The sequence below is a fragment of the Pongo abelii genome, chromosome 20 (assembly GCF_028885655.2).
Source record: "Pongo abelii isolate AG06213 chromosome 20, NHGRI_mPonAbe1-v2.0_pri, whole genome shotgun sequence".
Classification (NCBI taxonomy): Eukaryota; Metazoa; Chordata; class Mammalia; order Primates; family Hominidae; genus Pongo; species Pongo abelii.
Window position 1 is genome coordinate 53,182,404 of NC_072005.2, and position 282,364 is coordinate 53,464,767.

Here is a 282,364-nt window from a genome sequence, read left to right on the forward strand (position 1 = left end):
AGCACTGCAGGGGCAGATCACCCTGGACTGCGCAGGTCACCCCTGGATCCCAAATGCTGAGAGTGGCCCGCACAGCTCAGGGACCTTGAGATGTTGCTAGTAGGTGATCTACTGCTGTCCACTGAGGACAGCTGACACTGTTTGGAAGCACAAATTGTCCCTCAGTGTCCTCATGTTACCTTGAGGCCAACTGCTGAGAGAATAGGTCCATGTTTCACCCCCCAGCCACCTTCCACCCTCCTCATTAATTCCCAGGGCAAGGGATGGTCTGGGGCAGCCTGGAGAGACCAGACCCACGAGCTTTTTAAAATAACTGCATCCTTTAATGGCAGTAATACAATTATTGGATTAAGAGACCACAGGAGAAAGGCAGGTGACGTTTCTGGAAGACAGATATGGAGTATAAAAAGGGTGTGAAATAGTCATGCGGCGATCATTGTAAAAATACAGTTCATTATATACATATTTGCACCACCAACTCTCAACTCTGAAACAGTATTTACACTTTTGTTACAATCCTGGTTAGAGAACAATTTTTCTTTAAAAGCTCGGCCTGATGGCAAATGAGAATTTCGGGTGAATTCATAGTCCTATGAGGTTCTTAGGCTGAATATTCCAAGAGGAGGGCTCCAGCTTCTATTTCATCCACAGATTTCGGTTTAAAAAATATTTAATTTTCTTTTACAAAAGAAAATTCTCAAAAGGAGAGGAAAAACAACAACAAAAACCAAAACACTGCCACACTGTGTATTCATACTTATTTTACAAACACCAAGGGCTGTGCCCTCTGCTTCAAGGCCAACACTGGTGGCTGAAGACAAGTCTCATTAAATCTCATTAATGATTGTTTAAAAAAAAAAAAAAAAAAGACAAAAGACCAACCAACCAGATCCCAGCACTGACCCCTCAGGGCTGTGCAGCCCTGTAGGACACACCCTTCCTCCTGGCTCCAAACTATTGAGTTTTTCATTTTTCTCTTTTTGGGGTGGGGTGGGATAGAAGCCTTGTTCACCCCACCCTGAGGAGGGAAGGGGAATCCCTTCGCAGGTAACTAAATCTCTTCATGGTCAGCAATGAAGAGATTGGCCTGCAGCCACACGACCGGCCAGGGAGACGGGCAGATGCAGCCACAAGCACACACTTCCTGAGGCCCCTCAAGTGGCCCAGAGGCAGGATAGCAGGCCTCCCCCAGCACCCCTTGTGCCCATCTCCCGGGCTGTGTCCATAGGTGGGCCTCCTCCAGGGCTCTGCAGATGAGGCTGGCCCTTAGCCAGGGTGGCAGCGTGGGGGGAGCAGAGGCTCCCCCTCCCCTGGCTGCAGGGTTCCCACTCAGCCCGTTTCTGAAGGGTCCACAAATCCCACAGAGCAACACACCTTGGAACACCTGCATCTGCTGGCTTGGGAGAGGAAACCCGAACACATCAATACCTCATGCCCTGCAGGTCACACAGTGTGAGGAGGTGCAAGGAAAACGGAGAACACTTGGCCAGGAGCCACCCCAGGGTCCCCGCTGTTGGGGCCTGGCGGCACAGCCACTGCACGGATCCTGGAGCTGTCCGGGGCTGGGCTGCAGTGCAGGCATAGCGGGTGCGTGGCTTGAGGACCAGGACAGACCCTGGGCAAGGAGGGTGTGGCCCTGATAGGACAGGTTGGGTAATACTGACAGAACGTGCGTGCTCCTAGGGGCTGCCTCCTGAAGGTGGCTCTTCAGGACTCCGCCCCACACCGGCCCCCACTACCTTTGGGTCCAGTTCTCACTCTGGAGGCTTCTGCTGCAGGCTGGGGGGCGTCCGCTTGCTCTAGATGGAGGATGGAGGGTGGCAGGGAGGGCACGTGTGGTAATCCAGGGACAGGAGCAGGCATGCGCCAGGGAGCCCCCATAGTGCCGCTGAGAGCTTTTTCCTTAATACCTTTTCACTGTCACTGTCTCCTGAGTGGGTTGCCACGCCCTGCACTGAAAAGACAGTGATGGTGCACCCTAGGGTTCTAGAAACGCCTGGACCTGCTTCCACACAGGCCCTGCCATGGTCTTGGTTCCGGGTCTCTTCGGGCACAGGGTGAGGAGCGTTCAATACCTTCCCAGACACCAACTGTTCCCTTTGTCCTGGGGAAAAGGGGCCATGCTTTGCCCAGAAAACCCACTGGGCCTCCAGCAAGGCCCGGCCAGGCAGAGCCCACGGGGTCTGAGGCCAGGCACTGGCAACGGTTCACAGGTTTGCGGGCATGAGTCGGTTTGCTCAGCAGGAGCCCCTGAGCCCGCCACACTGACCAGAACTTAAGATGGTTATATACAATTTATAAATCTCAAAGAAAGTACTACTTTGAAAAAAAAAAAAAAAGACGGAAAGCAAAAGAAAAAGGAGAAAAGAAAAAAGGAACACCCAGCCTGCCTCCCCTTCCCCCCAAGTTCCCCACCCTGGGTGCTGCCCTGAATGCCACCCTAGGAAGGGCGGCTGGAGCTGCGGCTCTGGCTGGACACTACTGGCAAAAGGGGGAGGCTGTGGGGTCGAAGCCTTTAAAAACATCCTTCAGGGATGCCGCATCCTGCTCACCCTCGCGGGCCGGACTGTTCCCAGCAAATGGGCTTCCTGAGCCCGTCTTGGGTGCCTGCTTCACCGTCCCGAAGAGGGTGGGCACGGGCAGGTTGTGCACCCCAGGCTGGGGTGGGGCACCCTCGGGGGCCGGGGTGGCGGTGGTGGCAGCGGGGACTGCAGCGGCCTTGGGCCGGGGCCGGTTGTAGCTGTTGTATCTGTCCGTGGGGGCGCCCCCATCAGCACCGGCCTTCCCTGTCTCTGGCTGTTCCAGGGCAGACTTGCGGACGAACGGGGGCTCCTTAGCCTTGGAGGCCGAGCTCTTGCCATTGCCCTCAGCACCCTTGGGCTGGGCACCTGTGTCAGCAGCCGGCTCTGTGGCTTTGCCCCCAGCGTTGGGAGTCCTCGGGTCGTAGAGGCTGATACCACTCAGCACGCTGCTCTGCCCGCCCCCTCCACCCTGGCCCAGTCCACCGGCTGCCAGCACTCGGGGGTCGTAGGGAGCAGTGGCTGGTGGGGAGGCATCCCCACTCGGGCTGGCGGTGGGAGAGGGCACCTCGGCAGGGCCGGGCTTCGCAGCCCGGGAGGAGGCCGTAGAGTCTGTGGGTTTCTGCAGCCGAGGGTCGGTGGGGGCCTTCCGCACCCGGGGGTCACTGGGTTTGTCGCTGGAACCGGGGGTGGCCGAGGAGCCGGTGGCATTGACTGTCTTGAGGATGCGAGAGAGAAGTTCAAAGTCGGGGAGGTTGGCACCCTGTGTGCTGGAGTCCGTGGAGGTGCCCGGGCGCTGCCGGGCGTTGGGGGGCCCTGCCGTGGCAGCACGGTGCAGCCGGGGGTCCAGGGTGGGCATGGATTGCAGGGCCGCGGGCACAGGGGGCACTGCGTCCTGCTTGGGGACGGGTAGGGGGATCAGGTCCTCCGGATTCCAGAGCACGGTGCGGGCGAAGCTGGGCTTGCTCAGGGTCACGTCCTTCTTGATGTGGCTGAACTGCTGCAGCTGTGACCGTGGGTCCCGCAGGGGGTGCCCGGGGAGTGGGTCCAGGGGAATGTTCACGGCCTTCTCCCGCAGGGCCCGCTCCCCTTCCTCCTCCTCCGTTGGGGGCGGCCCAGACCCCTTGGAACTGCTGGGGCCCACAGGGCTGGAATGAAGGCTGCCTTCGGGCTTGGAGGTGGGCAGGGCACGAGCCAGCCGAGGATCGGAGGGTCCCGAATCACCTGGGCCAGACCCGCCAGAAGCCTCCGCATGGCGGGTGAGTCTGGGGTCCCGGCTGAGGCGAGGGTCAGCCAGCCGGCTTCCTGTGGGGTGTCCCTTCTGGAGGCGGGGGTCCCCCAGCCCACTGCTGCTCAGCTCTCCAACTGAAGCCGGGGGTCGGCTAGACGTCTGTTGCCTCAGGGTCTTCAGAATGGAGGTGACACTGCTTCCACCCTCATCCTCATCACTTGAGTACCAGTTTCCGGTATCACCTGGGAAAGAACAGAGGAGCAGGGAAGGGTGAGTGGGCGCATCCACTGCCCGCTGTCTTGGATCCCACAGCAGCCCACCGTGAGCAGCTCCTTTGCTTGTGCCTCTCAGAACCTCAGGTCCTCCTCTCTAAGGCTCCCTCCCCACAGCAGGTGGCTGAGGAGACCCAGGGAGCTAAGGCGCTACGGTTTATGCCATGCTCCCCAGCGCTCCTCAGTGGCGGCACTGCACTAAGTAGTTTGTTTTATTTAAATAACTCACAACCACCCCAGGAGGTAGTAATACTATCATGCCCATTTGACAGATGTGAAAACAGAGGCACGGTGCCGTTACATTGGAGTCAGGGCCAGGACTGGGCTGGGACTCCTAACCCAGAGCTCTGCTATCTCCTCCCGACCACCTCCGGGCTGGTTCAGCCCCCACTGTGGCAAGTCCGGCTGTGGGCACCACTTTCTGGACGTCCTGGTAGCAGACACCATTGACTCAGTTCTGGCTGGGCCTGGGGCTCACAGACACTTGACCCCAAACCAGCTCGTGATGTCCCCATGTCCCAGGGAGGGGCTGGTGTGGACCAACCACAGTCACCAGCTGATAAAGAGGCAGGGACGGCTGGGCAGACTCAGACATGGGCTCAAGCAAAACCTAGGACAGTACAACCTGGGCCATCAGGGGGGCGGCCCCTCCTCCTGCTGTCCCACTGGCTCCTGGGCTACAGTCAGGGCCACCTGTGGCCTCTGGCTTCAGGATCTAGATACCACTTGTCATTTTACCCCAAGGTGGACACCACTAAGTCAACCACGCAGCAACTGAGACTTGGTGGCTCGTGACTATGATTATTACTGGTTAATTTCAATGACTATCTCTTGTCTGTTGGCTCCTTGAGAACATGGTAGGAAAACGGGGGCTGTGAGAGTCTCCCTAAAGCCTCCTCTGGCAGGGCACAGGCGGTCGATCCTGTTGGCCACCGTCTCCTCCAGGAACCAGCCCTCCACCCTACTCCATGGGATCAGGGTCTCTCCTGAACCCAACACAGAAAGCCACCCCTGACTGCCAGTTTTCTCAGGGACATGCAGCAGCCCCAGCCCGGCTTCATGGCCCTGGACAGGGGTCCTCCCTAGCCATGGGCTCCTTCCCGACAGGAAACCCAACCTGGAACACCCCACCACCGCCGCTCCCCTGCACAGCGGCCCGGGGCCTGTGCCCCAGCCCCTGGGGCGGACACGTGCCTTCCTCATTCTCCCGGTCCTGCTTGCTGCTCTCAGCCAGCCTCCTCGCTCTCTCCTCCTCCTCCTGCTGCTTCTGCTGGATCCTCAGGTACAGGGCCCTCTGGGCTGAGGGCAGGAAGTCAGGGACACCGGCGCCTGGCTTCGGCCGGCCTGGGGGCCCTCCCTCAGAGAAGCTGTCGGGCTCCAGAGGGTGCTCAGGGAAGAGGTGCTCCCCAGGCTCCCCTGGCAGCTCTTCGTAGTGCCCGTAGTCCTCTGTGGCAGGGAAGAACCGAGGGTTCACGTCGGGAAGGGCCTCCAGGCGCCAACTCCAGCCCCCCCTGCCCCTCACTGCAAACCCACACCGATGGTGATGGAGAAGGACGTACATCCTGCCCCTGCCTGCCCTCCCCAGGTCTCAGGGGAACGGAGCTGCCCATGGGTAGCCCCGCCTACATGAAGAATGAGGTTCACAGAGAGGGTTGAGTGATGCAGGCAAACGCTTATGAGGTGGAACAGGATGGAACATTGGATGTACGTTTGTAAGACGCAAGGAGAAAGCTTTGAAAAGACACACAGAAACAGTCCCTCTGGAACGCAGATTCTGGAAAGGCCAGGGATGGATCCTGTACTCTTTGCTGTACTTGTTTAATTATTTAGGATGGACAGGAGTTGCACGGTTTCTTTCTAACAATCAGTAAGGAAACACCGTGCATCTCATAGTGAACTCGACCATGTTCAACACTAAAAGCCAGGAGAAGAGAATGAAATGGGCCGAAGTGCTGCTCTGGCCACAGGTCAACAGCAGCTCCAGAGTGCCTCCCTTCCCGCTCCACAGCATTAGGGGGTGTCTCAGGAAGCACGGGGCCTCCACCTCCTGCAGCGTGGGCACTGGCACCAGCCACCTCACCCTACACACTCCCCCAGTGCCTGAGCCAAGAGCTGTGGGCAGCGGCACAGGCTGACATGGGGATGCAGCAGGCGTAGAGGGGAGGGCAGGCTCAGCGACACCTCCTGCGTGTTGCATGTGTGACACGTGAGCATGGGAGACAACGAGTCACCGAGACGGGGGGCGGGGGGGGGGGTGTGTGTCTGGAGTCAGTGCTGCCCCACAGAACACTCTGCAGTGATGGAAATGTTCTAGATCTGCAGGGCAACATGTGGCCACCTAAATCCTCCTGGGGCAGCTGAGCATTTAAAACGTGGTGTCTAGAAAAGTGCACTTGTAACTTATCTTACATTAATTTCAACTTCGTCAAGTGAACCTGATGGGCCAGCCTGCTCTATGACACATCCCAGTGCAGAGCTGGGACCCACTCCGTGAACCAGACAGCCGAGGGTCCCCCTTCACACAGTCTGTGCACACACCAGAAACCACTGACCACACATGTTAGAGGGAGGATTTTATGAAATGGGATTACTCTAGAGACACCTACTGCTACCAACGTGACGGACTTCTAGTGCCCCACCAGCAGAGTTTTTCCCATGCACCTTTCAGACGCATTTGTTAAAGGGGGAGGAGCTGAGAACCCCAGTACCTCACTGCGGCAGCCTGTTTTTCTCGTCTTTCTAAAGCACCCACTCTCACCCAAGTGCCTGCTCTCCCAGGTCCATGCACCACCTAAAGCCAAAGCCCACATTCACATTTTCATCTCTAGCCTGGGCCTCTCCCTGATGCCCCCTTAAACCACCCTCTCAAAATTTCCACGTGGCCGTCGGAGGGGCAGGCACCCTAGAGTGACTATGCGCCCCACGTCCAGCGCTCCATCCTCAATGCCGCTCCTGCCCACCTTGCAAAACACACACGGGGTTCCCACTGCCCCACGGCGCCGCGTCCAAACCTCGAAGCCCTGCCTTGCGCTCCAGGGCAAGCCCTGCCTTGCCCTGCTGCCTCTGCCCAGGGACAGCCCCCAGCAGCTGCCACAGCAGCTCCTCCAGTTCAACACAGCGCCCCCACCCGCTGCCCTCGGAGGTCCCATCATTCCTCACGTCGTGAGTGCTGCTTCACTTCTCAAAGAGACTTTTGTGACTATCCCCACCAAGGCACTGAGCCTTCTGGCCCACCGCCACGGTACCCTACCTTTTCTTCTAACAATGGCCAATGCTGAAAGGAGCCAACTCCTCTATCTACATGCTTGCCACCTGCTTCTTTCCACCAAGATGCAACTGAGCAAGGACAGTGGTGGCCTCTCGTGCCTAGCCCTCCTCCTCCAGAGGGCTGCACACCACATCTCCTATGGCTGCAGCAGCGTCATCTAAACCCCTCTGCTCACTGGACATTTGTTACCAATGCAAAAGGAAAAAAAGGCAGGAAAACAGCCGGTAATGGGCACAGAACCCGCAGAGTCCTGGGGTGGACACTGGCTGCTCCAAGCCAAGAACTGCCCGGAAAGAGATGGTTTTGGCCAGGCCACTAACCGAGTCCTGATGGGCCCACCAGCCTCTCAGCCTCACACCTTTGCACACTCGTCTCTCTAACTTCCCACGCTTCCGATTCCAGGCACAGCTTGCAAAATTAAAAAGAAATAACCTATATTGATAATACACAGAATACTCCTTTCTTCTTCAACAGAATAATACATCCTATGTCACTGAACACATTCAACCATTAAATGGGACGGAGATGGAGTCACGCTTTCAAAGAGACTTGGACGAAGGAAGAAAAATCACATCTCCCCGACTCTGCTCCACTGGGTAAAGCCTGCAGCCCCAGGCAGCCACGCCTGGAGCCCCGCATACCTGCATCCCCCAGGAGTCCGGGCTCCATCTCCATGCCCTCCTGCTGCTGGTAGAAGTTTTCATAGAAGTTCTGGGCTGGCGGGATAGGGGGCATCATTCCAGAATGTGGGGAGTCTCCAGGGCCGTAGGGCATCATTGGAGGGCCGCCAGGGCCCATGGGTGGGCCAGGATTCATGCCAGGGCCCATCGGCATGTCAGGGTGCATGTCCGGGTGCATGTCGGGGTGCATGTCCGGGTGCATGTCGGGGTGCATGTCAGGATGCATTGGACCGCCCATTGGCCCTGGGGGTCCCATGTTTGGCCCAGGGCCCATTGGCCCTGGGGGTCCACCGGGTCCAGGGAACCTAGAAGAGGGAAAAGGCGCCCGTGAGGGAAGCTGCCGAGGAGGGCGGTGGCCACACCCCAGAGGAGAGGTGGAGGGCTGCAGAGCCCAAGGTCATGGGCCCCAGACCAGGACTCCCACAGCTGAGGGGAGAGGCAGGACTCTCCCCCAGCCAGGCTTGCCCTAACAAGAGGATCCTGGCTGGGCCCAGGACCGCGCCCCCTGCCTGCCACGGGGGTCCAGGGCACTCACCTCACACCCAGCTTCTCAGCCAGCTGGCCCGTAGGCCGCACCACGATCTCAAACAAGGAGGGGATCTTCTTGTTGTACATGTCCTGCTGCTGCAGCTGCTGCGGGGACAGCGGCTCATGCACCGGCATGGGCATCTGAGGGGGCCCGGGCGGTGGTGGGGGGGGAGGGGGCGGGGGCGGGGGGCCACCCTGCATGGGCCTGCCGTTGGGAGAGGTTGGAGCCTGCGGGCCAGGGGGCCGAGGAGGGGTGGGCAGGAGGCCCACACCAGGGGGTGGTTTGGGCAGGGGGTTGATGCCCTGCTTCTTCAGTTCCTCCACCTCCTTCTCGTCCTCGGCACCTGCTTCTGCATCATCGGCCAACATCTGCGGGTGAGAAAGAACAAAAGAAGGTGTGGACAGGGTCAGGATGGAAATGGACCTCTCCAGGTCTGAGAGCTGAAGTTTGAGGAAAAGTCCATAATACAAGGACCTGGAGATCTAAAGGCATAAAGCTAATGACCACAATAGCTCTGTAACAAAAATCACCGTCAGTCACCTCTCTGCTCCACTCTCGGGGACTAGCTGGCAGTGGGGGGCATTCCTGCTCTATGGCAAAATACACATAGCAAAGCATACTGTTTAACCATTTAAAGTGAACGATTCAGCCGGCCGGGCGCAGGGACTCACATCTGTAATCCCAGCACTTTGGGAGGCCAAGGTGGGTGGATCACTTGAGGCCAGGAGTTCAAGACCAGTCTGGCCAACATGGCAAAACTCCATCTCTACTAAAAATACAAAAATTAGCCAGGCATGGTAGTGCACGCCTGTAGTCTCAGCTACTCGGGAGGGTGAAGCAGGAGAATCACCTGAACATGGCAGTGAGCCAAGATCGCACCACCGCACCCCAGCATGGAGAACAGAGGAGATTCTGTCTCAAAAATAAATGAATAATGCCAGACGTGGTGGCTCATGCTTGTAATCCCAGCACTTTGGCAGGCCGAGGCGGGCAGATCACCTGAGGTCAGGAGTTTGAGGCCAGCCTGGCCAACATGGTGAAACCCCGTCTCTACTAAAAATACAAAAAAATTAGCCGGGCATGGTGGTGGGCACCTGTAATCCCAGCTACTCAGGAGGCTGAGGCAGAAGAATCGCTTGAACCCGGGAGGCAGAGGTTCCAGTGAGCCGAGATCACGCCACTGCACTCCAGCCTGAGCGACAGAGCCAGACTCCATCTCAAAAAACAAAAACAAAATAAAGTGAACGATTCAGTGGCATTTGGCACATTAACAATGTTATGTAACCACCACCTCTATATAGTTCTAGCACATTTTCATCACCCCCAAAAGAGACCCTGTACGCACTAAGCAATCGCTCCCCACCCTCTACCCCCAGCCCCCGGCAGCCACTCTGCTTTCTGTCTCTGCGGACCTGCCCCTGCTGGACAGCTCCTGCGAACAGACTCATTCACTGTGTGCGATGGGCGCTTTCACTTAGCTAAGTGCATCTATCTACAACACTGCCACATCTATCAGTATGTCACTGTTTTTTATGGCTGAATCATATTCCCCTGTCATGTCTGGATTTTAAAAGCCTTTGATCTCAACTCCTGACCATGACCCTCGGGGCCTAAGAGCAGGGGTGGGTGTCTGCGTATCTGGGGAGGACTGGGCAGCTTCCTGGCAGCTTCATTTCCTCCCACGATCCCGACTCCTCCACCCCAACCACCCAGCCTCATTTCAATGCAGTAAGCGGCCAAGCTCTCCCCTACAGGGCCAGGATCAAGCTTCCCCCAGGTTTTTATTTTTCCCGTTATTCCTATGTGGCTCAACGTCACTCAACTGTTGAGGTCCCTCATTAGATGTTAATTCATAGTGTCTGTCCAGTCTCCTGTATTCACTACTGGGACACCAGAAGTTCTCTGCCAACACTGCCTATGCCTTGTCAGATTATTCAGTCATTCCCATGTTCATCCTGGCTCAACTTTCCCATCAACTCCACGAGGGCAGGACTGTTTCTTCCCTGCTATATCCCCAGGGCCCCCACGAGACCTGATACAGGGCAGATGCCCAATGAGTGAATGAGAAATGTCAAAATCTCAGCTGGACTAGAATGTCTCATCAGTTAGGATGGCGTGCAGAAAAGTGAACACAGGAGGCCTCGCTGCTCTCCTTGGAAGGCCTGCTTGCAAGGCTAGGCCTTTGGCTGGTGTCTGGGAAGCTGGATTTTGGGAGGGCTCCCAGCATTCACTGTCCAGTGAGAGGGGCTCACTGCATCTAAACTGTTTCTGCAACCAATGCAGTTTGTGCTGAACGCCTGCTTTGCCCCCCAAATCTGGAATTTTGGTCCATGCCGGGCAGAGGCTGACTAGGTGAGTGGCCCTAGTGAAAACCCTGGGTGCTGAGCAAGTCTCCTCACAGACAGTGCCACTCGTGCTGTCACAACTGGAGGAGGGCAGTGTGGCCCCTGCGAGTCCACAGGGAGAGGATGCGCCTGCTTCCTCCAGGCACCCTCGTGTACTCATTCCCAGGGCTGAGTTTGCCTTTGTTCCTTCACCGCAGTAACATCTTGGCCGTGAGTCCCCCAGCAAGTTGCTCTGGGTCATCTTGGGGACCCCAGCACAGATCCCTTAGTTGGTCCTAACACAGGGTCATCAGGATAAACTAGTCCTGCCCCTCTGCCCAGGAACAGCAAGGGGAACAGAAACAGGACCCCCGGTGGGGGTTGTGCATTCGCAGTTTTCCCTTCTCCTAGCCATTAGCAGTGGTATCTGGACCCTGGAACCCCAGGGTACAGTAAGAATGTGGCTTCATGGAGGAGGGGTGGAAAACGACGCGGTGGAACCCCTCTGTCCTTCTGAGCCCTGCTATTCCAGGAGTGGTCCGCATGTGAACCAGCAGCGCAGGGGGACCCACGGAGGCAGAACCTGCATTCTGCCCTTGGAGTGTGGGCACCACCACCTGAGATGAGCCTTGCTGGGAGGGCCCAGAGCCTTGCAACAGCTGCTTTCAGCACTGCCATGGGCTCACTTCCTCCTGGCCCAAGGGCCCTTCCTCAACTGTGTGTGGGGCCATGGCTTGCGCTGCATCTGCCACCCTGCATCTCCCTCCTCCTCCTCCTCCTCTTCAGTCCCGACTGCCACACATCCTGGGGCTGCCAGTGTCACCTCCTCACAGAGCCTCTTGAACGTCTGCCTCCTGAATAGAGCCCAGCTAGAGTCCTGGGCTCCCGCACTTGTTCTTCACGGCCTGATCCCCGTGTGTATGTGCGCACACACACACACATACACACACACACTCACACTCCCCATGTGTTATCAGCATCTGCCCAAGGACCTAACCCTGCCTCCTCATCACCCCCAGTGCCTGGCACAAACAAGGCACAGAGATTTATTGAGTGAACAACTAAGCAAGGAACACAAACCAATGCATTCCCTGGAATCCAGAGGCTGGGTCCAGTGTTGAGGAGAAAGGAGCTCAGACCCTGAATGGTTGACTCCACCATGGAGTCAACTGCGGAGTCAACTCAAACTGCCCATCGGTCCTGCCAGCACAGACCCTGTGGAGGGCACCTCTGTCCCCGGCCCCTCCACCAGCAAAGACACCAGCTGAGACAACTAGCACCCCGCTAGGTGCCAAAACCTCTCTAGCCAGGACAGACTATCAGTGATCAGAGTTTCCAACAGTCAGTCACCTTCTGCAAGCAATAAGTAACACTTGTAGAGGTGCAGAGGAATGTGGGCTGAGCCCCATCAGGCCATGTGAATCAACTCCAGGCCACTGGTCACCACGCTGTTGCCCCGAACTGGAAACAACTCAAATGTCCTTCAACGGATGACTGGATAAACAAACGTAGATCATCCGCTCAGTGGGACACTACACAGCAACAAATGGTAATGAACTGTTATTGCAACAACGGGTGAATCTCAAAGGCTTCATGCCAAGTGCAAGAAGCCAGACTCAACACACGCACGCGTGCGCGCACACACACACATACACACACTCACACTCTTAAAGCCTGTTTACCCCATAATTCTATTTATATGATTTGCTTGAAAAAGCAAAACCAAAAGACAGACCCTGGTCCACGGTTGCCAGGCACTGGAGATGTGGGGTAGCATTTACTATAAAGGACACAGTGGAGTTTCTGGGGTGACGTAATGGGTTTCCCTAGATCCATCTTGTGGGGTTGTGACATGACTCAATGTGTTTGTCGAAACTCATAGAACTAGGCCGAGCGCGGTGGCTCACGCCTGTAATCCCAGCACTTTGGGAGGCCGAGGTAGGTGGATTACGAGGTCAGGAGTTCAAGACCAGCCTGACCAAGATGGTGAAACCCTGTCTCTACTAAAAATACAAAGATATTAGCTGGCCGGGCGCAGTGGCTCACACCTGTGTAATCCCAACACTTTGGAAGGCCGAGCCGGGCGGATCACGAGGTCAGGAGTTCGAGACCAGCCCGAGCAACATGGTGAAACCCTGTCTCTACTAAATATACAAAAATTAGCCAGGCGTGGTGGCACACACCTGTAATCCCAGCTACTCAGGAGGCTGAGGCAGGAGAATTGCTTGAACCTGGGAGGCGGAGATTGCAGTGAGCCAAGGTTGCACCACTGCACTCCAGCCTGGGTGACAGAGCAAGACTCCGTCTCAAAAAAAAAAAAATTCAAAAAAAAATTAGCTCGGCATGGTGGCGGGCATCTGTAATCCCAGCTACTCAAGAGGCAGAGAACTGCTTGAACCTGGGAGGCGGAGGCTGCAGTGAGCCACCATTGCACCACTGCACTCCAGCCTGGACGACAGAGCGAGATTCCATCTTGGAAAAAAAACCAAAAAACTCACAGAACTATATATCAGGCGCGGTGGTTCATGCCTGTAATCCCAGCACTTTGGGAGGCCTGCGGGTGGATCACCTGAGGTCAGGTGTTCAAGACCAGCCTGGCTAACATGGTGAAACCCTGTCTCTACTAAAAATACAAAAATTAGCCAGGCGTGTGGCAGGTGCCTGTAATCCCAGCTATTCAGGAGGCTGAGACAGGAGAATAACTTGAACCCAGGAGGAGGAGGTTGCAGTGAGCTGAGATCGCATCATTGCACTCCAGCCTGGGCAACAAGAGTGAAACTCCGTCTTAAAAAAAAAAAAAAAAAAAAAATTGGTACCAAAGAGGACACACAAAAACATATAGATAAAATGCTAAGAACTGCTTAAAGCACTCAGATAAATTTAGAAGGTATGGATTTTCAGCTAGGCATGGTGGCTCACGCCCGTTATCCTAGCACTGTGGGAGGCCAAGACGGGCGCGGATCACCTGAGGTCGGGAGCTCGAGACCAGCCTGACAAACATGGAGAAACCCCGTCCCTACTAAAAACACAAAAAATGAGTCGGGCGTGATGGCACATGCCTGTAATCTCAGCTACTCAGGAGGCTGAGGCAGGAGAATCGCTTGAACCTGGGAGGCGGAGGTCGTGGTGAGCCAAGATCGCGCCACTGCACTCCAGCCTGGGCAACCAGAGCAAAACTCCGTCTCAAAGAAAAAAAAAAAAAGAAGGTATGGATTTTCAGGAAAGGGGTCTGCGTGCATACTCCCAAGCAGAAACCCACAACCCTCTTAAGTTTTGCAAACATCAAATTTTGCTTTCAGAAAATATTGCTCTCTACAGAATTTACTTTTAACGGACTCAGGTACCATTATACTTGATCTCTGTTGGCTTCACAAGTGCCCACTTCCATGAAGCCAAGGGAGATCAAATATAATCCCAATGCCACTTAAAAAAATTTTTTTCCAGCCGTTGAAACTACACATAAAAAGCCCCCCTGAAGTATCTCTACTTTTTTCATTATTTATTATTATTTCCTAAAATTATGTTTGGAGCTAAATAAGATATATTGTTAAAATTAATTTCACGAGGTGGGTGGATTATTTGAGGTCAGGAATTTGAAACCAGCCTGGCCAACATGCTAAAACCTCATCTCTACTAAAAATATAAAAATTAGCCAGGCACAGATGGGCGTGGTGGCTCACACCTGTAATCCCGGCACTTTGGGAGGCCAAGGCAGGAGAATCGCTTGAACCCAGGAGGCAGAGGTTGCAGTGAGCCGAGATCACGCCACTGCACTCCAGCCTGGCAACAGAGCGAGACTCCGTCTCAAAAAAAAAAAAAAAAAAAAAATTAGCCAGGCGCAGTGGCACACACCTGTAATCCCAGCACTTTGGGAGGCCAGGGCGGGTGGATCACCTGTCGAGGTGGGTGGATCAGGAATTCGAGACCAGCCTGGCCAACATGGTGAAACCCTGTCTCTACTAAGAATACAAAACTAATCAGGAATTTGAGACCAGCCTGGCCAACAGGGTGAAACCCTGTCTCTACTAAAAATACAAAACTCAGCTGGGTATGGTGGCTGGCGCTTGTAATCCCAGCTACTCAGGAGGCTGAGACAGGAAATCACTTGAACCTGGAAGGCAGAGGTTGCAGTGAGCCGAGATGGTGCCATTGCACTTCAGCCTGGGCGAAAGAGTGAAACTCCGTCTCAAAAACAAACAAAAATTAGCCGGGTGTGGTGCTGGGCGCCTGTAATCCCAGCTACTGCGGAGGCTGAGGCAGGAGAATCGCTTGAACCCAGAAGGCGAAGGTTGCAGTAAGCAGAGATCGCGCCATTGCACTCCAGCCTGGACAACAGAGCAAGACTCCATTTCATTTCCTATTTTTTTTTTTTTTTTTTGAGACGGAGTCTCGCTCTTGTTGCCCAGGCTGGAGTGCAATGGCACGATCTCGGCTCACCGCAACCACCACCTCCCAGGTTCAAGCGATTCTCCTGCCTCAGCCTCTCGAATAGCTGGGATTGCAGGCATGCACCACCTTGCCTGGCTAATTCTGTATTTTTAGTAGAGATGGGGTTTCTCCATGTTGGTCAGGCGGGTCTTGAATTCCCAACCTCAGGTGATCCACCCGCCTCAGCCTCCCAGAGTGGGGGGATTACAGAAGTGAGTCACTGCGTCTGGCCAGACGCCACTTCAAAAAATAAAAAAAAAAATTAATTTCACCTGTTTCTTTTTACTTTTTTTTTTTAATGTGGCTACTGGAAGATTTTAAATGGACGATGTGATTCTGTGGTGCTCCTGTGGGCAGCGCTGGCCTGGAGCACAAACTTGGAGCCTCCAGCAGGGGGCAGTCCTCAGTCAGAGATCGGTGAGTCCTCCCAAGGAGACGTGAGGCCTGACTGGCCACTGCTTCCCCTGTCAAACAGCTCAGACTCTAGGTATGTACTGATTACATAACCCTGGGGCAGGCCAGGCGTGGCGGCTCACACCTGTAATCCCAGCGATTTGGGAGGCCAAGGTGGGCGGATCACAAGGTCAGTAGTTCGAGACCAGCCTGGCCAACATGGTGAAACCCTGTCTCTACTGAAAATAGCTGGGCGCAGTGGCGCGTGCCTGTAGTCCCAGCTACTCGGGAGGCTGAGGCAGGAGAAACGCTTGAACCCGGGAGGTAGAGGTTGCGGGGAGCTGAGATTGTGCCACTGCACTCCAGCCTGGGTGACAGTGAGACTCTGAATCAAAAAACAAACAAAACAAAACAAAAAAACCCTAGGGCAGCAGGCTCCCCAGAGGGACTTGCCTTTTCCTACAGGCGCCCTGCCAACGAGGAATGGACATTCTCCTATGTCTGCTTGCATGGGGCTTCCCCTGCACCCCTCACAGGGGTGCCCCTGCCACCAGTTAACAAGACAGTCACTGACAGATGGACTCTGGAAGCTGGCAGATGTGCTGATGCCTTGATACTTTCCACTGTCAAAAAAATAGCCAATCTCCTAGAAACTCCTGTGAATTAGAAGGCAAGAAAGCTTCATTTGAAAGGGCACCTGTTCCTGTACCCACTCACTCCCCAGATGAATCAGGAAACTCAGGACTGATGTTTGGGTATTTAACCCTAACCCAAGGTCCTCAGCCTGACTCCTCAGGGAGGACAACTGATGCCAGGATGAATTTCAAATGTCACCTGGCTAGTGGGGAAGCCCTGACACCTCCCCCAAGGGAGCCTTCCCCTTTAGAGACCCCCAACTTCCCTCTATTTTCTCTAATGCATAATGGGGGCCCTGAGAGTTGCAAAGAAATGTTTGACTTTTCCACTAAAATACAATCCTTGCCTCTTCTTTGTGTATCTTTGGTTTTTTGTGGTCTTTCTTGGAGATGGGGTCTTGCTCTGTTACCCAGGCTGGAGTGCAGTGGCATGATCATGGCTCACTGCAGCCTCAATCTCCTGGACTCAACAGATCCTCCCACCTCAGCCTCTCGAGTAGCTGGGACCACAGGCATGTGCCACAGTACCTGTCTAATTTTTTTTTTTTTTTTTTTTTGAGACACAGTCTCACTCTGTTGCACAGGCTGGATGGAATACAGTGGCGTGATCTCGGCTCACTGCAACCTCTGCCTCCTGAGTAGCTGGGACTACAAGCATGTGCCACCACAACTAGCTAATTTTTATATTTTTAGTAGCAATGGGGATTTTCCATGTTGGCCAGGCAGGTCTTGAGAACCTGGCCTCAGGTGATCTGCCCGCCTCAGACTCCCACAGTGCTGAGATTACAAGTGTGAGCCACCACACTTAGGTTAAGTTTTTTGTATTTTTTTTTTTAAGAGATGGGGTTTTGCCATGTTGCCCTGAGCTCAAGTGATCTGCCTGCCTTGGCCTCCCAAAGTGCTGGGATTACAGGCATGAACTACTGCACCCAGCCCAGCCAATTTTTTTATTTTTAGTAGAAACGTCTCACTACCTACCTAGGCTGGTCTTGAACTCCTGAGCTCAAGTGATCCTCCTGCCTCGGCCTCCCAAAGTGCTGGGATCACAGGTGATTCGTGTGTCTTTGTGTATTGTGAGCTCTCTCTAAATGACACCTAAGAGATCACGATTCATGCTTGGAGGCACATCAGGCAGCACTCCTTTCATTTGGTCATGCCCCCGGGGAACAGCAAAAGCCTGTCCTGGCCTAAGACAAGACACGTGTGACCACCTCAACTCCCTGCAGAAGAGGACACACTGCCCATGTCCTCCTTAGAATGGTCCAATTCCAGATCAACCAAACTGGGCACTGCAGAGGCTGGACAGGCAGGCCATAGCACTGAGGCAATGGAGTGCACATGTCCCAGTTCCTGTAGCCGTGGGCCCCGTTACCCCCTGGACATTACCTTATCCAAGAGCTCCCTCGTCTCTTCGGTCAGAGGGTCGTGGGAAAACATGCAGTCGTCACCATTGATGCAGTTCCCAGTGGTGTGGTACAGCTTACACGGGAAATCACGTTCATGGCAAATTAAGGTAAATGCTTCATCTCACAGAATGCCCCCCTCCCCCACCGCAGACCCAAGGCAGAATCCAACTCCCTTTGTTTTGGAGATGAGAAATCTGAGCCCAGAGAGGTGAGGCGATGTGCTAAGGGCTGCTCAGTGGGTTGGCAGGAAATCCATGGAGAGACCCCGGCACTCCAGACTGCAGGGCACTTCCAGCCCCACTACACTGGCTGGGGGCCGCGTCCTCAGATGGTCAACCAGACTAGGGAAGTTAAACGACTCGCCCAAGGTATAAAACCACCTGGAAGAATCTCAGCCAATGGTATGGGCCAGTCTCGAGAGCCTACGTAAACAGAACATGCTCCATTTGAGTCTCAGTTTACTCCCTGGAAGGATGGGAAAGGCAGACCCCTCTGAGGGCGGACATGAGTGTTAAATGAGATGGAGACTCACAGAAAGCTCTTGGCACAGAGAGAAAGCACAGTGAAGGAAGATCAGCTGTTACTACCATCAAAGAGCAGAGAAGTTCTGTGCCCTCATTCAGACCAGACGCTGGCACTAAAGGATATCGTGCATATAGGGACAGTTCTCAGCTCTGGCGCAAAATCCAGTGATGTAAAACTTGCACAGTTCTCGCTTCTTTGGGAGTTCGATGTCATGGCTAAAATTACAGTGGTCTCCCTAGAAGAGAAGCAATGGAAACATAAGGTGGTGGTGTTGGAAGCTCTTACTTCTGTCTGCAAAGGGAAGAAATACTCTGTCACTGCTGGTGCCTGGAGGGGCCAATGACAGCAACGAATCCCCCTTAGGAAAGGAAGATGGGTCTAGGAAGGGCAGGTCCCAAAGGCTGTTGGGACTAATTTTTTTTATATTTTTTTGTAGAGACAGGGTCTCACTATGTTGCCCAGGCTGGTCTCAAACTCCTGGGTTCAAGTGATCCTCCCACTTTGGCCTCCCAAAGTGCTGGTATTATAGCCATGAGCCACCAAGCCTGGGTACTTCCTGAATTTAAAGAAAAGCCTTTTGTCCATTTTTCTTCCTCCCAGACCTTGGATGTGATGCTCAGAGGCACAGCAGCCACCGTGTAACCATGAGGACAAAAGCCACATGTTTAAAGATGGCAGAATAGTAAGCAGGAATGAGCCTAGGTCCCCCAGGGTGCCCCTGACCACTGCGCTGCCCACCCAGCTCCAGACTCCTGGTTCTGAGAGACAAACGTCTATGTGTTGAAGCCAATTTTGTTAAGTTTTCCTTTATTTCCAGTTGAACACAATCTCAACGACACAATACCTAGGTGAAATCCAGGATTGTGTTCTCCATTCCTCATCATTCAGTCCTCAGGACTCACTCACCATAACTGTGAACTGAAGACAGAAGCTTATCTGTCCCCCTAACTCTTACGAACGCCTATTCATTTGTCTTATTTATTTATTTTTGAGACAGAGTCTGGCTCTGTCGCCCAGGCTGGAGTGCAATGGCACGATCTCAACTCACTGCAACCTCCACCACCCGGGTTCAAGCGATTCTCCTGCCTCAGCCTCCCGAGTAGCTGGGAGGCTGAGGAAGGAGAATGGCATGAATCCAGGAGGCAGAGCTTGCAGTGAGGCAGAGCTTGCAGTGAGGCGAGATCGCACCACTGCACTCCAGCCTGGGCGACAGAGAGAGACTCGGTTTAAAAAAAAAAAAAAAAAAAAAAATAGAGAGAGAGAGAGAGAGAGAGATGGGGTCTATGTTGCCCAGGGTGTATTCATTTGTTTTTGCTTATATGTATTTCAAGTTTCTAACAGAATAGAAATTGTAACTAAATAAGAAATACTGCCCGGGCACGGTGGCTCACATTTGTAATCTCAGCACTTTAGGAGGCTGGAATCAGGAATTTGGGACCAGCCTGGCCAACGTGGCGAAACCCCGTCTCTACTAAAAATACAAAAATTAGCCGGGTGTGGTGGCGGGCGGGCACCTATAGTCTCAGCTACTCGGGAGGCTGAGGCACGAGAATCGCTTGATCCCAGGAGGCGGAGGTTGCAGTAAGCCGAGATCACGCCACTGCACTCCAGCCTGGGTGACAGTGAGACTTGGTCTCAAAGGAAAAAACAAATTATTTTATACACAACATTATTTGTTTGAAGCATCTATTTCTTCCCAAGACAGATGCAGGGGTGCAGTGTACCCTGAGCACACATCTGCTGGTGTCTGTTGCTGCCTGAGATACTGGGGTAAGAAGCTGCCGGCAGAACTAATACTGGGTTATTATTATACTTGTTTCCTTCAGAACTCTGTGGTCATTGGTCCATCTTCTGACATTGAACTTTGCTATGAAGTCCAAGGTTAACCTCAGCCTCCCCTCCTCTTCTATTTGGATGCTTTAATCATTCCCCATTCAACCCTGAAGCTCAATAACTTCACCAGGATATGCTGCTGCTTTGCATTCACATCAACCTCCATAATTACGTTTCAGGCTACATGGATTGGTTGAAAATTTTGGCCAAAAAATTCCCCTAAAACCAAAAGTCCTCATCTTCCTGGGGGTCCTCCTCACTCTGAAAGGTAACCTGAGTCTTTCAGGCCCCCCAGGCAGCTCTCAGTATCAGCAAGTCTCCACAAGGACAAGGAAAACAGTCACTCCCACCCACCCTCACCACGGCTCCAGAACATTCTGGAAGCCATTGTCCTCTGGGGGCTGCTGGCCTCCTAGAGGTGCCCAGGAGCTTTCAGCGCTCCTTACCCAGGTGCAGCGCCCTTCCACGAAGTACTTGCAAATGACTTTGCCTTTCTTGTCCGACTGCTGGTGGGGCTTGTCATGGTCACGACTCCGGTAGCTTCCACCACCACCGTCCTGCAATGGACAGGGTGTGGATGTAAAGGGGGATGAAAGGGAAGGGTAGAGATGGGATTGGGGTTAATAAGAAGCACGGGAGAAAGGGATGAGGACTCCCTTAAGACCTCACAAGAGCACCGATGGGCAGGTCGCATCTAACACTGAGGCTGCGTGCACATTTAAGCCCCACGGTGTGGAGTGTTGGTGCCTGGTGAGGAAAAGCTCTAGCCCTTAGAGCTGTTAGCCACTTACACCTCAAGTTCCACACAACTGTGGAAGAACACGTCCACCACACCTAGAGGTGGTGGCATGGGCCTCCATGCAAAACCTTCCACAGCTAACTGGATGGTTCACCTAGAACCTTCTGAACCTCAGAGATGTGTTAGGTATGGCTGCAGGTGCTGCTAACATGGTTTTAAACACAGGGTCTCAGCAGCAGCACATCTCCCCAGGATGACGCTAGTTATCACTGGTTATGCTGGTCAACACTGGCTAGCCCTTTGGGGGGTGGCTCATGGCAGCAAGTGGGACAGGATCAGCTTCACAGAATGACTCATTAAAGGGAAAAAGGGCTAAGAAGGGACCTTGGCCCAAACATCAGATCAGAGTGGAGTCAACTCACGCCCATGTCCTCATCGTAGAAGTCTTCGTCATCGTTCATTCCGCCCTTGTTCATCCCTCCTCGGCTACCACCTCGGCCTCGGCCCCGGCCCATCCCTTTCCCTCGACCTCGGGAGCCCCGGCCACGGCCTCGACTTAGCCCTGCGGAGGGGAGACAGTGTTAAGACCTGCTGACCACCCCCTCCCCACCCCCAGGACTAGATTCCAGCAGCTGCTGGAATCCCTGCCCCCGCAGCGTGTCCTCTCCAGGCCCCTGCCCACCTCGGCCTCGGCTGTCCTTGGAGCGGCGGTACTGGTTCAGCTCCTTGGAGTACTCGTCATAGTCATCGTCTCCCATTGGCTCCTCACTCTCTCCATACTAGAATCCACAGAAGAGGGCAGGAGAGCGTCAGGTAGAGAACAATGAACACTGTCCCCACCTACACACTGCCCCTTTTTGAAGGATGGTGACCATCCAGGGGACTCAACCATAACCCGTCTCCACACAGCCTGACGACAGGTGGTCCCAATCCTTCCCACTGCAGTCTTCACTCTGAAGACCTGCCCCAATAGGCAAACCCAGCATGGAGCCTCCCTACGTACACATCGCTGTGGGGCTCTAAAAGGGAGTGGGCAGTGGACTGTGGACTGGCGTGGAAGGTCTGTGGGTAGGACCAGGATGGCAAGTGCAGTGCACCTGCTGCTCCTCCTCCTGGGTCGGGGCAGGGATGAAGGACCATGTGCCTGGCTGGAAATGTCTCTAGAGGACTTTCAGGAAACTTCTCTCTAGTGACGGGATGTTTTCACAGCACATCCTGTGATACCTCTTCTTTTTCTTTTTTTGAGACAGAGTCTCGCTCTGTCGCCTAGGCTGGAGTGCAGTGGTGCGATCTTGGCTCACTGCAACCTCTGCCTCCCGGGTACAAGTGATTCTCCTGCCTCAGCCTCCTGCATGAATAGCTGGGACTACAGGCGTGGGCTACCATACCCGGCTGATTTTTTGTACTTTTAGTAGAGACAGGGTTTCACCGTGTTAGCCAGGATGGTCTCCATCTCCTGACCTCGTGATCCACCCGCCTCAGTCTCCCAAAGTACTGGGATTACAGGTGTGAGCCACCGCACCCGGCCGATACCTTTTCTACTTTAAACCACGTGAAGGTTTTATCTATTCCAAAATGATAAATTAGTATTTTTAAACACATACATCTGCCCTCTGAGGCTTCCCTTCCTTCAGAAGGGCCGTATGTCTTCCTACCTTAGCCTCACAGCCTCTACCAGCAGTGCTCACGCCCCGGAAAGCCCACCAGCCTCACCCCGACGTCCCCAGGGCCAGAGGAAACCTTACGTCCATCTCTTCCTCGTAGAAATCCTCTTCGTCCTCCGGGTGGTCTCCTCCCATAGAGCCTCTGCCCCTGCCTCGGCTGCCCCTGCCCATGCCGCGGCCTCGCGATCCTCCACGGCTTCCTCGGCCCCTGTAGCCCCGGCCCCGGCCTCGGCTGCCTGCATGGAGATTCAGATAGTGAGCCTCCAGCAGGAGCAGATGCCACCAGCAAGAAAGAAGACAACCCACATTTTGCTCCTGAAGTCAGTCACTTCAGCCTCCTCCTCCTCCTCCTCCTCCAAGAAGCCTTCCTAGATGCCCCAGGTAGGCTAGTGGACCCTCTGGTTCTCTCAATGGGGGTCCCTCAGCACGCCAGACACACAGCTACTCCAGTACTCACTCCCCTTCCTCACAGGGACTTGTCCACTGAGAGCTGCACTGTCCAATATGACAAACACCAGCCCACGGGCTAATGAGCAACTAACACGTCTGGTCCAAACTACAAGATGCTAGCCTTGAAGTCTGACAAGACTAGCTAGCCCTGTAGTTTGGACTTGTGATTTAGACAAGAGTCCAAAACACACACTGGACTTCAAAGACTTAGTTAAAAAAAAAAAAGAGGCTGGGTGTGGTGGCTCATGCCTGTAATCCCAGCACTCTGGGAGGCTGAAGTGGGCAGATCACCTGAGGTCAGGAGATCGAGACCATCCTGGCCAACATGCTGAAATCTTGTTTCTACTAAAAATAGAAAAATTAGCCAGATGTGGTGGCGTGCCTGTAATCCCAGTTACTCAGGAGGCTCAGGTGGGAGAATTGCTTGAACCAGGGAGGCAGAGGCTGCAGTAAGCTGAGAATGCGCCACTGCACTCCAGCTTGGGCAACAGAGTGAGACCCTGTCTCACTCACACACACACACACACACACACACACACACAAATGCAAGTGAGAAAGAATATATCTCATTTGTCTAATTTGATTACATGTTGAAGTAAGATTTTAAACATATTAGGTTGAAAACAGATTATCAAAATTAATTTAATTGGTTTCACTTTTTTCTTCACTTAAAAAAAAAAAGAGTGGCCAGGTGCAGTGGCTCAATCCTATAATCTCAGCACTTTGGGAGGCCCAGTTGGGCAGATCACTTGAGAACAGGAGTTCGAGACAAGCCTGGCCAACATAGCAAAACCCCATCTCTACTAAAAATACAAAAAATTAGGCCAGGCGCAGTGGCTCACACCTGTAATCCCAGCACTTTGGGAGGCCAAGGCAGGTGGATTGCCTGAGCTCAGGAGTTCAAGACCAGATTGGGCAACACAGTGAAACCCATTTCTACTAAAAATAAAAAAGCCAGGCGTGGTGGTGCAGGCCTGTAATCCCAGCTACTAGGGAGGCTAAGGCATGAGAATTGCTTGAACCTGGGAGGCGGAAGTTGCAGTGAGCCAACATGGTGCCACTGCACTCCAGCCTGAGTGACAGAGTGACTCTGTCTCAAAAAAAATAAATAAATAGGCTGGGCGCAGTGGCTCACGTCTGTAATCCCAGCACTTTGGGAGGCTGAGGGGGGTGGATCACGAGGTCAGAAGATCGAGACCATCCTGGCTAACATGGTGAAACCTCGTCTCTACTAAAACTACAAAAAATTAGCCGGGCGTGGCGGCAGGCGCCTGTAGTCCCAGCTACTCAGGAGGCTGAGGCAGGAGAATGGCGTGAACCCAGGAGGCGGAGGTTGCAGTGAGTCGAGATCGTGCCACTGCACTCCAGCCTGAGCGACAGAGCGAGACTCCATCTCAAAAAAAAATAATAATAAATAAATAAGCTAGGCGTGGTGGCACATGCCTGTAATCCCAGTTACTTGCGGGAGTGAGGCACAAGAATTGCTTGAACCCGGCCGGGCGCGGTGGCTTACGCCTGTAATCCCAGCACTTTGGGAGGCCAGGTGGGCGCATCACAAGGTCAGGTCAAGAGATCGAGACCACCCTGGCCAACATGCTGAAACCCCATCTCCATTAAAAATACAAAAAAAGCCGGGCATGGTGGTAGGCGCCTGTAATCGCAGCTACTTGGGAGGCTGAGGCAGGAGAATCGCTTGAACCCTGGAGGTGGAGGTTGCAGTGAGCCGAGATTGCGCCATTGCACTCCAGCCTGGGCAAAAAGAGTGAAACTCTGTCTCAAAAAAAAAAAAAAAAAAAAAAAAGAATTGCTTGAACCCGGGAGGCAGAGGGTAGAGGTTGCAGTGAGCCTAAATCGTGCCACTGCACTCCAGAATGGGTGACAGAGCAAGACTCTATCTCCCAATAAACAAAAAAGAGTGATGGGATCTTGTTGTGTTACCCAGGCTGGCCTCCAACTCCCAGGCTCAAGTGATTCTCCCACCTCCATCTCTCAAGTAGCTGGGACTATCCAGTGTCCTTTTCACTTTTTAAATGTGGCTACCAGAAAATGTAAACGACATGGTGGCTTCCAATCTATTTCTACTTGACAGCACTGGTCTAGGATCTCCCCAAAGCACAGGGGCTGCCCCAGGGAGATGTCCAAGAAAGACTGCTAGAAGAACAAATGGGCCGGGCACAGTGGCTCACGCCTGTAATCCCAGCACTTTGGGAGGCCAAGGCAGGCAGATCACGAGGTCACGAGATCGAGACCAGCCTGACCAACACGGTGAAACCCCGTCTCTACTAAAAATACAAAAACTAGCTGGGCGTAGTGGCACGTGCTTGTAATCCCAGCTACTCAGGAGGCTGAGGCAGGAGAATTGCTTGAACCCGGAAAGCGGAGGTTGCAGTAAACCGAGATCGTGCCAGTGCACTCCAGCCTGGCGACAGGGCAAGAATCCGTCTCAAAAAAAAAAAAAGAATGAATGAACAGCTACTCAACAAGCTGGGCCTCAGGCAGGGCTCACAAGTCTGAGAACCCCTGAACTGGAAGATTCCAGAAGCCACTCTCAGGCTGGGCAGTCTTTCTGGCAGGAGATGGTTCGACAGTTCTTTTTTGTTGCTTTTGTTGGCCAGGCTGGTCTCGAACTCCTGACCTTAGGTGATCCGCCAGCCTCGGCCTCCCAAAGTGCTGAGATTACAGGCACGAGCCACTGCGCCGACAGAGATGTGTTCTAAGAGGCCAGTCAGGGCTACCGTGTCTCTGGTGCTCAAGCCTCCTCCACCTTCCTCCCAAAGGACACAGGTTCAAGGTTCAGAGGTGTGGCAGTGGCAAGGACTGCAGTCACACCTGGTCAGGTGATGGGGCTGGGAGAATGGGGGAGCACTGCTGTGGGGTGTGGCAGCCAGCTGTCAGTGACCCTGGCCCAGGTGAGAGAGAAGCTGTTCCCTTCTTCCCCCACAGCTGACCAGGAAGTGACCTTTCAGGCACGCTGGCCTTCTCCCTGCCTCACACCAGCCTGGTACCACCCCAACCACAGCCCAGCAGGTGATCTCTCTGGTCTCCTGTGCCATGCACATGCAGATCCCGGCCCTTCTTTGTACACTTATCCCAACCCTAAGTGACCAAACTTGAGGCTCTGTGAGACCAGGCCACCCGGGTTGGACCGGGTGGCTCCGATGCCCCAGAGGAGAAACTGTCAGGGCAGGGCTCACCTCGGCCGCGGCTGCTGCCCTCCTTGGCACGCCGGTACTGGTTCAGCTCTTTGGTGAAGTCGTCGTAGTCCTCCTTGCCCATGTCCTCCTCCTCGTCGCCCTCATATTCCCCATACTGCTCATTCTCGTAGTCCTCGTACATGCCATAACTCTTGCTGTCCATCTTGGAGTAAGCCTTCTTGGGCAGGGGCGTGGCATGCGATGGGGGGTACTGCTGGTGGGACTGCGTCCCAGAGATGGGGAGAAGAGGTGAGCCGGATCCCACAGCCGCGGGTGCAGACTACCAAGATACCCAGGGTTCCCTAAACGAACATGTCTGTCTGGGTGTCGCTACTGTCCCAGGGTTGCACTGCTGGTCTCCAGCCCCTCTGGGGACTGGTTCTCATACCAGGGAGTGGGAGTAGCAGCGGGCCCAAGTGTTTCTGTTCTTCATAAAGGGCCAGAACTAGAAAGAAAACAGAATCACAGACCCCCGATCCCTGAAGAACGAAGGGGAGGAGAAGGGAGCATTTCCCAAGGATGCAGAGCAAGCACACGGGGAGGGGCCTGGGAAGCAGGCGGGGCTGCTCAGTCACAATTTTCCTAGGGCCCTGGAATTCAATAAATGGCCTGCTTGGCAGCCAGGCTAGACAGCCATCTCAAATGACGCTTTCCAAAGTGTGGTAATGCCAAGTGGTGCTAGAAGAAGTTAAAGATACTCATAAAAACGGAAGCAACCAAGACATCCTTCAACAGGTAAATGGATAACAAACTGGTATATCCAGACAATGGAGTAATGATGAATATGTAACAATAAAGTGTGTATTGGGCAAAACCCAAAGAACTACACAACCCTAAGTAATAACAATGTATCAATACCGGCTCATCAATTCTAACAAAGTTACCACAACAATGTAAGACATTGGTAATGGGAAACTGGAGGCAGGGAAGGGGGCAGGCGGAGGGGAGAAGAGAACTCTACTACTACCTGCTCAATTTTGAATAAACTTAAAACAGATCTAAAAAATAAAGTTGGGGGGCTGAGCGCGGTGGCTCATGCCTGTAATCCCAGCACTTTGGGAGGCCGAGGCGGGCAGATCACGAGGTCAGGAGAGGGAGACGAGCCCAGCCAACGTCGCGAAATGCGATCTCTACTAAAAATGCAAAAATGCAACAATAACAACAACAAAAAACAGCCAAGTGTGGGGCAGGCACCTGTAATCCCAGCTACTTGAGAGGCTGAGGCAGGAGAATTGCTTGAACCCGCGAGGCAGAGGTTGCAGCGGAGATTCCACCATTGCACTCCAGCCAGGGTGACACAGCGAAACAACACCTCAAAAAAATTAAAATAAAGTCCGGGCACAGTGGCTCACACCTGTAATCCCAGCACTTTGGGAGGCCCAGGTGGGCAGATCTCTTGAGGTCAGGAGTTCCAGACCAGCCTGGCCAACATGGTGAAACCCAGTCTCTACTAAAAATACAAAATGAATTAGCCGGGCATGGTGACTGGCGCCTCTAATCCCAGCTACTCGGGAGACTGAGGTGTGAGAATCACTTGAACCCGGGAGGCAGAGGATGCTGTGAGCCAAGATTGCGTCACTGCACTCCAGCCTGGGTGACAGAGCGAGACTCCGTCTCAAAAAAAATTAAAATTAAAATTAAAAAAAAAAAAATAAAGTTGGGCCAAGCGTGGTGGCTCACGCCTGTAATCCCAGCACTTTGGGAGGCCAAGGCAGGCAGATCACAAAGTCAGGAGTTCGAGACCAGCCTGGCCAACATAGTGAAACCCCGTCTCTACTAAAAATACAAAAAAAAAAAAAAAAAATTAGCCAGGTGTGGTGGTGGACGCCTGTAATCCTAGCTACTTAAGAGGCTGAGGCAGGAGAATCACTTGAACCTGGGAGGCAGAGGTTGCAGTGAGCCGAGATCGTGCCACTGCACTCCAGCCTGGGCAACAGAGTGAGATCCCATCTCAATAAATAAATAAACAAACAAACAAACAATAAAGCCCACTAATTTTTAAAAATCCGTATTACAGAAAAACAGGACAATGCAAAATACAGCTAGATACACAGACACACATACAAGTACTTTAGCAGATCTTTAAAATGCCTCCAGCTCTAGTTCATAAAAAGCACACAATGTTCCCTCCATTTCCTGCCTCCCTCAGGTTTGAAGGCCGAACCTACACCAGTAGATCAATCTCAACTATGGTATTGGACAATGAATCATTTGTTGTGATGGATGATGTCGGGTCATGGGACACCTGGGACAGCTTTAAAGACCTACCAACTTTAAAACATTTCTCAACTGGCCAGGCACGGTGGCTCTCGCCTGTAATCCTAGCACTGTGGGAGGCCAAGGCGGGCGGATCACCTGAGGTCAGGAGTTCGAGGGCAGCCTGGCCAACACTGTGAAACTCTGTCTCTACTAAAAATACAAAAATCAGCCGGGCAAGGTGGCGCATGCCTGTAATCCCAGCTACTCGGGAGGCTGAGACAGCAGAATCGCTTGAACCCGAGAGGTGGAAGTTGCAGTGAACTGAGACTGCCCCACTGCACTCCAGCTTAGGCGACAGAGCAAGACTCCATCTCAATAAATAAATAAATAAATAAACAAAACAAAACATTTCTCATCCAAACCTAGACACCCAGGTGCCAACGAATACTGGGTAATCATAAGATGATTTGCGGCCAGGCGCAGTGGCTCACACCTGTAATCCCAGCACTTTGGGAGGCCGAGGCAGGCGGATCACGAGGTCAGGAGATGGAGACCATCCTGGCTGACATGGTTAAATCCTGTCTCTACTAAAAATACAAAAAATTGACCGGGCGTGGTGGCAGGTGCCTGTAGTCCCAGCTACTCAGGATGCTGAGGCAGAAGAATGGTGCGAACCCAGGAGACAGAGCTTGCAGTGAGCTGAGATTGCACCACTGTACTCCAGCCTGGGTGACAGAATGAGATTCTGCCTCAAAAAAAAAAAAAAAGATGATTTGCTTTTCTCTTATGGGATTTTCTGGGGGAAGAAATAGTATACAAACTGAACAAATAATTTAAATTGCTGCTTGAAATGAGAGCGACAGTGGCCGAGTATCTAACCTCTGCCTACTGGCTACTTGAGAACATTTCATTCTCTTGCCAATTTCCCAAAAAGGTCATTTGTTAACAGTGGAAGCCAGTCAGCCATGACGTGGACCACTCAGCATCTTTCTCTGAGACATACAGGGCCTTGCTAAGGCCGCAGGGAGAAGGCTCGAGAGCATGCCTCATGGAGGTCAGCTAGGGCCTGGGTTCAAATCCCAGGTCCTCTACTTCAGAGCTGGGCAACCCTGTTGAAATTTTCTTTTCCTTTTGAGACAGGATCTTGCTCTGTCACCCAGGATAGAGTACAGTGGCTGATCATAGCTCACTGCAACCTTAAACTTCTGGGCTCAAGGGATCTTCTCACCTCTGCCTCCTGAGTAGCTGAACTACAGGCATGCCAGGTTAATTTATTTTTTGTGGAGTCTCACTTGGTTGTCTAGGCTGCCTTGTTTAAAGTGTCTAAGTCTCAGTTTCCTCACTCATAAAATGGGGATTAAACTAATACCTGATGGCCCAGGACTGAAACTCACAAAAAATGCCCAGAACACACCAAGTGCTCAAGAAACACAAGCAGTTGAACTCCTCCCGGCCCCAGAGCTCAGGCAGGGCACGCCAGTCACTCACCGGCGCATACGGGGGGCTGTACTCTCTGTACTTGCGGTGCCCTTTCTCACTGGGGCTGAAATCCGAGTCATCTGAGAAGTCAGAGAAGTCATCGCTAGAAGAAGCATGGCGCTGTAATGACAGGGGAAGGAGACTCAGCAACCCTACTGCAGGCGGGCCACTCGGGCGCAGTCAGCCTCAGGACAAACTATGCTGGCATGTGCCGCAGGGCTCCGCACTTCACCTGAAACACCTCACCTGGGGCACTTAGTGGCAACGGAGCATAAGCTACGAACTCTTTTAAAAAAGGTCTTTATCCAATTTGAGATAAGCAAAGGCATTAAGAGTGCCCTCTGGGGTGGACAGCAAAAGCTCAGCCCCTGGGGCTCTCAGTCAGGCCCGATGCCAGGCAGTGGCAGTCCCAGTGAATTTCCAACCTACTTTGTGCTTGGATTTCCTCCTCTTCTTCGACCTCCTTTTCTCTTTCTCCCGCTCTTTCTTCCGTTTCCGCTTCAGTCTCCTGTGGGACTTCTCCTCGTCTGAATCACTGTGATGCTTCTCCCCTTTTTCTTTCCGGCTTCTCTCAGGCCCTCCGGAGGTATCCTGGGTCTCCTCTGCCCCATCATCTTCCAATTCTCCTTCTTCCAACTCTCCATCTTCCCTACAAACAAACCCCAATCCCACCATGAACACAGGGTTTGAGAGGAGACCTCCTAGGGTTCTGGGCTGGCCAAGGCTGACAGGAACCGAGAGCCTGACTGCTGTGAGCGAAGTGAGACCCTGGGAGGACATAGGGGCCATGGCCTCTTGTTCCATCCCTTATCCTCCCCCTGAAAGAACTGTGCTTGCTGCAGTCTAACCTGGCTGGGGGAGGGGTAGGAGTTTAAGGGCATTACCACTAACACCGGGACACATCTACGCCAGATTTCCCAACAGGACTAGTGTTCTTAAAAGAAGAAACCGACAAGGTGCTGTGGTCACATAAGCGGGAAGAGCCCCATCTTCGGGATTCACAATGCTTAACGCTGCAGAACTTCCAGGAAGCCCCACAGTCCAGAAACCCACACAGCTCTGCTGTGAAGCACTTGGGGCACTTCTAAACCTTGCTTGACCACAGAAGTACCTCTCCCAGGGAGCACAGACCCGCATCCCCTCCCTCCCAGGCCCAGGATCGCCTGCTGGGCCCTGGGCCCCAGTGAGCTGGGCGTCAGTGCTACCTGAGGCTGAGGGCGGTGGCTGTGCATCGTGGAGAGGGCCTCGGTTCTGAACCAGGGGTGGCCCCAAGCTACCTGGGACCCACCCACAGGCAGGCCTGGGCTGTGGCCTGAGAACCCTCAAAGTACTTTATTACAAAAGCCCCATGAGAACCGCTGGAAACAGGCTCAGAGTCCCAGGTCACCAGGTCTGACCCACCCTCGTCAGTCCCACACCTCTGGGCTGGAGGCAAGCAAACACTGAGCAGCTGGAGGAGGGGGGACGGATCCCAGGCCCCTCCTGAGGGCCTCACATGATACCGGCCCTGCTTTCTCTCCCTCCTCTGACTCACCTCCAGATACTGGAACCCCTTCTGGCTCCCCATCTTACACTCTTCCAATTCCCCCATGTCACCCCCATCTCCAGGACTTTAAAAGTGCTCTCCAAACATGACAGACACTGCCCAGTGGACATTCTGCATATGTAAATATCTATGGGGTGGGGCAGAAGTGAGGGAAGAAATTGGGTTCAGGAGGGGGAGGCTGGAAAAAGAATCCAGTTTTTGAGCCAAACCCACAGACACAGTGTTCACAAGTACAGGAGTTGGTAAAGGAAAAAAACAATTTTTTTGAATAATTTTAAAAAGCTCCCAAAGTTCCCCATGAATGACCACAAAAAGGCTTGCGTGAGAGCATCCAACTCCTTCCGTCTCAATTAACTAGGACACAAAGAGAAGTGATGTAAGGAGGAAACATCACGAGCCCAGGCCCCAAAAGGTTAGCCACAAATGGAGCTATCTCTGCGGAAAGGCCCGCAGCTGCCCAAGTGGGAGCCAATGCATTAGGCGTGTTTGCCTGAAGGTTCCAGGGCATGTGGCAGACTCCTCCCAGGACCCTCCACTGTCCTTTCACTCACGTCCCTCCCTTTGTCTGCCTCGGGGCTGCTCCCCAAACATCAAGGAGCGCCTCAAGAGCAGCTTTTTCTATGAACTCTCACTCCCAGTTCAAAGGGGATGGATTCTATTTCAAACCCAAGTGGCTCAGCCCCACAGATACCCCTGGGCAGAGGTCAAGGGCAACTCTCAAAACAGAATGCAGGACACAAAACTCTTTCTGCTGCTTCAAAGGCAACAACAACACAGGTGACCTGACCCATGTGCACCTTGTGTTGCTTCCCCGACTAGCAAACTTGGAATGGGGCGGGGGCGCAGGCTGCAGTCCTGACAAGGGAGGTGACTTCCTGCTGGGGTGCGGCCCACAGAAACCAGGCGTCGAGCAAAGTCCTCACTGGACGCCTCACCCACACTGAAAGGGCCACATGACTGGGAAAACTGGTTTTGTCCCAAGGGAGAAGCTGTTACTCAGTGACATGGCAAACTTCCCGCCGCCAGGAGCTGTGCAGACACTGGGAGGTGGCACCCTGATGGGAATACTGGGGGCGGGCCAGGGCCGCACCTCAAGAGAAACTCAGGGACAGATGGACAGACTGAGCGGGAGAAGGCCTGGGACAGACTGGAGGTGTACACGCTGGGGTTCCATAAAGAAAAGCTAAGAACAACATTACTCTCGACACTTAAGTCTAGAAAGGATAAAGCTGAGAGGGACATGATCACCACCCAGGCCACTAATATTTTAAATGCCATATCTGTGCCAGGTTGCTTGACTACCTCCTTTTCTGCACTGACAAGAAACTTGGTCCACAAGGCAGGTGCCTGATCATCAGGGCTGGGTCAGCTGAGCCGGAGTGGGTGGCAGCCTCAGCACACCCTCCCTTATGTCCAACAACGCCGCACAGCAAGCGACAGTCTTGCCCAGGGTCAGCTGAGGCCTCCTTCCCTGTCCTGATGCCACCCGCTGGCTTGGACGAAGGTACAGGCTACTCTACATCTACTCTACATCTAACACCTGTGGGTAGAGGACAAAAAACCATTCAAGGAACTCCAAGAGCCTTAACCATCATCCAGAATGATTCTAGAAAGGAATCACCAAGGTAGAGAAGTGCAGCATTCAAATCCACCCTACAAAGACCTGAGCCAAAGAGGGATTCTGCACATTATCGATATTAACAGCTCCAGGCACGTCTGGGCTCAAAGAGAATCAACCACACAACTTTTCACAAAACAGACAGTGACTACTTGAAATTTTGTTTCCCTAGAGTTGAGAGAGGCAGAGAAATACGTAGGATTTTTTTGTTGTTGTTAAATTGCTGCTGGTTGATGAAAGGGCACTGAGACAGCGACAATAAACAGATCGCTGCATTCTCAGGGCCATCTGGCCATGTCATGCTCTCAAGCCCCTCTGAGCCCTGGGCTAACCTCTGTCCACAGTCACCTCAGGGGGTCCCCCCTCACGACACCTAAGATGCCCTCCTAGCTAAACGTCCTGCGTGAACACGAGGTCTTGACTATATTCTTCAAACTCGGTTCAACAGAAAGCAAAAAGAAAGGAAGTCAAGCCAACTGGGAATCCCGTGGGCCACCGGCGCGACGGCACAAAGGCGGTCTCGACAAAACAGCAACCAGGTTTCAGCGATGCCACTTAACAGACTGCCGGCAAAATCCGTGTCAGAGTGGGATTAAATACCGAGGGAACATGCTTAATAGACCTCGACATAATCCCCCAAGAAAAGTAGGGGAAGCCTCACTGCGCTAATCATTTCAATCTAGACCTGCCAAACTCTCTTGAGCCAAGTAAGCAGGAGAAAAGCCTGCCGCGGCGGCCTGTGTAGGGAGCACTCTATTCCCAGAGCCTGGATTGGCAATGCCTGACATGGCTGCACTCGGTCTGCTGCCCAGAGCCCTCGGGGACAGGAAAGCAACCACCCTGGGAGACCGACTTGGAATTAGCCCCCATGAGGAAATGGGAAGAGGCCAACGCCTTGCCTTGAGCCAGTCCTGCCCCGTACCTCCCGGACAAAGCTCCCGGGTATTTCAGTTCCCATTTTCAGAGCTGGCTGCTCCTCCCCCTGGGTCAAAGAACAGATCTGGACGCCCACTCTAAGGAACAGGCCAACTCCACAGGGCCCACAAAGCATGCTGGGTTCAGCACACACCACGGACTTGGCAAAAACAGTGCTTGGTAAAGACATTTCATGTTCAGACCGGGTGTGGTGGCTCATGCTTGTAATCCTAGCACTTCGGGAGGCCAAAGCAGGCGGATCACTTGAGGTCAGGAGTTCGGGACCAGCCTGGCCAACACGGCAAAACCCTGTCTCTACCAGTAATACAAAAATTAGCTGGGCGCGATGGTGGGTGCCTGTAATTCCAGCTACTCGGGAGGCTGAGGCACAAGAACTTGAACCTGGGAGGCAGAGATTGCAGTAAGCCAAGATTGTGCCATTGCACTCCAGCTTGCGAGACAGAGTGAAACTGTGTCTCAAAAAAAAAAAACAAACCAAAACTGTAATCCCAGCACTTTGGGAGGCCAAGGCAGGCAGATCACCTGAGGTCAGGAGTTCGAGACTAGCCTTGCCAACATGGCGAAACTCCGTCTCTACTAAGAATGCAAAAATTAGACCAGTGAAGTGGTGGGTGCCTGTAGTCCCAGCTACTCAGGAGGCTGAGGTAGGAGAATCACTTGAACCTGGGAGGTGGAGGTTGCAGCGAGCCAAGATCGTGCCACTGCACTCCAGTCTGGGTGACAGAGCTAGAGACTCGGTTTCAAAAAACAAAACAAAACAAAAGATATTTCATGTCCAAAGTAGACATGATATTTCAAAGGAGATATTTCACATGGCCTCGTCCAGCAGCCTACAGATTCGGGCCTCATGCTCCTTTCTGCAGACCAAGTAACTCAACCAGCTCCACCTCTTCTCTAGAGTATGCTCTTAGTCTGTAACCTGAGCCTTGCTTTTCTGATCTACTGAATGGGATAACAGCAGCACCTATCTCAAGGGCTGTGAAGGTTAAATGAAATAATAGGGACAAAGCCCTTGACATGAGGAACAGGCACAAAGAAAGGAGCAGCTATTGGTTGTAAGAACCAGCTAGCATGACGGCATCTCTCCACGGAAAGCCCTAACTGGCTGGAATGCTAACTGGGAAGCATGTTCTCTATAAGAAAGCTACAGCCAGGGCCGGGCGCGGTGGCTCACGCCTGTAATCCCAGCACTTTGGGAGGCCGAGGTGGGCGGATCATGTGAGGTCAGGAGTTCGAGACCAGCCTGACCAACATGGAGAAACCCCATCTTTACTCAAAATACAAAATTAGACAGGCATGGAAGAACATGCCTGTAACCCGAGCTACTCAGGAGGCTGAGGCAGGAGAATCGCTTGAACCTGGGAGGCGGAGGCAGGAGAATCGCTTGAACCTGGGAGGCGCAGGTTGCAGTGAGCCGAGATCACGCCACTGCACTCCAGCCTGGGCAACAAGAGCGAAACTCCGTCTCAAAAAAAAAAAAAAAAAAGGAAAAAAGAAAGCTGCAGCCAGCTCTTCCTGACGGACACTGCTTACTGCTCATCAACAAGTTCTTTCTACTTGGTCACAACCACGCATATACTGTTCTCCCAACCCATCCTGCTGACAAAACTGACAAAAGCAACGTCTCCCCTTCCTCAGCTCTAATCTAGGCAGTACCAGAAGCCACCAAGTGGCTAATCGAGACAAAAAGGCGTAGGGAGAGCTGAGCCCTGGGAAGGAACAAAGGCTTCTTACAGAAATGAAGCTTGGCAACATGGCAGCTCTCTAGACAAGAGGGTTGGACGAAAGCTGAAAAGGGCCCAGGGTTTATGGATCAACCTGGTTTACAAGAGTTAAAAAAAAAAAAAAAAAAAAGGCAAAGTACAACACAAAAGATGGAAACTCATGGGAACAGCGGCTGTTACCTTAAGATCATGAGAGCCCTTGATAAGAGGCGGCTAGGTTAATGTGAAGGTCAAGGTTATGATCATTAACTGCCCAGACTCTCAACAAATTGCCCGGGTAGGCTCTGAATGACCCATTAACTAGGGACAAAATTACAAAAATTACAAGGAGGAGCCGCCTCTTCAAATGTTTAACAACCAGCCTAAATGCGGAAGTCCAGGATCCCCAAGTCCGATTCTGCGGCACAGTCGTTTACTAGGATTGAAGGCGCAGGGCCTTCGCTTTAGAAATTCAGCTCAGGGCTCATGCCTAAGAAAGGCCTCCAAGACCTTCCCTTGAGTTAGGACGTAATGAAGCAGTCATAGGAGAAACCTCACTGAGGGATTTTCAGAGCCAGGAAATTCTTGAAATAGACCTCTGGGTCTTGCATATGCTTTTCAGTGTCCTTACTACACAGGTTCATCAACCAGAAACCAAGAACAAACGTGCTCTGTGTCTCCTTTTCTTCAGCATTCTCAGGTGTCATCACAGCCTGCTCTGTGACGTCATGCCATTTCCATGGTAACGTGCCTACGCCACGGCAACCACCCAAGTGAGGCACAAAACTGGAGGAGAGAAGTCCAGCCATCAGCATCTGTACCCTGTACCCCACACCCTCACTTCAACATAAGACAGTCTACCCACTGCTGGCATCTAGATACGAAGACACCTACTGGTGGATGTGACGGTAGGAGAAATTGGAGCCATCTGAACCCAGCCCGGGTATTTAAGATATTAATTGTTAATCTTGCTAGGAATGAGTTTTCTAGTAAGGTTTTTTTTGTTTTGTTTTATTGTCTTTTCTTTCGAGACGGGGGTCTCACTCTGTCACCCAGGCTGGAGTGCAGTGGTGTGATTTCGGCTCACTGCAACCTCCGCCTCCTGGGTTCAAGTGATTCTCATTCCTCAGCCTCCTGAGTAGCTGGGATTACTGACACCTGCCACCACGCCCAGATAATTTTTGTATTTTTAGTAGAAACAGGGTTTCGCCATGTTGGCCAGGCTGGTCTCGAACTCCTGACCTCAGGTGATCTGCCTGCCTCAGCCTCCCAAAGTGCTGGGATTACAGGTATGAGCCAACACGCCCGGCCTGTAGTTATGTTTTTAAATAATCATAAAGTTAGAGATTCATACTGAAGAAATCTACAGGTACAGGCCAGACACAGTGGCTCATGCCTGTAATCCCAGCATTTTGGGAGGCCAATGGAGGCAGATCACTTGAGCCCTGGAATTTGGGACCAGCCTGGGCAACATGAGAAAACCCCATCTCTACAAAAAATACAAAAATTAGCCTGGCAGCACGTGCTTGTAGTCCCAGCTACTCAAGAGGCTAAGGCGAGAGGATCGATTCAGCCAGTAGGTCGAGGCTGCAGTGAGCTATGATTGCACCACTGCCCTCCAGCCTGGGCAACAAAGTGAGACCCTGTCAGACTGCTTGAGCCCAGGAGTCAGAGACCAGCCTGGGCAACACAGTGAGACCCCGTCTCTACAAATAATTTAAAGACAGGGTCTCTCTATGTTGCCCAGGCTGGTCTTGAACTCTTGGACTAAAGCTTGCCTTGGCCTTCTCCTGCCTTGGCCTCCCAAAGTTCTGGGATTAGAGGCATGAGCCATTGCACCCAGCCTCTATAAATAACTAAAAAAAAATTTTTCTCCATAATAAAAAGTTAAGAAAGAAGTTCTGGCCAGGCACGGTGGCTCATGCCAGTAATCCCAGCACTTTGGGAGGCTGAGGCAGGCGGACCACTAGGTCAGGAGTGCGAGACCAGCCTGACCAACATGGAGAAACCCCATCTCTACTAAAAATACAAAAATTAGCTGGGCATGGTGGTGCACGACTGTAATTCCAGCAACTCAGGAGGCTGAGGCAGGAGAATCACTTGAACCTGGGGAGGCAGAGGTTGCAATGAGCGGAGATCGCACCACTGCACTCCAGCCTGGGCAACAGAGCAAGACTCTGTCTCGAAAAAATAAAAAAAAAAATTAGCCAGGCATGGTGGCACACGCCTGTAGTCCCAGCTACTTGGGAGACTGAGGCAGGAGAATTGCTTGAACCCATGAGGTGGAGGCTGCAGTGAGCTGAGACCACGCCATTGCACTCCAGCCTGGGTGACAGATTGAGACTCCATTTCAAAAAAAAAAAAAAAAAAGAAAACAAGAACTTCCAAGTGGGACAACTCAGCAATGTGAGGAGAGGCTGCAAGGTCCCCAAGCAGTTATTTAATAATTTCCCAGCAGAGAGCTGGAATCTGGGCTTGCAGGCCTCCACACTCCTCACCAAGGCCTAAACTGAGGCTCAGAGACAAGAAGGAATTTGCCCATGGGGTCACAGCAGGAAGAAGCAGAACTAGAAACTAAGTCCAGTACTTTCAGATGCAAAGACCAGCTCTTAACCTCTACAAATTATTTGACAACTACAAATTATGTCAAAAAGAGTAATCTGCTAAACAGGTCAACTGACAAAACAACGCCCACCCTGAAATGTATAATTGAGTAGGGAAAAATAAGATACACATACATAAAACAGACTTCATGAATCAGTATTCCAAGAAATGCCAGAATGAGGTACCAAGACTTTGGGCAAAGTCCTTAAACACTCTGCACCCCAGTCTCCATAACTGCGCAGCACAGGCAACCATGGAGTCCCCAGGGTGGTGTCATGGGAGAATCCCATGAGGCCATGTAACGCAAGCACTTAGCAGGAACCTTGCCCAGAATAAACACTTAGGAGTAAAACCTACCCAACACAAAGACACAAGGCCGATACGGTCCTTCCAATATCAAATGAAGGAAATGGTAGCATTTCAAAAATCTAACCAAAGACATCTGGATAGAGAATAAGGGCTCATGGAAAGACTGATGGAATTCTGGCAAAAAAAAAAAAAAAAAAAAAAAAAAAAAAAGGACTCATCCCAACACAAAGAGAAAGCAATACAAATTCCAGGGAGTGAAATTCCAAAGTCCCCTAACATGAAAGGAATGCCTTCGCCCCCAAGTGTGCAGTGTCCACTCTGGGGTTTGTCCAAGCACGCAAACCACTTAGGCAGAACATTTCTGTAAAGCTTCAAACAGGCTGACCGTGAAAAAACCCAGCCTGCTAAAGGAAGCTTGTGGAAACAAAGATACCATTTTTTTTGCCTGAGTATCTATTCTTCCACTCCCACGAGCTCTGAAAATTTGCATTCTTGAGCAAAGGTATCTATTCCTCAGATCCAAGTTACTCCTGGCAGATGAACCTCTGGAATTTGGTTCTCAGCAATGAAGAGTTTTCTAACCACCTCCTCATGCCAACTAATCTTCAGATGGTTTAAAGCTGCAAAGATCATGGTTTTCATCAGAGGACCGGTTTCTATCACTCCAGAGGAGAAAGTGTAATGATTTAACTTATGAACTAAGATTTCTCCTTGTTTATAATTATTTATTTATTTTTACACAGGGTCTTGCTCTGTCATCCAGGCTGGAGTGCAGTGGTGTGATCATGGTTCAATGCAGCCTTGATCTCCTGGGCTCAAGCAATCTTCCCACCTCAGCCTCCCAAGTAGATGGACTACAAGCATGTGCCACCATGCCCAGCTAATTTTTGTATTTTTTGTAGAGACAGGGTTTCAAGCTGGGTGCAGTGGCTCATGCCTGTAATCTCATTACTTTGGGGAGGACAAGGCAGCAGATCACTTGAGATCAGGAGTTCAAGACCAGCCTGGTCAACATGGTAAAACCCCGTCTCCACTAAAAATATAAAAATTAGCCCGTTGGCCGGGCACGGTGGCTCATGCCTGTAATCTCAGCACTTTGGAAGGCCGAGGCGGGCGGATCATGAGGTCAGGAAATCGAGACCATCTGGGCTAACATGGTGAAACCCCGTCTCTATTAAAAAAAAAAAAAAAAAAAATACAAAGAAGCCAGGCGTGGTGGCGGGCGCCTGTAGTCCCAGCTACTCGGGAGGCTGAGGCAGGAGAATGGCGTGAACCTGGGAGGCAGAGCTTGCAGTGAGCTGAGATCGCGCCACTGCACTCCGGCCTGGGTGAAAGAGCGAGACTCCATCTTAAAAAATATATAAAAATAAAAATAAACAAATAAATAAGAGATCTGGGCCTAAGATTCTTGAGATTTGTTCATATACCACCTAAAGAATTTCTTGGCCAGGCACAGTGGCTCACGCCTGTAATCCCAGCACTTTGGGAGGCCGAGACGGGTGGATCACCTGAGGTCAGGAGTTCAAGACCAGCCTGGCCAACATGGTAAAACCCCATCTCTACTAAAAACACAAAAATTAGCTGGGTGTGGTGGCGCACACCTGTAATCCCAACTAGTCAGGAGGCTGAGGCAGGAGAATCGCTTGAACCCAGGAGGCGGAGGTTGCAGTGAGCTGAGATCATGCCATTGCACTCCAGCCTACGTGACAGAGCAAGACTCTGTCTAAAATAATAATAATAATTTCTTAAGAACACATACAACCTATTTGTTAGTTTCTAGTCACCTGTGGGTTCCTTAAGGGCAGACAAGAATGAGGTTCACGGTAACCCCACATTTCCAAGGGCCCAGCACAGGGCCAGGTACAGATTGGGTACATGCTCAGTGCATATTCTACATGAAGTATCAATCTCAGCTCTCATACCCTTTTGGTCAATTTCATCAATAGAAACAGTAACTAATTTCCAAGAAAACTTTTTCAGCAACCTGTATCACTTAAAACTTTGACACAAACTCATTCAAGTGTTTATCAAGGGTTTCCAAATAAGCTTGAAGTGATGGATGCACAGACTGAACAGAGACAGGCCCTGCCTGGGATGCAGCCCACCTGTGTGGCCCACAGGCTTCAGTTACTGTGACTGCTCTCATTCCTCGTGGAGTGGCAGGGACTGCCTGGAATCCCAAGGAAACCTAAGCCCTGGTGTCTGTTAGGAAAATGAGGAGGGCAATAATCCAAGCCACCTGCAACAGACTTTTGGCCAAGTGACACTAGTGTCTAAGCCCAGCTCCCTCCGTTAGGCCATAGCAGGAATGTAATGGCCATGATCCACTTCCACACGGGACCTCAAGAAGTCTCCAGTTACTTCTAATGAATGAAAATCCCTTCCATTTAAAGAGGGTTTAAAAGCCTAGGCTTGGGCCTCTACATTCACTGAAAGGAGTGGAACGCAAGGAGGATGGAGCCACAGTGGACTGAAGAGCAGTTAACACCCCCACCCTCTTGAGGGCCAACTTTAAATGGAAATCTATATTCCCTCCTCATTCCTTCCCACCACAAAAAAAAAAATGACAATGGCTGCTGTGCAGGCATACCAGACAGTGCATACCATACCACGTGGTGGGCAGCAACTTTCTACTCAACTCTGCTGCTGTAGCATAGAAGCAGCCACTGATGATATAAATGAATGAGTATGGCTGTGTGCCAATAAACTTTACCTACTGGCCAGGCACGGTGGCTCATACCTGTAATCCTAGCACTTTGGGAGGCCAAGGAGGGTGGATCACTTGAGGTCACGAGTTCAAGACCAGCCTGGCCAACATGGTGAAAACCCCATCTCTACTAAAAACACAAAAATTAGTTGAGCATGGTGGTGTGCGCCTGTAATCCCGGCTACTCAGGAGGCTGAAGCAGGAGAATCCCTTGAACCAGGAGGCAGAGGTTGCAGTGAGCCAAGATCATGCCACCGCACTCCAGCCTGGGTGACAAAGCAAGACTCTGTCTCAAAACAACACAACCAAACAAAAAAAAACTTTACCTACAAAAACAGGCTGGGTGGGCTGACTTTGGCCCGAGAATCATAGTTTGCCGACCCCTAGCCTGGATGCAAGGGCTTTCACACTTTTTGACATTGACCCACATCTGCTTCTTTGCATTTCTCCCAAACAAAAGTTTCCAGAAGCCACATTTAAATGCATTCTGCTTTTTCTCTCCTCTTCCATTTCCTTGGTTTTCCAATGCAAAAGAAAAAAATCAATACTCGGACTTCATATCCCACTAGTGGCTATACCCCGCAGTCTGAAAAATACCATACCAGATCCACCACAGTATAATGGTATGTATAGAGATGGGGTCTGAGTACCAGCCACCCGGGTTCTAACTCTGCCTGCAGCACACACTTGCTTTGTGACCTGGGACAAGTGACTTCACCTCTCTGTTTCAGTTTCTCCTCAAACAGCAGAGGTAAAGGTTAAATGAGCTAATGCATGAGAAGCACTCAGAAGGGCTCTGACAGATAATCTTTGACGTTCAGGTCAATTGTGCACAAATGGCACTGTTGCCCCTTCGGAAAGACAAAGACACTGACTTAGGAGATGCACTTAAGAATCACATCCAGTTTGCCTAACTCCCCCAACCATAGCTGTCCACCACCCATCACTCTCAGCAGAGGGCCAATCCCGTGTGGAGAGAACACGGCAGCACCCAGTCAGACATGGTGGCTTATACCTGTAATCCCAGCACTTTGGGAGGATGAGGTGGAAGGATCATTGAAGCTAAGAGTTCGAGGCTGCAGTGAGCTATTAATACTATGAGGTGCCACTGCATTCCAGCCTGGGCGACAGAGCAAAACCCTGTCTCAATAAAAGAGAAAAAAACAAAGCTTTTGGCTCTGGAGTTCACTCTATCCTTTCTGGGACGACTGACAGGCATGACCGGGAACCTGATGGGCCTGCCTGTGATCTAGCCACTGAGCCTAACCTTCAAATTAATTGTTAAAGCATCTGTTTTGCAAGTGCGTATTAGTGAGCTGCTGCAGCAGCAGCAACCCTTTATCGTGGCCAGAAACTGTAGAAGGTAGGCCAGACACAGAGGAAGGGAATACGAAGCCTGGTAAAGGCAGTAACAACCCTAGCCCGGCTCTAAACAAAGTCTTCATGATAGAAGGTTCTTTGCACACTCAGAAAACTCTTGGGTTCCAAGAAAAGCTGGGGAGGAGCTTAGTTACTGAATGAACAAAACCTTATCTGACTCAGCCAGATCCCAAAGGAGTGAAGAACCCTGGAGCTGGATGAGACCTTGCTCATTCCTCTCTGGAGAGAGTAAAGGACTTGCATGGGGAAACTGACTAGTTTGCAGTGGTGTGAGATTCTAGATCCCTGGCTTCCCAGTTCTCAGAAGCCCTACCAAGACTGCACCACTGACTTGGACTCTAATTGCAAAAGATGAACACAGGAGGTACAGTCAGCATTAAGCTCCAGACAGTATGACCATTTGAGCATCCATAAAAAGACACTGAGCAAGCAAGAAATGTCTTAAGATGGCTTCCACTTAGTGTCAACCCCAACTGGCTCCCTGCGATTAAATAAGCTGACCAGAACCCTAAGAGGTGAAAGATAAATGCACTTCCTTCAAAAACAGATGTTATTCTTACTTCTGTTTACACACCAACTATAAAAGTTCTGTTTGAAATTTTTCTCCAGTAGGGAAAGCAGGAAGATTCACTGAATGCTGGCATTGTGTGGGTGTCCCCAAATGCACTCATTTGACCACAAGGACCCTGAGAAATGGGCATTTTATACTCGATGCCTACTGCACACCGCCAGGGAGAAGGCAGGCCTGAACAGTTTTATCTGGCTCCAAAGTCCAGTCTTCCTCCACATCCTGTTGCCACCTCCAACATTCAAAAAGATGTCACCACTTGCCTGACAAACAGGGCACTGGGTCACCTATTCACACAGATGCGAAATGGCAAAAAAAAATACACGAGAAAGATCCTTTATGCAGACCAGTTTGGCCAGAAGTAGCAAACTATGCTCTCAGCAAATAATCCTGCGTTAAGAAAAAAAAAAAAAAGTAACAGGACACAACTAAATCTAGCACCAACCAAGAGGCCATATCTTCATTTTTGTCAACAACTACTAAGAGTCACCCCAACGGGTGATGTGCCAGAAACCTATTTAAAATAAACTGCCTATCTCACCTCATTACATCACCAGTGAAACTGTACACAATGTCTTCAAAACTGCATCTGCATTAACTCCTAAAAGCAAAAGCGTCCTGCAGCAAAGACTAGGCCAAGAAACTGGGAGTCAAACCCATGAAGTTTGGCTCCCCCCAAACAATCTCATTTTTACTTTAACTTATCCCCATGAACTTGACATGCCACCCAGACAAACTGGCAGCTTTTCCATCCTATTAGGTTTTAATTATGAAACTGGCTTCGAACCATGTATTCAGAGAGGAGTCCCTCCACCAATGAGGCTGCTCCTACAGTCCCTGATCTGCTGAATAAATACCAGTTGCCAGAAATCTCAGGAGTCATCTTTTTTTCTTAGCTGTGCTGCCAAGGCACAGGTTAAGCGCCTTGCTCTACTCAACTACTTTGCTTGCTATTCGCTCTGTCACTGTGCGAATTGGACCCAGTTACTCTGGCACTAAAGTTACTGTTCGTGGGGTCCAAAATTAGGTTCTCTAGAATCTGGTTTGACTTGATAGCTATCCATGGAGACTTGGAAATAGTTTCATTAGCAATTTTCACCAGAGGTATTTACTGTAACTGGATCTGACCTCTATGGAGAGATGTTTCTAGAGGCCCGATAGCCATAAAAATGTAACAAAAGGAAGCGAAGGACCCTCAGACGGCCATTTCTCTCCCATCAGGGAAGAAGGTAAAAGATCTAAGAGCAAGAAGCAGAGGTGGAGGCACCGTTAAATAAATTACTAACCAGGCCCAATATGAAATTGCTCTACATTCAACTGTATGGAAACGCAAGAGTCAAAACTGTTCATCTTTAACTTGCCAGGCAGTTGAACAGCCAGGTCCACAGGTACAAAACAATTTTCCCTTGGGATCCGCCTTCCTGGCTGCGGGAGAACCACAGCAGCGGCTTACTAAAATAGCCGGCTCTCCTTACAGAAAACTATGGCTTATAAAGAAATCCAAAATTTATCCCTTCAGAGCAGAGCAAAATTGTACCTGGGGGAGAGGACAGGCCATGAATTAGTCATTTTGGGGAACCGCATTTTTTTTCTTTTAAAGAGCAAATTTGAGGGGAATTAAAAAAATAAAGGGGTTTTATTACAAGAACATCCATATTTCCATGGTCACAACGGACTTTTTTTCTACTAGAAGACTTTGATTTGCTTTCAAGTTAAATCTCTCACCCAGAGAAAATAAAAATGTAAAAGCTTGTAAGTGTATAATAAGATTTGTTATTAAATCAGGGATTCTGAGTGACACCCTTTTCTTTTTTTTTTTTTGCAACATCCATTAATTTGATTTTTAACTAATACCAGTGTACATCAGTCTGGGGGGAAAAAAGGCAGTACTGTGACATTTCAAAAACAAAGATTACCAAAATACAGTTTTTGACTTAATTACTGGGGCTTCTAGGTCTTAATGGACGAGATTTCTTTGAGAATGGAAAACAATAAACCCTTGTGTTGACATGCCTGTGAGCTTTTTAAATGCTTGGGGAAATAGTTTCAAATTCACTGAACACTGCTAAAAAATTTCACTTACAAAAGAAATCTCATTTCCTTAACGTTTCTTTTTAAAAGTCAATTTAAATAAGCAACTTAGTAGCCTTTGGAACTTGGGTCATCAGTCATCCAGTTTCTGTTCTCAGCTCCTGGAGAAAGAATTTTACAAAGGATGGGAAACTTCAAATAAGTGCAATTCATTTTGGGCTGACCCAGTGCCCTGGATAATGTGTTTGTTCGGTTCGTGCTTCACACATTTTTTGCAGGATATCGTAGTTTGGAGATTTCTTCCTCCTATAACTGATTTTACATACCTAGGATCACCACTCTACGGCAGTTGTGAACATATTAAAAGGAAGAAAACAAGTGGCCTACTGAATTGCAGTTTCCTCATCTACATGTGCGTGACCTTTTTTCCTTGTAAGAAGGAAAAAAAGAAAACGGTTCTTTTGGAGAGGGCCAGGGTTCTCTAAGTATGTCAGGGATCAAAAGTGCGAAACAGGGAAAATGCAACTTCAACGTGTTTTGTCTTTTAACGGAACTTATGCTTGTAAAACACATCAGAAGTACAGTGTTTGGTTCTGCAAGTCATTTCTGTTTCTGTTTTTTCCTTGTTACGTGTAGGCCGGGGGGACTGGGGGCTGGAGGAGGTGTTCCCTCCAACATGACTGGGCGTGTAACACGTTTGCATCAACTTTTCAGTCAGACATGTGCTTTCGAACAAAGGAGCAGTGGAGACGGGCAGAGATGGGGGCTTGACACAGTTTACAGATTTTGTGCTTCAACAGTACTTTACAAATGACTTGCTCAATTTTAACGTCCATCACCACAAGAGACATTGGAGTAAAATGAGAAAATTGGAGCTACTTGAACCAATCTTTTTTGGGGAGTGGCGGGGAGGGGAACCATTAACTTGAATACCTGTATCATAAATCAAATTCAGTAAGCTTGTCTCCTACAAATGGACTTGAAGTATCCACTTTCTTCAAAGATGAAGGCCGGAGACAAAGCAATGGATTGAAATGGAAAGAAGGATGCCAAGGGTCTGAAAACATACGGGCCTTTTACATCGATTTTTGTCATGTTACAGTAACACACTTTTTTTTCTGAGAAAACTGTGTACGTCAAATTTTAAAAATTAAACATTGAAAGGATGTGCAAGTCTAAAAGGGCTCAACAGGGTTAGAATCCTGATTCGAACATATCAATTCACTCTCAAGCATCACTTTGGTCTAAAGGCGAGGAGGAAGGCAGGCAGGAAAGGGAGAAAGAGGGAGATCATTGAATTACTCAATAAAAGAGGCTACTTACCATCCCAACCCATTGTAAGACATACACTTCTGACATAAGAGAACTCCTTAGAGGTCGAAAAAAGCGTGTAAGCACCTTTGAGTAATGCACCTGCCCCCGGAGAGGGGGCCCGGAAGCCCAACGAGGGCTTAGCGAACAGACCTTTGCTAATCTGTTTATTTCCTTGAACTGGAGTCGGGCTGCGATGGGCTGCGATTCCCAGGACGATACATTTAATTAGAACAAAACAGAAAAAAAAATGTTGTAAAAGCTCACCAAACTGCTGCACTTGTGTCTCTGAATGTGGGTGGCATTTCTTTTAAAAGGCAAAGTATGGTCTGTGAAGGAGAAAGGGGAAAGGGGAGGTGGGAGTGGGGAGAAGGGGTCGTAGAGCCTGGCAGGGGAAGCCCTGGCTAAGGGAGGGTCCTCAGCGGCTCCCCAGCCAGGGCTGCGACGGAGTAGCCATCTGTCCAGAGCGTTCTGTTCCCCTCTCCACCCCCACTCCCTCCAAGACTCGTTTTCCTGCCGGACGAAACCCACCGTCCGTGTCCAAACCTACTCTCCAGCCGCCTCTTCTCTCGCCCCACCAGGAAACAGCGGGCGAACCCTGCACCCCAACTCCTTCTGCTCGAGCAGGGGAAGGAAACGAGGCCCCAACCTCGCCCTGAAACGCGCCGGGCTGACCCCATTATCACCCGCCAGCCAGAGAAGGGCGTGGGGGGCCCGCGTTTCGCACTTAATAAAGAGAAGGGGGCGCTTCCTTTAACGCCCTGCCAAAGCACAAGGAAATCTCCTTTTCTCTGCCGGAAGAGACGGTGCCCCATTTTACCCCGACAGAGGGGGGAACCCCAGGAGAAAGCGCGGGACCAACTTCCTCTCCCTACAAGGCAGGGAAACCAAACCTTACCCCCCCCCAAAACAAGGCTGAGAATCCTCCCTCACGTCACCTACCTACGAAAAGCGAGAGGACCCCTGCCCTTTAGCAAAAACACGGGGAAGAGTCTTCTCTAAAAAATAGGCAAGGGTTTTCATCAAAAGGGCTGGAGATGCATCTCCCCCCTCCCCAATTCGGCCTTCTAGGGGATAGCTAAAAAACACCTCCCGCCAAAAACTACAAGTGCTATAGATATAGAGCACCCACCCAAATGACCCCCAATTACAAGGATGGAGAAGGGACCTGAATGAACCCCCACTTTCTGCCTCCTAAGCTAAGGTACCTATCATCCAAATAGGGCAAGGTGTGCCTCCCCCAGGAGAAAGGATACTGCCGGGGGCTGGGAGACCCCCAACCCCAAACCCCTAAGAGCGGGGCTGTTGCTCGAGATCCCCCCAAAAAGGGTCCGGAGCCCCTCCCCCATCCCCTTCCCCGAAGCCAGGCGACGGGCAAGCGGGCCCGTAGCTGCCAGCTCCGGGCGCAGGGGCAGCCAGGACCCCCGTGGGTCTCCGCAGCACACCCCCCGGCGCCCCCTCCCCAGGACGGGCGGACGGGCGCGGGGGGTCCGAGGGGCGCCTCCTCACCTTCCCCTCAGCATGGCGCCCAAAAAAGACAGAGCGAAAGCGAGGGAGAGCGGGCGAGCGCCGCGAGGGGGGGGAAACGCATGAGGCCGGGAGAGAAAGCAAGCGAGAAAGAGCGAGCGAGCAAGCGATCGAGAGACACCCACCGACCCCGCCCTTCCTCCTCCTCCTCCTCCTCCTCCTCCTCCTCCTCCGCGGCCCGGCCCAACATGGCGGCCGCCCCCCTTCCTCCTCCTCCTCTTCCTCCCCCCGGGGACGCAGCCCCGGCCCAACCGGGGGCCTGACCTGTCGTCAGGGAGCGGGAGGCGGTGGTGGAGGAGGTGCGGGGTGGCCGGGCGGGCGTCGGGGGAACACGGAGGAGGCGAAGGCGTTGATGGCGGCGGCGGCGATGGCGGCGGCGGCGACTCTGATGGCGGCGGCGGGGGGGTCCCGGGCGCGGCCTCCATAGTTCCTTTGGGGGGGAGGGGATGTTAATGCACGAAAAAGGACTGCTTGGGCGTGGCGGGAGGGGCACACTTAAGCTCGGAGGGCTCCTGATGGGAATGGGGTATATATTTTTTCGGTTTCGGAATCACCTCTGCGCTGACCTCCGCGTAGGCCGCACGGCCTAGGCCTCGGAGGGCCGCTCGCCGCCTGCTTTCTCCGCAGCCCACCCTTGCGGTCACTTGCTCACTGGCGCGGGGCCCTCATAGGGGCGAGAGCCCCCCCCCCGACACGCACCCCCGCGGGCCCGGGGGCGGCAGACCCGGGAGACACGGACACTGGTGGGTGGTTGGGTGTAATTAGCGCGGGCCGCGCGCGATGGAGCAAGCAAAGGGTAAGGGGAGAAGAGGAGAGCGAGCGAGGGGGGTGGGGGGATTAAAAAGAAAAAAAGGATTTGAGGGAGAGAGGGAACGGGCCGCGAAGACGGGCCGACTGTCTCCCTTGTCTGCCCGCCCTGGGTGCCCCGGCTGCCCGGCCCCCGCCGCAATCAGGAATTGACACAAAATGGCGGCTCGGCCCGGACCAGCCTAGAGGCTGAGGCGGGAGGAAGGGTGAGGTGGGAGGGGGAACTGAGAGGCGGAGGCGAAGGCCGTGTCACGTGCAGGAGAAGGGTAGAGACCGCTTGCCGGAAGGCCGACGGAAAGAGCCGAAGGCAAAGGGCGAGGCCGAGGGGAGGCGGAAATAGCCGAAACGAGCTGAGCAGGAGAGAGGAGGCGACGGGGGAGAGCCAGAAAGAGCCGAAGGTGGTGATATGGGTGGGGCTAGAGAGAGCATGAGAAACCTAGGGGAGCCATAAATAGCCTAAGCCGATCGGGACCGGGGAAGGAGGAGAAACTGAGACGGTCCGGAAAGAGCCGAAGGCGGTGTCCGGGTGGGTGGCAGGAGGTGGAAACAGCCGAAAGAAAAGCAGCCAGGGTAATGCGATTAAGAGAATGAGCTGAACGGGCGGGGCTGAAGGGGCGATTAATTAAGGGAATAAACGACTTTCAGGAATTCGCCCGAGAGCAAGAGGGAAAAACCGAAAATTGCTAGTTTGAAGGAAGGCGGGAAAAGCCAATAGTTTTAGGTGGGAGAATGGGAGGGAAGGAATTCAGGCTACGGAGAGGAAAAAAAAAAAAAAAAATAACCGAAAGCTGGAGGCCAGGTGCCGAGAGTCGGAGGTTTCCGGAGAAGCGATGAAGCCCAGCCAGCCCGGAGGTGACGTCACTCGACAACTCAGTCGATGACGTCATCATTGGATGCGAGAGGGGCGGGGCTTGGTAGTCCCTCAGGAGAGTTTAAGGACCTGGGGTGTAGGACACATGGAAGGTTCTCAAATAGCAGAGCTAGAAACACTGGGCGGTGTCGTAGACTGTGTACGAACAAAATCTTTTGACCCTCATAACCGTCCTAAGATAAGCTGCTGCTATTCCCATTTGCAGACTGAAGTTCGGTGTTTTAAGTAATCGGTTCAAGGTCATAAGATTAGTTCTAAAGAGCACAGCAAGATTTTTTTTTTAAGAGACAGAGTCTTGCTCTGTCGCCCAGACTGCAGTGCTGTGACACGATCATACCTCACTGTAACCTCGAATCCAGGGATCTTCCTTAAATACTTTTGTTAGCTCTTTCTACAGTGCCAGTCCCTGTGATGGACCATGGGAACAGTTTCTGTCTTCATGGAACTTAACCGATAATGCCCCAAGGGAGAGAAACAGAGTTAAAGAATAAAGGGGGTGGGTGGAGTGTTAGAGGAGAGTCTTGAAATTGTTCTTTTAGGCTGGTACATGAAAAAGAAGAGATGGTTCCAGGCAGAAGAAATACCTTATTTCAGGCGGGGCCATGTTGCTCACGCCTGTAATCCTAGCACTTTGGGATGCCGGGGCGGGCGGATCGCTTGAGCTCGGGTTGGAGACCAGCCTGACGAACATGGTAAAACCCCTTCTCTACTAAAAATACAAAAATTAGCAGGACATGATGGCTCACACCTGTAGTCCCAGCTGCTCGGGATGTTGAAAAGGGAGAATCGCCTGAGCCCGGGAGGTCGCGAGGCTGCAGTGAGCCGAGATTATGCCACTGCACTCCAGCCTGGGCAACAGAGTGAGACTCTTGTCTCAAAAAAAACAGAAAAGAAATACCTTATTTCAGGCCCTGACAAAGCAAAGACCACTTAGATTCCAGGAAGAGAGAAAAACCGTGTCAACAGTGATAAATCTGGAGACAGGCACCATGTGACTTCCTGGTATATTGATCCTACTTTTGTTGTTTTTTTTGTGTGTTTTTTTTTTGAGGCGGAGTCTGCTCTGTCGCCCAGGCTGGAGTGCAGTGCCGCGGACCTCGGCTCACTGCAAGCTCCGGCTCCCGGGTTCACGCCATTCTCCTGCCTCAGCCTCCCGATAGCTGGGACTACAGGCGCCCGCCACCGTGCCCAGCTAATTTTTGTGTTTTTAGTGGAGGTGGGGTTTCACCATATTGGCCAGGCTGGTCTCGAACTCCTGACCTCAAATGATCCACCCACCTCAGTCTCCCAGAGTGCTGGGATTACGGGCGTCAGCCACCGCGCCCAGCGGATCCTACTGTTTTTTAAATGTTCCAGCTGGCAGCGGGGCATGGTGGCACACACCTGTAATCCCAACACTTTGGGAGGCCAAGGCTGGCGGATCACTTGAGGTCAGGAGTTCGAGACCAGCCTGGCCAACATGCTGAACCCCGTCTCTACCAAAAATACAAAAATTAGCCGGGCGTGGTGGCGGGCGCCTGTAATCTCAGCTACTCAGGAGGTTGAGGCAGAAGAATTGCTTGAACCCAAGAGGCAGAGGTTGCAGTGAGCTGAGATCACACCACTGCACTCCAGCCTGGATGACAGAGCAAGACTCCGTCTCAAAAAAAAAAAAAAAAATTAGCCAAGCGTGGTGGCCGGCACCTGTAATCCCCAGCTACTCGGGAAGCTGAGGGGAGAATTACTTGAATCCGGGAAGCAGAGGTTGCAGTGAGCTAAGATCATGCACTCCAGCCTGAGTGACAGACTTTGTCTCCAAAAATAAATAAATTAATTAAATTAAATGTTCCAGCCGGCACAGTGGCTCATGCCTGTAATTCTAGCACAGGAGGATTGCTTGAGCCCAGAGGTTCAAGACCAGCCTGGGCAACATCGTGAGATGTTTCTTCAAAAAGTCAAAACATGGCCGGGCACGGTGGCTCACGCCTGTAATCGCAGCACTTTGGGAGGCCGAGGCGGGCAGATCATGAGGACAGGAGATTGAGACTATCCTGGCTAACACAGTGAAACCCCGTCTCTACTAAAAACACAAAAAATTAGCCGGGCGTGGTGGCGGGCACCTGTAGTCCCAGCTACTCGGGAGGCTGAGGCAGGAGAATGGTGTGAACCCGGGAGGCGGAGCTTGCAGATAGCGCCACTGCACTCCAGCCTGGGTGACAGAGCAAGACTCCTTCTCAAAAAAAAAAAAAAAAAAAGTCAAAACATTAGCCCGGCTTGATGCTATGCGCCTGTGGCCCCAGCTACTTGGGAGGCTGAGGCAGGAGAATCACTGGAGCCCAGGAGGTTGAAGGAGGTTGAAGCTACAGTGAGCTATAATCATGCTACTGTACTCCAGCGGAGACTTTGTCTCAAAAAAATAAATAAATAAAAATAAAAAGGCCAGGCACAGTGGCTCACGCCTGTGATCCCAGCACTTTGAGAAGTCTAGGCGGGTGGATCACGAGGACAGGACCAGCCTGGCCAACGTGGTGAAACCCTGTGTCTACTAAAAATACAAAAAAAATTAGCCGGGTGTAGTGGCAGTTGCCTGTAGTCTCAGCTACTCAGGAGGCTGAGGCAGGAGAATCGCTTGAACCCGGGAGACAGAGGTTGTAGTGAGCCGAGATCACGCCACTACACTAGAGCCTGGGTGACAGAGCGAGAAGAAAATTCTTGACAAAATGCTTAAATTATTAGTGGATGAAACTTGTTTTGAGAAGCTGATGCGCCCCCCCACCATCCCACCTGGTACCCCAGTTGGCCAGTCAGCTGACTGCCAGCCAAGAATTGTGTTACCTTTACCCTGACTATCGTCTTTCTGGATCCAGTCTCAGATCTAATGGTTAGATAATGATTCTCTTCTCCTATAAAATGTCCCTATTAGAGTGAATCTTAATTGGCCAACAAGAGACCTTTTTTCATTGCATGTAAGATTGTAATAAAATGTTCACTCATGCTCATAGCTATGTTGTCCAAAAAAGTTTTCTTTAACACACCAAGAACTAATACTGTAGATCTGTAGGAATGGAAAGGAAGGACACCAAAGTAGCTCACTATGTTCGATTGTGGATGGTGCCATTCCTTCCTTTACACCTTGATTTTTGGACCTCATGTATTCTGGGATATGGACAAAATCACTGATTGAGAACATAGACTACATCTAAGAGGACAGCCATTGTCTTTTCAACGTACGATCCTAAAGGGGCCCCATCTCTGAAGTTTCAATGGGGCCATTCTACAATTCTAGATGGCCATCTGCTTTTAAGTAATGGGGAAAACGAAAATCCCACCAAGCAGGAATTCCCTGTACTTTTTCAGTGTCATAATGGAACATTGTGGAACATTGTCTACCAAGCCCTTCTGACACTTTATCTGACTTTTTAATTTTAATTTTTATTTTTATTTATTTATTTATTTATTTTTATTTTTTTGAGACAGAGTCTCATACTGTTACCCGGGCTGGAGAGCAGTGGCACAATCTCGGCTCACTGCAACCTCTGCCTCCAGAGTTCAAGTGATTCTCCTGCCTCAGCCTCCCAAGTAGCTGGGATTACAGGCGCCTGCCACCACACCCAACTAATTTTTTGTGTTTTTAGTAGAGACTGGGTTTCACCATGTTGGCCAGGCTGGTCTCACACTCGTGACCTTGTGATTTGCTCGCCTCGGCCTCCCAAAGTGCTGGGATTACAGGTGTGAGCCACGGTGCCCTGCCTATTTAGTTAGTTTTTGAGACGGAGTCTCGCTGTGTCTCCCAGGCTGCAGTGCAGTGTCGCAATCTCGGCTCACTGCAACCTCTGCCTCCCGGATTCAAGCAATTTTCCTGCCTCAGCCTTCTGAGTAGCTGGGACTACAGGCGCACGCCACCACGCCTGGCTAATTTTTTGTATTTTAGTAGAGATGGGGTTTCACCGTGTTGTCCAGGCTGGTCAAGAACTCCTGACCTCAGGTTATATCCACCAGCCTGGACATCCCAAAGTGCTGGGATTACAGGTGTGAGCCACCGTGCCCTGCCAATTTTTTTAGTTTTTGAGACGGAGTCTCGCTCTGTCTCTCAGGCTGGAGTGCAGTGGCGCAATCTCGGCTCACTGCAACCTCCGCCTCCCAGGTTCAAGCGATTCTGCTGTCTCAGCCTCTGGAGTAGTTGGGACTACAGGCATGCACAGCACCTGGCTAATTTTTTTTTTTTTTTTTTTTTTTTTGAGACTGAGTTTCACTCTTGTTGCCCAGGCTGGACAATCTCGGCTCACCGCAAACTCCGCCCCGCTAGGTTCAAGCGATTCTCCTGCCTCAGCCTCTTGAGTAGCTGGGACTACAGGTACATGCCACCATGCCCAGCTAATTTTTGTCTTTTTGGTAGAGACAGGGTTTCACCATGTTGGCCAGGATGGTCTTCATTTCTTGACCTTGTGATCCGCCAGCCTCGGCCTCCCGAAGTGCTGGGATTACAGGCGTGAGTCACTGCGCCCCGCCAATTTTTTGTATTTTAATAGAGATGGGGTTTCACCATGTTGGCCAGGCTGGTCTCCAATTCCTGACCTCAAGTGACCGGCCCCGCCTCGGCCTCCCAAAGTGCTGGAATTACAGGCGTGAGTCACCACGCCCAGCCTATTTATTTTATTTATTTTATTACTTTTTTTGAGACAGAATCTCACTCTGTCGCCCAGGGTCGAGTGCAATGGTGCAATATCGGCTCACTGCAACCTCCGCATCCTGGGTGCAAGCGATTCTCCTGCCTCAGCCTCGCCAGTAGCTAGGATTACAGGCACCCGCCACCACGCCCAGCTCATTTTTTTTTTATTATTATTTTTAGTAGAGCTGAGGTTTCACCATGTTGGCCAGGCTAATTTCAAACTCCTGACCTCAGGTGATCCACCTGCCTCGGCCTCCCAAAGTGCTGGGATTACAGGTGTGAGCCACTGCGCCCGGCCAGCGTATTTATTTATTTATTTTGAGACAGAATCTTGCTTTGTCGCTCAGGCTGGAGTGCAGTGGCGCAATCTCGGCCCACTGCCACCTCTGCCTCCCTGGTTCCAGTGATTATCCTGCTTCAGCCTCCCATAACTTTTTTTTGGTTTTTAATTTTATTTATTTATTTTTGAGACAGAGCCTTGCTCTGTCATCCAGGCTGGAGTGCAGTGGTGCAATCATGGCTCACCACAGCCTTGACCTCCCTGGCTCAAGTGATCCTCCTACCTCAGCCCCCTAAGTAGCTGAGACTGCATACATGGGCAACCAGACCCAGCTAATTTGTGTGTGTATGTTGTCTGTTTTTTTTTGAAACAGGGTCTCACCATGTTGCCCAGGCTGGTTTTGAACTACTCCTGAGCTCAAGTGATCCTCCCACTTGAGCCTCACAAAGTCTTAGGATTACAGGCGTGAGCCACTGTGCCTGGCCCATTGTTTTGACTTTAGCTACTTTCTTTTTTTTTTTTCTTTTGACACAGAGTCTTTCTCTTGTCACCCAGGCTAGAATGCAATGGCGCAGTCTTGGCTCACTGCAACTTCTGCCTCCCAGGTTCAAGCAATTCTGCCGCCTCAGCCTTCTCAGTAGCTGGGATTACAGGCACCCGCCACCACGTCCAGCTAATTTTTGTTCTTTTAGTAGAGACAGGGTTTCACCATGTTGGCCAGGCTGGTCTCGAACTCCTGACCTCAGGTGATCCGCCGGCCTTAGCCTCCCAAAGTGCTGGGATTATAGGCATGAGCCACCGCGCTTGTCAACTTTCGCTGCTTTCTGTCAATTTCCTGTTCCTTTCCCTCTCCCCTACTTTTTGGATGCTCTTGTAACTATTTATTTTCTTTTTTTTTTTTTTCCCGAGACTGAGTCTTGCTCTGTCGCCCAGGCTGCAGCGCAATGGCGAGATCTCGGCTCATTGCAAGCTCTGCCTCCCGGGTTCACGCCATTCTCCTGCCTCAGCCTCCCGAGTAGCTGGGACTACAGGTGCCCACCACCACGCCCAGCTAATTTTTGTAGTTTTAGTAGAGATGGGTTTCACCGTGTTAGCAAGGATGGTCTCGATCTCCTGACCTTGTGATCCACCTGCCTCGGCCTCCCAAAGTGCTGGGATTACAGGCGTGAGCCACCGCGCCCAGCCAACTATTTATTTTCAAGCAGCGTCTTGCTCTGTGCCCCAGGCTATCATGCAGTGGCACTATCATAGCTCACTGCAACCTTGACCTCTTGGGCTCAAACAGTCCTCCTGCCTCAGCCTCCTGAGTAGCTGGGACTACAGGTGTGCACCACCATGGTAATTTTTTTGTGTTGTCTTAGGGATGAGGTCTCCCTGTATTGCCCAGGTTGGTCTCAAACACCTGACCTCAAGCGATCCTCCCACTTCAATCTCCCAAAGTGTTGGGATTACAGGTGTGAGCCACTGCACCCAGTTAACTTACTATTTAGCTGTTGATTAGTGTCTAGACTCAGTAAAGTTAGATAATAATTTGTGTAAGAATCTCTTTTGTAATAACTGGTCTGGCATCACAGACAAGCCTGAAAGAAATTTGCCAGTTTTGTATCCAATTTCCCAACCTAATTGCAACATCCTTCCAGCCCCCACACCCCCCAGAATATCCATTGCTCCTTCTTTCAGTCATCTCTATTTTTCTGCTACTTTCATCATTAATGAGTTCAATAACATCTTTGACATCTGCTCACCCTGTTTTTGTATGAGAGTCATGTTTGTTTGTTCTTTGAGACAGGGTCTCATTCTGTCACCCAGGCTGGAGGACAGTGGCACAATCATGGCCCACTGCATCATGGACCTCCTAGGCTCAAGCAGTCCTCCTGCCTCAGCCGCCTGAGTAGCTGAGACCACGGGTCATGCCACCCCACCCAGCTAAGTTTTTGAATTTTTGGTGGAGATGGGGTTTCACCATATTGCCCAGGCGGGTCTTGAACTCCTGAACTCAAGTGATCTGCCTTCCTCAGCCTCCTAAAGTGCTGGGATTACTGGCATGAGCCACCATGCCCAGCCTGGGGATTTTTTTTTTTTTTGAGACGGAGTCTCGCTCTGTTGCTCGGGCTGGAGTGCAGTGGCGTGATCTGGGTTCACTGCAAGCTCCGCCTCCCGGGTTCACGCCATTCTCCTGCCTCAGCCTCCCGAGTAGCTGGGACTACAGGCGCCCGCCACCACGCCTGGCTAATTTTTTTTTTTGTATTTTTAGTAGAGACGGGATTTCACCGTGTTAGCCAGGATGATCCGCCTGCCTCAGCCTGCCAAAGTGCTGGGATTACAGGCGTGAGCCACTGCGCCTGGCCTTTTTTTTTTTTTTCTGAGATGGAGTCTCGCCCTGTCGGCCAGGCTGGAGTGCAGTGGTGGGATCTTGGCTCACTGCAACCTCCGCCTCCTGGGTCCAAGCAATTCTCCTGCCTCAGCCTCCTGAGTAGCTGGGATTACAGGCGCCCACCACCACGCCTGGCTAACTTTTGTAATTTAAGTAGACAGGGTTTCACCATCTTGGCCAGGATGGTCTCAATTTCCTGACCTCCTGATCTGCCTGCCTCGGCCTCCCAAAGTGTTGAGATTACAGGCATGAGCCACTGTGCCTGACCAGGGACACATTTTAAAAGTTAAAAACATGACTTTTAGCCAGGTGCGATGGTTCATGCCTGTAATCCCAGCTACTTGGGAGACTGAGGCACGAGAATCACTTGAACCCAGGAAGTGGAGGTTGCAGCGAGCCGAGATAGTACCACTGCACTCCAGCCTAAGTGACAGAGCAAGACTCTGTCTCAAAAAAACAGAATATGTATATATATATACACACACACATCCCTGTTTTATTTCATTTTTATTATGGGATGTTTGTTTGTTTGTTTGTTTTTTGAGACAGTCTTGCTCTGCGGCCCAGGCTGGAGTGCAGTGGCACATCTTGGCTCACTGCAACCTCCACGTCCCACTTTCAAGTGATTCTCCTACCTCAACCTCCTGAGTAACTGGGACTATAGGTGCCCACTGCCACATCCGGCTAATTTTTGTATTTCTAGTAGAGACAGGGTTTCAACATGTTGGCCAGGCTGGTCTGGAACTCCTGACCTCAGGTGATCCGCCCGCCTCGGCCTCAGGCTATTTTTTATTGAAGAATAACATACGTACAGAAAAAGCATATAATCACAGGTATGCAGCTTGACACATTTACGCAAAGTGAATATTCTATGTAACCAGCAGCTAAATCAAGAAACAGAAAATTATAAGCAGAGCAGAGTCCCCATCCTGTTCCCATGTAGTCACTGCTCCTTCTAAAGCAATCACCGTTCTAACTTCTAGTTACATATATAAATATTCTCTTAATTTGTCTTAATTTTCTCATAAAAATTGAATCCATAAATGTACTCTTTTGTGTCTGGCTTCTTTCATTCCACATTATATTTGTGGCATGTAGTTATTGTTCATTCATTCTCATTTCTCTATAGTATTCCACAGTGTGACTAAACTAGGTATTACATGATTATGTGGAATGATTGGAACGCTCTTACACTGCTGCGACTTTAAATAACCACTTGGGCTGGGTACAGTGGCTCATGCTTTTAACCCCAGCACTTTGGGAGGCCGAGGCAGAAAGATTGCTTGAGCCTAGAGGTTTGAGACCAGTAGGGCAACATAGTAAGTCCCTGTCTCTACAAAAAATAAAAAAATTAACAAAGCATGGTGGCTCACGTCAGCAGTCCCTGCTACTTGGGAGGTTAAGGGAGGAGGATCACTTGAGTCCGGAGGCAGAGGTTGCAGTGAGCTGGAAGACAAAACAAAACAAAACAAAAAACAGAAAAGAAAAGAAATAGTCCCTAAGTGGCCAGACACGGTGGCTCTCGCCTGGAATCCCAGCACTTTGGGAGGCCAAGGAGGGCGGATCATTTGAGGTCAGGAGTTTGAGACCAGCTTGACCTACATGTAAGACCCTGTCTCTACTAAAATACAAAAATTAGCTGGACGTGGTGGTGGGCGCCTATAATCCCAGCTCCTCGGGAGGCTGAGGCAGGAGAATTGCTTGAATCCAGGAGGAGGAGGTTGCAGTGAGCCAAGATCGTGCCCACTGCGCTCTAGCCTGGGTGACACAGCCAGATTCCTTATCAAAAACAAACAAACAAAAAATGCCCCTAACTGGGAACTGCTTAAATGTCCATAATAAAAGAAAAGACAGGGGCCAGGCATGGTGGCTGGTGGCTCATGCCTGTAATTCCAGCACTTTGGGATTCCAAGGTGGGCAGATCACTTGAGGTCAGGAGTTCGAGACCAGCCTGACCAACCTGATGAAAATCCATTTCTACTAAAAATATAAAAAATTTAGCTGGGCGTCATGGGGCACACCTGTAATCCCAGCTACTCGGGAGGCTGAGGCGTGAGAATCGCTTGAACCTGGGAGGTGGAGATTGCAGTGAGCTGAAATCATGCCACTGCACTCCAGCCTGGGAGACAGAGTGAGACTCTGCCTAAAAAAAAAAAAACAAACAGTGTATTGTACTGCACGCACATATTTTGTGCATCTGCTGGATTATAAGACCTAAATGGTAGAATCATTTGCACCACATCCTGGACAGGATAGAGAATCTCCTCTTGCACTGGCCTCCACCGGCCTTACAGTTCACTTTGCTGATGAGTGAGAGCAGGTCTCCCGGCCGTGATACAAGCTGCCCCCAAAATTCCAAAGGGCTTTTTCTTACCACCTTTTCCATCAAAGGATGGCTGTGTAGGGGATGAAAGTTTCAGCAGCTTGCCCTGTATTTAGGGAAAAACAAAATTCTAACATAACTCTTCTCCCGGACCTCCAAAATATCTCTGGGCTGGCAGGTCTCTGTATTTTTTTTTAATTGAACTTCCTTAAATGCACATAAGTCAGCTAATACTTCCATGGTACCTGTTTCTTTCTGCTCTTGGTACATGGATATTATTATTATTATTATTATTATTATTATTAAATTATTATGAAACAAGGTCTTGCTCTGTTGCCCAGGCTGGAGTACAGTGGCACAATCACAGATCACTGCAGCCTCCACCTCCTCGGCTCAAGTGATCCTCCAGCCTTAGCCTCCCAAGTAGCCAAGACCACAGGTGCACACCACTACGCCTGATAAATTTTTTTTTTTTTTTGGAGACAGAGTCTCGCTCTGTTGCCCAGGCTGGAGTGCAATGGCGCGATCTCGGCTCACTGCAAGCTCCGCCTTCCGGGTTCACACCATTCTTCTGCCTCAGCCTCCTGAGTAGCTGGGACTACAGGCACCCGCCACCATGCCCAGCTAATTTTTTTTTTTTTTTTTTTTGTATTTTAGTAGAGACAGAGTTTCACCGTGTTAGCCAGGATGGTCTCCATCTCCTGACCTCGTGATCCACCCACCTCGGCCTCCCAAAGTGCTGGGATTACAGGCGTGAGCCACCGCGCCAGGCCCAATACCTGGCTAATTTTTTTTTTTTTTTTTGGTGACGCAGTCTCGCTCTGTCACCCAGGCTGGAGTACAGTGGCGCTATCTCTGCTTGCTGCAAGCTCTGCCTTCAGGCTTCACACCATTCTCCTGCCTCAGCCTCCCAAGTAGCTGGGACTACAGGCACCCGCCACCATGCCCGGCTAATTTTTTTTTTTTTGTATTTTTAGTAGAGACGGGGTTTCACCGTGTTAGCCACGATGGTCTCAATCTCCCGACCTCGTGATCCCCCCACCTCGGCTTCCCAAAGTGTTGGGATTACAGGCGTGAGCCACCGCGCCCGGCCAATTTTTGTATTTTTAGTAGAGATGGGGTTTCACCATATTGGCCAGGCTGGTCTCAAACTCCTGACCTCGTGATCCGCCTGCCTCGGGCTCCCAAAGTGCTGGGATTACAGGCATGAGCCACCACGCCCAGCCAGAATTTTTTCTTTTTTCTAGAGAAGGGGATCTCCCTATGTTGCCCAGTCTGGTCTTGAACACCTGACCTGAAGTGATTTTCCTACGTCGGCCTCCCAAAGTGGTGGGATTGCAGGTGTGAGCCACTGCGACCGGCCAGTAATTATTATGCTGATGAAAGACCTGTTTTTTCTCTAGTTCCTGGAATGGCTCTGGGGAGGGTTATTCACACTGTGAGTAAGGAGGCATTCGCAGAGAAGTTCCTCCAGAGTGTGGAAGAAGCACTACCATTTGGCACCAACCCCTGGAGACACCTGGAGAACAAAGGAGGAGACCATTGGCCAAAGAGAGGCATTTCCATTTTGTTGGAGCCTGCTAACCACCAACCCATAGCTTTTTTCCCTTTCTTCCTTGCTAATCCAATCGCAGATTCATTGAGGAGTTGAGAAGTACTGAGATCCAGGCTGGAAGAGGAGTGATTGGTCTATCTGGTTATCAAGGGATAATGTTGCCCCCTAGAGGACATTTTGGAAATTATTAAGGAAAATTAACGACTGGTTTTTGGTTGTCATCTGGTTCTCAAGGGAACAGTATTGCTTCCTTGGGAGCATTTTGGAAACCTACCTTTTTTCATCGTCACAATGGTGAAGGGTTTGTTACTGGGACTAGAGGACAAGGACCAGACATGCCAAGATATTCTGCAATATAGCATTCCTAATTAATAATCACCAAATGAATAAAAAGTTCATGATAGCACTTAAAAAGTGGGGAAAGGACTGTTTATACTAAATTATGCTAAGCTGTAACACTGAACTATTCCAGTTCTTTTGAAATTGTTTACATAGCAAAATCATAGTTGACTCCTGGCCATTTAAGACTTACGCCACCACTCTTGGGATAATGAAAATGTTTTGGAACTAGACTGAGGTGGTGATTGTATAATATGGTGAAAGTACTAAAAGCCACTAAATTGTGCACTTCAAAATGCTGCCTGATTTTATGTTATGTGAATTTCACCTCAATAAAAATGTCTTTTTTTTTTTTTGAGAGGGAGTCTTGACCTGTTGCCAGGCTGGAGTGCAGTGGCGCGATCTCAGTTCACTGCAACCTCCACCTCCCAGGTTCAACCCATTCTCCTGCCTCAGCCTCGCAAGTAGCTAGGACTACAGGTATGCGCCACCATGCCCAGCTAATTCTTTTGTATTTTTAGTAGAGACAGGGTTTCACCATGTTGACCAGCATGGTTTCAATCTCCTGACCTCGTGATCCACCTGCCTCGGGCTCCCAAAGTGCTGGGATTATAGGTGTGAGCCCCCGGGCCCAGCCAATAAAAATGTTTTTTAAAAAGGATGTATATTTCCAAACATGAGACTATACCATCACGTTTAATTTTTCCCAGAAACTATAAAAAAGTAGAAGTGAGGAGAAGAAAGGGAGACACTTTTAGACCTTTAATGAGTCTGCAAGTACAGGAGAAAATAGCTTTATTTTGAAAATAATGCAGCAATTAGCTTTATTTTCAGGGATCTTTTTCACAAAGTAATCTTTTTTTATTTTTTATTTTTTATTTTTATTTTTTTGAGACGGAGTCTCGCTGTTTTGCCCAGGCTGGACTGCAGTGGCGCTATCTTGGCTCAGTGCAAGCTCTGCCTCCCGGGTTCACACCATTCTCCTGCCTCAGCCTCCCAAATAGCTGGGACTACAGGCGCCCGCCACTATGCCCGGCTCATTTTTTGTATTTTTAGTAAAGACGGGGTTTCACCGTGTTAGCCAGGATGGTCTCAATCTCCTGACCTCATGATCTGCCCACCTCGGCCTCCCAAAGTGCTGGGATTACAGGCTTGAGCCACCGCGTCCGGCCCACAAAGTGATCATTTTACAAGAGTCATATGCCATAGTCACAGGTAAGAACCTGGGTCACTCCCTAACCAATTATGAATTACTATATGCCATAGACCTTCAGGATTACTTTCTTTCTTTCTTTCTTTTTTTTTTTTTTTGAGACAGAGTCTCGCTCTGTCACCCAGGCCGGGGTGCAGTGGCGCCATCTCGGCTCACTGCAACCTCTGCCTCCCGGATTCAAGCAATTCTCCTGCCTCAGCTTCCCGAGTAGCTGGGATTACAGGCATGTGCCACCACGCCCGGTTAATTTTTTTGTATTTTTAGTAGAGACGGGGTTTCACCATATTGGCCAGGCTGGTCTCAAACTCCTGACCTTGTTATCCACCCACCTCGACCTCCCAAAGTGCTGGGATTACAGGCGTGAGCCACTGCGCCCAGCACAGGATTACTTTCTTTCTTTCTTTTGAGACAGAGTTTTGCACTTGTTGCCCAGGCTGGAGTACAATGGCGCAATCTCGGCTCACTGCAACCTCTACCTCCCCAGGTTCAAGTGATTCTCCTGCCTCAGCCTCCCGAGTAGCTGGGATTACAGGCATGAGCCACCACGCCTAAAATTTTGTATTTTTAGTAGAGATGGGGTTTCTTCACTTTGGTCAGGATGGTCTCAAACTCCCGACCTCAGGTGATCCGCCCGCCTCGGCCTCCTAAAGTGCTGGGATTACAGACATGAGCCACTGTGCCCGGCCTCTATTTTTCTTTCTATAATCCATGTACATTTCCCTTTAATAACATAAGGCAACTAAAGAGCACTGTTTATTTTCAGAGGCTTATCTAAAAGATACTTGACACAGCCCTTTGCAGCTGGGTCATTCTCTGAATTCTAAATGTCTTTTCCTGCACAAAGAGGTTATTTGATCTTGTAACTGGCATTTTCCCCTGAGATTAGGAAGTGGCACACCAAAGTGCAAAAACTTTGGAATCAGATCTTTAATTTTTAATCTTTATTTTATTTATTTATTTATTTTATTTATTTATTTTTTTGTGTGACAGAATCTCGCTCTGTTGCCCAGGCTAGGGTGCAATGGCAAGATCTCCACTCACTACAAACTCCACCTCCCGGGTTCAAGTGATTCTCCCCCTTCAGCCTCCTGGGTAGCTGGGATTACAGGCGCACACAGCCACACCCAGCTAATTTTTGTATTTTGAGTAGAGACGGGGTTTCACCATGTTGGCCAGGCTGGTCTCTAACTCCTGATCTCAGGTGATCCTCCCGTCCCTGCCTCCCAAAGTGCTGAGATTACAGGTATGAGTCACCGTGCCTGGCCTAATTTTTATTTTTTTTTGTAGAGACGGGGTCTGGCTGTGTTTGACAGCCTCAAACTCCTAGCCTCAAGTGATCCTCTCAAAGTGTTGGGATTACAGACATGAGCCAATGTGCCTGGCCTGTTTAAAGTTTTTCCACCATAATAGGTCCTTTGCCCCATGCTTGCAGCAAGTCAATAGTAGGAGACACGAGGTTGCAGCAGAGAAAGAGGTTTAATCATAGGGCCACTGAAAACCAAGGGAGGCGATGGAAGGAAACCACAAATCCACCTCCCCAGGGAGTTCGGGGCTTTTTAAGGGTTTTGGAGTGGGCTGAAGTGTGGAAGCATTGGTTGGTTGAAGTGTGCAGGGTGAAGTAATGAAACAGGGAGTTGAAGAAACTCTATTCTCCTGTCAATTTGGTTCCTCTGTTGGGTCTTCCCACTGGTTGGCATCAGCTGTTTTGCTGGAATTCAGGATCTGAAAAACATCTTAGGCTTTTTTTTTTTTTTGAGACAAGGTCTATTGTCCAGGCTGGAGTGCAGTGGTGCCATCATAGCTCATTGCAGCCTCCAACGCCTGGGCTCAAAGGATCCTTCCACCTTAGCCTCCCAAGTAGCTGGGATTACAGGCATGCACCACCACACCCAGCTAATTAAAAAAACATTTTTTTTTTGTAGAGACAGGGGTCTTGTCATGTTGCCCAGGCTGGTCATGAACTCCTGGCTTCAAGTGATTCTCCTATCTCAGTCTCCTAAAGTGCATGGATTACAGGCATGAGCCACCACGCCGGGCACTAAGCAATTCTTATTATTTATTTATTTTTTGAGACGGAGTCTCGCTTTGTTGCCCAGGCTGGAGTGCAGTGGTGCGATCTCGGCTCACTGCAAGCTCCATCTCCCAGGTTCACGCTATTCTCCTGCCTCAGCCTCCTCAGTAGCTGGGACTACAGGTGCCTGCCACCACGCCCGGCTAATTTTTTGTATTTTTAGTAGAGATGGGGTTTCACTGTGTTAGCCAGGCTGATCTCGATCTCCTGACCTCGTGATCCGCCCTCCCCGGCCTCCCAAAGTGCTGGGATTACAGGCATGAGCCACTGTGCCCTGCCAAAAAGCCTATAATTCTAACATCAGAAATCCTCCCACCTCAGCCTCCCACGTAGCTGGGACTATAGACTCAGTACCACCACACCCAGCTAATTTTTGTATTTTTAAATAGAGATGGTGTTTCCCTATATTGCCCACCTGGGGCCATCCCTGTTTTTTTTTTTCTTTCCTTCCTTTCTTCCCTTCCTTCCTTCCGTTCCCTCTCTCTCTCTCCCTCCCTCCTTCCTTTCTTTCTTTTCTTTTTTTCTTTTTTTTTTTTTTTTTTACAGAGTCTTGCTCTGTTACCCAGGCTGGAGTGCAGAGGGCATAATCTTGGCTCACTACAACCTCCGCCTCCCGGGTTCAATCAATTCTCCTACCTCAGCCTTCCAAGTAGCTGGGACTACAAGTGTGAGCCACCATGCCCTGCGAATTTTTTTATTTTTAGTAAAGACGGGATTTCACCATGTTAGCCAGGCTGGTCTCGAACTCCTGATTTCAAGTAATCTGCCTGCCTTGGCCTCCCGAAGTGCTGAGATTACAGGTGTGAGTCACCGCGCCTGGCCTATTCCTGTTTTCTTAACGCTCCTCTCTCCCACTGGGCCGTGACTGCCTCTAAAGCAGAGATGTGTCCATTTTTATTATTATTGTATGTCCAGGGCCGGGCACAAAGTGCAACACATAGTAGGGACATGAAAGGCTGGGCACAGTGGCTCATGCTTGTAATCCCAGCACTTTGGGAGGCAGAGGTGGGAGGATGGCTTGAGGCCAGGAGTTGGATACCAGCCTAGGCAACAGAGGGACCCCTTCTCTATGAAAAAAAGAAAAAAAAGATTGACAGTTCAATGTCACCTCTGATAAGCCTTCGCTGACCACCGCTGTTGCTCTGTAGCCCCAAGTCCTGCTTTATTTTTCTCCAAAGCATTTATCATCGCTGGGTTTATATTTATTTCTCTTCGGGCTTTTCTCACTGGATCGTAAACTCCATGAGGACATGGCTTTGTCGATTTTACTCAACACCGTATTTTACAACATTCCTATTGCTGGGATCTCAGTATGGACTCCTTAAATATTTGCAGAATTTAAGTGCCACACAAGTGACCACGTGGGCAACGCCCTCGGGGCCTTAAGCCGCGCCATTTTTGGGGCTAGGATTGGCTGGACCCTCCGTCACGTGACATGCGGTCGCCGGACCGCCTTTGAGTCTCGTGAGGTACTTTTGGTCCCAGGCTCCGCGGACGAGGTACTGCGCAGGCGTGGGAGCGTCTGCGTATGCGCAGAAGCACTCCGGGCGTGCTGCCGGCGGCGGTTGGTGGCGCGCGGGTTCGGCGGGCGGTTGGCTTGAGCGGGTACGGAGCTGAGGCAGGAAGAGCCGGCGCCATGGTGGAGAAGGAGGAGGCTGGCGGCGGCATCAGCGAGGAGGAGGCGGCACAGTATGACCGGCAGATCCGCCTGTGGGGACTGGAGGCCCAGAAACGGTCAGGGCCGGCGCGGCTTGAGGCCGCGAGGGTCTGGAGGGGGCGTCTATTCTGAGGCGTTTGCTGCCCGGAAGGAGCGGGAAGGTGTGATTTGAAGGGAGGAGGCGGGAATTCTGTGCTCTGGTATCGTCTCGCTCTTGAGGGGACTGGAGGAGTTGATTGGGGATGTTTCTGGAAGGTGGGGGAAGTGGTTGGGAGGGCCGTTCCGAAGGATGGGAGCTCTGAAGGGGGCGTTGGGGAGTCCTGAGAGAGCGGGAGAATTCAAACTCAGGAAATCCGAGGCCCGAAAGCGGTGATTGTGGGGTTTGATCGCGATTAGGAGGATAAGAGGGGTTGGGGATACGTGGAAAGGGTGAGGTGAGGTTCGTAGTTCATTCATTCGAGGGTATGGGACCTGGTTCCGTGCTGCACACGGGGGAGACTGGACTGGCCAACCGGACAGACGGGAGCTTACATTCTTGTGGGAGCTCAGGGGCGGGCCAGTCTGAAAGAATGCGGGTTTTGAGGAGTTTTGGAGCAAGTTATCTCAAATGGGAATCTTGAGAGACTCGGAGCGGCTGGAGGGGGACGGCAGTACGCTCCCGAAAAGGTTGCTTGTGTTTGGTATGGGGCTGTGTCTTGATAGGACAGGAGACGTAGTTTGGGCATTGTGGAGTAGCTTAGGGATTTTTTTTTTTTTTGAGACAGTCTCTCTCTGTCGCCCAGGCTGGAGGGCAGTGGCGCGATCTCGGCTCACTGCAACCTCTGCCTGCCGGATTCAAGCGATTCTCCTAACTCAGCCCCCCGAGTAGCTGGGATTATAGGGGCCCGCCAGCATGTCCGGCTAATTTTTGTATTTTTAGTAGACACGGGGTTTCGCCATGTTGACGAGACTGGTCTCGATCTCCTGACCTCAAGTGATCCACCCGCCTCGGCCTCCTGAAGTGCTGGGATTACAGGAGTGGGCCACCGCGCCAGGACGTCTTTTGTTTTGTGCAGTTGGGTGATCTCGGCTCACTGCAGCCTCTGGCCTCCCGGGTTCAAGACTTCCTCTCACCTCAGTCTTCCGAGTAGCTGGGATTATAGGCTCGCGCCACCACGCCTGGCTAATTTTTGTATTTTTAGTAGACATGGGTTTTCACCTTGTTGGCCAGGCTGGTCTTGAACTCTGGACCTCAAGTGATCTGCCCACCACAGCCTCCCAAAGTGGTTGGATTACAGACGTGAGCCACTGTGCCCAGCTTGTTTTTTTTTTTTTTTTTTCTCTCTGTGGCCCAGGCTGGAGAGCAGTGGTGGAGTCATAGCTCACTGTAGTAGCCTCAACCTCCAAGGCTCAAGGGATTCCCTCTTCAGCCTCCCAAGTAGCTGGGACTACAGGCATGCCCCACATCATCCGACTAATTTTTGTATTTTTTTTTTTTTTGTAGGATGGGGTTTTGCCTTGTTGCCCAGACTGGTCTTGAACTCCCAAGCTCAAGCAATCCTCGGCCTCAAGAGATCTCTTCCCGCCAACTCAGACTCCTAAAATGCTGGGATTACAGGCATGAGCTACCATGCCTGGCCTCACTGATCAATATTTTTACTTAGCCTGGACGCAGTGACTCACACCTGTAATCCCAGCACTTTGGGAAGCTGAGTTGGGGGGAGGGGATCACTTGAGCCCAGGAGTTTGAGACTAGCCTGGGTAACGTTGCCAAACCCAGTCGCTACAAAAATACAAAAATTAGCCAGGCATGGTGGCGTGAGTTTATAGTCCCAGCTAGTTAGGAGGCTGAGATGGGAGCATCACCTGAGCCCCCGGGAGGCGGAGGTTGCAGTGAGCCATGATCACGCCACTACACCCCAGCCTGGGTGACAGAGTGAGGCCCTGTCTCAAAAAAAAAAAAAAAAAAAAAAAATCCACAAGCGTGTGTATATACGTCAGTTATTAAAGGATGGTGAAGTGGGAGGGTTGTTTTGATAGGTTGGCCAGGGAAGGGCTCTGAAGAGGTAACATTGAGCCTCAGACTTATATGAAGGGAAAGAGCCCTGTGGTCATCTGGGAGAACTTTCCTAGCTAAGAGAACAGCAAGTGCAAATTCCCAGAGGCCCAAGCATGATTGTCAAATTAGAGAAATAAGGTAGCAGGAACCAAATGATTTGAGGAGTAGCTTTTATTCTAAGTGTGTGGGAAAACCTGTTGGAGTGTTTTGAGTGTGGGAGTAACATGATCTGTTTTTTGTTTTTTTTTTCTTTGAGATGGAGTCTCACTCTGTCGCCCAGGCTGGAGTGCAATGGCACAATCTCGGCTCACTGCCGTTGCAGTGAATCCGCCTCCCAGATTCAAGCAATTCTCCTGCCTCAGCCTCATGAGTAGCTGGGACTATCGGCGTGTGCCACCACACCCGGCTAATGTTGAATATTTTTAGTAGAGATGGGGTTTCACTGTGTTAGACAGGATAGTCTCGATCTCCTGACCTCGTGATCCGCCTGCCTTGGCCTCCCAAAGTGCTGCGATTACAGGCCTGAGCCACTGCGCCTGGCCTGGTTTGTGTTTTAAAATGATCGCTCCAGAATAGGTTAAAGTGGGCAGAAATGGAAGTAAAGATTCTGGCTGGACTGTTGCAGTAATCCAGTTGAGATAAAAATATTGGTGGCTTGAAACTCAAGAGAAGGGGTCAAATATATATATTCTGGATATATTTTGAAGGTAGAAGAGGGAACAGAATTTGGGGCAGAAGTCCAGGATGACACCACTGTTTTTGGCTTGAGCACCTACCTACCTGGAACGATGGAATTGCCATTTTGAAAGATATGGAGAGCTGTAGGTTTGGTGGGGTCAGGGAAGAGTCAGTTCTCTTTTAGGTTTCAGATTTGTTTTTTTTGTTGTGTTTTGTTTTGTGTTGAGACGGAGTCTCGCTCTGTCACCCAGGCTGGAGTACAGTGGCATGGTCTCACTGCAACCTCCGCCTCCCAGGTTCAAGCAGTTCTCCTGCCTCAGCCTCCTGAGTAGCTGGGATTACAGGCGCCCGCCACCATGCCCAGCTAATTTTTGTATTTCTAGTAGATATGGGGTTTCACCATGTTGGTCAGGCTGGTGTCGAACCCCTGACCTCGTGATCCACCCGCCTCGGCCTCCCAAAGTGCTGGGATTACTGGCGTGAGCCACCACGCCTTGCCTCAGATTTGTTTTTTTATACAATTAAGTAGAAATATGTGAGGGGTTGAGTTCAGCGGTAAAATTTGGGTGATGGTGAGTATTGTGTGAGTACAGAGTATAGAATTAATGGAGGGTTGGGGAGGCAGACATGTCAGGAGAATTTAGTTTGAGGGGGTGGGACCTTTCAGAAGGTTTTAGAGGGTGCAGTGGTGGGATAGGAATTACCTCAGGCTCATTTCAGATCTGTGGGGTCTTCTTTGATGGGGTCGGGGGATGTCATTATGAGGCATTAACATTGGTGGGAGGGTTGAAGGCACCTGGAATAGATTGGGAATTCAGTGATGAGAATGTGCCTCTGGACATAGGTGGGCTGCATTGATTTTAGGGACTGCTATTTTCTGGATGGAGTGGAAAGAGGATTTATGTGAGTTGGAGGAAACTTTGAGGAAGCTTGGTGTGTTCTGAGGTCCTGAAGGGTTGGGGAGGGGATTCTAAGGTACTGGAAGGGTTAATCGAAGGGGTTTGTGGCAGCAGATAGTTTTGTTTGAAGTGGGGCAAAGTTGGTGAGGTTTAAACTGGAATGTAGTTAGGGAACTTTCAGAGGGATAGGGATGATTTTTCTGAGAAGCAGTGAAGAACGGATGGGGGCCTCTGAGTGGGAGATGACCTAAGGGACAAGTCAAGGTCAGGGCATGGAATTTGTGGGAGGTAGGAATTATTCTGAGGGAGTGGAGCTGTACTGAATTTGGTGGAGAACATGAAAAGGATTGGCTGGGGGTTGCGGGAGGGAGGGAAGAGGTTATTTGTAATCTGTACTCTATTTTTAGACAGTCTTAGAGAGTTTATTAAAGTGTTTTTTTGTCCATTTTCAGCCGAGGTTTTTAGAAATTAAAATTTTTTTTGTATGAGTACATAGTAGGTGTATACATTTTGGGGGTATGTGAGATACTTTGATACAGGCATACAATGGGTAATAATCACATCAGGGTAAATGGGGTATCCACCACCTTAAGCACTTATCCTTTGTGTTACAAACAATGCAGTTACATTCTTTTAGTTGCTTTGAAATGTACAACAAATTATTGTTGACTGTAGTCACCCTGTTATGCTATCAAATACTAGATCTTATTCATTGTATTTAATTATATTTTTGTACCCGTTAGTCATCCCTCCTTCCCCTCCACCCCCCACAACCCTTCCTAGCCTCTGGTAACCCTCAGTCTACTATCTGCATTAGTTCAATTGTTTTAATTTTTTTAGTTCCCACAAATAAGTGACAGCGTGCAAAGTTTGTCTTTCTGTGCCTGATTTATTTCACTTAACATAATAACCTCCAGTTCCCTCCTTGTTGTTGCAAATGACAGGATCTCATTCCCTTCTTTTTTTGTAGACAGGGTCTGTCTTTTGCGCAGACTAGAGTGCAGCGGTGTGATCACAGCTTACTTCAGCCTTGACTTCTTGGGCTCAGGTGATCCTCCCACCTCAGCCTCCCAGTAGTTGTGACTATACCACATGCCACAAGCCCAGCTAATATTTTAGTACAGGTGGGGTTTCACCAGGCTAGTCTCCAACTCATGGGCTGAAATGCTCCTCCTGCCTCCCTGCAAAGTGATGGGATTAGAGGCGTGAACAGCAATGCCCAGCCTTTGTACCACAATTTCTTTTTTTTTTGAGACGGAGTCTCGCCGTGTCGCCTAGGCTGGAGTGCAGTGGAGCAGTCTTGGTTCACTGCGAGCTCCGCCTCCCGGGTTCACGCCATTCTCCTGCCTCAGCCTCTTGAGTAGCTGGGACTACAGGCGCCCGCCACCATGCCCGGCTAATTTCTGTATTTTTAGTAGAGGCGGGGTTTCACCTTGTTAGCCAGGATGGTCTCGATCTCCTGACCTCGTGTACCACAATTTCTTTATCCATTTGTCTGTTGATAGACACATGGGTTGCTTTCAAATCTTGGCTATTGTGAAGAGTGCTGCAATAAACATGGGAGTGCAGATTTTTTTTTTTTTTTTTTTTTTGAGACCGAGCCTTGCTCTGTTGCCCAGGCTAGAGGGCAGTGGCATGATCTCAGGCCAGTACAACCTCCACCTCCCAGGTTCAAGCGATTCTCCTGCCTCAGCCTCCCGAGTAGCTGGGATCACAGGCACCTGCCACCACGCCCGGCTAATCTTTGTATTTTTAGTAGAGACGGGGTTGCTATATTGGCCAGGCTGGTCTCAAACTCCTGGCTTCAGGTGATCAGCCCTACTTGGCCTCCCAAAGTGTTGAGATTACAGGCGTGAGCCACCACACCCGGCCTGATTTATTTTCATTTGGGTATATACCTAGCAGTGGGATTGCATTTTCACCCGAGTCTTTTTTTTTTTTTTTTGAGACGGAGTTTTGCTCTTATTACCCAGACTGGAGTGCAATGGTGCGATCTCAGCTCACCGCAACCCCTGCCTCCCGGGTTCAAGCAATTCTTCTGGTTCAGGCTCCCAAGTAGCTGGGATTACAGGCGTGTGCCACCATGCCCGGCTAATTTTGTATTTTAGTAGAGACGGGATTCCTCCATGTTGGTCAGGCTGTGAACTCCTGACCTCAGGTGATCCGCCCGCCTTGGCCTCCCAAAGTGCTGGGATTACAGGCATGAGCCACAGCCCCCAGCCTTCACCTGAGTTTTACAGCAGCTCTCTGGAGTAGGAAGGGCAGTGATTTCCTCCTCTGTTCAGATGAGGAAGGAGGCTCCACAGAGCAAATTGACTTGCCTCTAAGAGGGCTCTAGGTAGGATAGGAGAACTCTGGAGACTGGAGTTCCTTTATGAAACAGAAGCCCTGGAAATGGGCAGGCTGATAAAATATACAAATTGTGGGGCATTTTATAAGACACTTATCCTACTTCTCTTCCAAAAGTCAGTTTCATGGGAAAAACAAGTGAAGGGACTGTTGCGGATTAAAAGAGAGTAAAGGCCGTCGCAGTGGCTCAGCCTGTAATTCCAGGACTTTGAGAGGCCGAGGTGGGTGGATCACCTGAGGTCAGGAGTTCGAGACTAGCCTGGCCAACATGGTGACCGTCTCTACTAAAAATACAAAAAAAATTAGCCAGGTGTGGTGGTGGGTGCCTGTAATCCCACTACTTGGGAGGCTGAGGCAGGAGAGTCGTTTGAACCCAGGAGGCAGAGGTTTTAGTGAGCCGAGGTCATGCCGTCGCACTCCAGCCTGGTGACAAGAGCGAAACTCTGTCTCAAAAATAAATAAATAAAATAAAATAAAGTAAAGAAGCAGCTTCCTAGAGCAGATTTGGTTGCTTAAATTGGGCCAAGTTTCTGGAGTTTTTATTGATAGTTGACGATTACAACTAAAATTTTTTTTTCTCGCTCTGTCACCCAGGCTGGAGTGCAGTGATGCAGTGACGTGATCTTCAGCTCACTGCAACCTCCACCTCCCGGGTTCAAGGGATTCTCCCACCTCAGCCCCCAAGTAGCTGGGACCACAGGCGCATGCCATACCACTCAGCTAATTTTGTGTGTGTGTGTGGCATATGCCATAACACTCAGCTAATTTTGTGTGTGTGTGTGTGTGTGTTTTGTGATGGAATCTCACTCTGTCGCCCAGGCTGGAGTGCAGTGGCGCAATCTTGGCTCACTGCAACCTCCACCTCCTGAGTTCAAGCGATTCTCCTGCCTTAGCCTCTGGAGTAGCTAGGATTACAGGCGCGTGCCACCACACCTGGCTAGTTTTTATATTTTTAGTAGAGACAGGGTTTTACCATGTTGGCCAGACTGGTCTCAAACTCCTTACCTCAAGTGATCCGCCCACCTCGGCCTCCCAAAGTGCTGGGATTACAGGCGTGAGCCACTACACCCAGCCTATGTGTGTGTATTTTATTTTTTTATTTTTTTGAGACGGAATTTCTCTCTTGTTGCCCAGGCTGGAGTGCAATGGCGTGATCTTGACTCACTGCAACCTCTGCCTCCCGGGTTCAGGCAATTCTCCTGCCTCAGCCTCCTAAGTAGCTGGGATTACAGGCGCCTGCTACCGCGCCCAGCTAATGTTTGTATTTTTAGTAGAGACCGGGTTTCGCCATGTTGGCCAGGCTGGTTTTAAACCCCTGACCTCAGGTGATCCACCCTCCTCAGCCTCCTTAAGTGCTGGGATTACAGGCATGGGCCACCGCGCCTGGCCAGAAGTTACCTTCTTTGTGCCTGTTTTCTCAGTTGCAAAAGAGGGGTAACAAAGTGCCAGCCCATTAGATTGTCATGGGAATTAAATGACATAATACATACAAAGAGCTTAGTAGAACAGTGCTTGGCACATAGTAAGTGTTAGATAAATGTTGGCCATTATTATTTTATTATGTACCAAATTTCTATAATTCTGCTGATGGACACAGGTTTGTTTTGGTGTGTCTATTAATTCACAGCCATTTGAGTAACAGTATGTCCTAAATGCCAAGGAAGTTACTGGTTCTAGGGATACAGTGGTTTCTGGAGTTTACATTCTAATGGAGGAGGGGGCAGTAAACATATAAACAAGTAGTGTAGCTTAGCGCAGTGGTGTGTGCCTGTGATCCCAGCTACTGGGGAGGCTGAGGTTGGAGGATCACTTGAGCCAGGCGATTGAGACTAACTTGGGCAACATAGCGAGGCCCCATTTCAATCAAAACAGTGGGCAACATAGGCCCCGTCTTAATCAAAACAAAAACAAATAGCATAATTCGAGATAGAAGAGGATATGGACCTATTTTAAATTAGGTGGCCAGTATGGACTTCTCTAAGGAGGTGACAGTTGAGCTGAGACCTAAAGAATGTGTCCCTCAAGAAGTTGAGGGAAGAAGCAGCGGGCAGCACTAATGCCAAGGTCCTAAGGTGGGAGCAAGGATAGGGCAAGGATGATGTTCTCTAGGATCAGCCTCCCGAGTAGCTGGGACTACAGGCACGTGCCACCACGCCTGGCTAATTTTTGTATTTTTAGTAGAGACGGGGTTTCACCATATTGGCCAGGCTGGTCTCAAACTCCTGACCTCAAGTGATCCAACCGCCTTGGCTAATTTTGTGTATTTTTGGTAGAGATGGGGTTTCACCTTGTTAGCCAGGATGGTCTCCATCTCCTGACCTCGTGGTCCTCCCGCCTTAGCCTCCCAAAGTGCTGAGATTACAGGCGTGAGTTGCTGCACCTTGCATACCCAGCTAATTTTTTTTTTTTTGTACAGATGGAGTCTTACTTTGTTGCCCAGGCTGGTTTCGAACTCATGGGCTCAAGTGATCCTCATGCCTTGCCCTCCTAAAGTGCTGGGATTACAGGTGTGACCCACTGTGTCCAGCCTGATGTAGTTTCGTCGGAGAGAAACGATGGTGGCTCAGACTAGAGTGGTGTTTGTGGAAGTTGAGGGAAGTAGATGGACAATGCTGCTGTGAATGTGTATTTTTTTTTTTTTTTTTTTTTTTTGAGATGGAGTCTCACTCTTGTCGCCCAGGCTGGAGTGCAGTGGCGCGATCTCGGCTCACTGCAAGCTACACCTCCCGGGTTCACGCCATTCTCCTGCCTCAGCCTCCCGAGTAGCTGGGACAACAGGCGCCTGCCACCACTCCCAGCTAATTTTTTTTTTTTTTTTGTATTTTTAGTAGAAACGGGGTTTTACCGTGTTAGCCAGGATGGTCTCAATCTCCTGACCTCGTGATCTGCCCGCCTTGGCCTCCCAAAGTGTTGGGATTATAGGCGTGAGGCACCGCGCCCTGCCGAATGTGTATCATTTTTGTGCCCACTTGGGTATTTCTTTTCTTTTCTTTTTTTTTTTTTTTTTTGAGACGGAGTCTCGCTCTTTTGCCCAGGCTGAAGTGCAATGGTGCGGTCTTGGCTCTCTGCAACCTCTGCCTCCCGGGTTCAAGCGATTCTCCTCTCTCAGTCTCCGTAGTAGCTGAGTTTACAGGCGCCTGCCACCATGCCCGGCTAATTTTTTTTTTTGAGACAGAGCCTTGTTCTGTTGCCCAGGATGGAATGCAGTGGCACCATCTCGGCTCACTGCAAGCTCCACCTCCCGGGTTCACGCCACTCTCCTGCCTCAGCCTCCCGAGTAGCTGGGACTACAGGCACCCGCCACCATGCCCGGCTAATTTTTTATATTTTTAGTAGAGACAGGGTTTCACCTTGTTAGCCAGGATGGCCTCAGTCTTCTGATCTCGTGATCTCGGCCTCCCAAAGTGCTGGGATTACAGGTGTGAGCCACCGTGCCCAGCCCACGCCCAGCTAATTTTTGTAATTTTAGTAGAGATGGGGTTTCACCATGTTGGCCAGGCTGGTCTCGAACTCCTGACCTCAGGTGATCTACCCAACTTGGCCTCCCAAAGTGATGGGATTTGTAAACCCAGCACTTTGGGGGAGGCAGAGGCAGGAAGATTGCTTGAGCCCAGGAGCTGAAGATCAGCCTGGGCAACATAGTGAGACCCTGTGTCTAAAAAAAAAAAAAAAAACACCCCATAAATTAGCGAGGTGCAGTGGTTTGCACCTGTAGTCCCAGGACTCAATAGGCCGAGGTGGCAGGATCACTTGAACCTGGGAGATAGAGGCTGCAGCGAGCACTGGTCTTGCCACTGCCCTTCAGTCTGGGTTCTCAGAAAGAGACCCTGTTTCAATCAAACAAAACAAAACGTAAACATGATATTTGGTGTTGATGGCAGTTGAGTAATGAATTTAATTTAATTTTATTTTTTTTGAGACGGAGTCTGTCCCCCGGGATGGAGTGCAGCGGCACAGTCTTGGCTCATTGAAACCTCTGCCTCCCGGGTTCAAGCGATTCTCCTGCCTCAGCCTCCCAAATAGCTAGGATTACAGGTGCCCGCCACCAACACGCCCAGCTAATTTTTTTTTTTTCTTAAACAATCTCGCTGTGTCTCCCAGACTGGCATGATCTCCGCTTACTGCAACCTCTGCCTCCCAGGTTCAAGTGATTCTCCTGCCTCACTGTCCTGAGTAACTGGGACTACAGGCACCTGCCACCACGCCTGGCTAATTTTTGTATTTTCTGTAGAGACACGATTTTGCCATGTTAGCCAGGCTGGTCTTGAACCCCTGGACTCAAATGATCTGCCCACCTTGGCCTCCCAAAGTGCTGGGATTACAGGTGTGAGCCGCCATGCCTGGCCATAATTTTTTTTTGTATTTTTAGTAGAGAGGGTGTTTCACCATGTTGGACAGGCTGGTCTCGAACCCCTGACCTCAGGTGATCCACCCATCTCAGCCTCCCAAAGTGCTGGGATTACAGGCATGAGTCACCGGGCCTGGCTGAATAATGAATTTTAAACAACTGCAGAGCAGTCTGTAGAGCTATGTAGGAATGTAGGTCGTGGAGAACAGATTTATTGTCAGGAACTTTTTATATGTAGCTGTTGCTGGAAGAGTTCGGGGTGGGGGAGTGCTTGCTGGTGTTGACTCAGCCATGATAAAAAAGGCTTTTTTGAGGAAATGGCATTGGGGTTGGGTTTTGAAGGGGAAAGGCTTAGCTAGGCATTGAGAGGAGGAAATGGTGCATTTTGCGAGGGTGGAATGTTGTGATTAAATTTTATTTAATTTTTAATTAAATTAATAGCAAACTTACGGGCCAGCAGAACTTGAATTGTGTGAAAATTATTCTTAGTTATTACTAAATCCTTTTCAGTATGAATAATACATTTGCTGCAGAATTATTAAGTTTGGTTACATGATGCAGCCCAAGATCTTGATGAGTTGTTTCATAATACATGATGTAAAGTCTATATTCCCTTTTTGAAATCTGAAAAAATTGTGATTCTGAAATACTTCTGGTTCAAGAGATTTCAGATAAGATATAGTAGACCTATTCTGCTTCCTACTGACCTCAGAGAAGTCTTGGAATGGCCTGATCTCTGATTGCCTTTTTTCAGCCTCATCTTCTGTCACTGTACAGATTTAAAAAGCTAAAAACAAGGCCGGGCGCGGTGGCTCACGCCTGTAATCCCAGCACTTTGGGAGGCCGAGGCGGGTGGATCACTTGAGGTCAGGGGTTCTAGACCAGCCTGAACAACATGGTGAAACCCCGTCCGTACCAAAAATACAAAAACTAGCCACGCGTGACAGTAGGCGCCTGTAATCCCAGCCACTCGGGAGGCTGAGGCAGGAGAATCGCTAATTTGAGCCACCATCATCCTCCCTCACCTTAACTGTGACATCTTCCTACCCCCATGGCTTTCCATCATGGAAGGAAATCCAGAACCCTTCCATTGCATGTGAGAGCCTTCCTGATACGGCCCCTCGTCCCAACTCTTCAGCCTCTCTGTCATTCCTATCCCTAGCACATGCCAAGCACTCTTGCTTCAGGGCTTTTGCATTTGCTGTTTTCTCTATCTGGAATGTTCTGCTGCCAAATATCTGTGTGTTTGTCCTTTATTTCATTTTGATTTTTGCTCATATGGCATCTCCTCAGAAAGGCTTGTATGATTTCTGTCTCAAATAGTGTTCTCCATCATTCTTGATTCTTGTCACACTTGATTTTCATCACTTTTTCACATATTATGTATCTATTTGTTTATCTGTCTCCTACTTTTTCATGAGGGCAGGGACTATGTCTGTCTGATTCACTGCCTTATTTCCACACCATAGAAGGATGCCTGGCACAGTAGGTACTCAATACATATTTGTTGAATGAATTGTTTTGTGCAGTATGGATTGGAGCCTGTCCCTTTCCTAGATTCGAGGCATGATGCCTCAATGCAGTTAGAACCAAAATGATTTTTTTTTTTTGAGACGGAGTCTCACTCTTGTTGCCCAAGTTGAAGTGCAATGGCATGATCTCGGCTTACTGCAACCTCCATCTCATGGTTTCAAGTGATTCTCCTGCCTCAGCCTCCCAAGTAGCTGAGATTACAGGCGCCTGCTGCTACGCCCGGCTAATTTTTGTATTTTAGTAGAGACGGGGTTTCACCGTGTTGGTCAGGCTGGTCTCGAACTCCTGACCTCAGGTGATCCGCCTATCTCAGCCTCCCAAAGTGCTGGGATTACAGGCATGAGCCACCGTGCCTGGCAAACCAAAATGATATGTGTATTTTTTGTTCTTTTGTGATTCTGCAAGCTCACTGTTCTGTATCATCAGGTTAACAATGTTTGTCTTACAGGCTGCGGGCCTCTCGGGTGCTTCTTGTCGGCTTGAAAGGACTTGGGGCTGAAATTGCCAAGAATCTCATCTTGGCAGGAGTGAAAGGACTGACCATGCTGGATCACGAACAGGTGCGCTGTTGTGAGCTCATTCCTCCCTTGCTCTGGCTCCCCTTTCCAGCATGAAGATCTGCAGATTTTGTGAGTTCCTACTTGTGCCTTAAGGGCTGTGAAAGGAGGGCTAACATTGATGAACTATTGCCTCTGGAGACTGAAGGTGCTATTGTTGGGTTTGAATTCCAGCTCCACCACATCTAGCTGGATGAGCAGTAGAGACTCACATCCCCTCATGGAGCTTGCCTGTCTGTAAAATGAGGTTAATAATATCTCCCTTGGTGGTTGCTTGTGAGGAGGTGTAGAGAAATGTTTTTCCAATTTGTGCCTAAAAATGACCTGAGTGACTAACTGAAAATGCAGAGTGGCCTGGAGGCTTTGTGGTGCCCTAGCTTTCACCCCTAGTGATTCTCATTTAGGTCTGAGATGAGCTCAGGAGTATGTGCATTTAAAAGGTGTTTTAGGGCCGGACACAGTGGCTCATGCCTGTAATCCCAACACTTTGGAAGGCTGAGGCAGGTGGATCATCTGAGGTCAGGAGTTTGAGACTAGCCTGGCCAACATGGCGAAACCCTGTCTGTACTAAATATACAAAAATTAGCCAGGCATGTTGGTGTGCACCTGTAATCCCAGCTACTCGGGAGGCTGAGGCACAAGAATCGCTTGAATCTGGGAGGTGGAGTTTGCAGTGAGCTGAGATGGCACCACTGCACTCCAGCCTGGGCAACAGAGTGAGACTTTGCCTTAAAAAGAAATAAATTAATAAAGGGTGTTTCAGGAGATTATGATTTAGATGGTCCACAGACATCACTTTAAAAAACACTGGATCAGGCCGGGCACGGTGGCTCACGCCTGTAATCCCAACACTTTGGGAGGCTGAGGCGGGCAGATCATGAGGTCAGGAGATCAAGAACATCCTGGCTAGCACGGTGAAACCCCGTCTCTACTAAAGACACAAAAAATTAGCAGGGCTTGGTGGCGGGCGCCTGTGGTCCCAGCTACTCAGGAGGCTGAGGCAGGAGAATGGCGTGAACCTGGGAGGCGGAGCTTGCAGTGAGCCGAGATCACGCCACTGCACTCCAGCCTTGGTAACAGAGTGAGACTCCGTTTCAACAACAACAACAACAAAAAACAAAAAAAACACTGGATCAGAGAGAATGTGGGCAGACTGCTTTGTATAGTGCTTGAACCTAACAAGTATCCAGTAATTAGGAATAATGATCTGACATGCTGTTTGTTTATTTGTTTTTGTGAGACGAGTCTTGCTGTGATGCCCAGGCTGGAGTGCAATGGCGCAATCTCCGCACACTGCAACCTCTGCTTCCCAGGCTCAAGTGATTCTCCTGCCTCAGCCTCTCAAGTAGCTGGGATTACAGGCACGCACCACCACGCCTGGCTAAGTTTTGTTTGTTTTTGTTTTTGTTTTTGTGACGGAGTTTAGCTCTTGTTGCCCAGGCTGGAGTGCAGTGGCATGATCTTGGTTCACTGCAACCTCTGCCTCCCAGGTTTAAGCAATTCTCCTGCCTCAATCTCCCGAGTAGCTGGGATTACAGGCATGCAACACCATGCCTGGCTAATTTAACGTTTTTAGTAGAGATGGGGTTTCTCTATGTTGGTCAAGCTGGTCTTGAACTCCGACCTCAGGTGATCCTCCTGCCTCGGCCTCCCAAAGTGCTAGGATTACAGGCGTGAGCCACCGCACCCGGCCATGCCTGGCTAAGTTTTGTATTTTTAGTAGAGATGGGGTTTCACCATATTGGCCAGGCTGGTCTCGAACTCCTGACCTCAGGTGATCCACTGGCCTCGGCCTCCCAAAGTGCGGTGATTACAGATGTGAGCTACCATGCCCTGCTGACATAATGCTGTTTGATTAATATTATAATGGTAGAGCCCAAATCCAATGTAGCTTTCTCTGACCAGGCTCATCTTCAAGGTGAAAATAAGTGCTTCTCTCTCTACATTCCCATGCCTCAGTGACATTGTATTTATTTTATTTATTTATTTTGAGACAGAGACTTACTCTGTCACCCAGGCTGGAGTACAGTGACACGACTTCAGCTCAGTGCAACCTCTGCCTCCCGGGTTCAAGCACTTCTTCTGCCTCAAGCTTCCCTAGTAGCTGGGATTACATAATTACTTCATCTGGTTGTAAGAATCCAACATTGGAGGCCAGTCACAGAACAGTGTGATTCTGACACCACAGATGTGAGCCACTGCACCCATCTTAGAGCGTATTATTTAGTTTACATTCAATAAGCATCTGAGAGCACCTGCTGGGTGCCCTGAAGTCTGCTAGGTGCTGGTGATAGAAAGATGTTCACGGTTTGGTTCCCATTCTCAAGGTTTTTTTTTTTTTTTTTTTTTTTTTCTGGAAACCAAAGCAGGCTACCTGACTCAGGTTGTGGTACATGAAAGATTTCCTGGAGTCCTGATCTGAGCTAAGTGTTAAAGAACAAGGAGGGTTTGTCAAGATAAGGGCCTGTGTTTCAGGCAGGGGACATAGCAGTGTCACAAAGGCACCCAACAGTGTGGTAGAAATGGAAGCTAAAAGTAGTTTGGTGTTTTTAGAGTGTGAGACCCAAAGTGGTGGCTAGGGACTGGTTGCTGGTGAAGTCCAAGTCAGGAGGGGCTCCTAGGAAGCCCCACTGTAAGCTTTTACTTAATCCTCTGGGTGGTGCAGACTCACTGAAGAGTTTCAAATGACAGGAAGGGTGACATGGTTAGCTTTGGGCTTTATGTGTAGATCACTAATTACTGTATAAACTATAATTGGCACAAAATACAGGGCAGAAGACCACTTAGAAGGCAGTTTTTAGTAGTTTAGGTGAGAGGTGAAAGTGGCCTTGCTGATAGGGATGGCAAGAAGCACACAGATATGAGAAGTAGGTTTAGGTGGTAGAATCGGGAGGTCTGTGTATGGGAGCTTAAGGAAAGCCAGGAATAACCAGAGCAGCTGACACTGAAGGGGCCAGGCACTGTTCTCAGAGCTGCAGTTGTATTATCTCATTGAGTCCTGACAACACATCTGAGATCAAGTACCCATTACCATCCCTGTTTTACAGATGGGAAAACTGAGTAAAAGGAAGAAAAGTACTGGCCCATCCAAGGCCCCAGTAGTTAGTGGTACGGCCGGGACCCAGGCATCTGACTCCAGAGCCCATGTTCTCAGCCACCTCACTATGGACCACTCTCATGGAAATAGCAAAGATATGAAGACCAGGCTTCTGGCTTGAGTGACTGGGTGGGTGGCTGGTGGACTCCGGAGACAGCACACAGAAGCAGGCAGACATGTAGGGTTTATGGATATCTGAGAGAAAATGGCTGGTGGGCAGTACAGTAGAGAAGACTCAGGTGGATCAGGAATAAATCTGCACCAGAAGGAGTGATTTGAAAAATAACAGCAGATTTTGGTAGAAACTAAAAGAGACATTGAGTTGGTTTATGGAGCTATACAAAGTGAAAAGATAAGTAATTCTGAGGTGGAAGCTTGGGGACAGCCACACCTAAGAGGGCCCAAATTGAGACTAGAATGTGTAGCACAGGAGGAGAGCATAGCAAGGAAGGTGTGATCTGTGGACTGATAGTGATGAAGTGATAATTGTATGTGTATGGGGTTTTTTTTTTTTTGAGACAGTCTCACTGTTACCTTTGCTGGAATGCAGTGGGTACGATCATGGCTCACTGTAGCCTTAACTTCCTGGGCTCAGGGTATTCTCTCACTTAAGCCTCCCAGTAGTTGGGACTACAGGTGCACGCCACCACACCTGGCTAATTTTTCATATTTTTTGTAGAGACTGGGTTTCGTGATTGTTGCTCAGGCTGGTCTTGAACTTTCTGGGCTCAATTGTATGTGTTTTTTTGTTGTTTGTTTTTTTGAGATGGAGTCTCACTTGTCGCCCAGGCCGGAGTGCAGTGGTGAGATCTTGGCTCACTGCAACCTCCGCCTCCTGGGTTCAAGTGATTCTCCTGCCTCAGCCTCCCAAGTAGCTAGGATTACAGGCATGTGCCACCACACCCGGCTAATTTTTGTATTTTTAGTAGAGATGGGGTTTCACCATGTTGGCTAGGCTGGTCTCGAACTTCTGACCTCAAGTGATCCGCCCACCTCAGCCTCCCAAGCTGCTGCGATTACACGCGTGAGCCAGCGTGCCCGGCCTCAACTGTATTTTTTTTTTTTTTTTGAGACGGAGTCTCACTCTGTCACCCAGGCTGGAGTGCAGTGGCGCGATCTTGGCTCACTGCAAGGTCCGCCTCCTGGGTTCACACCATTCTCCTGCCTCAGCCTCCCGAGTAGCTGAGACTACAGGCGCCCAGCACCACTCCCGACTAATTTTTTTGTATTTTTCAGTAGAGATGGTGTTTCACCGTGTTAGCCAGAACGGTCTCGATCTCCTGACCTCGTGATCCGCCTGCCTTGGCCTCCCAAAATGCTGGGATTACAGGGATGAGCCACTGCGCCCGGCCCTCAACTGTACGTTTTTATCCATGTCCTCGTTTTATATGGGATTCCCACATGTCTTGCTGAGGTTCACACGGTCGTTGAGCCAGGATTTGAATCAAAGATTGAATCCAGCCTAAATTATTTCAGAGCCTTACTGTTAACCATTGTGTGGTGCAGCTTCTCAGCACATAATGAGATCCCTGAAGAAGCAGGATGGAATGGGTCAAGGATACAGGATTAGCCTGGAATGGGAAGTGGGCCAGCTCATTTTCTTGGAGGAAAAGGTAGTAAGATAGAGAGTGTGCTGTGGATGGTTGGTAGGAGGTGATGAGGGGAGATTACTTCTGTTGTACCTAGTCTTGGTGAAGGTGGCAAGGTTATTTGAGATTAATGGTTAAATTAGATGTTTGATGTGTGAAGAAATACTTTGAGAGCAGTATGGAATCTGTAATCTTACTGGTGGCTATTAGGGGATTATATTATCCTGTCTTTGAGGCTCTGCTCTGCTGATGTTCAGCCTTAGGGGTGAAATAATTCCTCTGTTCCAGTCCCCACTCATCTCTCCACCTCTCTGAGTTCTTTTTTTTTTTTGAGACAAAATCTCACTCTTGCCCAGGCTGGAGTGCAGTGGCATGACCTGGGCTCACTGCAGCGTCTGCCTGCCAGGTTCAAGCGATTCTCCTGCCTGAGCCTCCCGAGTAGCTGGAATTACAGGCGTGTGCCACCACGTCCGCCTGATTTTGTATTTTTAGTAGAGATGGGGTTTCACCATGTTGGTCAGGCTGGTTTTGAACTCTGGACCTCAGGTGATCCGCCTGCCTCGGCCTCCCAAAGTGCTGGGATTACAAGCGTGAGCCACCGCGCCTGGCCATAGTCTATCTATATTTTTAAAAAGTTCATTTCAAGCATTCTTAATTGTGTCTGATTTTTGCACAAGTTTGATTTTTTTTAAAGTTTTCTCATGAAGTTGCAATTTTTTGTTGTTTTTTGAGAGAGGGCCTCTCTGTGTTGTCCAGGCTAGTCTTGAGCTCCTGGCCTCAAGCAGTGATCCTCCTGCTTTGGCGTCCCAAATTGCTGGGATTACAGATGTGAGCTACTGTGCCAGGCCGCACTGGTCTACTTTTTTTTTTTTTTTGAGACGGAGTCTTGCTCTGTTGCCCAGGCTGGAGTACAGTGGCACAATCACAGCTCGCTGCAACCTCCGCCACCCGTGTTGAAGTGATTCTCCTGCCTCAGCCTCCTGGGTAGCTGGGATTACAGGCATACACCACCACACCTGGCTTATTTTTGTATTTTTAGTAGAGATGGCATTTCACCATGTTGGCCAGGTTGGTCTCAAACTCCTGACCTCAGGTGAGGCACCTGCCTCGGCCTCCCAAAGTGCTGGGATTACAGGTGTGAGCCACTGTGCCCTGCCCACACTGGTCTAGTTTTAAACCACTGGAAGACAGAGATTTAATTGTTTAAACTACTTGTGTATTTCCCCAAATGCTTATAGTTGGGCACATGCTAAGTATTTAGTCAATTCTTGCCACTGGTAATCAGTCATTTGTTAGCAGTTAAAATTTGCATGGAAGAAGAAAGCATGGATTTTTTTGTTGAGAGTGAATTTTCTTTATAAACACAAGGGGGTGCTCTTTAACCATCAATGACCAGTTTAAAGAAAGTTTAAAGTCATTTTAAAGCCTTAGAAGGAAGCCTGCATAAGGCAAATTGCTACAGTAACAGTAATACATTTTAGGGCCATGCACAGTGTTTCATGCCTGTAATCTCAGCACTTTGGGAGGCTGAGGCGGGCGGATCACGAGGTCAAGAGATTGAGACCATCCTGGCAAACGTGGTGAAACCCTGTCTCTACTAAAAATACAAAAATTAGCTGGGCGTGGTGGTGCGTGCCCGTAGTCCCAGCTACTTGGGAGGCTGAGGCAGGAGAATCATTTGAACCTGGGAGGCGGAGGTTGCGATGAGCCGAGATCACGCCACTGCACTCCAGCCTGGCGACAGAGCAAGACTCTCTCAAAAAAAAAAAAAAAAAAAAATTTAGGTGGTAGGTATTTTAGCTATCCTTTAAAATTTAAAGATTCTCTTTAAGATTTATTTTCCCTAAAAATACAAGAATTAAAAAAATACGTGTATTATTCCTAGGTAACTCCAGAAGATCCTGGAGCTCAGTTCTTGATTCGTACTGGGTCTGTTGGCCGAAATAGGGCTGAAGCCTCTTTGGAGCGAGCTCAGAATCTCAACCCCATGGTGGATGTGAAGGTGGACACTGAGGATATAGAGAAGAAACCAGAGTCATTTTTCACTCAATTCGATGCTGTAAGTTTCTTAGTATAAAATCTGCTGTGGGAATTAAACAAATTAAGGTGCTAGTTGTATATACTTTCAAATCCCAAAGCAATCTGAGAGCATTCAAATATCAAATTCTGAGCTTTTTCCCAAGAAAATGTATAAGCTGTTCTGTTGTTTAGGCTTAGTATATTGTGTGAATGTGTTGCTAGAGAGGTCCAGTCTGTTGCATCTGCTGTAGTTGTTGGTGACTTGCTGTCTGCTGGCTTCTTCTCTGGGCATATGTTCCCTCAGCCAGGTTTCATCTTTGGTGTTTTGTCTTCCTTCCAGAATCTTTGCACGTAACTTTAATCCATGTTATTGCAAATGTTTTCTTCCGAAAACTTAACAAGTTGGTGATTAATTTCTGTGGCAGCGGCATTTTTTTGTTAGAAATATCAAACTACAGCTTGTGTTTTGTCTTAAGAAAAGCACACCTGATCTTGGTCTATGTCTGTCTGTCTGTTTCTCACAGTCACGTTGACCATGTTGCCATGGATAACTAGAGAAAAATCACTCTAGTCATAAGCCAAATGAGGCATATCCAGCCTCATTTAGTTTCACTGCCAAATCTATGTGGAGGTGAAAGGATAAATTAAATTCTTTGTCAATGTCTGCGACCTTTCAGACATAGTTCCCTGCATTCTGGAAAAGCTTAACAAATCTTGATAAATGTGAAATAGTCATAGATGAGCTACTAGTTTTTTAAATGAAAGGCCCCAGTGCGTTACATGAGAGGGTAGAATTTGGGTTGGGTAGTTTTTTTTTTTTTTTTTAACACCTTTTTTTATTTGAGATGGAGTTTTGCTCTTGTCGCCCAGGCTGGAGTGCAATTGTGCGATCTTGGCTTATGGCAGCCTCTGCCTCCTGGGTTCAAGTGATTCTCCTGCCTCAGCCTCCCAAGTAGGTACGATTACAGGCGCTCACCACCATGCTCGGCTAATTTTTTGTGTTTTTAGTAGAGATGGGGTTTCACCATGTTGGTCAGGCTGGTCTTGAACTCCTGACCTCAGGTAATCCACCTGCCTCGGCCTCCCAAAGTGGTGTGATTACAGGCGCGAGCCACTGCACCCAGCCTGTTTTTTACACTTTTCTTTCTTTCTTTCTTTCTTTTTTTTTTTTTTTTTTTTTTTGAGATGGAGTCTTACTCGGTCGCCCAGGCTGGAGTGCAGTGGCATGATCTTGGCTCACTGCAACCTCTGCCTCCCTGGTTTAAGTAGTTTTCTGCCTCAGCCTCCCGTTTTTGCACTTTTCTCTTTCATATGTGCATCTGTTCAAATATGGGCTTGGAAGGATGGATCATCTGTGCATTTATCCTGTTTTCTTTTTTGCTAGTCCCTTCTATTTTTTAACTTTAGGTATTGGGACACTTTCCATTTGGACATAAGTCTTCATTTTCTTATCTGTAGTAACCACATTTATTTTATGCCAGGTGTCCCTTGAACTTGTAGAATTGGCGGCTTTGTTAAAACTGAAGTGTGAGGCCAGTTGATTGTGTAATGCATGTGCGTGGGGCCATGTTGACTGCCTTGCGGGCCGTGTTTGGCTGGTCCTTGCAGGTTTTATAGTTACTTTTGACTCTGCAGGGTTCCATATGATCAATTGGTTGCATGTTCACCTGTGGATTTCTTACTTTTTAGATGGGATTTTTCCTTGGGTGGCTGCATCCTTTGAAACACCAAAGGAACACATTTCTCTGTGAGTGTTATTTCGGTATTCAGGCTGCTAGACAACAGCAAAGAGGGTCTATCAAGTGAAAATGTCCTTTTGTTCAGGAGAAAGCATGTGCAATTTGGAAGTTGTCTTTTGACCATGATCACAAAGCTTCTCCCCAAAAGATGGTATTTTGTGCAGTAGAACTTAGCCATTTCCAATACCTCAATTTACTGGAATACAACCTGGAGGCCCCAGAGCAACACTGATAATTCCACTGAGTGAATCACCAGTTCATTGTCTTAAGCCTGAATGGAAGGTCACTTGGTCTGTAACCTTTTCTTTTGTCCTTAAATTCAGATAAAGTTTCACACTGCAATCTGTGGAAAAATGATCTCAACAGGACTTGTTTATCTTCTTTATCTTAACATATCAATCAAAAGGAGGGGGGGGGAAAAGCCCTTGTATTTAAACATGACCTTTGGGTCAATTTAAAAAACTGGTTTTGCTTCTCCCTGTAGCTTATTTGGATTTTAATAGATTTAACAGTATAGAAACAACTTCCTAAGTTATTTTCTTTTTAAGAAAACTATGAAATGTGTATATGTTCATGGATTACAGAAAACATTTGTTGAATGGCTTTTACTTTTTAGCTAAACACATTTTATTTTGGCTGCAGAACATGACGGTCTCATAACTTACATTTTCTACACATTGAAACCTGCAACTTTTCTTTTGTCTTCTAGCCATAGGACCCAAAGAACCTGTTGTACCAGTTTGAAACGTGCTTTAAACATGCCCAGAGAGACTGTTCATTAAGATTTATTTAGACATCAGGGCAGTGATTCACAGTTTGCAAAATTCACACCCAGCCAATTTCTTTCTTTCTGCAGGTGTGTCTGACTTGCTGCTCCAGGGATGTCATAGTTAAAGTTGACCAGATCTGTCACAAAAATAGCATCAAGTTCTTTACAGGAGATGTTTTTGGCTACCATGGATACACCTTTGCCAATCTAGGAGAGCATGAGTTTGTAGAGTAAGTGTTGGGAGAGGAGGGGAGAACGCAACATTTTCTCCTTTTTATACTTTTTAAAAAAATTATGTATTTATTTATGTGTAGAGACAGGATCTATGCTATGTTGTTCAAGCTGGTCTTGAACTCCTGGGCTCAAGTGATCCTCCCACCTTGGCTTCCCAAAGTTCTGGGATTACAGGCATGAGCCATTGCACCTAGCTGATAACCTAACATTTTCAAAATTTAGTCTTATTTACTGGTAGAAAACAACCATCTAAGAAAGAATTTGATTATAATACTTACAACATTCTGAAACCAAGTCATTAACAACTTACCAAATACAATATATTGTGGGTTCAGAATTTTAGGAGGTATGCCTTTGCTCTCCAAAATGATGGACTAAATCTAAATCCTAAAGCAAAGTTTTACGGCAATGAAAGTATACCACATGGGTATTTGTTTTATCAGTCTGGGCTTCAGGTGGTAAAGTCACATCTTCTGCATAGGGAAGGCTTGCTCTGATTGTAAACATTTGTTCCCCAGCTTGGGCTTACATGTTTTCTTTTTTTCTTCGAGACATAGTTTCGCTTTTGTTGCCCAGGCTGGAGTACAATGGCGTGATCTCGGCTCACCGCAACCTCCACCTCCCAAGTTCAAGTGATTCTCCTACCTCAGCCTTCCCAAGTAGCTGGGATTATAGGCATGCGCCACCAAGTCCTGCTAATTTTGTGTTTTTAGTAGAGATGGGGTTTCTCCGTGTGGGTCAGGCTGGTCTCGAACTCCTGACCTCAGGTGATCTGTCCACCTCGGCCTCCCAAAGTGCTGGGATTATAGGCATGAGCCACTGCGCCTGGTCTGCTGACATGTTTTCAAGTTGAGAGATAGTAAAACGAGTACAAAATAGTTGGGTGATTCTGGAGGCATATTCAGCCAAAGTCTACCTTGGAAAAGGTGTCCAATATCCAGAGAGACTCCTCTGGTAGAACAAACAGACCTCATCCTCTCATTTTGAACATTGAGGCTGCAGAACTTGATAATTCTTACATGACAGGACTTGCCGTGTTTTGACTTTGTAGTCTCTAGGTGAAAGATGGGAGATGATACGTTATTGTAAAACTATATGAGTTACGTATTTTGGCTGCAGTTTCTGACCACCCCCTCCAAAACCCTCCAGCTTGCTAATTGAGAAGGAAAGACAGGTTCTGTGAGATAGGAGCTTCCTACCAAGAGACTGAGAACTCTTCTCTTGTTCAGCCTCTCAGGCAAGTCACTGAAATTTCTCTGGTCTCCAAGTTTTTTGCCTGTAAAATCAAGATAGGGGAAGGACAGTCATGTTCCAGACATCTCCTAACTCTAGTGTTTTATGGCTTTAGGATAATCTAGTTCTTTGGGCATATTATTATTATTATTATTATTATTTTATTTTTTGAGACGGAGTTTTGCTGTTGTTGCCCAGGCTGGAGTGCAATGGCGCCATCTCAGTTCAGAGCAACCTCCACCTCCTGGGTTCAAGCCATTCTCCTGCCTCAGCCTCCGGAGTAGCTGAGATTACAGGCATGCCTCACCACGCCTGGCTAATTTTGTATTTTTAGTAGAGACAGGGTTTCTCCATGTTGATCAGGCTGGTCTTGAACTTCAGACCTCAGGTGATCCACCCACCTCGGCCTCCCAAAGTGCTGGGATTACACAGGCGTGAGCCACCGCGCCCAGCTATTATTATTATTTTTGAGACGGAGTTTTGCTTTTGTCACCCAGGCTGGAGTGCCATGGCACGATCTTGGCTCACTGCAACCTCCACCTCCTGGATTCAAGTGATTCTCCTGCTTCAGCCTCCTGAGTAGCTGGGACTGCAGGCACTCGCCACCATGCCCGGCAAATTTTTGTATTTTTAGCAGAGACGGGGTTTCACTATGTTGGCTACGCTGGTCTTGAACTCCTGACCTCAGGTGATCCACCCACCTCAGCTTCACAAAGTGCTAGGATTACAAACATGAGCCACCACGCCTGGCTTCTTTGGGCATATTATAAAGAAGTTATAGTAGTGGAAAGCAATCCAGATTATTTTAACATAAGCTGCCCACAGCAGAGGGGCAGAATTAAGTTTGGCTATTTTTTTTTTTTCTGAGACATACTTTCACTCAGTTGCCCAGACTGGAGTACAGTGACATGATCTCAGCTCATTGCAACCTCCTCCTCCTGGGTTCAACCAATTCTCCTGCCTCAGCCTCCCGAGTAGCTGGGATTACAGGCGCCCGCCTCCACGCCCGGCTAGTTTTTTGTATTTTTAGTAGAAACGGGTTTTGCCATGTTGGCCAGGATGGCCTCGAACCCTTGACCTCGGGTGATCCGCCCACCTTGGCCTCCCACAGTGCTGGGATTACAGGTGTGAGCCACTGCACCCGGCCAAGTTTGGCTATTTATTTCATGATTCAAGTAGAGTGTTTACAAAGTAATCACTTTGATTTATTGAGAGCAGCTGTGTGCCCGGCAGTGTGCTGAGCAACTTATGCTGCTCTGTTTTTCCCACAATAATTTCCTGAGTGCCCGACAGTGTACCAGACTCATCATGTTATCAATGGCAGAGCTCAATTTGAACTGAGATCTGACTCCAAAGCTTTTGCCCTTAACCACGATCCCGATCTGTGACCTGGAGAGGCTTTTTTTTTATTCCCATAACGTGATTCCTAGGGTAAAATTACATTCTCTCCCCTTGTCGCCCTCTAGGGAGAAAACTAAAGTTGCCAAAGTTAGCCAAGGAGTAGAAGATGGGCCCGACACCAAGAGAGCAAAACTTGATTCTTCTGAGACAACGATGGTCAAAAAGGTATGTGTAATGTGAGGGCAGAGGTCAGAAACCCTGGGGGCTTGGAAGGGTCAGGCAATGACGATAGAAAAAGATAAGAGCAAGCACTTCTTGAAGGGGTGGGGTGGGTGCTTGTCCCATCTAAAGGGAGGCTGCCACAGCTTAGTGTCAGCCAGCTGTTGCTGTGAGGGAATGTGGGCCCAGTGATTCCAGATGGGATTTTTCAAGACAATGAGAAATGCAAACTTTTGTAGGCTCTGTCCCAAACTTTTTTTTTTTTTTTTTTTTGTGAGACGGAATTTTTTCTTGTCGCTCAGGCTGGAGTTTAATGGCATGATCTCGGCTCACTACAGCCTCCACCTCCTGGGTTCAAGCAATTCTCCTGCCTCATCCTCCCAAGTAGCACCCCTGGCTAATTTTTTTTTGTATTTTTAATAGAGACGGGGTTTCGCCATGTTGGCCAGGCTGGTCTCGAACTCCTGACCTCAGGTGATCCACCCGCCTCGGCCTCCCAAAGTGCTGGGATTACAGGCGTGAGCCACTGTGCCCGGCTCCAAACCTTTTTTCTTTTTTTTTTTTGAGATGGAGTTTTGCTGTGTCCAGGCTGGAGTGGCACAATCTCGGCTCACTGCAACCTCCACGTCCCAGGTTCAAGAGATTTTCCTGCCTCAGCCTCCCGAGTAGCTGGGAGTACAGGTGTGCGCCACCACACCCAGCTAATTTTTGTATTTTTAATAGAGATGGGGTTCCACCATGTTGAGGATGGTATTTATCTCTTGACCTTGTGATCCGCCTGCCTCAGCCCCACAAAGTGCTGGGATTACAGGCATGAGCCACCATGCCCGACCAGAAAACTTTTTTTTTTAAAGCGGCAAAACACTAGCCCTGGGTTACAGTAGCAAGACCCCGTGTCTACAAAAAAAAATGTAAAAATTTGTCTGGCGTGATGGTGAGCACCTGTAGGCCCAGCTACTCATAGGCTGAGCTGGGAGGATTGCTTGAGCCTGGGAGGTGGAGGCTGCAGTGAGCCATGGTCACACCACTGCACCCCAACCTGGGCGACCTAGCAAGATCCTGTTTAAAAAAAAAAAAAAGCAAAACAAAAAATTTTTTGTATTTTCTCTACTAACAATACAAAAATTAGCTGGGCAAGGTGGTGTGTGCCTGTAGTCCCAGCTACTTGGGAGGCTGAGGCAGGAGAATAGCTTGAACCCGGGAGGCGGATGTTTCAGTGAGCCGAGACGGCGACACTGCACTCCAGCCTAGTGACAGAACGAGACTGTGTCTCAAAAAAAAATTTTCTTTGCCTGTTTTTTTCCTTTTGCCAAATAACCTTTAATAAGAAAAATCCTTCAATGTTGACTGGTGTTACCAGATTCATATTTGTTAATGTAGTTTATATTAGGGGCCCAGCCTCCATTTGGATCAGGTGCAATAATTACATTTATAGAAAGGAGTGGAGAAGGGATCAGAAGACGATGGTTTCTGTAGCTAGTGCTGGAATCTGAGATGGGAACCATGTGATGGGAAAGCAAGATGAAGGGGCCAGAATTGGTTTCATTGAACTGAGAGGAAAGACATGACCAAGCCCATATTTACTCGTTGCTTTGTAGATTTAAATGTTGAGAAAGAAAAACAGCTGGTCAGAATGTTGAGTTAAATTACGCTAACAAGGGGATTCTAAAGAGTTCAGAAACCACAAAAGAGACTGCAGAAAACCACAAAAGTGGAACTCTCAGACTCTCCAGCAAGGCGGCGTTGGAGATTTTCTTTCTCTTTTTGTGTTTGTGTTGGAGTAGTTTGGTGCTGTAAGTGTGATACAGAGGAATTAAGCCCTAATTTTAGTGTCTATTCACAGAACCATAATTATCCAGAGTGAACCTTGGTGTTTTGGCCAAAACTTGGGTCCCTTTCTTTCTGCCTTTCTTTCTTTTTGAGGCCCAGTCAAGATTTATCTGAATAGCTCCGTGAATTTGGTGGGGGGAGATAAATTGTTAACAAACGGAGGAGTACAAAAGCTGCTTTGTGGGTGCTGTCAGTTTATAAATCACACCCTCTTACAAGTGTGACACTTGGCCTTGGTGTGAAGGGTTTTATGGCTTAAGGGCCTTCTCTGATTGAGGCAGGTCTTTCACATTCAAATGGAGAGAGTGCCTAGCTTTGTTAGCCATTCACAGCTGGAAGTTTCCCTGGAGTCAGTTCTGATGGTGCCCACTGGGGTGGATCTGGAAACCTCTTTTGGGAACCACTTTATCTCGCTATGAGGAGAATGTAGGCAGCCCAGGCCTTTGCCTACCATTCTGGAGGGCCCTACAGGCACAGAGGTTTTTGTGCAGCCTCTTCCTACGTGGAGCTGAGCTGGAAGGTATCAAAATATTCCCCAGCTGACATTGTTAGTCAGCTGTTACACTTGAACAATGCAGGCTCAGATTCCAACCCCAAGCCTTTAAGGTTAGGAGGCATTCAGTGCATTCCTGCTGACAATCCCTGGGATTCCAAACCTTGCCTTTGTGCAGCCTCACCAAGGGCCCTGCGGACCGACTGGGCTGGACTGGGTTTTGGCCATGGCTTTGTCACCTTGCAATAACATGCCTCCTTCCGTTTTGGCACAGATGGCCCTGTGATTTCAAGGTGCTCTTCCAACACCAAAGATTCCTTGATTCGGATGCTGCCCTTTTGCCTAATTGTACAGAATAACTAGTTGGGTTGTGCTCAGAGAGTGCAAGGTGGGGCTGGGGAAGCAGCTACTTCCTGTTTCCTGTGAAAGGTTTTCTGGTTAGGGTTCCCTTCCCCTCCCCCCTTTCCCTAGGTTTAACCAAAGGTTGTAAAGCCACTTTTGCTTCAAGGTACACTTTGTGCTCCTAAATTAGTAACGTTAAAAAACAAAAAGGAAAAACAGCCTGTGGTTTTCACACCCTCTAGGAAGCTGGTGGGCCTTTCTAGCACCTGTGCCATTCTGATAAATAAGGCCTTAGGAAAATGCCTAGCCCAGAAATAGGTGCTCAGTAGTTTGTTTGCTTCCTTTGGTGCCCAGGAGAAGATTTGAGACGGATTTCGTCACAATCAGGTCTCAGGCACAAGCCTCACGCGGACACTGACATGCAGAAGACAGAGGAGACAGCAATGAGGTGGTGGTGAGGAAGTGCCCAAAAAGGTTTCCCAGAGGAAGAGTTGTTTGTGTTGGCATGTGAGGGACAAGCTTTCCAGGCACCAGAGCCCAGAGCAGTGCTCCGTCCGAGGAAGTAGGATAAACCAAAAGACTGACATAGGGGCAGAGTTGATCTGGCTGCCCTCACTGCCACAGCCAGCTCTTTCTATGAGTTGCAGAATGCCTACTGTGTGCAAGGCACAGTGTTGAGTGCAGGGAATCACATCCAGTCTTGTTGTCCCCATCTATAGCTGATAAAGAAGCTACGAGAAATTAAGTGACCTGACCAAGGCCACACAGCTGTGGAAGAAGGGGCGAGAGCATAGACAGTGGGTAAGGGCATAGGCTTACCCTATGATTTACAAAGAGGGATACCCCTGAAGTTGCTAGGGTAACGTGACATATTAGGAGGATGGTGGGATAAAATATGTGAACATCGGGATCATTCTGGAAAACCTTTAGGATAAAAGGCCACTGTCATGCTCCCATGTTCATGTTTCTTTATTGTGAGTTATCTGTGTTAGGTGCTGCCAGAGATGATGAGATGCCTGACAGTGGTTACTCTCTAATAGCTCTTTAAAAATTAAAGACAAAGTAGGGTTTGTTCCTGACTGTACTAGAAACACAGATTTAATTTTACCTCTGCTCCTGAAATAGGTGACTAATTTGGAGTACTATTAATACTCTTTTCATGAATTAGTTGAGAAATTCCACAGTTGAGGAGTGATTCATTCTTTTGACTCCCTCTTTCTGAGCAATTTGTTGACAACCATCTCATCCTCTCTCACACCTGTCATTAAAGAAACAGTCGAGTTCTTTTTCTTTCATGTGGTACCTTGGTTTTCACTGCTGGTGGCCCTTAGGTTGCTTGTCTCTGTCTCCCCCCTTCCATTTTAAGCTCCATAGGGGGAAGGCAGTCTTGTTCAATGCTAGACTCCTAGTCCAGTGTCTAGCACAGTCATATCCAGGGAATATTTGTTCAGTGTACTGGTGGCTGTTAACTGCAGCATAATCCAATAACCCTAGAGGAGATTATTTTCTTCCTTTTTTTTTTTCTTTGAAGCAGGGTCTCACTACTCTGTCACCCAGGCTGAAGTGCAGTGGTTCAAACACTGCTCACTGCAGCCTCCCAAGTAGCTGGAATTACAGACATCCACTACACCTGGCTAATTTTTAATTTTTAAAAATTATTATTATTTTTGAGATGGAGTCTTGCTCTGTCACCCAGGCTGGAGTGCGGCGGCACAATCTCAGCTCACTGCAGCCTCTGCCTCCTGGGTTCAAGCAGTTCTCCTGCCTCAGCCTCTGGAGTAGCTGGGACTGCAAGTGTGTGCCACCACACTCGACTAGTTTTTGTATTTTTAGTAGAGATGGTATTTCTCCATACTGGCCAGGCTGGTCTCGAACTCCTGGCCTCAAGTGATCCGCCCACTTTGGCCTCCCAAAGTACTGGGATTATAGGCGTGAGCCACAGCTTCCAGCCTGATTATTTCCATTTTAAAAAAGAATAATTGAAGTAACCTTTGTTACTGATGAAATGAATTAACCTTCTAGTATATTAATTCTCACGGTTTAGGTTATTTGAACTAAGCTGAGAGAACAGAATACCAAAGAAGACAATAGACTTGCCCAGAAATATTTAGAAGTAAGTCATTCAGTTGCCTGGACTGGAACCCTCAGGCCAGAGAGGTTCAAAATCCTGCACTTTTTTTTTTTTTTTTGAGACAGAGTCTTGCTCTATCGCCCAAGCTGGAGTGCAATGGTGCGATCTCGGCTCACTGCAACCTCCACCTCCCGGGTTTAAGCGATTCTCCTGCGTCAGCCTTCCGAGTAGCTAGGACTACAGGTGCGCACCACCATGCCCAGCTAATTTTTTTTTTTTTTGAGATGGACTCTCGCTCTGTCGCCCAGGCTGGAGTGCAGTGGTGCGATCTCGGCTCGCTGCAAGCTCCACCTCCTGGGTTCAAGCCGTTCTCCTGCCTCAGCCTCCCGAGTAGCTGGGACTACAGACGCCCGCCACCATGCCCAACTAATTTTTTTGTATTTCTAGTAGCGATGGGGTTTCACCGTGTTAGCCAGGATGGTCTCGATCTCCTGACCTCATGATCCGCCTGCCTCGGCCTCCCAAAGTGCTGGGATTACAGGCGTGAGCCACTGCGCTCAGCCTAATTTTTGTATTTTTAGTAGAGACGGGGTTTCACCATGTTGACCAAGATGGTCTCAATCTCCTGACCTCGTGATCCACCCGTCTCAGCCTCCCAAAGTGCTGGGATTACAGGCGTGAGCCACCACTCCTGGCCAATCCTGCTAATTATTAATATCAGAACTACTTGGTTCAAAGGAGTGGAAATAGGGCAATGACGGGGGTAAATTTGCAGAGTTAGGTGGAATGCTGCTAGCAAGTTTTCCAGGTAGGAGAGTTAGTTGGGGTAGGGGATGCTAATGTTAGCTTATCTCTATGTATATATATTTAATTTTATATATTATTTATATTTGAGATAGGATGTAACTCTGTAGCCCAGGCTGGAGTGCAGTGGCGCGAACACAGCTTACTGCAACCTTGAACTCCTGGGCTAAAGGGATCCTCTCATCCACCTCAGTCTCCAAGGTAGCTGGAATCACAGGCTTGTGCCACCATGCTCTGCTAATTTTTTCGGGTGTTTTTTTTTTGAGATCTCTTGCTGTGTTGCCCAGGCTGATCTCAAACTCCTGGCCTCAAGTGATCCGCTTGCCTTGGCCTCCCAAAGTGCTGAGATCATAGGCATGAGCCACCATACCCAGCCTATTTTTTTTTTATTGTGACATTTAATGCACAAAAGAAGATATACAGCATCAATGCAGATAATGGAACAAAACAAACACTATCCACCTTAAAAACACAAATATTTTTAGTACTTTTGTACCAATCTGTGTGCTGTTTATCTTCTACTTCCTCTCCCTGTGCCCTCACCAGGTAAGTAACCCCAGAGCTGCTGGTACATTTGTGTGGATTAAAAAAGACACCTGGAAGGGGCAGATACAGCCCTGCTTGGCTTCCTGTTTTATCACGTGTTTATAAATCTAAACAATGACATGGAACTTATTATACAATATTTTAGGCATAAATTAAGAATGATTTAGCTCACCATCATAGACCTACCACTCAATTTGAAGCATCAAACATTACTGGTATGGTGAAGCCCTCTGGCTGTCCCTCCAACGGAAGTTACCACCTTCCTCAGTTGGGTTTCTCATTCCTATGCATTTCTTCTTACTACTTATGTATGTATTTCCAAGCAATACATAGAATTGCTTTGCATGCTTTTTAGCTTCTTAAAAATTGGTTTTATATGGTATGCATGCTGCCACCTGCTTTTAAGGAGCAGCAACACGTTTGTGAGGCCATCTGTTTATATGTTGTTCTAGGGCTTTGCTGTCCATTTTGGTAGCCACTAGCCACAGCTGGCTGTTTAAATTAATTAAAATCAAATAAAATAAAAGATTTAGTTCCTCAGTCTTACTGGTCACATTTCAAGTGGCCAGTAAGCACATGTGGCCATTGGCATTTGTATTGCATAGCACAGATTACATTCTGTTCCATCATCACAGCTAGTTCTCTGTTGGACAGCCCTGCAGGGCATTTCTTTTTGGTTTTTGTTTTGTTTTTATTTTTGTTTTTTGCTAGAGTCTTTGTTGCGTAAACACATTACTATTTATATATCAATTTTTCTATTTATGAGCATTTGGGTATGCTCATAATTTGTTACAAATTGTGCTGCATAAGCATTTTGTTTGTATGTGTATAGATGATCTCCTTGGGCAATTGTGTTAATTTCTCTTGGGTATATACCTGGGAGTAAAATTAAGGGCATTTTCAGCTTTTCCAGACCCCGTGGTTACTCTCAAGTGGTTTTATCAATTTATATTCTAGAACCAACATTATGTATCAGTAACATTTGGTAACTTCAGGCGTTTTTTTTCCATTCTGCTGAGTGTGAAAAATATGTTTTGATTATGGTTGTCATTTGTTAGAATACTTTGTTAAAGCTTTTTAAAGATTCTTGGTCTCTCTACCCCACCCCCCACCCCCTACCCCAGGAATTTTGATTGGGTAGGACCTGGGGATTATATTCATCTTTATATGCAGAATTATATTACCTCTTACTGTTAGGCCTGATTTAAGAAGTAAAATAAGGCTGGGTGCAGTGGCTCATGCCTGTAATCCCAGCACTTTGGGAAGCCAAAGTGGGCAGATCACTTGAGCCCAGGAGTTTGAGACCAGCCTGGGCAATATGGCGAAAACCCCTTCTCTACCAAAAATACAAAAATTAGCTGGGCGTTGTAGCACGTGCCAGTGGTCTCAGCTACTGGGGAAGCTGAGGCGGGAGGATTGCTTGAGCCTGGGAAGTGGAGGCAGCAGTGAGCTGAGATTGAGCCACTGTACTACATCCTGGGTGACAGAGCAACACACTGTCTCAAAAAAAATTTTTTTTTAAGTAAAATAAGTTCATAATTCCAAATGTGGAAAATGCAGAACAAGTTAATGAAATGTTAATCCTACTACCAAATAATAACTATAACCTTCCTTTCAGTATTTTTCTATGTATATACAACAAAATTGGGGCACTATTTAATACAGATAATATATATGGTTAGCTCTCCTTATTAATGGGCTTCACATTCATGGATTCAACCAACTGTGGATCAAAAATATTTAGTGTGCTTGGAGTATATCCAAAAAAAAAAAGAGAAAATTGAAATCCTATTAATAATAAAATATTTGGGAAAAAACATTGCGTCTATGTGTACCAAACATGTACAGACTTTTTTCCTTGTCATTATTCCCTAAGCAGTACAATATAACAACTGTTTACGTAGCAATTACATTAGGTATTATAAGTAATCTAGAGATGATTTAAAGTATATGGGAGGCCGGGCGCAGTGCCTCACGCCTGAAATCCCAGCACTTTGGGAGGCCGAGGTGGGTGGATTACTTGAGGTCAGGAGTTGGAGACCAGCCTGGCCAATGTGGTGAAACCCCATCTCTAATAGAAATACAAAATTAGCTGGGCATGGTGGCGCACACCTGTAATCCCAGCTATTCAGGAGGCTGAGGCAGGAGAATCACTTGAACTTGGGAGGCAGAGGTTGCAGTGAGCCAAGATCGCACCATTGCACTCCAGCCTGGGCGACAGAGCAAGACTCTCTCAAAAATAAATAAATAAATAAACAAAGTATGTGGGAGGATGCGCATAGAGTATATGTAAGTACTAGGCCATTTATTTATTTAGAGACAGAGTCTTGCTTTATCGCCCAGGCTGGAGCGCAGTGGCGTGATCTCTGCCTCCCAGGTTCAAGTGATCCTCTGGCCTCAGCCTCCCGAGTAGCTGGGATTACAGGCTTGTGCTACCACACCTGGCTAAGTTTTGTATTTTTAGTAGAGAGGGCATTTCACCTTGTTCGCCAGGCTGGTCTCGAACTCCTGACCTCAGGTGATCCGCCCACATCGGCCTCCCAAAGTTTTGGGATTACAGGCGTAAGCCATTGCGCCTGGCTTGTATATGTGTATATGTATATGGTTTTGTCTTTTGCTTTTTTCACTCAATAAGCATTCCCCAAATCTGCTTTGGAGCGCATGATTTTATTTTATTTTTATTTTTTTGAGACGGAGTCTTGGTCTGTTGCCCAGGCTGGAGTGCAGTGGCACGATCTCGGCTCACTGCAAGCTCTGCCTCCTGGGTTCACGCCATTCTCCTGCCTCAGCCTCCCGAGTAGCTGGGACTACAGGCGCCCGCCACCACGCTCGGCTAATTTTTTGTATTTTTAGTAGAGACGGGGTTTCACTATGTTAGCTAGGATGGTCTCGATCTGCTGACCTCGTGATCTGCCCGCCTTGGCCTCCCAAAGTGCTGGGATTACAGGCATGAGCCACCACGTCTGGCCTGGAGCGCGTGATTTTAAATGTCTGTGTCATTTTTCCTCTTCTTGTCTAGCCATAATCTATTTTACCAGTCTCTTATTGTATTGAGGTTATTGAGGTTATTGCAGTTTCCTACTATGCTAAATGGCTCCTAACAACAAATTTAATGGTTGATGGGCTATGTGGAGAATTCACCCTTTTTTTTTTTTTTGAGACAGAGTCTTTCTCTGTCACCCAGGCGGGAGTGCAGTGGTGTGATCTCAGCTCACTGCAGCCTCTGCCTCCCAGGTTCAAGCGATTCTCCTGCCTCAGCCTCCTGAGTAGATGGAACTACAGGCACCTGCCACCACGCCTGGCCAATTTTTTTTTGTATTTTTAGTAGAGACGGGGTTTCACCGTGTTAGCCAGGATGGTCTCGATCTCCTGACCTCGTGATCCGCCCGCCTCGGCCTCCCAAAGTGCTGGGATTACAGGCGTGAGCCACCGTGCCCTGCTAATTTTTGTATTTTTAGTAGAGACTGAGTTTCACCATATTGGCCAGGCTGGTCTCGAACTCCTGACCTTGTGATCCGCTCGCCTCGGCCTCTCAAAGTGCTGGGATTACAGGCATGAGCCAAGTCTTTTTTTGTTGTTGTTGTTGTTGAGACGGCATCTTGCTCTATTGCCCAGGCTGGAGTGCAGTGGTTTGATCGTGATCTCGGCTCACTGCAACCTCAGCCTCCTGGGTTCAAGCGATTCTCCTGTCTCAGCCTCCCAAGTAGCTGGGATCACAGGCATGTGCCACGATGTCCGGCTAATTTTTATATTTTTAGTGGAGACGGGGGTTTCACCATGTTGGCCAGGCTGGTCTCGAACTCCTGACCTCAGGTGGTCTACCCACCTTGGCCTCCCAAAGTGCTGGGATTATAGGTGTGAGCCACCGCACCTGGCCTTGTTATTAGTCTTAACTAGATTGTTGATTGAAATCCTTAAGCCCAGAACTGTATGTGAAGGATGGTGGAGAAGAGTGGCTCAGGCATTCTAGGCAGAGGTATTCTTGAGCTGAGGAAGTGGAGGAGAGGAGGTATGTAAGTTACCTGTTTTCTGGTGTTCATTCCAGTGGATAGTGGATGCCACTCCCTGGCAGACACTGTGGGTGCCTCACCTGAAAGATTCCTGATTCCCTGAAGGCATTGTCGGGTGTATTTTTTCTTTATAAGCCTAATGCCAGTGGAGTGGGTAAGGCAGGTACCACCTTTTGCATCTGCTGCTACAGATTAGGCAGCTTGGTTAAGTTTTGTTTTGTTTTCAATTGTTATGAGTTAGTTTGAACCAAAAGGATTGTTAAGTGAAGTGCAAGAAGCACTGAATAACTACTGTTATCTGAGAGGAGTAATAAAGACCAGGGCCACTGGGCAATCCCAGAGGCATTAGGAATTTGTGGCCTTTCCCTTTAGAGCATTGTCATTATGTGTATCTGCATCTCTGCATTCCGACTTTTCACATTTTCAGTTCCCAGGAGAGAGAATCTGATTGGCCTGGTTGGGGCCCTGTGCCCACTTCTGGCTGTCACCTGTGGCTTTCTTCCCTCAGTTGTAGACCACACTCTGGATACCTGGGACCCCTGAAATCTCCTGCCCAGACAACCCCAAGCTTCTCAGGATTTTTTGTGGGCTGCTTCCCTGTTCTGCCTGTGCAGTGCAGGCCTTGTCACAATGTCTGAATGCTTAGGCCAGAGACGTGGGGGTTTGGTGAGAAAGGATGAGCTGAGTAGCCACACTCAAGTGCAGAGCCACCAGTATTGTGGGACAGAGCCAGGCATGGGAAAAGAAGTGGGCACGGATGGGGGCCAGCTTTCCCGATGTGCCTTAATCTGGCACAGAACTCCTAAGGAGTGTGATAATTTCAAATTTGATCCAGGCCTTCCAGGTGGTTATGAAGAAGGCGTGTTTTTCAAGACAGGATAATACAATATACTTCATTTAATAGCTTGTTAGTGTGATTTGTAACTAAATATGTAGACATGATATATGGGTCTTCATTCATACTCTTGCCGCAGGCCCTGAAAGTGTTAGCTAACAGGCAAGACCTGCCTGGAACTGAGATTCTAAAACACAACCCCCACCCCCAACTCCGTTTCATCATATAGTAACCTAACATATTAGTTGGTTCATTGCTTATAGTCAGGCAAACAACAAAGACTCCGAATTGAGCTCTTGGTAATTTTTGAAACCTGCCTGGTAATACTGTTTCCTCATTCTGATGGCATTCCCAGACCATATTGCGAATGAGTTGATGTGTATTTTCAAACTTGTTGAGAAGGGCCTGGTGGTCTATATAGCAGGCATTAAATGTCACCAGGCCGACCTCATGACTTATCTTTTGAGGTCAAACAGACCCATTGACCAAAAGATTTGAGGGCAGTGAAAACATCTTGTATACTATCTTTAACAATAGATTTAACTCCTAAAGGAAAGCCACCTAAACATGACTGTTTAATCTTCACTAGCAATTTGAACTTTTTTTTTTTTTTTTGAGACGGTATCTCACCTTGTTGCCCAGGCTGGAGTGTAGTGGCGTGACCTTGGCTCACTGCAACCTCTACCTCACGGGTCCAAGTGATTCTCCTGCCTCAGCTTCCTGAGCAGCTGGGATTACAGGTGCCTGCCACCGCACCCGGCTAATTTTTTTGTATTTTTAGTAGAGACAGGGTTTCACCATGTTGGCCAGGCTGGTCTCGAATTCCTGACCTCTAGTGATCCACCCGCCTTGGCCTCTCAAAATGCTAGGATTACAGGTGTGAGCCACCGCACCCGGCCTGCGCCCAGATAATTTTTGTTGGTTTTTTTTTTTTTTTGAGAGTCTCGCTCTGTCCCCTAGGCTGCAGTATAGTGGCACGATGGGTTCACGCCATTCTCCTGCCTCAGCCTCCTGAGTAGCTGGGACTACAGGCGCCCGCCACCACGCCCGGCTAATTTTTTTGTATTTTTAGTAGAGACGGAGTTTCGCCATGTTAGCCAGGATGGTCTTGATCTCCTGACCTTGTGATCTGCACGCCTCGGCCTCCCAAAGTACTGGGATTACAGGCATGAGCCACTGCGCCCAGCCAACAATTTGAACTTTTATCTGTCAAATCTATATGCATCCTTAGCAAGCTTTGTAAACTGCCTGGTAACTGATAGATCTTGGTTCACTTAGCTTCCCAAATTACGCTGTTATCATCTTGTCTCTCTGTTCTTTAAATATCTGGTTGGGAGGGTGTGGAGAGAGAGGGAGGAAGAAAGACACCTCTGTAAGTTTGAAATTATTTGCATCCCCCCCACCACCCACAACCAACCTTTTTAAAATATAGAGACACAGAGTCTATACCACGCCTGGCCTAAAATAATTTTTTTTTAGAGACGGGATCTAACAATGTTCCCCCAGCTTGGCTATCTTAAACTTCTGAAGGGTAGCTAGTTCTAAGAACTGCTTTTTTCTGGCTAGGCACAGTGGCTCACGCCTATAATCCCAACACTTTGGGAGACCGAGGCAGGCAGATCACCTAAGGTCAGGAGTTTGAGACCAGCCTGGGCAATATAGTGAAATCCTGTCTCTACTAAAAATACAAAAATTAGCTGGTCGTGGTGGCATGCATCTGTAATCCCAGCTACTGGGGAGGCTGAGGCACGAGAATTACTTGAACCCAGGAGGTGGAGGTTGCAGCAAGCTGAGATCATGCACTGCACTCCAGCCTGGGTGACAGAGAGGGAGACTGGAAAAAAAAAAATGTTTAAAACAAAAAACTGTTTTTTTTGTATGTGTGTTTATGTTTGAACCATTTGTGAAAGTGGTCCCAGCATGGTGCCACATGTGTCATTTCCAAATATTTCAGTCTGTATTTTTTTCTCTTCCTCTGTTTTTTCTGTCACCCAGGCTGGAGTGCAGTGGTACGATCTGGCTCACTGCAGCCTTGACCTCCTGTGCTAAAACAATTCTCTTGCCTCAGCCTCCTGTGAAGCTGGGACCACGGGTGCGTGCCACTGCACCCAGCTAACTTGTAGAGATCGGGGTCTCACTTTGTTGTCCAGGCTGGTCTTTGACTCCTGGACTCAGGTGATCATGCCACTTTGGCCTCCCAGAGTGCTGAGATTATAAAAGTGAGCCACCACACTCAGCCGTAAATGTGTTGTTGTTGTTGTTGTTGTTGTTGTTGTTGAGACAGAGTTTTGCTCTTGTTGCTGAGACTGGAGTGCAATGGCGCAATCTCGGCTAACTGCAACCTCCCCCTCCTAGGTTGAAGCGATTCTCCTGCCTCAGCCTCCCAGGTAGTTGGGATTACAGGTGCCCGCCACCACGTCCAGCTGATTTTTGTATTTTTAATAGAGACAGGGTTTCACTGTGTTGGTCAGGCTGGTCTTGAACTCCTGACTTCAGGCGATCCACCCGCCTCGGCCTCCCAAAATGCTAGGATCACAGGCATGAGCCACTGTGCCTGGACCTGTAAATGGTATTTCAAAGTAAAATATATGTCATTGCATTTATCAAGATAATTTGATTGAGCTTTGTAGGTCCTAGCCATCCTTCTGCCTATCATTGGGCTTTTTGCAAATGCTGTTCCTGTTTCCACAACCTGGAGCTTTGTCCCATCCCCTTTATTGTTTCTCTTGCTGTTATTTATTATTGTCATCCATCATCATTAAACCATTCCTCTGCCAAGAAACATTTAATTTTTGTTTTTGTTTACTATTACAAAAACGTTTTATAGAATATTGTTAGACTTACATTCTTGCCCCTCATTGTGGAAGTATTCCTGTAGTATGAATACAGCCAGAGGTTTTTTAGTTTTGTTTTGGTTTTTTTGAGGAGTCTCACTCCTTCATCCAGGCTGGAGTGCAGTGATGCGATCTTGGCTCGCTGCAAACTTCACCTCCTGGGTTCAAGCGATTCTCCTGCCTCAGCCTCCCAAGTATCTGGGACTACAGGCGGCCGCCAGCATGCCTAGCTAATTTTTGTATATTTGTAGAGACGGAGGTTTCACCGTGTTGGCCAGGCTGGTCTCGAACTCCTGACCTCATGTGATCCGCCTGCCTCGGTCTCCAAAGTGTTGGGTTTACAGGTGTGACCCACCACGCCTGGCCCAGCGAGAGTTAAAGAGCCAGAATGGAAGCAGGTCTTTGGAAGCTTGGCTCTGTCTTCCTTCAGTGCAGAGAGTTTGTGTTGTCCATCCCCAGACTTTAGGGAAGCACACAGTGAGTGCTCAATAAGCATTTCTTGGATCAAATGGCCCCTGCTTCTTTTAATGGTCAGTAAACTTTAAATAATGAGATTTTTCTGCGATAGAGAAGAGCAACTGCCTTGTGATTGGAAGCCAGCATATGTTATTCCTAAGCAGTTCTGCCTTTTTTCCACAGAAGGTGGTCTTCTGCCCTGTTAAAGAAGCCTTGGAGGTGGACTGGAGCAGTGAGAAAGCAAAGGCTGCTCTGAAGCGCACGACCTCCGACTACTTTCTCCTTCAAGGTGAGGCCTCAAAGCACAACTTACCCAGGGAGGGCTTTTGGCTCTGATTTCTGCAAATGTGGTTGCAAGGTCCAGATGGTTTTGTGATGTTTGCCTTGGGTGACATTCTTCATTGGCTAGTTCTCAGTGATCACTTGAGAAAGGGGTGATCACTTGAAGTGGGTGAGGTCTACCATTGAGCTCTGGGTTCTAATGACTTCTGCTTTTTTTACTTGTTGAAATGACCTCCCTGTCAAGTTGACCCTATGGTAATAGTGTTACAGGTCACAGATTGAGCAACCTCTTTTTTTTTTTTTTTCCTTTTTTGAGACAGAGTCTTGCTCTGTCACTCAGACTGGAGTGCAATGGGGTGCAATCTTGGCTCACTGCAACCGCCACCTCCTGGGTTGAAGCGATTCTGGTGTCTCAGTGTCCCCAGTAGCTGGGATGACAGGCATGCGCCGCTGTGCCCGGCTAATTTTTGTATTTTGAGTAGGGATGGGGTTTCACCATGATGCCCAGGCCCTGAAGTGCTGGGATTATAGGCATGAGCCACCATGCGAAGCTTGATCAACCAACTTCTCTTCACCCGCCCCCCCCTTTTTTTTTTGTTGAGACAGAGTCTTGCTCTGTCACCCAGGCTGGAATACAGTAGCGCGATCATGGTTCACTGTAGCCTCTACTTCCTGGGCTTAAGTGCTCCCCATGCCTCAGCCTTGTGAGTAGCTGGTACTACAAGCACACACCACTGTGCCCAGCTAGTTTTTGTATTTTTTTGTAGCAGCAAAGTTTCTCCATGTAGCCCAGGCTGGACTTGAACTCTTGGGCTCTAGTGAAATCCCCACCTTGGCCTTCCAAAGCTGGAGTTAAAGGCGTAAGCCACCAGCGCTTGTTCCCCTCTTCAGAATTCTTTCTCTGCCTCAAAACCAGCCTCACGCTCATGAAAGGTGGGGTTGTTTTTCCTCTTACTATTAATGAACTACTTATCAGTCCATCTTTGCTGGTGGTCAGGAGACTGTTAGTAGTATTGGTTGGCTTTTCAGTGTTCTTCCTGTACTTGGCACTTTTTTGTTTGTTTTTGAGACGGAGTCTCACTCTGTCCCCAGGCTGGAGTGCAGTGGTGTGATCTTGGCTCACTGCAACCTCTGCCTCCCGGATTCAAGCGATTCTTCTGCCTCAGCCTCCCGAGTAGCTGGGACTGTAGGTGCGTGCTAACACACCCAGCTAATTTTTATGTTTTTAGTAGAGACAGGGTTTCACCATGTTGGCCAGGTTGGTCTCGCTCTCTTGACCTCATGATCTGCCCACCTCGGCCCCCCAAAGTGCTGGGATTACAGGTGTGAGCCACCGTGCCTGGCAAACCTGGTACTTTTAATTTTTATTTTAATTTCTTTTTTTGGAGACGGAGTCTAGCTCTGTCACCCAGGCTGGAGTGCAGTGGCACGATCTTCGCACACTGCAACCTCTGCCTCCCAGGCTCAAGCAATTCTCCTGCCTCGGCCTCCCAAGTAGCTGAAATACAGGCGGGCGCCACCATACCCAGCTAATTTTTTTTTTGAGATGGAGTCTCGCTCTGTTGCCCAGGAGAGCAGTGGCGTGATCTTGGCTCACTGCAACCTCCACCTCCCAGGTTCAAGTGATTCTCCTGCCTCAGCGTCCTGAGTAGCTGGGATCACAGGCACCTGCCACCACACTTGGCTAATTTTTTGTATTTTTAGTATTTTTGTATTTTTTTGTATTTTCACCATCTTGGCCAGGCTGGTCTCGAACTCCTGACCTCAGGTGATCTGCCCACCTCAGTCTCCCAAAGTGTTGGGATTACAGGCGTGAGCCACTGCACCTGGCTGCGCCTAATTTTTGTATTTTAGTAGAGACAGGGTTTCACCATGTCGGCCAGGCTGGTCTTGAACTCCTGACCTCAGGTGATCTGCCCGCCTCAGCCTCTCGAAGTGCTGAGATTACAGGCGTCATAATTTTTTTTAAAGTATTTTTTTTTTTATGTTATTTATGCACTTATTTTTTTTTGAGACGGAGTCTTACTCTGTCGCCCAGGCTGGAGTGCAGTGGTGCAATCTTGGTTCACTGCAACCTCCACCTCCCGGTTCAAAGTTTCCCTGCCTCAGCTCCCGAGTAGCTGGGATTACAGGTGCCCGCCAGCACACCCAGCTAATTTTTGTATTTTTAGTAGAAACGGGGTTTCACCATGTTGGCCAGGCTGGTCTCAAACTCCCAGCCTCAGATGATCCACCTGCCTCGGCCTCCCAAAGTGCTGGAATTACAGGCGTGAGCCACCACGCTCAGCTGGATGAACTATTTGAAAGTCCCGAATATCCATTTGTATAGAAATAAATGGGTTGAGCAGGAATGAGTGTTGCATGTGAGTGGGCTGCACTTAGAAAATGCCTCCTCTTGATAGTGGGATCAGGTGTGGAAGAGGCATCAGCAGTAAGAGCAGAGTCTTCTCCAGTCCGGGGTTCCCTGTGGGAACAGTGCCTGGGCCCTTTGGGAGAAGCTTGTTGCTCACTGCCTCGCATATAGAAAGCCCTCAGGAAACAATGGGTGCTAATTCGCCAAGGTTTGGGTTTGATTTGAGCATCTCTAACTGCTGCTTATGAAAGGAGTCAACTGGGCCAGGCTACTAAAAATACAGAAATTAGCCAGATGAGGTGGTGTGTGCCTGTAATCCCAGCTACTCGGGAGGCTGAGGCAGAATCACTTAAACCTAGGAGGCAGAAGTTGCAGAATCCGAGATCATGCCAAAGCACTCCAGCCTGGGTGACAGAGCTGAACTCCATCTCCAAAAAAAACGGGGAAAAACAGAGTCAATCACAAATCATCTACTCCGGAGTTGAAAAGTGTACACGCCAAAAAAAAAAGAGAAAAGTAAAAAAGCACATATCTTCACGGATGACAGAGTTCTCTAGGACTTGCTCTGTGCCAGGCGTTTTCCTTGTATATCACCTTCATCTCACAAAGGCCCTCAGGCAAGTGCTATTAACACCACCAGCTACAGAGGGGAATCTGACGCTCAGGGAATTTAAAGTCAGTGGCTCAAGATCACCCATCTAAAACAAAATGGCAGTGCCCACTGGAAGCCAGGTCTGTTTTGATTCCAAAGGTCTTGTTCTTTTTCTTTTTCCCCAGAGACAGAGTCTTGCTCTATCACCCAGGCTGGAGTGCAGTGGGGCGATCTTGGCTCACTGCAACCTCTGCCTCCTGGGTTCAAGCGATTGTACAGGCACGCACCACCACACCCAGCTAATTTTTGTATTCTTAGTAGAGGCATAGTTCCACCATATTGGCCAGACTGGTCTCGAACTCTTGACCTCGTGAACCGCCTGCCTCGGCCTCCTAAAGTGCTGGGATTAGAGGCGTGAGCCACTGCGTCTGGCCCAAAGGTCTTGTTCAGAACAACCATGTGCCACTGCCTGCCACAGAAGTCATAAAGCTACTGTTTTTTCCTCAACCACCTGTCCACCCCTCCAGCCCCGTAACTTCTGATACTGATGTCCAGTAGCACCTGCACTGAACATTCACTTTGCTCCTAGATATCAGTTTTGTCCCCTCAGTTCAATGACCCCTGTGATGTTGAGATGAAGGAGAAAATACTCTGGAAACTGCAGAGGATTAAATCAGGATTTCCTCACTTCAGCACACTACTGACATTCTGTGCCGGATATCTCTGTCACTGGGGGCTGTCCTGTGCACTGTGGGATATTTAGTAACACCCCTATCCTCTACTCACTAGATGCCAGTGATATCTCCCCACCCAGCTCTAACATCAAAAAATGTTTCCAGACACCGCTGCCACATGTCCCCAGTTGAGAACCACTGGATTATGCTAAACTCAAAGGCCAGTTGACTTCTTTCTTTTTTCTTTTTTTTTTTTTGTGATGGAGTCTCTCTCTGTCGCCCAGGCTGGAGTGCAGTGGCGCAATCTCGGCTCACTGCAAGCTCAGCCTCCCGGGTTCACGCCATTCTCCTGCCTCAGCCTCCCGAGTAGCTGGGACTACAGGCGCCTGCCACTATGCCTGGCTAATTTTTTGTATTTTTAGTAGAGACGGGGTTTCACCACGTTAGCCAGGATGGTCTCCAACTCCTGACCTCCTGATCCACCCGCCTCGGCCTCCCAAAGTGCTGGGATTACAGACGTGAGCCACTGCGCCCAGCCTGTTTACCCTTAATTCCATCCCTCAGTGGGTATTATGGCAACAGTCTCATGAGTGCCTATGACCCTTTGCTGGATAGTATATCCTATCATGTTTACCACTCTCTCCCAGATGGCATTAATTATCTGTCTTTTTCAGTTTTGAGTTCCAGGGCTTTGGATATGGTAATCAAAACATTAAAACTATGTGCAGTAAATTTCTTTTTTTCTTTTCTTTTTTTTTTTTTGGTGTGGTGAAAAGCACATAACATAAAATTTACCCTTATAACTTAAGTGTATAGGTCAGTAATAATCATACAATGTTTTATTTTATTTTGTTTTTTTCTGAGATGGAGTTTCGCTCTTGTTGACCAGGCTGGAGTGCAATGGTGCGATCTCGGTTCACCACAACCTCCACCTCCCAGGTTTAAGCAGTTCTCCTGCCTCAGCCTCCTGAGTAGCTGGGATTACAGGCATATGTCACAACGCCCGGCAAATTTTTTGTGAGACAGAGTCTCGCTCTGTCGCCCATCCTGGAGTGCAGTGGCATGATCTCAGCTCACTGCAAGCTCTGCCTCCCGGGTTCATGCCATTCTCCTGCCTCAGCCTCCCGAGTAGCTGGGACTACAGGTGCCCGCCACCATGCCCGGCTAATTTTTTTGTATTTTTAGTAGAGACGGGGTTTCACCATGTTAGCCAGGATGGTCTCGATCTCCTGACCTCGTGATCTGCCTGCCTCGGCCTCCCAAAGTCCTGGGATTACAGTGCTGGGATTACAGGCGTGAGCCACCGCGCCTGGCCAAATTTTTGTATTTTTAGTAGAGACGGGGTTTCACCATGTTTGCCAGGCTGGTCTCAAACTTCTGACCTCAGGTGATCCTCCTACCTCGGTCTCCCAAAGTGCTGAGATTACAGGCGTGAGGCACCGCGCCCGGCAGTGAGAACATTTACAATCACATATTGTGTAGCACCAGGAAGGATTTTTAAGATCAAAGTTAGCACATTAGAAGTGGAAATAATTTAAAAGCGGCCTTGATTTTTTTTTTTTTGCCTACTGTAAAGTCAAGCCTCAGTAACATTCTGACTTCAGGATGCGGGGTGGCTTTGGGGGATATCCAAGTTGAGTGGTAAACTTTGTAGGCACTACTCTTGTTTCCATGTTCCTGGCACCTAAGTTGATATATTTTCTCACAGTCTTGTGACAATCTTTGAAGTATAGTTGTTATCCCATTTTCCTATAAGGAGACCAAGGTTGAGCATGGTTGTGATTGCTGAAAGTCATATCCGTGGTTTTATAGACAGTCAGAATTTAGACCATGAGGTTTGTTTTACCTGTGGACTTAGTTTTCAACATATTTAAGATACATCTGTAGGCTGGGCCGGTGGCTCATGTCTGCAATCCCAGCACATTGTGAGGCTGAGGTGGGCAGATCATTTGAGGTCAGGAGTTCCAGGGCAGCCTGGCCAAGATGGTGAAATCCCGTCTCTACTAAAAAACACAAAAATTAGCCAGGCATGGTGGCACACACCTGTAGTCCCAGCTACTTGGGAGGCTGAGGTGAGAGAATCTCTTGAACCTAGGAGGCGAGGTTTCAGTGAGCCAAGATCGTGCCACACTGCACTCCAGCCTGGGCGACAGAACGAGACTCTGTCTCAAAATAAAATAAAATATCTCTAAACTAATATATCTCATTAAATTTCAGATCTGGAGTTCTGTGAGTTAGGGAAACAAGATCACCACCATACTAGAAAAAACTCTGGTGCAGATAGTATTAGACACAAAGATTATCTGAATTCAGGCCCAGATAATTGTCTTCTTTTTCCCCAAGAAACATTTGAATTGTATTTCTGTTAGATAAGCATCATAGTAAAAAGTCTTCAAAGTTTTTGAAGGCATAAAAAGTTTTCTTTGTTAAACCCTTCCCATTTTTTTGTCTTCTAAATTTCTAGGAGAACTACTGTTAAGTTTTTTAGTATCTTGTTGAACAATGGTTAACAATTATAAACGTTTGTGTTTGTGTAATCAAACTGAAACACTGGTTGGGAACTTGCTTGTTTACACTTGATGGCGTAAATGATAGGGGAAGAGCATACATAAAAAAGTGGCCTCTTTTGCTTTCTTGGCAGCATAATGTTATATTCCTTTGGATGTATCATCATCTATAACCAGTCTCATCTTGAAAGGCACGCATATTTTCCATTTTTCCCAGTGCTTGGAATTTGTTTCCAAAATTGTTTCTAGGAACATGACTAATGTGACTGACAATGCCTTAGGAATTCCTAGTGGGGACAAGGTGCTTGGCTGGGATGCATACCTAAGAATACCTCACAAAGAAACCTGATTTTGTTTCACCATTGCCTAATGGCGCACGTAGTAGGTGCTCAATAAATAAATATTTTTTGCATGAGTGGTTTTTGCTTGTCTGGTCATTTGCCCTATTGCAGAGGGAAAGCAGTGTGCCCACTGGAGTCCCCACAGGGTCCTTTCGCCTGCATGCCTGCCCCCATGGCACCCATCAGGCTTTTGATTCCAATGTTGCCCTGGGCTCTCACTCGCAGATAGATGTTTTTTATTGCCCCATTCACAATTCAGCCACCTGCTGTCCGCATGCATGTGCTTGCCATGTTTAGATGTTGGGTGTTTTTCCAGTTTACTTAATAAGTTAGTGGCCAGACTGTACGCTTCCTGCTGCATTTTTCCACTGTCTTGAGAGTTGGCCTTGCCATCTGTGAGCAAAAGGTCTCATCTTTTTATTATTCTCCCATGGCATGTTGCAAAACAGTAAGCGTGAGCTGGTTTCCTGTGGCAAAAAATTGACTTTGATTTGTTCTTTTTGAGGTTACTGTGAGTTTATCATAACAGGAGTGCTAAAAATATCAAGTCTGGTATGGAAACAGCATTCACTTACCAGCATGAACAATAACATACAGGTTTAGCCTAGAGCAGGAAGAAATGGACTTCATCTCAAGATGAGAATACTTATCAGAGAATTCTTGGCAATCTTAACTTGCTCAGTCTCTGTTCTGATGAGTTATGGAAAAGTACTTAGACCATCTTTGAGCCACAGAATTGAAGCTGAAAATATTCTTAGACCAAACATTTTGTGAGCACCTGCTATGTACCAGATCTCATGGCTGGGACTCATCAGAGGAAGAGGAATAGAATAAGTCTTCTTGCCGATGTAAAAGACAAACAAATAATTCTACTCCTTGTGAGGACAGCAGTAACAGAGGGCTACAGAAACTATCATGTGTTGTTACTGGTTTTTGTTTTTTTTTTCCCGCCCAAAACAGGGTCTTGCTCTGCTTTCCAGGCCGGAGTGCGGTGGCACAATCATAACTCACTATAGCCTTGAACTCCTGGGCTCAAGTTATCCTCTCACCTCGACCTGCAAAGTAGCTGGGACTACAGGCGTGTGCCACCATGTCCAGCTATTTTAAAAAATTTGTAAAGATTGGGGCAGGGAGGTCTTGCTATGTTGCCCAGGCTGGCCTTGAACTCCTGGCCTTAAGAAATCCTCTCACCTCAGTTTCCCAAAGAGGGACTATAGGAAAGCACCACCCTGCGTGGCTCGTTGTTCTGTTTTTAAATACATTTGCATTATTCCATAATAATCAAAAGTAATTTATTATGGGAACTTAGGAAACTGAAGTTCTGACCATCTTTGGGGAGTTGTGAAGTCTTGACAGAGGAGGGGAGATCTGAGCTGTATTTCGCAGAACAGGTATTTGCCAGGTGGGAAAGAGGGAAGAATATTGCAGAGCAACACGTGCACAGGGCAAGCAGGATAGAGGCTGAGCCTCAGAGGGAACTGGAGCATGGAGAGAGCAGGCTAGTGGTTTCCCTATTGATAGAATATCAGAATCTGGCCAGGCGCGGTGGCTCACGCCTGTAATCCCAGCACTTTGAGAGACTGAGGCAGGCAGATCATGAGGTCAAGAGATCGAGACCATCCTGGCCAACATAGTGAAACCCCATCTCTACTAAAAATACAAAAATTAGCTGGGCATGGTGGTGTGCGCCTGTAGTCCCAGCTACTTGGGCGGGGGAGGCAGGAGAATTGCTTGAAAACCTGGAAGGCAGAGGTTGCAGTGAGCTGAGGTCGCGCCACTGCACTCCAGCCTGACGACAGGGCAAGACTCCATCTCCAAAAAAAAAAAAAAATCTATCTATCTATCCATCAATCAGAATCACTGAGGAAACCGTTGAAAAATGCGGAGTCCCTGCTTGTAGCTCACATTACTGAATCCAGATAACTAGGAGTGACTTGCATATCTGCATTTTTCTATAGCACCCAGGTTTCTCAAACCAGCCAAGCTAGGGGAAAGTACTATCATAGGAAAGGGAAGCCCATTTCCCTGGTCAAAGCCTTTGCTTACTAGTTTATGTTTTTATTTTATTTTATTTTATTTTTGAGACAGAGTCTAGCTTTGTTGCCCAGGCTGGAGTTGCAGGTGCAATCTCAGCTCATTGCAACCTCCGCCTTTTGGATTCGTGTGATTCTCCTGCCTCAGCCTCCAAGTAGCAGGGATCACAGGCACACGCCACCATGCCTGGCTAATTTTTGTATTTTTAGTAGAGACGGGGTTTCACCATGTTGGCCAGGCTGGTCTCGAACTCTTGACCTCAAGTGATCCATGCACCTCGGCCTCCCAAAGTGCTGAGTTTATAGGCATGAGCCATCGCGCCTAGCCTGCATTTTTCTTTTAAAATGTATTAAGTACTGTATTTCAAATTACATTTGTGCACTGAAGCAGGGAGGAAAAAGGAGCTAACCCAAGTAGCTGTTCAATATAGTATTTTGACTGCATACCCTCAAAGTAAAGAAAAATCTCACCGGGCGCGGTGGCTCATGCCTGTAATCCCAGCACTTTGGGAGGCTGAGGCGGGTGGCTCACAGGGTCAGGAGATCGAGACCATCCTGGCTGACACGGTGAAACCTCGTCTCTACTAAAAATACAAAAATTAGCCCGGCGTGGTGGCGGGCACCTGTAGTCCCATCTACTTGGGAGGCTGAGGCAGGAGAATGGTTTGAACCTGGGAGGCAGAGCTTTCAGTGAGCTGAGATCCCACCACTACACTCCAGCCTGGGCGACAGAACAAGGCTCTGTCTCCAAAAAAAAAAAAAAGAAAAGAAAAGAAAAATCTCTAGCCAGTCGCGATGGCTCAATCCTAGGCTATAATCCTAGCACTTTGGGAGGCCGAGGCAGGTGGACTGACTGAGCTCAGAAGTTTGAGACCAGCCTGGGCAACATGGTGAAACCCTGTCTCTACTAAAATACAAAAAAAATTAGCTGGACATGGTGGCACACTCCTGTAATCCTAGCTACTTGGGAGACTGAGGCAGGAGAATTGCTTGAACCCTGGAGGCAGAGGTTGCAGTGAACCGAGGTCACTCCATTGCACTCCAGCCTGGGCGACAGAGCGTCTTAAAAAAAAAAAAAAGAAAAACTCTAAATAAATATTGAACTCTGCTTAGTAGGGATTTTGTTTTGAGATGAGGTCTTGCTCTGTACTGCAGGCTGGAGTGCAGTGGCATGATCATAACTTATTGCAGCTTCTCCCTCCCAGCTCAAGGAATCCTCACATCGCAGCCTCTCAAGTAGCTGGGATTATAGGCAAGTAGCAGGGATTACAGGCATGCAATACCACACCCAGCTGATTTTGGTATTATTTGTAGAGACGGAGTCTCACTGTGTTGCCCAGGGTAGTCTCTGTCTCCTGGGCCGAAGCGAGCCTCCTGCCCAAAGTGTTGGGATTACAGGTGTGAGCCACTTTGCCTGGCCTAGTAGGTTTGTTTTTCACAGTGATAGGGGTTAGCAATTCTGAAACTACTTACTGTTCTTCTAAGATTGAGCAGATAGGTAAGTATAGTGTTGATAATGAGAATCAAGCTTTCTTATTGTCAGAAAAGGGTGTTCCTATGAATGTGGACAGTGGGAAAGGCTAGAAGGAACCATGTGGTATTGGATTGGAATTGAAGTTATCTGGATGAACTCATGGTTTCTTATACATAGATGTAGTAATAGATGTATGTGTGTATGCGTATCCACTTTCACATGTGTTTATTTCCTAGAATTGTTTGTTGAGAGGGTTTATTCCCAGAGACATCCCAGAAGCACTGAATGCACTCATGCCAAGATGTTAATACCTTTCCTCACTAAAGAGAAACCAGGGTTCCTTGGAGAAATGGCTGTTTCCAGATCTGGGGTAGGAAAATTACAGGTGAGCTTGGAATATCCTGCTATGCCAGAAAGTAAGGAAGTGCTCTAAGAATGATAGGAGCATGTGAAAAGAACAAGAAGAATAATCAATTAATGTAAACAAGGAATTATGAAGATAACAAAGTCTATCTTTGACTATCACCATAGTAGTAACAATTGTTTCAATCAAGAATCAAGGTGCCGAAATCAATGGGAAACAGTTTGCAGTGAAACAGTGTAGATGTTTCCTTATCAGATGCTTTTATGCTATGCCTGGTGGCTCAGCCCTATAAATCCCAATATTTTGGGAGGCTGAGGCAAATTGATCACTTGCACCCAGGAGTTTTGAGACCAGCCTGGGCAACAAAACGAGACCCCATCTCTACAAAAAATATAAAAGTTAGCCAGATACAGTGATGCATGCATGTAGTCCTAGCTACTCAGGAGGATGAGATGGGAGGATCGGTTGAGCCCAGGAGGTCGAAGCTGCAGTGAGTTGTGATTGCAACACCGCACTCCAGCCTGGGAGCAAGACTTTGTCTCCCCTGAAAAAGAAGATGCTTTTAAATGAATTACATGGAGAGACATTGGAGAACCCTGGCAGGTTGTACCTCAGCTGAGTGATGAAATTAACAGTCTAGGCATGGACAGTTAGACCTCATGCCTCTTGGAACATGTAACCCTGGGTTGGATCTGAGAACAGAGGAAGGTTTCTTTTCTTTTGCTGTAAAGGACATTAGTGGAACAATTGGTAAAAAGAGGCCCCGGCGCAGTGGCTCATGCCTATAATCCCAGCACTTTGGGAAGCCGAGGCGGGTGGATCACCTGAGGTCAGGAGTTCGAGACCAGCCTGCCCAACATGGGGAAACCCCGTCTCTACTCAAAATACAAAATTAGCCAGGCGTGGTGGCACATGCCTGTAATCCCAGCTCCTCGGAAAGCTGAGGCAGGAGAATCGCTTGAACCCAGGAGGCGGAGGTTGTGGTGAGCTGAGATCGCGCCATTGCACTCCAGCTTGGGCAATAAGAGCGAAACTCTATCTCAAAATAATAATAATAAAATAAAAAACAAATAAAAAGGTCTGTAGGTTAGATAGCAGTACTGTTTCCATGTTATTTATTTTTACAGTTTTGATAATTGTCTCATGGTTATGTAAGAGAATGGTTTTTGTTTTTCTTCTTCTTTTTTTTTTTTTTGAGATGGAGTCTCGCTCTGTTGCCCAGGAGGCTGGAGTGCAGTGGCATCATCTCGGCTCACTGCAAGCTCCACCTCATAGGTTCACGCCATTCTCCTGCCTCCTCCTCCCAGGTAGCTGGGACTACAGGTGCCCACCACCACACCCGGCTAATTTTTGTATTTTTAGTAGAGATGGGGTTTCGCCATGTTAGCCAGGCTGGTCTCGAACTCCTAGCCTCAGGTGATCCTCCCACCTCAGCCTTCTGAAGTGCTGCGATTGTAAGTGTGAGCCACTGCACCTGGCCTCTTTTTTTAAATAATTTTTTTATTGTGCAGAATTTTTTTTTTTAAGACAGAGTCTTGCTCTAAGGCTGTAGTGCAGTGGTATGATCACAGCTTGCTGCAGCCTCAACCTCCTGGACTCAAGCGATCCTCCCACATCACCCTTCTGAGTAGGTGGGATTATTGTAGGCTAATTTTTTACTTTTATTGTAGAGAGGCCTCACTCCATGGCCTGGGCTGGTCTTGAATTCCTGGGCTCAAGTGATCCTCCCACTTCTGCCTCCCAAAGCATTGGGATTACAGACGTGAGCCACTGCACCCAGCCTGTTAGATAATTTAGAAAACTTTCTTTCCTCATTCTTCAATTTCCCCTCATTCACACTCCCAACTTTCCTGTTTTGTGATTTTTAAATGACTTTGTCTTTGGATGCCAGCTTGATTTGGTGATTAGTTCTCTTCAGAAGAAACTTCTTATTTTAGAACTTGTAACCTTTGCAAAGCAGGCCATAGGCAGCCATCGCTATTTGGATATGACGTTCCCCAGTGGGTTTTTAGTGTCCAGTAATGACAAAAACTGCTGAGAAGGAGACAGCCACAGAGAAATGGGTTCCGATAATGGGGCAGCGAGAAGGAGACAGCCACAGGGAAATGGGTTCCGATAATGGGGCAGCAGCTGAGTGCTTGTTGATTTGCTGCTGTCATGACCACAGATGTTTAAAAATAATTTGTAAGGAAAAAGAAAAAAGCGTAGTTGGGGTGTGTGTGTGTGTGTGTGTGCGCGTGTGTGTGCGCGCGCGCACGCACCACTGCCTTATCAGTAGAGAATGCAGACCACAGTCATTCAGAAAGGAAGAAGGCACCACCATGCAAACAGGAGAGGTGAGGGGAAGGGCAGAGGTGACCCACAAATGCGGCTCAATGTCTTACAGCAGAGAGCTCATGAGAGAACAGAACTGGTTAGTCACCGACTCTGCTTCTCAGTCTGCAAGAGAGGTTCAGCACCAAGTCTATACCACACAGTACTGGAAGGATTAGATGAAGGCCTGGCACACATTGTGAATTAATAGTTACTGGTTACAGGCGGGGTGCGGTGGCTCAGGCTTATAATCCCAGCCCTTTGGGAGGCCAAAGTGGGAGGATTGCTTGAGGCCAGTAGTCCAAGACCAACATGGGGCAACATAGCAACACCCTGTCTCTTTTTTTGTTTTTTTGAAACAGTCTTGTTCTGTCACCCAGGCTGGGGTGCAGTGGTGCAATCTTGGCTCACTACAACCTCTGCCTCCCAGGTTCAAGCAATTCTCCTGCCTCAGCCTCCCAAGTAGCTGGGATTACAGGTGCCCACCACCACGTCCGGCTAATTTTTGTATTTTTAGTGGAGATGGGCTTTCACCATGTTGGCCAGGCTGGTCTCAAACTCTTGACCTCAGGTGATCCACCCACCTTGGCCTCCCAAAGTGCTGGGATTACATGCATGAGCCACTGTGCCTGACCGGTTCACATACTTTACATGCATTGTGATCATATTAAATCTTCATGACAGCCTTACTAGATCAGGTCTTGTCCTGTTTTCACATGAGGAAATTGAAGCTTAGAAGGGCTAAGTCATTTGTCCAGGGTCATCACACTCAGTAAGTGTTAGAGTCTAAACTTGAGCCAGAGCTGTCACACTGTCATCCCCAGGGCCTTGTGTTTAAGCATCGCCCAACAAAGTGCTCAGTCAGACTTTAATTGTTAACATTACTAATAATACCATTATGATGATTATTTTTTCTAAACTTCACAGGCACCTCGTGACATTTTCTTATTACATTTCTGCAGATGGGAAACTGAGGCCCACCAAGATCAGATTACAATAATGGGCAACATTGTCAGCAACCTGCCTTGCTTTTTTTCTTAGCAGGCCCACATCTCCCGCACTCCCCCACCCCCTTGGCAGTAGCCTGTGTTTGAGCTGCTCACAGGCCCCAAGGCCCAGCTGCAATTCTTGTTTAAAGCCTCACATCTTTTCTCTGACTGTCAGACAACAGTCACGGGAATGTCCTGTGCCATCTTCCCTCAGCAAGAGGGGTTGGCAGAGAGCAGCAGATGCCTAGAGTCAAGGTCATGTGCTGCTCAAGTGCTGGGCTGGAGACAAGACCCTCTCTCCCTGCTGCTTGTGACCAGGCAGGGTGGCTCTGAATGTAGAGGGCTCTGTCAGAACAGTTCTGTGACCAGACGGTGTGGTTGGCAAAGCAATGCATTAGGGGGCCATGGAAGTTTATTCTTGTTGTCCACATTATTTCCCTGTGACTTTTATATTTTTTTTTTGTTTTTATTTTTGTAAATTAGTTTTTTCATACTAGTTAGCATGTTTCACCTTAAAGATGAGAGTCAAGCTCTGGAATCACCTGACATTTTTAAGGAAAGGAATAGTATATTGGGCTGGGGCTAGTCTGAAATGGTGGTTTGTATTATTTTAAATTGATGGGCTCTGGGTTAGGGGAGCCAAATCCATTTTAAAGTGATTTTTGTAAAAATTGGCATGTCTTCTATTTCTTCTCTGTTCCAAAGGTGACACTATAACGTAGAGGTTAAGAATGTGGTGACTTCTAAATCCGTCGTGACCATAAGCCTCTCCTAAGCCTCAGTTTTCCTACCACTAAAATGGGGTGGGTAACAGTTGTACCTACCTCATTCTGTCTTTTTTGTTTTTTGTTTGTTTGTTTGTTTTTTAGATGGAGTCTTGCTCTTGTCGCCCAGGCTGGAGTGCAATGGTGTAATTTCGGCTTATTGCAACCTCCACCTCCTGGGTCCAAGCGATTCTCCTGCCTCAGCTTCCCGAGTAGCTGGGATGACAGGCACCCGCCACCATGCCCATTTAGTTTTTGTATTTTTAGTGGAGACGGGGTTTCACCGCGTTGGCCAGGCTGCTCTTGAACTCCTGACCTCAGGTGATCCACCCGCCTCAGCCTCCCAAAGTGCTGGGATTACAGGCGTGAGCCACCACTGCCGGCCTCGTTCTGTCATATTTTTTTACGTAGGAGAGCTCAGTCTGCATGTAGGATATGACATGGTTGTGGGGTTTTTTGATTGTTTTTTTGTTTTTGTTTTGTTTTGTTTTGTTTTGTTTTTGAGACAGTCTCACTCTGTCACCCAGGCTGGAGTGCAGTGGCGTGATAGCTCACTGCAACCTCTGCCTCCCAAGTTCAAGCGATTCTCCTGCCTCAGCCCCCAAGTAGCTGGAATTATAGGTGCCCACCACCACGCCCAGCTAATTTTTGTAGTTTTAGTAGAGATGAGGTTTCACCATGTTGGCCAGGCTGCTCTCAAACTCCTGACCTCGGGTGATCCACCTGCCTCAGCCTTCCAAGTACTGGGATTACAGGCGTGAACCACCACGCCCGGCCATTATATGCTTTTTAAAAAAACCTAAATGTTGCAAAAAACATGTGTCTAAAATCTCTGTTTAAACATAATTTTTTAATAGCCACATAATATTCCATTCTGTCAATATGTCTTTTTTTTTGTGGTACAGACTGAGCATCTAAATCCAAGAACCCAAAATCTGTAATTTTTTTTATTTTTCATTTTTATTTGTTTACTTATTTTTGAGACAGAGTCTTGCTCTGTCACCCAGGTTGGAGTGCGGTGGTGTGTTGGCTCACTGCGACCTCCACCTCCCAGGTTCAAGTGATTCTTCTGCCTCAGCTTCCCAAATAAATGGGATTACAGGCACCCGCCACCGTGCCTGGCTAATTTTTTGTATTTTTAGTGGAGACGAGGTTTCACCGTGTTGGCCAGGCTGATCCTGAACTCCTGACCTCAAGTAATCCTCCCACCTCTGTCTACCAAAGTGCTGGGATTACAGGCTGAGCTACTGTGCCCAGCCTATTTTTGTTTTTTTGAGACAGAGTCTCACTCTGTCTCCCAGGCTAGAGTACAGTAGCCCCATCTCTGCTCGCTGCAAACCTCCACCTCCTGGGTTCAAGTGATTCTCCTGCCTTAGCCTCCCGAGTAGCTGGGATTACAGACGTGTGCCACCACACCCAGCTAATTTTTGTATTTTTAGTAGAGACAGGGATTCACTATGTTGGCCAGCCTGATCTTGAACTCCTGACCTCAAGTGATCCACCCGTCTCAGCCTCCCAAAGTGCTGAGATTATAGGCATGAGCCACCGCACCACGCCCCCAAAATCTGAAATGTTTTGAGTGCCGACATAACACTCAAAAAAATGCTTTTTGGCCCCGGGCGTGGTGGCTCATGCCTGTAATCCCAGCACTTTGGGAGGCCTAGGTGGGTGGATCACCTGAGGTCAGGAGTTCGAGACCAGCCTAGCTAACATGGTGAAACCCCGTCTCTACTAAAAATACAAAAATTGACCAGGTGTAGTGGGTGGGTGTCTGTAGTCCCAGCTACTAGGGAGGCTGAAGCAGGAGAATCGCTTGAACCCAGGAGGCAGAGCTTGCGGTGAGTCGAGATCCCGCCTCTGTATTCCAGCCTGGGCAACAGAGTGAGACTCTGTCTCAAAAAAAAAAAAAAAATAATAATAATAATAATAAAAGCTCATTGGAGCATTTTGGACTTAGGATTCTTAGATTTGGGGTGCTCTATCGGTAAGCACAATGCAAATATTTCAAAATCTGAAAATACCCAAAATTCAAACACTTCTGCTCCCTGTCATCCTGTGTAAACAACACTGCAGTGAACATTTATAGGTAATTCATTCAGCGGGTAAGGGTCAGGACCTTTTATAGGGATCCTTAATACCACATTTTTACATGGTTCATTGAGCATTCGTGCTCCCCTCTGCTGTGGGTGAGGGTGCAGGTCCCTCAGCCTTCTTGCTTGGGTTGAGTCATCCTGGTCTTTAATTTGGTAGGCAAAAAATGGCATCTTGTTTTTGAGCTCGTTTCTGAGAAAGTGCACGCTCCTTTTCCCCGTCAACAACTTTCATCTGGTGCCTCGGAATCTCTTCAGTAGAGAGTGAGATGCAAATAGCGAGGCACAGCTTCTTTCCCTCTTCTGAGCTGATGCCTGGTGAGGTCATAGACTGGTTTCATTGCAAAGACGAAAGCGTGGGCAGGACTTGGAGCACAAAAAAGGGCATTTCAGAGTAGTCTTCAGGGACGGCCACTCCGGAGGTGAAGTTTTCTAGAGAAAGAGATGAAAGTACTGTGTGGCTGTGGTGACAGACAGAGGCTTATGAGCCTGCCCTCTAGAGATTGTGAGCTCCGCGTGTGAGGGCAAGGCCTGGGGCTGTCTGGGTCGCTTCTGGGTCCCCAGCACAGCTAGCATAGGGTAGGGGTGGAGGGCGGGTGCTCAGGAAGTGATTTTTGAAGAGTGGATGACTGAATACATGCACACACGTACTTTTAAGTTTCTGGGTTAAAGAGGAAAACAGAATGAGGTAAACAAAGGAAAGTAATGTGGAGGTGAACTGAGCAGATGGCAAGATGCCGTGAATGGTTAGAGGCCAGGAGAGCCAGAATCAGAGTGGCTTCCATGAAGTGTCCCTGCCTCCTCCCCCAACCCAGCTATGTCCCTCCTCTGAGCTTCACACCTATGGACTGTTCTGCACCCTAGCCCTCAGATGCAACGGTGAAAGTGGGACTCCTATTGTGTTTCCCTGTTGAGGACGGACATGGTGCCCTGTGTATCTGCTGCTGCTTTTTTCTGTTTTTCTTGCTGAGTATTCCATATGTAGCATGTTTGTAACACTTGATAAGAAACAGAACCATCCCAGATAGCTTGAACACTTTTCAATTCAGTCAGTAACAGACCAGGTCTGCTTTGGATTTCCAGGAGCTTGTGTCACTTTATTTTTTTTCTGAGCCAGGGTCTCGCTTTGTCACCCAGCTGGAGTGCAGTGGTGCAGTCTCAGCTCACCACAGCCTCCTGGGTTCAAGCAATTCTTGTACCTCAGCCTCCCAAGTAGCTGGGACTACAGGTGCCTGCCACAACACCCAGCTCATTTTTGTGTTTTTAGCAGAGACGGGTTTCACCATGTTGGCCAGGCTGGTCTCAAACTCCTGACCTCAGTTGATCTGCTTGCCTTGGCCTCTCAAAGTGCTGGGATTACAGGTGTGAGCCACTGCACCCAGCCTCTGGATTGCCCGGCCTGTGTCACTTTGTCATGAGCCCTTCTCCCCTAGTTATCGTTTATTCTTCAAACAGGCTTCCTGTGTGACATATTTTTTGAGTGCCTGCTACGGGGCAAGCCCTGTGCCAGGTGTTAAGTATATAGTAGTGACATGGCCTCTGCCCCACAGAGCATAAAAATCTGATGGAGGAGACAAGTCAATCCTTGTACTAGTTCATTTCCACAGGTGAATATAAAACCACAAACTGGGCAGGGCGTGGTGGCTCACGCCTGTAATCCCAGCACTTTCAGAGGCCGAGGCAGGTGGACAACTTGAGCTCAGGAGTTTGAGACCAGCCTGGGCAACATGATGAGACCCCGTCTCTACAAAAAATAAAAAACAAACCACCAGGCTTTGTGGTGCATGCCTGTAGTCCCAGCTATTTGGGAGGCTGAGGCAGGAGGATCACTTGAGTTCAGGAGGTCCAGGCTGCAATTAGCTGAGATTGTGCTGCTCACTCCAGCCTGGGTGACAGACTGAGGCCGTGTCTCAAAAAAAAAAGGAAAAAATACACAAACTGTGAGTAAGGTATCTAAGGGAAAAAACTGTGCTGGGAGTGAATGTCAGGAGACAGGGAGATCTGAGGCAGTATCGTGTCCAGAGCCCACAGCTGAATTAATAGTAATGCAGTTAAATGAGCTACTGTGTGACACAGGTCACCACAGCAAGTGTATCGGCTTTTCTAGGGCGAGTGTGAGCTGGATTTCTGGACTTTGCTTAAGAGCAGTGACAGACCTGGAAGATATTGCCCCAGGCACTCTTGGGTGCTTTACATGTATTGGTTCATTTAATCTTTAAACCCCACAAGTGCCCTTGGGTTTCCCATTTTGCAGAGGAGGCTCAGGGTCCTTGTCACTTGCCCAAGGTCACAGTAAGTGGAAGAATAGGGAGTCTAGAGCTGTGCTCTTCGCTGCTGCCCTCCAGTTGGAAAGCTGTCCAGGCCAGGGACAGGCTTTGCAGAGAGAAGGTACAGAGGACGGGACAGGCAAATATTCAGGGACTATGAGGACTGAGGTGGTTCTGCCAACTGTAGAGGGCCTGGTCACTTGACAAGGCACCTCCTTGCATCCCCCTGAGGCTCTCTCAAAGCTCCTTTTCGAGTTAGGACATTTTATCTCCTGTGTAGTTTTTGTTGACTGCCCTCTGAAATGCTGTGAGAGGGTAGACCATCCATTCTGCCCTTGCCTGCCCAGCCCAGCACCTGGCACAGTCATTGTTCAGTGTATATTTATTGAATGAACAATTGACTGAATGTCAGGCCCAGGGCTTTGCCTTAGGAAATAGGCTGTTGGATAAGAGGTAGTACTACCATACTTTGCTTTTTTTCTGGAAATTTATGTCACCTGGGAGTGGAGCAGATTACCAGGCTGTTTCCAGAGACAGCGACTCTCCATAAAGTGAGCCAACCTTGGGGCTGGGTGCAGTGGCTCACGCCTGTAATCCCAGCACTTTGGGAGGCTGAGGCAGGCGGATCATGAGGTCAGAAATTTGAGACCAACCTGACCAACATGGTGAAACCCCATCTCTACTAAAAAAAAAAAATATATATATATATAAATGAGCCGGGCGTGGTGGTGCCCTGCTTGTAATCCCAGCTACTCAGAGAGGCTGAGGCAGTAGAATCGCTTGCACCTGGGAGGCGGAGGTTGCAGTGAGCAAAGATCGCGCCACTGCACTCTAGCCTGGGTGACAGAGCGAGACTCTGTCTTAAAACAAACAAACAAAAAAAACAAAAGTGAGCCAACCCTGGGGAGGAGTCTACATTCAGCTGCAGGGAGCCAGGGAATTGGGGCCGAGGTGTCTGGCACAGAAAAGCTTTGGGCCTCTCTCAGGTAAATGAAGTTTTGATATACATTCAACTCCCCTGCCCCCCACAATTGAACTGTTTTTGGGGGCCAGCAATTGGGGCTAATTTGTGACAGTGACTTTCTTTTCTTCCTATTAAAGTACTGGTTTATTCAGTGGCCTTGGTGATTAGATTTAGGCATAATAGTTAAATGTAATAGAAGAGAGGATTGTGTAACAAACAGTGATTAATAATGTTGCTGTCCAGATTCCCATTGTAGCGCTAACCTGATGTTATGAACTAAGATTAAATTTGAATTTGAGTGCTTACATTATTTTGTAAAGGTGGTAGTATATCCACATATCCACAGTTTTTTCTTTAAATATGTGAAACCGTGCTTGGTTTCTCTTTTCCAAAGTTTGCCTTTTCTATTACATGGGCAAGTCCTGAACCTAAGCCGAGACACTAGCCCATCATTTCCGGCAATGAATGTCATCCCCGCAGACTTCAGCATCCTGAGTTAATTAAAAGGTTCAGATGAAGTTAATCAAGTTTGGAACTCTAATTTTGTGCAATGTTTTGATACGATTTGATGAGTCATCTTTTGGTAGAGCACCTCTCTATCCCTGACAGTGTTTGATCTTAACGGAACAGTTTTATAATGTGTAAACTGGTGGGAGGTGCTCTTCAGAAGTGCAGAGTCGACAGTGGTATGTGTGCGTGTTTGGCTCTTCGGGCGGGGCAGAAAGCAGAACAAAGAGGAGAATTTAATAAGCGAGAACTTGTCAGGGGCTAGGGTCAGTTCTGAGGCTGCTGCCTGTCAAGAACATGGGTTTCTTCCTGCCCCCCTCCACTGCTGCTAACTGGAGTCTGACCTTCAAGAAAGAGTGAAAAACGACAGCTTCTGTTTGTTTTGCTGCAAATAAGTGGCTGGACTGATTGGCCCCCTTCCCAGAGGCCCTGCAAGGACTTCAGATGTGGTCAGCAAGGTATGTGGACGGTGCCAGCCTGCCGGCCCTCGTCCAGCCGAACTGCACCAGGAACAGGCAAGGGGCCCAGAGAAACAGCGGGGCCAGCTGCCGCTGCCTTTGCTCCTGCTCTTAATGCTGTCCTATTTCTTCCTAAGATGAAGCTGGTTTACTCTCTCAAGATTGATGGGCAAAGTTTTGTATGACCACGGTCTCCACTTCTCACCCACGGAACTTACAGCTTGAAATTAACAGAGGCGAGGCCCATTTGGAAAAATGCATTTGACAAAAACATGATCAAATGGGGGATCCCTTGAGATGGGTGGCAAAGAACCAGACCACTTGGAATCCTAGGTGCTGTGTCCCTGTATGGACCTGCTGTTTCTTTTGGATTCCATTAGGGTTAAGAAGCACAAATTCTGAAGCTAGATTTGAGTTTACATTTCTGCTCCAGTACTTGGGAGTTACAGTGACTAAGTCATTTAATGTTTCTGAACTTCAGTTTCCTGATCTGTAAAGTAGGATGGGTAGGTCAGACGTAGTGGGTCATGCCTATAATCCCAGCACTTTGGGAGGCTGAGGTAGGAGGATCACTTAAGGTCAGAAGTTTGAGACCAGCCTGGCCAACATAGTGAAGCCCCATCACTAGTAAAAATACAAAAGTTATCTGGGCATGGTTGTGGGCGTCTCCAGCCTGGGTGACAGAGTGAGACTCCATCTCAAAAAAAAAAAAAAAAAGAAAAAAACAAGTAAATAAATGAATAAAAATAAAGGAATCCAGCCATCTGTTAGTATAGCCAAAGCAGAGGATATTGCATCAAATGTCAAACGCTAGTCCTGTCAGTCACTCCTGAGAAAACAGGGCAACAAGACCCAGAAGGGGTATCAACACTGCCTGAGCAGATGGAGGCAAAGCTGTGCATGGGCTGCTTATAGGGCACAGTCTGAGGCCTTGCAGCAGTCACGTGGAAACTGAGGCTGCCTGCTTTCCAGGTGCAAGGTGGTGGACAGTGGCGGGAGCCCTGTGCTAGATGGCTCTTGTGCGATCTTATTTCTTTGTCACTGGGACACAAGCACCAACTGTCACAAGGGACCAACAAGAGGAGGTGATTTTTTTTTCAGCTGTTACCACAAAGCTTTTCATCTTTTGGTTTGAAAACATAGCTGTGGGAATAGGCCGGGTGCGGTGGCTCACACTTGTAATCCCAGCACTTTGGGAGGCCGAGGCAGGCTGATCACCAGGTCAAGAGATTGAGCTCATCCTGGCTAACACGGTGAAACCCGGTCTCTACTAAAAATACAAAAATTAGCTGGGTGTGGTGGCGGGCGCCTCTAGTCCTAGCTACTAGGGAGGCTGAGGCAGGAGAATGGCGTGAACCCGGGAGGCGGAGCTTGCAGTGAGCTGAGATCGCGCCACTGCACTCCAGCCTGGGCGACAGAGCGAGACTCCGTCTCAAAAAAAAAAAGAAAGAAAGAAAGAAAGTATAGCTGTGGGAGCACCAAAGCCCAAAGCGTTATAGTGCCTACTATGTGCCAGGCACTATACTAAACATTTCGCATGGATTAGCACTCACGTGATCTTCACGATAACCTGGTGAGGGGGTAATTATTATCACCCTTCCTACTGGTTTGTTGTTGTTGTTGTCGTCGTTGTTGTTGTTGTTGTTAGACAGAGTCTCGCTCTGTCACCCAGGCTAGATTGCAGTGGCATGATATCGGCTCACTGCAACCTCTGCCTCCTGGGTTTGAGCGACTCTCCTGCCTCAGGCTCCCGAGTAGCTGGGATTAAAAGCGTCCGCCACCACGCCCAGCTAATTTTTGTATTTTTAGTAGAGATGGGGTTTTATCATCTTGGCCAGGCTGGTCTTGAACCCCTGACCTTGTGAGCCACCTGCCTTGGCCTCCCAAAGTGCTGGGATTACAGGCATGAGCCACCATGCCCGGCTACTTAATTTGTTTTTTGAGACAGCCTCTCTCTGTAGCCCAGACTGGAGTGCAGTGGTGTGATTTCGGCTCACTGCAACCTCTGAATCCTGGGTTCAAGCAATTCTGCTGCCTCAGCCTCCCAAGTACTTGAGATTATAGCACCCACCACACTTTCGGCTAATTTTCCTATTTTTAGTAGAGATGGGGTTTCACCATGTTGGCCAGGCTGGTCTCAAACTCCTGACCTCAAGTGATCCGCCCACCTTAGCCTCCCAAAGTGCTGGGATTACAGGCGTGAACCACTGCACCTGGCCTCCTTTATTTTATGGGACATTTTTTGAAAAGAGGCTTGGTCCAAACAGGCAGTACTTGCCACTTCTGCAGTCATTTCTCTACCCTGCCCCAAAATGGTTACTCAGTTGCATTTATTTACTACAATCGGAATACCAGCAGCACATCTACAAAATTAGAAGTATTGGGTGGTAGCAGATCAGTGCTCTCTGGCATCCAGATCATCCAGATGGTCACAGCCTTTTTTTTTTTTTTTTTTTTTTTTTTGAGACAGAGTCTCGCTCCGTCACCCAGGCTGGAGTGCAGTGGCACACTCTCAGCTCACTGCAACCTCCACCTCCCAGGTTCAAGAGATTCTCTTGCCTCAGCCTCCTGAGTAGCTGAAATTACAGGCACCCGCCACCATGCATGGCTAATTTTTTTGGTATTTTTAGTAGAGATGGGGTTTCACTGTGTTGGCCAGGCTGGTCTTGAACTCCTGACCTCAGGTGATCCATCTGCCTCAGCCTCTGAAAGTGCTGGGATTACAGGCATGAGCCACCACACCTGGCCAATTGTCATAGCTTTGAGTTGGCTGCCAAGTGTTGAGGTAGCATTGAGGGTTGCAGAAGCTGTGTTCCTGAAAAAGAGAAGAGAGTAACATTCTCAGAAAGCAAACAGTATTCAGAAGAGTCAGTGGGTGTTCTGGAGCTTTTTTCTTTTCTTTCCTTTTTTTTTTTTTTAAAGAAATTACCAGCTGGGTGCGGTGGCTCACACCTGTAATTCCAGCACTTTGGGAGGCCAAGGTGGGAGGATCACCTGAGGTCAGGAGTTTGAGACCAGGAATTTTTCTATTTTTAGTGAAACCCCGTCTCTACTAAAAATACAAAAAATTAGCTGGATGTGGCTGCAGGTACCTGTAATCCCCAGCTACTTGGGAGGTTGAGGCAGGAGAATGGCTTGAACCAGGGAGGTGGAGGTTGCATGGAGCCGAGATCATGCCATTGCACTCCAGCCTGGGCAACAGAACGAGATTGTCTCAAAAAAAAAAAAAAAAAAAGAAGAAAAGAAAAAAAAAAGAAATTACCTCTTCTCTGATATGCAGAACCCCGTCTATACTGGACAGGTGGAAGTTACCAGAGAAATACAGGCCAGGGACCTTTGTCTGACATTGGCACTGAGAAAAGCATAGCCCAGAAGCAGGGTGTGTCTTTTTTTTTTAACCTGGGCATCTGTGGTTTGAGATCTTGGAACACTTTATAACCCATTTCTGAACTTCTCCCAGGCTTCAGTGGAGCCACCTGTTGTAGCTTCTAAAACTATGTCCTCCTCAGTTGTTCTCCCACCCATTGCCTTCACAGATGCAGAAACCAAGATTCACTCACTCACCATTGGACCTTTAGCACCCAGGTCTGTCTGGCACAAAGTAAGTGCCAGGCTGGTGGAGTGAATGAATTCTACTTAGAGAATAGTCCTCAACGCAGGCTGCTCATTACCAAAACTATTTGGTCTTTAAAAAGTGTGACTCTGATGCTTCAGTCTGGGGTGGGTACCAAATACTTGCATTTTTAAAGAGCCTCACAGCAACTCCTGGTGGTTTTCAATTTACCTTAATTTTTATGTAGGAACCCCTTGTCCTGGTAGAGAGTATAATTTGCTGAATAAGTCTACTTTTTCAATCAACATATATGGAAGAGATATCAATGAAAGAACTGGCAAACTGTAAAGCCCCCTCTCCAGGTGTAAAGCACTCAGGGCTTGGGCCTAGAAGCTGATCCATGTCTCTATGTCTGTTCTGAAATAGCCTGTGTGATGTGGGAGAAAGAGTATTGTCCTTAGAGACAAGGCTCGAGACTGGCTGTGCCCTTTCCTTGGGCAGCATGTAGGGAACAAGAATGCCTGCCCACCCGCAGGCAGGTTACCTGTGGACAAGGTGTAGTGGGCAGTTAGAAGGTGTTGGTATGTTAATCAGTCTTTTCTTTTTTTTTTTTTTTTTTTGTTTTTTGAGATGGAGTTACACTCTATCGCACAGGCAAAGTGCAGTGGCACGATCTCAGCTCACTGCAACCTCCCAGGTTCAAGTGATTCTTCTGCTTCAGCCTCCCAAGTACCTGGGACTATAGGCGTGTGCCACCACGCCCGGCTAATTTATGTATTTTTTTAGTAGAGACAGGGTTTCACCATGTTGGCCAGGCTGGTCTCGAACTTCTGACCTCGTGATCTGCCTGCCTCAGCCTCCGAAAGTGCTGGGATTACAGACGTGAGCCACCACACCCGGCCAGTCTTTTTTTTTTTTTTTTTTTTTTCTGAGATAAAGTCTCGCTCTGTTGCCCAGGCTGGAGTTCAGTGGCGTGATCTCGGCTGACTGCAACCTCTGCCTCCCGGGTTCAAGCGATTCTCCTGCCTCAGCCTCCTGAGTAGCTGGGATTACAGGTGCCTGCCCCCATGCCTGGCTAATTTTTGTATTTTTAGTAGAGACCGGGTTTCACCATGTTGGCCAGGCTGGTCTCGAACTCCTGACCTCAGATGATCCACCTGCCTTGGCCTCCCAAAATGCTTGGATTACAGGCGTGAGCCACTGCACCCAGCCTAATCAGTCTTTTGCTCCTATTTGTCTTTATTTGGGATAAAAGTTATAGCCTTTTTGGGGTCTTCTTACACAGTAGTTCTGACTCAAAGCCATCATCTGAACCTTTCCTCTGGTTCACAACCAAAATTAAACATCGTTTATGGGGATTGAGATAGTTTTCATAGTAAAGGAAGTTTTGTTTGTAATGACCTTCCTGTTTGTAATGACCTTCCTGTTTGATGGGTCTAAGTATTTGGCTGGCCCTTCTGGCTAAAGCAGCCTTTAAACTGGTCCTGCCTAGAATGTGTACCTCCCACTCCTTATCATCTCTCTTCTGGGTGCCTTCCCCTTCCCCTTTCCCTTTCCCTCCCCCTTCTCTTCTCCCTTCCCTTTTTCCTTTTCCTTTCCTTTTTTTCTTCTTTCTTTTTTTTTTTTTTGACAGGGTCTCACTCTGTCACCCAGGCTAGAGTGCAGTGATGAGATCTCTGCTCATGTAACCTTGACCTTCTGAGCTCAAGTGATCTTCTGCCTTGGCCTCCTTAGTAGCTGGGACTACAGGCACCACTATACCTGGCTAAATTTTTTGTGGTTTTTTTTATTTGGTAGCAGTGAGGTCTCACTATGTTGCCCAGGATGATCTCAAACTCCTGGGCTCAAGCGATCCTCACGCCTTGGCCCCCCAAAGTGTTGGGATTGCAGATGTGTACCATCACACTCTGCCTCTTCTGGGTCTTTTTTTTTTTTTTTTTTGAGACGGAGTCTCACTCTGTTGCCCAGGCTGGAGTGCAGTGGCACAATCTTGGCTCACTGCAACCTCTGCCTCCTGGGTTCAAGCGATTCTCCTGCCTCAGCCTTCCGAGTAGCTGGGATTATAGGTGCCTGGCTAATTTTTTTAATATTTTTAGTAGAGATGGGGTTTCATCATGTTGACCAGGCTGGTCTTGAACTCCTGACCTCAGGTGATCCTCCCACCTCGGCCTCCCAAAGTGCTGGGATTACAGGCATGAGCCACCACGCCTGGCTTTTTTTTTTTTTTTTTTTTTTAATTTTACTTTTTTGAGACAGAGTCTCACTCTGTCACCTAGGCTAGATTGCAGTGGCACAATCTTGGTTCACTGCAACTTCCGCCTGCTGGGTTCAAGTGATTCTCCTGCTTCAATCTCCCAAGTAGCTGGGACTACAGGTGCGTGCCACCACACCTGGCTAATTTTTGTTTTTTTAGTAGTGACGGGTTTCACTGTGTTGGGCAGGCTGGTCTCGAACTCCTGACCTTGTAATCCACCTGCCTCGGACTCCCAAAGTGCTGGGATTACAGCTGTTAGCCACCGCACCTGGCTCTTCCAGGTCTTAATAGAGCCTTTTTCCTCTACTGAAAGCTTCCACTGCTTTCTGCCCCATTCAAACTCATATATACTTCATTGAATTGTTGTTTCCTCGGAGAAGCCTTCCTGATAACCACCCTACAGAGGGTGTCAGACGCCCTATTATGCTGTCACAGCACTTTTCACAGTAAGGTAAATTGCTTTTATAATTATTGGATTGCCTCTCTATGTTTGTTGAATAAATTTTAAAAAGGTGGCCAGGTGCGGTGGCTCACACCTGTAATCGCAGCACTTTGGGAGGCCGAGGCGGGCAGATCACGAGGTCAGGAGTTTAAGACCAGCCTGACCAACATGGTGAAACCCTGTCTCTACTAAATATACAAAAATTAGCCAGGTGTGGTGGTTCGTGACTGTAGTCCTAGTTACTCAGGAGGCTGAGGCAGAAGAATCGCTTGAACCCGGGAGGCAGAGGTTGCAGTGAGCCAAGATCGTGCCATTGCACTCCAGCCTGGGTGACAGTGTGAGCCTCCATTTCAAAAAAAAAAAAAAGTGGCTTTATAACCTGCCTTCTTTTTCTTTTTCCCAGTGCTGTTAAAGTTCCGTACAGATAAAGGAAGAGATCCCAGTTCTGATACATATGAGGAAGATTCCGAGTTGTTGCTCCAGATACGAAATGATGTGCTTGACTCACTGGGTATTAGTCCTGACCTGCTTCCTGAGGACTTTGTCAGGTTGGTGTCAGTATTTATCACTGTTTAGTCTGGACAGATAAAGTTTGTTTTCAGGATTTGCCTTAATTTGAGGAGCTCTTTTATTAGAAACCCTTCAGAGAGCCCCCTGCCACATTCTGCTCACTCCTGTAGATTTCTGCCTCTCCACTAGAATAGCAATATATAAAAAATAAAGGGGACAGATTCTGATTTTTACAATAAGTATCTTATATTCACATGGTTCAAAATTCAAGGCAATATAAGATCTGTAAACATTATTCTCTACCTTTTTTCACTTTACGTGATCTTGTTATCTCTTGGGTACATCTCCAGATCAGTACATAGTTTGCTCCCTCTTTTCCACAGCTCCTTAGTATTCCAGTGTGTGAAGCGATGGAGTTTATTGAACCAGTTGCCTGCTCACTCAAGTTGTGTTCAGGCTTTTCTAACTGCGTAACATTGCAGTGTGTGACCTTTTGTCATACGTGTGCAGGTGTAACTGCAGGATAATTAGGAAGAAGGGAGTTGCTGGGTCAGAAGGATGTAATTTATCATTTGGTCAGCATTGCCACCTTGCCCCCATTGGTATCCTATCAGTTCATACCCCCAGCAGCAAAACCACCCATGTTCCCAGCATCCTCTCACTTGGACACTCCATGCTTTCACCTTACGTGACTACCTTTTTGCTCTTATAAACAGGCTTAGGATTTGATTGGAGAAGACCATATGGTGACTAGGTCACAATCTCTTTTTTTTTTTGGGACAGAGTTTCGCTCTTGTCGCCCAGGCTGGAGTGCAATGGCACAATCTCGGCTCACTGCAACCTCTGCCGCCTGGATCCAGGCGATTCTCCTGACTCAGCCTTTTGAGTAGCTAGGATTACAGGTGCCTGCCACCACGCCCAGCTAATTTTTTTTGTATTTTTAGTAGAGATGGAGTTTTCCATGTTGGCCAGGCAGGTCTTGAACTCTTGACCTCAGGTGATCCACCCGCCTTGGCCTCCCAAAGTGCTGAGATTACAGGCGTGAGCCACCACGCGCTCCGTCCACAATCTCCTTCCAAGCAGCTGTGGGATCATGTACGCACCCTAATTCCCTTTCCATGTCTTGAGAGGCTTCCTAAACTTGGCTTTGCAGTGCCTCCAGCTTGTAGCAGTGATAATGGTGGCTGCAGTTTACTGAGCGGCTGTTATGTAGGAGGCATCAGGTAGTAAGTAGCCAACCCAGATCCCACCCCAGATATCATCACAGTGCTTGCTCTAGTAGCAGCATGCTACCTTGGTTTCTTATCAACAGTAAGGTCTGCCAGAGTCTCTAATCCTTTCTTTGTTGACTTCCTGCTGGGAACTTCAGGTGAGCAACAGCAAACCCCACTCCATTTAGGGCCAGCAGTGGTCTTTAAAGCACTTGTTGTGCCCTTACCCAAAAAGCCATGATTGTCCTGGTACAGTGGTTCACACCTATAATCCCAGCACTTTGGGAGGTTGAGGCAGGCAGATTGCTTTGATTTTAGGAGTTTGAGGCCAACCTTGACACATGGTGAAACCCTGTCTCTACAAAAAATAGAAAAATTAACTGGGCATCGATGACTGGTGCTTGTAGTCTCAGCTACTCTGGAGGCTGAGGCTAGAGCATCACTTGAGCCCAGGAAAGCAGAGGTTGCAGTGAACCAAGATTGCACCACTGCATTCCAGCCTGGGTGACAGAGAGAGACCGTGTCTCAATACATAAAGCATAAGGCTGAGCGCAGTGTCTCACACCTGTAATCCCAGCACTTTGGGAGGCCAAGGTGGGTTGGATCACAAGGTCAGGAGTTCAAGACCAGCCGGGGCAACATGGTGAAACCCCGTCTCTACTCAAAATACAAAAATTAGCTGGGCGTGGTGGCATGCACCTGCAATCCTAAACACACACACACACACACACACACACACACACGGCATAGCTGGGACCACAGGCGTGTGCCACCATGCCTGGCTAAATATATATATATATATATATGAGATAAAGTATTTATATAAGTAAAAAAACTATAAACAATTTAAATATCCACCAATAAGGTATTGGTTAAATAAACCACTATATATCTAGACAACAAAAAATTGTGAAATGTAAGTAATATGTATCTATATATTTATTGACACAAACAGGTCCATAATATGCTGGGAAAAGGCTGTCAAACAGTACTGATAGTATATTCCCATTCTGATTTATTTTATTTTTTTTTTTGAGACGGAATGTTGCTCTGTTGTCCAGGCTGGAGTGAAATGGCACAATCTCGGCTCACTGCAACCTCCGCCTCCCAGGTTCAAGCGATTCTCCTGCCTCAGCCTCCCGAGTAGCTGGAACTACAGGTGCCTGCCACAACACCTGGCTCATTTTTGTATTTTTAGCAGAGACGGGGTTTCGCCATGTTAGCTAGCCTGGTTTCGAACTCCTGATCTCAGGTGATCCGCCCGCCTCGGCCTCCCAAAGTGCTGGGATTACAAGTGTGAGCCACCACACCTGGCCCATTTTGATATTTTAAACAAGAAAAAGATGTAAATACACAGAAAAAAGTTTGTGAGGCTAGACCCCAAAATGTTAGCAGTGGCTGGGATTACCGGGGATTCTGTTCTTCCATTTTATACTTTCTGGCAATGGACATCTGTTAGTTTTGCAATTAGAAAAACAACAAAGTTCTCTGAAAAGAGAATCAAAAACACAACCTGAAGGACAGTGCGAGCAGAACACAGACAGATGAGTGAAACAGAGACTTGTGCACAACTCTCTCCTCAAGTGAGCACACCCCACTTCACGGAGGCAGTGGGTAATCTGGAAAGACAGCTCAGCTGCAAGACAACGGCTCATTTCCTTGCTGGCATCCCTAACCCATGTCAGGCCATCTTGCGGCCTGTCTACAGAAAGACTTCAAGAGGCCACCAAACACCTCTTACTTAGAAAGCAATAGAGGCCAGGCACGGTGGCTCACGCCTGTAATCCCAGCACTTTGGGAGGCCGAGGCAGGCAGATCATGAGGTCAGGAGTTGAGACCATCCTAGCTAACATGGTGAAACCCCATCTCTACTAAAAATACAAAAAATTAGCCGGGTGTGGTGGCGGGCGCCTAAGTCCCAGCTACTCGGGAGGCTGAGGCAGGAGAATGGTGTGAACCCAGGAGGCAGAGGTTGCAGGGAGCCGAGATCACGCCACTGCACTCCAGCCTGGGCGACAGAGCGAGAGGGAGACTCCTTCTCAAAAAAAAAAAAGGCAGCAATAGAGTGGCAGTGCCTGAGCACACGAGACATGGAAAAGCAGTTTCCCCAAAGAGGGTGGACAGGGAAGGAACCACTTTGGAGAGAAAACCAGCCAGTGGCTCGTTAGGCTGTGGCTTTCCTCTTCTGGGAAGCAGGGCCTTCAACTCTGCTGGCCGGTGATGCAGAGCCGGACCGTTCATCACTTTGAATGCCCAAATAGTCACTCAGCACCCAGCCCCAGGTATGCTCAGCAGCTGCCGCTTGCCACTGGCTGACTGGCTGGGATTATTGGAACTGAAGCCCTGCATGACCCAGTCCTTCTTCCTGCTGTGAAGCACAGCAGAGGAAACACTTGCTTCTCACAAACTGGTCGTTCCTCCACCAAGAGATGAGTGCCCCGGTGAGTTACCATGAGATCCAAGCCTGTACAGTGTCATCAGCCCCTGACCTCACGGTGCCGATGTTACAAAAGCACCTTGTAAACTGCTGCCTATGTTTAGATGATGGCTTTTTTTTTTTTTTTTGGAGACAGAGTCTCGCTCTCCCCCAGGCTGGAGTGCAGTGGCACGATCTTGGCTCACTGCAAGTTCCGCCTCCCGGGTTCACGCCATTCTCCTGCCTCAGCCTCCTGAGTAGCTGGGATTACAGGTGCCTGCCACCACGCCCAGCTAAGTTTTTTGTATTTTTTAGTAGAGATGTGGTTTCGCTGTGTTAGCCAGGATGGTCTCGATCTCCTGACCTCATGATCCGCCTGCCTCGGCCTCCCAAAGTGTTGGGATTACAAGTGTGAGCCACCGCGTCCAGCCTTTTTTTTTTTTTTTTTTTTTTTTAAGATAGGGTCTCTCTGTTGCCTAGGCTAGAGTGCAGTGGCACATCATAGCTCACTGCAGCATCAACCTCCTGGGCTCAGGCGATACTCTCACCTCGGCCTCTTGCGTAGCTGGGACTATAGGCGTGTACCACCAAGCCTGCCTAAATTTTTTTTTTTTTTTTTTGTATTGACAGGGTCTCACTATGTTCACCAGGCTGTTTCCTATTTTTTAAAGTTATGAACCGCATAACGAGAGTATACAAAGCACATCTGCCTGAGTTAAATGATAATTAATATTTATTTTTGTTGTGGAGACGGGGGTCTCACTCTGTTGCCTAGGCTGTTCTCAGACTCCTGGATTCAGGCTATCCTTCTGCCTTGGCTTTCCAAAACTTCTGGGATAGACAGGCGTGAGCCACTTGTATCTCTTTTAATTTGGAATAGCCCTTGGCAAACTGGCCTGCCACCTCTTTTTGTAAATAAAGTTTTATTGGCACACTTACTCATTTATATATTATCTGTGGCAGCTTTTGTGCCACAGCAGGGTTAAATAGTTATAACAAAGACCATATGGCCCATAAAGCTGAAAATATTTTATTATCTGGTTCTTTTGTTTGTTTGTTTGTTTTTGAGACAAAGTTTCACTTTGTCACCCAGGCTGGAGTGCAGTGGCGCGATCTCAGCTCACTGCAACTTCCACCTCCCAGGTTCAAGCGAATCTCCTGCCTTAGCCTCCTGAGTAGCTGGGATTACAGGTATGCGCCACCATGCCTAGCTTTTTTTTTTTTTTTTTTTTGAGATGGAGTCTTACTCTGTCACCCAGGCTAGAGTGCAATGGCCCAATCTCGGCTCACTGTAACCTCCGCCTCTGTGGTTCAAGTGATTCTTCTGTCTCAAGCTCCTGAGTAGCTAGGACTACAGGCGCGTGCCACCACGCCCGGCTAATTTTTGTATTTTTAGTAGAGATGGGGTTTCACCATATTGGCCAGACTGATCTCAAACTCCTGACCTCATGATCCGCCCGGCTTGGCCTCTGAAAGTGCTGGGATTACAGGAGTGAGCCACTGCACCTGGCCTATTATCTGGTTCCTTTATTTTTTTGAACTGGAGTCTCGCTGTGTCACCCAGGCTGGAGTGCAGTGGCGTGATCTCGGCTTATTGCAACCTCTGCCTCCTGGCTTTAAGTGATTCTTTTGCCTCAGCCTCTGGAGTAGCTGGGACTATAGGCACGTGCCACCACGCCCAGGTAATTTTTGTATTTTTAGTAGAGATGGGGTTTCACCATATTGGCCAGGCTGAACTATTCCTCCAACACGGCCAAAATGCGATTCTACCAGCAATGGGAGGAGTTTTTTTTATTATTATTATTGGGAGTCTCTCTGTCGCCCAGGCTGGAGTGCAGTGGCGCCATCTCGGCTCACTGCAACCTCTGCCTCCTGAATTCAAGCAATTCTCCTGCCACAGCCTCCTGAGTATCTGGCATTACAGCCGCCCGCCACCACGCCCAGCTAATTTTTGTATTTTAATAGAGACAGGGTTTCACTATGTAGGTCAAGCTGGTCTCGAACTCCTGACCTCAAATGATCCACCCGCCTTGGCCTCCCAAAGTGCTGGGATTACAGGTGTGAGCCACCGTGCCCAGCCCTAGTTCTTCATATATTTTAGAGCTCTGTAGTGGACCTTGATAAGCAGGAAGATGTTACTCCTGGATGAACAAAATGGGAATGTGCTGGTCCTGGCCAGGGCGGAGGTGCCTTTGGACATAGCTCTTGGGATTGGAATGGATACAGCCTTTTGGGAGGGCATTTTGGCAATACATATGAAAAACTAGCATTGCTATATTTAGAAATTTGTCTTAAGGAATTATTTCGACACCTGTGTCTGTGTCAAGATGTATGATTACAGTGTTGAACAGCTTAAATGTCCCTCAATAGGTTATAGAACAGAAGAGTAATAGTTGATAATATTTGGGTTTAAAATTATACCTATTTATTTATTTATTTATTTTTTGAGACAGTCTTGCCCTGTCACCAGGCTGGAGTGTAGTTGTGCGATCTCAGCTCACTGCAACCTATGCCTCCCAGGTTCAAGCGATTCTCCTGCCTCAGCCTCCTGAGTAGCTGGGACTACAGGCTCACCCTACCATGCCAAGCTAATTTTTGTATTTTTAGTAGAGATGGGGTTTCACCATGTGGGCCAGGATGATCTCGATCTCTTGACTTTGTGATCCGCCCGCCTCGACCTCCCAAAGTGCTAGGATTACAGGCATCAGCCACTGAGCCCGGACTAATTATACCCATTTAGATTGTGCACTTTTTAAAATGTCTAGAAGGGGCTGGGCGCAGTGGCTCACACCTGTAATCCCAGCGCTTTGGGAGGCCGAGGCGGGCGGATCACGAGGTCAAGAGATCGAGACCATCCTGGCCAACATGGTGAAACCCCATCTCTACTAAAAATACAGAGTAGCCGGGCGTGGCGGCGGGTACCTGTAGTCTCAGCTACTCGGGAGACTGAGGCAGGAGAATGACATGAACCCAGGAGGCGGAGCTTGCAGTAAGCCGAGATCGCGCCACTGCACTCCAGCCTGGGTGACAGAGCGAGACTCTGTCTCAAAAAAAAAAAGGCTAGAAGGATGTGCACCACACTGGGGAGACTGGAGGTAGTGTTCTGTAGGGAGGCTTTCCCTTTCACTTGTCTATGTTCCAGTTTGCTTGGTGAGCACACAACATTGTGTTCAGGAGTAGGAGCTGGCAGAGCACACTTCCTTTGGGGAAGTGGTGGAATAAAGTGATTTGCTCACTAGGATGGGTGACTTGGAGGGTCAGGTGACTGTGTCATCTAAAATTTGTCCTCTGGATGCCCCATCCTGGCCCAGAAGGGCTGGTTTCTATGTGGGTTGTGAAGACTTTCTGCCCTCATACTTTAATTTCAGGCCTCACATTTCCCTTGCCTCCTGCATGTTAACACAGGCCTGCCCCCTGACATTTGTCTGGGAATAGCATATAGAACCCACTGGCCGTTATGGGTAAGAAGAGAATTGCGAGAATGTGACCAGGGCGCTGAAACATCTGATATCTCTAGGACAGATATAGGAAGCACAGATATAGTCTTTCCTTTAACTTATAAAGGTAAAAATAAAAGTATTGTGAAAGAATTTCTGCTTGCCAAAGTTCAAAGGTCTTTTCCAGCCACTTATGAATCCCTGGCTCAGATTTCATTTTCACGCCTAGATGCCAGCATTAACACTGCTGTCTGAATCGGGCCCTCCTGCTAGAAGTTGTTTTTATTCAGGAGAGCCTACTACTGAATTTCTCCAGATGTCATGGTCACAGTTCTGTTCCCAGTGCTCCATTTTCCTTGTCTTCCTCTCTTTTAGGTACTGCTTCTCCGAGATGGCCCCAGTGTGTGCAGTGGTTGGAGGGATTTTGGCACAGGAAATTGTGAAGGTAAAACATCACTGTGGAGCAGAAAATTGTTAACCATGACTTTGTATATGTGCTGACAGAATGGACAGCTGCCTGCTTTCTCTCACCCCATTCATCTTTGTTTCATGCCCTACCCATTTCCACCTCATCCCATTTTCTCTGGCCCATCCAGGTGCCATTCAGCAAATGACCTTGGAGTGCCTGCTCTGTGCTCAGCTCACAGTTGGCCATAGTGCCTCGAAGGTGTGATCTGCTCTCCCCTAACTGTATTAGTTATCCAGTGCCTGTTGTATTGGTCAGGGATTCTGCTTCTCATAGCTCTATAAGTGAGTACTATCATGATCCCCACTTAAGAGGAAGACACTGGGGCCCATGAAAGGGACTCCAGAACCTGTGCTCTTAACCTCTGTACAGTTTATCTCCATTCATCACCATGGCATCAAAGTCTTCCCTTTTTTTTTTTTTTTTTGAGATGGTGTCTCGCTCTGTCCCCCAGGCTGGAGTGCAGTGGCACGATCTCAGCTCACTGCAAGCTCCGCCTCCCGGGTTCATTCCGTTCTCCTACCTCAGCCTTCCAAGTAGCTGGGACTACAGGCGCCCGCCACCACACCCGGCTAATTTTTTTGTATTTTTAGTAGAGACGGGGTTTCACTGTGTTAGCCAGGATGGTCTTGATCTCCTGACCTTGTGATCTGCCCGCCTCAGCCTCCCAAAGTGCTGGGATTACAGGCGTGAGCCACTGTACCCAGCACCCCCCCCCTTTTTTTTTTTTTTTTTTTTTTTTTTGAGACAGAATCTCACTTTGTCTCTCAGACTGGAGTGCAGTGGCATGATCTTGACTCACTGCAACCTCCGCCTCCTGAGTTCAAGCGATTCTCCTGCCTCAGCCTCCCAAGCAGCTGAGAGTACAGGTTCCCGCCACCACACCAGGCTAATTTTTGTATTTTTAGTAGTTCACCATATTGGCCAGGCTGGTCTCGAACTCCTGACCTCAGGTGATCCTCCCACCTCGGCCTCCCAAAGTGCTGGGATTATAGGTGTGAGCCACCGCACCCAGCCAAGCCCCCCTCTTTTTAACCACACACTGTAGGTATTTGTAGAGAAATCAGTGTCTGTGTCCCCATGAACACACCAGGAGCCCCTCAGGGCTCTGTACAGGATGACCCGTGACCCTGTTAGGTAGGTGTTAGTGTCTCTCTCAGAAGGGAAGCATCTCATACAGGGTCACATAACCAGTAACTAGCATAGCCTTTTGAGGGTCTTCTGGAACATGTGGGTTGCTAAAACTATACCATACCCCTAAATATATCGTACATTCTTTGCAGACTTTGCTATTTGCCCGAAGATGTTAAATTTGCCTTTTGCAGGTTCTTGGCTGCCTTAGTGGACTCAGTGAGGCTTTTTCCTTCTTTCTTATGGAGCAGAGTCGTGCCTGGTTAAATGATTGGCCATGTCCATGTACATGTCAAGTTTGAGCTTAGGAGGACAATTTGGAGACCCAGCCCTTAACACTTTGTCTTGGGGTCTGTAAATTCTGGAGACATTTGGCTCAATTTGTTAGTCACACCATTTTCCTAAGGCTACTTTTTATTTTATTTATTTATTTTTTTTGTCTATTTTTTCTGATCCTTCTCTCTGGTCTAAATTCTTCCTTTGATCAAATCTAACTTTCTTCTATGTGATGGGCACTGAGGAGATATTTGGAGGGGGAAGAAAAGTGTGCAATGGCCATACCTCTTTCCTTGCTCACGTTTTATACATAGCCCAGAGTGATGTGAAAATTACAGTTTATATGCCCAATCTGAGAAGAGGGTAATGGCCACCCAGAGGACTGTTTGAGCAGGATTCTGAGGCTCCCTGTAGACAAACTGCAGGAAAGAGTGCAGCAATGGGAATGTTCTTAGTGGGGAATGGGAATGTATATATTTTTGTAGCCTAAAATGACGACACCACCAATAATAATAGACAAGACTTACTGAAAGCCCACTGTCTGCCACACAAAGACAGTGTTTTTTTTTAAGTGGATACTCATTTCATCTCCCACCGGCCCTATGAGGTAGGAACTCCTGTGATCCCTGGTTTATAAAAGAGGGACTAAGGTGCAGGAAAGAAGATGCTTGCCCAGGCTAGTGAGTGTGGTGCCAGTATTTGGGCCCAGGCAGTCTGGTTTCTGAGCCTGTCCTCTTCACCACGTGGCAGTCATGCGTCAGGTGTTGCCTTCAATGGCACCGTCATGTAGAGACTGCATGGACCCCAGGGCCGCTGCCCTTGAATTGTCAGCCTCACTTCTGCACATCCCATTGAGGGGCCCCCCCTAAATTTTTCATGTGGGATGGAGACTGGAGGTTGGGGCAGGTAGCCTTGACCCCATTGTTGGTGGTAGCTTCTCACATCCCCATCCTCACACAGCCCCCTCCTTCCTGCCTGCTGGAGACAGCTGGTGCCCAGCATCTTGTTTCTGTTTATCCCAGATAGCCAGAGTACTCTGCATTCTTGGTTGCTGGGTGTGTTTGGAATCTCCTCCTACCCCATTTTGCTTGGGAAGCACTTTACCTTTTGCCCCATGTTCACCCCATGCCCTGCTGTCATCCCCAGTACTCCTTCATACTTATTACTGGTCAGCCTTCAGCCAGCTGGCAGGCGGGGCCTGCAGTCCAAGGGCCTCAGATTCACCTTTCTCTCCTGAGGCAAAGTCTGAGCACCTATGGAAAGCTTACACTAGGAGATGGGGGCAAACGCAAGTCTGCTCCTTTGGAATCATCTTTTGCGTCTTTCCTTTCTTACATCCTTCTAGATACCCTATTTTATATCCATGTCTACTTCCTTAGGTTTAAGGCAGTTTTCCTTTTTCTCCATCCCCACCGTCCACGGCAGGTCTCCCTGTCTATGGTAAGAGAGGTGATAGTGAAAGCAGCAGCCATCCCAGGTTCATGGTAAAACACGTACCATCTCCTGTATCTTGGGTTTGAGGGTCTAAGAGTTCCACCTGTGGACTGTTGGACCCTTCTACCTGGCTGGGTTGGTGGCATCCCCAGTATTGGTAAAGGACTCCTGGCCCCTATTATTAATAGCAGCTCCTACTTACTAAGAATTTACTATGTGCTAGGCACTTTATAAGCCTAGTCACATTTCATTCTCACCAAAAGCTCTAGCAGGCAAGTGCTTTTTATTTGCCTATTTGCCCAGAGAAGCAAACTTCTTTCTGATACAAGCTCCATGTGGACAGACCTTCTCAGAATCCTTAATGTCTGGCTGAATACCTGGCATAGAGTAGATGCTTAATAAATTTTCCCTTGACTGGGTGCAGTAGCTCATGCCTGTAATTCCAGCACTTCGGGAGGATTGCTTGAACCTAGTTCAAGACCAGCTTGGGCAACATGAGGAGACCTCATCTCTACAAAAGTCCCAGCTACTCAAGAGGGTGTGGGAGGATATCTGGAGCTGGGGAGATGGAGGTTGCAGTAAGCCGAGAATGTGCCTCCCACCTGGGCACATTCCTGTCTCAAAAAATTAAAACTAAAAACATTTACAAATAAATAAAATTTCCCTGGAAAAATGGCTAACACTATTTGTATATGGTAGATATGATTGTCCCCGTTTTATGGATGAGAAAATGAAAAGGGTTTGGTGCTGAGTTTGAAGAGGAGCAGTTCAGGATGTGTAGCGCCACCTTCCTCATGAATGATGGGACGGTGCTCCTGGGAACCGTTAAACCCTGCCCTGGCAACTTGCCTAGGTGATGTCTTCCTCTTTAAATGGTAGCTTGTGGTGAAATTTCAATCCTTTCTGGGTTAAGGACCTGTTTGAAAATTTGTGGACAATTGTGAACCCTTTCTCAGAAAGATGTATGTGTATACAAGACTCAGTATGTTGTTTCGGGGGCTGACCCTGCCTCGAAAGACAGGGCCACATGCTCACTCTCCTTCCCACCCCCACTCCTCCCTCTCTCTCTCTCGCTCTCTGTTGCCCAGGCTGGAGTACAGTGGTGCCATCACAGCTCACTGCAGACTTGATTTCCCTGGGCTTAAGCGATCCTCCCACCTCAGCTTCCTGAGGCACTGAGACTATAAGCACATGCCACCGCATCCAACTAATTTTTTTTATTTTTTGTAGATACGGGGTTTTGCCATGTTGCCCAGGCTGGTCTCGAACTCCTGGGCTCAAGTGATTCTCCCACCTTGGGCTCCCAAAGTGCTGGGATTACAGGTGTGAGCCATTAAGCCCAGCCCTGTTCTTGTATTTTAAAGTGCTCTGTCTGGTAACCCCACAAGATAATCACCATTGCCATTGCTAAATAGCATTGTCCAGGCCCTCTGGATCCCAGCCCTGACCCCATGTGGAAGCCTAGCGACTTTATGTCCTCATGGAATAGCCCCCTTCTGCATCAGTATGTTCCTTGATTAAATGTGTCCCCTTAGGTGATAAAGCCCACAGCCTAAGAACTGCCACCTTTCTCAGTTGAATAGTCATGAATAATTATTTCTGCTGTTTGCCCAGTGGTGGTGCAACACAGTGTTAGTCATTGTTTTAAGGTGTTTTTTTGTTTGTTTGTTTTTTGTTTTTTGTTTTGAGACAGGGTCTCACTCTGTTGCCCAGGCTGGAGTATAGTGGCACTATTACAGCTTACTGCAGCCTCAATCTCCCAGGCTCAAGCGATCCTCCTACCTCAGCCTCCCGAGTAGCTGGCACCTTGGGCATGCATCACCATACCTGGCTAATTTATGTCATTTTTCTTTTTCTCTTTTTTTTTTTTTTTTTTGAGACAGAGTCTCACTGTGTCGCCCAGGCTGGAGTGCAGTGGCGCAATCTCAGTTTACTGCAACCTCTGCCTCCCAGGTTCAAGCGATTCTCCTGCCTCAGCCTCCCGAGTAGCGCACCACCATACCTGGCTAATTTTTGTATTTTTAGTAGAGACAGGTTTCACCACGTTGGCCAGGCTGGTCTCCAACTCCCAACCTCAGGTGATCTGCCCACTTCAGCCTCCCAGAGTGCTGGGATTACAGGCGTGAGCCACCGCGCCCCACCTATTTTAGTTTTCATGTAGACGGGATCTCACCATGTTGCGCAGGCTGGTCTCGAATTCCTGGGCTCAAGTGATTCTCCCACCTCAGCCTCCCAAAGTGCTGGGATTACAGGTCTGAGTGTGCCTGGCCCTGGCCTGTTTTATATTTTTGAGATACATAGTTTAACCCAGGCAAATACATTTCTTATTCTCATGTTAGGAAAATAAGGTAATGTTTGGAGAGGTTAAATAATCTCCCCATGGACACACAGCTTGTAAGGGACAGAGCAAGGAGATAGGACAATCAAAATTGTCTCCAGACATTGCCAAATAGCCTTTTGGGAGCAAAATCGACCCCAGTTAAGAACTACTGCCCTAGACTGCTTTTAGAATTTTTTTTTCCCTTTATTCCTCTTAAAGCACTTGAGCTAAACCCTCTTTTCATTTTTCTCCCCAGGCTCTGTCTCAGCGGGACCCTCCTCACAACAACTTCTTCTTCTTCGATGGCATGAAGGGGAATGGGATTGTGGAGTGCCTTGGCCCCAAGTGAACTCAAGACTTGGCAGCCCCAGAGATGCCAATTGCAGCATGCCCGCCTGTATTCCCTGTCCCCTTCCTTCATGAAGGCATCTCCAGGCAAGGAAAACTGAAGTCATTGGCCCGATACAAAACATTTCCTGCAACGAAGGAGGTGGTGCCGACGTGCTGCTTCCCATCACCAGCAGCTGCTCGACAAGGGGCGCAGGGTGGCTGTCTTTGTTCCAGCACTGTTCAGGCTGCCTGTCATCCCAGGCCTGCCAGCTCCCCTGAGTGATGAGCACTTCCAAGCACCCCTCTGCCCTTTCTCTGTCCTTATGGTGTCCCGGCCTCGCCAGCCCTCTGGGGCATTGTGGGAGATGCCTGCCAGGAATGAGCACGCTCTGTTGCTTGGGAGCCTCTTGCCACCTTCTTGGACTTATTCCCCGCCTGATATCTTATAGAGAAACGTGTGACTTCAGGTGGAGAGTAGGCCCAAGCCCCGTGAGGCACCAGTGGAAGCACAGCTCCAAGTTCAGACAGGTGCCCTTAGAGAGGAAAACCATGACAGGCAAATGCATTTCCTCTGGAGTTTGAGACCCTGACAAACAACAGGTGGCATCTGGTGTGCTGTTCTTGAGTTTTCGTTTAGGATTAGTTGAGTTCCAGCTGGGTTTTGGGAGAAAGGAGATGCTACCAAGTCTCTTGGATGTTAGGGCGAGACCCTGCAAGTTGAGTATTAGTAGAGAGCTTGTCTTTCAAGGCAGGTTCCTGGGGCTTCAGGGCTAGGAGTGAGGAGCCTGCCCTTTTAACAGAACCCCAGTCACATGCGGCCCAAGCCACTCAGAGGCTGTTGCATTTCAGGGCTGTGTTGGTCCTTTGTTTACCTCCTAAACCACAGCTGTTTGTGTTTCACATATGTTGTGAATTTTCCTTGGTTCTTTTAAAAGGAATGATAATAAAGTTACTTGCTTTAGAATTTGCTTGTTTTTCTTCCACTTCAGAAGCTTCTGAGAGGGAATGGGATGATCCTACCAGTTGCCTTTTCAGACCTGAGGCTCTAACTCAAGAGATTCCTCCTCTCTCTCACCATTCCTGCCACCATTTTTTCTGGGTGATGCAGCAGGAGTTAAATTGTTCACATTCTAGAATGTGTAGAAGCTTCTGGCTCCAGTTGTCTGATGGATAATTCAGCTAAATAGTGGCTATTTTCAGTGGCAAGAATTATAATAATAAAAGGAAGTCAAAAGTGATGCTTAATATACCCCAAGTCCCATAGCCGCTACGGGTCAGAGCTTTTATTGGAAGACTAGGTTTGCCTTGATGCAGCCAAAGCGCGTTCCAGTTCACCCCACTCTTGCTCATGTTTCTTTATGTAAATTGTGTGATGTTTCAATAAATCAGTCTCTTTCCTATTCCGATCCTGCAGCAGTTAGTTGGGGAGAAAACTGGTCTCCACTACAGGAGGGCCTCTGTTCCTCAACCCTGCATCACCTGCTCCCACCAGAGGTGAGACGGGCTGCATTTCGGAAAGGATCCATGTCTGGCCACCTTTAGTGCAGTCAGTGGTGTCAGGGTCAGCAGTTACATTGCTGCATGAATTTCACATGGTCTTTAAATTCTGAGGTAATTGTACTCTTGACTGTAATGTGCAGCCTTGGTCACAGGGGGGAGCAGGTGGGTCTGGATTGATAAAAACAAAATTGTAGAATCGTCCCGGAAGCTTCAAACTTTTCCACCCTGTACCTCTAACGGCAGAGATTAAGTCACCCAGAGGACCCCTCAGGAATCGAGGGGAAAGCTGCCAGCCCCAGGCAAGAAATGTCTAGTTTCTACAAATTTCATAAACTCCCATATGATGTTTGTATTAATCATAAAAACGAAGAAAAAAAGGCCAGGCGCAGTGGCTCACGCCTGTAATCCCAAAATTTTGGGAGGCTGAGGCGGGCGAATCACGAGGTCAGGAGTTTGAGAGCAGCCAGGCCAACATGGTGAAACTCTGTCTACTAAAAGTACAAAAATTAGCCAGGCATGGTGGCGGGTGCCTGTAATCTCAGCTACTGGGGAGGCTGAGACAGGAAAATCACTTGAACCTGGGAGGCGGAGGTTGCAATGAGCCAAGGTCGCACCACTGCACTCCAGCCCGGGTAAAAGTGCGACACTCCATCTCAAAATCTGCAGTTAGTCAGGCGTGGTAGGAGGCTGTGGCGGGAGAATCACTTCAGCCCAAGAGTTCGTGACCAACTTGGGAAACAAAGCAAGACCCCATCTCCACAAAAAAAGAAATAGCTGAGCATGGTGGCTTGTGCCTGTGGTCACAGCTGCTTGGGAGACTGGGGCAGGAGGATCACTTGAGCCCAAGAGTTTGAGGCTGAAATGACCTGGATTTCACCACTGCACTGAAGCCTGGGTGAAAGAGCGAGACACTGTCTCAAAAAAAAAAAAAAAAATCCCAGCACTTTGGGAGGCCGAGGCGGTCGGATCACGAGGTCAGGAGTTCAACACCAGCCTGACCAACATAGTGAAACCCCGTCTCTACTAAAAAAAAAAAAAATACAAAAACTAGCTGGGCGTGGTGGTGCGTGGCTGTAATCCAGCTACTCAGGAGGCTGAGGCAGGAGAATCGTTTGCCAAGATCATGCCACTGCACTCCAGCCTGGGCAACAGAGCGAGGCTCCATCTCAAAAAAAAAAAAAGTTATCTTGACATATGTTCTATTAGCTCGTTACAGGTGTGGAAGAGATGGCTTAGGTTGCAGGTGGTAAGTTTAATGATAACAGCTAACAGTCATTATACCCATGCAACCTGCCTGGTACTTTTCAGAATCCTTGTTCTTTGAGTTGGAATCCCCACAGCAACCCCGTGGGGATAGATGCTGTTCTCCTACCCATACTGGAGATAAGGAAACAGCCTCACTTCACAAGCAAGGGAGAGATGGAAATGGCGCTGACTGGGAAAGCTGTGATGCGGGGTACTCAGTAGAGATTCATGTAGTGGCACAGCTTGTTTGCTCAGTGAGAACAAGATTTTGGGCTTCCCTTCACAAGTCCCTGAGACCCAGTAGTCACTGGAAAACATCATGTCAGCCTTCATTAAAGAGGGCCTTCAACTAGGTCCAAAAGGGTGGATGGATTTGGTTTCTAAGCTTGTAAAATATTCAAGAAATACACAAGCATAAAGAGAAGATTCCTCTCCGCTGCAGGGCACAGCCTGTCAGCACAATGTTGGCCACATAATAAGAGCAGCTGACTTCACAGCTAAACTGCATTTTGGAGAGAAATATGAGATGCTTTTTGGACATGTTAGCTGTATCCACTTTCTTTTTTTCTTTTTCTTTTTTTTTTTTTTTTTTAATAAACGGAGTCTTGCTCTGTCACCCAGGCTAGAGTGCAGTGGTGCGATCTCGGCTCACTGCAACCTCCACCTCCTGGTTTCAAGCAATTCTCCTGCCTCAGCCTCCCAAGTAGCTGGGATTACAGGCCCCTGCCACCATGCACAGGTAATTTTTGTACTTTTAGTAGACAGGGTTTCACCATGTTGGCCTGGCTGCTCTCGAACTCCTGACCTAAAGTAATCCACCTGTCTCGGCACCCAAAATGCTGGGATTATAGGTGTGAGCCACCGCGCCCAGCCTAGCTGTATCCACTTTCATATCCACTCCCCGGAGGTCACCCCTGTTAACTGTTGAGAGTGAATCCTTCCAGACTGCCATGTTCAAACCTAGACTCTACCACCCAGCCATGTGACCCTCGCTACACTACTTTCTGTTACCCCGTCCCTAAAATGGGTAGAATAGTGGCACATTCCTCAGATATATGGGGATTAAAAAAAATGAATTCAGTCTTTGAATCAAAATTGCTCAATGTTAGCTGCTATTTTACATATTCATAAATAACTATTTTTCTCCAATGTGCTTTTTTCTCAATATGTCTTGGAGATCCTTGTCAGTATCATGCATCAAATTCCATAACCAAAACAGGTGAACCATTAACTATTGAATCAGTCTGCTGCTGAGTGACATTGTGCACACTTAGGAAAGACTTCCCAAAGCCAAGTTCCAGGGTTAGCAAGTATAAAAATGCATTTTAGGAGTTGGTTCTTGTTGTTTTTTATTTTGTTTTGTTTTTTGAGACAGAGTCACTCTGTCGCACAGGCTGGAGTGCAGTGGCATGATCTCAGCTCACTGCAACCTCCGCCTCCCGGATTCAAGCAACTCCTCTGCCTCAGCCTCCTGAGCAGCTGGGACCACAGGCACCCACCACCACGCCTGGCTAATTTTTCTGTTTTTAGTAGAGACGGGGTTTCACCCTATTGGCCAGTCTGGTCTCCAACTCCCAACCTGATGATCTGCCCGCCTCAGCCTCCCAAAGTGCTGGGATTACAGGCATGAGCCACCGTGCCCAGCCTGTTTTGTTTTTTTAGTGATAGGGTCTTACTCTGCCACCCAGGCTGGAGTGCAGTGGTGTGCAATCATGGCTCACTGAAATCTTGATTTTGAGGGCTCAAAGTGAGTCTCCCACCTCAGTCTCTTAAGTAGCTGGGACCACAGGCAGGCACCACCATACCTGGCTAATTTTTTCCGCCGGCTAATTTTTTTTTTTTTTTTTTTGAGATGGGGTCTTGCTCAGTTGCCTAGGCTGGAGTGCAGTGGCATGCTCTCAGCTCACTGCAAGCTCCACCTCCCGGGTTCACGCCATTCTCTTGCCGCAGCCTCCCGAGTAGCTGGGACTACAGGTGCCTGCCACCACGCCCGGCTAATTTTTTGTATTTTAGTAGAGACAGGGTTTCAGCATGTTAGCCCGGATGGTCTCGATCTCCTGACCTCATGATCCGCCTGCCTCGGCCTCCCAAAGTGCTGGGATTACTGGCGTGAGCCACCCCGCCTGGCCTTTTTTTTTTTTTTTTTTTGTATTTGTAGTAGAGACAGGGTTTCACCATGTTCCCCCTGGCTAATGTTTTTAAAATTATTGGCTGGGTGCGGTGGCTCATGCCTGTAATCCCAACATTTTAGGAGGTTGAGGCGGCTGGATCACCTGAGGTCAGGAGTCACCAGACCAGCCTGACCAACATGGTGAAACCCCATTTCTACTGAAAATACAAAAATTAGCTAGGTGTAGTCCACATGCCTGTAATCCCAGCTACTCCGAAGGCTGAGGCAGGAAAATCGCTTGAACCCGGGAGGTGGAGGTTGCAGTGAGCCGAGATTGAGCAATTGCACTCCAGCCTAGGCAACAAGAGCGAAACTCCATTTCAAAAAATATATATACATATTTTTAGTAGCCATGAGGTCTCACTATGTTGCCCAGGCTTAACCTCTGGCCTCAAGTGATCCTCTTACCTCAGCCTCCTAAAGTACTGTGATTACAGATGTAAGCTACTACATCTGGCTGGTACTTTTCTTTTTTTTTTTGAGATGAAATCTCGCTCTATCGTAGTGGCTGGAGTGGCTGGAGTGGCTGGAGTGGCTGGAGTGGCTGGAGTGGCTGGAGTGGCTGGAGTGCAGTGGCACAATCTCGGCTGACTGCAACCTCCGCCTCCCAGGATCAAGCAATTCTCCAATCTCAGCCTCCCAAGTAGCTGGGATTATAGGGGCACGCCGCCCAGCTAATTTTTTAATTTGTAATTTTTTTACATTTTATTTATTTATTTTGAGACGGAGTTTCACTCTTGTCACCCAGGCTGGAGTGCGATGATGTGATCTTGGCTCACTACAACCTCCATCTCCTGGGTTCAAGCGATTCTCCTGCCTCAGCCTCCTAAGTAGCTGGGATTACAGGTGCCCACCACCACACACAACTAATTTTTGTATTTTTAGTAGAGACGGGGTTCCACCATGTTGACCAGGCTGGTCACAAACTCCTGACCTCAAGTGATCCACCCGCCTCGGCTTCTCAAAGTGCTGGGATTACAGGTGTGAGCCAACGCTACCGGCCAGAAATTTACAGATGTTAAAGGCTCAGTGAATCCCAAACGGGATAAATATGAAGAATATCATGTTTAGAAAAAACATCTAGGTGGCTGGGCGCAGTGGCTCATGTCGGTAATCCCAACTACTGGAGGCTGAGGCAGGAGAACTGCTTGAACCCAGGAGGCAGAGGTTGCAGTGAGAATCATGCCACTGCACTCCAGCCTGGGCGCCACAGCGAGACTCAGTCTCAAAAAAAAAAAAAAAAAAAAAAGGAGGCTGGGTGCGGTGGCTCACGCCTGTAATCCCAACATTTTGGGAGGCCGAGGCCTGATGTTGGGAGTTTGAGACTAGCCTGACTAACATGGAGAAGCCCCGTCTCTACTAAAAATACAAAATTAGCCGGGCAAGGTGGCACATGCCTGTAATCCCAGCTACTCGGGAGGCTGAGGCAGGAGAATCACTTGAACCCAGGAGGCGGAGGTTGTGGTGAGCTGAGATTGTGCCACTGCACTCCATCCTGGGCAAAAAGAGCAAAATTCTGTCTCAAAAAAAAAAAAAGAAGAACCTCTGTCTCCATGCTTAAATACTTGTGAGCAGGGCAAAGGCCATGCAGAGAGTGTTCACACCCGGACCAACGCCCTGCTTCATCTTCACTGCAGTGCATGCCATCCCTTTGGTAGAGGATGAGACATCTTCCCATAACTGGCTCCCCTTTCTCATAATACGTCTTAGAATTATTAACATGGTTGAATTTAGGTCTGCCATTTGCTTTCCATTTGTCCCACTTTTGTTCCCGTTTCTCCTTTCCTGCCTTCTCTTGAAGTGAGACAGAGTCTCACTCTGTCACCCAGGCTAGAGAGCAGTAGCGCGATCTTCGCTCACTGCAACCTCCACCTCCCAGGTTCCAACGATTCTCCCATGTAGCTGAGATTATAGGCTCCCACCACCATGCCAGCTAATTTTTATATTTTTGGTAGAGACAAAGTTTCACCATGTTGGTCAGGCTGGCTTGAACTCCTGACCTTAAGTGATCCACCCACCTCAGCCTCCCAAAGTGCTGGGATTACAGGCGGGAGCCACCTCACTCAGCTAAATGTTCTAATAAATACCCACATACCCACTATTTTGCCACTTGCAGTTTTTGTTCATCATTATCTGTCGTTTTTCTTCATGTTGGTAAAGCTCTAGTTCATTCCCGCTAATGGATGTATACTATTCTGTTGTGTGATTACATCAGACAAAAAAAGTTTTTGTTTTTTTTGAGATAGAGTCTCGCTCTGTTGCCTAAGCTGGAGTGCAGTGGCGTGGTCTTGGCTCACTGCAAACTCCACCTCCCAGGTTCAAGCAATTCTCCTGCTTTACCCTCCCAAGTAGCTGGGGTTACAGGCACCCACCACCACACCGGCCAATTTTTGTATTTGTTTATTATTTTTTTATTTTTTTATTCTTTTTGTGTCTCACTCTGTCGCCCAGGCTGGAGTGCAGTGGCACAGTCTCAGCTCACTGCAAGCCCCACCTCCCGGGTTCACACCATTCTCTTGCCTCAGCCTCCCAAGTAGCTAGGACTACAGGTGCCCACTACCACGCCCGGGTAATTTTTTGTATTTTTAATGGAGATGGGGTTTCACCGTGTTAGCCAGGATGGTCTCAATCTCCTGACCTCGTGATCCGCCCGCCTTGGCCTCCCAAAGTGCTGGGATTACAGGCGGGACCCACCACACCTGGCCCTATTTATTTTTAAGACAGAATTTTGCTCTTGTTGCCCAGGCTGGAGTGCAATGGCATGATCTCGGCTCACTTCAACCTCCTCCTCCTGGGCTCAAGCGATTCTCCTTCCTCAGCCTCCCAAGTAGCTAGGATTACAGATGCTTGCCACGACTCCTGGGTAATTTTTGTATTTTTAGTAGAGATGGGGTTTCACCATGTTGGCCAGGCTGGTCTTGAACTCCTGACCTCAAGTGATCCACATGCCTCGGTCTCCCAAAGTGCTGGGATTATAGGCGTAAGCCACCGCGCCCGGCCAATCTTTCTTCTTCTTCTTCTTTTTTTTTTTTTTTTTGAGATGGACTCTTGCTTTGTCACCCAGGCTGGAGTGTGATGGCACGGTCTCGGCTCACTGCAACCTCCACCTCCTGGGTTCAAGCGATTCTCCTCCCTAAGCCTCCCAAGTAGCTGGGATTACAGGCGCCCACCACTATGCCTGGCTAATTTTTGTATTTTTAGTAGAGCTGGGGTTTCACCATGTTGGCCAGGCTGGTCTCGAACTGCTGACTTCATGATCCGCCCACCTCGGCCTCCCAAAGTGCTGGGGGATTACAGGCATGAGCCACTGCGCCTGGCTGCCCGGCTGTATTTTTATTGTTTTTTTTTTTTTTTTTTGAGATGGAATCTCACTCTGTAGCCCAGGCTGGAGTGCAGTAGCACAATCTCTGCTCACTACAACCTCCGCCTGCCGGGTTCAAGCGATTCTCCTGCCTCAGCCTCCTGAGTAGCTGGGACTACAGGCACATGCCACCACGCCCGGCTAATTTTTGTATTTTTAGTGGAGATGGGGTTTCACTATGTTGGCCAGGCTGGTCTCAAACTCCTGACCTCGGCCTCCCAAAGTTTTGGCATTACAGGTGTGAGCCACCTGGCCTGGCCACTACATGAGACTATTTACCCTACCAACTGCTGTTGGATACTTAGATGGTTTTGTGCATTGCCAATACTTGGATACTTGTATGCACCCGCGTTCTTCTTTTTTTTTTTTTTTTTTTTTTTTTGAGATGGAGTCTCGCTCTATCCCCCAGGCTGCAGTGCAGTGGCGCGATCTCGGCTCACTGCAAGCTCCGCCTCCCGGGTTCACACCATTCTCCTGCCTCAGCCTCCCAAGTAGCTGGGACTATAGGCGCCCGCCACCACGCCCGGCTAATTTTTTGTATTTTTAGTAGAGACAGGGTTTCACCATGTTAGCCAGGATGGTCTCGATCTCCTGACCTTGTGGTCCACCCGCCTTGGCCTCCCAAAGTACTGGGATTACAGGCGTGAGCCACTGCGCCCTGCCGCACCCGCGTTCTTCTAATGGGGATGCCCACAAAAGCTATTGCTACCACAAGGTATGTGCATTCTCATCTTGACACCATGTCTTAGTCTGTTTTGTCTTGCTGTAACAGAATTGCGCAGACTAGGAAATGTGTAATGAACAGAAATCTGTCTGGGCGCGCTGGTTCACACCTGTAATCCCAGCCCTTTGAGAGGCCAAGGCAGGTGGATCACTTGAGATCAGTAGTTCAAGACCAGCCTGGCCAACATGGTGAAACCCCATCTCTACAAAAAATTAGCCCGGCATGGTGGGGCACGCTTGTAATCCCAGCTACTAGAGAAGCTGAGGCAGGAGAATCGCTTGAACCCAGGATGCGGAGGATGCAGTGAACTGAGATTGTGCCACTGCACTCCAGTTTGAGAGACAGAGTGAGATTCTGTGGGAGACAGAGCGAGACTCCCTCTCAAAAAAGAAAAAGAGAGAGAAATCTATGGGCTCACAAATCTGAAGGTTGAGAAGTCCCAGATGGTGGGGCTGGTATTTGGTGAGGGCCTTCCGACTTCCTTGTAACATGGCGGAAGGCATCTCATCTGAGACAGAGGGGTGAACTCATTCTTTATAAGGAACCCATTCCCGTGAAAACTCACTGACTTTCATGGTCATGGCATTAGTGCATATCTGAGAGCAGAGCCCTGGTGACTTCATTACCTCTTGAATGTCTCACTTCTAAAATCTGTAGCACTGCAGATTAAATTTCCAACCCAAGAACTTTGGGGGATGCATTCATATGGCAACACACGGTTTTATCAAATGCTTCTCCAAAGTGATTGTTCCCAGTTACCACACCCTGGCCATCCAGATGGGCCATTTCCCCTAGTGTCCCTTTAGCAGCAAGGATAGTTGGGAAAGGGTGGAGCTGGGACTGACCCTGTGTCTGTAAATATTATATAATTATATACCCTGCTTCAGAGTCCCCCTCTGTTGCCCTGGAGTGCAGTGGCATGATCATAGCTCACTGTAGCCTCCAACTCCTGGGCTCAAGCTATGATCCCCCTGCCTCATCCTCCTGAGTAGTGGGTACTATAGGCATGTGCCACCATGCCCAGCGAATTAAAAAAATTATTTTTGTGTGTGGAGATGGAGTCTTGCTATGTTTCCAGGCTGTTCTTGAACTCTGCAAGTGATCCTCCCACCTCAGCCTCCCAAAGTGCTGGGATTACAGGTGTGAGCCACCACACCTGGCCTATACCTTGCTGCTTTTTCTTTCTTTCCTTTTTTTTTTTTCTGGAGACAGTCTCCCTCTGTCGCCCAGGCTGGCATACAGTGGTGCAATCTCGGCTCACTTGCAACCTCTGCCTCCCGGGTTCAAGGGATTCTCCTGTCTCAGCCTCTCGAGTAGCTGGGACTACAGGCATGCATCGCCACGCCTGGCTAATTTTTGTATTTTTAATAGAGACAGGGTTTCACCATGTTGGCCAGGCTGGTCTCGAACTCCTGATCTCAGGTGATTCACCCAACTTGGCCTCCCAAAGTGTTGGGATTATGCCCTTCCTTCCTTCCTTCCTTCCAGACAGGGTCTTGCTCTGTCACCTAGGCTAGAATGCAATGGCACGATCTTGGCTCGCTGTAACCTCCACCTCCCAGGTTCAAGCGATTCTCCTGCTTCAGCCTCTTGAGTAGCTAGGATTACAGACACTCGCGACCACGCTCAGCTAATTTTTGTATTTTTAGTAGAGATGGGGTTTCGCCATGTTGGTCAGGCTGGTCTCGATCTCCTGACCTCAGGTGATCTGCCTACCTCCCTGCTTCTCATTGAGGTCTCTGCCAATCAGGTATCAGCACAGGGAAAGGGCTCAAGGGCAGTGTGTGGCCATGGCCCTGTTTGCAGAAGATGACAGTAGGAGCAACTCTTTCTACATTTACTCAACACAGCTGCTTATGCCCAGCCTGGTTAGACCTCAGGGCAGTGTGCGGAGACTCACTGTGATCTTAGCTCCAGGTGCTCCTCCAGCTGGAGAGGCAGCCTACCGCTGATCACAGTGCAAGGCCAGATGTCCCTTTCTGTCTCTGTGAGGGCAGAAACGAGGTCTGTCTCATGACTCTATCCCAAGAACTTGTCACAGTGGTGCCTCTGAATATCTTATGGGTCATTCACTCATCCATTAAATATCAAGCGCCCCTACAACATACTTTATCCACTGGGGACAAAGTGAGGATAAAGCAACAAAGAACCCCTACCCTCGTGGGGACTTCACTTTTTATTTTGTTTTTGAGACAGGGTCTCACCCTGTCACCCAAGCTTGAGTGCAGTGGCTTGATCATAGCTCACTGCAGCCTCCAATTCCTGGGCTCAAGTGATCCTCCTGCCTCAGCCTCCTGAGTAGCTGGGACTACAGACACACACCACCATGTCTGGCTGATTTTTTTTTTTTTTTTATTTTTGTAGAGACGGAGTTTCACCATGTTGCCCAGGATGGTCTTGAACTCCTGGGTTCAAGAGATCCACCCACCTCAGCCTCTCAAAGTGCTGGGATTACAGGCATGAGCCATGGCACCAGGCTGAGCTTCACTTTTACTGGGAATGGGGATGATGAAGGCTGGGAGCGTCCCAGTCTGGCAGAGCCCAGGCCCCTTAGCCTTTCTTCTGATGGAGCCACAACTGCCAGGGCCCAGCTCTCCCATCCACTCACAAGCAGGGCTCATAGAGCAGAGCCCCCGATCAGAAGCCTCTCCAAGGCCACGCTGCAGGGAAGGCAAGCAGAAAGAGTATCCACTGTTCCAATCTGATTTTATTGAAAAGGAAACATACAAAAATCATGTACAAAAAAAATTAACCAAACATGTACAGAAAATTCATTCCGGTATCTACAGCAGCGCATATACAGTATCTTACAGGCTGGGCCATCCCTCCCCACTCCCAGACTCCTCCCTCTTCCGAGATTTCCCCCCCTCCCTGACTCCCCGTCTTCCCCCCCAGCGCTTGGCCCTGGGGACTAAGGCTGGGGCAGCTTCAGCCAAAATCTCCCACCCCCCAAATGAATGCCAGTGGTCACACGTGCTCTCTCTAAACCTATGCAATGGGATTGATGGGGCGGGGGGCGGTCGCGGGCAGAGCACAGGATTCACAGTCTGGGCCCCTCCTGGCCACCCCCCGATGAAGGTGAGGCAGGCATGCCCACCACCCGCCGGCTGGCTCAGGGAAGATGGCTGGGCGCCAGGCTGGAGCAACCGGCAAACGCGCCCCACTCTCTGGCTCCAGGAGGCTAGTGGTCACGTTTGGCTCATTTGCTCTTCACGGGCCCCCTCCCAGGAGGAGGGGGGGAAGCACCAGGGGCCTGAGGCCAGGCCCAGAGTGAAGGAGCACCGAGAGGAGAGCCCCCCCTCAGTGTCACCCCTGCAGCTGGAATGGGCACCAGCACAACAGCCTTTCCTGAGATGGTGGTGGGCGGCAGAGGCGGGCGGCTCAGTCCCCACCCCCTCGGTCACCGCCACCTTCCGATGCTGAGTCCATCAGCCCTCCCTCCCCTGGCTTCTTGGCCAGGGACCCAGGAGTCCACATCTCTGTCAGTGCACCCCAGGCTGGGCTGGGGCTGGAGTGGCTGCCCTGGCCCGCCCCCGGGACAGGCAGGGCTGGGAGTCCAGTATGCTACATGGTGCAGAGAAAGTCCCCCGCGCTGGCCAGGGTGTCAGGAGGTGGGAGGGGCCTGCCCCCCGAGTCCCTGACGTCCACCGGGCGGGTGCAGGCACCTAATTGGGCTCCATCTCGGGGGCTCTGTGGCCCCTGGGTAAGGGCAGGAGTCCCATGATGAGATTGTACAGGACCCTCCAGGGCGAGGGGCGATGCCGCTGCTGCTCCTCTTGTCTCTGGGGAAAAGAGAGAGAAGGGGCAGTTAGCAGGGGACTGAGTATGGTGATGGGAGTGGGGATGGTCAGCTCCAGGGGCAGTGAGGCAGACAGTCTCGCCCACCCTATTCCAGCTCCTCCCCCTGCCTGGGCTAATGTCCATGTCTTGGAGGTCACATCCTTATCCAGGACATGAGACCAGGAGGCAGAGGACAAACACGGAATGCCTTCAGCAGAGAGCTGGGCACCAAGCGAGTACGTGGCACATGTTAGCTGTGACCACCCCGTCCCTGTTGTACATTTGGGAAAGACATCCCCCAAGGGGCTGAAGGATGGACTGCAACCTATCCTGCCGCTCCCTGCAGGGCTGGCAAGATGAGGAGAAAGGAGCAAGGTGCCCACAGTCTTGGCAGTTCTAGAACAATCTGTGGAAGGAGGAGAACTGGGAAGAGTTCACCCCCCCATTGCAGAGGCTTCAACAGAAGCACCTCTAGGCAACGCTGAGTGAAACCCCTGCCTTCTCTCCAGTGGCAGGATGAAAACAAGGTGGTCTCTAGGACCCTCTCAGCTCCAACATGCTAGGAAGTGGGAAGGCAGGAGGCTAGGTCCTAGGAAAGGCTCCCGACTGATAAAAATTAAAGGCAATACTAAAAAGTGTACAGAGGCCCCGCGCGGTGATTCATAGCTGTAATCCCAGCACTTTGAGAGGCCAAGGCGGGAGGATCACCTAAGGTCAGGAGTTTGAGACCAGTGTGGCCAACATGGTGGAACCCCATCTCTATTAAAAACACAGGCCGGGCGCAGTGGCTCACGCCTGTCATCCTGGCACTTTGGGAGGCCAAGGCAGGCGGATCACCTGAGGTCGGGAGTTTGAGACCAGCCTGACCCACATGGAGAAACCCCATCTCTACTAAAAATACAAAATTAGCAGGACTTGGTGGCGCATGCCTGTAATCCCAGCTACTTGGGAAGGCTGAGGCAGGAGAATCGCTTGAACCTGGGAGGTGGAGGTTGCGGTGAGCCGAGATCGCACCATTGCACTCCAGCCTGGGCAAGAGCAAAACTCTGTCTCAAAAAAAAAAAAAAATACAGGCCGGGCGCGGTGGCTCACGCCTGTAATCCCAGCACGTTGGGAGGCTGAGGTAAGCGGATCACGAGGTCAGGGGATTGAGACCATCCTGGCTAACACAGTGAAACCCCATCTCTACTAAAAATACAAAAAAATTAGCCGGGCGTGGTGGCAGGCGCCTGTAGTCCCAGCTACTTGGGAGGCTGAGGCAGGAGAATGGCGTGAACCCAGTAGGTGGAGCTTGCAGTGAGCCAAGATCATGCCACTGCACTCCAGCCTGGGTGACAGAGCGAGACTCTGTCTCAAAAAAAAAAAAAAAGGCCGGGCAAGGTGGCTCACGCCTGTAATCCCAGCACTTTAGGAGGCCAAGGCATGTGGATCACCTGAGGTCAGGAGTTCAAGACCAGCCTGGCCAACATGGGGAAACCCCGTCTCTACTAAAACAACAAAAATTAGCTGGGCCTGGTGGCATGCACCTGTATTTCCAGCTACTCGGGAGGCCAAGGCAGGAGAATCGCTTGAACCCGGGAGGCGGAGGTTGCAGTGAGCAGAGACTGCACCACTGCACTCCAGCCTGGGCAACAGAGCAAGACTCTGTCTCAAAAAAATTAAAAAAAAAAAAGTGTACAGAGAGCTGCAATCCTCTGCCACTCCCTGTAGCTCCACAGGCAGGCTCTGTGCTAAGTGGGGACCACCTAACCTCCTCCCCTTCAGGTGCAGGAGAAGGAGAAACTCACTTTACAGAAGGTTAAATGATCCTCGTCGTCCTCATGCTACCTGGCAGTGAGTCGCCTGGTACCAGCCCAACCTCCTCAACACTCCCTGGCAACTCTTGGTGCCAGGAGATGGTGGCAAAGGGGGCACATCGGATTGGCATAAGTTACAAAACCCACCACTGTCACACTGCTGTGGGTGCCACCTGGTGAGCAAGCTAGCAGTCACCTAGTAAGGTGGATGGTGGGCAGACCACCCAGGTACCTACTCTGGAAACACAAGAGCGCACCCGGAAATATGCATGATTGGGAGAGGGAAAAAGGCAATAAATAATGGCCGGGCGCGGTGGCTCACACCTGTAATCCCAGCACTTTGGGAGGCCGAGGTGGGTGGATCACCTGAGTCAGGAATTCAAGATCAGCCTGGTCAACATAGTGAAACCCTATCTCTACTAAAAATACAAAAATTATCCGGGCATGGTGGCAGGCATCTGTAATCTCAGCTACTTGAGAGGCTGAGGCAGGAGAATCACTTGAACCCAGGAGGTGGAGGTTGCAACGGGCCAAGATCGCGCCATTGCACTCCAACCTGGGCAACAAGAGCGAAACTCTGTCTCAAAAAAAAAAAAAAAAAGCCAATAAATAAAATCTGAAATATATTTAAAAATAGTCTGGGTGAGGTAGTTCAGACCCATAATTCCAGCACTTTGGGAGGCCGAGGCAGGAGGATCACTTGAGGCCAGGAGTTTGAGACCAGCCTGGGTAACACAGAAAGACCTGATCTCTACAAAAAAATAAAATAAAAATTAGCCAGGCATGGTGGACCTGCCTGTGGTCCCAGCTACTTGGGAGGCTAAGGCGGGAGGATCCCTTAAATCCAGGAGTTGGAAGCTGCAGGGAGCTGTGATTGAACCAGGGCACTCCAGCCTGGGAGACAGAGTGAGACCCTGTCTCTAAACATAAAGTAAAAATACATATCTATCCTAAATATCCATCAATGAGAAAATGAATAAGGATACTATGTTTATCCAACAGAATACTATGCAGCAGTGAAAATGACTTTTTTTTTTGAGACAGAGTTTCATTCTGTCCTCCAGGCTGGAGTGCAGTGGCATGATCTCCTGATCTCGGCTCACTGCAACCTCCACCTCCTGGGTTCAAGAGATTCTCCTGCCTCAGTCTCCCAAGTAGCTGGGATTACTGGCGTGTGTCACTATGTTCAGCTACTTTTTGTTTCTTTTTTTTTTTTTTTGAGACGGATTTTCGCTCTTGCTGCCCAGGCTGGAGTGCAATGGCACGATCTCAGCTCACCGCAACCTCTGCCTCCCGGTTTCAAGCAATTGTCCTGCCTCAGCCTCCCGAGTAGCTGAGATTACAGGCATATGCCACCACGCCCGGCTAATTTTGTATTTTTAGTAGAGACGGGGTTTCTTCATGTTGGTCAGGCTCGTCTCGAACTCCCGACCTCGGATGATCCGCCCTCCTCAGCCTCCTAAAGTGCTGGGATTACAGGCGTGAGCCATCACGCCCGGCCTTAATTTTTGTATTTTTAGTAGAGACGAGGTTTCACCATGTTGGCCAGACTGGTCTCAAACTCCCAACCTCAAGTGATCCGCTTGCCTCCGCCTCCCAAAGGGCTGGGATTACAGGCGTGGGCCACCGCACCCGGCCGAAAATGGCTGTTATTTGTTGTTTCTTTTTTGAGATGGTCTTGCTCTGTCCCCCAGGCTGGAGTTCAGTGACCCTTCATGGCTCACTGCAGCCTCAACTTCCTTGGCTCAAGGGACCCTTTCACCTCAGCCTCCCAAGTAGCTGCTACTACAGGCCCGCGCCACCACACCCGGCTAATTTTTGTATTTTTTGTAGCAACGGGGATCTCATTATGTGGCCCAGGCTGGTCTGGAACTCCTAGGTTCAAGCGTCCTTTCATCTCCGCCTCCCAAAGTGCTGGGATTACAGGAGTGAGCCACGTACCTGGCTGAACATAGATGAATGGAAGCTCTTTTGCCCATATGGTGAATCTGAAGCCTAATATTGAGGGAAAAAGGAATTCTGGGGAGGAACAAAAACTATGTCATACACGCTAAGCTAAGAATGCCCCATGATTCTAAGCCCTGGTTCTGGCCTGGTAAATACGGAGTAAAAGCAACACCTGCAGAGGTTGAGCGAGGCCAACTCGAGAGATTTCCTTTGGATCCAGGCAGGGGGAAGGGATGGGGAGAGTAAGGAGCTTCACCACATGCGTTTCTGCGGTTTTGTTTGGTTTCTTAATAAGCAAGCAATGCGGGTGTAATGTTCAGACTGAACAGAGCTGGCTGGTGGGCGCACGATGTTTGTGATTTCCCATTCTCTGCTGTGGGCTTCGAATATTTGTTTTAAAAAATCGAGGCCGTGCCAGGGGCTGGGGGCGGGGCCTCCTGCGGGGCGGGGCTCCGAGCCCACCCCTGTCGTCCCCGGCCCGCCCCGGCGCCCGGGAAACTGTGTGGCGCTGCGGGCCGCGCGAGAGGGACGGCAGGGGGCGGACGCGGCGCGGCTGCTGACTCACCGGCTATAAATAGCCTGGGATATATGAGCCGCGCCGCCCAGCGCCGCCCTCAGTCCCCGCGGCCGCGGGCCACGGGCGCGCCGCTCCTCTCTGCGGCGGCCTAGTCCCCGGCCCTGGCCCTGGCTCGGGCTCCGGCTATGCCAGCCGCGGCGCGGAGTCCCTGGGCGGCTCTGCGGGCGCGCGATTCCCCCCCACCCACTTACCCCCCACCTGCCCGTCCGCGGAGCGACCCAGCCGCGCAGGGCAGCAGCTGCCGCACATCTGGCGGGGGCCGCCTGCCGCCCCCTCCTCCGGCGGGAAGTCCCACCTGCCGTCTACCCCACCCCCAGCACTCACCCGCCGCTCGTACTGCGCGTTGAGGTCGTCCGCCATCCGCCGCAGCTGGGCCCCGATCTCCCGGGCCCACTGTTCCTCCTCCCCGCGGACTCCCGGGGCCGCCTGGGTGGGACCGCCCGCCAGAGCCCCCGGGGCGCTGGGCACGGGCGACTCCAGGTGCTGCTCCGCCAGCGAGAGCGAGGGCTGAGGACCTTGGAGAGGCAGAGGGGCGCGGTCAGCACCCACCACCCCTCCAGGCCTCGAGGTGTCCGGGCCTGCTTCCCTCTTTCCCAGCCACTGCTCCCCGCGTCATTTCTAGTGATCCCATCGCCCCGTCTTAGAGTCAATTTCTCAGCTTCTCCTCCCCAGGCACCAGAAAGCAAGAAGTACCTGGGGACGCCGCTCTGGGGTCACCTGTCTGGCCAGCTACGTCCCCACGGCCCTTGTCAGTGTGGAAGGTAGACGGCCAGGCAGGTGACCCCGGGGGTGGTCAGGCTTAACGACCTCTATTTCCCAAAGGTGCCACATTTTGCCTTTTCCATGTAACAGGCAGGGAAACTGAGGCCGGCCCTTAGGGAGTATTCCAAGGTCACACAGGGATACAGTGACTGACCCCACCCAGATCACAAGCCTCAGGTCTCCTGCCCTCTCATGTCCAACCACAGGGAAGCCACACCTCCGGATGTGGCAGAGGCCTAGAGACCAGAAGGCCAGAGATTGTGGCAGCTTCAGAGCGCGGGCCTGGGGGGCTGGGACGCGGGAGATGCCTTCCCGCCCCCCGCCCCTTCTGAGCGCCCTAGAAGGCTCCTGCCCTCCCGTCCCACCAGCTCCTGGCCTGAGGGTTCCCTAAGGCCTACAACCAGGGCCTCAGTTTCCACATCTGTGACCTTGGCCTTGAAATCGGTGTCCCCTTCCAGGGCTTCCAGGAACTGAGTTAGGGAAGTTTTCTCTTTCCTTGCTCCCCTTGGGCTGCCGGGACAGGATGGGGGATGGGAAACCAGGACACACTTTCCCTACAGCGCCTGCTGGCAGGGATGGGGCTCCACGGGCACCACAGGGTTAACAGCCCATCAGGCAGGGGACCTTTAACCCTTCCCTCCCCAAGACTCCCCCCTCTCCCCGAGGGGACTTTCCCAACACAATGGCCCCTCCCCCTCTCCTTCCTCCGCCGGGACTGCGGAGAAGGACAGCCCTGGCCAAAGAGATGCAAATAAAGGCAAAAGGCCCCTCGACCCCTCCCCAGAGCCCAGAGTTGACAGTCCTCCCGCTCGGCCCACACTCTCTGCAACAGGAATCCTCCAGGGGGTCTAGAGGACCCAGACTGGGGGAGGGGAGCTGGGATGCAGCTGTTGCCCCAGGCCCGGAAGAGACAGTGGGCTGCAATTCGGGGACTGCAGTCAGATTCCAGGAGGGACTTCCCACTTGACCTCCCCTCCACCCCCGGCCTCCGTCTTCCTGCTTCTTGCAACACAAAGACCGCATTGGCCACACCCTCCCAGTGGCCCGGCTGGGCCCGCCACCTCCCCCCGTCCTCTCCCACTTCTCCAGTTCCTCCGAGTCTCCGGCCCTCTCTCTTCCCGGCTCCTATCGCCCGGGGGGCGGGGCGGGCACTCACCGTCCGGGCGCGGGCCTCGGGGCCGGCTGCGGGGACCCCCAGGCCAGCGGGGGCCCCCCAGGGCGGCGGTGACGGCGGGTGGGGCGGTGGGGGCGCAGAGGTAGGCAGCGGGCAGCAGGGCGGGGGCGGCGGGGGCGGCGGCCAGGCCGGGCTCGCAGAGGCCGCAGGACACTGCCGAGGGCACCAGGCGGCCGAGCGGGAAGGGGCGCGGGCCGTCGCGGGCCAGGCCCTCTACGGGCTCCGGGGAGCTGCCCTCCTGCCGTGCGCGGGCCATGGCGCTCCCTGGGGCCTGCGGGACACGGAAGGAGGAGCAGGTCAGCAGGGAAGTACCAGGGCCCACTGTACCTCCAGCCTACCCGGGGTCAGGACCCAGATGGAGAAGAGTGGAGGTGTGTGTGCATGCGGAGGGGGTGATGGCCCCACAGAGACACGCCCAGCCAGGGGATGACACCACCGGGTCCTGGCTGGCCTGGAGAGCCTCCCGTGCATACGGTGATGGGCACACAGGAGGGACAGGGGGCACACAGGACGGATGGAGGGGTCTAGCAGGTGTGTGTATGAGGGCTGTGACAGTCCCACAACACAAACTCACTACACTTGGGACTCACAGCATGGGCTGGTGGGGACAACTTTCCCAACACAGCGACGGGCACACAGGGAGGGCAGTGAGGCACAGTGAGGCCCCCACAGCACACACACAAGGACTCACACGGGACTGGCCGGCCTGACCGCCCACCCCACCTCCCACTCGCACACAAACACTGAGATAGCCCCAGTCTCGGACATCACTACTCAGTACACACGACACACACACACACACACCCCGACCAAAGCAGGAGCATCCAGACAGACCATCACAAGCACTCTACATACTGCGCACACTGGCTGGCACCATCCATCCCCACACATCCAAACTGTCAAAGTCTCACACACTGACCCACTGTTGATATGCCCGGGGCACATGCAAACACAATGCAGCCATTGCAAACACAAACACACACACACAAGCTAGGCACTGCCTCAGTTCCCAAACATGCCCCTCTCCACACACACACACTCACTCCAGAGATAAGACCTGCACACCTCTGGACTCACATATCAACACAAAACAGACATCCACGGACACACATACATCAACACCCCCAAAACACACCCACATGTCACCAACTCTCAGGACACACGTAAATCAGGCACACACACACAGACACATGCCATCAGACCTCAACACACCACCAGACACCAACCCACCCTCCTCACGCAACCCTCAAACATCACCAACTGTCAGCAACACACACAAACACACACACACACCCTACAGCTAACTCTAATCTCACACAGCCCAGCAGCACACACACCTAGCGCACCCACAGAAAACACTGGTCTCACGTGACTGACATAAACACTACACACACGCAGCCCACATGACACACATGAGCCAGCCGATCACAGTGACAAGCCCCTCAGACCCAACACACACACACACACACAGCTCAGACACAACCCCATCCAGAGGCTGCCAGCAACACCCACCGTCTACACTGCATAGACCCCACAGATCCTGGGTCCTCAAATCCCAGACGCTGATGCCAGACACACAAGCCAAACCCAGACTGAAACAACCCCCCACCACACACATACACACACACACACACACACACACACCTGACAACTCACACAGACACCTGGACAGAAAACAGACATTTGCATTTAGCAGGCGCAACATCACAAACGCTGGGCAAAAGACACATGCCCCGGAGATACAGAGACGGCCTCAGCCAAGACAGAAACACACGGGCAAGACACACACATAAACACACAAACAGCTCACTCCAGCAACACACACACACTACAACCTCCACACCCCAGCACACGCAGGCAACACAGACCCCCAGTATCACTCCGGAACAGCACACACAGACAACTCTCACCGACAACACACGCAGGTCCACCCACCCCACAAGCAGGGCACCCACAGACAGAACCCCACACAAACAGGCGCGGGGACTCACGCAGACACCCCGACGGGTCAGAAACCCCAACATTCCTCCGGATCGACACCACCACTCCCTGCAGAACCCAGCACAAACTCGGAGCCAGACACGCGCACACACCCAGGCGAGACACCTGCAGATCCACAACCCCGCACACGCGCGCTCCCACGGCGGTCCCAGACACCCCCCTCCGCTGTCACAGCCCCCCCTCCGCTGTCACAGCCCCCCCCACCGCCGCCACGTGCGCCCGCCCCGCCCGCCAGGCGAGCGCGGGGCCAATAACCGGCTGTTGCTGGGGCGCAGCCCCCGCCCGCAGGAGCCGCAGACTCCACGGCCCGCGAGCCGCCCCCCGTCGCCGCCCCCAGCGGGCGCGCGCCCTGGGTGTGGCCGGCCCTCCGTGCCGCCCCCCCGCCCCTCCCGGACTTTGGGGGCTGGGGCACCCCGGGGTCGACCCTCTTCCCCGGGGCCGCACTGGCCGCCAGGGGGCGCTGCCGAGCCCGCACCCCATTGTTTGTAAACAAACCCGCCAGACCGCCGAGGCACCTGTGCGCCCAGACCGGCGCCCCAACGCCAAGCCGCCTCTCACCCGGCGACCCTGGCCCAGGGTCCCTCGCGGGGTTTGGTGAGGCGCGGTGTGGGGAGGCAGGGCGCCGACACTGCTCTCCGCCTGCACTCCCGTCACCTCCTCCAGGGAGTCCACCCGGCCTGGCCGATCGCCGCCGGAGAGGATTCGGGGCGCGCACACTCACCCCGGGGGCATGAACACGCCGGAGGGGGCGGCGGTAGGGGGCGGGCGGCTTCCTTCAGGAGGGCGCGCCCGCCGAGCGCCGCTCTCCGCGGCGGCTGCTGCTGTGGCTGTCGCTGCTGCTGCCGCTCTAACTGCAGTGGCGGCTGCTGTGGCTGTGGCTGCTGCCGCTCCCCGGGCCGCAGGCGCGTCCTCGTCGTGGCCGCCGCTGCTGGGATCGCTGGTGCCGCCGCCGCCGCCGCCAGGCGCCCGCTCGCATGTGGCTCGCGCCGCGTCTCAGGCCGCCCGGCGGATCCCGGGCCCGCTCCAAAGCCGCCCCGCCCCGCCCCGCCCCGCCCCCGCCCGGCGGGTCCCACGCCCCGCCCCCGCGTGACGCTACGGCCCCGCCCGCCCGCCGCGGACAAGTCAGGACTTGCAGGCGCGCGCCGCGCCCCCCCTACCTCCGCGCCGGGGGTTTCCCTGCAGCCGGGCACCGGGCAGGGCCTGGCCCAAGGCGAGGAGGACCCAGGCGCTGTGCGGCGGGGTGTGGGGAGACCGCCCAGACACCGGGACAGTCGGACACACACACTGACTGGGACCCACAGATCCACACCCACAGCGATGCGTACACAGACCGACCGACGGGCGTTCCAGGGTCCACAAAGTCACGTGCAGGCAGAGCCCAGAGGATGTACTCACAGACACAAGGCCACAGTCTCGCAAATCCACACCATGGACAGGGGCATGAGCACACACACTCACATACTGATGGGGCTCACACACACACCCAGACGCAAATGCACAGACTCACTAACAGGGTCCCCTGGACAAGCAGACGGACACAATGACAGGGCCACACACAGTTGCACAAACACCCACACTGATGATCACACCTGGGCCCACAAACTGTGTTCACAAACAACCCTACCCAGCAGGCACCCACACCACACACACGGTGGTGCAACCACACAGACATAGGCGGAGTGCTTATCAGGAAACACAAACTTGCTGATAGGCACAGGGAACACACACACACACACACAGACACCTGTTACAGGGATACCTGGATACACGGCCAAATCCAAACCACACTCCAACAGGGACATACACAAATGCACTCACGCAATTTCACAGCTGACACATTAAAACTATCAGAAACTGACATTAGCCCGACACGGTGGCTCACACCTGTAATCCCAGCACTTTGGGAGGCCAAGGTGCGCGGATCGCCTGAGGTCAGGAATTTGAGACCAGCCTGACCAACATGATGAAACCCCATCTCTACTAAAAATACAAAATTAGCCGGGCATGGTGGCGCATGCCTGTAATCCCAGCTACTTGGGAGGCTGAGGCAGGAGAATTGCTTGAACCCGGGAGGCGGAGGTTGCAGTGAGCCGAGATCCTGCCATTGCACTCTAGCCTGGGCAACAAGAGCCAACTCCGTCTTAAAAAAAAAAAAAAAGAAAAGAAACTGACATTCAGAGACACAGACCAAATCAGACATAGAAGAAACTGACCACCGACACATGTCACAAAGTCACACCTGTGACAGCTTCTTGCTAGCTGGCCCACTGCACACACATCGGAGCATGCACACCTGGCCACACTCACCACAAATCTGGCAGGGGACCCACGTCGCAGAAGAAGCCCTGGGCACCTGGCATGGACATGCCTGGGCAGACCCCATGCCAAATTTCATCCTGTCTCATAGCTTTCCATTCCGTTTCTTTTTTCAGTTTCTCATTGTTACTTCCTGCCCTGCTGTGGTTTGGTGAGTTTTGTCCTTCCTTCTTCCAAAGCCGTGGACTCCTGTCTCCTCCTCTACACTTTCCATCCTTACTGGGTCTCACCCAATCCCAATCGCCTCACCAGAGTGACTCACCTTCCAGTGCCTAGCGTGGGGCTGGCTGAGTAAAGATGTCAGACTTCTCAAACTTGACTGCCTCCAAGTACACACTCTTAGCTCCCCCAAGAGATACACGTAATCTATATCTCACATGAAATCTCCCCATTTGAAACATTGGGAACTCCTCAGTTTTCCTCCCTCTTTCGCTTTCCCCCCCTTTCGCTTTCCCCGATTATTCATTCTCCCTTCCTTCTTCCTGGTGTTTTCTAAACTGTGGGTCATGAGTAAACCATGGATTATGACATATGACATCACTTACATGGATCTTACTTTTTTTTTTTTTTTGAGACAGAGTCTCGCTCTGTCGCCCAGGCTGGAGTGCAGTGGCATGATCTCGGCTCATTGCCACTTCCGCCTCCTGGGTTCAAACAATTCTCCTGCCTCAGCCTCCCTAGTAGCTGGGACTACAGGTGTGCGCCACTACGCCGAGCTAATTTTTGTATTATTGGTAGAGATGCGGTTTCGCCATATTGGCCAGGCTGGTCTCGAACTCCTGATCCGCCTGTCTTGGCCTCCCAAAGTGCTGGGATTACAGGCGTGAGCCACTGCACTCAGCCGCCTTCTTTTTTTTTTTTTTTTTTTTTGAGACGGAATCTCACTCTGTCGCCCAGACTAGAGTGCAGTGGTACGATCTTGGCAAACTGCAAGTTCCGCCTCCCGGGTTCACACCATTCTTCTGCCTCAGGCTCCCCAGTAGCTGGGAGTACAGGTGCCTGCCACCACACCCGGCTAATTTTTTGTATTTTTTAGTAGAGACAGTGTTTCACCGTGTTAGCCAGGATGGTCTCGATCTCCTGACCTCGTGATCTGCCCTCCTCGGCCTCCCAAAGTGCTGGGATTACAGGCGTGAGCCACTGCACCCGGCCCAGCCTTTTTTTTTTTTTTAGATAAAAGATTCACTCTGTTGCCCAGACTGGAGTGTATTGGCACAATAGATAGCCTTGTGGTACAATAGCCTTGCAGCTTCAAATTCCGGGGCTCCAGAGATCCTCCTGCCTCAGCCTCCCAAGTAACTGGGACTACAGGTGTAAACCACCACGCCCAGCTAATTTTTATTTTTTTGTAGAGATGGGCGGTCTCGCTATGTTGCCCAGGCTGGTCTTGACCTTATGGGCTCAAGCAAACCTCCTGCCTCTGCCTCCCTCAGTGCTGGGATTACAGGTGTGAACCACCATGCCCGGCTGACTTAATGCATTTTACTCAGTAAGATGCATTCACATCCCGACCAACTTGCGCTTTATTGAGATGTATTTAGACACAAGAATATTCACTCTTTTTAGGTGTATGGTTTGTAAGCGGTGATAAAAGTACACAATTTTGTATTACCACAACTTCTACCTGCCATTTTACTGGCCTAGACAAGAGGTTTTGTTGTTTTAATTGAGACAGAATCTGGCTGTGTTACCCAGGCTGGTTTCAAACTCCTGCACTCAAGCGATCCTCCCACCTCAGCCTCCCTAGTAGCTGGGATTATAGGTGTGCATGACTGCTTTGACCAGTTTAAAAAAAAAATACACCACAGGCCGGGTACGGTGGCTCACACCTGTAATCCTAGCACTTTGGGAGGCGGGGGGGCGTGGATCACCTGAGGTCAGGAGTTTGAGACTAGCCTGGCCATCATGGTAAAACCCCATCTGTACTAAAAATACAGAAATTAGCCGGGCATGGTGGTGGGTGCCTGTAATCCCAGCTACTCGGGAGGTTGAGGCAGAATTGCTTGAACCCAAGAGACAGAGGTTTCGGTGAGCTGAGATCGCGCCATTCCATTCCAGCCTGGGCGACAAGGGCAAAACTCCGTCTCAAAACGCCAACAACAAAAATACACTACAGGCTGCGCACGGTGACTCATGCCTGTAATCCTAACACTTTGAGAGGCCGAGGCGGGTGGATCACCTGAGGTCAGGAGTTCGACACCAGCCTGGCCAACAGGGTGAAGCCCCCTCTTTACCAAAAATATAAAAGTTAGCCAAAAATTGGTGGTGCACACCTGTAGTCCCAGCTACTCGGGAGGCTGAGACAGGAGAATCACTTGAACTCAGGAGGCAGAGGTTGCAGTGAGCAGATATCGTGCCACTGCACTCCAAACAGGGCAACAGAGCAAGACTCTGTCAAAAAAAAAAAAAACAAAAACACTACAAAATATAATTTTGAGGCTGGGCGTGGGGGTTCACGCCTGCCTATAATCCTAGCACTTTGGGAGATCGAGGTGGGTGGATAACCTAAGGTCGGGAGTTCGAGACCAGCCTGGCCAACGTGGTGAAACCCCGTCTCTACTAAAATACAAAAATTAGCCGGGCATGATTGTGGTGCCTGTAATCCCAGCTACTCAGGAGGCTGAGATGGGAGAATCACTTGAACCCGGGAGACAGTGGTTGCAGTGAGCCGAGATCGCGCCACTGCACTCCAGCCTGGGTGCTGAGCGAGACTCCCTCTTAAAAAAACAAAACAAAATATAATTTTGACAAATTATGAAGTCAACAGAAAGTAATATTTTGTGGAAATTTTATTGATGTATAGTGAATACATATTAGGTTACAAGGAAGGTATTTTTCTGGCCGTAGATCAAGTTGAAAGACATTTGAGAAATGCTGCTTTAGACACTTATTAAATGAGATCACACTGGAAGTCATTTAGTGCAGTATTGGACGTATAGTAAGTGCCTAACAAGTGTTAGCTATTATCACTTGTATAACTAATTATTGTCAGTATTTCCTCTGTGCTTGACAGTGATGAAGTTGAGAGAGGGGCAGTCTCTAGCCCTCTGCTAGCTCATGGTCCCACCTGTACCTCACACCTCTCACTCCTGATCAATGTCCAGACTGCCCATTGCAGGGTAGATACTCGGAGGCCAGATGTACTGGAATGTTCTTTTTTTTTTTTTTTTTTTTTTTTTTTTTTTTTTTTTTTGAGACGGAGTCTTGCTCCGTCACCCACGATGGAATGTGGTGGCCCAGTGTCTGCTCACTGCAACCACCACCTCCCGGGTTCAAGTGATTCTCCTACCTCAGCCTCCTGAGTAGCTGGGATTACAGGCACCTACTACCACGCCTGGCTAATTTTTTTTTATTTTTAGTAGAGACGGGGTTTCACCATGTTGACCAGGCTGGTCTCAAACTCCCAGTCTCAGGTGATCCATCTGCCTCAGCCTCCCAAAGTGCTGGAATTACAAGTATGAGCCACTACGCCCAGCCTGGAATGTTCTCTTCTTCTTCTCCTCCTCCTCCTTCTTCTTTCTTCTTCTTCCTCCTCCTCCTCCTCCTTCTTCTTCTCCTTCTTCTTTTTTCTTTTCTTTTCTTTTTTTAGTAAAGATGGGGTCTCACCATGTTGCCCAGGTTGGTCTCAAACTCCTGGGCTCAAGTGATCCTCCCTCCTTGGCCTCCCAAAGTGCCTGGATTATGGCCATGAGCCACCGTGCCCAGCCCCGGAATGTTCTTTATTTGTTTGTTTGTAGAGACAGGGTCTCACTATGTTGCCCAGGCTGGTCTCAAACTCCAGACCTCAAGCAATCTTTCCTCCTTGACCTCCCAAAATGCTGGGATTACAGGTGTGAGCCACCGCACCGGCCTGTGATGTTCTTTTGAGAAGAAAATGAGTGTGAAGGATAGTGGCAATCTGGCTTGGTGGCTGGAGGTAGAAAAGACGGGGAGAGGCCAAGAGTCTATTTGGCCATAAGCATTATCACTAGTCAAAATCCTCCCCACAGCTGGGCGTGGTGGCTGACGTCTGTAATCCCAGCATCATGGAAGGCCAAGATGGGTGGATCGCCTGAGCCCAGGAGTTCCAGACCAGCCTGGGCAACATGCGAAAACCTAACTGGGAGGCTGGGGTGGGAGGAACGCTTGAGCCCGTGAGGTTGAGGCTGCAGTGGGCTGTGATCGCACCATTGCACTCCAGCTTGGGCAACAGAGCGAGACCCTTTCTCAAAAGCAAAACAAAACACCAGCCTGGCCAACATGGCGAAACCCCGTCTCTACTAAAAATACAAAAATTAGCTGGGTGTGGTGGCACATGCCTGTAATCCCAGCTACTCAGGAGGCTGAGGCAGAAGAATTGATTGAACCCGGGAGGCGGAGGTTGCCGTGAGCTGAGATCACACTACTGCACTGCAGCCTGGGCGACAGAGCAAGACTCCGTCTCAAAAATAAAAAACCAACCCCCACCCCCAAAACAACACCACCACAAAACCCTTGCGGGCAAAGAAAAAGAAGTTTGTGGGTGGGTCAAGGGCTGCCTCTTTTTTTTTTTTTTTTTTTTTTTTTTTTTTTGACAGGGTCTTGCTCTGTTGCCCAGGCTGGAGTGCAGTGGCACGATCACAGCTGATGATCACAGCTCACTGCAACCTCCACCTCCTAGGCTCAAGCAATTCTCCCACCTCAGTCTCCCGAGTAGCTGGGACTACAGGTGCGCACCACCGCACCTGGCTAATTTTTAAATTTTCTGTAGAGATGAGGTCTCATTGTGTTGCCTGCCCAGGCATGTTTCGAACTCCTGGCCTGAACTCATTTGCCTGCTTTGGTTTCCTAAGCCCGCATGCAGCCCTCATGAAAGACTGTGGGCTGTGAGTCTAGATGGCCTGACTTAGAATCCCCTCTGCCACCTGTGGGTGATGTTGGGGAAGTGGTCACAGCTCTGTGCCTCAGTTTCCTCATCTGTGAGTTGAGACAGCACAGGTCCCTACCTCATAGGATGTGCAGTCAGAATGTGAATAAAGATAAAACACTGGGCTAGGCACACAGTGGCTCATGCCTGTAATCCCAGCATTCTGAGAAACTGAGGCAGGGGGATCGCTTGAGCCCAGGAGTTCCAGACCAGCCTAGGCAACATAGCGAGACCCCCATCTCTACAAAAAATTTAAAAAATAATCAGGCGTGGTGGTGTGCACCTGTGGACCCAGTTACTTGGGAGGCTGAGGAAGGAGGATGACTGGAGCCCAGGAGGCCAAGACCACAGACAGCTGTGATCCTATCACTGCACTCCAGCCTGGGCGACAGAGCGAGACTCTGTCTCAAAAAAATAAATTAAATAAAGAGACCCTGTTTTATAAATAAATAAACAAGCAAAAAAATTAAACAATAAAAGTACTGGGGCATGGTGGATGTTTAATATATGTTACTTGTCATTACTATTGCCAGTGTGGGAGTCCATTGACTCTCTGACAATCCAAGCAAGGAAACCTCTAGCTAAGGACCCCTCTGCCTCTTTTATGAGACAGGGTCTCACTCTGTCACCCAGGCTTGAATGCAGTGGTGCGATCTTGGCTCACTGCAACCTCCACTTCCCAGGCTCTGGTGATCCTCCTGCCTCAGCCTCCTGAGTAGCTGGGACTACAGGACTATGCCACCACGCCCACCTAATTTTTGTATTTTTAGTAAAAATGAGGTTTCACCATTTTGCCCAGGCTGGTCTTAAACTCCTGGGCTCAAGTGATCCTCCCACCTCAGCCTCCCAAAGTACTGGGATTACAGGCATGAACCACTGGACCCGGCCTGGACCCCTATTTATTTATTTATTTATTTTGAGAGGCGGTCTCACTTTGTCACCCAGGCTGGAGTGCAGAGTGGCATGATCTCGGCTTACTGCGACCTCTGCCTCCCAGGTTCTAGCGATTCTCCTGCCTCAGCCTCCCGAGTAGCTGGGACTACAGGCATGTGCCACCATGCCTGGCTAATTTTTGTATTATTATTATTATTATTATTTTTTGAGATGGAGTCTTGCCCTGTCGCCCATGCTTGAGTGCAGTGGTGTGATCTTGGCTCACTGCAACCTATGCCTCCCAGGTTCAAGCGATTCTCCTCCCTCAGCCTCCTGAGTAGCTGGGACTACAGGTGTGCGCCACCATCCCCAGCTAATTTTTATATTTTTGATAGAGACAGAGTTTCGCCATGTTGGCCAGGCTGGCCTCCAACTCCTGACCCCAGGTGATCCACCCGCCTAGGTCTCCCAAAGTGCTGGGATTACAGGCGTGAGCCACTGAGCCCGGCCCAGGACCCCTATTTTTATGGGGCCAAGACACCTGCATTCTCTTCTGGGAAGGATCATCAGCCCTGTGTTCAAAAGCCATGATGCCTGAATCCAGTTTGGGGAGAGACAGCCAGTCCCTGTATTCATGGGGTCAGGATGCCCAGGTCTACTTCTGGGAGGAGGACAGTTCGTGTCTATTTGCACAGATGCTCATGTTGAGGCTGGGGTCTCAAACTGGTGGTCTGCCGGCCATCCACGAGTGTGTTTTCTGGACTCTGTGCAGTTTCGTATTTTGAGTGTTAATGCCTCTCCCACAGGCTCACAGCACAGAGGAACGATAACTCCGACATGGGTTCAAATGATGACCTTGAGCAAGCAGCTTCCCCGCTCTGTGCCTCGGTTTCCCTCACTGTCCAAAAGGGATCGGCACAGGCAGGACCAAAAATATTGCGAAGATAAAATGAGTTCGTATTTGTAACATACTTAGAATAGTGCCCGGAGGTAGTAAGCCGGATGTGAAGTGCTGGTGAGACAAAATAGAGCTAGTTGACTGCAGACCTAAAACCGTCTCGTCTCCAAGATCTTGTCTGCCATTCTGGGCAAGCAGATTTCGCAGCCTGGGGAGAGGGAGTTGGGAAGGACTTAACTTTTCACCGCAGGGCCTGAGTCCTGGCTTTCCGCGGTGGGGAAGGGGTCTCCCGGGTCCCCTCGGTGTGGCCGGCCCTGCAGGCCCGGTGGCTGGACCGGGGCCGGGTGGGGGCTGGGCGGGGGCGCGGGCGTCCGCAGGGTCCGAGCGGCCGGCGCGCGTGTGAAGGTTACCGCTTCCCGGCGGGGCGGGGGCCGCGCGCTGTTGCTGGGGTCTGCGGGGCCTGCCTGCGCCCGCGCCCCCCCTCCTTCCCGGCCAGCCAGTGAGCGGTACCCGCCGCCGTTGCCAGGGGAAACTCGTCGCCCCGTTACCCAGCAACAAGCCTGGCCCAACCAGGCGCGAGGACCCCCCAGGCCCCGCCCGCCGCTGCCCACCGCGTGCCCAATGCCAGGCGGGCAGAGCCGGCCCAGCTCCCGGAGACGGCGAGCGCGCTCATTGGCCACCGCCGCGTCCGCCCGGATCTGGGGGAGCCCTCGGCGCGGGGGGCGGGGAGCCGGGCCCCGGGGAGCTGCCGGGCGCGCGGCCTGCAAACCTGCGACCGGCTGGGGTGATACCCGGGCTGTGCACCACCCACCTCCCTGCTCCCCTGTCCCGCACTCTCGGGTGAGGATGGGCAGTTGGGATGGGCTGGAAACGGGGTTGTGCATTCTGTTCCTACCCCTAGAATGGCACCCTGGAGTTGGCCTTGTGCAAACAGACACCAAGGGTCCCCCTCCCACAAGGAGACCTGAGCATCCTGACTCCGTGAAGACAGGGACTGGTTGTTTCCCGCCCCCCCGCTCCCCGCCCCGCAGGTATCATGGCTCTTGAACATAGCGGTTGAAGTTCCCTCCCAGAAAAGAACCCAGGTGTCCTGGCCCTATAAAAATAGGGGTGTCACTGCACCCCCAAAGGACCCAGGCATACCTGGACCCGTGAAAACAAGGATATGAGCCCCCTCCTCTTAGGAGATGCAGATGTCCCAGCCCCGGGACACAAGAACTCAGGGTCCCCCCAGAAGGGGACACAGTCATGTCTGATCCCAGGAAAACTAGGGCTGAACATCCCACTCCCACAAGAAACACGGACTCAGGCCTTTGGGCTCCCGACCCTGAGATGTTACAGAGCTCCTGGGCATCTTGGCCCTCACCACATTGATGCCGGGAGACACTCCTGTCCCTAACAGTCACCAGACCCTCAGGTGTCCAGTTTACCTAGGTGGGACCACCTGCCCAGTCCCAAGGTGCAGACCTGCTCACTTCCCACCCCTCTGAGCCCTTTTCCCCAGGGTCCAGGTGGTTGATCTCCCAGGACGTGGGCATCTGAATTCAGAACCGCTTTCCTTACCTGTTGGCATCGACCCCCAACCCTGCGCCAGGGTCCCAGGCCTCATAGTGCCAAGGACCCCAGAAGTCCAAGCCCCGTGTCTCAGATTCCCCAGACACCTGGCCAAGCGACCCAGCCCCTCACAGTGGTGTGGCCGGGGATGAGGGAGTAGTGGAGAGGTTGGGGGGCCCTCCCCAGTCCCAGACCCCCAGGTCAGGAAGATCCAGCCCTGCAGCACACTTGGCCTCATGGATCCAGACTGGGAGCCCCCAGCCTCGAGAGACCCTAACGTGCATGGCTGGGCCACTTCAGAGAGGTCCAATTCCTCAGTCCCCTCCCTCCCCGGGAGACCCAAAGCAGCGCCGCCTGCAGCTCCAAACCCCAGCTCCAGACTTGGTGAGCCCAGGTGCGGCCCTCCCCTACCCTGGTACCTGGCGGGGCGGAGTTGAGGATTACTCAGCCTCCAGAATGAGGCGATGACATCATCCTGGGGGGGGTTGACTAATGGCCGCGCTGGGGGGGGCGGGGAAGTTTACCCGGTAACAGCGGCTGCCGCACGGCCCCGCCCCCGGGGAAGGGCTGGGAGGGGGAGGCACAGCCCGCGCTGGCGCACACACAAACACACACACACACATACACAAACACACAGCGCATCCCTCCCCCACCGTCCCATATCTAACACAGCTTCCTGGGGCAAGGGCAGGGGTTGGGGGGTTGGGTGTTTGTGTGACTATGTGTGTGTGTGCTGGAGTCTTCTGTGGATCTGTGTCAGTGTGCTGTTGTGTCAGGGGGTTCACACATTATGGTGGTGGCTGTGTCAGTGTGTGCTATTGTGTGTCACTTGATGGATTGTGTGTCAGTGTGATGGTGTGTGTCAGCATGCTACATTTGTCACAATGCTACATGTCATGGGCTGCTGTGACAATGTGATTGTGTGTCAGTGTACAATTGTGTGATGTTCTGGTGTGCTGTGTGTGATCATGATGGTGTGATGTGTGTGGTTCTGTGCAGCATGCTGGTCTGGCAGTGAGATGTGTGTGCCCATGTGATTGTGTTTGTGTGACGCTGGGATTGTATATGTGTGAGAGTGATGTTGTGTTAGGGGGAAGATTTGTGAAGGTGCTATGTCACTGTACTGTTCTGTGGTCATGGTTGGATGTCTTTGTGTAATGCTGTGTGTCACTGGGGTTGTGTGTGTATGTCATGGTGATGGTGTGTACTTGTATACAATGCTGTGTGTATATGGGATTGTGTGTGCCACTGAGTGTGTCAGTGGTACTTGTGTTGTGGGTGTCGGGACTGTGTGTGTATCACTGTGATAGTGTATGCCCATGTTCTGTGCTGGGTGTCGGGGGAAGATGTGCATACATACTACTGTTATTGTGTGTGCCTGTACAATGCGGTGCACGGTGGGATTGTGTGTGTGTGTGTGTGACATTATGACTGTGTCTGAAATGCATGTCTGTGGGACCGTGTATCATCGACAGTATGTGCATGTGCAATGCTGTGTGTTACTGTGGTTGTGTGTCTTTGTGGTTGTGTTTGTCAGGGTGATGTTGTGTGTCCATGGAACTGTGTGTCTAATAGATTGTGTGTGTGCAATATTGTGTCTCACTGTGCTTGAATGTGTCACTGTTGCGATTGTATCACTGTGATCTAGTGAGTGTGTTGGGACCAATTGTTTGTGGGATTGTCACTGTATTGATTGTATGTCACTGATACTGTGTGTGTCAGGGTGATGTTGTGTGTTCAAGGGACTGTGCATACCTCATGGAGATTGCATGTGCCTGGGCAGCACTGTGTGTGCCTGTGGTTGTGGGTCTGGGGAGTGCTATGTGTCCTGGGACTGTCTGTGTCACTGAGTTTTTTTTTGTTTTGTTTTGTTTTTTGAGACAGCGTTTTGCTCTTGTTGCCCAGGCTGGAGTGCAGTGGCAGCGATCTTGGCTCATTGCAACCTCCACCTCCCGGGTTCAAGCGATTCTCCTGCCTCAGCCTCCCAAGTAGCTGGGACTACAGGTGCATGCCACCACACCCAGCTAATTTTGTATTTTTAGTAGAGACCGCGCTTCACCACATTGGTTAGGCTGGTCCCGAACTCCCGACCTCAAGTGATCCACCCGCCTCGACCTCCCAAAATGCTGGGATTACAGGCGTGAGCCACCGTGCCAGGCCTGAGCCACCGTGCCCGGCTGTCACTGATATTTTGTGTGTCCCTGTGACGCTGTGTGTCTGCGTGTTCCTGGGACCTGTGTGTCTGTCGCTGTGTGTGTCATTGTGATTGTGTATGTGCGGGGGGCGACGCTGCTTGTCCCTGGGACGGTGTGTGTGTGTGTGCGCGCCGCTGTGATTGTATGTCAGCGCGCTTCGCTGGGTGTCGGGGGAAGGTGCGCGTGTCTCCAGGCCTCCTGCCCGAGAACAGCGGCGCTGCTCTCTGATTGGCCGCGGCCGCGCCAGTGAGAAGCTCCCGAATCCTGCGGTAACTTAGTAACTTGGAGACTCGGCCCGCGCCGCCGCCGCGGGGCTCCGGGCTGGGGGCTGGGAGGGCGGGGAGGGCGGGGAGGGGCCCGCCTCTCCCAGCCCCGCCCCGCCCCGCCCCGCCCCGCCCCATCCCGATGTCGCAGGCCCGCCCCGAGCACCGCCTCCCCGGCCCCCTCGCCCCGTCTCCCCCACCTCCAGCTCGGCACCTCTGACCCCCTACTTTGATTCCATCTCCCTCACCCCTGCGTCGCTCCTGACTCCCCTATCTCTGCCACTCGCTGGGTCTCTCTGTCTCTCTCTTTCCCATGTTTATCTCTCCTGTCTCTGTCTCCCTGTCGATCTCTCTCTGCCTTTGTCTCTGTCTCTCATATGCCCTCTCTGTTTCTTCCATCTGTCTCTCCCATCTGTCTCCACCACTGCTGTCTCTCCCCGTCTCTGTCTCCGCCACCTCTGTCTCTCCCAGTCTCTGTCTCTGCCACTTCTGTCTCTTCCCGTCTGTCTCTGCCACCTGTTTCTCCCTGTCTCTGTCTCCGCCACCACTGTCTGTCCCCATCTCTGTCTCCGTCACCACTGTCTGTCCCCATCTCTGTCTCTCCTTGTCTCTGTCTCCCCCATCTCTGTCTCTGTCGCTCCATCTGACTCTCTCAGCTGTCCGTCCTGGATTGTCTCTCTCTCTCTCCCTCCTCTGACTCAGTCTCCCCACCTTTGTCTCTTCTTCCTGTCGTCTCTCCCACCTCTTGTCTCTGTCTCTCCCGTCCCCCTTTCCCTTCCCCTATGCCCTCTCTCTTACTCCCACAGCCAGGCTCAGAATTCACTTTTCATCCTTCTAAGACAGCCAGGGGACCGTTCGCTACTTCGTCCTCGCCCCTCCCCTCCGGCCCAGGCTTCTGGCAGCAGGCCCCACGCAGGGCAGACTTCAGGAAGGACTTCCCGCCCTGGTTCGGCACTAGAGCTTTATCGCTCGGGCCAGGCGGAGGCCGGGCGGCCCCGTGGCTTCCGGAGGCGCCCGGGCGGGATGAGCTCACTACGAGTTGGCCAGGATTTCATCAGCTTCCTCCTGCGGACTTGCCCCCGCTCCTTTCCCGGCCCGGCCGCGCGGGCGAATCCGCCGGACGCCTGCTGCCCCCGAGCGGCAGAAGGCGGAAGCACAGGCGCCGCGCAAAAAGCCCACCTTTGCACCAGACGATGTCGCCAGCTCAGGAAGCCTGCAAATACAAACCCAATTCATCCTCACAACCACCAGGGGAGATGGACTATATATATATATTTTTTGAGGCGGAGTCTCGTTCTGTCGCCCAGGTCGGAGTACAGTGGCGCGATCTCGGCTCACTGCAACCTCCGCCTCCCGGGTTCAAGCGATTCTCCTGCCTCAGCCTCCTGACACTAGGTATTATAAAACCTAGTGTTTAATGTACTTGGAAAGAGTTTCCTTGTAGTAATAACTATAGAGTTTAATGATAAGTAAACTCCCCTTAACAAAAACCTCAACCTTATTGAGGTCAGGAGATCCTCCTTCCTCAGGCTCCCAAGTACCTGGAACTACAGGCGCCCGCCACCATGCCCGGCTAATTTTTGTATTTTTAGTAAAGACACGGTTTCACCATGTTGGCCAGGATGGTGTCGATCTCTTGACCTCGTGATCCACCCTCCTCGGCCTGCCAAAGTTCTGGGATTACAGGTGTGAACCACCACGCCTGGACCCATTTATTCTTATATCCACTCATTCAGCAATTACAACTGAAGAGTGCCTGCACTGGTGCAGTTGTAGGCATGGGGATACAGCTATGAGCAAAACGGATACAAATCCTGACTTCATGGGACTGACACTCTGGTCTGTGGCAGACAGACAATCAAGAACACAGTAACAATACAAAGCGAAAGTTCAAGTAGAAGAAGGAAGCAGGGAAGGGCCGTCAGGAGTGTTGAGGGATGGTATCTTTGAAAAAGTGCTATTTGCGGCCGGGCGTGGTGGCTCACATCTGTAATTCCAGCACTTTGGGAGGCCGATGCAGAAGGATCATTTGAGGACAGGAGTTTGAGGCCAGCCTGGCCAACATGACGAAACCCCATCTCTACCAAAAATACAAAAATTAGCTGGGCATGATAGTGCATGCCTGTCATCCCAGCTACTCGGGAGGCTGAGGCAGGAGAATCACTTGAACCTGGAAGTGGGAGGTTGCAGTGAGCCGAGATCACATCATTGCACTCCAGTCTGGGTGACAGAGCGAGACTCTGTCAAGAAAGAAAGAAGGAAAGAAAGAGAGAGAGAGAGAAGGAAGAAAGAGAGGCGAGCGGATGGGATTGGCTGAGGTACTGGATGTGGATGTGAGGGACAGAGAGGAGTTTATGGGGCAGCTGGAAGGATGAAGGTTCTGAGAGACCAATTGTCATCATCATCATCATCATGGCAGCTCTCTCAGTTCACCTACTGTGTGCTAAGCTCCGTGCCGATTCAGAGCTTTACGTATATGACCTGGTTACATCCTTATGACCATCCATAGATCCAGGAAGCAGAGACGAGAGCTATGGTAGGATTCAAGATTTTTATTTTTATATATATATATATATATATATATAGTTTGTTTGTTTGTTTGAGACGGAGTCTTGCTCTGTCACCCAGGCTGGAGTGCAGTGGCACGATCTCAGCTCACTGCAAACTCTGCCTCCTGGGTTCAAGCGATTCTCCCGCCTCAGCCTCCTGAGTAGCTGGGATTACAGGCACGTGCCACCATGCCCGGCTAATTTTTGTATTTTTAGTAGAGACGGGGTTTCACCACGTTGGTCAGGCTGGTCTCAAACTCCTGACCTCATGATCCACCTACCTCGGCCTCCCAAAGTGCTGGGATTACAGGCATGAACCACCGCGCCTGGCCCTTTTTTTTTTTTTTTTTTGAGATGGAGTCTTGTTGCTCTGTTGCCCAGGGTGGAGCACAGTGGCACGATCTCTGCTCACTGCAAGCTCCACCTCTCGGGTTCACGTCGTTCTCCTGCCTCAACCTCCTGAGTAGCTGGGATTACAGGCGCACGCCGCCAGGCCTGGCTAATTTTTTGTATTTTTAGTGGAGACGGGGTTTCACTGAGTTAGCCAGGATGGTCTCCATCTCCTGACCTCGTGATCCACCCGCCTCGGCCTCCCAAAGTGCTGGGATTACAGGCGTGAGCCACCGTGTCCAGCTGTTTTTTTTTTTTTTTTTCAGACAGGGTCTCACTCTGTCACTCTGTCACTCAGGCTGGAGTGCAGTGGTGTGAACATGGCTCACTGCAGCCTCAACCTTCCAGGCCTAAGCAATCCTCGCACCTCAGCCTCCCTCCTGAATAGCTGGGACTACCTTCTTGTGCCACCATGGCCAGCTAATTTTATATTATTTTGTAGAGATGAGGTCTCCCTATGGTGCCCAGGCTGGTCTATAACTCCTGGGCTCAGGTGATCCTTCTGCCTCCGCCCCCCAAAGTGCTGGGATATAGGCATGAGCCACTATACATGGCCTTGTTTCTTTAAGACAGTGTCTTGCTCTGTTGCCCAAGCTGGAGCAGTGGTGTGATCACAGCTCACTGTAGTCTCAACCTCCTGGGCTCAAGTGATCCTCCCACCTCAGCCTCCTGAGTAGCTGGGACCACAGGTGTGTGCCACTATGCCCTGCTAATTTTTTTCTTTTTAATTTCTTTTATATTTTATTCTACTTATTTTTGAGACAGAGTCTTGCTCTGTCGCCCAGGCTGGAGTGCAGTGGCACAATCTCAGCTCACTGCGACCTCTGCCTCTTGGGTTCAAGTGATTCTCATGTCTCAGTCTCCTGAGTAGCTGGGATTACAGGCCTGCACCACCATGCCCGGCTAATTTTTGTATTTTTAGTAGAGCCAGTGTCTCACCATGTCACTCAGGCTGGTCTCGAACTCCTGGCCGTAAGTGATCAGCCTTCCAGAGTGCTAGGATTACAGGCATGGTCTACCATTCCGGGCCTTTTTAAATTTTTTATTTTATTTTATTTTGTTTTTAGAGAGAGGGTCTTATTATGTTGCCCAGGTGCCCAACTCCTGGGCTCGAATGATCCTCCTTCCTCAGCCTCCCAAGTACCTGGGACCACAGGGGCACACCACCACGCCTGGCTAATTTTAAATTTTTTTGTAGAGATGGGGGGGGGGTCTCATTATGTTACCCAGGCTGGTCTCGAATTCCTGGCCTCAAGCGATCCTCTGGCCTTAGCCTCTCGAAGTGCTGGGACTACAGGCCTGAACCACCGCGCCTGGCCTCTACCTATTCCTTTGTTTAGCTGTTTGTTGTGTGTCTTCTGGAGAAAGTGAGCTCCGTGGCGGCAGGGACATTCTAATTCCCATTTCACAGATCGGGAAACTAGGAGGCCCGGCACAAAGTATGTTCTCATGGGTTCAGGTTTGTTGAATGAATATGCATGCCCGTTTGTCTCAAGCTGCGGGGAGTGCGCCGCCCCGCCCCCTGGTGGAGAGTGGGAAACGTGTCCGCCGGCGTGATTATCAAATTTCCTGGGAGACCTTCAAGTCCGCCCTTAGCCCCTGCGTACTAACCATAGAATTTAACTCCATTCCACAAATAAACACAAAGTATTTTTTATGATTATTTTTGAACTTGTAAAATTTATTTTTTGATTTCTTGAGACCATTGTTTAAGCTGTAGCATAAGTTACACACTTCTCTAAAGCCCCCAAATTCTTTTTTTTTTTTTTTTAGGAACAAGGTCTCCCTCGTTGCTCAGGCTGGAATGCAGTGGCACGATCAGAGCTCATTGCAGCCTTGAAGTCCTGAAGCTCCTAAACTCTTTTTTTTTTGAAACGCAGTCTCGCTTTGTCGCCCAGGCTGGAGTACAGTGGTGTGATCTTGGCTCACTGCAACCTCCGCCTCCCAAGTTCAAGCAGTTCTCTAATTCTCTGCCTCAGCCTCCTGAGTAGCTGGAATGACAGGCGCCCGCCACCATGCCCGGCTAATTTTTTTGTATTTTTACTACAGACGGGTTTCACCATCTTGGCCAGGGTGGTCTTGAAATCCTGACCTCGTGATCCACCCGCTTCGGCCTCCCAACATGCTGCGATTACAGGCATAAGCCAACGCACCTGGCCCTCTTTTTTTTTTTTTTTTGAGACAGAGTCTGGCTCTCTCCCCCAGGCTGGAGCGTGATCTCGGCTCCCTGCAACTCTGCCTCAGCCTCCCGAGTAGCTGGGATTACAGGCGCACGCCACTACGCCCAGCTAATTTTTGTATTTTTAGTAGAGACAGGGTTTCATCATGTTGGCCAGGCTGGTCTAGAACTCCTGACCTCAGGTGACCCACACCCACCTCGGCCTCCCAAAGTGCTGGGATTACAGGTGTGAGCCACCACATCTGGCCTTTTTTTTTTTTTAAAGACAGAGTCTCGTTGTGTCGCCCACTCTGGAGTGCAGTGGCGTGATCTCGACTCACTGCAACCTCCAACTCCCGGGTTCAAGAGATTCTCCTGCCTCAGCCTCCCATGTAGCTGGGACTACAGGCGTTCGCCACCACGCTTGGCAAATTTTTTTTTTTTTTTTGTATTTTTACTAGAGATGGGGTTTCACTGTGTTAGCCAGGATGGTCTTGATCTCCTGACCTCGTGATCTGCCTGCCTCGGCCTTCCAAAGTGCTGGGATTACAGGTGTGAGCCACCGCGCCCAGCCTTTTTTTTTTTTTTTTTTAATGTATTTGCTTGTCGTTAATGGGATAGTAATAAGGTTGAGGTTTTTGTTAAGGCGAGTTTACTTATCATTAAACTCTATAGTTATTACTACAAGGAAACTCTTTCCAAGTACATTAAACACGAGGTTTTATAATATTTGCCACACTGCCAATAAATTCTGTTCACATATTAAGTATGACAAGTCCACTATGTGTAACATGTAAGAATGCTATACTAGGCCGGGCTCGGTGGCTCACACCTGTAATCCCAGCACTTTGGGAGGCTGAGGCGGGCGCATCACAAGGTCAGGAGATCGAGACCATCCTGGCTAACACGGTGAAACCCCGTCTCTACTAAAAATACAAAAAATTAGCCAGGTGTGGCGGCGTGCGCCTGTAGTCCCAGCTGCTGGGGAAGCTGAGGTAGGAGAATGGCGTGAACCCGGGAGGCGGAGCTCGCAGTGAGCCGAGATCGCGCCACTGCACTCCAGCCTGGGTGACAGAGCGAGACTCTGTCTCAAAAAAAAAAAAAAAAAAAAAAATGCTATACTGGCAATAGACCTAGGGCCAGAATAAATTGGCAAGTTTTCATTCCATATAAATGTGGGAAAAAAGTGAGTACAACTTTTTTTTTTTTTTGAGACAGAGTTTCACTCTTGTTGCCCAGGCTGGAGTGCAATGGTGCGATCTCGGCTCACCGCAACCTCCGCCTCCTGGGTTCAAGCAATTCTCCTGCCTCAGCCTCCCGAGTAGCTGGGATTACAGGCATGTGCCACCACGCCCAGCTAATTTTTGTATTTTTAGTAGAGATGGGGTTTCTCCATGTTGGTCAGGCTAGTCTCGAACTCTGGACCTCAGGTGATCCGCCTGCCTTGGCCTCCCAAAGTGCTGGGATTACAGGCGTGAACCACTGTGCCCGGTGAGACAAAAAGTGACTACAACTTAAACAAACTTTTGTTTACTTGACTGAGAGCTTATTGTATATGATTTTTTTTTTTTTGAGACGGAGTTTTGCTCTTATTGCCCAGGCTGGAGTGCAATGGCACAATCTCAGCTCACCACAACCTCCGCCTCCCGGGTTCAAGCAATGCTCCCACCTCAGCCTCCCAAGTAGCTGAGATTACAGGCGCACACCACCACGCCCAGCTAATTTTTGTATTTTTAGTAGAGACGGGGTTTCACCATGTTGGTCAGGCTGGTCTCTAACTCCTGACCTCATGATCCGCCCACCTCAGCCTCCCAAAGTGCTGGGATTACAGGCATGAGCCACCATGCCCGGCCTTTTTTTTTTTTTGTGAGAGGAAGTCTTGCTCTGTTGCCCAGGCTGGAGTGCAGTGGTGCGATTTCGGCTCACAGCAACTTCTGCCTCCTGGGTTCAAGCAATTCTCCTGCCTCAGCCTCCTGGGTAGCTGGGACCACAGGTGTCCACCACCACACCCGGCTAATTTTTTCGTATTTTTAGTAGAGACGGGGTTTTACCTTGTTGGCAAGGCTGGTCTTGCACTCCTGACCTCAGGTGATCCGTCCGCCTTGGCCTCCCAAAGTGTTGGGATTACAGGCGTGAGTCACTGTGCCCGGCCACATGAAATGTTTAATGTGGTTGATCTCAGCTTCATTCACACTGACTTCAGGGAGTCTCGTTTTCTATGCTCAAGATCGTTCTATTGCTGATTTGCTGTTGTTTTGTTTTCTTTCAGGATCAAGGTGGGTACTTTTTTTTTTTGAGACGGAGTCTCGCTTTGTCGCCCAGGCTGGAGTGCGGTGGCGCCATCTCGGCTCACTGCAAGCTCCACCTCCTGGGTTCACACAATTCTCCTGCCTCAGCCTCCCAAGTAGCTGGGACCACAGGCGCACGCCACCACGCCCGGCTAATTTTTTGTATTTTTTTTAGTAGAGACGGGGTTTCACGGTGTTAACCAGGATGGTTTCGATCTCCTGACCTCGTGATCCATCCAGCTCCGCCTCCCAAAGTACTGGGATTACAGGCATGAGCCACCGCGCCCAGCCTTTTTTTTTTTTTTAATAGAGATAGGGATGGGAGGGGTCTCACTATTATGCCCAGGCTGGTCACAAACTTCTGGGCTCAAGTGATCTACCCTCCTTGGCCTCCCAAAGTGCTGGGATTACCAGGAGTCAGCCACCACGCCCCACCCCTCCCAAACTCTTAAGTGCAGAACTCCGTGTAACCAGCACCTAGGTGGAGAAACAGAACGTTCTTGGCCCCATTTCCTGACCCTGATTACCCTAATTACCCTCAGGGTAATCATTATCGTGAATTCTAACACCAGAGGTTAGTTTTGCTTGTTCTAGAATTTCATATAAATGGACCATGAAATATGTTCTCTTTGGTGTCTGTATGCCTTTGTTATGCAGCCTAATGTTTGCAAGATTCATGCAAGTTCTTGTTTACTTTTCCTTTTTTTTTCTTTCTTTCTTTCTTCCCCCCACCCCCGCCCCCTACCTCCCCACACAGCCTGGCTCTGTTGCCCAGGATTGAGACTCAGCCAGGCTTGAGTAGCTGGGATTACAGGCCCAGTGCCACCACGCCCGGCTAATTTTTGTATTTTTAGTAGAGACGAGGTTTCACCATATTGGCCAGGCTGGTCTCGATCTCCCTATCTCAGGTGATCCACCTGCCTCGGCCGCCCAAAGTGCTGGGATTACAGGCGCGAGCCACTGTGCCCAGCCTTGACTTCCTTCCTTCCTTCCTTCTTTCCTTCCTTCCTTCCTTCTTTCCTTCCTTCCTTCCTTTCGAGACAGGGGTCTCACTCTGTTGTTGCCCAGTCTGGCATTGAACTCCTGGCCTCTAGTGATCCTCCCACCTTGGCCTCCCCGGTGCTGATGCACCACTGCACCCTGCTGATTGATCACTTTCAGTGTTGCAGAGTCTTTCACTGTGTAAAGGCAGGATCATAACTCACTGCAATCTCGACCTCCTGGGCTCAAGCAATCCTTCTGCCTCAGCCTCCTGAGCTCAAGCAATCCTTCTGCCTCAGCCTCCTGAGTAGCTAGGACCATGCGCCACCATGCCTGGCTAATTTTATTTTATTTTATTATTATTACTTTTTAAAATATACTCACTTTAGTTATTTACTTACTTTTTTTTTTTTTTTTTTTGAGATGGAGTCTCGCTCTGTCGACAGGCTGGAGTGCAGTGGCGCAATCTCGGCTCACTGCAACCTCTGCCTCCCGGGTTCAAGCAATTCTCCTGCCTCAGCCTCCAGAGTAGCTGGGATCACAGGCGTGCACCACCACGCCCGGCTAATTTTTTTTAGTCTCACTCTGTCGCCGAGGCTGGAGTGCAGTGGCACCAGGCTGGAGCGCAGTGGCGTGATTTCAGCTCACTGCAAGCTCCACCTCCTGGGTTCACGCCATTTTCCTGCCTCAGCCTCCCTGGTAGCTGGGACTACAGGTGCCCGCTACCACACCTCACTAATTTTTTTTACATTTTTAGCAGAGATGGGGTTTCACCATATTGGCCAGGCTGCTCATGAACTCCTGACCTCAGGTGATCCACCCACCTCGGCCACCCAAAGTGTCGTGATTACAGGTGTGAGCCACCGTGCCTGGCCACGCCTGGCTAATTTTGTGTGTGTGTGTATTTACTTATTTTTTTGAGACAGTATGTCGCTCTGTCACCCAGGCTAAAGTGCAGTGGCGGGATCTCAGCTCATTGCAACCTCTTCCTCCCAGATTCAAGCAATTCTTCTGCCTCAGCCTCCTGAGTAGCTTGGGACTACAGGCATGCACTGACGCTCTCGGATAATTTTTTTTTTTTTTGAGATGGAATCTCGCTCTGTCCCCCAGGCTGGATTGCAATGACGCGATCTCGGCTTACTGAAGCCTCCGCCTCCCGGGTTCAAACGATTCTCCTGCTTCAGCCTCCCAAGTAGCTGGGATTACAGGCGCACACCACCACGCCTGGCTAATTTCTTTTTGCATGTGTGTAGTTTTAGTAGCGACAAGATTTCACCAAGTTGGCCAGGCTGGTCTCGAAATCCTGACCTCAGATGATCCTCCTGCCTTGGCCTCCCAAAGTCCGGGGATTACAGGCATGAGCCACCACGCCCGGCCGAGGCTGAGTCTTTATCTTGGGGACTGGCCTGGGCATTGGAAGGTGTTCAGGAGCAGCCCTGGCCTCTGCCCACTAGATGTCAAGAGGACCCTCTCTTGTGACAACCAGAAATGTCCCTAGTCATTGCGAAATGTCCTTTAGGGGGCAAAATTACCTCCATTGAGAACCACTGGATAAGAACATGGAGTTTGAGGATGCACAAAAGGGAGTGAGGTGGCTGGAGAGGGCAGCAGCGGTGACACACACAACGCTCAGGCTCCATCAAGTTAGCTCTCCCCAGGGTGCTCTGGGCAGCCTCTTTCTGTCGGAACAGTTGCCATAGTTTGAATGTGTCCGTCGAAGTTCATGTGTTGAAAACAATCGGCAGGGCGCGGTAGCTCACGCCTGTAATCCCAGCACTTTGGGAGGCCGAGGCGGGTGGATCACGAGGTCAGGAGTTCAAGACCAGCCTGGTCAAAACGGTGAAACCCTGTCTCTACGAAAAATACAAAAAAAAGTAGCCAGGCATGGTGGCAGATGCCTGTAATTCCAGCTACTCAGGAGGCTGAGGCAGAGAATTGCTTCAACCTGGGAGGCGGAGGTTGCAATGAGGCGAGATTGCGCCATTGCACTCCAGCCTGGGCAAAAAGAGCAAAACCTGTCTCAGAAAAACAAACAAAAATATATATTTATACAAACACTTACACACACATATACAGAGAGAGAGAGAGGTGGGGGTCTCACTATGTTGGCCAGGCTGATCTTGAGCAAGCTTCTGGCCTTAAATGATCCTCCCACCTCTGCCTCCCAAAGTGTTGGAATTACAGGTATGAGCCATTGTATTTGGCCTAATTTTTAATTTTTTTTGTGGAGACTAGGTGTCACTCTATTGCCCAGACTGGTCTCGAATTTCTGAGCTGAAGGGATCTGCCCACCTTGGCCTCCCAAAGTTCTGGGATTACAGGCATGAGTCACCGCACTGGCCTCAAGTGAATGTTGTTACATGCATAGATTGCTATTTGGACAATTACAAGAGGATTAAGTTTCATTGGTATCTCTGAAAGGCTGTGAACAGTACCCATATAAATGGTAAGGAATTACCAGGTACTTCCACTTTCCATGTCTTAAATCACAAAATAAAATTACTGGCACCGCAGGCAATCTGGTCTGTCCACTTACAACTGTCATTCACCTTAACTGAGGGTATTCTATAGCATTCATCATCATTTGTCACAATAGCTTTATTATTTATTTATTTATTCTGAGACAGAGTTTCACTCTTGTTGCCCAGGCTGGAGTGCAATGGCTCAATCTTGGCTCACTGCAACCTCCATTTCCCAGGTTCAAGTGATTCTCCTGCCTCAGCCTCCCCAGTAGCAGGGGTTACAGGTGTGAGCCACAGCGCTTGGTCGGCTTGTCACAATAGATTTATTACGTCTAAGTTTTGGTTAATGCTGTAACCTCCTGGACTCTGGAGCTATTCAGCTGCTGTTGCTTTGAGTATCTTCTAGTTTTGGGAATGCACCAAGCTCATTCATCACAGGGCCTTTGTATAGGTTGTGTCCTTGGCCTGCACAGGCAGCCTCTCACCCTCGGGCCTCTCCTGCCCCTCTTGCCAGGCATCTCCCACAGGTGCTGCTATTTCCCATTTACTTGTGTCTTCCCTTAGGAGGACAAGGATGGGGTCAGCTTTGTTCATCATCTCAGTTCCTCCACCAACTTATCCCCCCCAGCACACAGCCTGGCAGTCAATGCTGATTTGGGAGAATGAACGACTGATTCTATCGGTTGAACGTTTATTTTATATTTTATGATTTCATTTACTTATTTATTTATTTTCGATACGGAGTCTCACTTTGTTGCCCAGGCTAGAGTGCAGTGGCGCGATCTTGCCTCACTGCAATCTCTGCCTCCCGGGTTCAAGCAATTCTCTGTCTCAGCCTCCCAAGTAGCTGGGATTACAGGCATCTGCCACCACGCTTGGCTAATTTTTGTATTTTTAGTAGAGACGGGGTTTCACCATGTTAGCCAGGCTGGTCTCGAACTCCTGACCTTGTGATCCACCTGCCTCGGCCTCCCAAAGTGCTGGGATTACAGGCGTGAGCCACTGCGCCCGGCCAGTTATTTATTTTTTTGAGACGTAGTCTTGCTCTGTCGCCCAGGCTGGAGTGCAATGGCACGATCTCAGCTCACTGCAACCTCTGCCTCCCGGGTTTAAGCGATTCTCCTGCTTCAGCCTGTAGCTGGGATTACAGGCGTTACAGGTGCCCGCCATCATGCCTGGCTTATTTTTGTATTTTTTAGTAGAGACAGGGTTTCACCACGTTGGTCAGGCTGGTCTCAAACTCCTAACCTCAGGTGATCCACCCTCCTCGGACTCCCAAAGTGCTGGGATTACAGGCGTGAGCCATGGCGCCCGGCCTATTTTATTTTGAGACGGAGTCTCGTTCTGTCGCCCAGGCTGCAGTGCAGTGGTGCAATCTCGGCTTACTGCAACCTCTGCCTCCCGGGTTCAAGCGATTCTCCTGCCTCAGCCTCCCAAGTAGCTGAGATTACAGGCGCACGCCACCATGCCTGGCTAATTTTTGTATATGTATATTTTTTGAGACGGAGTCTCCCTCTGTCGCCCAGGCTAGAGTGCAGTGGTGCGATCTCGGCTCACTGCAAGCTCCGCCTCCCGGGTTCACGCCATTCTCCTGGCTCAGTCTCTGGAGTAGCTCGGACTACAGGCGCCCGCCACCACGCCGGGCTAATTTTTTTTTGTATTTTTAGTACAGACGGGGTTTCACCATGTTGGCAAGGATGGTCTCGATCGAACTCCTGGCCTCAAGTGATCCGCCCTCCTCGGCCTCCCAAAGTGCTGGGATTACAAGCGTGAGCCACTGCGCCCAGCATTTTATTTTATTTTCGAGGAGTCTGCTCTGTCGTCTAGGCTGGAGTGCGGTGGCATGATCTCGGCTCACTGCAACCTCTGCCTCCCCGGTTCAAGCGATTCTCCTGCTTCAGCCTCCTGAGTTGCTGGGATTACAGGCGCGCGCCACCACAACCTGCTAGTTTTTTTTGTAGAGACGGGATTTCACAATGTTGGCCAGGCTGATCTCGAACTTCTGACCTCAGGTGATCCGCCCGCCTCGGCCTCCCAAGGTGCTGGGATTACAAGTGTGAGCCACCGCCCGCGGCCGGTAGAACATCTGAAGCTTCCAAAGCGAACTCTAAGGTTTCATTGGCACGAGGGGGCTCGAACCAGGTCAGGCTTCCAGGCGTCAGTGCCCAGTGCTTGGCATCTACTGATAGAAACCAGGAATGAGGGGCTGGAGCCGGAAACAGCTTGAAGAAAGAGGTAGAGTCCAGGGAGTGAGGACGGTGTCTCCTTTTCCTGGAAGTTGGTAATTCAGGCAGAAGGAAGTTGGATGAGCTTGCGGAACACCCGGGGGGCCAGTCGGCCCCGCTCCCGCCTCCACCGCGGAGGCGCGGCCCCTTTAAGGCTCCCGGAAACGGTCCCACAGGACCGGAAGTGACCCCCTTTATTTCCCTTCCTCACGTGGTGCAGGCAGGAAGTGACGCGCATGGCCCGGGAGCTGCGGACGCAGAGGCCGACGGAGCCGGAGTCGTGGACGCCGCGGGGTCTCCGGGACAGGTGACCGGGGGGAGGGGGCCTGGAGCGCGCCCAGAGAAGGCGGGGCCTGAAGCCCCACGTGGCGGGGAGCGCGAACAGGCGCGGGCGGGGTGGGGAGCCGCCGGCGGGGGCGGGGTCGGAGTACTCTGCGGGGGGCGGGGACAGAACGCCCACATGGGAAGCTGGAGGGGCGCTGGTGGGGCGGGCCGTTGGGGGGGGTGGGCAGGGCCGGGCCGGGGCGTGGCCAAAGCCTGGGCCGCCGGCCGTGGGCGGGGCCTAAAAGTTGTGGCTGGGCTGTGGGCGGGGCCATAGTGTTGCTTGGACAGCTGTGTGGCGGGGGGGTCGGTCGCCGGGCGTAAGTGCTGTGGGCGGAGCCAGAAAGTTTTGCCTTACTGGAAGTGGGTCCAGATTGTTGGCCGGGACGTTGGGGGCGGACCCAGAGGCTGACGGGAAGCCGGGGGTGGGGCCACAATGTAGCGGGGAGCCAGGGGGCGGGGCCAGGGTGCTGGCACGGAATGCTGGGGGTGGAGCCAGAAAGTTTCGTCTGAGCCACGGGCGCGGCCAGAGCGTTGGCGGGGAGGCGGGGAAGCGGGGAGCTGAGCCAGAACCCTGGGGAAGCCATGGGCGGGGCCAGATGTGACGCAACGAGGTGTGGGAGGGAGTCAGGGGGCGTGTCCAGGAACTTGGCCTGGCCAATCGGAGGCGGGGCCAGAGGGTTGACTGGGCAGGCCGGGGGCGGGGCTGGAATAATAATAAGAGATGGCAGGGGCGGGTCTAGCCTGTTGCCTGCGAGCCAGGAGGCGGGGAAAGAGCGTGGCTGGGAAAGTCGGGAGCCGGGCCAGATTAATGGCCCATGGGTGGGGGCGGGGCCAGAAGTCTGGCGGGAAAGGCGGAGCCAGAAAGTTTTTTCCCCGAACCGTGGGCGGGGCCAGAGCGGTTTCCAGGATGTCGGGGACGTGGCCCTGGCATTCCCAGCCGGATTGAGGCTGGAGCTTTGCACAGAAAATCTGGGGCGGGCCTGGGTAGTTTTGTCCTTGTTGGGGCGGGTGGAGTATTCAGTGGGGCAAAACGCCAGTTCTAGGAAGCCTCGCCAGTGAGTTCTGGGCCTGTGTACAGAATCCTTTCGGCGGAGGCGGGAGGTTGTCGACCTTCCGTAGGGCGCTGGAGACGGGACTAGGAAGTCCCTGGGGAAGGCGCGGGCTTGGAATGTTCTCTGAGAGCTTGGGCACCCAATAAGAGTGGGGTTCGGACTTTCTTTGAGCGAGGGATTGGGAATGTTTCTGAACCTTACTTGGTGGAGCTAGAATATTCACCTGGATATGAGAGGCACCAGGATGAGCACAGGGAGGTGGGTCTGGAACTTTCTTTTGCAGGCTGGTTGGAGGGGTTGTAGTTGGAACTCTCTTGAGATAGGGAACCCGGGCTAACACTCATACCACAGGGTGTGGCGGCTGGACTAGAATCTACGTTTGGAGGAGAGCAGTGTTGGATACTTAAGCAGTGGGTGGGGGCCAGAACATCCCCAAGGTGGGTTTGACTAGATCGTTTACATGGGAACTGGGTGAGTCCACAAAGGTCATGAAAGGGCTGAGTCTGAATTTCTATGGAGAAGGTGGAGGTGGCAGTTGAAAGGAGGGAGAGTGAGGGCTAGAATTCTCTTGGGGTACAGGGTTTTTTGTGTATGGCTGTGAGGATCCCACAGTGTGTTAGAGGATGAAGTAGGTCGGGGGGCCATTGGCCTTTGTCCTTCTTTTCCCTCTGCCCCCAGGAACCCTCAGTGCTGCGTCTAGATTCTGCAGGGGAGGTTTGCTGGGACCTTGGCTCCACCCAGCCAGCGAAATGGTGAGGCTGAAAAATGGGGTCTCTAGAATCTGAGTTTTGGGGAAGGGGGCTTGGGAGGATGGGATCCATGGGGGCAGACTCTCAGACCCTGGGGGAGAGTCCCTGGTATGGATGGAGGTTTTTCCTTCCATCCCTCAACTGCCTCCCGGTCTCAGGCAGCCACACTCGATTTGAAATCAAAGGAGGAGAAGGATGCTGAGTTGGACAAGAGGATCGAGGCTCTTCGGCGGAAGAATGAAGCCCTCATCCGGCGCTACCAGGTGCCCTAGCCCCGCCCTGGGAGACCCCATCCCCTCTCTTCCCCGCAGTGAGTTTTTCTCACCTCTCCCTTCCTTAAAACCTTTTCATGGCTCCCCATCACTGTCAGGATAAAAGCCAAAGGCCTTAGCCTGACATCCCTTCTTTCATTCCATTATTCATTCATTCATTCATTGTTCACAAATATTCCCCAAGATCTTTACCAGCCCCGGTGCTGAGTGGTGCTGGGAATATAGCTGTGACTGAGACAGACCCAGGCCTGCCCTTCCAGGGTCCACCGTCTAGTCAGGGAGACAGCCCTGTCCTCAGGGATGTCCCAGAGCAGACAAGTCTGGAATCAGGAAATTCAGGGGTCTGTGGAAGTCCAGAGGAGGCTCCTGACCCAGCCTTGGGGATATCAGGGAGGGCTTCCTGGAGGAGTGGACTCTGAGGCTTGAGTGGTGAGTAGACAATAGTCAGTTGAAAAGGAGAGGGGAACATGTTTCAGGCAGAGAGAACAGTTTGTGCAAATGTTAGAAGCAAGAGAGAGCTTGGAGCTTCAAGTTGGAGGGCTGGTTAGGAGAGAATTGACCTGGGCAGGTCAGCAGGGGCCAGGCTGTGCTAGGCTCTGAATGCCACCAGGCTGAGTTTGGACTTTGTCCTGAGGGCACTGGGGAGCCAGGGAGAGCCTTGAGCAGGGGTGGGACTGGTCAGAATAGTTCTTTAGGAAGACGCCTCTGGGTGCTGTGCGGTGGTGGGTGCGAGGAGATGATACTGGAGCCCAGAGACCAAGGAGGAAGCTAGGGCTGGAACCCTAGTGGGAGAGGAGGTACCTGGCTTAGGGCAGGGCTGTTGAGAGGGACTCAGTTATTGATGGGCAGTTCAGGGCAGAGGGAGGATTTAGGACAAGGCCGCTAAGTAGGTGGTGTGGCTGTCCCTGAGATGGGATCTGGGAGGTGGCATGGGTTTCATTTATTCATTCTTCATGTATTCATTCATTTTAAAAAAGGCATATCGAATTTCCCTTGTGGGCCAGGCAGCGTTCTAGACTTGGGATACGTGTCAGTGACATACCTCACTGAAAGCAGACAGACATTCCTGTCCCCAGACAGATTCTGCCGTAGTGGAGGAAGCAGACAGTGAGCAAGACGCATATGGTGCTGGGTGCAAATGGGATGAAAACAGAGAGGGTGGCAGGGGAGCTGGTTTCCACAGGGCGCTCAGGGAAGGCCTCACGAGAAGGCAGCATTGGAGCAGAGACCTGCAGAGATGAGGGGTTGGAGGGTCTCTGGGAAAAGTGCTCCTGGCAGAGGGATCCGCCGGCGCAAAGCCCCCGAGGCAGGTTTGAGCCTGGTATGTTCTGGGAATAGCAAGGAAGCCAGAGTAATCGTGGGGAGAGGGTGAGAGATGAGGTCGGGGAGGTACCAAGGCCAGATCCCACGGGTCCTACAGGCTGTGGGGAAGGCTGTTATTCAGAGGGGCACCACAGGAACGTTCTGAGTGGGGCAGCAACGTGATGAGGTTTGAAGGATGTGAGCGGCCTTCTTGTTCAGAGCCCAGGAGAGAGGCCTCGGCTGGGGCCAGACTTAGGAGGAGTTCAGGGGTCTGGGAGTCCGTCTGGCAGACAGGGTACCTGATGCTTCCCTGCCCCGGCTGTCTGCTCCTAGGAGATTGAGGAAGACCGTAAGAAAGCTGAACTTGAGGGAGTCGCGGTCACAGCTCCCCGAAAGGGCCGCTCAGTGGAGAAGGAGAACGTGGCAGTGGAGTCGGTGAGCTCATCACTGGGGTGCGGGACCTTGAGGATGGGGAGGGGCAGAGGGTTGAGGCCTGGGACCCAGGACCCCCCAGCTGTCCTGCACCAGTGGGTGGCCTCCATCCTGGCCGCATGCCTCCCTGCCCCAGTGACTGTATTTTCCCCATCTCCCCTCTTCCAGGAGAAGAACCTGGGTCCTTCCCGGAGGTCTCCTGGGACCCCTCGGCCCCCAGGGGCCAGCAAGGGGGGCCGGACTCCTCCACAGCAGGGAGGCCGGGCTGGCATGGGCCGAGCATCGCGCAGCTGGGAGGGCAGCCCTGGGGAGCAGCCTCGAGGAGGAGGAGCTGGGGGCCGTGGCCGGAGGGGCCGGGGCCGGGGTTCCCTTCACCTCTCTGGAGCTGGAGACACCTCAATCTCTGATCGTAAATCTAAGGTAGGAGCTAGGCAGCGCCTGGAGCCCTGGCTGAGGTTCTCTGTTGTCTGTTTCTGTCTTTTCCTTCTCTCAGATGCACATTTGTCCTGTGTGTCCATCTTTCAGCGTCTCTCTCTGAGCCTCTGCATCTGGCTCTGTTTCTCTCTTCCTTCACCTCCTCCTCCTGCTCCCCCTCTTCGAGTTCCTCCTGTTCCTTCCCTCTCACGCCCAGAGCTCGTGTGTTTTTGCTTGTCTCTTTCTCTCCTACTCCTGCTCCCCGTCTTCTCATTCCTCCTCGCCTTCCTTCCCTTCCCTCTCCTGCTTAGTGCTGCGTGTCCCTCCCTGTCCCTGTCTCTCTGTGTCTCCCTTTTTCTCGCTCTCTGGTGCATCCTTGCCCGCTCATCCTCTGTCCCCATCTCTCCTCCCTTTCTGGCGCTGTGTGTCTGTCTGGTGGGCTCTCTCTATCTGGTGTGCTTGTGAGCACAGGCTCTGTGTGGCATTGTTGCTGTGTGTTTGTCTTGGTCCCCGGCTTTGTTTATGGGGAGCAGTGATTTACTGTAACTACCTCACTCACCCCTGATGTGCACATCAGCGGGGTGGGAGGCTGTCTAGCTGAGCGGCTTACAGCCCACCGTGGACATGGGTTGAATCTGGTTCTGGGAGCTATCTGTCCTTGGGCAGCTTACTTCCCCTGTGAGCTTCTTGTTCTAGCACTTACACGGGAATAAGAAAATTCAAAAATTAGCCGGGCGTGGTGGTGGGCACCTGTAATCCCAGCTACTTGGGAGGCTGAGGCAGGAGGATCACTTGAACCTGGGAGGCGGAGGTCACAGTGAGCCGAGATCGTGCCACTGCACTCCAGCCTGGGCAACAGAGTGAGACTCTGTATCGAAAAAAAAAAAAGGCTGGGCGCGGTGGCTCACGAGGCCTGTAATCCCAGCACTTTGGGAGGCCGAGGTGGGCAGATCACCTGAAGTCAGGAGTTGGGAGACCAGCCTGGCCAACATGGCGAAACCCCATCTCTACTAAAAGTACAAAAATTAGCCGGGTGTGGTGGCACACGCCTGTAATCTCAGCTACTCAGGAGGCTGAGGCAGAAGAATTGCTTGAACCTGGGAGGCGGAGGTTGCAGTGAGCCGAGATCGTGCCATTGTACTCCAGCCTGGACAACAAGAATGAAACTCCGTCTCAAAAAAAAAAAATAATAATTAGACTTAAATTGGGCATGCCAAGCTGCTGTCAAAAAAAAGACTCCAAAAATTTCACAACCTAAGTGGAGTAGGAGTTTATTTCTCTCTGGTATGCTGAACCCTGCAGGGAGGTGGGTGGTCCAGGGGGTGAGGCCCCGCTCTGTGATGTCACTCAGGGACCCAGGTTCCTGCTTTTTTTTTTTTTTTTTTTGAGACAGAGTTTCACTCTATTGCCCAGGCTAGAGTGCAGTGGCATGATCTTGGCTCACTGCAACCTCTGCCTCCTGGGTTCAAGCGATTCTTGTGCTTCAGCCTCCCAAATAGCTGGGATTACAGGTGTGCACCACCACACCCGGCTAGTTTTTATATTTTCAGTAGAGACAGGGTTTCGCCATGTTGGCCAGGCTGGCCTTGAACTCCTGACCTCAGGTGATCCTACTGCCTCGGCCTCCCAAAATGCTGTGATTACATGTGTGAGCCACCGCGCCTGGCCTGGTTCCTGCTTTTTGTTGCTTGGTGGCCCCTAGGTCCTGGTCATCGTCTGTGGTAAAAGCTGGGTTGCCGACATGGTTGCGGTTCAGTTCACAGGAAGGGGAAAGATGAGTCTGCTTTATCACTTCTGGTCATGTCCTGTTGGTGAAAACTTAGACACCTGGTCATACCTAACCTCAAAGGAGACTGGGAAATGAAAACGTTGTCTACAGCTGGCTGGCTATTTGCCCATCTAAAATTTTGTTACTAGCTTGGTTACTAGTAACAAGTAGTTACTAGCTACTTGGAATGCTGGGTGTTATAGTATGGGCTTGTGGTCCTAGCTACTTGGGAAGCTAAGGTGGGAGGATCGCTTGAGCCCAGGAGTTTGAGACCAGCCTGGGCAACAGAGTCAGACCCCATCTCTATAAAAATTTAAAAAATTAACTGGACATGGTGGCGTGCACCTGTGGTCCCAGCTACTTACTTGGGAGGCTGAGGCAGGAGGATCACTTGGGAGGCTGAGCCTGGGAGGTCAAGGATGCGGTGAGCTGTGAATACACCACTACACTCCAGCCTGGGCCACAGAGTAAGACCCTGTTTCAAAAAAAAAAAAAAAAAACCAATAAAATATTGTTACCATGGAAGGAAAAAGGGGAGAACAGATTGTGGTTGGTGGGGGCAGGTCACCTAACCACTTGCCAAGTAATTACTGTTATTGCCACCACTATGATTGTGGCAACCTTGGTGTGCCAGAGCCCCCAGCACCCTGACACTGAGCTCCCAGGTGCAGTGGTTTGCTAGAAAGACTCATGGCTTAGATTTATCACAGGGAAAGAGGTCGCAAAGCAAAATCAGCAGTGGCGGGGTACCTGGGCTGAGGTCTGGAGCAAACCTGGCATGAACTTCCAAGAGTCCTTTCCCTGTGGAGTCCCAGGAGATGCACTGAATTCCTCCAGCACTGAATTGTGACAACACGTGGCTACCAGGGATGCCCACCAGAGATTCAGCACCCCAGGTTTTTAATTGGGGGCTGGTTTAATTATTTTTATTTATTGTATTTATTTAGTTTTTAAAATTTTTTTTTTTTTTTTTTGAGATGGAGTTTCACTCTTGTTGCCCAGGCTGGAGTGCAGTGGTATGATTTCGGCCCACTGCAACTTCTGCCTTTTGGTTTCAAGCAGTTCTCCTGCCTCAGCCTCCCAAGTAGCTGGGATTATAGGTGCCCACCACCACGCCCGGCTAACTTTTGTATTTTTAGTAGAGACGGGGTTTCACCATGTTGGCCAGGCTGGTCTCGAACTCCTGACCTCGTGATCCACCTGCCTCGGCCTTCCAAAGTGCTGGAATACAGGCTTGAGCCACCGTGCCCGACCTATTATTTTTATTTTTATTTTATGTTTTGAGACAGAGTCCTACTCTGTTGCCCAGGCTAGAGTGCAGTGGCGCAATCTCGGCTCACTGCAACCTCCACCTCCGGGTTTCAAGTGATTCTCTTGCCTCAGTCTCCTGAGCAGCTGGGATTACAGGCGCTCACCACCGTGCTCGGCTAATTTTTTTGTATTTTTAGTGAGACGGGGTTTTGCCATGTTGGCCAGCCTGGTCTCAAACTCCTGACCTCAGGTGATCCACCCACCTCAGTCTCCCGAAGTGCTGGGATTACAGGCATGGGCCGCTGCGCCCAGCCTATTATTTTTATATATTGTATTTTATTATTTATTTATTTATTTTTTGAGACGGATTCTTGCTCTGTCACCCAGGCTGGAGTGCAGTGGCGCCATCTTGGCCCACGCCATTCTCCTGCCTCAGCCTCCCAAGTAGCTGGGACTACAGGCACCCGCCACCACGCCCGGCTAATTTTTTTGCATTTATTTATTTATTTATGTATTTTTGAGACGGAGTTTCGCTCTTGTTGCCCAGGCTGGAGTGCAATGGCGTGATCTCAGCTCGCTGCAACCTCTGCCTCCCAGGTTCAAGCAATTCTCCTGCCTCAGCCTCTCGAATAGCTGGGATTACAGGCATGCGCCTCCACGCCGGCTAATTTTGTATTTTCAGTAGAGACGGGGTTTCTCCATGTTGAGGTTGGTCTCGAACTCCTGACCTCAGGTGATCTGCCCGCCTCGGCCTCCCAAAGTGCTGGGATTACAGGCGTGAGCCACTGCGCCTGGCCTATTTATTTTATAGACACAGGGTCTTGCTCCGTCACCCAGGCAAGAGTGCAGTGACACAATCATAGCTCACTGTAGCCTTGAGCATCTGGTCTCAAGGGATCCTCTTGCCTCAGCCTCTTGAGTAGGTAGGACTACAGATGTGTGCTACCACACCTGGCTAACTTTAAACTTTTTTTTTTTGAGACGGAGTCTCGCTCTGTTGCCCAGGCTGGAGTGCGGTGGCGTGATCTCAGCTCACTGCAAGCTCCGCCTCCCGGGTTCACGCCATTCTCCTGTCTTAGCCTCCCGAGTAGCTAGGACTACAGGCACCCGCCACCACGTCTGGCTAATTTTTTGTATTTTTTAGTAGAGACAGGGTTTCACTGTGTTAGCCAGGATGCTCTCGATCTGCTGACCTTGTGATCCGCCTGCCTTGGCCTCCCAAAGTGCTGGGATTACAGGCGTGAGCCACCGCGCCCGGCCACTTTTAAAATTTTTTGTAGAGATAGGGTCTTGCTATGTTGCCTAGTCTGGCCTTGAACTCCTGGGCTCAAGCAATCCTCCTGCCTTGGCCTCCCAAAGTGCTTGGATTAGCGGTGTGAACCACCGTGTCAGCCTGGAGGCTAGTTTTGAATGTAGGCCCCTTCTGTCTAGTATGTACTGAAATTCCAGACCCTCCAGTAGGAAAGCGAGTGCAGCGTATACTGTGGTGTTCTCATGGTCTAGGCCTGGCCAGCCAGCCTCATCAGTTCACTGCTGACCCGGAGCACGCTGAGAGCAAATGCTCAGACGCCAGCAGGCCAGTCTTAGGAGAGGAGCCTCAGGCCTGCTGGGCAGCCCCTCTCCTGCACCGGTGGCTTAATAGTTCTCCCTGAAGCTGGGTGTCCCTATCTTTTTCCCCCAGGAGTGGGAGGAGCGGCGCAGGCAGAACATTGAGAAGATGAATGAGGAGATGGAGAAGATCGCTGAGTATGAGCGCAACCAGCGGGTCAGTGGCGCGGGTGTCCCCAAGGCAGGGCCAAGCTGCCTGGGCTGCGGGAAGCCCGGGCCAACTCCCTGCTCCGCTGCCTGCAGGAAGGGGTGCTCGAACCCAACCCAGTGCGGAACTTCCTGGACGACCCCCGACGACGCAGCGGGCCCCTGGAGGAGTCTGAGCGGGACCGCCGGGAGGACAGCCGCCGGCATGGCCGCAACTGGGGTGGCCCCGACTTTGAGCGGGTGCGCTGTGGCCTTGAGCACGAGCGGCAGGTGGGTGCTGGCGGTGAGGACACCCCGGGGCTCTCAGGGCTCTGATGGGGACTGCACAGCAGGAACCAGACAGATTAGGACCATGGGGCCTCTCCTTTTTTGTGCCATAATACAGGACTTTTTTTTTGAGATGGAGTCTCGCTCTGTCACCCATTCTGGAGTGTAGTGGCACCATCTCGGCTCACTGCAGCCTTTGCCTCCTGGGTTCAAGCAATTCTTCTGCCTCAGCCTCCTGAGTAGCTGGGATTACAGGCAAGTGCCACCACACCTGGCTCATTTTTTCGTATTTTTAGTAGAGACGGGGTTTCACCATGTTGGCCAGGCTGGTCTTGAACTCCTGACCTCAAGTGATCCACCTGCCTCGGCCTCCCAAAATGCTGGGATTACAGGCGTGAGCCACTGTGTTTGGCCAGGATTTTAATTATTAAGGATTCATGGTATGTTTTGTTTCCTGCCAAGGTAAATCTCCCCCCATTGTTAATGACACCGGCATTTATGAGGCATCTACCACATGGCAGGTGCTGTGTGAGGGGTGGGGACCTGGCCTAGAAGAGGAGGGAGGGGCAGCGTCCTTGCACTTGGTGGTCCACCCCTAAATTGTCCGTCTGTTGGTTCTTCTGTCAGTACCATGTGGCTCTAGTTGTTACAGCTTTGTGGTATGTTTGAGGGTTTTCTTGTTACTAACGGTATTGTTTACTGGGCACTTACGATGTGCCAGGCACTGTTTTAGGTGCTGAGGATAAGAGTCGTTTTTTTTTGAGATGGAATCTTGCTCCATCGCCCAGGCTGGAGTGCAGTGGCGCGATCTCGGCTCACTGCAAGCTCCGCCTCCCGGGTTCACATCATTCTCCTGCCTCAGCCTCCCCAGTAGCTGGCACTAAGGCACCCACCACCATGCCCAGCTAATTTTTTGTATTTTTAGTAGAGACGGGGTTTCACCATGTTAGCCAGGATGGTCTCGATCTCCTGACCTCGTGATCCGCCCGCCTCAGCCTCCCGAAGTGCTGGGATTACAGGCATGAGCCACCGCGCCTGGCTTTTTTTTTATTTTTTGAGACGGAGTCTTGCCCTGTCGCCTAGGCCGGAGTGCAGTGGCACGATCTCGGTTCACTGCAAGCTCTGCCTCCTGGGTTCATGCCAGTCTCCTGCCTCAGCCTCCCGAATAGCTGGGACTACAGGCGCCCGCTACCACGTCCGGCTAATTTTTTGTATTTTTAGTAGAGACAGGGTTTCACCATATTAGCCAGGATGGTCTCCATCTGCTGACTTCATGATCCGCCTGCCTTGGCCTCCCAAAGTGCTGGGATTACAGGCGTGAGCCACCACGCCCAGCGAGATAAGAGTTTGGAGGCAGAGCCCCTGCCTTGATGAGGTTTCTTCTGGTGGGAGCTGAGTAAATGAAAATATAGTAAGATGTGAGGTCCTGCCAAGTGTTGTGGAGAAAAATCCAGCAGCTGAGGGGACAGAGGGATGCTACTTAGGTGATCTGAGAGGGCGTCTCTGAGGAGGTGCCACCTGAGCCTACTTGGTTGTGATCTCTGCCTTGTCATCGCTTCCCTGTGTGACCCTGAGCAAGTGGATGTACCTCGGGGCTTAGGGGCGGGGTGGGGTGCGGGACAGTGCCCTGACTCCCCGTGGGCTGGGGGGCAGGGCCGCCGAGCTGGCCTGGGCAGTGCTGGAGACATGACGTTGTCCATGACGGGCCGGGAGCGGTCGGAGTACCTGCGCTGGAAGCAGGAGAGGGAGAAGATCGACCAGGAGCGGCTGCAGAGGCACCGCAAGCCCACTGGCCAGTGGCGGCGCGAGTGGGATGCCGAGAAGACCGATGGGATGTGAGTCTCCTCCCCATTCCTCTCCCTGTGTGGCACCTTGACCTTGGCCTTGACTTCTAAGTCCTATGCCTCTCTCTGGTTTTTCCTGCTGTGTATGAGTGAGTGACTGCTAAGTATCCTGAGATGCCATGGACCAGCTGCCGGAGCTCAGCGGCGCGTGAGAGAATTTCTAGTTTTCTTTTTTTTTTTTTTGAGATGGAGTCTCGCTCTGTCGCCCAGGCTGGAGTACAGTGGCGTGATCTCGTCTCACCACAAGCTCCGTCTCCCAGTTCATGCCATTCTCCTGCCTCAGCCTCCCGAATAGCTGGGACTACAGGCGTCCGCCACCACGTCCGGCTAATTTTTTGTATTTTTTAGTAGAGACAGGGTTTCACCGTAGCCAGGATGCTCTCGATGTCCTGACCTTGTGATCCGCCTGCCTTGGCCTCCCAAAGCGCTGGGATTACAGGCGTGAGCCACCGTGCCCGGCCGAGCATTTCTGGTTTTCTTTTTGTTTTTGGAGACAGAGTGTAGCTCTGTCACCCAGGCTGGATGGAGTGCAGTGGGAGGATCTCAGCTCACTGCAACCTCTGCCTCCCAGGTTCAAGCAATTCTCCTGCCTCAGCCTCCTGAGCAGCTGGGGTGAGGATTTCTTCTGTGTTCACGGGTATGCTGGGCTCAGCTGATCCAGGCTGGACGCTAAGCTGTGGGTCCCGCTGGGCTTGGCTCCTCGCGGCAGGGTGAATTCACTCTGCGCCAGTGTGTTCATTCTGCTGTCCAGGCTGAGGGCAGCAGCTGCCTGGGGAGCGCTTGCCCTGACACGGGCAGATGCAAAAGCAGGCACACTTCCCAGTTGTGTTCGCCAGCACACCCCGCCTCACTGGGGTGGGGAAACGAGTTCTGCCCACTCCAGTGGATAGGACCACCGGTGGTGGCAGGGACGTCAGTTCCAATGCAGGGAGGGCGTGAAGGCTGTTTAATAGCCATTAGACCTTTGCATCCTCCCGCCAGCCTCTGACCTGTCCGCACCAACTCAGATCCCTGAATGTCTCTCCATGCCTCACCATCACCTTCTTTTTTTACTTTTTTTTTTGAGACAGAGTCTCGCAGTGTTGCCCGGGCTGGAGTGCAGTGATGTGATCTTGGCTCACTGCAACCTCTGCCTCCTGGGTTCAAGCGATTCTCCTGCCTCATCCTCCCGAGTAGCTGGGATTACAGGCACATGCCACCACATCCAGCTAATTTTTTGTATTTTTAGTAGAGGCGGGGTGTCACCATGTTGGCTTGGCTGGTCTTGAACTCCTGACTTCATGATTCGCCCACCTGAGCCTCCCAAAGTGCTGAGATTACAGGTGTGAGCCACTGCGCCCGGCACCACCACCTTTTTATCCCAGTGGCATTGTTAACCTCAAGTTTGACTCTGTCCCCCGATTCAGTCAGACTTAAAGCAAAGCCCACATTGCATCATCGTCATGGGGACCAACTTCCATAACCAAGAAGGAGAAGGTTCTGGAAGAGCCGATAAATAGCAGTATTTAAAGATTAGCAACTTTAGGTTTTACCTCATCCCCCATTCTTTCCTGTGTTGAAAGTTTTCATTCACCTATAACTTGTTTTTTGGCTTTGGCTAAGGAGGATTTTGTCTGTTTGCCCGGTGGTCAGGAAGCATTTTGTTCTGGATTGTGAACCAAGCCTGTGCGAGTGTGAGAAATAATTTGCACAGATACTATAGCTGATCTTCCTAAGGAGGAGGCAGCTGGGCTTTTGGGGAGATGTTCTCAGCATTCACAATGAGAAAGTATTTGTTTTTCTTGTGTGTCCCAAAAGCAGTTTGCAACAAGTCTAATTAATAATGTGTGTGTGGGCCGGGCGCAGTGGCTCACATCTGTAATCCCAGCACTTTGAGAGGCTGAGGCAGGTGGATCACGAGGTCAAGAGATCGAGACCATCCTCGATGGTGAAAGCCCGTCTCTACTAAAAATACAAAAAATTAGCTGGGTGTGGTGGTGGGCACCTGTAGTCCCAACCACCTGGGAGGCTGAGGCAGGAGAATGGCGTGAACCTGGGAGGTGGAGCTTGCAGTGAGCTGAGATCACGCCACTGCACTCCAGCCTGGGTGACAGAGAGAGACTCTGTCTCAAAAAAAAAAAAAAAAAAAAAAAAATGTGTGTCTGGGCCAGGCGTGGTGGCTCATGCTTGTAATCCCCACCATCCCAGCACTTTAAGAGGCCAAGGCTGGAGGACTGCTTGAACCCAGGAGGTTTGCAGTAAGCCGTTATGATGCCACTGCACTCCAGCCTGGACCACAGAGCAAGACCCTATCTCTAAGAAAAAAAAAATGCATGATGTCTTGCTTTCATCAGCATATATTTGAGTCCTCCCCTATGTCATGGAAGGTTCTAGGTGATACAGCAGCAAACAAAACATTTCTGCCTTTTTGGAACTAGGAGTGTAGTGGGCAAGGTGGGTAATTAAGAGGTCTAATGTTAGGCCCAGAAGGGTAATGATGCAGAGTAAGCAGCCAGGGTGGAGGTTAGAATTTTACACTTAGATAGTCTGTGTAATAATAATATCTTTTTTTTTTTTTGAGACAGTCTTGCTGTGTTGCCCAGGCTAGAGTGCAGTGGTGTGATCTCAGTTCACTGCAACATCACCTCCTGGGTTCAAGTAATTCTCCTGACTCAGCCTCCCGAGTAGCTGAGATTACAGGTGCCCGCCACCAAGCCCGGCTAATTTTTATATTTTTAGTAGAGATGGGGTTTCACCCTGGTCTCGAACTCCTGGCCTCAGGTGATCCGCCCACCTGGCCTCCCAAAGTGTTGGGATTACAGGCGTGAGCCACCGTGCCCGGCCCTAATATTATCTTAGCTGGGGGTTCAGGAAGGCCTCTGAGCAGAGCCCTGAAAGGAGGTGAGGGAGTGAGCCAGTGAAAAATGCGGGAAGAACGTTCCAGGAGCAGGCGCTAAGGCCCTGAGGCAGGAGCTAGGTGTGGTGGAAGAGCCTGCTTAGCTGGAGAGGCGAGAGAGACTGGTGGGAAAGGTCAGACAGGGAGTTGGGGGTCATGTACTTGGGCAAGGGTCTGTGGTGATCTCCCCAAATTTTTGTTTTGGCGCCCACATTCTGAATCTTTTTGTATTTGTCACTGTGCTGTCAAATTTGCCTCTTGCCCATCACCTGGTCCTATCCTTTTTTTTTTTTTGAGATAGGGTCTCCCTCTGTCACCCAGGCTCGAGTACAGTGGCTTGATTACTGCTCACTGCAGCCTTGACTTCCCAGGCTCAAGCGATCCTCCCTCCTCAGCCTCCCGAGTAGCTGAGATTACAGGCACGTGCCACCACGCCCAGCTAATTTTTGTATTTTTTGTAGAGGTGGGGCTTCGCCATGTTCACCACGCTGGTCTTGAACTCCTGGGCTCAAGCGATCTGTCTGCCTCAGCCTCCCAGAGGGCTGGGATTACAGGCTTGAGCCACCATACCCGGCCCTGTCCTACTTCTAGTGACCCCTCTCTGGTTGACCGTCTGTCTCTGATCCGATTTGTGACCCTGACCTCTCCCATCTTCTTGATCCTCTTGTTACCCCGTTCCCCCAGCTGCCCGCTCACCCGTTATCTTTCCCCCAGGTTCAAGGATGGCCCAGTCCCTGCCCATGAACCATCCCACCGCTATGGTGAGTGGGTGCCGTTGGATGAGCCGAGGCTCGGTTTGGGAGTCGGTGGTGGTGTGTGCCACACCTTCCCTTCCCGACGACACCTGGGTTCTGTTGCAGATGACCAGGCCTGGGCCCGGCCCCCAAAGCCCCCTACTTTTGGGGAGTTCCTGTCCCAGCACAAAGCTGAGGCCAGCAGCCGCAGAAGGAGAAAGAGCAGTCGGCCCCAGGCCAAGGCAGCGCCCAGGGCCTACAGGTGGGGCACCCCTTCTGCGGGCTTGCACATTCCCAGGGCTCTCCGCAGGGCGTTCTCTTCTTTGTCTTGCTGTGAAGGTGTGGGTACATCTGTCTGTCCCTGTCTTTGTCTCGGCCCTGTCTATCTCGCAGGTCCGTGGTTTGAGGGGCTTGGGATCTGGCTCTTGGTTTTACCCTCATCTGTCCCCTTTCTGCCGTCACCCATCTCCTCTCCTGTCACCTGCCCCACTTTCTATCTGTCCTTGACACCTGGGGACACACATCCGCCATTCCCTCAGCGCTCCAACATGCCAGATGCTCTGGGCAGCTCCTCCCGAGGGAGGGTGGAGGCAGGAAGCCCCTTCCTCCTGTCTACTCTCCACCCAGGCATCACCCCTCCCTCTGTTCCCTCTAGTGACCATGATGACCGCTGGGAGACAAAAGAAGGGGCAGCATCCCCAGCCCCTGAGGCTCCACAGCCTACTTCCCCCGAGACTTCCCCCGAGGAGACACCCATGCAGGTGAGGCTGGGCTGTGGTTCAGGGCATGGGCCTGGGGTGGGGGCTCAGGACCCGTGCCTTGCCCTGACTTGCCTGTGTCCCCAAAGCCACCCGAGATCCCAGCTCCTGCCCACCGGCCTCCTGAAGACGAGGGGGAAGAGAATGAGGGGGAAGAGGATGAAGAATGGGAGGACATTAGTGAGGATGAGGAGGAGATCGAGGCGGAAGAAGGTGACGAGGAGGAGGAACCAGCCCAAGACCACCAAGCACCAGAGGCTGCCCCCACCGGGATCCCCTGCAGTGAGCAGGCCCACGGAGTCCCCTTCAGTCCGGAGGAGCCCCTGCCGGAGCCCCAGGCCCCTGGCACGCCTTCCAGCCCTTTCTCACCACCCAGCGGCCACCAGCCCGTGTCCGATTGGGGTGAAGAGGTGGAGCTGAATTCTCCTCGGACCACCCATCCGGCTGGCGCCCTCTCTCCGGGTGAGGCCTGGCCTTTTGAGAGTGTATGAAGTTGGCTGCCTGTGTGTGTGTGTGTGTGTGTGTGTGTACGCGCACTAGAGGGGTGTGGCTGGTGGGGGACCCTTGGGGGCTGGGCCCTGGGACCCAGTGTGCCCCACAGCCCTGTCGGCTGGGCGGGGGGTGGCGCAGCCCATACTCTTGTGTACTGTCATGCCCATCTCTGGAATGCCCACTCCCAGAGCCTGCCCCAGCCCTTCGAGCCCCCTCCCCAATAAAGAATTCACATCCTCAAATGACATTCCCCCAGGTGTGTCCTTGAACCCCCTTCAACTCCCCCTGGGCCTTCTCTCTTGGGGTGGGGAGATGTCAGGTGGGAAAGGGGGCTTGACCGGGGCTCCCCTTCCCTAGGAGGTGGCCAGTCAGCCCCTGCCTCCCCGGAGAGTGGGCCCAGCCTCCAAGGAACCCAGAAAGCTGAAGAGGAAGGGTCTGAGGCAACTCCAGGTGGGGGAGTGCATGGGGCAGGGGATGAAGGCCACTTCTTCCTCTTTCTCTGGGGCTGAGGGGCAGAGGGCTTGGGGGGAGTGGGGTGAGTGTGTGTAGGTAGCAGTTGGACCATAGAGGTGAGGTGAAAAGAGTGAGCTCGGATAGGGATGGGGGGCTGGAGCCGGGTGGCAGGGGTGGGGCAAAGGGGCAACTTTATGGGCCAAGCCAATAGGAATTGGGTATGGAGGTTGAGGAGGTGGGGTTAAGGAAAGGATTAGAATTTTGGAGTCGAGCTCGGGGGTTTTGGAAAGCACTGGTTTAAGAGTTATGGGGTGTGGATCGGATGCCTTGGCTCATGCCTGTAATCCCAGCTACTTGGGAGGCAGGAGGATCGCTTGAACCTGGGAGGCGGAGGCTGCAGTGAGCCGAGATCGCTCCACTGTGCTCCCACCTGGGCGACAGAGCTAGACTCCATCTCAAAAAAGGTGGTTGGCGTTGGTGTACTAGGGCAGGAGCTAGAGGCAGACTTCGAAATTTGAACTGGCTCGAAAAGGCCAAAGAGATGGGCAAGGGCAGAAAACTGGATTTAACTATGGCTGGGATTCGAGGGCAACCTAGTGGGGCAAATTAGAACAGACATGCGGACCCGATCAGCATTTTGGGACCGACGAAGTGCGAGCAAGAGGCCAAGCCCCTTTCCACCTACACTCCGTAGGAGTAAGATTTCGAATCTCAGATGGCCTCCCCTTCCCCCAGAGTGGGATTAGGATTTGGGGGGCAGAGCCAAGGAAGCACTGGTTAGAATAGCAGGCGTTGGCTAAGGAAAGGGGAGGGCAGGTCCTCTAGGACTTGCTTGGTGGAGGTTGGTGAAGGCCGTGAGATGGGGCGGGGGTGGGAGAGGACAGTTTGCAGCCGTGGGTGGCGCGGGGTCCCAGGCGCTCTGTCTTGGGCCACTTGTTGGTCGGGAGACAGATCTCGCCACACCCGCGTTTCCTCGATTGTAAACGGTTATGTTGGGAGTGTTTGCTGCTGCGTGGGTCCGCTGAGAGGATTAGTCTGGGCCCCATAAACCGCTTAGCGCCAAGACTGCTGTGGCAAGGGCTCGAACTGGATGAGAGGCGTGGCTAGACGGGGGAGGGGTCCTGGGCCGGGGGGGAGGTGGGAAGACTGCTCCCCTCCGCTGACTCAGCCCCTTCTCTCCTCAGAGGCAGGCCCCGAAGGCCAGGAGACGGCGGAGATCACCGACTTCCAGAGGGTGCGTTTCTGCAAGGTGGTGGCGGCCCCTCCGCCGCCGGGGGCCGCTCGCTGACCACGCCCGCCGGACCGCGGCCTCCGCGCTCTGCACTAACCTCCCACCGCCTCGCTCCTCTGTCCTCTGCTTCTGCCACACTCCAGCCCAGGAGGGGGTTAAATCTAAGGGGGGAGGAGCCAGGGTCTGCGAGCCGGGCGGGGCCAGGGCAGTAGTCGGTGCAGGCCCCACCAACGGGGGACGTCGCGGCACTGGGACGGCTGGGACGCTTCCGCGTTAGTCTCCCATGGAGGCCCTGGGCGGCTCGGGCCAGTCTTCGGGCCGAATCTCCCGCTTCCAGGATTGCATCCGAGGCCTGGCAGCCGGTGACTCTTCCGAAGGGCTTGAATTACTCGGGCGCCAGCCCTGTCGTATTAAACGCAGTGCTTCCGCTCACCCTTGAACTGTGTTTCTGGAGGGGGCAGGCTAGGTTGCTGTGCTTGGCGGGCTTTTCCGTGGCGGAAGAGGGGAGAGGAAGGGGTCTTCCTCCACCGGTCTGATCTGTCTTCCCTCCCCCCTCCCGCAGGCCTCCCCGAATTCCTGAAGACGCTGCTGGGAGGGGACTGAAGCTTCCCCGCCTTGATGGGGAGGGGGCGTGAGGAGGGGTTTATCTGGATTTCCAGGCTGTGTTCTTTCTACCCCAGAGTCTAGTCCGGACCCCTTGGCTGTAGGGAGAGGGGAAAGCTAACGATTGAGGAGGAGCTGGGAGAAGGGGCGCGATTGCGGTGAGGGGCGGAGCTGGAACTTCGGGGCCTGAGGCGCTGAAAATACCTGAAAGCGGGCTGAGAGTGTGCTGGAGGAGGTGGGTCCCGCGGGGGCGGAGCTAGGCTGCCTGGTCGGGGCCAGAATCCTGACAGGCGGAGTTAGAGCGGGGGGCGGGGTTAGCGCGCGCGGGTGGGGCGCTCACCGTGGGCATGGGGCGGGGCTGCCAGCGGGGGCGTGGTCGGGGTGTCGCGCGGGAACCCGCGGGGGAGGAGAGCTGGGACTCCGGAACTAGAGTGTGGGAGCGAGAGGCCGTAGCGGGCAGGGCTCGAGTGCTGGAGTAGACGGTCCGACAGGCAGAGAAGTGAGACTGGTTGCGGCACAGGGCGGGTTAGGGCTTGAGCCCGACGAGGGGGCGGGCTCCGAGGCGGGCTAGACGCCTGGGCTGGATGAAGTCCGAGTCTGGGAAGAGAACCGTGTTGTGGCGGGAGGAGGCGGTGATAGAGGTGGTGGGGCTAAGCGCGGGGGCGGGGCTGGAGCGAGGGGGGCGGGGATAGCACCTCCGCCGGTCGGTGGTTGGGCAGAGTCTGGAGGGAGTGGGCCTAGGATGCGGAGGCGGCCGCTGGCGTGGGGGCGTGACCATGCCTGGCGGGGGCGGGGCCGGAGGCGGGCAGTTTAGAGCGCGGGGCGGTCCTGCGGGGTGGGGCCGGGGCCTGGCGGGGGCGGGGCCTGTGCGGGCCGCGGCGCGGAGCCGAGTGGGCTGCGGGGATGCGGGGGACCAGCTGCGTGGGCGGCGGCGCCGAAAGCCCCGGCGGCGCGGGGCTGAGCGAGGGCCCGCGGGGGCGCTGGCTGCGCTTGGCCCCGGTCTGCGCCTACTTCCTCTGCGTCTCGCTGGCTGCTGTGCTGCTCGCCGTGTACTACGGTCTCATCTGGGTACCCACGCGGTCTCCCGCGGCGCCCGCCGGCCCACAGCCCAGCGCGCCGTCCCCTCCGTGTGCTGCCCGCCCAGGCGTGCCGCCTGTCCCGGTGCCCGCCGCTGCCTCCGTCTCCTGCCTCCTAGGAGTCCCCGGCGGGCCGCGACCCCAGCTCCAGCTGCCGCTGAGCCGCCGCCGCCGGTACAGCGACCCCGACCGCCGTCCGAGCCGCCAGACACCCAGAGAGACGCCAGAGGCCGCGGAGGGGCGAGGACCCGGGTAACTCTCCTTGCCACCCCAACCCGGATCGCCAGCCCTCGAGAGCTCTGTGCTCCATGCCGAGGATGCGCCGTCTCTGGATGGGTCCGGCTTTCTTCCTGATGACATCGCCCAGCGTCTCTGGAGCCGTCATCCCGCGGAATGGGGGTCCGGGGGTGTCAACTCGGGGCCTTGCCTCTTGCAGCTCCTCTGTGGTCAGGCCGGGTCCTCCACCATTAGGAAGATCTCATTCTGAGCTCTGTCTCCTGCCCCTCCTGCTGTGGGATGCTGAGCACAGAGCCCACAGCCCATCTGCCTCCTCACCTCCCTGAATCCGTGTCCATCTGCAATAAACCACAGCCTCGGCTGCTTCGTGCTCTGTCTGTCCTGTTGTCTGCAGAGATGCCTCCCCTTCCAAGTTTGTGTGGGAAAGACCTTTCTGGGGTGTGGCCTTTGTCTCTTTTGTCCCGGGTGGGCTGTTCCCCTTCCTTAAGGCGCCCTTCTTTTCTTGGAGTAGGGAGAAGAAGCTTAGCAGCAGCAGGGCCTTTGAAGGTCAGACAGTGGGAAGGGCTTCCCAGTTTTTTGTGTGCTTGGAGCAAAGGATAAATGTCTCTGGAGAGAAGCAGAGTGTCTGCCCTCGTGTTACAGCACAGGAGACAAGAGGAGGGGTGGGGTGATTTAGGGCAATAGCTGGGGTTCTGGGAATTGCTGTTGGTGTAATTGTCATGTCAGGGACAGAGGCTAAATCACCCAGGGATCTCAGTTGGCTGCCGAGAGGGAACGATGCTGGCCCACTTCCTGGGGTCAGAGAGATGAGAGTGGATGGCGGCGGTGGTGGTGTTGCTTCTCAGCCTGTCTGGCAATCTCAGAGCCAATGACCAAAGCGCTGTGCTGCCTTGGAAGACTTGGTGCGGCCTCTCTGGCCTGGGGCGCTGCTAGGAAACCAAGGCCAGGAAACTGAGGTCTAGCTTCTGGGCAAGGAGTCCATGTTCCATCTTGGAAGACTGAGGCCTGGCTCTGGGCAGGGCCTGGGATCTGACATGCAGGAAGCTGGTTCCTGTCCAGCCTCCCCGCTTGAGCTGGGGGCCTTTCCAGGAGAGTGAGGCTGAGCATCTTCTCCCACATTGTGGCTCCTGGAGATCTGTGGAGGTGGTTAGGAAGGTCAGCTGCTGTGCTCACCTCCCCTTTACCCCACCACCACTCCCCAGAGGGTGGCTGTGAAGGGGAATCTAGGAAGCCAGCACTTCTTTATAGTCAGCATAGGTGATAGTTAGGGGCACTGATTGGGGCAAGACTACTCGGGTTCAAATTCCAGCTCCTCTCATTACAAACTGTGTGACTTTGGGCAGGTCACTCAACTTCTGTGTTTCTTTTTTTCTTTTTTTTTTGAGATGGAGTCTCGCACTGTTGCCCAGGCTGGAGTGCAGTGGCATGATCTCGGCTCACTGCAACCTCCACCTTCTGGTTCAGGTGAGTCTCCTGCCTCAGCCTCCCGAGTAGCTGGGATTACAGGTGCCCACCACCACACCCAGCTAGTTTTTTTTTTTTTCTATTATTATTATTATTTTATTTTTATTTTGAGAGAAATCTCACTCTTGTCCCCCATGCTTGAGTGCAATGGCCCGATCTCTGCTCACTGCAACCTCCACCTCCCAGGTTCAAACAATTCTCTTGTCTCTGCCTCGCAAATAGCTAGGATTAAGGCCCCTGCCACCATGCCTGGCTAATTTTTGTATTTTTTAGTAGAGATGCGGTTTCACCATGTTGGCCAGGCTGGTCTCGAACTCCTGACCTCGTGATTTGCCCGCTTGGGCCTCCCAAATTTCTGGGATTACAGGCATGGGCCACCACACCCGGCCTCTGTTTCTTTTTTTTTTCTTTTGAGACGGAGTCTCACTCTGTCGCTCAGGCTGGAGTGCAGTGATGCAATCTCGGCTCACTGCAAGCTCCGCCTCCCGGGTTCATGCTATTCTCCTGCCTTAGCCTCCCGAGTAGCTGGGATTACAGGCGCCCGCCACCACACCCGGCTAATTTTTGTATTTTTAGAAGAGACAGAGTTTCATCATGTTGGTAAGGCTGGTCTCAAACTCCTGACCTAAGGTGATTCGCCCACCTTGGCCTCCCAAAGTGCTGGGATTACAGGCGTGAGCCACTGTGCCCAGCCTTACAATTTATTTAAATTTTTTAAACTTTTTGTTTGTTTGTTTAATAGAAATGGGGTTTCACACTATGTTAGCCAGGCTGGTCTTGAACTCCTGGGCTTAAGTGATCTTCCTGCCTTGGCTTCCCAAAGCCCTGGGATTATAGGCGTGAGCCACCGTGCCTGGCCCTGCCTTTGTGGTTCTGTAGAATGAAGATGCTAATGGTACTTACTTCATAGACTTGCTCTGAGGAATAAATAAACTGGTGATCTCAAGCCCTGAGAACGATGTCACATGTTCTCTCTCCCCACCACCTCTGTCCCTCAGGGTTTAAAAGCCCCAGCTGGGATCCTCTGGGGATAGCAAGTCAGTCCAAAGCCCTGGCCACCAGCAAATGGTGAGTTTGAGGGAGGGGCCTCTCCATTTCGGTTCCCACTGGCCCCCCTCTCTTTGGTTTTCATCTCTCTTCTCCCAGCCCCATTTTTTCCTACTCTTTCGTTTCCTTGTTTCTGTGTGTCTTGGCTCTTTTCTCTTTCTGTGTTTGTCTCTCTGCGTCTCAGTCTTTCTGTGTCCTGTGTATCTCTCTGGTGTCTCTTGGTATTGTTTCTCCCACTCTGTATGTCTCTGCTGACTCATTCTGTCCCCTCTCTATTGCTCTGTGTCCCCAGCTCGTTCTTTTTTTTTTTTTTTTTTTTTTTTTTTTTTTTTTTAGATGGAGTCTTGCTCTGTTACCCAGGCTGGAGTGCAGTGGCGCTGAGATTACAGGCGCCCACCACCATGCCCGGCTAATTTTTGTATTTTTAGTAGAGAGAGGGTTTCACCAGAGTGGCCAGGCTAGTCTTGAACTCGTGACCTCAAGTGAGCTTCCCGCCTCGGCCTCCCAAAGTGCTGGGATTACAGGCGTGAGCCACTGTGCCCAGCCCCAGCTGATTCTCTTTCTTCTCTCCTCCACACTTACCTCACCCCAACACTTTCTTCCACCTTGCTCCCCTTCCCCTGCCCCCGCACCCCACAGCTTCCAGGTCCCTAGTCTCAGTGTCCCCTATCTCCTTCCCTTTATCGCTTCCTTTTCTCCTCCTGTTTCTCTTGGTTTCTCTTTTGGTCTCCATTGTTTAATCTTCCTTTTAACAAATATTTTTTGAGGCTGGGCACAGTGGTTCTTGCTTGTAATCCCAGCACTTTGGGAGGCCAAAGCCAGAGGATCACTTGAGGCCAGAAGTTAGAGACCAGCCTTTGTAACACAGCAAGACTTCATCTCGACAAAAAATTAAAAAATCAGCCGGGCGTGGTGGTGCATGCCTGTAGTCCCAATTACTCAGGAGGCTGAGAGGAGAGGATTGCTTGAGTCCAGGAGGTCGAGGCTGCAGTGAGCTATGATTGCACTACTTCACTCCAGCCTGGGAAACAGCAAGATCCTGTCTCTAAAAAACTAACCCCCCCCCAAAACCCACAACTATTTTTTGAGCATCTGCTGTGTGCCAAAGCTTATTTTAAACACTGGAGACACAGGAGTGGATAAAACAGGCAAAAATTTCTGCTCTCGGCTGGGCGTGATGGCTCATGCCTGTAACCCCAGCACTTTGGGAGGCCAAAGCAGGAGGATCACTTGAGGTCATGAGTTTGAGACCATCCTGGACAACATAGTGAGATCTTGTCTACAAAAAATACAAAAATTAGCCAGGCATGGTGGTGCATGCCTTGTAGTCCCAGCTACTCCAGAGGCTCAGGTGAGAGGATTGCTTGGAGGTCAAGGTTGCAGTGAGCTGTGTGACTGCACCATTGCACTCCAGCCTGGGCAAGAGAGCAGGACCCTATCTCAAAAAAAAAAAAAAAATTCCGGCCGGGTGCAGTGGCTCACGCCTGTAATCCCAGCACTTTGGGAGGCCAGGGCGGGCAAATCAGGAGGTCAGGAGTTCGAGACCAGCCTGACCAACATGGTGAAACCCCGTCTCTACTAAAAATACAAAAATTAGCTGAGCGTGGTGGCGCACGCCTGTAATCCCAGCTACTCAGGAGGCTGAGGCAGGAGAATTGCGTGAACCTGTGAGGCGGAGGTTGCAGTGAGCTGAGATTGTACCACTGTACTCCAGCCGGGGCGACAGAGCTAGACTCCATCTCAAAAAAAAAAAAAAAAATTCCTGCTCTCAGTGGAACGGAATATTAGTGGGGACACAGACAAGAAATACAATTAATGGCCGGGTGCGGTGACTCATGCCTGTAATCTCAGCACTTTGGGAGGCCAAAGCAGGAGGATCACTTGAGGTCATGAGTTTGAGACCATCCAGAACAACATAGTGAGATCCTGTCTCTACAAAAAATATAAAAATTAGCCGGGCATGGTGGTGCATGCCTTGTAGTCCTAGCTACTCGGGAGGCTGAGGTGAGAGGATTGCTTGAGCCTGGGAGGTCAAGGTTTCAGTGAGCTGTGACTGCACTACCGCACTCCAGCCTGGGCAAGAGAGCAAGACCCTATCTCAAAAAAAGAAAAATTCCTGCTCTCAATGGAACTGAATATTAGTGGGAAACACAGACAAGAAATTCAATTAATAGCCGGGCGCGGTGGCTCATGCCTGTAATCCCAGCACTTTGAGAGACCTAGGAGGGCAGATCACCTGAAGTCAGGAGTTCCAGACCAGCCTGACCAACATGGTGAAACCCCGTCTTGACTAAAAATACAAAAATTAGTTGGGCGTGGTGGTGGGTGCCTATAATCACATCTACTTGGGAGGCTGAGGCAGGAGAATTGCTTGAATCCAGGATGGAGAGGTTGCAGTGAGCCGAGGTCGCACCACTGCACTCCAGCCTAGGTGACAGAGTGAGACTCTGTCTCAAAAAAAAAAAAAAAAATTCCTGTTCTTAATGGAACTAAATATTAGCGGGGACAAAGACAAGAAATGTGATTCATAACTTTGAGTGAAAGCAGGGTAAGGGTGATGGGGATGATGGAGGGGCTGGTTACTGGGTAGAAGCCCAAGACAGGTGAGGGTGAGGCTGGCAGGTCTCTGGGGGCTGAGGGAACAGTAAGTGCAAAAACCTTCAGGGTGGTGTGCATGGCTTGTTCAAGGAACAGCAAAGAGGCCAGAGTGGCTGAAGCAAGAGGGAGTGGAGGAGAGCAAGAGGAGGAGGTGAGGCAAGAGAGGACAGGCAGCTTGATCAGGGTCTCATGGGCCACAGAGTGCAATTTTTTTTTTTTTGTTTGAGACAGTCTTGCTCTGTCACCTAGGCTGGAGTGCAGTGGCGCGATCTCGGCTCACTGCAGCCTTCATCTCCCTGGTTCAAGCGATTCTCTCGAGTCTCAGCCTCCTGAGTAGTTGGGATTACAGGCACGTGCCACCCCACGTGGGTAATTTTTGTATTTTTAGTAGAGACGGGGTTTCGCCATGTTGCCCAAGCTGGTCTCAAACTCCTGACCTCAAGTGATCCGCCCGCCTTGGCCTCCCGGAGTGCGGGGATCGCAGGCGTGAGCCACTGTGCCCGGCCACAATGTGCACTTTGGATGAGGTGGGAGGTATGGGAGGCTTCTGAGGTGAGGAGGGTGTGAGCTGATTCAGATCTCAAGACCTTCTGACTGCGATGTGGAGAATGGACTGCAAGGGGCGATGGTGGAAGCCGGGAGCCCAGTGAGGACACCACTGCCCTAGTTCAGGTGAGAGACCATGGTGGCTGTACTAGAGTGTTGGCTGGGGAGGAGGGGAGAAGTGGTCAAAAATCCGTGTGTGGGCCGGGCGTGGAGGCTCACACCTGCGATCCCAGCACCCTGGGAGGCCAAGGCAGGAAGATCACTTGGGCCCAGGAGTTCAGGCCCAACCTGGGCAACATACTGAGACCCCTGTCTCTATAAAATAAAAATAAATTTTTTTTTTAAATGAAAAAAGTAAAAGCAAGGCATGGTGGCTTACACCTGCAATCCCAGCATTTTGGGAGGCTGAGGCTGGAGAATTGTTTGAGCTCAGGAGTTCAAGACTAGCCTGGGCAACATAGCGAGACCCCATCTGTACACTAAATTAAAACAAAATTAGCCAGGCGTGATGGCTTGTGCCTGTAGTCCCAGCTATTCTGGAGGCTGAGGCAGGAGGATTGCTTGAGTTAAGGAATTGAGGCTGAAGTGAGCTGTGATTGTACCACTGCACTCCAGTCTGGGTGACAGAGTGAGACTGTCTCAAAGAAAAAAAAAAAAAGTGTATGTATGTATACTGATAAAAATACACATAGTATAAAGGTTACCATTTTAATCATCTTACCATCTTTTTTTTTTTTTTTTTTTTTTTTGAGACAGAGTCTTGCTCTGCCACCCAGGCTGGAGTGCAGTGAGGCGATCTCTGCTCACTGCAACCTCCACCTCCCAGGTTCAAGTGATTCTCCTGCCTCAGCCTCCCGAGTAGCTGGGATTACAGGTGTGCGCCACCATGCCTGGTTAATTTTTGTATTTTTAGTAGAGATGAGGCTTCACCATATTGGCCAGGCTGGTCTCAAACTCCTGACCTCAGGTGATCCACTGCCTCGGCCTCCCAAAGTGCTGGGATTACAGGTGTGAGCCACCACGCCTGGCCCATTTTAACTGCTTTAAAGTGCACAGTTCGTGGCACTAAGTACATTTACAGTGTTGTGCAACCATCACCATCATTCATCTTTAAAATGTTTTCGTCTTCCCAAAATGAAACCCCGTACTCATTAAACACCATCTCCCCATTCCCCCTCCCCTCAGCCCCTGGCAAGCACTCATCTACTTTCTGTCTATATAAATATGCCTGTTCTGGACATTTTATATAAAAGCAATCATAACATACAGGGCCTTTTGTGTCTGGCTTATTTCACTTGAATCATGTTTTCTTTTTTTTTTTTTGAGATGGAGTCTCACTCTGTCGCCCAGGCTGGAGTGCAGTGGCGCGATCTCGGCTCACTGCAAGCTCTGCCTCCCAGATTGATGCCATTCTCCTGCCTCAGCCTCCTGATTAGCTGGGACTACAGGCGCCGGTGACCACGCCCGGCTAATTTTTTGTGTTTTTAGTAGAAACGAGGTTTCACCATGTTAGCCAGGATGGTCTTGATCTCCTGACCTGGTGATCCGCCCGCCTGGGCTTCCCAAAGTGTTGGGATTACAGGTGTGAGCCACTGCGCCCGGCTGTAGCGTCATGTTTTCAAGGCTCTTCTGGGTGAGAGCAAGTATCAGTGCTTCATTCCTTGTTTTTTTTTTTTCTTTTTTCTTTTTTGAGATGGAGTCTTGCTCTGTCACTAGGCTGGAGTGCAGTGGTGCGATCTCGGCTTACTGCAACCTCTGCCTCCAAGGTTCAAGTGATTCTTCTGCCTCAGCTTCCCTAGTAGCTGAGACTACAGGCGCGTGCCACCACGCCCAGCTAGTTTTTTTGTGTTTTTAGTAGAGACGGGGTTTCACCATGTTAGCCAGGCTGGTCTCAATCTCTTGACCTCATGATCCACCCGCCTCGGCCTCCCAAATTGCTGGGATTACAGGGGTGAGCCACTGTGCCCGGCTGCTTCATTCCTTTTTATGGCTAAATAACATTCCATTGGCCGGGCGCAGTGGCTCACGCCTGTAATTCCAGCACTTTGGGAGGCCGAGGTGGCTGGATCACCTGAGGTCAGAAGTTCAAGACCAGCCTGGCCAACATGGTGAAACTCAGTATCTACTAAAATCACAAAAATTAGCCGGGTGTGATGGTGCACACCTGTAATCCCAGCTACTCAGGAAGCTGAGGCAGGAGAATCGCTTGAACCAGGAGGTGGAGGTTGCAGTGAGCTGAGATCGCAGCACTGCACTCCAGCCTGGGCGACAGAGCGAGATTCCGTCTCGGAAAAAAAAATGCCATTGTATGGATAGGCCACATTTTGCACATTTTGTTTATCCGTTCATTTGTTGATGGACAGTTGGGTTGCTTCCACCTTCTGGCTGTTGTGAATAGTGCTGCTATGAACATGCATGTACAATATTTTGTTGGAAAAATTTTTTTTTTTTTTTGGGCAGAGTCTCGCTCTGTTGCCCAGGCTGGAGTTCAGTGATGCAGTCATAGCTCACTGCAGCCTCCAACTCCTGGGCTCAAACAATCCTCCTACCTCAGCCTCCTGAGGAGCTGGGACTATAGCTGTGCACCAGCATGCCTGGCTAAATTTTTATTTTTTTGTAGAGACAGGATCTCCCTATGTTGTAGGCTGGTTTTGAATTCCAGGGCTCAAGTGATCCTCCTGTCTTGGCCTCCCAAAGTGTAAGAGATTACAGGCATGAGCTACCATGCCCCGCCTGATAATCTGTGTTTCATTTATGGAGGAACTACCAAACAAAATCTGTATATATATATATATATATATATATATATATATATATTTTTTTTTTTTTTTTTTTTTTTTTTTGAGACGGAGTTTGGCTCTTGTTGCCCAGGCTGGAGTGCAATGGCGCGATCTTGGCTCACTGCACCCTCCGCCTCCCAAGTTCAAGCAATTCTCCTGCCTCAGCCTCCCGAGTAGCTGGGATTACAGTCATGTGCCACCACACCCGGCTAATTTTGTATTTTTAGTAGAGACGGGGTTTCTTCATGTTGGTCAGGCTGGTCTTGAACTCCCGACCTCAGTGATCCGCCCACCTCAGCCTCCCAGAGTGCTGGATTTACAGGCATGAGCCACCACGCCTGGCCTACAAAATCTGTATATATTTTGACGTTACACCCGACTGGATTGGCTGTGGGTTGTGGGAGAGGTCAAGTCGGATGGAAGGTTAGGGCTGTGCACCTGGGGAGATGGGGAGCCCCTTGCTGAGACCAGAAACTGGGGGAGCATCAGGGTGGGGGTGTTTAGTGCATTCTCTTCTTCTTCTCTACCTTCTCTCTCCTCCAATTTTGAATTATATTGGTTAAAAACTGGCTGGGCATGGTGGCTGATGCCTTACTAATCCCAGCACTTTGGGAGGCTGAGGTAGGTGGATTGCCTGAGGTTGGGGGTTCAAGACCAGCCTGGCCAGTATGGTGAAAACCTGTCTCTACTAAAAATACAAAAATTAGCCAGGTGTGGTGGCGGGCACCTGTAATCCCAGCTACTCGGGAAGCTGAGGCTTCCCGGTTCAAATGATTATCCTGCCTCAGCCTCCCGAGTAGCTGGGACTACAGTCGCATGCCACCATGCCTGGTTAATTTTTGTATTTTTAGTAGAGATGGGGTTTCACCATGTTGGCCAGACTGGTCTCAAACTCCTGACCTCAAGTGATCCACCCACCTCGGCCTCCCAAAGTGCTGGGATTACAGGCGTGAGCCACTGCCCCCAGCCTTTTTTTTTTTTTTTTTTGAGACGGAGTCTTGCTCTGTTGCCCAGGCTTGGGTGCACAGTGGCACAATCTCAGTTTACTGGAAACTCTGTCTCCCAGGTTCAAGTGTTTCTTGTGCCTCAGCCTCCCGAGTAGCTGGGATTACAGGCACGCGCCACCATGCCCAGGTAATTTTTGTGTTTTTAGTACAGACGGTGTTTCACCATGTTGGCCAGGCTGGTCTCGAACTTCTGACCTCCTGTGATCCACCCTCCTCGGCCTCCCAAAGTGCTGGGATTACAGGCGTGAGCCGCCATGCTTTGTCTGAGCCTCTGCTTTTAACCTCTCTCTGGTGTCACTGGGGACTGTCAGTTTGCGTTCTCGGGGGAGCAGATGCCAAGACCAGATTAGATGTGCAAGAAGTTTGTTGGGGGAAATGCCTGTGAGGGATAAAGCGGGAAGGAGCAGGAGTGCGTGTGTGGCAGGGAGGACCTTCAGACATCACGAGGGTCTGAGAGCTAGGAAAGGAGTGAGGGAAGAAGCGTGGGACAAGCGTCAGGCTGCAGTGTAGTTCTCAGAAAGTCTGGTGGGGAAGTGTTTATAAGGGGATGGGTCCCTGAGCATAGGTTGTCCATCAATGGAGTCCTGGGTTGGGCGGCAATGGGTACTAAGCCTCACTTGTGTTCTGGCATGGTCTGGGAGCAGCCCAAGAGAGGCATGGATGGTCTTGGCACCCCTGTGGTGGGGCTGTCGGCTGGCCTCGGGGCAGCAGGATCACTTAAAGGGAGAACTGGCCAGGCGTGGTGGCTTACACCTGTAAATCTAGCACTTTGGGAGGCCGAGGTGGGAGGATCGTTTGAGGCCAGGAGTTGACCAGCCTGGGCCACATAGCAAGACCCCATCTCTACAAAAACAAAACGCTCAGCAGTGCCTTTCCGTGGCTGTCAAAGGGACCTAAATGTTGCCAGGTTTTTGGTGCAGAGTTGGCCCCATCCCTAAGCTGCTTCCCCTCAAGGTTTCGAGGCCGAGTACCCTGACAGGCAGGCACCTGTGAGCAGCTCATTGCCGCCCCTGGGAGCTAAGGAGGCCAGGCCCCTACTGGAGAACCGAAAGGCTTTCCTTCAATCTGATTGGATCAGCCTGGGGTCACATGAGAATCTCAGAACCAATGCCTATGCCAGAGTATCCTCAGGTGCTGGTTGGTTAAGGCGTGGATTCGTGAATCACTCATAGGCAAGTGGAGGCGGTATTACTATGAAGGTTTAAACCAATCAGGACCCAGCCCTGGATCCGGCCTCAGCCCCTGGACAACCCAATGAGGTAGCACGACTGCAAGGGCTGGGGCTGCCAAGAGGGGGCGCTCGAGGGTCGTCGTTTCTCTGGATCCTAACCACCCAACCCCAATCCGGAATGGAAAATTTACACCTAGAGCAGGAGTATATGTGGATGCCAGGTAATAGGGCTTACTAATCAAATCTGGTATCTGCAATTCCGAATTCCAAAAAGCTCAGCCAGGCTGGGCGCAGTGGCTCTCGCCTGTAATCTCGACATTTTGGGAGGTCGAGGTGGGCGGATGGCTTTGAGCCCAGGAGTTTGAGACCAGCCTGGGCAACGTGGAAAAACTCAGTCTCTACAAAAAATGCAAAACAATAGCCGGGCGTGGTGACGTGCGCCTATAGTCCCAGCTACTCAGGAGGCTGAGCTGGGAGGATCGCTTGAGCCCGGGATTTTGAGGCTGTAGTGAGTGGCGATGGCACCACTGCACTCCAGCCTGGGTGACAAGAGTGAGACCCTGTCTCAAAAACAAACAACAACAACAACAACAAAAAACTCACCCACTCACCCAAGCATTTTTGGGGGGTATGTTTGCCCCAGTGTTACATGGTGGCAAATCAACTAATATGAGCTATTTATACTTGTTATTTATCTTCTTTGGTGTGAATATTCACTTTCTTTTTTTTGAGATAGGATCTCACTCTTGTCACCCATACTGGAGTGCAATGGCATGATCTCAGCTCACTGTAGCCTCCCCCTCCCAGGTTCAAGTGATTCTCCTGCCTCAGCCTCCCGAGTAGCCGGGATTACAGGCACGCACCACCACGCCAGGCTAATTTTTGTATTTTTAGTAGAGACGGAGTTTCACCATGTTGGCCAGGCTGGTCTCGAACTCCTGACCTCAGGTGATCCACCTGCCTCGGCCTCCCAAAATGCTGGGATTACAGGCGTGAGCCACCACGTCCACCATGCCCAGCCCTGAATATTCACATTTTTTGCTGCAAAAATTTTACCATGTCTGATGGGAGAGAAGGGGCGCCTGCATCAGGTCTCTGAGAGTGTTACATAATGCATGGTATTCGCTCAAAATTGCCTTTCTAAAATTGGAACAATTCTGAGTTCTGCAACTCATCTGTCCCCAAGGACTTCTGCTAAGAGCTTGTGGACCTGTAATTTGGCCCGCTGCCAAACCTAGATTCATCTTAATTATTTGCTCAACATTTATTTAATGGCTCAGGGAAAAAACTAACTTTCTGTTACAATTTTTTAAAAGTAGAGAATGGTGTTCATTTAGTAAGTTCCCATTGTCAATGACATGCTATTTTTAGTGTTGTGTGGTTGGGCGAATGTGTGTTTGTGTTTGTGACGGCCTGGATGAGTGTGTCTGTGTGTGAGGGTGTGTTTTTGTGTGACAGTCTGACTGTGTATATGTGAGTCTGTGTGAGTATGTAAGTGTGAATGTATTTGACTGTTTCAGTGTGTGTCTGTGTGATTGGGTGTATAAAAGTGTGTTTGCTCCTCTAATCGCAGCACTTTGGGAAGCCAAGGTGAGAGGACTGCTTCAGCGCAAGTTCAAGACCAGTCTGGGCAATATAGCAAGACCAGGTTTCTACAAAACATTAAAAGATTAGCAGATTAGCGGGGTGCGGTGGCATGCACCTGTGGTCCCAGCTACTCGGGAGGCTGAGGCAGGAGGATCTCTTGAGCCTAGGAGGTCAAGGCTGCAGTGAACTGTAATTGCAGTGCTGCACTCCAGCCTGGGCGGCGACAGAGTGAGGTCCTGTGTCAAAAAAGTATGCATGCATGTCTAGTTGAGTCTGTGTGTAATTGTACATTGAGTGTAACTGTGGGTCTGTGTGTGTGTGTGCGCGTGTGTGAGAACGTGCATGAGAAGAGGCACGGTGCAGGGTTTAAAGTTTATATACTGAAAGAAAGTTCTCATTTTCGGGCGACATCTGTGCCCTCCGCTATTAGAATTTCAGCGGACTCCACAAAATCAGCAGAGAAATATTATGCTGTCAAGCAATACCTTTTATGTCCACTAGAGGTCGCCTGTCTACTTTGAGCAGAGGAAACTAATCTATATTTTTACATTTAGTTGCTGGGAGTTTGCAGACACTTCCAGAGATGTGGGAGGTAGGAGTGTGGGGATGAGAGGTGGAGACGTGTGTGTGTGTGTGTGTGTGTGTGTGTGTGTGTGTGTGTGTGTGTGTGTGTGTGTGTGTGTGTGTGTGTGTGTGTGTGTGTGTGTGTGTGTGTGTGTGTGTGGTTTAGCTGTTGCCTTTACTCTCCTCAGCTGTACCTAGAGCAGCGATCCTCAAACTTACTAGTCTCAAGACTCTTTCATTCTTTCTTTTTTAGACAGGGTCTTGCCCTATTGCCCAGGCTGGAGTGCAGTGGTCTGCTCATGGCTCACTGCAGCCTTGAACTCCTGGGCTTAAGTGATCTTCCCATTTTAGCCTCCCAAGTAGCTGGGACCACAGGCATGCACCACTATGTCTGGCTAATTTTTAAAATATTTAGTAGAGATGGGGGGGGTCTTGCTATGTTGCCCAGGCTGCTCTTGAACTCCTAGACTGAAGCCATCCACCTGTCTCGGCCTCCCAAAGTGCTGGGATTGCAGGTGTGAGCCACCACACCTGGGTGAGATGAGTACTATTATAAAAGAGCAAGTTCAGCCCCCTTTTGCCTCTTTGCCCTCTGCCCTCTGCTGTGTAAAGATAAAACATTCCTGCTCTGCGGACGATACAACATTCAAGGAGCTATCTTGGCTTCAGAATCACCCAACCTGCCAGTACCTTGACATTGGACTTCCCAGCCTCTAGAACCATGAGCTAATAAATTTCTGTTTATAAATTACCCAGGCTGTGGTGTTATTTTATTTTTGACAGAGTCTCACTCTTGTTGCCCAGGCTGGAGTGCACTGGCACAATCTCAGCTCACTGCAACCTCTGTCTCCTGGGTTCAAGCGATTCTCCTGCCTCAGCCTCCCTTGTAGTTGAGATTACAGGTGCCCACCACCACACCCGGCTAATTTTTATATTTTTAGTAGAGACGGTTTCACCATGTTGGCCAGGCTGGTCTTGAACTCCTGACTTTACGTGATCCACCCACCTCGGCCTCCCACAGTGCTGGGATTACAGTTGTGAGCCACCGCACCCGGCCTGTGGTATTATTTTATAGCAGCGCCGAATGGATGGAGACAGTGGTTGATCCTAATCCTTAATGTGATGATATTGGGAGGTGGGTCCTTTTGGAATTAGTTCCTTTTTTTTGTTGTTTTTGTTTTTTGAGTCTATCCCCCAGGCTGGAGTGCAGTGGCGCGATCTCCGCTAACTGCAGCCTCCACCTCCCGGGTTCAAGCAATTCTCATGAAACCGTGTCTCTACTAAACATACAAAAAAAAAAAAAAAAAAAAAAATTAGCCAGGCTTCATGGTGGGCACCTGTAATCCCAACTACTTGGGAGGCTGAGGTAGGATGATCACTTGAACCTGGGAGGAGGAGGTTGCAGTGAGCCGAGATCATGCCACTGCACTCCAGCCTGGGCCATAGAGCTAAACTCAGTCTAAAAACAAACAAACAAACAACACCAAATGTACCCATGAAGTGAGTTTTAACAGGCTACTAAATAAGTTTCCTTAGGAGACTGAGGTCCCTTAAAGGGGGTCAGCAATATGTGACAAGTGTGTCCCTATTCTAAAGAGGACTATTAAATCATCTGGAGGCCAGGCGAGGTGGCTCACGCCTGTAATTTCAGCACTTTGGGAGGCCGAGGTGGGTGGATCACTTGAGGTCAGGAGTTTGAGACCAGCCTGGCCAACATGGTGAAACCCTGTCTCTACTAAAAATACAAAAAATTAGCTGGGCGTGGTGACAGGTGTCTGTAATCTCAGCTACTTGGGAGTCTGAGGCAGGACAATTGCTTGAACCTAGAAGGCAGAGGTTGCAGTGAGCTGAGATCGTGCCACTGTACTCCATCCTGGGTGACAGAGTGAGACTCTGTCTTTAAAAAATAATGAAAAAGCTGGGCGTGGTGGCTCACTCCTGTAATCCCAGCACTTTGGGAGGCCGAGGCGGGCATGTCAAGAGGTCAGGAGTTCAAGACCAGCCTGGCCAACATGGCAAAACCCCGTTTCTACTAAAAATACAAAAATTAGCTGAGCATGATGGCGGGCACCTGTAATCCCAGCTACTCGGGAGGCTGAGGCAGGGGAATCGCTTGAACCTGGGAGGCAGATGTTGCAGTGAGCTGAAATCACGCCATTACACTCCAGCCTGGGTAGCAAAAACAAAACTCCATCTCAAAAAAAAAAAATAAAATAAAATAAAATAAAATAAATAATCTGGATATGACTACTTCTTCAAAGGTCTGGTCTAAAAATATTTTTTGACCTTTAGCCAACTTCTCAAATATATATATGTATATATATAAATTTATATAGCCAGCCTGTATAAATCTTATCAAGATTTCTTTGGGCTGCGTGTTGAGGCTCATGCCTGTAATCCCAGCACTTTGGGAGGTGGAAGTGGGAGGATGGCTTGAGCCTAGGAGTTTGAGACCAGTGTGGCCAACATAGTAAGACCCCATGTCTACTTCTTTTAACAAAATATAAATTTTGTTAATAATATTTCTGGCCAGACGTGGTGGCTCACGCCTGTAATCCCAGCACTTTGGGAGGCTGAGGCGGGCATATCACCTGAGGTCAGGAGTTTGAGACTAGCCCGGCCAACATGGCGAAACCGTGTCTCTACTAAAAATACAAAAATTACCCGGGCGTGGTGGCAGGCGCCTGTAATCCCAGCTCCTTGGGAGGCTGAGGCAGGAGAATCAGTTGAACCTGGGAGGCGGAGGTTGCAGTGAGCCGAGATCGCACCACTGCACTCCAGCCTGGGAAACAGAGTGAGATTCCATCTCAAAAAAAAAAAAAAAAATTTGTTTGGAAAGGGTTGTAGGAATGCTGCCCATGATGATAATGAGATAGGTGCTTCTCCCCATCTCAAGTCAAGTGAGAGAAAGTTCTAGAAAACTTGGCATGTTTCCTGGTTTGGAGGACATGATGACACCATTGTAGAGCTCCAATAATTTTTTTTTTTTTAATGAAGTCTCACCCTGTCGCCCAGGCTGGAGTGCAATGGCATGATTTTGGCTCACTGCAACCTCTGCCTCCCGGGTTCAAGTGATGCTTCTGCCTCAGCCTCCTGAGTAGCTGGGATTACAGTTGCCTGCCACCACGCCTAGCTAATTTTTTGTATTTTTAGTAGAGATGGGGTTTCTCCATGTTGGTCAGGCAGGCCTGGAACTCCCGACCTCAGGTAATCCGCCTGCCTCGGCCTCCCAAAGTGCTGGGATTACAGGCGTGAGCCACTGCACCCGGTCCTGCTTTTTTATTGAAAGGAAGCTGTCTCTGAAGTGTCATACAACTAAAGGGTCTCGTAAGTCTCCAAAGGTTCAGAAATTGTGGTTGTGCTCCATGAATACAACCTTCAATGAGAAGCCTATTATTCAGATTGTCCATCTGTCATGGTAATTTGTTGCCCTGGTCCTAAAGTTGTGATTGAAATTGAGTTTTTCCTTTAAGGCTGTACTGGGCATTTGTTACTTTCAGTTGCCCTGGCAACAGCACACCCTCCCCACACTGAATAATACTGATGGTATAAAAAACACATGCGGCTGGGTGCGGTGGATCATGGGTGGACATGGTGAAACCCCGTCTCTACTAGAAATACAAGAAATTAGCCAGGTGTGGTGGCACGTGCCTGTAGTCCCAGCTACTCGGGAGGCTGAGGCAGGAGAGTCGCTTGAACCCGGGAGGCAGAGGCTGCAGTGAGCCGAGATGGCACCACTGCACTCCAGCCTGGGCGACAGAGCAAGACTCTGTGTCAAAAAAAATCCAAAAAACAAAAAACATGCAAATAAAGTAAAAAGTGATAGGTGGGAAGGCCACCTGTCAGCTGTTGAGCTCTACTGTGGGAGAAGGTCTGGGGAAGGATTGGGAGGGGTGTACACTATGAAGGATGAGGCCGGGAGTGTTATACGTGTTATACATAGTGGCAGGTATTGGTTAGAATGAGATAAGCTGCTGTAACAAATAGACCCTCCCCAAGCCAACAATGGCTTAAGAAAGAGAGTTTATGTCTGGGCAAGGTGGTTCACACCTGTAATCCCAGCACTTTGGAAGGCCGAGGTGGGAGGATGGCATGAGGCCAGTAATTTGAAACCAGCCTAGGCAACATAGCAAGACCCTATCTCTATAAGAGAAAAATTTTTAAAAATTAGGTGGGCTTAGTGGTGTATGTCTGCAGTCCCAATATTGGGGCTTAGCCTGGGAGGGTTCTTGACTTTGCCCATGTAAGAATTCAAGGGTGAGCCAGTGGTGTTATTTTTTTTTCTTTTTCCTTTTTTGAAACAGAGTCTTGCTCTGTCACCCAGGCTGGAGTGCAGTGGCATGATCTCAGCTCACTGCAACCTCCACTTCCCAGGTTCAAGTGATTCTTGTGCCTCAGCCTCCCAAGTAGCTGGGATTACAGGCATGTGTCACCATGCCCGGCTAATGTTTTGTAGAGGTGGAGTTTCACCATGTTGCTAGCTGGTCTTGAATTCCTGGCTTCAAGTGATCCACCCACCTCAGGCCCCCAAGATGCTGGGATTACATGCATGAGTCACCATGTCTGGCTCAGTGGTGTTAAATAGCAACTTTTACTGAAGCCTCAGTGCACAGCCGCAGCAGAAGAATTGCCCCTTGCAGAGCAGGGCTACCCCACAGGCAGTGTGCCCAGAGGAGCAGCTCAGAGGCGGCACTGCTGTCATATTTATATCCACCGTTAATTATATGCAAACAAGGGGCAGTTTATGCAAAAATTCCTAGGATGAGGGTGGTAACTTCCAGTCACCGGGTCATTGCCATGGAAAGTGGTGCTAAGGTCCGAGTGTTGCCATGGCAATGGTAAACTGATATGGTACACTGGTGGGCGTGTCTTATGGAAAATTGCTTTTGCCCTAGACCTGTTTCAGCCAGTCCTCAGTTTGGTCGTGTGTACAAGCCCCGCCTCCTACCTCAGTAGGACAGGGCACTGAGCGGAATTGCGTGACTCCCATTCCAGGCCCCAGCTCCTGGAGGACATTTCAAACACACTGTGAGGGGGAAGGGAAGCTGCTGTGTTGAAGGTAAGGACCCAGTCCTGGCAGGTTCATCACCTGCTGACTAAAGTCCTTGGGCCCTGAATAATTGGCAGCAGTGGCCAGGCCAGGTGGTACACGCTGTGGGCCTTGGGTGAGACTCAAACGTGATGGCTTCAGGTGGAACCTGGCACATTCCCAGCTGTGGTAGCTACATGGGAGAGACTCCTTCTGCTTGAGAAAGCAGAGAAAAGCAGAGAGGCCAGGCGTGGTGGCTCTTGCCTGTAATCCCAGCACTTTGTGATCAAGTGGATCACCTGAGGTCAGGAGTTCGAGACCAGCCTGGCCAACATGGTGAAACCCTGTCTCCACTAAAAATACAAAAATTAGCCAGGCGTGGTGGGGGTCGGGGGGCGCATGTAATTCCAGCTACTCGGGAGGCTGAGGCAGGAGAATTGCTTGAACCTGGGAGGCAGAGGCTGCAATGAGTCCAGTTCACACCATTGCACTCCAGCCTGGATGACAGAGTAAGACTCTGTCTCGGAAAAAAAAAAAAAAAAAAAGTAAAGGAAAAGAAAAGCAAAGGGAAGGCTGGGCATGGTGGCTCATGTCTGTAATCCCAGCACTTTGGGAGGCTGAGGCAGGTGGATCATCTGAGGTCAGGAGTTCAGGACCAGCCTGGCCAACATGGCGAAACCCCGTCTCTACTAAAAATACAAAAATTAGCCAGGTGTGGTGGCGTGCATCTATAATCCCAGCTACTCGGGAGGCTGAGGCAGGAGAATCGTTTGAATCCGGGAGGTAGAGGTTGTAGTGAGCTGAGATTGCACCACTGCACTCCAGCCTGGGCAACAGAGCAAGACAGTGTCTTAAAAAAAAAAAAAAAAAAAAAAAAAGGGAAAGCAAAGTGAAGAGTAAATGCAACTTCGTCTTGCAGCTTAGCTGCCAGCTTGGCCACAGGGGAGTAGACCCCCAAGTGCACTCTTGGGGTCCCCGATTCCAGGCCATGGCTCTTGGACAGCATTTTTGGACCTGCCCTGGGCCAGAGGGGAGTCCACTGCCTTGAAGGGAGAGTTCTAGGCCTGGCAGGATTCACTACAAGCTGACTGAAGAGCGCTTGGGCCTGGAGTGAACATCAGTGGTGGCCAGGCAGTACTTGCTGTGGGTGGTGGCCACAGGGAGAGACTTCTTGGCTTGTGGAAAGGAGAGAGAAGAGTGGGAAGGACTTTGTCTTGTGGCTTGGGTAGCCCCTCAGCTATAGTAGAATAGAGCGCCCGGTAGATTCCTAAGGTTTCCAACTCTGGGTTCTAGCTCCTGGATGGCATCTCGGGACCCACCCAGGGCCAGGGGAACCTCGCCATCCTGAAGAAATGGACACAAGTCCGCTGGCTTCACCACCTACTGACTGTAGAACGCTCGAGCCTGGAGTGAACATAGGCGGTTTCCAGGCTCTGGGTACAGCGGGCCTTGGGTGAGACCCAGTGCTGTGCTGGCTTCAGGTCTGACCCAGTGCAGTCCCAGAGGTGGTGACCACAGAGGAGCTTGTGTCACCCCTCCCCCAACTCCAGGCATCTCAGCACAGAGAGACTGTTTGGGAAAAAGTAAGGGAAGAGAACAAGAGTCTCTGCCTAGTAATCCAGAGAATTTTCTTCTTCTTTTATGAGACGGACTCTTGCTCTGATGCCCAGGCTGGAGTGCAGTTGCGTGATCTCGGCTCACTGCAACCTCTGCCTCCCAGATTCAAGCGATTCTCCTGCCTCAGCCTCCCGAGTAGCTGGGATTACAGGCACCCACCGCAATGCCTGGCTAATTTTTTGTAGTTTTAGTAGAGATGGGGTTTCACTATGTTGGCCAGGCTGGTCTCAAACTCCTAACCTCAGGTGATCCACCCATCTCGGCCTCCCAAAGCACTGGGATTACAGGTGTGAGCCACCATGCCTGGCCTACATACCTTAACTTTTTCCTTACAGTTTCCCTCTCTCTGTCCCTTACAGATGCTTCTGGAATAGTATTTTCATCTCGTCCACTCTTTTTTTTGAGACAGAGTCTAGCTCTGTCGCCCAGGCTGGAGGTAGTTGCATGATCTCGGCTCACTGCAAGTTCCACCTCCCGGGTTCACGCCATTCTCCTGCCTCAGCCTCCCGAGTAACTGGGACTACAGGTGCTCACCACCACGCCCAGCTAATTTTTTGTATTTTTGGTAGAGACAGGGTTTCACCATGTTAGCCAGGATTGTCTCGATCTCCTGACCTCATGATCCACCCGCCTTGTCCTCCCAAAGTGCTGGGATTACAGGCGTGAGTCACTGTGCCCGGCCCCCTTTTTTTTTTTTTTTCTTTTGAGAGAAGCTCTCACTCTGTCACTCAGGCTGAAGTGCAGTGGTGTGAACATAGCTCACTGCAGCCTCGATCTCCCGGGCTCAAGCAATCCTCCCACCTCAGCCTCCCCAGTAGTTGGTGCTACAGGTGTGCACCACCACACCCAGCTAATTTTTAAATTTTTTATAGAGATGGGCTTTTGCCGTGTTGCCCAGGCTAATTTTGAGCTCCTGGGCTCAAGTGATCCTCCCATCTCAGCCTCCTAAAGTGCTGGGATTACAGGCATGAGCCACCAAGCCCGGCCTCATTTATTCATTTTTAAAGCCCTGTCTATTCTGCCCTCTGATACACCACCCAACACATAATTATTTCAATAATTGAGTTTTTCATATCCCTCATCTCCAGTTAGGTGCTGCTTCATAACCTCCTCTTCTCGCTTTGACTTGCCATTATCCTCCATCATTTCTCTGAGGATGTTTGTTATTCGTAGTTTACATGCCTTATTAGCTCTACTTCATTGGGGATAGTTTCTTCCAAGCCCAACTGAGATATTTGGGCCTCCTAGGTATGCTGGCAATTATATGCTTCAGAAAAGGTAACAATTCACTGCTTCTTAAAACTATGATAGTTTATGGCCAGGCGCGGCAGCTCATGCCTGTAATCTCAACACTTAGGAAGGCCAAGGCAGGCAGATTGCTTGACCCCAGGAGTTTAAGACCAGCCTGGGCAGCATGGTGAAATCTTGTCTCTACCAGCAACAACAACAACAACAACAACAACAACCACCACCACCACCACCAAACACGCAAAAAATCCAAAAAACAAAACTGATAATTTTGAGGGTTTTTTTTTTGAGCATTGATTTAGAGGTGAAGTAGAGAAACCAATTTCTTTTCTTTTCTTTTCTTTTTTTTTTTTTGAGACACGGTCTAGCTGTGTCACTCAGGCTGGAGTGCAGTGGTGCAATCTCGGCTCACTGCAACCTCTGGCTCCTGGGTTCAGGCAATTCTCCTGTCTCAGTCTCCTGAGTAGCTGGGACTACAGGCTCGTGCCACCATGCCTGGCTAATTTTTGTATTTTTAGTAGAGACAGGGTTTCACTGTGCTGCCCAGGGTGGTCTCGAACTGCTGTCCTCAAGTGATCTGCCTGCCTTGGTCTCCCAAAGTGCTGGGATTACAGGCATGAGCCACTGGGCCTAGCCCTCTCCTCTCTGTTTTCTCTGGCACCATGGAACCTACTTGGACCCCAGGTGCACCCCGAAAGTGTGGGGATGTGTAGTGTCTTCCTTTGTAATGCCCCTGGGCAGCTCTTCCCTAAAGACCAGGAGAGTTTGCTGCATCAACGCCCCAGCCACTTCCTCCTTCATTTTTATTTTATTTATTTTTAAATTGCCTTTATAATAATGGCAAAAGCTGGCTGGATGCAGTGACTCACGTCTATAATCCCAGCACTTTGGGAGGCCGAGGCAGGTGGATCACCTGAGGTCAGGAGTTTGAGACCAGCCTGGCCAACATGGTGAAACCCCATCTCTACTAAAAACACAAAAAATTAGCCAGGTGTGGTGGCTCAGGGCTGAATCCCAGCTACTCAGGAGGCTGAGGAAGGAGAATCGCTTGAACCTGGGAGGCGGCAGTTGCAGTGAGCTGAGATTGTGCCACTGCACTCCAGCCTGGGCAACAAGAGCGAAACTTCATCTCAAAAAAAAAAAAAAAAATGCAAAAGCTTTTCATTTTGATGAAGTCCAACTGGCCAGCCTACATTGTAAAAAAAATTTGACTTTTCATTTTTTATTTTTTAGAGACATGGTCTCACTCTGTAATCCAGGCTGTAGTGCAGTGGTGTGATCATAGCTCACTGCAGCCTCGGTCTCCTGAGCTCAAGAGATCCTCCACGTTTTTTTTTTTTTTTTTTGAGACAGAGTCTTGCTCTGTCACCAGGCTGGAATGCAGTGGCATGATCTTGGCTCTTGGCTCACTGCAACCTCTGCCTCCTGGGTTCAAGCGATTTTCTTGCCTTAGCCTCTCGAGTAGCTGGGACTACAGGCGTGCACCACCATGCCCAGCTCTTTTTTTAATTTTTAGTAGAGACGGGGTTTCACCATGTTGGCCAGGTTGGTATCGATCTCCTGACCTTGTGATCCTCCTACCTTGGCCTCCCAAAGTGCTGGGATTACAGGTGTGAGCCACCGCCCTGGCCTCTGTTTTTTTTTGAGACAGAGTCTTGCTCTGTCACCCAGACTGGAGTGCGGTGGTGAGATCTCAGCTCACTGCAGCCTCTGTCTCCCAGGTTCAAGCAATCTTCCTGTCTCAACCTTCTGAATAGCTGGGATTACAGGTGTGTGCCACCAGGCTCGGCTGATTTCTTTGTATTAGTAGAGACAGGGTTTCATGGTGTTGGCCAGGCTGGTCTTGAACTCCTGACCTCAAGGGATCTGCCTGCCTCGGCCTCCCAAAGTGCTGGCATTACAGGTGTGAGCCACCGTGCCCGGCTCATGATCCTCCTTCCTCAGCCTCCCGAATAGCTGGAACTACAGGCACAAGCAATTAAAAACAAATTTTTTTTTGAGAGATGGGATCTCACTATGTTGCCCACACTGATCATGAACTCCTGGCCTCAGGCATTCCTCCCGTCTTGGCCTCCCAAAGTGCTGGGATCACAGGCTTGAGCCACCACGCTGGTCCACTCCTCATCCTTCAGTGGGAAGATTCTGAGGTATTTTCTGCTTGGTTTCTCAGAGGATCCCCAGCTGTATTGAGCCCCAGTTTCCCCCAGCTGTGACCCACTGATCAACATGCGCTTATTGGCTTTTCTCTCATTTCTTTCTTGCTTTTTTTTTTTTTTTTGAGATGGAGTCTTACTCAGTCGCCCAGGCTGGAGTGCAGTGGTGCGTTCTTGGGTCAGTGCAACTTCCACCTCCTGGGTTTAAGAGATTCTCCTGTCTCGCCTCCCAAGTAGCTAGGATTACAGGCGCCCGCCAGCATACTTGGCTAATTGTTGTATTTTTAGTAGAGACAGGGTTTCACCATGTTGGTCAGGCTGGTCTCAAGCTCCTGGCCTCAGGTGATCTGCCTGCCTTGGCCTCCCAAAGTGCTGGGATTACAGGTGTGAGCCACCGCGCCTGGCCTTGTTTCTGACTTGGTTCTCTAACTCACTCCTGCTTCCTGGGATCACCTCCCAAATAAACTGCCATCACCCAAGTCATTGTCTCAGAATCTGCGTTTGGGGAACTCAAGCAAATCTGCCACTCTTCTGTAGATGTTGATGTAGTTTCATATGTATTTCTTTCCCCACAAGATCTTGTTACCTTCTTGGAGGGCATATTAAAATGGAGAAAATTGCCAGGTGCAATGGTGCATGACTGTAATCCTAGCACTTTGGGAGGCTGAGACAGGCGGATCACTTGAGGTCAGGAATTCTAGACCACCCTGGGCAACATGGCAAAACCCTGTCTCTACTAAAAATGCAAAAATTAGCCAGGCATGGTGGCACACGCCTGTAAACCCAGCTACTCAGGAGGCTGAGGCAGGAGAGTTGTTTGAATCCGGGAGGTGGAGGCTGCAGTGAGCTGAGATTGCACCACGGCACTCCAGCCTGGGCGACAGAGCAAGACTCTGTCTAGAAAAAAAAAAAAAATACAAATTGCTTATTTCCAAGAAAACATCTCTGCTGTGGTTTCAGATTGTCAGCTGATTACAAATCATGCACCCATGATCAAATCCAACAAGAGATAGACCCCCTGCTGTAAAGGAAGAAGGCTGGCTGGGTGTAGTGGCTTATGACTGCAATCCCAGTGCTTTGGGAGGCTGAGGCAGGAGGATCTCTGAGACCAGCGGTTCAAGACCAGCTTGGGCAATATAGCGAGACCCCCCCCCCATCTCTCCAATAATAATAAAAAAAATTAGCCGGGCATGGTGGCACGTGCCTGTAGTCCAATCTACTCGGGAGGCTGAAGTGGGAAGATTGCTCCAGGAGTTCGAATCTGCAGTTGGCTGAGATCACGCCACTGCACTCCAGCCAGGGCGGTAGAGCCAAACCTTGTCTCAATAAAATCTCCACAAGGGGGCGCCATCTACATGGTGAGAGCAGGAAGGGAACCGGCCAGTGTCTCCTGTTGACGTACACATTCAGCGCTTCTTATACCTTAAAGGTGACCAGGAATCACCTGGGGGTCTTGTTAAAATGCAGGTTCTAATTCAGCAGGGCTGGGGCAGGACCATAGCTCTTGCATTTCTGTCCGTCCGTCCTTCCTTCCTTCCTTCCTTCCTTCCTTCCTTCCTTCCTCCCTCCCTCCCTCCCTCCCTCCCTCCCTCCCTTCCTTCTCTTTCTTCTTTCTTTCTTTTTCTCTCTCTCTCTTTCTTTTTTTTTTTTTTTTTTTGACAGAGTCTCGCTCTGTCACCCAGGCTGGAGTGCAATGGTGTGATCTCGGCTCACTGCAGCCTTCACCTCCCGGGTTCAAACAATTCTCCTGCCTCAGCCTTCCAAGTAGATGGTGTCAGGCCTCTGAGCCCAAGCTAAGCCATCATATCCCCTGTGATCTGCACATATACATCCAGATGGCCTGAAGTAACTGAAGAATCACAAAAGGAGTGAAAATGGCCTGTTCCTGCCTTAACTGATGACATTACCTCGTGAAATTCCGTCTCCTGGCTCATCCTGGCTCAAAAGCTCCGCCACTAAGCACCTTGTGACCCCCACCCCTGCCAGCCAGAGAACAACCCCCTCTGACTGTAATTTTCCTTTACCTACCCAAATCCTATAAAACAGCTCCACCCCATCTCCCTTCACTGACTCTCTTTTTGGACTCAGCCCTCCTGCACCCAGGTGATTAAAAGCTTTATTGCTCACACAAAGCCTGTTTGGTGGTGTCTTCACACGGACGCAAGTGAAAGATGGGATCACAGGCCCCCACCACCACGCCCAGGTAATTTTTTGTATTTTTAGTAGAGACAGGGTTTCACTATGTTGGTCAGGCTGGTCTCGAACTCCTGGCCTCAGGCAGTCCACCTGCCTCTGCCTCCCAAAGTGCTGGATTACAGGCGTGAGCTACTGCGCCCCGCCAAGATCTTGCATTTCTAACATGTCCAGGAAGCTTGATGCTGCAGATCGGGGAAACACACTTTTGTAGCGAGGGGGCTATGGCCTTAAAGTTGGGTAACTGAAGGGGACTCCCCATCTGGACCCATTTGCCCTGTTCCTCAACCCAGCTCAGGTTAGCGTCTTCATTATTTTATTATTTGTATTTTTTTTGAGACAGAGTCTTGTTTTGTCACCCAGGCTGCAGTGCAGTGGTGCAATCTCTGCTCACTGCAGCCTCCACCTCCTGGGTTGAAGTGATTCTCCTGCCTCAGCTTCCCAAATAGCTGAGATTACAGGCACCTGCCACCACTCCCAGCTAATTTTTGTATTTTTAGTAGAGATGGGGTTTAGCCATGTTGGCCAGGTTGGTCTCGAACTCCTGACCTCAAGTGATCTGCCCACCTCAGCCTCCCAAAGTGTTGGGAATACAAGCATGTGCCACCACGCCCATCTAATTTTTGTGTTTTTTTTTTTTTTTTTTTTTTTTTTGGGACGGAGTCTCACTCTGTTGCCCAGGCTGGAGTGCAGTGGCACGATCTCAGCTCACTGCAAGTTCCGCCTCCCGGGTTCATGCCATTCTCCTGCCTCAGCCTCCTGAGTAGCTAGGACACAGGCACCCGCCACCATGCTTGGCGAATTTTTTTGTATTTTTAGTAGAGACGGGGTTTCACCGTATGAGCTGGGATGGTCTCGATCTCCTGACCTCGTGATCTGCCCGCCTTAGCCTCCCAAAGTGCTGGGATTAAGGCGTGAGCCACTGTGCCTGGCCAATTCTTGTATTTTTAATCAAGACAGGGTTTCGCCATGTTGGCCAGGCTGGTCTCAAACTCAAGGCCTCGAGCAATCCTCCTACATCGGCCTTCAAAGTGCTGAGATTATAGGTGTGAGTCCCTGCATCTGGTTGTAACTGTATTTTTGTACCCATTAACCCATTTTTCTTTATGTCTCCCTCCCACCTTTCCTTCTCAGCCTCAGGTAACCAACATTCGACTAGAATCACACTCTTAAACACAACTTTAGAATTAGAGACTTCTAGAATTTTCAGTGTAATAATAATATCAGCTTCCATTCTGTATTTTTTTTTTTAGTTGTTTTAGAGACACAGTCTTACTCTGTTGCCCAGGCTGGAGTGCAGTGGCACAATCACAGCTCACTGCAGCTGGTCGGATAACTCCTGAGCTCAAGTGATTCTTCCACCTCGGCCTCCTGAGTAGCTGGGACTACAGGTGTGTGCTACCGTACCTGGCTAATTAAAAACAATTTTTTTTTAGACGGAGTCTTGCTCTGTTGCCCAGGCTGGAATGCAGTGGTGCAATCTCGGCTCACTGCAAGCTCCGCCTCCCGGATTCATGCCATTCTCCTGCCTCAGCCTCCCAAGTAGCTGGGACCACAGGTGCCCACCACCACGCCTGGCTAATTTTTTGTACTTTTAGTAGAGATGGGGTTTCACTGCGTTAGTCAGGATGGTCTCGATCTTCTGACCTCGTGATCCGCCCGCCTCGGCCTCCCAAAGTGCTGGGATTACAGGTGTGAGCCACCGCGCCTGGCCAAAACCAATTTTTTTTTGTAGAGATGGGGTCATGCTATGTTGGCCCGGCTGGTCTCGAACTTCTGGGCTCAGTGATCCTCCCACCTCAGCCTCCCAAAGTGCTGGGATTACAGGTATGAACCACCACGCCCGGCCTCCATTCTGTATTCTGTGCACGTCTCATCTCCACCTACTTTGTTGGTTATGAAGGCTTAGAAGAGCCCCTGGTCCTGAGCAAGCGCTATGATTATTACTACTATTTTTAAATTATTATTATTATTTTTGAGATGGAGTTTCGCTCTGTTAGCCCAGGCTGGAGTGCAATGGTGACATCTCGGTTCATTGCAACCTCTGCCTCCTGGGCTCAAGTGATTCGCCTGCCTCAGCCTCCCCAGTAGCTGGGATTACAGGTGCGCGACACCATGCCTGGCTAATTTGTGTATTTTATTTATTTATTTATTTTGAGACGGAGTCTTGCTCTGTCGCCCAGGCTGGAGTGCAGTGCCATGATCTTGGCTCACTGCAACCTCCGCCTCCCAGGTTCAAGCAATTCTCCTGCCTCATCCTCCCGAGTAGCTATGATTATAGGCACATGCCACCACGCTTGGCTAATTTTCGTATTTTCAGTACAGATGGGGTTTTACCATGTTGGCCAGGCTGGTCTTGAACTCCTGACTTCGTGATCTGCCTGCTTCGGCCTCCCAAGTTGCTGGGATTACAGGCGCGTGACACCATGCCTGGCTAAATTGTGTATTTTATTTATTTATTTTTTTTTGAGATGGAGTCTTGCTCTGTCACCCAGGCTGGAGTGCAATGGCATGGTCTCAGCTCACTGCAACCTCTGCCTCCTGGGTTCAAGTGGTTCTCCTACATCAGCCTCCTGAGTAGCTGGGACTACTGGCATGTGCGACCACACCCGGCTAATTTTTGTATTTTTAGAAGAGACAGGGTTTCACTATTTTGGCTGCGCTGGTCTCGAACTCCTGACCTCATGATCCACCCGCTTTGGCCTCCCAAAGTGCTGGGATTACAACCGTGAGCCACCGCGCCCGGCCCATTTGTGTATTTTTAATAGAGATGGGGTTTCATCATGTTGGCCACGCTGGTCTCGAACTTCTGACTCGTGATCTGCCTGCCTCGGCCTCCCAAAGTGCTGGGATTACAGGCGTGAGCCACTGGGCCCAGCCACCCGGCCCTATTTTTATTATTATTGCTGGTGCTGATGTTTTCTGCCCGCCTTTGAGACGCCCTCAGCTTGGTGCATCCTCCAGCTTCCTCCTGCCTGTATCCCTCCCCTGGTGCTTATTGCAGCCTCTGGGCCTTACTCAGACCCCCCCTGGTGCTAGAGTTTCTGGTAAGTTGGTCAGGCCAGGGTCGGATAACTGCATGGGCACAAGCATTGCCGCTGATGGGCCCACCATATCCTGCCTCAAAAGCCACTGTGGCCATAGCTGAGGAACCCTCGTGCCAGGGGAGGGGAGGGTGGTGAGTGGTGGTCAGCCAGCCCAGTTTGGCTGGTTCTGGGCTTCCTGTGGCCGCTGGCAAGCTGGTGGCTGGGCACAGCTGCTTCTCTTTGGGATGTGGTAGCTACAGCCGCCTGCTCAGTCCATCCCTCCTGATGGGGGTTGGCATTGCACGGTGCGATGGGTTTGTGAATGCAAACTATCATGTGTTCCGTGTGCCCTTTGGTCATGATTCTCTCTTTCTTTTTTCTTTCTTTCTTTTCTTTTTCTTTCTTTCTTTCTCTCTCTGTCTTTCTCTTTCTTTCTCTCTTTCTTTCTTTTTCTTTCCCTCCCTCCCTCCTTCTCTCCCTTCTTTTCTTCCCTCCCTCTCTCTCTCTTTCTCTATTTCTCCTTCCTTCCTTCCTTTCCTCCTTCCTTCCTTCGTGTTGTCTTTTCTTTTTGTTTTCTTTTCTTTTCTTTCTTTTTTTTTTTTTTTTTTGAGACAGAGTTTCACTCTTGTTGCCCAGGCTGGAGTGCAGTGGCGCGATCTCAGCTCACCACAACCTCCGCGTCCTGGTTTCAAGCAATTCTCCTGCCTCAGCCTCCCGAGTATCTGGGATTACAGGCACGTGCCACCAGGCCCAGCTAATTTTGTATTTTTAATAAAGACGGGGTTTCTCCATGTTGGTCAGGCTGGTTGTGAACTCCCAATCTCAGGTGATCCTCCTGCCTCGGCCTCCCCAAGTGCTGGGATTACAGGCATGAGCCACCGCGCCCGGCCTTTTTTCTTCCCTTCCCTTCCCTTCCCTTCCCTTCCCTTCCCTCCCCTCCCCTCCCCTCCCTTCCCCTCCCCTCCCCTCCCCTCCCCTCCCCTCCCCTCCCCTCCCCTCTCCTCCCCTCCCCTTCCCTTCCCTTCTCTTCCCTTCCCTTCCCTTCTTTTCTCCTTCCTTCCTTCCTTTTTTTTGATGGAGTCTCACTCTGTCGCCCAGACTGGGGTGCACTGGCACGATCTTGGCTCACTGCAACCTCGGCCTCCCGGGTTCAAGCGATTCTCCTGAGTAGCTGGGATAACAGGTGCTTGCCACCACACCCAGCTAATTTTTGTATTTTTAGTAGAGATGGGGTTTCACCATGTTGGCCAGGCTGGTCTCGAACTCCTGGCCTCAGGTGATCCGTCTGCCTAGGCCTCCCAAAGTGCTGGAATTACAGGCGTGAGCCACCGTGCCCAGCATAAAAAAAGGACTTCTATTGATATATAAAAATACAGACAGAAAAGTTCACCAATAATAAGCTTAAAGAATTTTTACAGCTGAATATCCCTGTGTAACCAACACTCAGATCAAGAAAAAGACTTTTTCCAACATCCAGACCCCCCCGTTCCAGTTTTTACCCGTCAAAAATAACTTCTTTCCTGGCTTATAACATCGAAGTCTAGTTTTGTGTGTTCTTGATTTTTTTTTTTTGTTTTGAGTTGGAATCTTGCTCTGTCACCCGGGTTGGAGTGAAATGGCACGATCTTGGCTCACTGCAAACTTCGCCTCCTGGGTTCAAGTGATTCTTGTGGGTCAGCCTCCCAAGTAGCTGGGATTACAGATGCCCGCCACCATGCCCGACTAATTTTTGTATTTTTAGTAGAGGCGGGTTTCACCATGTTAGCCAGGCTGGTCTGGAACCCCTGATCTCAGGTGATCTGCCCACCTCGGCCTCCCAAAGTGCTGGGATTATGGACGTGAGCAGCCATTCCTGGCCTTATTGAGATCTTTTACAATCTATTTTTTTGGTACTAAGTCTTTGAAGTCCAGTATGTGTGTCATTTTCACGGCCATGTTAATACGGACTCACTGTATTTCAAGCGCTCAGTGGTCAGATGTGGCTGGTGGCTGCCGTAATGGGCATTGCTGGTCTGGATCTTGAAGAAGAGGATGAAGAGACACCAGCACAAAAGTTACCAACACAGGCCAGGCGCAGTGGCTCATGCCTGTAATCCCAGCATTTTGGGAGGCTGAGGCGGGAGGATCCCCTGAGGTTGGGAGTTCACGACCAGCCTGACCAACGTGGAGAAACCTCATCTCTACTAAAAATACAAAATTAACCTGGCGTGGTGGCACATGCCTGTAATCCTAGCTACTCGGGAGGCTGAGGCAGGAGAATAGCTTGAACCCAGGAGGTGGAGGTTGCAGTGAGCCGAGATTGCACCATTGCACTCCAGCCTGGACAACGAGAGGGACACTCCATCTCAAAAAAAAAAAAAAAAAAAGTTACCAACATAAAAAATGGTGTGTACACACTCTGTCCTGCAATTTCATTTCTAGAGAGTCATCTACAATAAATACTTGTACATGCATACGAGAATATATATACAAAGGTGCTCATTATATTATAACCCAAAATATTGGAAACCACCTAAAATTTCACCATTAGGGAGGTGATTGAGTAAGCAAATTTCAGACTAACAATGGACTTCTTCTTTTCCTTCCTTTTTTTTTCTTTTGAGACAGTGTCTCGCTCTGTCGCCCAAGCTGGAGTGCACTGGTGCGGTCTCGGCTCACTGCAACCTCCGCCTCCTGGGTTCACGCGATTTTCCTGCCTCAGCCTCCCAAGCAGCTGGGATTACAGGTGCCCGCCACCACGCCAGGCTAATTTTTGTATTTTTAGTAGAGACAGGGTTTCACCATGTTGGCCAGGCTGGTCTCGAACTGCTGACCTCGTGATCCACCTGCCTTGGCCTCCCAAAGTGTTGGGATTACAGGCGTGAGCCACCGCGTCCGGCCTTCTTCTTTTACTTTTCTTTTTTGAGACAGGGTCTCCCTCTGTCACCCAGGCTGGGTGATCATAGACAGTGATGCGATCATAGCTCACTGCAGCGTCAATCTCCCAGGCTCAGGTGATCCTCCCACCTCAGTCTCCAGAGTAGCCGGGATCACAAGTGTGCACCACTACACTTGGATAATTTTTGTATTTTTTGTAGAGATGGGGTTTCTTCATGTTGCCCAGGCTGGTCTTGAACTCCTGGCCTCAAGCAATCCTCCCTTCTTGGCCTCTCAGAGTGCTAGGATTACAGGCATGATCCACTGCACCCAGCTAAAGGATTTCTTATGCTGTTAAAACAGAACAAAGTGTTTTAAAATGTGTTTACAAAAACATCATTCTGACACCAGGTGCGGTGGCTCTTGCTTGCAATCCCAGCACTTTGGGAGGCTGAGGTGAGAGGATTACTTGAGCCCAGGAGTTCGAGACAAGCCTGGGCAACATAGTGAGACCCCTGACTCTACAAAAAATAATAAAACCAAAATGAAAACCAAAACGTTATCCAGAAAAACAAAGTGATAAAGTACATTACTGGGGCCCAGCATGGTGGCTCACACCTGTAATCCTAGCACTTTGGGAGGTCGAGGCGGGAGGATCACCTGAGGTCAGGAGTTCGAGATCAGCCTGGCCGACATGGCAAAACCCCATCTATACTAAAAATACAAAAATTTGGTGGCTCATGCCTGTAATCCCAGCACTTCGGGAGGCCGAGGTGAGCGGATCACGAGGTCAGGAGATCAAGACCATCCTGGCTAACACGGGGAAACCCCGTCTCTACTAAAAAAAAAAAAATACAAGATATTAGCCGGGCATGGTGGTGGGCGCCTGTAGTCCCAGTTACTCGGGAGGCTGAGGCAGGAGAATGGCATGAGCCTGGGAGGCGGAGCTTGCAGTGAGCCGAGATCACACCACTGTACTCCAGCCTGGGCAACACAGCGAGACTCCGTCTCAAAAAAAAAAAAAAAAATTAGCTGGGCGTGGTGGTGGGCGCCTATAATCCAAGCTACGTGGGAGACTGAGGCAGGAGAATCTCTTGAACTTGAGTGGCGGAGGTTGCAGTGAGCTGAGATTGTGCCACTGGACTCCAGCCTGGGTGACAAATTGAGACTCTGTCTCAAAAAAAAAAAAAAAAGTTATTGGAACAACTGGTGAAATTTCAGTGAGGGCTGAGTATGGTGTGGTATCAGTGGCATATTTCCTTATTTTGATAAATATATTGTGGTTATGTCAGAGAATATCCTGTCATAATCGCAATATAAGAGATACACAGTGACGAATTTATGGTAAAGGAGCATGATGTTTCCAAAGTACTCTCAAATGATTCCAGGAAAAACGTAAATAGACATAGATATATACGCCTGTGTTATTTTTCTAGGGTTTACCAGCCCCCACAATTGCATGAGCCAATTTCTTTCTGTCTTTTTTTCTGTGTGTGTGTGACAAAGTTTCGCCCTTGTCACTCAAGGCTGGAGTGCAATGGCACGATCTCGGCTCGCTGCAACCTCCACCTCCCGAGTTCAAGTGATTCTCCTGCCTCAGCCTCCCAAGTAGCTGGGATTACAGGTGCCCACCACCACGCCTGGCTGATTTTTTGTATTCTTAGTAGAGATGGGGTTTCACCATGTTGGCCAGGCTGGTCTTGAACTCCTGACCTTCAGGTGATCCACCTGCCTTAGCCTCCCAAAGTGCTGGGATTACAGGCGTCAGCCACCGTGCCCGGCCTCTGTCTTTTTTTTTTTTTTTTTTGAGACAGGGTCTTGCTCTTTTGTCCAGGTTGCAGTGCAGTGGCACAATCGTAGGTCACTGCAGCCTCGACCTCCTGGGCTCAGGTGATCCTCCTGCCTCTGCCTCCTAAGTAGCTAGGATTATAGGTGTGCTCCACCACACCTGGATAATTTTTTGTGTTTTGTAGTGATGGGGGTTTCACTATGTTACCTAGGCTGGTCTGGAACTCCTGGACTCCAGTGATCTTCCCACCATGGCCTCCCAGAATGCTAGGATTACAGGCATGAGCCATTGCTTCTGGCCCCAATTTCTTTCTTTTTCTTTTTTTTTTTTTTTTGAGACAGTCACTTTGTCGCCCAGGCTGGAGTGCAGTGGCATGATCCCGGTTCACTGCAACCTCTTTCTTCTGGGTTCAAGCAATTCTCCTGCCTCAGCCTCCTGAGTAGCTGGGACTACAGGTGCCTGCCACCATTCCCAGCTACTTTTTTGTATTTTTATTAAAGATGGAGTTTCACAGTGTTGGTCAGCCTGGTCTCGAACTCTTTACCTCAAGTGATCTTCCCTCCTCGGCCTCCCAAAGTGCTGGGATTACAGGTGGGAGCCAACGCGCCCGGCCGCTTTTACTGTTCTTGCAACTTTTTTCATTTGACATTCCATCAAAATAAAAAATTTCTTATTTTTTTTTTTCTGAGGGGGTGTTTTATCAAGGACACCTTTATCAAGGGTCCCAGGCCTAAAAATGTTAAGAACCCATGATTTACGGCTGAGAAGGAAACTTCGATCCAAAATCCTAAAGGTCGAGTTCCTGTGACCTGGCTTCCTGAGCCTCCCCGCTCCCGCGCGCCCTGGAGGTCAGGGCCAGAACAACACGGCATTCCTATAATGCTCCAAATCACCACAAATCGACCTTGGAAATCCTGGGTGAGTAACGCAGACCGCGCACATGGCTTCGATTAGCGGAACTAAAACTTGCTGAACATCGTGTACCCGCATGTCCATGGCCAAACACAAACTCCACCTTTGTAAAAGTCTAGGTGAATTCCCAGCTGAATTCAGAAGCGTGACAGGAATGGGACTTTTCATTGGTGTTTTTCTTTTCTTTTTTCCTTTTTTGGAGTGGGGAGGAGTGTATTTCTGGATTGTTTAAATATTTACAATGAGCATGCATTTCCTTTGCAATTAAAAGAAAACCAGATTTTTTTTTTTTTGAGACAGAATGTTGTTCTGTCCCCAGGCTGGAGTGCAGTGGTGCGATCTCACCTCACTGCAACCTCTGCCTCCCGGGTTCAAGCAATTCTCCTGCCTCAGCCTCCTAAGTAGCTGGGACTACAGGTGCCCACCACCACGCCCAGCTAATTTTTGTATTTTTAGTAGAGACGGGGTTTCACCATGTTAGCCAGGATAGTCTCAATCTCTTGAACTTGTGATCTGCCTGCCTCGGCCTCCCAAAGTGCTGGGATTACAGGCACAAGGACTGCACCCGGCCGAAAACCAGATTTTTAAAAATTGGAGTTTGCTGTAGAAAAATACTGTGGGAGAAAGTTGTGGGTGGTGTTTTGTAGAGTCGCAGAAGGACATGGGAAAAAAAATTGAGTGTGTTTCTGTAATCATCATAACAATCACACTCATTGTGCCGTAGGCTCCAAGGGAGGGCTCTGAGCTGTGGTTACCAGATAAAATACAAGATTCTCAGGTAAAATGTGAAAAAAATATATATTTTTGTGATCTTAACTCACTGCAGTCTTGACTTCCTGGGCTGAAGTGATCCTCCTGCCTCAGCCTCCCAGGTAGCTAGGATCACAGGCACGTGCCACCATGCCGAGCTAATTTTTAATTTATTTTGTTGAGATGGGATCTCACTATGTTGCCCAGGCTGCTCTCAAACTCCTGGCCTCAAGTGATCTTTCCTCGGTGTCCCAATGCCCTGGGATTACAGGTATGAACCACCAGGCCCAACTCTGAAATTTAAAGTTAACTGGGCAATCTGTAATGTGTTTTTGTTTGTGTGGGTGTGTGTGCTAAATCAGGCAACCCCCTATTCTGAGCAGAGGAGTGCTTTGACCTGACTTAGATTTTAATAGGCTCCCTCTGGTTGCTGGTGGAGATGAGACTATGGAGGGCGGGCAGTGAAGATCCCAGAGAGAAGGCACTGTAATGATCCAAGCAGAAGGTGATAGTGATTTGGATCAGGGTAACAGAGCCGAGGTGTTGAGAGGTTGACAGGTCATGCATCTATGTTGAAGGAAAGGCCATGTCCAGGCTCCTTAGCTCGGCATTCAAGGCTTCTCTCCACCACTGGACACACTTACTCTCTAGCTTCTCAGACCCTGTAGCAGATAGAATCATGATCCCCGATGATGTCCACATCTTAATTCCCTGAACCTGTGAACAGGTAACCTTCCATGGCAAAAGGGCCTTTGCAGATAGGATTAAGTTAAAGATCTTTAGATGGGGGAGCGATTATCCTGGATTCGGTCTGGGTGGCTCAATGGAATCACAAGGGTCCTTATATGAGGAAGATAGAAATTTGAGACATACAGTAGAGGAGGAGGTGATGGGATCACAGAGGCCGGGACGGGCGTGGTGCAGCCACAAGCCAAGGAATTTCAGGAGCCACCTGAAGCTGGGAGAGGCAAGGAACACATTCTCCCCTGGAACCTCTGGAGGGAGTGCTGCCATCTTGATTTTGGACTTCTGGCCTGCAGAACCATGCCAAATAATTGTCTGGCTTTTCTTTTTTTTTTTTTTTCCTTGAGATGGAGTCTTGCTCTGTCGCCCAGGCTGGAGTGCAGTGGTGCCATCTTGGCTCACTGCAACCTCCACCTCCCGGGTTCAAGCAATTCTTGTGCCTCAGCCTCCTGCGTAGCTGGGACTACAGGCATGCACCACCACACCCAGGTAATTTCTGTATTTTTAGTAGAGACGGGGTTTTGCCATGTTGGCCAGGCTGGTCTCGAACTCCTGACCTCAATGGTCTGCCCGCCTCAGCCTCCCAAAGTGCTGGGATTGCAGGCATGAGCCACTGCGCCCGGTCCTGGTGTTAAGCCCACATTTTGTGCTAATTGGTTACAGCAGCCACGGGAAGGTAATCTAGGCTCCTTCCTTGCCCCAGGCTCTAGGAAGTATCTTACAGCAGGGGTCCCCCACCCCTGGGCTGCAGACCTGTACCAGTCCACGGCCTGCTAGGAACCATGCAGCATAGCAGGAGGTGAGTGGCAGGTGAGTAAGTGAAGCTTCATCTGTATTTATAGCCACGCCCCTTCGCTCATATTACTGACTGATCTGTCAGATCAGGGGCGGAATTAGATTCTCATAAGAGCGTGAACCCTGTTGTGAACAGCACATGCGAGGGATCTGGGTTGCGCGCTCCTTATGAGAATCTAATGCCTGATGATCTGTCACTGTCTCCCATCACCCCCAGATGGGACCATCTCGTTACAGGAAAGCAAGCTCAGGGATTCCACTGATTCTACATTATGTTGAATTGTATAATTATTTCATTATATATTACCATGTAACAATAATAGAAATGAAGTATGCCGTGAATGTAATAAACTTGAATCATTCCAAAATCATACCCCACCATCTCTGGCCTGTAGAAAAATTGTCTTCCACAAAACTGGTCCCTGGTGCCAAAAAGGTTGGGGACCACTGTCTTAGAGAACCCAAAATGAAGCTGGAGAGGATGAAGTGTGGACCCCATTTCCAAGATGGAGATGGTTGTGGCTTGTGGAGTTGGGCGGCAGGGTAGTGCCATTTTCTATTGCCAACTTCATAACCCTAGAAGGAAGATTTTTTTCTTTTCTTTTCTTCTTTTTTTTTTTTTTTGAGATTGAGTCTTGGTGTTGTCAGTCTGGGCTGGAGTGCAATGGTGCAATCTCTGCTCACTGCAACCTCTGCCTCCCAGTTTCCAGCAATTCTCTTGCCTCAGCCTTCTGAGTAGCTGAGATTACAGGCACCCACCACCACGCCTGGCTAATTTTTGTATTTTTAGTAGAGATGGGGTTTCACCATGTTGGCCAGGCTGGTCACGATGGTTTTTTTTTTTTTTTTTGAGACAGAGTCTTGCTCTGTTGCCCAGGCTGGAGTGCAGTGGCACGATCTTGGCTCACTGCAACCTCTGTCTCCCAGGTTTAAGCGATTCTCCTGCCTCAACTTCCCAAGTAGCTGGGATTACAGGCGCCAGCCACCACACCTGGGTAATTTTTGTATTTTTAGTAGAGACAGGGTTTCACCATGTTGGCCAGGCTGGTCTTGAACTCCTGACCTCAAGTGATTCACTTGCCTCAGCCTCCCAAAGTGCTGGGATTATAGGCGAGAGCCATTGTACTTGGCCCTAGAAGGAAGATTTAACAGTAAAATATACTCAAATGCTGGGCTACCTCTGCAGACTTGCTTGGCCTCTCTGGGCCTCAAATCAGCCTGGCTGGGAGGCTGAGTGGGGGTTACAATCTCTGCTTTCTTGAATCCCAAGGGAGGGGTTTAAGCCAACTGCATTCCTGAGCTTTTGCTCAGAAACCTGGGGTCTTAGGAGGAAAGAGATAGATGGCTCCAGTCCGGGTGCGGTGGCTCACACTTGTAATTCTAGCACTTTGGGAGGTCGAGGTAGGTGATTGCCTGAGCTCAGGAGTTCGAGTCCAGTCTGGCCAACATGGAGAAACTCCGTCTTTACTAAAAATACAAAAAATTAGCCAGGGGTGGTGACAGGCACATGTAATCCCAGCTACTCGAGAGGCTGAGGCAGGAGAATTACTTGAACCCGGGAGGCAGAGGTTGCAGTGAGCCGAGATTGCACCACGCACTCCAGCCTGGGCAACAGAGCAAGACTCTGTCTAAAAAAAAAAAAAAAAAAAAAAAAAAAAAAAAAAAAAAGAGAGATGGCCCCAAATAGGGAAACCAAGGCCAGGAGAGGGGCCGAGCCTGCACAGGAACTTCCTTGGTTTTCCGAGCGCCGGCCCCCCTTCTCTGCCTAGGAGGAGATGGTTAGAGTCCCCTGGGTGTGTGCCCCGCAGAGGGAGCTCTGGCCTCAGTGCCCAGTGTGCAGACCAATGAGAGCCCCAGAGAGAAAGACGGTCATTTCCTCCCTGCATCTTCCCTCGGGGCTTTAAAAACCACAGCCCTTGGGCAGGAGGGACCTTCGATCCTCGGAGGGCCCGGGAGACCAGAACATGGTGAGTCTCGAAGGGGAATGGCAGCAGGAAACTTTGTCCTGGGTCCGTCCCATCTCTGCTCCCGTGGGTCCTTCTCTCTCCCCAACTCTTGCCATCAACTCTGTCTGTCTCTCCCTTTCCTTCTCTCTCCCTGTCTTCCACCTCCCACCTTCCCTCTCTCCCGCATCCCAGGCTCTCACACTCCAGGGCTGGGATGTGGCCATGGGAATAAGATTGTCAAGACTGTGGGAGCCACGGCAACCTCATGGGGCTAAGGCCCGAGAAGATTCCCCAGGGGAGGGGACCCTTGAGTTGGGTCTCGTAAGGTGACTAAGAATTCCACAAGCAGCCGAGCGCGGTGGCTCACACCTGTGATCCCAGCACATTGGGGATTGTGCCAAGGCGGGAGGATTACTTGAGGCCAGGAGTTCAAGACCAGCCTGGCCAACATAGTGAGACCCTGTCTGTATTTTTTTTTTTTTAAAGAATTCCACAAGTGAAGAAATCTAGAACAGGCCTTCCAGGCAGTGAGAATGGCAGAGAAAATGTTGGGAGGCTGGAAAGAACCAGTTTGGAGGAATGGTCAAGTTACTCAGATGCTCTTGCAGATAGATGTTCTTTTCTTTTTCGACTTGGGGTCTTGCATGTTGCCCAGGCTGGAGTGCAGTGGCACCATCATAGCTCACTGCAGTCTTGAACTCTTGGGCTCAAGTGATCCTCCTGCTTTAGCCTCCTGAGTATGTGGGACCACAGGCATGCACCACTATGTCTGGCTAATTTTTTACATTTTTATTCTTGTAGAGATGGGTTCTTGCTACGTTGTCAGGGCTGGTCTTAAATTCCTGGCCTGCCACCTTGGTCTCCCAAAGCTCTGGGATTACTGGCGTGAGGCCATTGTGCCTGGTCGTTTCAGATGTTCTGCATGACAGAGATGGGGAAACTGAGGCCCAGGCAGGAGCAGAGATGGATGGGGACCCTCCGTGGTTGGTGGCAGAACCAGGTTATGCCATGGATTCTGTGAGTGTCAGAAGGAATGCACCCCAGGCTAAATGAGGGTCCCCGTCATCCCTGCATCTGGAGGCCTGGGCACTGACCCAGCAGAGCTGTGGTTCAGCACCTGCTGTAACACAGGCATTGCCTTGCTTCATCTGCATCAAAGCGGAAACGGAAGATGGTTTGGATGGACCAGGGGGGGGTCTGATGTTGCTTCATTCCTGCATTCCACTCTTGAGATCGACTTGGGCAAATGGGACTCTCTGATTCTTCTTCTTCTTCTTCTTCCTCTTTTTTTTCCTTTCCAAAACATATTCCAAAGTACGAAAGGATAGTCGGTAAAAACTCATTCTTGGCCGGGTGTGGTGGCTCATGCTTGTAATCTGAGCACTTTGGGAGGCCGAGGTGGGCAGATCACAAGGTCAGGCGATTGAGACCATCCTGGCCAACATGGTGAAACTCTGTCTCTACTAAAAATACAAAAATTAGCTGGGTGTATAAGCGGGCGCCTGTAGTCCCAGCTACTTGAGAGGCTGAGGCACGACAATTGCTTGAACCCACGAGGTGGAGGTTGCAGTGAGCCGAGATTGCTCCACTGCACTCCAGCCTGGCAACAGAGCAAGACTCCATCTCAAAAAACAAACATAGAAAAAAAAAACACTCATTCTCCCTGCCTACCCCAGAGCCTCTGACTCCTTTTCTTTCCTTTTTTTTTGAGACAGAGTTTCACTCTTGTCGCCCAGACTGGAGTGCAATGGCACGATCTTGGCTCACCACAACCTCTGCCTCCTGGGTTCAAGCAATTCTCCTGCCTCAGCCTCCCGACCAGGTGGGATTACAGGCATGCACCACCATGCCTGGCTAATTTTTTGTCTTTTTAGTAGAGACAGAGTTTCACCATGTTGGCCAGGCTGGTCTTGAACTCCTGACCTCGTGTGATCCACCCACATTGGTCTCCCAAAGTGCTGGGATTACAGGTGTGAGCCACCCTACCTGGCCCTCTGACTCCTTTTCATTGCCCCCTCCCCTACTCAGGGGCAACCATGGGATGCCAGTTTGTGGTGGATCCTTCCAGAAACAGTTTACAGATGCCTGAGAGCACAGATGCTTAGGGAACAAAGTAAGGACTAGCGTGATGCGGGGAACCCCAAAACCGAGCTCAGCTTCTGTCTCTACTATGAAATAGTTGCGGAGATCTGTCCTCTCTGTGCTTCTCTCTCCTTATCTTTTTGTTTTTTGAGACAGTGTCTTGCTCTGTCTCCCAGGCTGGAGTACAGTGGTGTGATCTCAGCTCACTGTAACCTCCACCTCCTGGGTTCAAGTGATTCTCCTGCCTCAGCCTCCCAGGTAGCTGGGACTACACCATGCCTGGCTAATTTTTGTATTTTTAGTAGAGATGGGGTTTCACCATGTTGGCCAGGCTGGTCTTGAACTCCTGGCCTAAAGCAATCTTCCCGCCTTGGCCTCCCAAAGTGCTGGATTACAGGCGTGAGCCATCACGCCCAGCCTCCTTCTCCTTATCTTTAAGGTGAAGATAATACTAGAACCTACATCATAGGCTAGTTGAGAGAATTGACTGAGTGAATGCATGAAAAGTTCTTGTAACAGTGCCTGGTATACAGTTGGCGCTCAATGTGGATGACATTTCTATCCTTTCCCAGCCTTATAAATAGCAGTATGTTTTGTACAGTACTCTACATCTGGCTTTTTTTCATGAATAACATATAGTATTATTAACTAGCATTTATTGAGTGCTTACTACATACCAGGCATTGTATTAAGGCTTTCATTAATTTCCCCTTAAACAACCTTGAGGAAGGTACTTCATTCCCGTGTAGTTGAAGGGAGTTGCCTCCTCCTCCTTTTTTTCTTTTTTCTAGACAGGGTCTACTGAGGTCTCTTACTTCAGCCTCCTGAGTGGGTGGGACTACAGGTGCATGCCACCACACCCGGCTAGATTTAAAATTTTTTGTAGAGGTGGGGCCTTGCTATGTTGCCCAGCCTGGTGCTTCTTTCTTTTATCAGCTGAGTAATATGCTAATAGGAGGTTTCATCCCCTTCAATGGAAATTTAGTTTGCTTCTAATATTTGGTCTGTTTTGTTTTGTTTTGAGACGGAGTCTTGCTCTGTCACCCAGGCTGGAGGGCAGTGGTGCAATCTTGGCTCACTACACCTCCGCCTCCTGGATTCTGGTGATTCTCCTGCCTCAGCCTCCCAAGTAGCTGGTATTACAGGTGCGCGCCACCACACACGGCTAATTTTTGTATTTTATTTTAGTAGAGACAGGGTTTCACCATGTTGGCCAGGCTGGTCTCGAACTCCTGACCTCATGATCCACCCACCTCAGCCTCCCAAAGTGCTGGGATTACAGGTGTGAGCCACCGAGCCTGGCTTCCAGCCACATTCTTTAACTCAGCATCTGCAGACCTTCCAGTCCCATCTTGGCCACCTGCCAGCCATGCTGACCTTTCGTTTCTGCTGTGCACCACCTGCCCTTCCTCTCTCCTTTCCACCTAGAATGCATGCCCCCCCACTCCCAATGCACTTTAGGCCTGCTGGTAGCCACTCAAAGAGAGGGCTCTGGGCCGGGCGCAGTGGCTCACGCCTGTAATCCCAGCCCTTTGGGAGGCTGAGGTGGGCGGATCACGAGGTCAGGAGATCAAGACCATCCTGGCTAACACGGTGAAACCCTGTTGCTACTAAAAATACAATTAGCCGGGCGTGGTGGCGGGCACCTGTAGTCCCAGCTACTTGGGAGGCTGAGGCTAGCGAATGGTGTGAATCCAGGAGGCGGAGCTTGCAGTGAGCCAAGATCGCGCCACTGCACTCCAGCCTGGGGACAGAGTGAGACTCCATCTCATTAAAAAAAAAAAAAAAAAAAAAAAAAGGCTGGACGCGGTGGCTCACGCCTGTGATCCCAGCACTTTGGGAGGCCAAGGCGGGTGGATCACGAGGTCAGGAGATTGAGACTCATCCTGGCTAACACGGTGAAACTCCGTCTCTACTAAAAATACAAAAAATTAGCCGGCATGGTGGCGGGCGCCTGTAGTCCCCGCTACTTGGGAGGCTGAGGAGGGAGAATGGCGTGAACCCAGGAGGCGGAGCTTGCAGTGAGCCGAGATAGCGCCACTGCACTCCAGCCTGGGCAAAAGAGCAAGACTCCGTCTCAAAAAAAAAAAAAAAAAAAAGAGAGAGAGGGCTCTGGGGCTCAGCTCTCAGGAGTTTCTCTCCCGTCTCTGTTCTTGCTAACTGAGAAGACTTGGAGAGGTCTCTTCATTTCTCTGTAGCCTCATTTTTCTCTTCTGGAAAATGAGTGTTGCTGTTGCAACAAGTAAGTCTCCTAGGGTTGCTTTGTGGGTTAAATGAGATAATACACGAGAAAGGCTCAGGACAGCCTGGCAATGATTATGGCTGTTCTTGTAAGTACTGCGCCTTCTCCTTCACCCTGTTCTCATCTGATCGTTCACATCTTGCGGCCAGCACCCTTGTCTAAGCCACCGTCGTGCCTCACGTCACCTGGACAGTTCCAATCTCCGTTTCCTCCCAGCTTCTGCTCTCTGCCCCTTTCTCCATGCAACAGACAAGGGTTGTTCCTCTAATGAGCATGTGAATTTAGGAACAGTAATAGTACCCTGCCGTTCGTGCTATTGTGACATACATATGCACTGTGATTAGGAAATTACTAAGCCAACACCTGGGAAGCACATGGAATAGTGCCAGGCAATTAGAATCCCCGGAGTAGCCCTGGACCTGCACTGCCCAGAATGTGGGGCATGTGCCACAATGCAGCTACCTACATTTATTTTTCACTATTTTATTTTATTTTACTTTATTTTATTTTATTTTTGAGATGGAGTTTTGCTCTTGTTGCCCAGGCTGGAGTGTAGTGAAGCGATCTCGGCTCACTGTAGCCTCCACCTCCCGGGTTCCAGCGATTCTTCTGCCTCAGCCTCCCAGATAGCTGGGACTACAGGCGCACGCCACCACTCCTGGCTAAGTTTTGTATTTTTAGTAGAGACAGGGTTTCACCATGTTGGTCAGGCTGGTCTTGAACTGCTGACCTCAGGTGATCCACCCGCCTGGGCCTCCCAAATTGCTGGAATTACAGGCGTGAGCCACCGTGTCCAGCTTATTTTATTTTTTAGAGATGGAGTCTCGCTCTGTCGCCCAGGCTGGAATGCAGTGACGCGATCTCGGCTCACTACAACCTCCACCTCCTGGGTTCAAGTGATTTTCCTGCCTCAGTCTCCTGAGTAGCTGGAATTACAGGTGACTGCCATCACACCCAGCTAATTTTTGTATTTTTAGTAGAGACGGGGTTTCACTATGTTGGCCAATCTGGACTTGAACTACTGACCTCAAGTGATCTGCCTTCCTTGGCCTCCCAAAGTGCTGGGATTACAGGCGTGAGCCACCGCTCCTGGCCTCACCCTAGATCTTGGAGGTCTTTCCACATCATTATATAAACATTCTTTTTGTTTGTTTTTTTCTTTTTTGTAGGGATAGGGTCTTGCTAGGTTACCCAGGCTGATCTTGAACTCCTGGGCTCAAGCAATCCCCCTGCTTCAGCCTCCCAAAGTGCTAGGATTACAGGCATGAGCCACTGCACCTGGCCAACTTTTCCATTCTTTTTGATAGCTGTGTAGTATTCTGTTGCCTGGATGTACCATCATTAATTTAGCCAGTCCCCTCTTGCTGGACACGTCAGTTATTTCCAGTCTTTGGAGAGGTGCTGCAGTGGCAAAACTTTGCAAGCCGTTTGTGTCTGAAGATCCTGGAAACCACAGGATGTTGGAATCAGCACATTTTTTCTGCCTTTCTGAAGTCAACCAGAGGAAAGGACTGAGTGAGCTCATGGCAGGAAAGGAGGTTTGTCAGCTGATGAGCGAGTGACAAGGCAACGTCAGAGCAGAGGGTGGGGAGGCTCCCCTTACAGGGTCTGAGTCATTCTGCAGTCAAGGATTGCTGGGAGCGTTCGAAACCAGCAGAGGCAAAATTTACCTTCATGCCTCACAGCCAAGGGGAACATTCAAAATCTTTAACAACGTGCTAAAGTGCAGAGGTCCCCTGGGCAGGGTTTAGGGCCTCCTGCTGCACCTAGCATTAACTCTTTAGTGACATGAACGTGGGGACCTGGAGTGGGGGTGTCCCAGAGTAGGAAACAGGAACTTAGGGTGCTGGGAGCAGGCAATAGAAGAAGTGGGTGGCTGAGGGCAGTGGCTGTTTACCAATGAAAATATTTTTAAAAATGTTAACCTTCTATTTGGAAATATTTTCAAACTTATAGAAAAATGACAAGAATGGAACAGGCTCATATACATATACATTTTACCCAGACTCTCCAAATTTACTGTATCTATCTCTCCATTATCCATCCATCCATCCATCTGTCCATCCATTCATCCATCCATCTATCCATCCATCCATTCATCCATCCATCTATCCAGCCGTCCGTCCATCTGTCCGTCCGTCCATCTGTCCGTCCGTCCATCTGTCCGTCCGTCCATCCATCCATCCGTCCATCCATCCATCCATCCGTCCATCCATCCATCCATCCGTCCATCCATCCATCTGTCCATCCATTCATCCATCCATCCATCCATCCATCCATCCATCCATCCGTTATCTAGCTATTTTTTTTTTTTTAGACAGAGTCTTGTTCTGTTGCCCAGGCTGGAGGGCAGTGGCGCAATGTTGACTCACTGCAACCTCCACCTCCCAGGTTCAAGCGATTCTCCTGCCTCAGCCTCCCAAGTAGCTGGGACTACAGGCACACACCACTGGGCCCAGCTAATTTTTTTGTACTTTTAGTGGAGATGGGGTTTTGCTATGTTGGCCAGGCTGGTCTTGATCTTCTGGCCTCAAGTGATTACAGGCATGAGCCACCATGCCAAGCCCATTATCTATCTATCTGTCTATCCATCATCGATCTCTCAATCATATCTCTATATATCCATTGTCTATCAGTCATCTATCTATCCATCATCCATGCACCCACTCATTCACCCATTCATTATCTATCCATCCATCCATTCATTTGTATCCATCCATCTTTCTATCACTTTTTTTTTTTTTTGAGACAGTCTTGCTCAGTCAAGGCTGGAGTGCAGTGGCACGATCTCAGCTTACTGCAACCTCTGCCTCCCAGGTTCAAGTGATTCTCCTGCCTCAGTCTCTGGAGTAGCTGGGATTACAGGTGTGCGCCAATACGCCGGCTAATTTTTGTATTTTTAGTGGCCTTTTGTGACTGGCTTCTTTCACTTAGCAACATGTTTTCAAGATTCATCCACATTGTAGCATGTGTCAGCACTTCCTTTTCATGGCTGAGTAATATTCCACCACGTGGCTAAACCCCACCTTTTTCATTCACTCATTAGCAGATACTGACATCTTATCTTTCAATAATTTACTCATGGATATGATTCCACCAGTAAATGCCCACTGCCCATAGCCTGGCTAACCTTGGGCAGGTGCAATTAAGGGAACTAGAAATAAAATTAAAAAAAAAACTATCCAGGCATGGTGGCTTACATCTGTAATCTCAGCACTTTGGGAGTTCAAGGCAGGAGGGTTGCTTGAAGTTAGGAGTTTGAGACCAGCCTGTGCAACAAAGTGAGACCCATCTCCACCAAAAAAAAAAAAAAGAAAAAAATACAAAAATTAGCTGGGTGTGGTGGTGCACAACTGTAGTCCTAGCTACTCAAGAAGCTGAGGCAGGAGGATTGCTTGAGCCAGAGGGGTTGGGGTGACAGTGATCCATTATTGCACCACTGCACACAAGCCTGAGTGACAGATCAAGACCCCGTCTCAAAAAAAAAAAAAAAAAAAGAAAGAAGAAATATAAAAAGAGGGGCTGGGCATGGTGGTTCATACCTGTAATCCCAGCACTTTGGGAGACCAAGGCAGGAGGATTGCTTGAACCCAGGAGTTCGAGACCAGCCTGGGCAACACAGTGAGACCCTCCTCTTTAAAAAAAAATTTAAAAATTAGCTGGGCACAGTAGTATGCACCTGTAGTCCCAGCTGCTTGGGAGGCTGAGGCAGGAGGATCACTTGAGCCTGAGAAGTCAAGGCTGCAGTGAGCCAAGATCACACCCCTGAGCTACAGCCTGGGTGACAGAGTGAGACCCAGTCTCAAAAAAAAAAAAAAAAAAAAAAAAAGTGGTTCAGGGATGTGAATCTGAGCTCTTCAATAATTGACAAATAATAATAGCAATGGCTGCCACTTCTTGTCCTCTTCTCTGTGTCAGGCGCTGTGCTAGGTGCTTAGGCATTTTTCATCTTATTTAATCTTCGAGGTGAGTGTTTTAAAGGTATAAAAACCAGGCCAGGCGTGGTGGCTCATGCCTGTAATCCCAGAATTTTGGGAGGCCAAGGTGGGCAGATCACGAGGTCAGGAGTTCGAGACCAGCCTGACCAATATGGTGAAACCCAGTCTCTACTAAAAATACAAAAATTAGCAGGGTGTGGTGACAGGTGCCTTTAGTCCCAGCTACTCAGGAGGCTGAGGCAGGAGAATCACTTGAACCTGGGAGGCAGAGGTTGCAGTGACCTGAGATCGTGCCACTGTACTCCAGCGTGGCGACAGAGCGAGACTCCATCTCAAAAACAAAACAAAACAAAAAAAAGTACAAAACTCCATCTGCAAATTCAGATATTTAGAGCTGCAAATCCAGCTCTCAGTATTTCCAGAATGATTTCTATTTCTTGCTATTCCCTTTTCTCTGGGTTGGTGTCAAAGTGGCCTTCAGGACTGGGCTAGCTCCATAGGTCACAAAACTCGCCTCTTGGAAATGATCAGGGGCAGCTTGTCTGGTTTGCATTCCGGCCTGTATGGGTTCACATCCTCTCTGAGTGACCTGCAACAGCCTACTTCACCTTCTGGTGCCTCCTGTTTCTTCATCAATGAAATGGGCATTTTTTTTCTTTCTTTTTTTTTTGAGGTGGAGTCTCACTCTGTCACCCAGGCTGGAGTGCAATGGGGCTATCTCGGCTCACTGCAACCTCTGCCTCCCGGGTTCAAGCGATTCTCCTGCCTCAGCCTCCCAAGTAGCTGGGATCACAGGTGCCCACCACCATGCCTGGCTAATTTTTGTATTTTTAGTAGAGACGGGGTTTCACCATGTTGGCCAGGCTGGTCTCGAACCCCTGACCTCAGGTGATCTGCCCACCTTGGCCTCCCAAAGTACTCGGGTTATAGGCGTGAGACACCACGCCTGGCCTGAAATGGACATATTAACAGAACCTCCTTGTAGGCTGTGGTCAGGATGGAAAGAGCAAATTCCATGCCGCATGCATAGTAGGTGCTCAGTAAGTACTGGCTGCTTTCATATGATCACTCAGTGCCCTGATGAGTGCTTTACTGCAGTGTCTGGTGCCTCTGGACACAGATTTCGCCTACAAGGCTTTCTCCAGTCCAGCTGCCATAGACTGCAGCCTTTCTTTCTTGGGTGCATGACAGCTTCCTGCAACTCTGTCTGGGAAGAAGTGATCAGGACCTTTTTGTTCTATTTTTTTTTTTTTTTTTTTTTTTTTTAGATGGAGTCTCACTCTGTTACCCAGGCTGGAGTGCAATGGGGCTATCTCGGCTCACTGCAACCTCTGCCTCCTGGGTTCAAGCAATTCTCCTGCCTCAGCCTCCCAAGTAGCTGGGATCACAGGTGCCCACCACCACGCCTGGCTAATTTTTGTATTTTTAGTAGAGACGGGGTTTCGCCATGTTGTCCAGGCTGGTCTCGAACTCCTGACCTCAGGTGATCTGCTCGCCTTGGCCTCCCAAATTGTTGGGATTACAGGCATGAGCCACTGCATCCAGCCTATTTTATTTTATTTTTTGAGATGGGGTCTCACTCTGTTGCCCAGTCTGGAGTGCAGTGGTGCAATCTTGGCTCACTGCAACCTCTGCCTCCTGGGTTCCAGAGATTGTCCTGCCTTAGCCTCCCAGGTAGCTGGGACTACAGGCACATGCCACCACACCTGGCTATTTTTTTTGTATTTTTAGTAGAGATGGGGTTTCACCATGTTGCCCAGGCTGGTCTAGAACTCCTGACCCAAGTGTTCCACCTGCCTCGGCCTCCCAAATTGTTGGGATGACAGGCATGAGTCACTGCACCTGGCCTGTTCTTAATTTTATTATGGAAAGTTTCAAACACACAAAAGTGAAGAGAATATTATAAGCCCTTATGAATCCACCACTGCCATTCTTAGTCACCTATAGCCCTGCCCTCCTTCCTCCCTCTATCCCTCTCTCCTTTCTTCCTCTCTAATTTCCTCCTCCCTCCTTTGTTTCTTTTCTTTCTTCCTGCCTTTCTCCCTTTCACCCTTCTTCCCTTCCTCATTTCCTCCTCCTTCCCTCCTTCGTTCCCTCCTCCCTCTCTTCTCCCTTTCTTCGTCTTCCCTTCCTTCCTGCCTCCTTCCCTCTCCTCCTCTCTCTCCCTCTAGTTATTCCTTTTGCTGGAGTGTTTTTTGTGGAGTCCTAATTAGGGAAAAGGAGTAAGGCTGGCAGGACCGAGGGAAAGCAAAAAGACGAAGCAGATGAACTGTACATCTCCCTCTCTTCATGGTCTAGGACACACAGCTCTCCTGCGCAAATAACTCCCAATTTTCCTGCATCCAGCTATCGACAGCCGCTCAGCTAATAGAAAAGTGCAAGTTAGCTCACTGTAACCTTGGTGTTATTGGTACTTCACAAAGCCCTTTTCACACACAGCACAAGCACCATCGTATAAAATCACTAGCAAGCCTTTGTCTCTTTGCAGTTAGATCCTCTCTTGCTGACCTGCCCATTGCACTCTTGCAACATATTTTCCTACTTTCTCTACTAAATCTACTTTTCTTTACCTACAACTGTCTTGGTAAATTCTTCTACCCTGCAACACTGGCCCCAAATAGTCACATTTACCTGTGACGTTATTATTATTATTTTTGTGAGAGAGGGTCTCACTCTGTTGCCCAGGCTGGAGTGCAGTGGCGTGATCATAGCTCACTGCAGCCTTGACCTCCTAGGCTCTAGTGATCCTCCCGCCTCACCCTTCCAAGTATCTAGGACCCAGGAGCACACCACCATACCTGGCTACTTTTTTTCTGTAGAGACGGGGGTCTTGCTATGTTGCCCAGGCTGGTCTCTAACTCCTGGGCTCAAGCAATCCTCCCACTTTGGCCTCCAAAGTGCTGAGATCACAGGCGTGAGCCCCAGTGCTTGGCAAAAAAATCTATTTCTTATTCCTGTTTGTATCTTCCTCTTGCTGCCCCCAAACATTTTGTTCAGGGTTGGCACCATGATCCTACAATCCGTCTTAGTGTCCCAAGAAGAGAGGCAATCGGAGATTCGGTGCCATTGATGTGAGGTAGCAGGAAAGATGCAGAACCATCTATGTAAAGAAATTTTTGCCAAAAAAAAAAATTGTACCTAAATCTAATGAAAGTTCTAGATCTCAAACTACCACTTTACAGCAAAACCAAGGGAGAGAGGAACAGGTTAAATAACACTACACCTAAAAAATCAGCAAAATCTACTTGAAATTGATAACTCCTGGCCAGGCGTGGTGGGTCTTGCCCGTAATCCCAGCACTTTGGGAGGCTGAGGTGGGCAGATCACGGGTCAGGAGTTCCAGACCAGCCTGACCAACATGGTGAAACCCTGTCTCTACTAAAAATACAAAAATAAGCCGGGCATGGTGGCACGCCACCTGTAATCCCAGCTACTCAGGAGGTTGAGGCAGGAGAATCACTTGAACCCGGGAGGCAGAGGTTGCAGTGAGCCAAGATTGCGCTGCTGCACTCCAGCCTGGTGACAGAGTAAGACTCTGTCTCAAAAAAAAAAAAAAAAAGAAAGAAATGGATAACTCCTCCTCCTAATGGCTTAAGGTTTTGAAATGATATCAGTTAGAACAGATGGGCTGCTGGCTAGGCATGGTGGCTCATGCCTGTAATCCCAGCACTTTGGGAGGCCGAGGCGGGCGGATCATCTGAGGTTGGGAGTTCGAGACCAGCCTGACCAACATGGAGAAACCCCATCTCTACTAAAAATACAAAATTAGCCGGGTGTGGTGGTGCATGCCTGTAATCCCAGGTACTCAGGAGGCTGAGGCAGGAGAATCGCTTGAACCCGGAAGGTGGAGGTTGCAGTGAGCAGAGATTGCGTCACTGCACTCCAGCCTGGGCAACAAGAGCAAAACTCAGTCTCAAAAAAAAAAAAAAAAAAGAACAGATGGGCTGCTTGGCTGTCTATGGGAGTTAACAAGGAGAAAAAGGGAGGTGTGGAGCCGTAGATGAACTTGCAGAGGGTCATGCAGGCTTCACATATGGCAGTCGGGAACTGAACCCCAGGGGACTGACTCCAAAGCCAGTGTTCCTAACCTGAGTGCCATTCTGAGCTCACCATTACTGGACTACTGGATCCCGGGGCAAAAGCATTCCCATAGATTCACGCCTGTAATCCCAGCACTTTGGGAGGCCAAGGCAGGTGGATTGTTTGAGGCCAGGAGTTTGAGACCAGCCCTGGCAACATAGCAAGACCCCATCTCTACTAAAAATTAAAAAAATAAGCCAGACACAGGTGTGTGCCTGTGGTCACAGCTACTTGGGAGGCTGAGGCGAGAAGATTGCCTCAGCCTTGGAGATCGAGGCTGCAGTGAGTCATGATTGCACCACTGTACTCCAGCCTGGGTGACAAAGACCCTGTCTCTAAAAATTTTTTTTAAATAATATTTTTATACAATCTCTCTTTTTTTTTTTGAGACAGAGTCTCACTCTTTTGCTAGGCTGGAGTGCAGTGGCACAATCTCGGCTTCCTGCAACCTCCACCTCCTGGGTTCAAGCGATTCTCCTGCCTCAGCCTCCAGAGTAGCTGGGACTACAGGTGCGTACCACCACACCTGGCAAATTTTTGTATTTCTAGTAGAGACGAGGTTTCACCATGTTGGGCAGGGCGATCTCGATCTCTTGACCTTGTGATCCACCCGCCTTGGCCTCCCAAAGTGTTGGGATTTCAGGTGTGAGCCACCACGCCCAGCCCCATACAGTCTTTTAAAGAATCAAAATTAATGCAAAAAAAAATCCATGGTGAGAAAAAAAATCCAAATTTTAAGTAAAGACCATCTGCTTTCATTCGTTTGTTTTAGCACACTGCACTGTTGCACAACAGGAACTGTTGAGGCTGGTCCCCAACGTTCTATTTTTTATGGCCAGTTTATACAGGCACCCACAAGCCCTTTTCCCAACGAGGAACCTTGTTTTCCAATCTACAGATGCCTTGAATTCTCAGCTGGGCGGGTTTACCCAGGTTCACAGTGTGACAAGAACATGCAATCAGATTGGGCAACGTGGGGCTTTGTGTATAGTCATGGGTGTTTTGTGGTCTTGGGTACTTTTTCTAAGCTTTATAAACTTTTTCTTCTTGGTTCAAACTATGGGAATGGCCGGGCGCAGTGGCTCATGCCTGTAATCCCAGCACTTTGGGAGGCCGAGGCAGATGGATCACCTGAAGTCAGGAGTTCGAGACCAGCCTGGCCAACATGGTGAAACCCGGTCTCTACTAAAAATACAAAAATTAGCCAAGCATGTTGGTGGGCACCTGTAATCCCAGCTACTCAGGAGGCTGAGGCAGGAGAATCACTTGAACCCAAGAGGCGGAGGTTGCAGTGAGCTGAGATTGTGCCATTTCACTCTAGCCTGGGCAATAAAGTGAGACTCTGTCTCCAAAAAAAAAAAAAAAAAAAAAGTAACAAGCGTTGTGTCATGCACTGACCAGTCCGAATGGGTAGTGGCTACAGCCTTGCAGTAGGGCTAGACTTTTTTTTTTTTTTTTGAAATGGGGTCTCGCTCTGTCGCCCAGGCTGGAGTGCAGTGGCGCGATCTCGGCTCACTGCAACCTCCGCCTCCCGGGTTCAAGCAATTCTCTGCCTCAGACTCTAGGGTAGCTGGGATTACAGGCGCCCACCACCTCACCCAGCTAAGTTTTTATATTTTTAGTAGAGGCGGAGTTTCACTACGTTGGTCAGGCTGATCTTCAACTCCTGACCTTGTGATCCACCCACCTCGGCCTCCCAAAGTGCTGGGATTATAGGCGTGAGCCACCGTGCCCGGCCAGTAGGGCTAGACTTTAACCATTAGGTTGCTGGATCGTGGGGAAGCCCAGGGGTTTCGCAGGATGGGACTGAGGGGAGAGGTGGCAGGCTGGCAAGGGGTCCAACTAGCATGGAATCATTTCTTTTTTTTTTTTTTTGAGACAGGGTCTCACTCTGTCACCTAGGCTGGAGTGCAATGGTATGATCTCGGCTCACTGCAACCTCTGCCTCCTGGGGTCAGGTGATCCTCCTACCTCAGCCTCTAGAGTAGCTGGGACTACAGGCAAGTGCAACCATGCCCAGCTAATTTTTGTATTTTCAGTAGAGACGGGGTTTTGCCATGTTGCCCAGGCTATTCTCGAACTCGTGGGCTCAAGCAGTCCGCCCGCCTCAGCCTCCCAAAGTGCTGGGATGACAGGCGTGAGCTATGGCATCTGCCTCAATATTTTAATAAGTGGTGTGGCACCCTAGTTGACTCTCAGCCCTCAGCATCCCCATTTCCTAGTGAGAAAAAGCCACACAGGGGAAAAGCCACATGCCTGGGCCAGGATGACCCCTCCCCGGGCACATGTCTGCAGACTCATCCTCTCTGCTCTCTCTGATTCCCCTTAGGACCTCTTCAATTATACCACCCCTGATTATGAGCACTATGATGATGATATGCTGGACGCCAACACCCCTGTGGATAAAACTTCTAACACGCTGCGTGTTCCAGACATCCTGGCCTTGGTCATCTTTGCAGTCGTCTTCCTGGTGGGGGTGCTGGGCAATGCCCTGGTGGTCTGGGTGACTGCATTCGAGGCCAAGCGGACCATCAATGCCATCTGGTTCCTCAACTTGGCAGTAGCCGACTTCCTCTCCTGCCTGGCGCTGCCCATCTTGTTCACATCCATTGTACAGCATCACCACTGGCCCTTTGGCGGGGCCGCCTGCCGCATTCTGCCCTCCCTCATCCTGCTCAACATGTACGCCAGCATCCTGCTCCTGGCCACCATCAGCGCCGACCGCTTTCTGCTGGTGTTTAACCCCATCTGGTGCCAGAACTTCCGAGGGGCCGGCTTGGCCTGGATCGCCTGTGCCGTGGCTTGGGGTTTAGCCCTGCTGCTGACCATACCCTCCTTCCTGTACCGGGTGGTCCGGGAGGAGTACTTTCCACCAAAGGTGTTGTGTGGTGTGGACCACGGCCACGACAAACGGCGGGAGCGAGCCGTGGCCATCGCCCGGCTGGTCCTGGGCTTCGTGTGGCCTCTACTCACCCTCACGATGTGTTACACCTTCCTCCTGCTCCGGACGTGGAGCCGCAGGGCCACACGGTCCACCAAGACACTCAAGGTGGTGGTGGCAGTGGTGGCCAGTTTCTTTATCTTCTGGTTGCCCTACCAGGTGACGGGGATGATGATGTCCTTCCTGGAGCCATCGTCACCCACATTCCTGCTACTGAAGAAGCTGGACTCCCTGTGTATTTCCTTTGCCTACATCAACTGCTGCATCAACCCCATCATCTACGTGGTGGCCGGCCAGGGCTTCCAGGGCCGACTGCGGAAATCCCTCCCCAGCCTCCTCCGGAACGTGTTGACTGAAGAGTCCATGGTCAGGGAGAGCAAGTCATTCACGCGCTCCACAGTGGACACTACGGCCGAGAAGACCCAGGCAGTGTAGGCAACAGCCTCATGGGCCACTGTGGCCCGATGTCCCCTTCCTTCCCGGCCACTCTCCTTCCTCTTGTTTTCACTCCACTTTTCGTGGGATGGTGTTACCTTAGCTAACTAACTCTCCTCCATGTTGCCTGTCTTTCCCAGACTTGTCCCTCCTTTTCCAGCGGACCTCTTCTCATCCTTCCTCATTTGCAAGGTGAACATTTCCTTCTAGGGAGCACCCCCCCAGCACATCGTCTTTCCATCCCAGGCTTTTGAAAAACAAACAGAAACCCATGTATCTGGAGTATTTCCATATGGCAATAGGTGTGGACAGGGAACACAGAATACAGACAAATAGAAAGATTCTTGCTTAAAAAAAATGTATTTATTTTATGGCGAGTTGGAAAAAATGTAACTGGAATCTCAAAAGTTCTTTGAGACAAAACAGAAGTCCATGGAGTTATCTAAGCTCTTGTAAGTGAGTTGATTTGAAAAAGAAAATTAGGCTGGGTGCGGTGACTCACGCCTGTAATCCCAGAATTTTGGGAGGCTGAGGTGGGTGGATCACCTGAGGTCAGGAGTTCCAGACCAGCTTGGCCAGCATGGTGAAACCCCGTCTGTACTAAAAATACAAAAAATTAACTGGGCATGGTAGTGGGTGCCTGTAATCCCAGCTACTTGGGAGGCTGAGGTGGGAGAATTGCTCGAACCTTGGAGGTGGAGGTTGTGGTGAGCCACGATTGCACCACTCACTCTAGCCTGGGTGACAGAGGGAGACTCTGTCTCAAAAGCAAAAGCAAAAACAAAAACAAAAACACCTAAAAACCCTGCAGTTTTGTTTTTACTTTGTTTTTAAATTATACTTTCTATTTTGAGATCACTGCAAGCTCAACACAATTATAAGTAATGATACAGAGGGATCTTGTGTACCCTTCATCCAGCCTCCCCCAATGGCAACATTTTGCAAAACTACAATGTAGTCTCATAACCAGGATATTGACATTGATACAGTGAAGATACAGGACATTCTCATCACCACAAGGATCCCCAGGATGCCCACTTCCCTCCACCCCCACACCCCAGCCTTTTCCCTAACCCCTGGCAACCAGGAATCCACTCTCCATTTCTCCATTTCTATAATGTTGTCATTTCAAGAATGTTATTCAATGGAATCATATGGTATGTAACCCGTTTTGAGCTTTAAAAAAAAACAGTATGCATGACTTTAATGATAAAAATAAAAATAGTGAATATTGAAATGTTGTGTTATTTCTAATGAATAATTGACTTTGCAGTAGGTATTAGTCCGTTTTCACACTGCTGATAAAGACATACCCAAGACTGGGAAGAAAAAGAGATTTAATTGGACTTACAGTTCCACATGGCTGGGGAGGTCTCACAGTCATGGCAGGAGGCAAAGACACTACTTACACAGTGGCAGCAAGAGAAAATGAGGAAGAAGCAAAAGTGGAAACCCCTGTGAAACCCATCAGATCTTGTAAGACTTATTAACTCACGAGAATAGCAATATCACGGACCCCATGATTCAATTATCTCCCCCTGGGTCCCTCCCACAACACATGGGAATTCTGAGAGATACAATTCAAGTTGAGATTTGGGTGGGGAGACAGCCAAACCATATCACAATATTTCTGCTTTGATTGTGTAGTGTGCATGTGCATGGATTATCTAGAAATAGCGTGCAGACCAGCCAGCTGTTGTGGCTCCTGCCTGTAATCCCAGCACTTTGGGAGGCCGAAGCAGGCAGATCACTTGAGGTCAGGAGTTTGAGACCAGCCTGGCCAACATGGTGAAACCTCGTCTCTACTAAAAGTACCAAAATTAGCTTGTGTGTTGGTGCACACCTGTAATCTAAGCTATTTAGGAGGCTGAGGCAGGAGAATTGCTTGAACACGGGAGGTGGAGGTTGCAGTGAGCCAAGATCACGCCACTGTACTCCAGCCTAGAGTGAGACTCTGTCTCAAAAAAAAAAAAATTAAATTTAGAAATAGTGTACAGACCCAATGTTGTCCAACAGAAATATGATGTGGGCCACATGTATATCTTTTTTTTCTAGTAGCCACATTAAATAAGTAAAAAGAAATAGACGAAATACTCAATAATATAATGCAATCATATGTTATATTAAGAACAATGAGGTGGTGGCTTATGTCTGTAATCCCAGAACTTTGGGAGGCCAGCCTGGGCAACATAGTGAGGCTCCATCTTCAAAAAAATTAGTCCGAGCGTGGAGGCTCATGCTTGTAATCCCAGCACTTTGGGAGGCTGAGCTGGGCAGATCAGCTTGGCCAACATGGCAAAACCCCATCTCTACTAAAAATACAAAAATTAGCCGGACATGATGATGCACGCCTGTAATCCCAGGTACTCAGGAAGCTAAGGCATGAGAATCACTTGAACCCGGGAAGCAGAGGTTGCAGTGAGTTATGATTGTGGCTTGGCACTCTAGCCTGGGCGACAGAGAGAGACTCTCTCAAAAAAAAAACAAAACTTTTTTTTTAAATGAAAAAACTAGCCAGTGTGATGGTGGTGCCTGTGGTCCCAGCTACTCGGGAGGCCGAGGCTGGAGGATTGCTTGAGCATAGGAGTTTGAGGCTGCAGTGAGTTGTGATCGCACCACTGCACTCCAGCTCGGGTGACAGAGCAAGACCCTGTATCCAAACAAACAAGCAAACAAAAAATTGCCTGAGTGTCTCGACGGACAGATGCTGCAGTCTGTTAAGCTTGCAGAAGTGGCTGTGAGTTGTGTCTGTGCCTGCTTGAGAGTAGACGTTGGTACCTGGGACAAGATCCTCTCTGTAACTTGTGCTCATTAGTGCAGATTCCCTGGGCATTGAGGTAACAGGGAAGGACCTGAGCCCCAGCTGCCTTCAGCTCCTGGGGGTGGGCTCCTGGCAGCTTCCTCCTTAAGAAGACAACACCAGCCTCCTGGCCTCCTGGCCTTCTCCCACCTGCTCCAGTCTCTTCCATGGCCGCCCCTGACCTGGATAGTTTCCCTCTGCCTTTTTGCTGGACCTTTCTCCACGTCCTTTGCAGAGTTTTTTCCTCTTCGATGTTGGCGTTCCTCAGCTGTGTGTCCAACTCATTTGGTGCGCTCACTCCTGCAGCTTCATCCAATACCTTCAGCATCTCTCTTCCACACTGGGCCTCCCCACCCACTCACCACGGCCAGACTGACCTCAGCAGTCTCCCCGGAACCTCTTCCTCCCCTTCCCTCCCAGCTCCAGAGACAACCCCGCGGTCCACCGAGTCACCCAGGCCTGAGCCTGGGGCCCATCCTGGATGCTACCTCCTTCTCTCCCCATGCCCTGCCTGGCCCATGCCCTCTGTCCTCTCCCATTTGGCTCTCTGTCTTGCCCCTTCCCTGATTTCCTGGATGCCCAGTCTGTTTTTCCCAGACCATCCCTGCCTCTATTCTGCCTTCCTTCAGGGGCTACCTCCTCCAGGAAACCTCCCTGACTTCCTCCTCTGCCTCCCCAACCCCTACGTTCTATCTCTATTCCCAGTCATCCTGTAGCTTTCCTGGCTTCGGGAGTTGCAGGCAGTGGGTATTTTCTACCCACTCTGATTCAGGAAGGAGATAGTGTCCCAAGAGCTGGGAGGCCAAGGAGTGGGATCCAGGTAGCCTTTCCAAGACGGCCCCCATCTGGTGTTGACCAGCCCTGCCCAGGACGGAAGTGGGCTGAAGGGGCAGACAATTAATTGCCAAATCCGCAGCTTGGGGAATCTGCTGGGTCAACAAGTTCCGAAGGGGAAGTGGTAGGAAAGGGAAGTGGATGATGGGCTTGGCTGAGTCAGGCTGTGTCCCCTTTCCGGCACCCACCCCCACTCCCTACAGCCCTGGGATCTTATTCACGCATCTACTCTGCAGACCAGGGTGCCCCCAAGTCCTGGGGCCGAAGCCTCCTCTGCTTTATCTGTGCCACGTGACCTTCCTGAACCTCACACCTCGCAGAGCCAGGAGGGCATTTCTCTAGACGAGCACAGTCCCATGGAAATAGACTGTGAGTGGCCGGGCGCGGTGGCTCACACCTGTAATCCCAGGGCTTTGGGAGGCCGAGGTGGGTGGATCACCTGAGGTCGGGAGTTCGAGACGAGCCTGGCCAACACGGCAAAACCTCGTCTCTACTAAAAATACAAAAACTAGCCGGGTGTGGTGGCGAATGACTGTAGTCTCAGCTACTCGAGAGGCTGAGGCAGGGGAATTACTTGAACCCGGGAGGCGGGAGTTGCGGAGAGCAGGGATCGTACCACTGCACTCCAGCCTGGGCGACAGAGCAAGACTCTGTTTCTAAATAAATAAATAAATAAAATAAAATAAAAGAGAAAGTAATAGACTGTGAGCCAGGAGGCAGGAGGATTGCTTGAGCCCAGGAGTTTAAGACCAGTCTGGGCAACATAGCAAAAGCCTGTCTCTACAAAAAATAAAAACAAACAAATGAAATAGCTGGGTGTGCAGGTGTGCACCTGTAGTCCCAGCTACTCAGGAGGCTCAGGTGGGAGAATTGTTTGAGCTCAGGAGAGACTGAGGCTGTAGTGAGCCAAGATCACACCACTGTACTCTAGCCTCGGTGACAGAGTAAGACCGTGTCTCAAAAAAAAAAAAGAAATAGAATGATATTTATATTTTCCCACAGGCAAGCAACAGAAAAAAAGAAACAAAAAGAATCAGGTGAAATTAATGTTGGTAATACATTTTATTTAACACAATATATTTAAGAGAGTATAATTTTAACATGTGTTCAATAGAAACAAATTCTTGAGACTTCATATTCTGTTTTTTTGGTACTGTGTTTTCAAAATCTGGCGTGTATTTTCCACTCACAGCACTTCTTATCTCGGACCTGAGGACATTTCAAGTGGTCCGTAAGTCTCTAGTGGCTGGTGGCTGCAGTGCTGGACTGCTCAGGGCCAGACTTCCTTGACTAATGTACAGAGCGTCTACAGAATTCGAACATCTAACTGTTGGAGTCGTGCTTCTAACCCTCCGAGGTTCTGGTGTGATATTCTAGGCTCCTGTGATTCAAATAGCCTGTAACTCACATTATAGGATCTGTTAGGTTCAATAGTCTATGATTCCAACATTTTAAGAGTCTGTGATTCTAATACTCTAGTCTCCAGAGTCTTTGATTGATTGATTGATTTTGAGACGGAGTCTTGCTCTGTCACCCAGGCTGGAGTGCAGTGGTGCGATCTTGGCTCACTGCAACCTCTGCCTCTCGGGTTCAAGCGATTATCCTGCCTCAGCCACCCGAGTAGCTGAGATTACAGGCACCCGCCATCGTGCCCGGCTAACTTTTTTTTTTTTTTTTGAGACAGTTTTGCTCTTGTCAACCAGCTGTAGTGCAATGGCACAATCTCGGCTCACTGCAACCTCCGCCTCCTGGGTTCAAGCGATTCTCCTGCCTCAGCCTCCTGAGTAGCTGGGATTACAGGCGACCACCCCACACTCAGCTAATTTTGTATTTTTAGTAGATACGGAGTTTCACCATGTTGACCAGGATGGTCTCAATCTCTTGACCTCGTGATCCACCCACCTCGGCCTTCCAAAGTGTTGGGATTACAGGCATGAGCCACCATGCCCAGCCGCGACTGTGTTTTATGACTGTCATATATGTTAAGACATTCTCTCCTATGCATCAAATATCACATAAATATTGTTTCATATTATATTGTTCAAAAGAGAAAAAGTCTATGGTCCTCCCCATCTTAGTCACTCATCCTGTCAAGCCCTGTAATTCCATTAGGTTGAACCCTACGAAATTGCCAAGATTCTGTCATTTTGGGGTGGGGGGGTGTGTGTAACAATTTATTTATTTGTTGCTTTTGAAAAATGGTGGTACCATGGCACAGTGGCTCATGTCTGTAATCCCAACACTTTGAGAGGCTGAGGTGGGAGGATCACGTGAGCCCAATAATTTGAGACCAACCTGGGCAACATAGTGATACCCTATCTCTACAAAAAAAAAAAAAAAAAAAAAAATTAGCCAGGTGTGGTGACATGTACCTGTAGTCCCAGGTACTTGGGAGGCTGAGGCAGGAGGATCACTTGAGCCCGGGAGGCAGAGGTTGCAGTGAGCTGAGATCACACCACTGCATTCCCGCTTGGGTGACAGAGGGATCCGAGGTGGGTGGATCACTAGGTCAAGAGATTGAGATCATCCTGGCCAACATGGTGAAACCCAGTGTCTACTAAAAATACAAAATTAGCTGGGTGGAGTGGCGCGTGCCTGTAGTGCCAGCTACTCAGGAGGCTGAGGCAGGAGAATTGCTTGAACACAGGAGGCGGAGGTTGCAGTGAGCCAAGATGGAGCCACTGCCCTCCAGCCTGGTGACAGAGCAAGACTCCATCTCAGAAAAAAAAAAAAAAAAGAAAACGAGTAAAAGAAAAATAGTAGTAAAATGCACATAACATAAAATTTACCATTAGTGGCATTTCATGCATTTGCAGTGTTGTGCATCCATCACCGCTATCTTGTTCCAGAACATTCTCATCACCCCAAAAGGAAACCCAGTACCCATTAAGCAGTCACTTCCCATTCTTTGCCTTCAACCCCTGGCGACCACCCATGTACGTTCTAACTCTACAGATTTGCTGAAATTTGACCTTGTGGCCTGACATGGTATCTCATGCCTGTAATCTCAGCACTTTTGGAGGCCACAGTGGGAGAATTGTTTAAGGCCAGGAGTTCGAGACCAGCCTGGGCAACATAGTGAGACCCCCCCCCCCATCTCTTTTGGAAAAAAAAATAAATAAATAAATAAAAAGAAATTTTTTTGACCTAGAAAAATGATAATTTCTTTTTTTTTTTTTTTTTTTTTTTTTTTGAGACGGAGTCTTGCTCTGTCACCCAGGCTGGAGTGCAGTGGCACGATCTCGGCTCGCTGCAAGCTCCGCTTCCTGGGCTCACACCATTCTCCTGCGTCAGCCTCCCTAGTAGCTGGGACTGCAGGTGCCCGCCACCACGCCCGGCTAACTTTTTGTATTTTTAGTGGAGACGGGGGTTTCACCATGTTAGCCAGGATGGTCTCGATCTCCTGACCTCGTGATCCACCCACCTCGGCCTCCCAAAGTGCTGGGATTACAGGCGTGAGCCACCGCGCCCGGCCGAAAAATGATAATTTCATATGGATTGACTTAAGAACCTTTTAGGATGGTTGGGTGTGGTGGCTAACACCTGTAATCCCAGCACTTTCGGAGGCTGAGGCAGGTGGATTATTTGAGGTCAAGAGTTTGAGACAACCCTGGCCAACATGGTGAAACCCCATTTCTACTAAAAATACAAAAATTAGCTGGGTGTGGTGGCAGGTGCCTGTAATCCCAGCTACTCAGGAGGCTGAGGCAGTAGAATTGCTTGAACCTGGGAGATGGAGGCTATAGTGAGCCAAGATCACACCACTGCACTCGAGCCTGGGCGACAGAGCAAGACTCTGTCTCAAAAAAAAAAAAAGAAAAGAAAGAAAAAGAAAAAAAGAAGCAAAAAAAATCCTTGTAGGATGTTCTCATTCAAAGTTTCTCCCAGGAGGAAATGGCTGGTGAGTTGAGGGGGTGGTGCTCAGCTTTTCACAGGGTGGCTGAGACAGCATCCTCCTCCACATACACACTGGCCCCCCTCTTGCCTACGGAGGCCTGTAGAGACCCTGTTCTTGGCCCATAGCAACCCCCAGACCTCCAAGTGACAGCCCTCAGCTCCAGGGACACCAGAAAATCTTTGCCTTCCCAAATCTAAGATTTTTGTTTTGTTTTTGTTTTTTTGAAACAGAGTCCCGCTCTGTCGCCCAGGCTGGAGTGCAGTGGCGCCATCTTGGCTCATTGCAACCTCCGCCTCCCAGGTTCAAACAATTCTCCTGCCTCAGCCTCCTGAGTAGCTGGGATTACAGGTGCTCCCCAACCAAGCCTGACTAATTTTTTTTTTTTTTTTTTTCAGTAGAGACAGGGTTTCACAATGTTGGCCAGGTGGGTCTGGAACTCCTGACCTCAAATGATCCACTGGCCTTGCCCTCCCAAAGTGCTGGGATTACAGAAGTAAGCCACTGCACCCAGCCTTAAATCTAAGACACTTAAAAATTTGTTTTTTGTTTGTTTGTTTGTTTTTTGAGACGGAGTTTCGCTCTTGTTGCCCAGGCTGGAGTGCAATGGCACGATCTCGGCTCACCGCAACCTCCGCCTCCCAGGTTCAAGCAATTCTCCTGCCTTAGCCTCCCAAGTAGCTGGGATTACAGGCATGTGCCACCACTCCGGCTAATTTTGTATTTTTAGTAGAGATGGGGTTTCTCCATGTTGGTCAGGCTGGTCTTGAACTCCCGACCTCAGGTGATCCGCATCCCAAAGTGCTGGGATTACAGGCATGAGCCACCGTGCCTGGCAATTTTTTTTAAATTTTAAATTATTTTTTCGAGTCAGGGTCTCTCTCTGTTGCCCAGGCTGGAGTGCAGTGGTGCATTCATAGTTTACTGCAGCCTTGACCTCTTGGGCTCAAGCGATCCTCCCTCCTCAGCCTCCACCTCCCACTTCAGCCTCCAGAGTAGCAGGACTACAGGCTTGCTCCAACACGCCTGGCTAATTAAAACAAATTCTAGGGGGGCAGATGCTATGGCTCTCACATGTAATCACAGCACTTTGGAAGGCCAATGTAGGAGGATTGCTTGAGCCTGGGAATTGGAGACCAGACTAGGCAACAGAGACAGACCCCATCTCTACAAAAAGTTTTTTAAAAAATTAGCTGGGTGTGGTGGCTTGAGCCTGTAGTCCCAACTACTTTGGGGGCTGAGGTGGGAGGATTGCTTGAACCCAGAGGTCAAGGCTGAGGTGAGCTGTGATCACACCACTGCACTCCAATCTGGGTGAGGAGTGAGACCCTGGATTAAAAAAAAAAAAAAAGATATTTTCCCCCAGAGACAGCATCTCACTGTGTTGGCCAGGCTGGTCTCAAAATCCTAGCCTCAAGCAGTCCTCACACCTCGGCCTCCTAAAGTGCGGAGATTACAGATGTGAGCCACCCTGCCCAGCTGGAATCCTAAGAAATGTATGTTGAGAAACTTAGTGGTCGGATCAGGAGTTTATCAAGATGAAGCATCTGAGGAACAGACCATTGTAAACTTTTCAAGTTAAAGAAAGTTTGAACTGATAAAGGGAAGGTTCCACCTCAGTTTCTTTCCTCTTAATCTCTTCTTTAGGCCGGGGCAGATTCCCACAGGAGACTGGGGCTGGCAGGATGTCCCTCCTCTCCCGAGGAGGGGGCCTCCCGGGACAGAAGAGGAGGGGAGGGGACTTGGGGGATGTTTTTCTCTCTGAGGGTCCAGGGTGAGGGTCAGCCAACGCAGGGTCACCTAGTCAGGGAAACAGAGTGGAGGACGCCCTGGGTCAAACAGTGAGTCCCAGCTCCTTGTCTCACGAACAACTTCCTCTAGCAAAGTGATTTCATTCTCTAAAACAATAACAAAAGAAGTGTGTAAATATATCCCTTGAATCCCTAAAGCATGCACAGAAAAAAGCACAAACAGAAAGAACTGCTGAATAAAGAGGTTCCAAAGTTGGGGTTGGAGCTACTTCCTTTTGCTAAGCCTGCGTGGTATGTGTACTTTAAGAATTCACGTTACAGTCTTGTTCCTGTTGCGTGAGCCTAGCATACACTATGTGCCAGGCACTGCTCTGGTTTTTATGTTTTTGTTTTTTTGAGACAGAGTCTCACTCTGTCGCCCAGGCTGGAGTGCAATGGTGAGATCTCGGCTCACTGGAACTTCCGCCTCCTGGGTTCAAATGATTCTCCTGCCTCGGCCTCCCGAGTAGCTGGGATTACAGGCACGCACCACCACGCCTGGCTAATTTTTGTATTTTTAGTAGAGATGGTGTTCTGCCATGTTGGCCAGGCTGGTCTTGAACACTTGACTTCAAGTGATCCACCTGCCTCGGCCTCCCAAAGTGCTGGGATTACAGACGTGAGCTACCGTGCCCACCCAGTTCTGTGCGTTTTAAATTTATCCAACGCTCATAGCAACCATCCACTGCACAGATGAAGAAGTTGAGGTTCAGTGGGGCTGAGGCCCTGAACTTTGATAAGGGTGTGTGGACCTGGAATATGAATCTCATCATTCTGGCCCTTGAGTTCTTGTTCTCAGCCACTGTAGTATGCTGGAAGAGGTTGAGAATTGCTATCATGGCTGGGCACATTGGCTCACTTCTGTAATCCCAGCCCTTTGGGAGGTCGAGGTGTGAGGATGGCTTGAGGCTGGGCAACACAGCAAGACTGCACCTCTACAAAAAATTTTTAAAAATTAGCCAGGTATGTTGGTGCATGCCTGTAGTCCTAGCTACTCAGGAGGCTGAGGTGGGAGGATCACTTGAGCCTAGGAGTTTGAGGCTGCAGTGAGGCATAATGTTGTCACTGCACGCCAGTCTGAGCGACACAGCAAGACTCCATCTCTAAAAAAAAGTAAAACATCGCTATGGCCAACAACATCTTCCCATTTTACAGATGGAAAATTGAGGCCCAAGAAAGGAGTTGTTTGTGCTTTTGCTACCACTGAGGCCTTGGGCCCTGCGCTCAGCTGCTGTGGTCTTTTTGTGGAGAATGTGACCCCAGGCTGTCTTCCTCACAGCCAAGGAGGAGGGAGGGATGTTTGTCCTGAGGCTGCAGGAGGGAGGGCTTGAACACAGTTAGAGGCCTGGAGGTGGCTGGGGGCAGCTGGCATGTTGTGGGGAAACAGAATCCAGCCAAGACCTCTAAGGTGTTGAAGAGCAAACCGCATGCAGGTCTGGCTTCCAGGAAGCTGGGACTTCAAGACTAGGGTTGGGGACTTGGGATTAGCCCTCCACCCAACTGAGCCCTCTCCGGCCCTGCCAGCCGCCCCGTAATTTTGGGTTCTGTGAGTCACAGGAAGAAGACAGGACAAACACACCCTGAGAGCGAGACAAGGCCACTCCTATTTTGTACTGCTTATAAAGATTCACTGGGACCGGTGAGGTGGCAGTGCTCAGCAGCATCCGACAGGAGCCCTGGCAAACAGGACGGATTTCCAGGACTCTACCAGCTGCCAGACACGGCGGGGAGAGACTCCAGACCTCCTGGGTCCTGGCTGTGGGCCCGGATTGCGCTCCCAAGTGGCGTTTGACTCACGTGGGGACACTCTTGGAAGAGACAGTAAGGATGGAGGCAACAAGGGCGGGAAGGAGGGAGAGAGAGCGATTGCATGATCTTGGCTTCTCGGAATCGTTACTTTCAGAATCTGGGAAGCAGAACTAGAGTTTGAGAAGTGCAGTCTTATTAAGGCCACACTGGGACTCACATCAGAGTCCTGGGCTCTTGGAATTAACTTGGGCAGCCCAGCAGCAAAGCTCTTGTCAAAGGATCTAAACGTTTTTTCTTTCTTTCTCTTTTTGGAGACAGGGTTTCACTCTTGTTGCCCAGGCTGGAGTGCAATTGTGCCATCTCGGCTCACCGCAACCTCCACCTCCCAGGTTCAAGCGATTCTCTTGTCTCAGCTGGGATTACAAGCGCGCGCCACCATGCCCGGCTAATTTTGTATTTTTAGTAGAGATGGGGTTTCTCCATGTTGGTCAGGCTGGTCTCGAAGTCCCGACCTCAGGTGATCCGCCCGCCTTGGCCTCCCAAAGTGCTGGGATTACAGGCGTGAGCCACCGTGCCCCGCCCCAATGGTTTTTCACACACAGGTGTACGGGAAACAGCCTCTCTCAAACCTGCAGGAATTCCTGCAGCTTCTGGCAAATCCACCAAACTGCAGCATGCGTAGCGAGCAAGCCCTTTAACTCAGCGATTCCAATTCTCTTCTCTTTCTTTCCTTTTCTCTCTTTCTTTCTTTTGACAGGGTCTCACTCTGTCGCCCAGGCTGGAGTGCAGTGGCGCGATCTTGGCTCACTGCAACCTCCGCCTCCCAGGTTCAAGTGATTCTCCTGCCTCAGCCTGCTGAGTAGCTGGGATTACAGGTGCACGCCACCACACCTAGCTAATTTTTGTATTTTTATTAGAGACGGGGTTTCACCATGTTGGCCAGGCTGGTCTCCAACTTTTGACCCCAGGTAATCCACCTACCTTGGCCTCCCAAAGTGCTGGGATTACAGGCGTGAGCCACTGCATCTGGCCATAATTTTAAAAATATTTTTAGTAGAGACGTTTCACCATGTTGGACAGGCTGCTCTCAAACTCCTGACCTCAGGTGATCCTCTCACCTTGGACTCCCAGAGTGCTGGGATTACGGGCGTGAATCACCGTGCCTGGCCCCCTCAATGTTCTATCACAAAATCCGTCCACATTCTTGCGTGGTGTTTGTTCGTTCTCATCGTGTAGAATATGCCACAGGGTGAACACCCCATGATGTGTTTATCCGTTCTGCTGTGGGTGGCTATTTGGACGGTTTCTCATCTTGGGCTGCTGTGAACATTCTGGCACAAGTGTTCTGGTGAGCATATGTGTTCTTTTCCGGGAAGGAGGCTGATTGCTGGGTTGTGAGGGAGGAATCCTAGAAGATGGATGTTTGGGAAGAAAGAATGTTCAGACTTTTTCTTTTTTTTTTTTTTTGAGATGGAGTCTCGCTCTGTCTCCCAGGCTGGAGTGCAGTGGTGCGATCTCGGCTCACTGCAAGCTCCGCCTCCCGGGTTCACGCCATTCTCCTGCCTCAGCCTCCTGAGTAGCTGGGACTACAGGCACCCGCCACCACGCCTGGCTAATTTTTTGTATTTTTAGTAGAGACGCGGTTTCACCATGTTAGCCAGGATGGTCTCGATCTCCTGACCTTATGATCCACCCACCTCGGCCTCGCAAAGTGCTGGGATTACAGGTGTGAGCCACTGCGCCCGGCCAGCCTTCTTTGATTCTGCTCCAGGGTTTTCCAGAGCAGAGAACCCAGCAAGACTGGATGCACAGACAGGCACGCACCAAGAGACACACATGAGGGTGCTTGCAATCACAACAAAAGAAACCTAAGTGACCACTTAGTCTCTCTGTGCCTCAGTTTACTCTTTTATCCTTTCACTAACCAAATATTGACCGTGCCTGTGCTGTGTGCCAGGTTCTGTCCCAGATGCCGGGGACACAGCGGCACCCGAGGCCGGAAGGAGCTGATGTTGTGGGAAATGAGGATGATAATACTGACCTCAAGGGTTTGTGTTGAGGGTTATATCTTGTAGATCATAGGTGCTCAATAAAAGCCATCTATTATTTTAATTATTATGAAATAATAAGAAGGGTACCTATGATTTAAAATCTAGATATAAGTACAGACGCTCTTTGACTTACAATGGGGTCCCATCTCTATCAACCCATCGTAAAGCAGGCATAGTGGCTCACGCCTGTAATGGAAGCACTTTTGGGAGGCTAAGGTGGAAGGATTTCTTGAGCCCAGGAGTTTGAGATCAGCCTGGGCAACATAGTGAGAGCTGTCTGTACAGAAAAAAAAAGAAAAAAAAATTAGCTGGGCATGATGGCGTGCACCCGTAGTCCCAGCTACTCCAGAGGCTGAGGCAGGAGGATCACTTGAGCTTAGGAGGTGAGGCTCTGGTAAGCCGAGGTTGAACCACTGAACTCAGCTTGGGTGACTGAACAAGACAAAAACCCCAACATAAGTTGAAAATATCATAAATCAAATTGGATTTAATACACCTAGCCTACTGAACATCATAGCCTACCTTTTTTTTTTTGAGACAGGGTCTCACTCTGTTGTCCAGGCTGGAGTGCAGTGGCGCGATCTTGGCTCACTGCAGCCTTGACCTCACAGGCATAGCCTACCTCTAATGTGTTCAGAACACTTACATTACCCAACAGCAAGACAAAATCATCTAAGCCAAATCCAATATATATATATATTTTTTGAGATGGAGTCTCACTCTGTCACCCAGGCTGGAGTGCAGTGGTGTGATCTCAGCTGACTGCAACCTCCACCTCCCAGCTTCAAGGGATTCTCCTGCCTCGGCCTCCTGAGTAGCTGAGATTACAGGCACTCGCCCCCACGCCCAGCTAATTTTTTTTTTTTTTTTTTTAATCTTTAGTAGAGATGAGATTTTACCATGTTGGCCAGGCTGGTCTCAAACTCCTGACCTCAAGTGATCCATCTGCCTAGGACTCCCAAAGCGTTGGGATTACAGGTGTGAGCTTCTGCACCTGGCCCTGTTTCTCATTATTCTCCTTACCATTGTTATTGAATGGCCTTTAGTTAATAAGCACCACTTGGGCAGACAGTGGACTGTTTTTGATGCTTTGGGGACGAATGGGGTTGATATCTGTGCAGATAGACAGGAAAACAGATATCAGGCACGTTAAGTAGAAAAGATGAAGAAATGGAACAATGTGTGTTGAAAGCTCCCATTTCTGGTTAAGACGTTACAAAGGAAATGCCATCTACGATACCATTGCTTTGGGCTTACAGCTGGGCAAATTATGAGGCACAGAAAGTTTCCTGGATTGGGCCGGGCATGTTGACTCACACCTGTAATCCCAGCACTTCGGGAGGCCGAGGTGGGCGGATCACGAGGTCAGGAGATCGAGACCATCCTGGCTAACAGGGTGAAACCCCGTCTCTACTAAAGATACAAAAAATTAGCTGGGCATGGTGGCGGGCGCCTGTAGTCCCAGCTACTTGGGAGACTGAGGCAGGAGAAGGACGTGAACCCGGGAGGTGGAGCTTGCAGTGAGCCGAGATTGCGCCATCCAGCCTGGGCGACAGAGTGAGACTCCATTTCAAAAAAAAAAAAAAAAAAAGTTTCCTAGATTGTAATCAACAAGGGCCAGGAAGGGTGGAGTCTTTGCGGGGTGAGAGGATGCGTGTGGACAGTGATAACAGCAGCTAGCATACGTATGACACCCACTGAAAACCAGTGCTATACACTCAGCTCTACCCTTCTAACTCGTTGAATTCTTACGACACCCCCTAAGGCAGGTGTATTATTATTCCCATATTACTGAGGCACAGATAGGTTAGGTGACTTGCCCAAGGCCACACAGCTGGTAGGAATTTGAGGGGTTTTGTTGTTGTTGTTTGTTTGTTTGTTTTTTGTGATGGAGTCTTGCTCTTGTTGCCCAGGTTGGAGTGCAGTGGCATGATCTTGGCCCATCTCTACTAAAAATATAAAAATTAGCCAGGTGTGGTGGCATGTACCTGTAATCCCAGCTACGTGGGAGGCTGAGGCAGGAGAATTGCTTGAACCTGGGAGGCGGAGGTTGCAGTGAGCCGAGATCATGCCACCACACTCAGCCTGGGTGACAGAGCGAAACTCTGTCTCAAAAAAAGAAAAATTATTGTTATGATAGATTATGTCGCTTCTCTGCTCAGCACCCTCCTACAGCACCTGTCTCATTTGGAATAAACGATGATGTCCTTGCGTTGCCCACGTGGCCCTACATGCCGTGGCCCCGATAACTGTTTTTTTTGGTTTTTGTTTTTTCTTTTTTTGAGATGGAGTCTTGCTCTGTTGCCCCAGCTGGAGTGCAGTGGCATGATCTCAGCTCACAGCAACCTCCCCCTCCCTGGTTCAAGTGATCCCTCCTGCCTCAGCCTCCTGAGTAGCTGGGATTACAGGCGCCCACCACCACTCCAGGTTATTTTTGTGTTTTTAGTAGAGACGGGGTTTTACCATGTTGGCCAGGCTGGTCTCAAACTCCTGACCTCAGGCGATCCACCCGCCTTAGCCTCCCAAATTCCCATGATTACTGGCGAGAGCCACTGTGCCCGGCCCCTGATGACTCTGCTATTACCTCCTACCCTCTGCCGCTGGCAGATTCCACTCCAGCCACACTGGGCTCCTTGCTGTTCTTGGACATGACCGTCATGTTCCCACCTCAGGGCCTTTGCACTGGCTGTTCTCAATGCCTGAAACACTCTTCCCCCAGATCTCGTTGCATCTCTCCCACTGTTTCTTCAGATTTTTATGCAAATGTCACCTTCTCAGAGAAGCCTTCCCCGACCATGCCTGTAAACTCCAACATAGCCAGCTTTCCTGTGTGATATTTTTCCCATAGTATTTATCATCTTCTAAAATACTGTGGATTCTGGATTTTGCTCGTTTCTTTCTTTCTTTTCCTAGTTTTTTTTTCTTTTTTGAGACAGAGTCTCACTTTGTCATCCTGGCTGGAGTGCAGGGGTACGATCAAG

The 282,364-nt window shown here is 50.2% G+C and overlaps 7 protein-coding genes and 1 long non-coding RNA gene across 32 annotated transcripts in view; 6 read left to right on the forward strand and 2 right to left on the reverse strand.

Moving 5' to 3' along the window:
• Nucleotides 1-301: 301 nt before the first annotated feature.
• On the reverse strand, nt 302-49,655 carry ZC3H4 (zinc finger CCCH-type containing 4). 9 transcript variants are annotated; one of them, XM_024236405.3, is made up of 15 exons: nt 49,598-49,655; nt 48,273-48,438; nt 30,198-30,417; nt 29,778-29,888; nt 26,091-26,313; nt 22,528-22,682; nt 21,465-21,561; nt 21,205-21,344; nt 20,490-20,600; nt 18,334-18,445; nt 17,666-17,775; nt 8,506-8,867; nt 7,932-8,275; nt 5,217-5,468; nt 302-3,992 (listed from the first exon to the last, which is right to left on the reverse strand). In XM_024236405.3, exons 2-15 carry the CDS (start codon nt 48,431-48,433, stop codon nt 2,479-2,481), a joined length of 3,912 nt encoding a protein of 1,303 aa, XP_024092173.3. In that variant the 5' UTR covers nt 48,434-48,438; nt 49,598-49,655; the 3' UTR covers nt 302-2,478. The 9 variants fall into 9 exon arrangements, with proteins under 9 accessions (XP_024092173.3, XP_054396754.2, XP_024092176.3 ...); XM_054540779.2 differs by lacking the exon at nt 49,598-49,655 and adding an exon at nt 48,563-48,656; XM_024236408.3 differs by lacking the exons at nt 48,273-48,438; nt 49,598-49,655 and adding exons at nt 46,749-46,810; nt 47,991-48,127.
• Nucleotides 36,382-43,297, forward strand: LOC134760721 (uncharacterized). Its single transcript, XR_010138635.1, has 2 exons — nt 36,382-36,514; nt 43,181-43,297. It is a non-coding gene; the product is annotated as an uncharacterized LOC134760721 (long non-coding RNA).
• A 16,316-nt stretch (nt 49,656-65,971) lies between the features above and the next one.
• On the forward strand, nt 65,972-146,725 carry SAE1 (SUMO1 activating enzyme subunit 1). 3 transcript variants are annotated; one of them, NM_001133483.1, is given in 9 exon segments: nt 66,044-66,223; nt 78,440-78,551; nt 85,120-85,293; nt 87,849-87,991; nt 90,695-90,794; nt 105,193-105,298; nt 132,634-132,778; nt 140,180-140,249; nt 145,688-146,722. In NM_001133483.1, coding segments are annotated over 9 exon segments (1,041 nt in total). In that variant the 5' UTR covers nt 66,044-66,125; the 3' UTR covers nt 145,781-146,722.
• Nucleotides 146,726-157,450: 10,725 nt separating this feature from the next.
• On the reverse strand, nt 157,451-169,564 carry BBC3 (BCL2 binding component 3). 6 transcript variants are annotated; one of them, XM_063719603.1, is made up of 4 exons: nt 169,377-169,564; nt 164,780-165,068; nt 163,186-163,376; nt 157,451-158,543 (listed from the first exon to the last, which is right to left on the reverse strand). In XM_063719603.1, the coding sequence occupies exons 2-4, from the start codon at nt 165,051-165,053 to the stop codon at nt 158,427-158,429; spliced, it is 582 nt and encodes a 193-aa protein (XP_063575673.1). In that variant the 5' UTR covers nt 165,054-165,068; nt 169,377-169,564; the 3' UTR covers nt 157,451-158,426. The 6 variants fall into 6 exon arrangements, with proteins under 6 accessions (XP_063575673.1, XP_024092179.3, XP_054396758.1 ...); XM_024236411.3 differs by having other exon boundaries at nt 169,106-169,563; XM_054540783.2 differs by lacking the exon at nt 169,377-169,564 and adding an exon at nt 167,520-167,656.
• A 23,119-nt stretch (nt 169,565-192,683) lies between these two features.
• On the forward strand, nt 192,684-213,090 carry CCDC9 (coiled-coil domain containing 9). 8 transcript variants are annotated; one of them, XR_008516648.2, is made up of 16 exons: nt 193,908-194,469; nt 194,890-194,963; nt 195,119-195,223; nt 196,868-196,969; nt 197,135-197,386; nt 202,081-202,164; nt 202,251-202,424; nt 204,075-204,256; nt 207,855-207,901; nt 208,001-208,136; nt 208,530-208,635; nt 208,722-209,094; nt 209,482-209,574; nt 210,762-210,811; nt 211,371-211,646; nt 212,607-213,090. XR_008516648.2 is itself a non-coding variant. In XM_054540785.2 (15 exons), exons 3-15 carry the CDS (start codon nt 194,961-194,963, stop codon nt 210,863-210,865), a joined length of 1,761 nt encoding a protein of 586 aa, XP_054396760.1. In that variant the 5' UTR covers nt 192,684-192,845; nt 193,056-193,142; nt 194,890-194,960; the 3' UTR covers nt 210,866-211,344. The 8 variants fall into 8 exon arrangements, 7 of the variants coding, with proteins under 7 accessions (XP_054396760.1, XP_054396759.1, XP_024093887.2 ...); XM_054540785.2 differs by lacking the exons at nt 193,908-194,469; nt 211,371-211,646; nt 212,607-213,090 and adding exons at nt 192,684-192,845; nt 193,056-193,142 and having other exon boundaries at nt 210,762-211,344; XM_054540784.2 differs by lacking the exons at nt 211,371-211,646; nt 212,607-213,090 and having other exon boundaries at nt 210,762-211,344.
• INAFM1 (InaF motif containing 1) lies at nt 212,270-213,090 on the forward strand. Its single transcript, XM_002829460.5, has one exon. It carries the CDS (start codon nt 212,315-212,317, stop codon nt 212,741-212,743), a length of 429 nt encoding a protein of 142 aa, XP_002829506.1. The 5' UTR covers nt 212,270-212,314; the 3' UTR covers nt 212,744-213,090.
• A 37,325-nt stretch (nt 213,091-250,415) lies between these two features.
• C5AR1 (complement C5a receptor 1) lies at nt 250,416-267,501 on the forward strand. Of its 2 annotated transcripts, XM_063720166.1 has the most exons (3): nt 250,425-250,567; nt 264,771-264,888; nt 265,218-267,501. In XM_063720166.1, exon 3 carries the CDS (start codon nt 265,266-265,268, stop codon nt 266,262-266,264), a length of 999 nt encoding a protein of 332 aa, XP_063576236.1. In that variant the 5' UTR covers nt 250,425-250,567; nt 264,771-264,888; nt 265,218-265,265; the 3' UTR covers nt 266,265-267,501. The 2 variants fall into 2 exon arrangements, with proteins under 2 accessions (XP_024093231.1, XP_063576236.1); XM_024237463.3 differs by lacking the exon at nt 264,771-264,888 and having other exon boundaries at nt 250,416-250,567.
• Nucleotides 267,502-270,117: 2,616 nt separating this feature from the next.
• Nucleotides 270,118-282,364, forward strand: part of C5AR2 (complement C5a receptor 2) — a 14,561-nt gene continuing 2,314 nt past the window's right edge. Inside the window, exon 1 of one of the 2 annotated variants that reach the window (XM_054540791.2) lies at nt 270,118-270,267. The gene's annotated coding sequence lies outside the window, so the exon portion shown is untranslated. Of the gene's footprint in view, nt 270,268-274,196; nt 277,405-282,364 lie in introns of those variants that run through there. The other variant, XM_002829462.5, reaches the window with a different exon arrangement.

Coding starts and splice junctions, on each gene's coding strand:
- INAFM1 (XM_002829460.5), top strand. CDS start 212,315: ATGCGGGGGACCAGCTGCGTGGGCGGCGGCGCCGAAAGCCCCGGCGGC.
- ZC3H4 (XM_054540778.2), bottom strand. CDS start 36,386: ATGCTGATGGCTGGACTTCTCTCCTCCAGTTTTGTGCCTCACTTGGGT. Junction 8,868..17,665: donor CGAGGGAGCTCTTGGATAAG/GTAATGTCCAGG, acceptor TCTCACCCGCAG/ATGTTGGCCGATGATGCAGA. Junction 5,469..7,931: donor CGGACTCCTGGGGGATGCAG/GTATGCGGGGCT, acceptor TCCCTGCCACAG/AGGACTACGGGCACTACGAA.
- BBC3 (XM_054540782.2), bottom strand. CDS start 166,821: ATGTTGGGGTTTCTGACCCGTCGGGGTGTCTGC. Junction 163,377..164,779: donor CCGAGGCCCGCGCCCGGACG/GTGAGTGCCCGC, acceptor TGCCTCTCCAAG/GTCCTCAGCCCTCGCTCTCG. Junction 158,544..163,185: donor ACGCGCAGTACGAGCGGCGG/GTGAGTGCTGGG, acceptor TCTTTTCCCCAG/AGACAAGAGGAGCAGCAGCG.
- SAE1 (XM_054538452.2), top strand. CDS start 66,018: ATGCGCAGAAGCACTCCGGGCGTGCTGCCGGCGGCGGTTGGTGGCGCG. Junction 66,224..78,439: donor GGACTGGAGGCCCAGAAACG/GTCAGGGCCGGC, acceptor TTTGTCTTACAG/GCTGCGGGCCTCTCGGGTGC. Junction 87,992..90,694: donor GGAGAGCATGAGTTTGTAGA/GTAAGTGTTGGG, acceptor GTCGCCCTCTAG/GGAGAAAACTAAAGTTGCCA.
- CCDC9 (XM_054540785.2), top strand. Junction 207,902..208,000: donor TGAACCATCCCACCGCTATG/GTGAGTGGGTGC, acceptor GTTCTGTTGCAG/ATGACCAGGCCTGGGCCCGG. Junction 209,575..210,761: donor AGGGTCTGAGGCAACTCCAG/GTGGGGGAGTGC, acceptor TTCTCTCCTCAG/AGGCAGGCCCCGAAGGCCAG.